Here is a 285,132-nt window from a genome sequence, read left to right on the forward strand (position 1 = left end):
TCATTCCCTCTAATGTTTGGGTATTTGACCAAGAACCCCTGCCAGTTACTTTGATAAGCAAGGGAAACAATAACGATGACCATGTGGGGTGGGGAGGGGGAGGGATGTGGGGGAGGGGTACCCCTCCTCCCCATTTGCCCTGCACCGAAAGCTGGGGATTTCTGATTTGCAGCTCTTTCTCTACTAGGGGATTTCTGGAGGATGCAAGGAGTTTGCCTTCATGGGTCTCCAGGTTTTGAGGCACAAGAGCCACTTTCTCTTGCCTCCTCACCGCACCCCTCTCCAGCCCTTCAGTTCTGGACTGGGCAGGCAAGGTGGGGCAGGCGGGCCAGACAGTGCCCGGAGCGGAGCTGCCCATGCATTATGGAAGACGCGGGCGCCCGGGCTGCTCCCTGGTCCTTAAATGACAGCAAATGAGGTAAAGCCGGGAGGGTGGGGACGGGAAGCGGGGCGGGGGGGGGGGCAGAAGGAAACCGTCTCCAGGGCCCCTGAGCCTTGGCGGAGGACCGGAGCCAGCCAGTGAGCGGAGCCTGGAAGAGGGAGGAGCACATCTTGATGCAGAGATGCTGCAGTGGCTCCGCCGCGCACGAGCACGAGCGCCCGCGCGCGCGCGTGCACACACACACACACACACACGCATACGCGCACACACACACACACATACACACACGCCCTCAGCCGCCACCGGGCCGCTGCACCAGGACAGCAGCGAGCGGCTGAGGCCAGCAAGAAGAGGAGGAGAGCGGCCCAGGGGGCTGGCGGCCGGGCTGGCTCCGGCTCCGCCCTCGAGCAGCATCCACTTGCCCCAGCCAACACCCTTCCTTCACCCCAGGTAGGTGCCAACGGCTTTTGTCTCCTCCAGCCCAGGGGCTTGCCGGGGCGCTGCTCCGAGCTCAGTTCCCTTGCAACTTGGGAGGGGGCCGGGGCAGGGCAGGAACCCAGCCTGCTGGCAGGGGCCAGTCAGGCTTCTCACCCCGGCCGCACTGGGGGCCATCAGGACCAGGGATCCCTCCGCCCTGCCTACGTGGGTGGCATCCTGCAGGGCCCTGGCAAGCTGAGCCTGGTCGGGAAGCTGGACCCCAGCGGCGTGTCCAGGAAATCAAGCCGGCCACAGGCTGGTAGCAACAACTGCCTCCAGGGAGGGCAGCAGCTCTGGGGGCGGCCCTGGACAATCCATGAGACCGGAACCCAGACCCTGACCTGCCCCTAGATGTCCCTGGGTGGAAATGAGCCTGACTGCCCAGATTTGAGGCTGCTCTGGGTCTGCCTCTGCAGGGTGACCTCTTTGCAAAGTCTTGCTTCTGTTGGACAGTCGGCGCTGTGGGAGAAGAGGGGAGACTGGAGCACCAGTTTGGGCAAAGGCGTGCCCAAGAACAGAGATTTAGGGCAGAGAAACCGAGGCAAGTCCCATCCCTTCCCCCCTCCCCAACCTTATCTTCTCCTCACATCCCTCCCCTCATCCTCACTGGTGGGAGGGGAGGATTTGCAGAAGTTTGGCTTTCCAGTGGGCAAAGGGGCTGGAACAGAAGGAGGAGGGGTGCGGTTTAGGGGGTCTAGAAAGAGAGGGCCATCCTTCTGTCCAGCACCACCGGGCTTACATAACAGCCAGAGGTGGGGGAAGCAGCCCCAGGCAGTGTCCAGAGCTGAATCCCATCATCTTCTTCTCCGGGAGGGGTTCCAGGGTCTGGGAAGCAAGGGAGGGGATGAGCTTCCACAGTGCAGGTGGAAGGAGAGTCCTGGCCCTACACGGGGACAAAGCCAGCGACCCTTTGCCACAGCCCACCGGGGGCCGAGCCTGGCTCTAGCTGTCAAAGTTGTTTGGAGGTTGAGGAATCTAGACAGATCAGGACAGGCTGGGCTGCAGAAGGGTGGGTTTTCCTGCCCTTAACTTTCCCGCCCTCCAAGTCCAGCCTGCAACTGGCCAGACTCTTACCACCCTTTCCTTTCAGCCTCACTCCCCAAGGCCCCAAACTCCCTTCCCAGCCCAGCTGGTATCCTTTTTCTTCTGCTCGGGGAGGCAAGAGGAGGAAGTGCCCCAATAACCCAGGAGGTGGGTGGTGATCTGATCTCATCTTGGCCAGCGATCTCAGGCTCCTCTCCCAACCTTCTGGCCAGAGAGCCCCTCAGTCAGTGTAAGCCTCTGAGTCTCTGCCTCCCAGTTGCACTCAGAGGGACCAGATGAGCCACCAGCCTCCAGAGAGCAAGGGCAGTGAAGGGTGGGCCACCTGTGGGAGAGGCTTGGGGCAGGGGGGAGCCTGAGAGATGGTGCCCTGACCCTGGCCTCGGGAGGAGGGAGTTCTGCCTTTAGAGACAGCAGCATCCAAGCCCTTCCCCAGGGGGCTCCCCCAGTTAACCCTTTCCAGCCAGGCTGCAGGACCACTCAAGCAAAGCTTTTGCTACAAGGTCAAAGTGCTTTCTAGTTTCCCATGAAACCTCTCAGGAGTCCCCAGCCAGCAAGAGGGAAGTGGGAGGTGAGATAGATGGGGCGGTGGCCTCCAACCTCAGCCCATGGCATCCAAGTCACCCAAGGTCCAGCTGTCCCTCTAGGGCTCACCACGAGCGGTGAAGAGAGCAGAGGCACACCGCCCTGGAAGCGGGGTGCCCTGCCGTGTCTCGTATTCCCTGCCGTCTTCTACACCCCCACCCGGCCGGGCTCTCCTCTCAGTCTCCCTTCCTGATCAAATGCTCTCCACCACCTACCCCACACCATTCCCCCTGCCAGGTTCGCTCCTTATGCAACCCCATCCCAGCACCTTCTGTGCCAGCAGTTGTTCAGACAGAGACACATGTGGGATGGACCTCTGAGGATGTGTGCTCAACGGCATGGTTGCATAGGTTGTCTCTGGCTGACCGGACTTACTCCTCAGGAGCCAATACAAGGAAGGAGATGCCCCTGAAGCCTGACTCCAAGGCCATCAGGGAAGCAGTGTATTGAGGGCAGTTTGAAGAACCTTGTGCCCCCACCCCCGACGTGAGCTCTCAGGCAAATGTTTGTGAGATTATCTCAAAGACGCCTTTGAGGAGTTCCCGTCGTGGCGCAGCGGGAACAAATCTGACTAGCATCCATGAGGATGCAGGTTCGATCCCTGGCCTTGCCCAGTGGGTTAAGGATCCGGTGTTGCCGCGAGCTGTGGTGTAGGTCACAGGTGTGGCTCAGATCTGGAGTGGCTGTGGCGTAGGCCAGTGGCTACAGCTCCGATTCACCCCTTAGCCTGTGAACCTCCATATGGCACGAGTGCGCCCCTAAAAAAGCAAAAAAAAAAAAAAAACCCACCTTTAAGCCTGAGGTCAGAATGACAGGGTTGAGGGTTGAGCAAGAGATGGCTGATACACAGGGAAGGAAGATCTGGAGCAAAGGATGTGCCAGTGAAGCAGGAGGGATTGAAGTTAGATTGCAAGAGGCACTTCCTGACCAGGAAGGCCAGCCATGAGGAAGTGGGGCAGTCTCCTTTCCAGTGTCTCTCTGAGGGTGTGGAGAACGAGGGTCTCGTCCAAGCGTAGAGACAGTCCTGCCTGCAGGTAGGGGTTGGGCTGGATGATCCTGGATGTTTCTTCCAGCCTCACGTTATCCTCGTAGGAATGGTACAGGGGGAGGTGACTCGGGAATCCCTAAGACAGCGGACATCCTTTTCTCTCTGTCCTGCATGCTGGTCACCTCTCACCCTTCCAGAACACCCTAATCTAGGTGCCAACACCTTGGGGGTTGGCTCACTGGGAATATTCATGGGAGTTTCTGTGGGTTCCATGGGTTCGGTGCCCTGATGGTGCCGTCTTGGAGTAAAGTCCTTCCATGGGTTTAATGAGGTCTTTTGCTATAAAATGAGCCCATATTTCCCTTTTTACCCAAAGAGGATGCAAACAAAAGCAAAAGTTTGTGACCCTCTCACCCCGAAATGAACATGGTCCCTTCTAGGACACTTAGCATCCTTATCTGATGAGTGCCACCCCACACTCAGACACCATCCCAATGAAACCTGCTGGTACCTCACTTCCAGCCCCAGCCCACATCCTTTCAAGGTCCACCAACCTCATAGATCAAAAGACCCCCCTACCCTGGCTCTGGCTAAAGGGTGGCCTACCTGCAGCACAGCCCAAGAGGTGCAGTTAATTTGGGCCCCAGAGTGGAAGGGAGAGGCAGGTTCAAACCCGCCTTGACCAGCCTGTCCAGGAGTTGGGGGGAGTCACGTCTCAGCAGAGATGAGGGGACAGGCAAAATTGTCTCAGTCATTTCTTCCTGATTTAAAACAATTCCTGAGTTGAAACAATGGCTCCTACTCCTGATGTCCCCCACAGGGGCCCAAAGCTGTCACTCATTCTGACCCCATGCCCCACACAGAGCAGGCAGGCAGGTAGGAAAACCTAGAGTCTGGGCGTTACTCGCCCCCACCCCCCGGTCGGCTCTCCCCTTCTGTCCACTCTCCACTTGGAGGGGTCTCTCCAAGTGGAGAAGGTGAGGACAAGAGGCCCAAAGACTCCAGACTGCAGGTCAGGAGGCCTGATGCCAAACGCTTAGGCAAATCCTCGAGCCTGGGAGTCCCAGCTCTCCCCAGAGGGCACGGCAGTGCCAGGGCTGGGGCCTCAGGGAACCAGCTGCAAATACAAAGAGCCCGCAGAGAAAACTGAGGGGCGGAAAGCGAGGCAGCCCGCAGAGGGGGCTGGGGAGAGACCCAGCTGCAAGGCTGCCCTGTCACCAACCAGTCCCTCTCCCCCACTGGGCACGAAGGTCCCTATCCCACTCAGACATGCCTGAAGGACCTCCTCCAGCTCAGGACGCCAGCCTCCCCCCTTGAAGGGGACCCCCAACTACAGTCCCCTTCCTGCCAGGTCCTGCCCCACCTGGCACGCGGCCCCACCAGGCCACCGCAGATCCAGTGATCCTGTCCCAGGTGGCAGATCCTCGCAGACAGAGTCCCCCTCTCATCTTAGACCCTGCAGGCAGGAGGCAGGGGTGGCTGAGGAGGAGGACCTGCGTGGATGGGTCCATATGTGTGTCCAAGCCAGATGCTCTCCTGAATGCACGGAGTCCAGGTGTGACTTTGTGTGTTCCTGTGCCCAGTCTGGAGTGGCGTGCCTGCCAGCGCGTGTCCAATCCCACCACACCTTGAGGGGGGTGAGGAGGAAGGCGCCTGCCCAGGGAGCTGCGAGAGTCTGTGGGTGTTCTGAACAGGTGTGTGTGACTGCGGGGAAGTGAACCCGACTCACAGCCAGGCACAATGTCTGGGGACACACACACGTGTGTGTGTATGTGTGTGTCTGTGTGTCTGTGTGTCTGTGTGCTGGGGCCTGTGCTCGAGGCCCATGAGGATTCCCAGTGGGGAGCTCTGATCTTTCCCAAGCACTTGCTCTGGGCCAGGAATGATGCCACTCTCACAAGAGTGTCCGGAGGTGGGCACTACCCTTTCTCATGCCCATTTTGCAGATGGGAGACTGAGGCTTAGGGACGTTAAGTCATGAACATAATAATTAGGGTTATACGGGTTAGTGATGCAAAGGTTACGCGAGCTCGTAAGTGCCAAGCCGGTTAACACAAGAGCCCAGCCCTTTAACCAGTGCGCTGTACTGCTGGGCAAATGATGCTGAGGACCTGAGGGGCCCCTGTGAAAGCTGGCAGCTTGTAAATCACTCAGTCTCCAATTTCGACTATGCTCAAAACTCCTTTTTCTACCTCTCCCCATCTGAAAGCTGCCACATCCCTTGATGCTCAAATTTCCGTTGTCCTGGGGAAGGATGGAGAGCTGCAGGGCCAGGAGCTGAGAAGCCCAAGCGGAAGCCCTCAGGCAAAGTGTGTCTTTCATGCTCTGACTGGCTCCGTGCAGGGGTCCTCAGCCCTATGGCTCACAGCCTTCCATGCCCCAGCTGTCCCCCAGGCCTGGCAACTCAGCCAGTTCCCCCAGGTGCCCCTGAACCCCACGTGGCCTATGAACCCGAGTTCTCCCAGGATGGGCCCCGAATGGTGACAGCCTGTGCCCGCCTGTGCCAGCCTCTGCCTGCACCCCTGTACCAGGGCAGCTGGCCAGGGCCAGGCCTGGAAGGCTTAGGGTTCACAGGGCCAGCTCTGGACCTGGCAGAGCTCCACTCTGGCCTGCTCCTGACAAAAAGGCCTCCTCCCTCCCGGGCAGTCTAGAATGTGTCTGAGGGCAGACGGATGGGGAGACGACGGGCCCGTGCCTCTTGTGATACCTCCTCTGGCTGCACTCAGCGGGGCAGGGAGCTCCGTGGTTACTGTCTCTGCAGGGCTTAGCACAATGCCTGGGACGTGGTGATAAGTGGAAATGGATTCAGGGCAAGACTGGATGCCAGTTGCCTCATTTCAGGGAGACAATAAGCACTGCCCTTCGACCCAGTCTTGTGCGCACGCACATGTGTGTGTGTGTGTACGCGTGTGTGTGTTCACACAAGGTCTTGGCCCCCATGGGACTCAAGTACATCGGATGGGGCTGATCCGTCTCTCATGCTCCAGGAGGACAACCCAAGGTCCTCCCCGTTCCAAGCCCCACCCCCACTCATGTCTCCTCTGAGGCTATAGGTCTCAGTCCCCAGGGGGTGCACAGGGTCCTTGGGCCCAGAGGCGACTGATAAAAGTTTGGATTAAATTGATGTATATGGAGTTCCCGTCGTGGTCAGTGGTTAATGAATCCAACTAGGAACCATGAGGTTGTGGGTTCGATCCCTGGCCTCGCTCAGTGGGGTAAGGATCCAGCGTTGCCGTGAGCTGTGGTGTAGGTCGCAGACACGGCTCGGATCCTGTGTTGCTATGGCTCTGGTGTAGGCTGGCAGCTACAGCTCCAATGAGACCCCTAGCCCTGGAACCTCCATATGCTGCAGGAGTGGCCCTAGCAAAAAGGCAAAAAGACAAAAAAAAAAAAAAATTGATGTTTAGGATGAGCAGAGGGGTGGATTATCCATGATGTGTGGTAGTTACTTCTGGTAAGAGATATAACAGATCCTTCTGACTCCTGTGGGGTAGAGGTGAATGATCCGGGGTGCAGGGCTTCTGGTGGGTCACAGCACAGCAAATGAGGCAGAGCAGGGTCCTCACAGCTGGTGCTGGCCAGGGACACAGATACACACACACAGGCAATATACACAAAGACCAGATATACCCATACGCAGACATGCAGACACATGCATATGCGCAGAGGTACAAGACCAGACCATGCATGTACACAGGGACCTATTCACAGAACACACAGATACATACAAACATCACACACATGGGTACACACCACACCCCACTCCCTCCAGCACAGCTGGTGGGCAGAGCAGACTCCTTGCCCCAGAGTGTCCAGCCCCGGCCACAGGTCCCCATCTGTCTCCCTGCTTGGCTCTGGCACACTCCGGGTAAGTGCCTGTCTCCTGATCCTGCACCTACCCCCTCGCTGAGCTCCCAGGACTGGCAGGCCAACCAGGGCAGGAAGCAAATGGTGACTGGGCATCTTCTCTGTGCCAGACTCCGGATGGGGCACACCTGCACCAAGGGGGCGTTTTCAAACTGCTCAGAGCTGCGGGACCGTTTGTGTGAAAGGAACCTCAGTGGGAGAAGGTCCAGCAGATAAAGCAGATACAAGCAGAGCCGCTCTGGCTGAAGTAGGGAGCGGGTGTGGGGCCCTATCCTCTCCCCACACCCTGGTCCCTACTGCTACCCCAAGGCAAGTAAACCGCCCAAGATGACTCTTCAAGGTCCGCATACCTCACTGGACACTCCGAACAGCTCTGCAAAGGAAGTGCTGTGGTCTCCTCTTTGCAGATGAGAAAACTGAGGTCCATCAGTTGCTGCTTCATGCGCTGCTAGGGCATGAAGCCACTGCCGCCAAAGCCTGTGGTGGTTCTCAGTGCCTCCCTGGCTCCCTGTCATGAGGGTGGCTCCCTGTGTTTGTGGGCCATCCAGGGCCTTGCTTCTAGATTCTCCCACGACTAAGCACCCGGCTGACCCTAGTGACTTGGTGTGTATGTAAGCGTGCATGTGTGTGTATGTTGGGGTGAAGTTGTATGTGGGACAGGGAATGTGTGAGAGTGTGTAAAAGTGTATGAGGAAGCATGTGAGAATAAGTGTCAGTGTGCCTGTGAGATGGCGTGTGTATGAGAGTGTGCATCTGTGAGAATGATTGCGTGTGGGAGAGCATGAGGGTGTATTTGTGTGTGTGTGTGTGTGTGTGTGCGCGCGTGCGCGCGTGCATGCATCTGCTCCCTGGGGAGCACTGAAGACTGGTCAGCCCACTGTGAGAGTATGAGAGTGAGCGTGAGTTTAAGTGTGTGACCTGGAGGCATGTAATCATAATTAGTGAACTGTAATCAGTTCAATGTGACACGCAAGTGACGCAGTTTCGCCTGCCCCCCCACCATGGGGGGCTCACCATCTTCTGATGGATACCCTGCCCAGCCAAGACCCTAGGGCTCTGTCAAGAGCAGAGCAATTCAGAGTTCCCGTCATGGCTCAGCAGTTAACGAACCCAACTGGCATCCATGAGGATGCAGGTTCGATCCCTGGACTCGCTCAGTGGGTTAAGGATCCGACATTGCCGTGAGCTGTGGTGCAGGTAGCAGACGCGGCTCAGATCTGGCGTTGCTGTGGCTGTGGCGTAGGTTGGCAGCTATAGCTCTGATTTGACCCCTAGCCTGGGAACCTCCATATGCTGATGGTGCGGCCCTAAAGAGACAGACAAAAAAAAAAAAAAAAATGAGCAGAGCAATTCCATGTTCACGTGCCAGCATCCAAGGACTTCCTGGCAGGGGTGAGACATGAAGGGGGCCTTGAGAATGAGTGTGCCTGGCTTAGGAAGCTCATTACCCTGGGGATGGAGTCCTGCGAGCAAAGGTACAGAGATGGGGGAGGCAGGGCAGTGTTGGAGGGGCCAGAAGTGCAGAATTTCTAGGTTTAAGTCTGGACTGAAAGTGGCAAGGACGGGGAGGGGTAGGTAGTGGCGGAGAGGGGGCACCTGGGCCCCCTCCTGAAACCGGGAGGTGGGTGAGCCTGGAGCTGGGGCGGGGGAGGGAGTGCCATCTGCTTAAATACCACTTCCCCCCAACTCCCACCGGAACACCAGCTTCTCAGCCCACACCCTCCCTGACAGGCCCTGGGGCCACCTGGCCCCCCATCCCTTCCACTGCCAGCTCCTTCAGGTGCCAGCTGTGGCTGCTGGGAGGCAGGAAAAGGGTGGAGGTGATCAACGCTGAGATTTGAAAGGGTTGGGAGCCTTTTTCTCCCAGGGACCAGAGCCTGCAGTGAGGCAGGGAGGCCCTGAGCACTGGTCTTCGGACCCTGCACTGGCCCCCTAGGGGCAGACTCTCAGGTCATCCACAGTCCACCCACTCCACCTCCCCACCCCCACCCAGGGGACAATATTCCTCCCTGGCCCTCGGCCACCCTCTGTGGGAGCATCACAGTGTGAAGACACACCCATGCTGCAGATGAGAACACTGAGTCACAGAGATAGCCTGGGTTTGGGAGCCAGTTAGTGGAAGAGCCCCAGCCAGGCTCCCTCCCTGAGCCTTAGACCCCCTCTTTCTGCTCTTAGGTTTCTGCAAAGCAGGCAGCAGGACAGAGAAGCAGAACCTGCAGCAGGGTTACCTGGTTCTCTGTGGCAGCTCTGACAGGGAGCTCAGTGACCCAGATTCACTCTAATAACCAAAAAGCAGGCCCCTGGGATTCCTTACTCCCCCTTCCCCTCCCAGAACTGGGCAAGTCTGCCAGGAGATGGGAAGTAGGTAGAAGGCTGACCCCATCCTCTCCCCACAGGATGAGAGCCCCTCCTCTCAGACTGATGGAGGGGGGCTCTGACTTGCTCTCCGTGCCCCCCAGGAAACAGGTTCTCCAGAGCTCCGGGATTTAACCAAGTCTCGGCTCCTCTCTGCAAGAGGGAGGCTTCTCCGGGAGATGCGTTAACTGTCTCAGCCCAGGCCTGTCTGGGCCCATTAGCTCATCTGGTTGGGGAGCGTTGCTGAGGGCGCCAAGGTTATGGCTCCATCAGGCGCAGTTCATCAGTGCCCTACCTGGGGCCCCGGGGGGAGAGGATATGTCTGCCCCCCCCCCCCCAGTGAAACTCCTCCTCCCCAATAGAAAAGCAAGGCTGGTCCCCAGAGGCTTGATGCAGTTCCCAGAGGGGCTGATCACCCCCTACCCAGGCATCTGGGGGGGGCGGGCAGGGCAGAGTGGGCCCCCATTGCTCAAAGATGGGACTAGTTCCCCAAATCCAGGCACGGGCCCTGCTCTCTTCTGACCCTATGCCAAGAGCTATTACAGGGTGAGCAGGCAGTGGCTTCTCGCTTCCCAATTAGTCACTGCTTTTACTTCCTGAGCAACACCCTGCTGGCTGCAGGGGAGGTAGGATGGGGGGTACAGGATAGAGCCAGACTCCCTGGGGGCCCGCAGGAGGCACTCAGCCCTGGGAAGAGCTCCTTGGTAATAGCCAAGCCCTTCCCCTGGGGCCCTGGGGAGGGTAGGAGCGATTCCGGCCTCTCCCCAGCCGGAGGTAAAAGCACCGCTGACCCAGATGTGCCTGGAGCTGGGAGGGGCGCACCTCAGCTCACAGTCCTCCCCCGTCTTTCTGCCTCCCCAGGTCCTTCGCAGCCTCCAGCCAGACTCTGCCTGGGCTGGGCTGAGGCTCTGCTCCTCTGCTCTCCCCTCTGCCTGGAACACCCACCATGGGGACTGCCCGCAGGAGGAAATCACACTTGCTACTGCTGGTCGCTGTGGTCCTCGTCTCCGCTCCGGGTAAGAGCCCAGTTCCCGAGCCCATCTGGGAGGAGTCTGGTGTTGTGTCATTGCTCTTAGGTTAGCGATGATTCCAGAAATAATTGACTCTGCGTTGCTGTAGCACTTCAGGTTGAGGCCATTTCCTTGTAAAATTTTCCTGTTTGGGGGTTTTACTTTCCCTTTTTTTTTTTTTTTTTTTTAAAAAAAGTATCTCAATGTTTTTGATTTTGAATTTCTGGGATTACTCATAAGGTTATACATACTCTCTTTTTTGGGATTTGTATTTCCTATTTATTTACTTATTTATTTATTTATTTATTGGCCTTGTGCCCAAAGGCACATGGAACTTCCCAGGCCAGGGACCGAACCCATGCCACAGCAGTGACAACACGGGATCCTTAACCTGCTAAGCCAGTGGGGAACTCCTTACTTTCCCTTTGAGATCAGGAGGAAGAGAGAATGAGTCTTTATCATATTGGAGATGAAAAGAAGCAGGATCCAGAGAGTGTGAGTGGCCTGCCCTGGGTCACACAGCAAGACGATGGCACAGCCAGGTCTCTACCATATCAGCCCAGAGTTGCAGCCTCTTGAGAGACCTTAAAGCTTCAAGATTAAATTAATTTTTCCCCTTTTTTTAATTTTAATTTTTTCATTCGTGTGGCATTTCTACCACAAACATTTGTCTATTTATTTTAATTACTCAATGAATTTTATTCCATTTATAGTTGTACAACAATCATCACAACCAAATTTTATAGCGTTTCCATCCCAAACCCTCAGTGCATCCCCCCGCCCCCCAACCTGTCTTATTTGGAAACCATAAGTTTTTCGAAGTCTGTGAGTCAGTATCTGTTCTGCAAAGAAATTCAATTGTGTCCTTTTTTTAGATGCCACATGTAAGTGATGCATGATGTTGATGTTGGTGTCTCACTGTCTGACTGACTTCACTTAGCATGATCATTTCTAGGTCCATCCATGTTGCTGCAAATGCCATTCTTTCTTTCCTTTTAATGGCTGAGTAATATTCCATGGTGTATATGTACCACATCTTCTTGATCCGCTCCTCTGTCAATGGATATTTAGGTTGTTTCCATGTCTTGGTTATTGCAAATAGTGCTGCAATGAACATTGGAGGACATGTGTCTTTTCGAGTCATGGTTTTCTCTGGATAGATGCCCAGGAGTGGGGTTACTGGATCAAATGGCATTTGCAAGATTAAATTTAAATTTCAAATTCGTTCCTTAGTTGAACTAGCCACATCTTGAGGCCTCGTAGCCTTGTTGGGCAGCACAGATTATATAGAATATTTCCATCACCACAGAAAGTTCTGTTGGGGAGCACAAAACTCTGGGAGGGCTCCTCAGGGCAATGCTGGAGCCTGACAGGGACCAAGTGTAGAGCAGGATCTGGGAAGAGATGAGGCAGAGCAGGGAGTAGGGAAAAAAGCAAGACGGACCCAAGCAAAGGTGCTCACGCCAGAGGTGCTCCAAGGTGGGAGGCGGGGAGGAGGGAGGCTGGCAGAAGGAGAAAGAGAGGCGTGCAGGCCAGGAGGCTCTTGGCTGGCTGGACTCTGGAGAATATCCTGGAGGCGAAAGCGGGGAGGTGCGGTACAGAAGCCCCAGCCTGTCTGGAGCTGGCGGGAAGTCTCCAGCAGTCTGCCGCTGTTCTGAGGGGTCTGCTGGGACCCCTGCTTGGCCTCTCTGCCCGACCCCCAGCCCAGATCAATCGATTTTGCCTTCCTCCTTAAAGATCTCCATGGGAGTAACCGCTGTGGCGCAACAGGCTTATTGGGAGCCCCGGGACGTGGGTTTGATCCCTGGCCCAGCACAGTGTGTTAAGGATCTGGTGTTGCTACAGCTGTGACTTAGGTCGAGACTGCGGCTTGGATCTGATCCCTGGCCTGGGAGCTCCATATGCCGAGGAACCCCCAAAAATGTATTTTCTTTTCTTTTTTTTTTTGTCTTTTTGCCTTTTCTAGGGCTGCTCCCGTGGCATGTGGAGGTTCCCAGGCTAGGGGTTGAATTGGAGCTGTTGCCGCCGGCCTACGCCAAAACCACAGCAACGCCAGACCCGAGCCACATCTGCGACCCACACCACAGCTCACAGCAATGCCAGATCCTTAACCCACTGAGCAAGGCCAGGGATCGAACCGCAACCTCATGGTTCCTAGTCGGATTCTTTAACCACTGCACCACGATGGGAACTCCAAAAATGTATTTAAAAAAAAGAGAAAAAAGATCTCCATGGGAGAAAGGGTACCCATCCTTCCCCGTCTTGCTGGAGTTCTAGCCACTCACACTCCACCTCCCCACCCCACAGCCCCTGCTCGGCTGCAGCCTGTACATTCACAGTCCTCTGTCTCACCAGGGAGGCTTCGCTGGCATACTTTCTGATGTTCTTATTATATCCTAACTGCCGCCCAAGTCAGTGGCACTGCTGAGAAGTAGGGCTGACCCAGAGGGTGGGGTGGAGCCTCCCAGGCTCCCACCTGCAGGCCTCACTCACTGTGCCGGGCAGGGCCCCCAGGTCTGCAGGAGGTGCTGGGGTAGGGAGCCCAGGCTGCACAGAGCAGGAGACACTCCCCCCGGGGAGGGAGCAGAGGAGCCAGCCTGGGCTCCTCCATACCCCCCACCCTCAGGGGACAGCTCAGTGGTGGGGCCCCATCACCTGCATCCTTAGACCCAGACGGGCAGGAAGGCTGAGGAAGAGGGGACCTGGTCTCCCACCTCCAAGAGCTGCAGGGGCGGGAGTGGAATATCCCATTGCCATTCCCACCCATTAGACAGCTCTTGGCTGTCTTTGCTCACTTATCCTGGGGATGCCTGTGCCCCAACTCAAGGCAAAGGGCCCCCCAAATGCAGGTTCCTCTCCACGCTCCCATCTCCCTAATCTCCTTCCTTGGCAAGGACTGACACCTGTGTCTGTGGGGGCAGCATTGCCAGGACTGGAAATCAGGAGAGAACCAGAGAGCATGCCAAACTGGGGCAGCACAGAGTGGGTGGCTTTGCCTGTGTGTGTGTGTGTGTGTGTGTGTGTGTGTGTGTGTGTGTGTGTGTGTGAAAGCACACGTGTGGGTGGATGTGTGTGCAGCTTGAGGGAGGTGTGGGGTGAGTGAAGGTGAGTCTGTGGATGTCTGAGGGGGTGAGATGTGAGTGACTGAGTGACTGCATGGAGAGCAGGCTGCGTGGGGGGCTGTCAAGCGTTTATACAAGTGTGTATAGAAGGCCTTGTGCCACCGTGCAGTGGCTCTCAACCCAGCTGCCCTTCAGAATGCCCGTGAGGCCCTTCTAAAATCTAGATTCCTGGGCTTCACTCCTAGAAATTCTAATTCACTACCTCGAGGTGGAACAGCCTCTCTGAGGTTCCGATGGGAAACTGAGGTCAAGGATCCTGAGCCCTGTGCTTGGAGTGCCCATCGTGGCTCTGTGGAAACGAATCTGACCGGCATCCATGAGGATGCAGGTTCGATCCCTGGCCTCGCTTGATGGGTTAAGACTCCGGTGTTGCTGTGAGTTTAGTGTAGGTCACAGACACAGCTCGGATCCCATGTTGCTGTGGCTATGGTGTAGGCTGGCAGCTACAGCTCTGATTCAGCCCCTAGCCTGGGAACTTCCATAAGCCAAGGGTGCGGCCCTAAAAAGAAAAAAAAAAAAAGTATCCTGAGTCCTGTGGTTAAGGATGCTGGCTCCAGGGTGGGGCTAGCCAGGGTCCAAATACCTAGACCTGCTCTTTTTTTGCTGTGGGATTTGGGGCAAGTTATTTATCCTTTCTCGGTCTCAGTGTTCACAGTAGCCAAATGAGAAAACAGAGGTACCTGTCTTAGAGGGAAGTTATGAGAAAGAAGTGTGGGGCTTGTATCTGATGAAGAACAATAGCTCTATAAAGAGCTTTTTTTTTTTTGCTTTTTTGGGGCCGCACCCACTGCATATGGAGGTTCCCAGGCTAGGGATCTAATCGGGAGCTGCAGCTCCCGGCCTACGCCAGAACCACAGCAACATGGGATCCGAGCCACGTCTGTGTTCTACACCACAGCTCGCAGTAACGCCGGATCCTTAACCCACTGAGCGAGGCCAGGGATCGAACCTGCAACCTCATGGTTCCTAGTCAGATTCGTTTCTGCTGCGCGATGACAGGAATTCCAATAAAGAGCATCTAGTTTTATTATGAATGCATGGATATAAATAAGTATACATGGACATTTGTAAGCCCCTACGTGCATGGGGTTACAGATGTGTGTATCATGTGTCTATCTGACGACTGGAGTAGCTTAAGAGGTATGTCTGTCTGGATGTGTGATGTCTGTGTGTGTAAGGAAGTCTGTGTATGTGAGAGGTGTGGAAGCTGTGCATGCGTGGATAGGGGGGTGAGGGTGTGTCTATGGCTGAGTGCAGGGAGACGGCTTTCTTAGGAAGAAAGCCCATCTTCAAGCATCAGGGTGCCCCAGGCCCACTCGGCCTCCCCCCCGCACCCCCCTCACCATCCAGACAGAGTTCCTGGAAGCTGCTATTATGCGAGGTTGTTCCCAGCAACCCCCCACTCCCCCCCCTTTCCCTCCGCTCACGGCAGTCCCAGCTGGGGCAGGGGCCCTACCCTCCACCACCATCATTAACTTGGGATTAAGCTGGGCTCTCCAGCCGAGATGATGCTGCTGCTGGCCACCGTCTTGGAGGCCTGGGGCGGCAGCGAGGGATAGTGATGGGGGGGGAGGGGGATGCCATTTCAGGGAGCCCTGCCTCCTTGCTCATTCTGAGAGCTGCTTAACAGCTGCCCTCACTCCCAGGGGTCCAGGGCCGGGCCTCAGCTGTGGCATGGCGCCCACCCCCAGCCCTGGACTCGGGGTGACAGCTGGATGTACCCGGAGAAGAGGCACTAATTGGTTAATGGGCATCCCACCACCCAAGACCCACCAAAGAAGATCTGAAATCAGCTGTAGTGAGGGGTGGGGGCCAAGGAGGGCCCCTGCCTGACACCCCAAAGGCAAAGTAGGCCCAGCCCCACCAGGCAGCAAGTAGAGCCCACTCCCCAGCCCTGTGGAAAGGCAGGTGTGAAATGCTGCCCCCGTGAGGCCGGACAAGGTGTGTGAAGAGCAGCGCATCCGGCCTGGGGAGGGGGCCAGGCATGAAAAGGCCACTTGCAGGCGGGGTACCCATTTGCTCAGCAAATCCAGGAGCCAGAGGACCTGCACGTGTCACAGTCTTGACCTGTGACTCCGGGCATGTCGTTCCCTTTTCTGGGCCTCTGGTTCTTGAATTGTCACTCTGGAATTTTATAAAAATGCCCCAAAGCAACCTGCACGCTGTCCACCCACCAATGAACCTTTCTTCTTCCCCTGATTCCCACCTCAGCCCTCACTTGGGTCCAGGAGACTGCAGCTGAGTACACACCCTGGACCAGGCTGACCCCTCCCTCTGGACCCTGGCGGGGGGATTGGTCTTCTTTCTATTTCACACGTGAAGATGCTGAGGCTCAAAAGGGTCCTATTATATCTAGTCAGAGGCCCTGAGCTGCAGCAGTTCTCTTGGGCCGGGCTGCCCCAAGGGCACCAGGCTCCAGTGCCACACCTCCTCTCGCCCCGTTTTAGCCAGTGGCTTCCACCCCCCGCAAATCAGCTCTTCTGTGGGTCCCCTGACTGCTTTCATTCCAAGGGATCCCTGCACTTGAACCTGAACTCCTATTATGGCTCTCACCTCCCTGGGCTATCAGTTTTCTGCCTCCCTCCCTGGACTGCAAGCCTTTGAGGAAGAGGCACTGTGTCCTACTCAATTTGCTACACAGTCTCCTGCTCAGTATTAAGTATACAGCAGGTACTCAGTACCTGAGTGTCGCAGGGGGATTGACAGAACCAACTTGAGTAGCTGGGATCTGCCCAACCTATTAAAATTCAAATTTCAACACAATCCCATCAAATAAAAAATCCAGTTCTTGGAATTGCTGTCGTGGCGCAGCAGAAACGAATCTGACTAGGAACCATGAGGTTGTGGGTTCGAGCCCTGGCCTCGCTCAGTGGGTTAAGGATCCAGCATTGCTGTGAGCTGTGGTGTGGGTTGCAGACGCGGCTTGGATCTGGCGTTGCTGTGGCTGTGGTGTAGGCCGGCAGCTGAAGCTCTAATTCAACCCCTAGCCTGGGAACCTCCATATGCTGCGGGTGTAGCCCTAAAAAGACAAAAGACCAAAAAGAAAAAGAAAAAGAAATCTGGTTCTTCAGCCGCACTAGGTGTATTTTAAGGGTGCAATAGCTCATGACTACTGTAATAGATGGTGCAGAAAATGGATCAGCACAGAGAGTTCTCTTGGACAGCACCGCCCCAGAGGCTGGGCTCCAGCTGCTCCCCAGGCCCTGAGACCTCTGATGCTGTCCCCATCTGCAGCTTGGAGCTCAGCCCGGGGTTCCCAAGCCACCTTTGGGCCTGTCTTTGAAGACCAGCCCCTCGGTCTGCTATTCCCAGAGGAGTCCACAGAGGAGAAGGTGACCCTGGCTTGCCGGGCCCGGGCCAGCCCTCCGGCCACCTATAGGTGAGACCCCCCCCACCAGTGGTGCCGGGTGGCCCTGTGCGGCCGGGCAGCTGTTCCTCCTGTCAGCCCCCCTCCTCCCCCGCCACAGGTGGAAGATGAATGGCACCGAGATGAAGCTGGAGCCAGGCTCCCGCCACCAGCTAGTCGGGGGCAACCTGGTCATCATGAACCCCACGAAGGCCCAGGACGCCGGCGTCTACCAGTGCCTGGCCTCCAACCCAGTGGGCACCGTCGTGAGCAGGGAGGCTGTCCTCCGCTTCGGCTGTGAGCCCCCCACTCCCGCCACCCCAGGAGACTTTGGGGGTGGGGAACAGAGGGCTGGACAAAAGTGTCCAGAGAGGGCGGTGACTCCTTCCCCAGGGAGGCTGAGCTGAAGGGGAGGGCGCAGGCTTGGAGGACAATGCCTGAGGGCCCGGTCTCCACCCCCAGTTCTGCAGGAATTCTCCAAGGAGGAGCGAGACCCCGTGAAAACCCACGAAGGTTGGGGGGTGATGTTGCCTTGTAACCCGCCGGCCCACTACCCAGGTGAGTCAGGCCCCGGGGCCGTGCTGGACGGAGGGCGCAGGAGGGGCTTGTGGCCACTCAGCAGAAGAGGGATGGATTAAGAGCTGGTGAGTGACCCTTGGAAGGGGATCCCTGGGTCCCCGGCTCTAAATGATTCTGTGCCCCACCCACCTCCTCAGGCTGGGAGGTTCCTGTTTCCCAGGGGCTGTTTCCCAGCAGACGACACACCCTGAGGGCAGGAAGAAAGTTGCATTTTCCCTCTAGGTCTCCCCTCAGCCCCAGGTTCAGAGCCTGGGGGCTCTCAGAACAAAAAACCAGATTCCCAGCAGCACGCTGGGGTCCCAGCCAGAGCTGCTGCCTCAGCCCAGCAGCCCGGTTTCCTCAAACCTCCCATTCCTAGGCTTGTCCTACCGCTGGCTCCTCAACGAATTCCCTAACTTCATCCCGACGGACGGGCGTCACTTCGTGTCCCAGACCACAGGGAACCTGTACATCGCCCGGACCAACGCCTCAGACCTGGGCAACTACTCCTGCCTGGCCACCAGCCACATGGACTTCTCCACTAAGAGTGTCTTCAGCAAGTTTGCTCAGCTCAACCTGGCTGCGGAAGGTCAGGCTGGGCCGGTGTGACGAGGAAGACGGAGCCAAAGGGGTTGGGGTGTTGGGAAAGGGGGGTGCCCCTTTGAGGCTGTGAAGAACAGGGCCCAAGGTCAAGGCCTGGACCTCCGACATCCTCCTGGTGCTCGGCCTCAGAGCCTAGTCCCAGGTCCCCAAGTGGAGAGGGACTCAAGAAAGGGTGGGCTCAGAGGTGGGCTGAGGCACAGGGACCCTGGAGCCGGATCATTTGCATCTGATATGCAAACTCCCTCTCTCCTCAGACACCAGGCTCTTTGCCCCCAGCATCAAGGCCAAGTTCCCCGCAGAGACCTATGCGCTGGTGGGGCAGCAGGTCACCTTGGAGTGCTTTGCCTTCGGGAAGTGAGTGGCGGAGGAGGGAGGGGGCAGGCCAGGGCCCAGCCTCTCAGAGACCCCTGGGGCCTGGGGCACCTCAGGGAGAGGGCAGGCAGGGCCAGCTGTCAGTCAGCTTGGTGCCCCTCAAAAGGTCTAGCTGAACGCTGGACTCCAGAGCATGTGGCGGCCACCATTCACTGGGCACTAACTCTCTGGGTGGGGTGTCACGTATGCCAGGGACCTGACACACGTTGGGTCACTTGATCCTCCCGGCAACAGCTTGTGCAACACCCCAGGCTGGAGGCAGGGAGCATGGTACATGGACCCCAACCTGGCCTGCCTGGTTCAAATACCCAGCTCTGTCACTGCAGGCTGGGAGACCTTGGGTAAATCACTTAACCTCTCTGTGCCCCAGTTTCCTTACTTGCACATGGTGATGGTAATAATAGTACTGACCTCATGGGATTATTAGGAGAATGAAATGAACCCATATATGTCCAGTGCTTAGAATAGCACCTGGCATTTGGTAACTATTCTATGGATGCTAACAGTTATTTTCTAACATAGAAAAGTGACGAGAAAAATCTTCCTCTCTCAGAAAAAGGCTTCACTGGAACAGGGCTAAGCAAATAGCAGGTGCTCAATACATGTTTGGAGAATGAATGAAAGTGATTTGTACCTTGATTCCCCTCCTCCTTCACATATCTCCGGGGTTTACCCAGGATCCCCCCTGCTTTGTGGAAAGTTATGGGGCTTCCAGAAAAATCCATATTTAAAGCACGTAAAGGGTAATATATGACCCTCTAAAGACGCACTGATCTCTCAGTCCATTTTAGTACACAGGTTGGTAGTAACTAAAACCTCTTGAAAAGTAGAAGCAAGGCTCTGAGGGGGAGAGGAGAAGGGGACCCAGGTCCCAGGCCACTGCTGAGGAGGGCTGGTCCAGAAGAGGCACAGTGACCAGTGCAGGGTGGGGGCGGGAGGGCTTCAGGGTACAGACCACACAGCGTCGCAGCCAGCCACAGCTGTTGCAGGGGAGAACCGGGTGGGGGACCCCCCTCTAGTCCTTTCCCTGCGGGCGAGAGGCCACTCCCTCTCTCCTTGTCTCTGTCTCTTCCCAGGTCCCACTCCCTGTCCCCACAAAGCCGGCATCTCAGGAGGGCCTGGGTTGGATGCAAGGAGTGGCAGGCACAGGGGAGTCTGCGGAGTTCAGCCTGCGCCCCTCTGACTTTGTCTCCCCTGCCAGCCCCGTCCCCAGAATCAAGTGGCGCAAAGTGGATGGCTCCTTGTCCCCGCAGTGGGCCACAGCCGAGCCCACCCTGCAGATCCCCAGCGTAGGCTTCGAGGACGAGGGCACCTACGAGTGTGAGGCGGAGAACTCCAAGGGCCGCGACACCGTCCAGGGCCGCATCATCGTGCAGGGTACAGAGCCGGGACACCCGTGCCCTCTGCCTTGCCCTGTCCTTGAGGAAGCAGACCCAAAAGTCAGGAAGGAGACTGGGCGGCCCCTTGCCTAAGCCTTCTGGCCCACGGATGGCACGGAGTATGGGACAGAAGAGGCTAGTGCTGGGGCTTAGAGCTTCAGCCAGGGTTGCAGAAAGCACAGGGAAAGCATTAGAATGATTTAAGTCGCTAAAAGAGGACTGGCACAGGCACAAAGCCTGCTTCTCCCCACACCCTGTCCCAGAATGCCGATGGCTCCCCCTGCTGTCTGGCGTGAGAACTGCAGTCCGGCAATTCTGATTCAGTTCACTAGCTGGAGGCTTCTCCCAGCTCATCCCGGGCTTTTCTCTCCCTTGCTGCCCACAGCTCAGCCGGAGTGGCTCAAGGTGATCTCAGACATGGAGGCTGACATCGGTTCCAACCTGCATTGGGGTTGCGCAGCCGCAGGCAAGCCCCGGCCCACAGTGCGCTGGCTGCGGAACGGGGAGCCTCTGGCCTCCCAGGTAGGAGACCTGAGGCTTCCTCCCACATGCCCAACACACCATCCTCTGCTCACTGGGTTCCCTCACCCTCTAGATCCCTCCCCTGCTCCCTCACCCCTGGCAACCCGTCTGGGCCAATTAGGGTGGTTCTAGAGGCTGCTCTCCACCCCAGAGTCACATAGCCTCAGGCTGGTCAGTTGAATAGAGTCCCAGCTGGAAGGTCCAGGTACCTGGGTCCAGGCACAGCTCAATCACAAAAACACTATGTGGTCCTGAGTGGGTCACTCGCCTCCTGGCTTCAGTGTGCTGATGTGCAGGGGGGCCCAGGGAATCTCTGAGTCCTGGGATTCCAGGCGGCCCTGAGCTAGGACTGGGCATGTGAGCCCCCTTCTGGAGGGAGCAGCAGCCCAGCCTCTACTGCACCCACCCCGTCAGCCCCAACCCTGGGCCTCCAGTGGTCCTGACCCCCGCTGCCTCGCCCTGGGTGGGGCTCTTCTTCACAGGCCCGGGTAGAAGTGATGGCTGGGGACCTGCGCTTCTCCAAGCTGAGCCTGGAGGACTCGGGCATGTACCAGTGTGTGGCAGAGAACAAGCACGGCACCATCTACGCCAGTGCTGAGCTGGCCGTGCAAGGTAAGGGGTCCTGGGGCGGGATGGGCAGAGGACGTCCCTGGGAACACACAGATGGGGGCGTTAGGAACTTTGAGTTGCAGCATTTCTTTTTTTTTTTTTTTTTTTTTTTGAATTTTTTTTTCTTTTGTTGTTGTTGTTGCTATTTCTTGGGCCGCTCCCGCGGCATATGGAGGTTCCCAGGCTAGGGGTTGAATCGGAGCTGTAGCCACCGGCCTACGCCAGAGCCACAGCAACGCAGGATCCGAGCCGCGTCTGCAACCTACACCACAGCTCACGGAAACGCCGGATCGTTAACCCACTGAGCAAGGGCAGGGACCGAACCCACAACCTCATGGTTCCTAGTCGGATTCGTTAACCACTGCGCCACGACGGGAACTCCAGCATTTCTTTTTAAAAAAAAAAAAAATTGTAAGGATAACCTGACCCCCTTGCTGTACAGTGGGAAAATAAAAAAGAAAAAAGAAAAAAAAATATTTTATTTCTTTGTTTTTTAGGGCCACCCCCACAGCATATGGAGGTTCCCAGGCGCGGGGTCCAGTCAGAGCAGTAGCTGCCAGCCTACACCACAGCTCATGGCAACGCCAGATCCTTAACCCACTGAGTGAGGCCAGGGATCGAACCTGTGTCCTCATGGATACTAGTCAGATTTGTTTGCCCTGAGCCACGACAGGAACTCCAGGTTGCAGCATTTCTGAACACACGCACCCACCGGGCAGTTTTCCAAGAGCAGAACTCAGGGATTTAGGACAGGAGATCGGACATTAGATGGAAAGCTTCTAAAGGACAAAGTCTCTGGCTTGTCCCACACCTGGCATGGACAGCGTAGATGTCTGCTGCCCAGACCAATTCAATTTGGGTTTAATGCAGCTCCTTTGGCTATGTGACCTTCGGCAAGCTACCTAATCTTTTTGCGTCTCAGTTTCTTGTTTTATCACATGTGGGCCAGTCATAGTCCTGCCCTCATACAGCTGCTGTGAGGATTGAAGGAGATGGTAGAGCTAAAGCATAAAGGACATGCCTGTCACCTAACAGGTGCCCAGTAAAAGCGACCTGATTCCAGTGTCCTTGGCTGTGTGACTGGAGCTTGGACATAGCAATACCTACCTCATCAAGTTGTAGTCACGCTGAACTGACTCATTCATTCATTCAGCCCATGTTTCTTCCCCACCTCCTAAGAAATGAACCCTTAAGTCTCTGCCTTCAAGTATCTTACAATGCAGTGGAGAGAGGAGGTCAGTGAAATACAAAATCAAATGATTAAATGAGGTAATTTCAGACAGCCATAAAAAACACAATATAAAGAAAATTCAGCCAAGTGCTGGGGGTGGGGGGGCAGTCAGATGCTCAGGAAAGATGACACATTTGGGATGTGAGCTGAGTGTTAAGAAGGAGCCAGTTATGTGAAGATCTGGGGGATCTCCAAGCAAAAGATACAGTAAGTGCAAAAGTCCTGGGGCAGGAGTACCCGTCGTGGTGCAGTGGTTAACGAATCCGACTAGGAACCATGAGGTTGCGGGTTTGATCCCTGGCCTTGCTCAGTGGGTTAATGATCTGGCATTGCCGTGAGCTGTGGTGTAGGTCGCAGACGCAGCTCGGATCCCGCGTTGCTATGGCCCTAGCATAGGCTGCTGGTTACAGCACCGATTGGACCCCTAGCCTGGGAATCTCCCATATGCTGCAGGAGCGGCCCAAGAAATGGAAAAAAGGCCAAAAAAAAAAAAAAAAAAAGTCCTGGGGAAGAAATAAACATGGCATTGTCTTAGGGCCAAAAACATTGGCCCAGGAGACGGGAGCACAACGAGTGAGAGAGAAGGTGGAGCAAGACATGATTAGAGAGGAGGGGACTTTTCGGTGAGCCCTTGGACTTCATTCTGATTGTCTGATTTATGTTTTTAAAGAGACATTCCTGGGAGTTCCTGTTGTGGCTCAGTAGGTTAAGAACTTGACATTGTCTCTGTAAGGGTGTGGGTTCAATCCCTGGCCTTGCTCAGTGGGTTAAATATCCAGCATTGCTGCAAGCTGTGGCATGGGTCACAGATGCAGCTTGGATCTGGTGTTGCCATGGCTGTGGTGCAGGCTGCAGCTGCAGCTCTGATTCGACCCCTAGCGCAGAAACTTCCAAATGCTGCAGGCGAAGGGTCAAAGCAGAGCTGTAACTGCCGGTCTGCGCCACAGCCACAGAAACTCTCAGATCCGAGCCACATCTGCAACCACCGCTCACAGCAACGCCAGATACTTAACCGACTGAGCAAAGCCAGGTATCGAACCCGCATCCTCATAGGTACTAGTTGGGTTCATTACCACTGAGCCATGAGGGGGACTCCTAGTCAGGTACTTTGATTCCCTCGGTGACTGTGGGCCGCTCCCCCTTCCTTCCAGCACTTGCCCCCGACTTTAGGCTGAATCCTGTCAGACGGCTGATCCCTGCAGCCCGAGGGGGAGAGATCATTATCCCCTGTCAGCCCCGGGCAGCTCCAAAGGCCGTGGTGCTCTGGAGCAAAGGCACTGAGATTTTGGTCAACAGCAGCAGGTACTCGCCCGGCCCTCACCCTACCAACTCCCGCTCCCCTGCATTCTCCTGGGAGGCGGGTCCCCTTCCCAAGACCCCAGTGTGTCCCTGGGTTGGCCAGACCTGCTCTGTTCTTGCTGCAGAGTGACTGTAACTCCAGATGGCACCTTGATCATAAGAAACATCAGTCGGTCAGATGAAGGCAAATATACCTGCTTTGCTGAGAATTTCATGGGCAAGGCCAACAGCACGGGCATCCTGTCTGTGCGAGGTAAGGGCTGCGGTTTGGCTGAGGTTGGGAGGCTCCGCCATCCCTCCTCGCCAGCAGGCTCTTGTGTTCCCACGTTTCTCCCAGTTTGGTCTTGAGGCCACCCCAGGATTCCGTTGCCTTTGCAACTACCCCCTGGCCTCCATCCAGAATCTCCCAGCCTCCCTCCCACACACCCGTGGGGCTGCTGGCAGATCAGGATACCGTGGGTTACCCTGCTTCTTCTCTTTCCTGGGGCTCAAGACAAACCTCTCTCCCCGCCCTGCTGCCCCCACCCGGGCCCGTTTCCTGTCCCTCTGTTCAGGGGCCCTGTCTGTCTCGGCAGATGCAACCAAGATCACTCTAGCCCCCTCCAGTGCCGACATCAACTTGGGAGACAACCTGACCCTGCAGTGCCACGCCTCCCACGACCCCACCATGGACCTCACCTTCATCTGGATGCTGGACGACTTTCCCATCGACTTCGACAAGCCTGGGGGTCACTACCGAAGGGCCAGTGTGGTAAGGCCTCAGGCCAGAGAACCCAGGGCTCCTCCCTCCTTCTGGGTAGACAGGGGACCCAAGAGTTCCTCAGCCATCACCACCCCCAAGGCCGTCCCCTGTCCCTCAGGACCGCAAACTCATCGGTGGGTTCGTAACCACCCTCCCTTAGACGGGCAAGTTCCCTGGCTTCTACCCAAAGCCTATGCCTTTAGGAGAAGGTTAGGGACACACCTGGAATTCCAGGTACCCAGCGAAGACTCACTCCTCTGCTGTTCCGTTATCCTGCCCCCAACCCAGATGATGTCATTAACTTGAATCACCGTTGACTGTCTTGTGTAAAAACCTGTTGTTTAGGAGTTCCCGTCGTGGCCCAGTGGCTAATGAATCTGACTAGGAACCATGAGGTTGCGGGTTCGATCCCTGGCCTTGCGCAGTGGGTTAAGGATCTGGCGTTGCCCTGACCTGTGGTGTAGGTCGCAGATGCAGCTCGGATCCTGCATTGCTGTGGCTGTGGTGTAGGCCAGCGGCTACAGCTCCGATTGGACCCCTAGCCTGGGAACCTCCATATGCCACAGGAGCCACCCTAGAAAAGGCAAAAAGACAAAAAACAAAAACGAAACCTGTTGTTTAATCCCCAGTGCTATCAAGTAGCCGATTCCTCCCATTGAACAAAGAGGAGGTGCGAGAGGCAGAGGGGTCCGCTCGTTACAGAGCAGGAGACTCTAACTCACTGCACTACCCACTGCTGCTTCCTCTGACCCGCCCCCTCCCTGTCCCCCGAGTGCAGAAGGAGACGGTCGGGGATCTGAGCATCCTGAACGCCCAGCTGCGCCACGGCGGGAAGTACACGTGCATGGCCCAGACGGTGGTGGACAGTGCGTCCAAGGAGGCCACAGTCCTGGTCCGAGGTGATGGGGTTTCCCACCCCACCCCCACCCGACTCCCTCAGAGGCCAGCGGAGCTGCTCTGCCCCTGCCCCGGGCCCCCTCCTCTCCCTGAAAGCTGTAGGAAGGGCTTCTAACAAGTCTCCTGAGCTGAATTCATCCTGTGGTTCTTCGCAGGTCCTAAATGAATAGAATGTTCTTCCAAAGCCAAAATTGTAAAAACCCTGGACACATCCCAAGACTGGAGAAATTTGCTGAGGCCAGAAGTTTCAAAGCCTAGTGCTAGGAAATCTATACACATCTCTATGTGAAGGCCTCTGTGACCCCTCCAGCCTTGGACACAGCCTCCTTCCTAGCAACCCCCCCTATCCTTCCCTCACTATCCCCCTGCATGCCTTGCCCTCCCACCCAAGTGTGTGTTAGCTGCGCCCTCTGCTGCTCCCTCTTGGTACTGCACCGGCCCGTGCCGGCCCGAAGGAGGTTGGTTCAAATTTGAAGCTGCCCAGTTCTGATTCACTGTGCTCTGACCTCTGGGTGCAGGTCCACCAGGTCCCCCAGGAGGTGTGGTGGTGAGAGAAATCGGTGACACCACTGTCCAGCTCAGCTGGAGCCGTGGCTTTGACAACCACAGTCCCATTGCCAAGTACACCCTGCAAGCTCGCACTCTACCGGGGAAGTGGAAGCAGGTTCGGACCAGTAAGTGTGAGCTCCCCCCACCCCAGGTCAGTCCTGAATTGGCCTGGCTGAATGCTGGAGGTGGGGGAGTGGGGGGGGAGGTCAGAGGCCGAGGCTCAGCTTGGAGCTTCAAAGATGGACAAGTGTAGGTCCCCTGCCTGCAGGGAGCTCCCAGGTCACTGGAGAAGATGGTCATACAGGCAGCAGAAGAGTGGGAAGGGAATTAGGGGGGAGGCACTCAGTCTGCACCCTTGAAGAATTGGCAGGATTATGCCTGGGGCAATGAAAGCATTTGTGGGTGTGAGGGGTGCACATAGTATTTGCAAAGGCTCCAGCGCAAGGAGGTCCACTAGTTTTCTAATCATTTCTGAAAAAGAAATTGAACACTTCATATATAGCAGACACCACCCTGAGGGCTGGGTATAAAATGATTCAGGCCCGGTCCCTGCCTTTTCCATCAGACGGTAAATGAATGCCAACGCTGGCTCCCTGGTGCCTTGCAGATCCTGCCAACATCGAGGGCAACGCCGAGACCGCCCAGGTGCTGGGCCTCACGCCCTGGATGGACTATGAGTTCCGAGTTGTAGCCAGCAACATCCTGGGCACTGGGGAGCCCAGTGGGCCCTCCAGCAAAATCCGGACCAAGGAAGCAGGTCAGAGCCCTGGGTGAGAAGTAACAACAGGACATAGCCCCCAGCCTTGCCTAAAGGGAGCCCCAAGCAAGCAGCCATTACACAGGGTTCCAACCCTGCTCAGCAGGCTTGACTCTAACAAAACAGCTGAGAAAGGAACACAAATGAGGGCCAGGCCACTGTGCTGAACAGTGCGCTCTGCCCCAGGCCACAGGCTGTCAGGGCTGGAAGAGCCATCCAGTCTAAACCTCTCACTTAAAAACCAGGCCAGGAGTTCCCTTTGTGGCTCAGCTGTAATGAACCAGACTAAAATATCCATGAGGACGTGAGTTCAATCCCTGGTCTAGCTCAGTGGGTTAAGGATCCAGCATTGCTCTGAGCTGTGGTGTAGGCCGGCAGCTATGGCTCCGATTTGACCCCCAGCCTGAGAACTTCCAAATGCCTCAGGTGTGGCCCTAAAAAAAAAAGACAAAAAAATATATATTAAAAAAAATAGCCAACCTTGGGACTTCCCAGTGGCCCTAAAAAAAAAAGACAAAAAATATATATATTAAAAAAAAAAAATAGGAGTTCCCGTCATGGCGCAGTGGTTAACGAATCCGACTAGGAACCATGAGGTTGCGGGTTCGGTCCCTGCCCTTGCTCAGTGGGTTAACGATCCGGCGTTGCCGTGAGCTGTGGTGTAGGTTGCAGACGCGGCGCGGATCCCGAGTTGCTGTGGCTCTGGCGTAGGCCGGTGGCTACAGCTCCGATTGGACCCCTAGCCTGGGAACCTCCATATGCCGCAGGAGCGGCCCAAGAAATAGCAGCAACAACAACAACAACAAAAAGAAAAAAAAAAAAATAGCCAACCTTGGGACTTAGCAATTAAGGATTCAGTGCTGTCACTTCTGTGGCTCGGGTATGATCCCTAGCCTGGGAATTTTCACATGCCACGGGAACAGCCAATAAAAAATAGGCTAATCTTACAACTGTATGTGCATCAATCATTATCTCAAAGTAAAAAGGTCAGTGTTTTTGGTTTTTTTTGGCCACGGCATGTGGAATCTTGATGTGGGATCTCAGTTCTCAGGCCAGGTATTGAACCCTGGCCACAGGCAGGAGTGAAAGCACTGAATCCCAACCACTAGATCACCAGGGAACTCCCCAAAAGTTTGAATTTTAAAAATTGGAAAAAACATGAGTTCCCTTTGTGGCTCAGTGGGTTAAGGACCCAGCGTAGTCTCTGAGGATTTGGATTGGATCCCTGGCCTCGCTCAGTGGGTTAAGAAGCCGGCATTTCCCTGAGCTGTGGTGTAGGTCACAGACACGGCTCAGATCCCTTATTGCTGTGGCTGTGGTAAAGGCCAACAGTTGTAGCTCTTACTCGACCCCTAGCCTGGAAACTTCCATATGCTGCAAGTGTGACCCTAAAAAAAAAAAAAAAATGGAAAAAATAAAGTTTGGATGAAGGAAGGGTCACACTGGCAGAGCCTGGACTTGAACCCAAGACCATGGGGTGATGGGCAGATAGCCTTCCGGGAAGTGCACAAGCTGTAGGAATCAGTTAATGAGGAAGGTGTGTGTGTTTGTGTGTGTGTACGTGTGCACAGGGCACTAGGTAAACAGCGACTGTCTCTAAGTGCTTCTTTGGATGGTTTCTTTGGGAGCAGGAGGAATGGACAGTCCGCCTACAATCCTCCCTGACAGGCAGGTGGGTGTCAGAACCCAAGTGGGAAGGAAGGGAAGAGGTGAAGGTCAAGGCTCTGGGATCCTGAGACCAGCACAGGCAATCAGGACCCTGCCTCTCCTGCCCCGCCCACCCTGGCTGCCCCACTGGAGGTGTAACAAGGATGCACCTTCTTGGATCTCTTAACACAGTTTCCTTTGTGCCCCAGGCTGACTCTCCAGACTCTTTCTGGAATCAGTCAACATTTTTAGGAGTTCGCATCGTGGCTCAGTGGTTAACGAACCCAACTAGTATGCATGAGGATGCAGGTTCGATCCCTGGCCTCGCTCAGTGAGTTAAGGATCTGGCCTTGCTGTGAACTGTGGTGTAGGTCGCAGACGCGCCTCAGATCCCTCGTTGCTGTGGCTGCGGTGTAGGCTGGCAACTACAGTTCCTATTTAACCCTAGCCTGGGAACTTCCATATGCCGCAGGTTCGGCCCCCAAAACCCAAAAGACAAAAAAACCCAAAAAAGAAATAAAAAAATTTTTGAAATGGTACTTACTTCTCCCGAGTAAAGAATTCCAGAAGGAGCACTTTCTTTGAACTTCTTGGAGAGTCAAAGGAAGGGTGAGGAGTGGGTCTCCTTCGCTCTAGAAGCCCAGAAGTTGAGCACGAAGACAGCTGTGATGCAGAAGAAAGATGGTGGGGTTTTAAATCAGAAAAGCTGAGTTCCACAAGAAAAAAAAAGAAAAAGAAAAGCTGAATTCCAATTCAAACAGTGATGTTTATTAGCTGTGTGACTTTAAGCAAGTCACTTACCTACTCTGGGCTACAATCTTTTTCCAAATTCATAATGTATTTAAATGCCTTTGCAAATTAGAAGGCCCTACACCATCATCAGAACCAAGTGATAGGAGTTCCCATCGTGGCTCAGTGGTTAGCGAACCCGACTAGTATCCATGAGGACATGGGTTCGATCCCTAGCCTCACTCAATGGGTTAAGGATCCAGGTTGCCGTGAACTGTGATGTAGGTCGAAGACGTGGCTTGGATCCCACGTTGCTTCGGCTGTGGTGTAGGCTGGCAGCTGTAGCTCCGACTCAACCCCTAGCCTGGGAACCTCCATATGCCACAGGTGCAGCCCTAAAAAAAGACAAAAGACAAAAAAAAGAGAACCAAGTGATAAGTCTCCAATTGCTGAATCATCTGCAGAGATATTTTGACCCTCAGCCAAGCTACCCCCTACCAAGCTTCACGATCTAATTAAATACATTCTTGTTTTAATATCGGCCTTCCTGAATACTAGAGGCAATTAGGAAATTAAATCTGCCATGGAAAGAAAAATAATAAAACACCCTGTAACCCCAAATAAATGTTTTTCGGATTAACTGCAGTTCTAGATTATTTATTTCCTTTCATTTAAGCAAACTCTAGCTGGTCTCTGTTATTTAGTTTAAACCAGCCAGAGGAATGAGAACAGTGGTCATTTAGGGAGTGTCTACTATATGCATATGCTATTCACTGTCTGATGAGTGTTATTCTTCTTACAGCCTTTGAGAGAAACATTATTATCCTCATCTTGCAGAGAGGGGAACCAAAGGCCCAGAGAGATTAAGTAATTTGCCCAGAGAAACACAGCTAGTAAGTGGCAGAGGTGGAATTTGACCTCAGGTCCTCACTCCAGAACCCACGTCCAGAGAGATGATTGAAGGACAAGACCAGGGCCCACTGGTATAGTTTCAGAAGGATAGGTGTTAACTTTTCTCCAAATGTTTGGTAGAATTCGCCTGTGAAGCCACCTGGTCCCGGACTTTTGTTTATGGGGAATTTTTAAACTTCAGATTCCATTTTCACGCTTGTGATTGGTCTGTTCATATTTTCCATCTCTTCCCGGTTCAGTCTTAGGAGATTATTCCTTTCTTTCTTTTTTTTTTTTTTTTTTTTGTCTTTTTGCCTTTTCTGGGGCCGCTCCCATGGCATATGGGGGTTCCTAGGCTAGGGGACAATCGGAGCTGTAGCTGCCGGCCTACACCAGAGCCACAGCAACGCAGGATCCGAGCTGCATCTTCAACCTACACCACAGCTCATGGCAATACCGGATCCTTAACCCACTGAGCAAGGCCAGGGATCAAACCCGCAACCTCATGGTTCCTAGTCGGATTCCTTAACCACTAAGCCAAGACGGGAACTCTGGGAGATTATTCCTTTCTAAGATTTGTCCCTTCCTTCTAGCTTGTCCATTTCATTGGCATATAGCCAGGCCCATTGGAAGCGTGACCTTGTCCTAGGTTCAACCTCAGAGCTCTCCTTCCCTCACTGCCCATTAACAAGCTCTGTCTGTGTCCCTTGGCCCTGACAGCCCCCTCGGTGGCACCCTCAGGTCTCAGCGGAGGTGGTGGAGCCCCCGGAGAGCTCATCGTCAACTGGACGGTAAGCTGCAAACACAGAGGCAACCATATGCCTCGGGTTCTCGGGGGGTTGGGGGTTGGGGGGACAAGTCCTCCCTCCCCACCCCCACTCGATGGGACTCCGTCTCCAGAGTTGAGCAGCGAGCGTGCAGAGTGGACCCAGACAGAGCCACCGCACGGTCCTGACTCCAGAGCAGACAGCGCCCCTTCCCCTCCCCCTGCACCCGCTGCAGGAGGGAAACGCCCCTCTCGGTGAAGGCTGGGTGGGGCCGAGGATGGGCAGGGAAACGCCGCCGCGGCCCCTCGCCCATGCCACGCTCTTGCCCCTCAGCCCATGTCCCGGGAGTACCAGAACGGAGACGGCTTCGGCTACCTGCTGTCCTTCCGCAGGCAGGGCAGCACTAGCTGGCAGACCGCGCGGGTGCCCGGCGCCGACGCCCAGTACTTCGTCTACAGCAACGAGAGCGTCCGGCCCTACACGCCCTTTGAGGTCAAGATCCGCAGCTACAACCGCCGCGGGGAGGGGCCCGAGAGCCTCACGGCCCTCGTGTACTCGGCGGAGGAAGGTGGGCCGCCCCGGGGGCCCTCCTGGAGACCCCACTCCAGTACCGCGTGGGCTATAGGGTGGGAGGCGTGCTCCTCACCCCCGGCTCGGTCCCGTAGGAGGGGTGGAGAGGACACGTGGCTTCATTTCTAGCCCTTGAAGGGAGGATCTCTGGGAAGAGAAGTGGGCCCGGGGTGGTGGTGGTGGTGGGGGGATGCTCTGGGAGCCCCCACGTGGCCTTCACTCTGGTCCTTGGGCTCCTTAAAATCCTAAGCAAAGGCAGTACCAGTTGGCGCCTGCTTTGTAGGACATAGGGATGCCCTGGGACTCCAAACCCATTCTGTGTCGGTTCCCAGAGCCCAGGGTGGCCCCAACCAAGGTCTGGGCCCAGGGGGTCGCATCCTCAGAGATGAACGTGACCTGGGAACCTGTACAGCAGGACATGAATGGGATCCTCCTGGGGTACGAGGTGAGCACTGGCCTGGGCTGGGAGAGGAAGGGGTGCTGGCTCAAGGCAAGGGGGCCCTCACGGCTCACTAGTCTCCCTCCCAGAATCACTCATGGACTAACCTGGCCAACAGCCTGCAGTCTACACAGCACTGTGGACACCTCCTTAGCTAAGCCCCTCTGGCCGATGCCCGGGGGGAGGACAAGCCTTCAAGTCACTGCTCGGCTAGAGCCGGCCTTGGATGCTGTGGGAGCCAGGGGAGGAGGAGTGGGTGCTGGGAGGGCCATGACCTACCCCGTTCCTGCCAGAGCCCAGTTGGCCTTGGCATCCTCCGGGCCACAGAGAGCAGCACAGCCCCGCTCATCTGTCCCTGTGGAACTCGGGGCCCAGATGTTTGTGTCCCAAGCCTTGGGCCCACAGATGACTCCACACTGGAGTGCGTGCGGGGTTGGTGGGGAGCGAGAGGGAGCAAGAGGAAGGGAAAGAGGACAGGCAAGAAATGTCACTGTCTAAGGGAAGACCATCAGGCGGGCGTACTTAGTGAGGTAAATTCCATCCCAGGAGAGTCAGCTCTGGGGTTTCAGCACAATGAGTTCGACAAGCCTCATTGAGGAAATAGCTCCAAACTGTGCCCTTGATTTAGAGGAATATTTAGAACATCTTGGGGAGTTCCCGTTGTGGTGCAGCAGAAATGAATCCGACAAGGAACCATGAGGTTACCGGTTCAATCCTTGGCCTTGCTCAGTGGGTTAAGGATCTGGGATTGCTGTGGCTGTTGTGCAGGCTGGCAGCTGTAGCTCCAATTTGACCCCTAGCCTGGGAACCTCCATATGCCACGGGTGTGGCCCTAAAAAGCAAAAAAGGTCTTGGTGTAATGAGGACTGTGGGTTTGCATTTATTGGGCAGCCATCACAAGCTGGAGTGGGGATTCGGGGACTACTTTGCAAATACAAACATGAATTTCATAGCCTTCAACAGAGTTCCCACAGGATTTCTTGAGTTAACTGAATGGAGTTGGGTTTCAGCAGGCCCAACCCTAGCTTGAGTCTGTGCCCATCCCTCACCCATCACCCAGCCCCCCCACCCACTCCCTCGTTCCACCCACGTATTAAGCTCTTTGGATGGGACACTCTGCTGGGTGCCAAGAGGGAGCAGCAACACACATCACCTTGTCTCCGCTTCCTTGGAGCTCTTTTTCTAGAGTCTGGGTTCTGAGACCTGAGACTGAGTTATGAGAACCAGAGAGGAACAGATGTAGGTGTCCCCAGCCAGGGTCAGGGTAGTCCTGAGGTCCTGGCTTACTGCTGACCCTAGGGTCCCCCTGCCTCCTTCAGATCCGCTACTGGAAAGCTGGGGACAAAGAAGCAGCCGCTGACCGAGTAAGGACAGCAGGGCTGGACACCACTGCCCTGGTCACTGGCCTGCACCCCAACACCAAGTACCACGTGACTGTGCGGGCCTACAACCGGGCCGGCACTGGGCCCGCCAGCCCTGCTGCCAATGCCACAACCATGAAGCCCCGTGAGTTTGTCAGCCTGGGCTTGGGGGCGGCGGCGGGGGTGGTGTTGCAAAGGAGATGGGGGCTTGCTTTTAGCATCACTCTTTCCCCAACCGAAGATGCGTGTTCCGGCTGATGGCCCATCAGCCCTGGCAGCCCTGGGCTGCACAGAAACAAGGCTGTGGCATGTATCATGATGATACGGGAGTGAAGTTCATGGCCTCTGAAGGACTTCTCTCTTTTCTCCAACCTCTGTTGGAGTTTGTTTCTCAGGCAATGGTTGACAGAATGTTCTGGGTGCAACTGCTGTGGGCAGACCTCTAGAAAAAGGCTGGCTAAAAGCAAGGGGGGCGTCTGGTGGGGAAACTAGGAAATCTCCCCAGCGCTCTCTCCCCCTCTGGCAGCTCCACGCCGACCCCCTGGCAACATCTCCTGGACTTTCTCAAGCTCCAGTCTTAGTATTAAGTGGGATCCTGTGGTCGCGCTCCGAAATGAGTCTGCCGTCACAGGCTATAAGGTGAGGAACAGATCGACCAGGCGTTAAATGGTGAGGAACAGCTCACCTCTGTTTCCAGCAAACATGAGGGAGCTGCAGTTTCTAGCAAGGATCTGAGTTAGACATAAGCAGGGTTTGGGATTGTGAGAGGCATGAAATACTTAGGGTTCTCCAGGGAGCAGGTCGTAGTGGAGCCTGGAAGAAAATCGTGTGACTGGATTTCCCCGCTGGCTCAGTGGGTTAAGGATCCAGTGTTGATACGGCTGCGGCTCGGGTCACAGCTGTGTGGAGAGTTCGATCCCTGGTCTGGGAACTTCTGCATGCCATGTGCACAACCGAAAAAAAAAAAAAAAATGGTACTACTGCTGAAAGTCAGGGTCAGGGTCCACATGGGGTGGTGACAGACTGGATGAAGGCCGGGGGTCCTTTTGGCCTAAGAAGTTTGAAAACTAGTTCAGCTGCTTGCAAGCTTTTCTCCAGTGAGGATCTTGTTCAAGAGCCTGGTCAACAGGAAACAGGAAGGGAGTTCCCGTCGTGGCTCAGTGGTTAACGAATCCGACTAGGAACCATGAGGTTACGGGTTCGATCCCTGGCCTTGCTCAGTGGGTTAAGGATCCGGTGTTGCTGTGAACTCTGGTGTAGGTCACAGACATGGCTCGGATCCCACGTTGCTGTGGCTCTGGTGTAGGCCGGTGGCTACAGCTCCGATTCCCCTAGCCTGGGAACCTTCATATGCTGCGGGAGCGGCCCTAGAAATGGCAAAGACAAAAACAAAAAACAAACAAACAAACAAAAAAACAGGAAACGGGAGGGGTGAGGAGGCAGGACCTCCAGGGCCCAGAACCACAGGGGCGCCACCCAGTGCCTGGAACCAGGGAAGAGAGAGGAATCAACCCTGGGGTGAGGGAACTCTGCCCGGCTAACTCCCTCCCCACAGATGCTGTACCAGAATGACTTACACCCGACCCCACGCTCCACCTCACCAACAAGAACTGGATAGAAATTGCAGTGCCCGAAGATATCGGCCACGCCCTGGTGCAGATCCGGACCACAGGGCCTGGAGGGGACGGGGTGCCGGCGGAAGTCCACATTGTGAAGAATGGAGGTGCCATCTCTCCCCTGATCCCCCGGGGGTATTAGGGTCCATCCAGATCCCAGTGCAGGAACCACCCCCACCCCAAGCCAGACCCCCGCCCAGCCAGTCGCCAAGGGGAAAGGAGAAGGCAGGCAAGAACCAAGGGCAAAGTAGCCCTGGACCTGCCCCTGCTGCCCCCTCCTTCCCAACCTCCCTGAGCCCCAGGAGGGAAGAGCGTTCTTTCCATGGGAATAAAAGCGGAGGTCCTACAGAATGCTGCACAAGAAGGGTTGAGAACACCTCCCAGTCCTAAAAGCTAGCCCTCTGTGCATCTCCTTAGGAAAGGTTGGGATTCTGTCCCAAGGGTCGGGCAGGGAAGGGCTGGCCCCCGGTCCCGCTGACTCAGTCCATTGCCACCTGCTGGTTTCAGGCACAAGCATGATGGTGGAGAACTCGGCAGTCTCTCCAGCCCCCCATCCTGGGACCGTCCTCTCTCACTCCGTGGTGACACTGATCCTCATAGGCTACCTGGAGCTCTGATCTTGGCACCCCTCCCTCTCTGCCGCAGCTGGACACCCTGCCGATGGACACAGCCAGCTGGCCCCAGTCCCTTCCCGATGCCAAGGTGGCCCAACATTGTGCCTGAAAACGGCTGGTTTTAAATGCCTACTTTAAACAGTGCCCTTTTCGTAGGAGGTAGGATATTTCATATTCTGCCACAGGATAGAACCCACGTGAGGATTTTTTTTTTTTCTTTAAATCAAGAGGAACCAGGCAGTCACTTCCATGATGATACTGAACCCTATGCCTGGGCCTTCTCGAGTGCCTCGATGGAAGAAAGGCCTTCAGAGAGAAGGGGGTTTTAAACATCCATCTGCACGTCAGCGGAGATGGCACTATGGGACCACGTGTGGACTCTGCCCCGGAGATCAGAGTCCTGGGCCCAGAGGGGACACTGGGCATGAACGGGCTGAAGTGAGACAAAGCATAAACAGCCACATCCCTCAGTCTGAGGGCCAAACCTTGGGACCAGGGATTCTCCTACTTCTTCCTCTTAAAGGGCAGCATGGCTGGACCCTTGGTCCTCGATGACTCCCTGAGGCCTCTGCCACCTGCCCAGATGGCTGAGAACCAGTGCCCTGGTGTCAGGCCAGGAGCCTGAGCCCCTGCAGTTCTAGGAGGTGACACTGCAGACTGTTGGGTTGCAAGAGCCAAGAAGGGTTGAGAGGCTGGGACACCTGGTGGGAAGGGACACCAGACTTGGCCCGAGGCACAGTCACAGTCCGAGTGACATTGCCCTCTAAGCCAACACTGCCAACCCGACCCTGTCACCCCAGAGTGACAGAGGCACTACAGCTGGCTGGGTGACTAAAAGGCTTGTCACCCCACACAGTCCCTCCAGGATTTGAGCAGGAGGCAGGAGACAGCGGTCATGCCCTCACTGTCTTCCGCCAGCAGAACGCAGCACTAATTCCGTGTGTCCTGGAGTCAGGAGTCCTCTGAGAAGGGCCAAGGATAGAGGCGGCCCTGCTGGCTCCCAGGAGTACCCTGGGCCACCTGGAGGCCCAAACCCCAGGCTGCCTCAGACTGCTCCCCAGCAGACGAAGGGGTAAATCCACGGGACGTCCTTCTGGGCGTATGCACACTAGGTACCGGTGACAGCATGTCAGAGCTGGAGGAGGCTTTGGGAACCCCCCCGCCCCCCGAGCCCAAGCCCCTCACTCCTGGTGGGGAAACAGAGGTTGGGTCAGGGCCTTGCTCAGGTCACACAGCTTGCTGGTGACAGGGCTGCAGTAGCACCCCTCTCCTACCTTCCTGTTCAGGCTCATTGTCTTTTGGGAGGAAGGGAGCCCTGCTGACTGGCTGCAACCTGGTTTAAAAGGTGGTTAAGGGCAGCAGGCTATGAAAATTCTGCCTCGGTGGGTGATGGTGGGGTGATTGGCACAGCTGGCTCCCAGCCCAAGGCATGTGCAGACTGCAGCAGACCCAGTCTTTCTTTGCCTTCGGAGCCCAGCTTCTGCTGGGACCTCAACATGCAGTGCTGGCTTGAAGCCCCCTGCTCCCCTTACGCTTGCTCCAAGCAAAGAGGCCAAAGCAAGGACAGGGATTTCCCCAAATCCAGGCAGCAGTGGCAGCAGAGCCAGGAAATCCTAAAGCCTAGCTAGTGACAGGTGGTCCTTCACACGCAGGAGCAGCGGGACAGGCATCTTGTAGGGGACAGGCCCCCTGAGCCTGGTTTCTGTAGTTTACAGTTAGAGCTCTATTTTGTTATGGTTTTTTAAATTTTTAAGTCCTGCTCTGTTTTCCTGGGCAGGTTTGTGTTGATGTTTACCCACTACAGTTTTTTAAAAATGTTAGCTCACACCCCTTCTCCCGGCCACCACTGTAATCCACCATCCCGCCCCTGGCTCAGGACTGCCTCCCTGGAGCTGTCAACCAAACCCTCCTCACCTGCTCCTGTCCTTCGCCCCCACGCAAGGCGCTGGGGGCTCAGCTAAGTGACCATTCTCCAATTGCAGGGACCCCAAACTTGGCCTAGCATCCGTCTGGTCCCCGTGGCTATGATATGGCCTGTACCCAGCTCTATCAGAAAGGGGATGCTGAAAGTAGGAAACCTACTTGCAATGTTTAGCTGATTCTTTCCTCACTGCCTTGGGCCATGCTGCGGCCAGGGAAGCAGGGGGACAGATTTCTAGATGCTGGGCCAAGAGGGATGAGCTGGTTTGGCACAGGACCTCCCCAATGCGGGCTGGAGGCTGCCATTCTGTGCTTGCTTGAGGCAAGAGAGACAATTAAGAGTCTTAGTTCTACTGAGGCAGATGGACCCTCTGGGAAACCCAGGAAGGGTTTTTTAACTAGGAAAACTCAGCCTTAGGAAAAATGGTGCAGGTAGAATTTGTTTGGGTGACACAGAACTGGATTAAACCAGATGTTCCTGCAGTCTGAGGCTTCAGGTAGAATATTGATTAAAACAACATGGGTGATCTGAGGACACGCAGGCATGGAAAATGGAAGAGCCTCTTGTTGAGCTGGCTGCACAGGAGCTGGTGTGGAGGCAGAAGATGAGATTAGGACGGCTTCTGAGTCCCTTCCTGCCCCAGAGGCCTCTGGTTTTCACCTCCTCTGCTCAGATGGGCTGAGGCTCACACCTGCTGTGGTCACGACTCGATCCTGGCTCTCTTGATCCTGGATCTCTCCTCTCTCATGCACCAAGCCCTAGATGACGCCACCAGAAGGAAACAGCCACAAACAAGTGCTTCACCCTACAGCATAGCGGCCAGTAAGTGCCTGAGGACTAGGGACAGAGATGGCCTGAAGGCTGCGGTTCAGGGTTCAGGAGAGTTTCTCTGTTCTGCCTGTGCTGGGGCTCAGCCTGTGGGCCCTCTCCCCTGGCCCCAGCTGCTCAGTCCTCGTTGCTCTGTCTCAGTGTATACCTCACCCCCAGGGGGAGGGCAGCTCTCAGATGGAGTCTCAGGGCCCAGCAAGGTCAGGTTACCTACTTTCATTCAGGGCATCCAATGATACAGGTGGTGCCAGGGAACAGGAGGGCCATGAGGCGGGGGCTCTTTTCCTTTGATACAATGACAGGAGAGACTGAGGTTAGGCCTCAGGAGAGGCATCTGCGAGGAAACCCTGGAGTGAGTAATCGAGAGGCTGCTGCCTTTTCTAGGGATCTTGGAGGAAGTTTGACAGCTGTTGGTTGTGCAGTCTAGGTTAGATCAAGACTGGAGTGGACGCTTTAAGTGTCCTTCAGGGCTGAGATTCTTGGAATCCACAGTTCAGCACAAGAAGTCTTGGTGCTTTTACCTGCTGTGGACCCTGCAGTGTTGGGGGGAAGTGGCTGCAGCCACAGTCATTTAAATGGAAAGGCTCACCCCAGGCGCTCTTTTCCCAGCCTACCCTGCTGCCTCTTGGTGGTCCCTGGAGCCACACTCGTCCTCTCTGGGCAAGAGCCTGAGCTGGCTCTGAGACTTTTACTCTCTCATTTCTTTCTGGGCTGAAGGATTCTCCTGGCTCTTTCTGGTCCCAGAATGGGATGGCCTCCTGGATTCCTCTGTGGCAGAGGGAAAGCTGTATTCTTGAACCCAGGTTTGAGGCGCAGGTGTGGTGCTGTTTCCCTGGCTCAGATCTAACTTGGTCTTTGTCCTGGGGGTGAGCAAGATTGCCAGGGAGGCTCCTGGACTGGCATGAGGGATCAGATGGATATTTTTAAGGGACTTTGAAGAGCTCCATGGAAAGAGATGCCTGGTAGCTGTATATATGGTCATAGGTTTGAAAGGCAGGAAAATAAAGGGAAACTGGAGAGGAAGAAAAAAAAAAGGGGTCAGATAGCTTTTCCCAGAGCCCTAGGAAGCCTCATCCCCTCAGATGGGGTGCACCCAGCTTTGGCCCCCAGATTCCACTGACCACCCTCTCCGGGGCCTGTATCGTTTAGACTAGCTCATGGCTGGGTGAGGGTTAGGGCTTCATTGGACCACTGACTTAACTCAGTTTTGTTAAAATGGACCCGCTCCCACTGGCCTGTTGTCTGTCTCTCTTACACTTCTTGTAATGGTAGTTATTTATTGACTCTGGTAGCGGGCAGTTCTTAAATAAAGATGGTTTCTCAACTGGCTGAGGTGGCTCGCACCGGCTGTATGTGCTTTTATGCTCAGACTAAAGCCTATCTCCATGTCCTAGTGTCTAACCCTAGGCTTTTATCCAGTACCTTCCCCTTCGCACAGTCAACTCTAAGGGCGTCACAACACACGTGGTCCATGTTACTTCATTCAGTCCTGGGAGCGGAGAAAAACTAGGCCAAGTAACTTTACGGCAGACTAGAGCAGGCCTTCAGCTAGCCTGACTGGCTTTACCTCATAGGATGGGCAGTAAACAGTGCGCATGTGGTGGTATTTCTCCGAGCATCCCTGATTTTTAAGACATTTGAGGTACAGGTTTCCTCCAGAGTACAGCATTCCTATGAAATCTTTCATAAGCCGAAACGGTGCAGAGCAAAGAAGCAATTGCCTTTTTCCATAAAAGCAAAAATCCCCTTCAGATGTCTTTTTTTTTTTTTTTTTTTTTCTTTTTAGGGCCACACCTGAGGCATATGGAAGTTCCCAGGCTAGGAGTCCAATCAGAGCTGCCAGCCTTCACCACAGCCACGGCAACGTGGGATCCAAGCCCTGTCTGTGACCTACAACACAGCTGACGGCAATGCCGGTTCCTTAACCCACTGAGTGAGGCCAGGGATCGAACCTGCACCCTCGTGGATGCTAGTTGGGCTCGTTACCACTGAGCCACCATGGGAATTTCCTCAGATCTCTTTTGGTTAGCAAACACAGGTACTGATGTAGGCTGCTCGTAAAAGCAAATTGCTGGAAAGTGAACTTTCAAAAAGAGGGGTATACCTGTATTGACTCAATGGCACCAAAGGGAAGTCTCCGCCCTGCAGAGACACAGAGACCCCACCGGGTGAGAAGGTGCCTCCAACCTCTGCTCATAGCCACCAAAAGTGTAAGAATTTCTGGTCATGTTTTCTAGCTGCAGCACTCTCATGCATTCAACATTGATCACAACTTCTATTACATCTGAGATGCATGCATGCTACACTTATGCAGCTGTGCAAGTGTTCAGTTCTTTCAGGACAAAGCAGGCAGGGCTCCAGGCTGACTGAGCCCGATGGCCTTTTCCAGGGGAGAGGGAGAGCAAGACAAGCAGCAGCTCCACTACTTGGTACTGAGCTGGGTGTCCAGGGCCTGTTAGCATGAGAAGCCCAGGCTGACAATGAGCCCCGATGGGGCCACACAGGCAATGGTAGTCACCACACAGCCTCATCCTTCCTACTTTGCACCCAAAGAGCTGCTGGGAGCATTGGCCACTCTGGAACCTCAATCTTAGTCCAGGCAGCATCTCCTTAAGCCTCCAGAGGCAGATCACATGCATGAAAGTCAAAGAACTAAATTGGGTTTTGGTCTTCACTGACAACGCTTGAGGGGTTTTTGTTCTCTTTACTGTTCGATCCCATTACAACCACAAAATCTAAGAAGCCAAGAAGTTCCCATCACGGCTCAGCAGTTAAGGAACCCAGCTAGCATCCATGAAGATGCGGGTTCAATCCTTGGCCTCATTCGATGGGTGAAGGATCCGGTGTTGCTGTGAGCTGGGGCATAGGTCACAGATGCGGCTCTGATCTGGCGTTGCTGTGGCTGTGGCATAGGCCAGCGGCTACAGCTCCAATTGGACCCCTAACCTGGGAACCTCCGTATGCTGTAGGTGCGACCCTAAAAAGACAAAGAAAAAAAAAAAAGATAAAGATTATGAAGGGTCACCTTGCTCCACCACACATGAAAGCAGACACAGGACCCAAACCCAAGTCTTCTGAGTCACACCCCATCTGAGATAGAATGGGCGAAAGGGTGTATGGAAAATTTAAGATTTTTTCAGAATAAGAGCAATAATTAAAGACTCCCTATGCATAAGTCTAGGCTAGTGGGTTCTCAACCTTCACTACACATCAGAATTATCTATAAAACGTCTATATAACAAAGATGCTTCTGAACTCATGATTTACATGCATCTAGGACAGCCAAAGGGGCTAGAAAGCGGTGACTCCCCAGTGACAATGAACACAGCTAGTACCCAGAGCTTGGTTTCTTTTTCTGCCATGCCCACAGCAGGCAGAAGTTCCCAGGCCAGGGATCAAACCCGAGCCACAGCAGTGACAAAGCCAGATCCTTAACCTGCTGAGCCACCAGGGAACTCCCAGATCTTTGTTTCCAAATACTACTTCATGCACTAAAAGGAACCACAGCTCCTTGGAGAAACGGAGTCCTTTGGAGACGCTCGCTCCCTTGGAGATTCGGGTGTGGAGGAACGAAAGTCCAATGTGCATGTGAGGTATCTTGCTGTAGCAAGGACATGCTCAAAGTCAAGTGGGGCCACACCAAAGGACAAAAGAACTGGCCCAAAGGGACTCTTGGCCAAGTCTGGCAACAATCGAAACGTCGAAAAATGACAACAGTAATGAATTATATATAACTCACCGAGTAAAGAAGAGAACCTACTGAAACCTCAAAAATAAAGAATGAAGAGTGCTTCTTTACAGGAAAATGCAGGGTAGTAAATACGAAAATGAATCTAAAGACTCCATCATTTTGCAATCCCCAACATGCAATTTAATTAGGCAAAAACCATGAATTGGATTCCAAAATGCTTCTGAAAGTTTGTTTTTTTTAATCTTTTTTTATTTTAGGGCCGCACCCACAGCTTATGGATGTTCCCAGGCTAGGGGTCGAACTGGTGTCTGTGACCTACACCACAGCTCATGGCAATACCTGATCCTTAACCCACTGAGAGAGGCCAGGGATCAAACCTGCATCCTCATGGATGCTAGTCAGTTTTGTTTCCACTGAGCCACGATGAAAGTTTTTTTTAGAAAACTAGCTAATCCCAAAGCATCACTCCACAGATTAAATATAAAAACAAAAACCATACACTGGTATGTCACTAGAGAGAAATGGCAGTCACCACCTTAACCAAATGCTCGAGCCTATTGATAAACAGTGGGTCGCTGACATGGTGCCTCCTGAGGTGAAGCAATAAATACACAACATCATTCCTATGGGGCTCTGGTCAACAATGTTCAGGATCCGTTCCTTGAGAATCTAATCATGCGGAAAAAACGGGGACACTGTCCCAGACAAATGGCCTGGCTAGACTCTTCAATAAAATCAACATCATAAACACACACACGAAAATGCAGAGGATCCGCTGTAAAATAAGATTTCAGATAAATAATCCAATGTACTATGTGAAACTTCATCTCATCCTGGATCAAAAATCAGGTGAAAGAGCTCTAAAATTTTAGAAATTGAGAGGAACAAAATATCAACAATATGTAAGATTAGGGAATAGTTATTTTTCTTAGTGTGGGGACGTCATTGTGGTTATACAAGGTGAATGTCCTTCATTTAGGAGACGCATACATAATTTAGGAATAAAAGTTCACAATGTCTGTGACTAGCTTTCAATTGATTTCACGTAAAATCAATATATATACGGGGGGAGATAATTAGCAAAACATTTGCAATTGGTAAATCTAGTCAAAGGGTCTATGGGTGTCATTAAACCTTTCAATTTTTCTATGGGCATGATTTTTTTTTTAAATTTAATGTAGAAGAAATGAGATCAACTGGCCATAATTCAAACCAAATTGGCATCCTCAGGTTGGTGCTCAGGAATCCTGTGTTTCAAAAGTTCAGCTTGATGATTCAGACCCATGGCCCCACAAGATAACCACTTATCTTGTTGGTCCAAGTCTGGTTTCTGCTACTTCCTCTGTAGCTAGTGATAAGTGAGGGGAAGAAACACTAATTCTCTCAATAGAATTAGCCCAGCTGGTGGCCCAAGAGCTGATTCCCCGATGGTTCCACAAGCCAAGCCAATTATCTCAGACACATTCTGAATGGCCTTTGAGGGTCTTTTCTTTGATTTTTAAGGGCCACATGTGTGGCATGTGGAAGTTCCCAGGTTAGGGGTCCAATCGGAACTGCTACTGCCGGCCTACAGCACAGCCACGGAAACACAGGGTCCAAGCCAAATCTGCAAACTACACCACAGCTCATGGCAATACCTGATCCTTAAGCCGCTGATCGAGGCCACGGAGCAAACATGCATCCTCATGGTGACTCGTCAGGTTTGTAACCGCTGAGCCACTACAGGAACTCTGGGTCTTTTTTTATGTTATTGTTGGCCACACTTACAGCATATGGAAATTCCTAGGCCAAGGATTGAACATGTGTCTCAGCAGCGACCTGAGCCACAGCAGTGAAAACACCAGATCCTTAATCTGCTGAGCCACCAAGGAACTCCACAAATGCAAGAAATTTTACACTAAAGATCAGAAAAATTTAGGTCTCCATACAGCTACTATGAATTATTTTTATTGAAGAGGAAAAAAAAAAAAGTTTTCACTAGGAAAGCTTATATCCTTCTACACGGTTATACTGCTCCGAAGGGAGATCAAGGTAGGGAGGCATACAGGTTGTCGGAAATGAATGCAAGCTTTCAAGATAGAACTCTTCTCAGGAGCAGGGAGATGCCTGCAGTCAGGTTTCCTGGGTACCCAGTGGGCAGGGCAGATCCGAAAGAGATCCACCTGGGACATGGTTAGAGACCACTGCCCATAGCTACCCCAGATGTTGCCCCACTCCACATCCCCCACCCACCCCTTTGGTAGTGGAAGCCCTCCCTCATTGTTAAGCCATGGTCAGGCACCCGGAACTCTCCTGAAAAGCTAGTTTGGCTTTCTGAGCAGCCAGCCCTTCGGCGGCAAGGCTTGTAAGGGCTGAAGGCTGGCACTGCTGTGGATCACCCTCAGCCCACGGCACAGGGCGATGCTCACCAACACACCGCCAGCCACGCCACCAGCAATCCCCATGCCCACGGCTCTAGCCACCTTCCCTTTCCATGGTGGGCGCTGGGGCCTGGAAGAGTTGTCCATTTTCACTTCCAGGCCCTCATCGGCTAACTTCTGTTCCTCAGTGAGGGACTGATGGAAATCCAGGTTCACCAAGTTAGGAGGAAGGACCCTCAGCCCAAAATAGAGCCTCTTGACAAGCCTCAAGTTTTTTAACAGCTGGACGTCACACCGGTAGGTCCCAGAATCATACTCCTGGGCGGAACGAAACTTTATAAAGTGGGAACTGGCTCGGAAGGGTTTGAAGACTTCATCGTCAGTTGAGATGATACCCCGGGCAAGTCTCCAGGTGAATCGGAAAGCTTCCTGCCCAATCTCCAGGATGTCGGAACTCAGGCAGCTCAGCTTGAATTCCTTCCCTATAAGAATGGTGAAATGGAGCATTCCACAGATCCAGTTGGTCAGACATTCCAATCGCTGAGACTCACACTTCCTTCTCACTCCATCGGGGCCCACCTCACAGATGGTCTCCTCCTTATAGCCAAGGCCGCAGGTGACAGTACAGGTTGTGGCATTAACGACGACTTTCCCCACAGCTTCTTGCAGTTTCTTAGGGATGGCCAGTGTTTTCGGTGAAGTCACCACCAAAGGTAGATGGAAGGCCAACACCAGGCTCCCAAGGATGAAACTAGTGGCCAAAGTCTTCATGTCTTAGTAGACAGACATTTCACTACTCTCAGCCAAAACCCAAGATATTCCAAATCCTCTACGACATAACTTAATTCCTTCGATGTGAGACAGCCTCCAAAGTCAAAAGATATGTGTGCGTTGCCAGTAAAACAATACAACTTAAAAAAGGCCCAGTCCTTATTAACAGGCAGGGCCACAAGGCAGGGAAAAAAGTCACAACATCGATGCTTTACTATCTCTGCTTGTTAATGACCACCTAAGCAGTCTCCATTCTTTTCACATCCCTTTAATGAATTTAAATCCATCTCTTGGGAAGACAAAGATGAAAAGACTTCAGAGGCGGAAGTAAATTTCCAAATCACTTCAAATGCATAGTGAAGGTATACCCTCCCTCACCCCTTTCCATCCCCTATCCAAACTGTGGGGATCTGAACCCACAGGTTTCAAAATCCCAGTTAAATCTGAGCAAATAAGAAATCAAATACAGAGTCTAAAAAAAAAAAAAAAAAAAAAAGGATTAACTTGCATGAAGCTATTATTTGCTTTAAATGCTTAGGAGGACTTTAAAAAAAAAAAAAGGACTAAGATGACTGGACTGAAAGGCAAATGACTTACCCTTCCTGAATTTCTAATCTCCTCCTTTATAATACAAATTAAGACCTCCTTGCTTATTTCAAGAAGGTCACTTTGAGCATCAAAGTTTAAACTGTACATAAAAACACTTAGTACTAAGTGTGAAACTCTGTTCCTGTGCAAGGAATTTTAAATAGAAACGAAAATTCATGAAAACAAGGGCCAAGAGGCCTCTTAGAACCCGAATGCTTAGCAGAGAGATAGGCAATGTTAAGTGTGGCTCCTCTCCCACTTCTATTTCTTTTTTCTTTCTTTCTTTTTTTTTTTTTTTTGGTCTTTTTAGGGCCACACCCCTGGCATATGGAGGTTCCCAGGCTAGGGGTTGAATTGGAGCTGCAGCCACTGGCCTATGCAACAGCCATAGCAGCACCAGATCCCAGCTGTGTCTTTAACCTACACCACAGCTCATGGCAACGCCCGATCTTTAACCCACTAAGCGAGGCCAGGGATCGAACCTGCGTTCTCATGGATGCTAGTCAGATTCATTTCCACTGAGCCACGACAAGAACTCCTCCTCTCCCACTTCTAGGCACTCTTCCTTCCCAAGGGTACCGAAGATACATTCTGGGTGAGAGCGTACACAATTCTCCCCATCTCTCGGCCTAGTTCCTTCATCTTCTATAACATAAGGAGGAGCTCATCATTCACTTGGGTCAAGGTTGCTATGAGACAGCTATGACGTCAAAAAGATTCTCAGTCACATAACAGGAAAGACTAGTAAGTAGACACTCCGATTTAGAGGTGATTAAAATCAAAGACTTAAAAGGGCTTTATGAAACATCTTACTCTTTAGGAGACGAGTATTCAATGGATTTCAAAGCTATGTAATCTCAGGAGGAAAAGGGCTAATAAGGAGGAATGTAACTGTACTTACACTTTAAGAAAGATCCTTGGAAGGAGGAACCTGCTCTCTAGTGCTTCTGTAAATTCCTTGCACTGTGGTCTCTACAGAGCAGTTATACACACCGACGCCAAGTTAGGGAATTTGAACAGAGGTCATTCCTAGATGCCTTTGTGATCTGACACTAACTTTTTACCTGAATTGTTTATTTACAATCTTGTCTAGAGGACCATCTGACCACCCCTTAGCCCTTCCAGCTCTGAACCTCCACACAAAGATCTCCCGTCAACAAAGCAAGCTGCACTTTCCACCGTACAAAGCAGTGACTGCCGAGTTTCAGAAGTGACCAGTCTACAAACAAACACCTACACCTGTTCTTTAATAAAGATCCAATTTTATTTACAAAGCATTAAAGCTTTAGCAAGAAGTACCCAAGGCTAAGTCTCTTCTCGTACAAAACTGCAGAACATTAAAAAAACCAAAATGTCAGGGGCTGGGGCGGGGTGGTGGCAAAAGGGATGAGAATATGCATATATTGTATAAATCGAGAAAACCAGATTTTGGACAGAAGGTTTTAGGAGCTGAAATGGACAGATGGTTTTAGGAGCTGAAAAAAAAAAAAAAAAATTCCAAAAGCATAAATAATTATTAGGAGCTGCTGCCAGAGCCATTCTGACAGGGCTGAAGTTGATTTTCTCAGTAGCCAGTTTAGGAGGTGGGCAGAGCTTGAACATCCAAATGCACAGGCAGGGGACAGCCAGCTACTCTGCACGTAGAAATAAGGCAGAAACGTCTTGTATCACATGGTTTGCATATGACTGCAGCGTACAGCAGAGAGAGACGAAATGGAAATAATGTCTGCAAAACAAAAACCTGTCTAGCGACCCACCTATCAATCCCAACCACTGCTCTGATAAGAAATACACAGTGAAAATTCACAAAATGCACATCTGAGGAAAAAGTAGTGGCATCTAAAAATATAGACATTTTGCCACTGACTCAGGGAGAACTCTCACTTCAACTACTGAACATTTTGGTACTAAACATGGAATGGAAGTGGCTCTTGCTGATGTGATATTACTTTGATCTCTATGCTAAAATCCTTATCGGCTTGTTTGGCCGCCTACCGGAGCATCCGTCAACTGGTAGAGGTTTGCCGATAAGCACAGTGTTTGACTCTCCTTTGAGAATACTGTGGAAATGATTATGCAGATTTAAGCACTTCCAGTCAGCTACTCAGAGAGGCTGGAGAACCCTCTCCACACCTGGTTTTTTCCTTGGGGGATTTTCAGAGAATTTCAAACACCTAATGCACACATCCAGCCAATCTGCTACTTTTTATATAAAGAACAGCAAAAGCAAAAAGTAAAAAATTTTTTAAAAAGCTAAGCAACCTTTCACAGAAAGGAAGTGACTGGAAACATGTAGGAAGGAAAAGGGGCGTCGGACACAGGAGGGTAAATGCAATGGCTGACGGGAAGCTCAGACGTCCATAAGCAATGATAATAAAAAAAAAAAAAAAAAAAAAAAAAGGTTCCTTGATTTTTAAATTTGAACTGTGTTGTTGCTGCTTTGATTCTGGACGGTTTTATTTCAGTCCTTGCATAGATTCCCCCACCCCAATAAAAAAGAAGCTTGCTAAGAGACACCTTGGTTTGTTTCTGTCTCTGGAAGCCTGTATGGGTAAAACAACATAAACTACTAATGATTCTTTGCTGGAGAGAATGAAACTAGCTATCTTCAAAAACCATGATTAATGAGAATGAACCAATACCAGAGGGAAACATGCAATGAAAAGAAAACAAAGAAAAACCCTGACCCTCTTAGAGCCCAGCTTCTTGAGCAAAATGTTACAGTGTGTTAAAAAGAGGGGGCCTTTCTCATCTTTCTTTCCTTTTGGGAAATCTGAAATCTTTCAAGCACTTTCTCTTCTGCCCATCCTAGGTAACACAATATGGAAATACAGGAGGTATCGGTGAGTGGCTAAGTTTAAAAATGGAAGAAAGAATGTGCAACAGAAGTTTTTCTAGGATGCAGCCAGCAGAATTTCAGATAAGGACAAGTCACTCAAGGACATGCACTGAGGAGGGAAGACAACTAGGAGATAGGAGATGACAGGCCGAAATGCTGCTGGGTACAGGAAAGATAGACGAGCAAAACAGGAATCTCTTCTCCAGCAACATAACAAGCATTAAAGTTTAAATGAGTCAAAACTCCTGTTTGATGTCTTCACAAATCCTCATTCCTGAGAGCCTATTTGGACTTATGCTTGAAAGGGAAGGGACGTATACTCTTCTTCCATAATTCGCTTCTTCATTTCAAACATAAAATTCACTCCTTCCACCTCCTGGGTGGAAGACAAGAGGCCTTTGTCTTAAAGTCAATCTCAAATCACTGACCACAGTGTCCAGAGGCCACACGACGGCAGAGCAGAGAAGAACGAAGAACTTCAAGGGTGTTCATAACAGTTCTGAGATTGCTCCCCCTGCTAAAGAGATTAGAAATAAAAAGACTTTGTTTAGCATCAACTTAGACCATTACTCTCCAGAACAGAAACACTGACGGAGGCTGGATGACGCGTGACAAGCACACATGGGCTAAGAATTCCCCCCCTTTCACTTAAAACCAACTCCAACTCCCAATTACTCTTTGCTGAAGCAACAAGGAGTCCAAATCCCAAGCCCCCACCCGAGTAATGCTCTCAGCACTGCCTCAAAAGGGGGAAAAAATGGCAAAATGATCAGTGTTCTACACATTTTCCCAGCTGTTAACCATTCTCCAAATAAAGCTCTCTATTCTAAAGAATGCAGTAAGCAGAAGAAAGGAGACCGTAGGGTAGTGCATCTTCCAATCTTTCGTATGTTAGACTCTTTCATCACTGAATGATTAACAGTGAGCATCGAACCCTTTTCAAAACACCCCCGGTTCCTCAAGTGACACACTCAGCACCTCAGAATCCCAAATATGGTGACATGCTAATGAAAACTGTCGGCATTTCTAGGCACCAACAACAGATCGATGAATAAAATCCTAAATAATAAAATCAAAGGAACACTTCCCTGATTACTCCATAGAAGCTGTTCAATCTCTGAGGGACATCCTTAAATGGGCTGCTGTGAAATATTAACTAGGAAGTGTAAAACGAGAACAAGGTGAAGAAAGTCCTCCCAGGCTCATCTGGAACGGGGAAGAACTTGCCACCTGAAGGTAAAATGGTTACAAATAACTGCCCAGGTCATGAAAGAAAAGAACCTGTTCATAAACTTTGCTTTTAACCTGATTTCTTTCGGTTCGAGCACAGATGAAAATGGGCAATAAAAATAAACTCCAATTTGCCTGAGACTAGACCGAAATTGTAAGACACAAAACTCTCCTGGATGCTACCTGTCAAAAATCAAATTGAAACTTTATGTACAGTTCAGTAAGATAAAAAAGTATACTTCAGCATCTGTTTTTCAGGTCTCAACATAAAACATAATTAACCTCTTGGGTGGGTTTTTTTTTTTTAAATCTTGAAATGAAACCATCTATTCACAGGACTCAACCATGCCTTTAACACTTTAAGGCTGGTTTCCCTGATGGTTTTTACCGGTACTCTGACCAATTTGGTTTTAAGACAGTTTAAAAATGAACACAACACTGACATTTTTCGCCGAAATCATGAGAGGAAAAAGTGGCTTGCATTAATAATGGGCACTCAGGATGACTAACGAGCTACATCATATGGATTATCTGAGGTCAGTTGAACAGACCAGAAACAAAGCTTGTTGATGCACCAGACAACAAACCAATGCCCAAGCAAGCAAGTCTTCGCACAAGATAAGATACACAGAAAACAGCAACAAAGCAGAAGACCTCCAGGTTACGTAAACATCTGCCCCAAGGACAGATGTTATTTGGCTGCAACATGGTGGGAATCTCTACTAATACAAAGTTAAGACAAAGTCAGTTCATGGTGACTAGCTGGTATTGCTACTTCCCAAAAGCAGCTAAGCCAGGGTGGCCTAAAAAAATTCTGGATATTAATTTTCAAATATTACCTTAATCAGCTAAGAAGACCACACCAAATGAGAAAGAATATCCACTAGCCATCTAAAAATCTGATTTTGGCAGGAGTTCATAAATTAGTCTTTGAGAGACTGACCATTTTTTAAGAAGGAAGGGGGAATTCCTGTCACGGCTCAGCGGGAACAAATCTGACTAGTATCCATGAGGACGCAGGTTCAGTTACTAGCCTCGCTCAGTGGGTTAAGGATCCAGAGTTGCTGTGAGCTGTGGTGTAGGCTGGCAGGTACAGCTCTGATTCGACCCCTAGCCTGGGAACCCTCATATGCCACAGATATGGCCCTAAAAAGACCAAAAATAAAAGATAAAAGGGAGGAAGATGGAAGCCTACCACCAACCATTTAAAACAATCACAGGTTCAGGCAGTGAACAGGATATGGTTCAGAGGCCCAGGGTGGTGCGGCCAGAAGCATGGAAAACTATGCGGGGTCTGTCGGTCCCCAGAAGTAGCACTTCTGCTCTCTTTGGCCTCTGCCACCTTTGACAGGTACAGACTGCCCCGTTCATGCCCACCATCCCACAAGGCCTTTAACCACGTATGTGACAGACCACAACTTGGTCACACCTGCTACTGACAGTGTTCACTGCCAATGAGCCCCAGTTCTTGGGCAATCCTTGAGCAGTCACAGGGCAACCAGGACACTGGTGGTTCTGCTCACATCTCAAGTTTCTACCCTGAGGACTGTCTCTAGAGAGTATCTGATAAGGTAACCAGGGGGGGATCTGATAGATGGTGCTTTGTCAGTCTAGACTTTCTGAAAGGTCCCCAGCTCAGAGCTACCCTCACCAGGCTTCACTGATGGGTCATCACTCATCACAGAATGTGAGTCTTCATAGATGTGGGTCCACTGGTACTGTCCAATACTGATGAGCTGTTTGATAGGGAAGACTTTTCTACAGCCCCAGATTCCAGATGGCTAGATTATTCCTGTGGTGGTCTATGGCTCTTCAACTGTCCCCTGAAATGCATAATCTCCTGTTGCAACATGCAGCAGACTACATCATCTTTGTCAGGGCTAATCAGGGCTTAGCGAACAGTTTCTTCAGTAACCATCAATTGCACATATTAACAACAGTTAGCATTTATCTAACTTGAGCAGTAAAACAGCCTACACCTAGAATCTTGTCTTCAATTTGGTTCTTATGCAAAAGTAGGGCATCCCTGAGGAGGAGAGGCGCACGAAGCACTGAATCTACAGCTATACCCATCAGACTGAACAGATCTCTGAAGACGGTTCAACCTCAGGCATTCAGGACTGGGATTCATGTCTTATTGTCTGGTAGAACATCCACGAGGACAGCATGTTGCTTTGTACTGAAAATCTCCAAGGTGTAGAAGAACATGAGATATAAAGAGTTTTTGAAGCCACATGAAAACCAACAGCATGTGTCAGCCTGCCTCTGTCTTCTCTGGGTCCTCTAAGCTGAACATGGTATTACATGAAGCCCCACCTTTGGCCAGAGAATCCCACACAAAAGATGACAGGTGGTCCCGAAAGTGAACAGGGGGTCCTGAAACTGAGATTTCTGATGGCATTATGGGATACTCAGTTTCACCACTCTCCCCCAGATTCACAGCCTTCACAAAGATCCAAACCACTCTGCAGCTGGTGGGAAAAACTAGGTGCAGCCCTTTTGACGAAGTCTTGGGACTAAAACAATCCTGCCTCCTGTGAGGCTTTTTAATGATCCTGCTCCTCAGTGCACACTGGGGTTTGTTCTGGCTGTTTCAGTTTTGGGGCCTCCTACTCAGGAAAAGGCCAAGGAACCAAGGCTGGAGAAGAAAGGAGAAAACGGGAAGAAGGAAGTACAGATTACACGGGCAAGTACGCGATGCGCACCCTCACGAGAGGCTGGGAAAATGTCTGCAGCAAGCTATGCAGTTGTTTTGTCTGTGTGTTCTCAGAAAGCACATCATCATTCTGGCCTTCTTATGGAAAAGGCTCCTCTAGTCCTTTTCAAGGGTGATGCCGTTAAAATAGGTGCCTCTATGAGTTGGCTGACCAAATCAAGTGCCTGATAAAGATGAGGTAGAAAGTAAAAATCCAGTCTGAAGCACCCTATTTCAAGACACAAGTTCTAGTCTTTAATGAGGTCGGTACCTCTTCCAATCTTCTCCACTAAGAAGGCCCCTGATTATGATACCCACTTCTAGAAGGAGCTTGAAATGCTGACTTGCATAAACACCAAAAATATTTATTTTAGATAAAGCTCAGTATTTCAATGTGACATTTTGATAACTTTAGGGAAAAAAAAGTCCATTCCTTTAGGGCTATGTAAACTTTTCAACTTTTTTTTTTTTTTTTTTCCGCTTTTTTGTCATTTCTAGGGCTGCTCCCGTGGCACATGGAGGTTCCTAGGCTAGGGGTCTAATCGGAGATGTAGCCACCAGCCTACACCAGAGCCACAGCAACGGGGGATCCGAGCCACGTCTGCAACCTACACCACAGCTCACGGCAATGCTGGATCCTCAACCCACTGAGCGAGGCCAGGGATCGAACCTGCAACCTCATGGTTCCTAGTCGGATTTGTTAAACACTGAGCCACAACGTGAATCCTTATTTATTTATTTATTTATTTATTTTTTCTTTTTAGGGCTGCATCTATGGCATATGGAAGCTCCCAGCCTAGGAGCTGAATTGGAGCTGTAGCTGCCAGTCTACGCCACACCCATAGCAACGCTAGATTCAAAATGCATCGTCAACCTATGCCACAGCTTGTGGCAATGCCAGATCCTTAACCCACTGAGTGAGGCCAGGGATCGAACCCCATATCCTCATGGATACTAGTCGCTGAGCCACAATGGAAACTTCAATTTTTTTTTTTTTTTTTAATGGCCATGGCCTATGGAAGTTTCCAGGCCAGGGACTGAATTTGAGCTGCAGCTGTGGCAACATGGGATCAAACTGAGGCCTCTGCAGCAACCCAAGCCAGTGCAACTGGATTTTTTAACCTACTGCACCATAGTGGGAACACCTTTATTTAAACTTTAAATTGTTTTTTCTGTCATGGCATCAGCTTATGTAAGTAGTATATTATATAAGGTAGGATTTTTATCTATATTAGTCGATTATTAACCTGCAATCTTTGTTGGCAATGCTCATATAATTCCAGGATATTGAAAGTGTATCTAAGGATCTGATACTGCAGTGAGCTACGGCCCCAGGCCAGCAGCTGCAGCTCCCATTCAACCCAACCTGGGAACTTCCACATGCTGTGGGTGTGGCCTAAAAAAAGCGAAAATAATAACAACAGTAAAAATAGATACTAGGTGGTAACATGCTCAGGGGAGGACTGTTGTTGGGAAAAAATGCTGGTGCTCAGTGGCATGGTGTTGGACTGTGAAAAACATAAAAGCCTAAATCTAGTGAACTTGAGGGGGAATACTCAAAATGATGAGGAACTGACTCTGTTTCAGACGCTCTGTAGAAGAGAATTCATATTCACAATGCTTAACTGACTTAAGGAAGTGTTTTGCATTCCAGTGCATGTCATTGCATTTGGAATAATGCATTTAAATTAAAATTTTAAAGGGGGAAAAAACCCCTAAATACGACCAATGGCATTTTGTCAGTCCTGCCTCTGAATCTACTGACCTAGCAACAGAGAAGTCACAGTACTGTAGTAACTAAAGCAGCACCTACAGATAAAACAAAGTTTCCAAAACCCAACCTCTGAGTAGAAATGGACTATGATTTGATGACTGTTTTCCAACCGAGATGCCATTTAGCCAAGATTTACAAGCATTTTACAGGAAATTCAAACTGTTCTCCATCTCCCCTGCCCCCCACCCAAATCCTCCAGTCAGGTAAAAGTGCGAAAACTCAGTACATTTCAAGAGACTTGGGTGTTAAGAAGTTACACAGTTTCTGTCTCTTTGGTAGTCTGCTCCTGTTTGGAAAAAAACAAAAAAAAAACAAAAAAAAAAACAAACACCTCATCTTCTTCCTTAACATGACAGTACAACTAACAACTCCACCACTGCTTCTAGACTATTGGGAGAGGAAAAAAAAAAAAAAAAAAAAAAACACCACCTCTCGGATTAGAACAATTTGAAGAGAGAGAGAAAAAAAAAAAGATGCTACAGTTAAACAGTCAGGGGCTATATGAAGAAGCTCATATTTCTGCTTATCTGTCTGAGACAAAACAAAAACATAGGAGCAAACAAAGATGCGAAAATGAATTAAAAACCAGGGGTTCTTTTGGGGTCATGGATTCCTACAGGAATCCAGTGACATGTACAGGCATCTTCCCTACAAAAATATTCACACATTATTCTGCATATAAGATCAAGGGAATGGAGAGCCTCTGAAACCTAGTTATGGACCCAAGGTTAAGAGCCACTGAATTAAGCCAAATCTAGTTTAGCCTGCCCTTATAAGCAGCTTTAACTCAGAGATTATCTGCCACTGGGAAAAAAGGAAGGAAGGGAGGAAAAAAAATGCTGCAGTGAAACGGAGTCAGGGGCTGTACAAAGCAAGGCCACGAAGCAAGCCAGACAGTGCTCCCAGTGTGTCCTTACCTGTCAAGGGCTGGCTGAGCTCCGCCTGCACTTTACCCTTCGCTGATCCTTCCAGAGGTAAACCTCTGTCCCCTTTGTAGAGTTTCGGTTTAAATGGAGAATCTTTCTCTTTACCTTTTGATCCTTTAGGCCGGCCTGCTTGCTTCTTCTTGGATTTGCCATCCCCCTTCACACCCAGTAGTGGATGGACTTCTGTAAAAGGACAAATAGGCATGGGAAGGAATCCACACATCACCCAACCGAGCACGCGCCAAGCCATCTATCCACGGGCAAAGAACTTTGCTCTTGTGTTCCCGGATCCACTAATTCAAAGAGAAAAGTTTTGCTTTGTTTATTAATTCCCAGATCCACTAATACAGGAGAAAAGTTTGCTTTGTTTATTAATTATGAAATGATAAAAGAGGGGCCAGGAGTTCCCACTGTGGCTCAGCAGGTTACAAACCCAACTAGTATCCATGAGGATGTGGGTTCGATCCCTGGCCTTGTTCTGTGGGTTAAGATTTAGTGTTGCCACTAGCTGCGACGTAGGTCAAAGATACAGCTAGGATCTTGCATTGCTGTGGCTGTGGCGCAGGCCAGCAGCTGAAGCTCTGATGTGACCCCTAGCCTGGGAACTTTCCATATGCCACAGGTATGGCCCTAAAAAGCAAAAAAATAAATAAATAAAAAAGAGTGACCATTACATGTGAAACAGCTGCTTGGCCAAAGAACACACAGGGCCTAGGTGGTTCATCCTATGCCTATGTGGTTCATACTATGCTATAGCCGCTCTAAATGGAAAAGGTAGCTGAGAGATACACTGTTACTTTATCACACAGGCCAGAACAGGAATGCACACATGAACACCAGGCATGTGAGAGCAGAAAGGGAATGGGCTTTGAAACTCCACAGACCAGGGTAAGGATCCAGACTCTTCCATGTGATTAAAGAGGCTTCCACAGCAATGAGGTCCCACTGTATGGCACAGAAAACTATATCCAATCTCTTGGAAAAGACCATGAAGGAAGAAAATATGAGAAAAATAATGTATATATGCATATGACTGGGTTACTTTGCTGTACAGCAGAAAATGGCACAACATTGTAAATCAACTACCCTTAAAAACAAAACAAGACTTCCAGAGTCAGACCGTAAAAGTAGGCAGGAAGAATGAAGACTGTCCAAGTCTGACTGGTACTTTACCACTGAATGAGAATCTTGGGGAAGAAGTAGGGGAAGAAGATTGGTACTGAAAAAACTCTGAGCCAGACATCAGAAGACTTAAAGCGTTCCCATATGAGGCAAAATACTGAAGGCAGAATCTCCCTACTTTAAGAGAGAAGTGGGCGTTCCCGTTGTGGCTTAGCAGTAACAAACCCAACTAGTATCCATGAGGACTTGGGTTCAATCCCTGGCCTTGCTCAGTGGGCTAAGGATCTGGTGGTGCCATGAGCTATGGTGTAGGTCACAGACACAGCTTGGATCCCTTGTTGCTGTGGCTATGGTGTAGGCCGGCAGCTGTAGCTCTGATTCAACACCTAGCCTGGGAACTTCCATAGCCACAGGTGCAGTCCTAAAAAGACAAAGAGAGAGAGAAGCAAAAGCTGATAACGTTATTACAAAGTTGTAAAGCACTATAAAAAAGACTGATGGGGGAGTTCCCGTTGTTGCTCAGTGGTTAACGAATCCAACTAGGAACTATGAGGACTTGGGTTCAATTCCTGGCCTCGCTCAGTAGGTTAAGGATCTGGTGTTGCTGTGAGATGTGGTGTAGGTTGCAGACACGGCTCGGATCCTGTGTTGCTGTGGCGTAGGCTGGCAGCTACAGCTCCGAGTAGACCCCTAGCTTGGGAACCTCCAAATGCCGCAGGAGCAGCCACAGAAAAGGCAAAAAGACAAAAAGACAAAAAAAAAAAAAAAAAAAAAAAAAGACTGATGGGAAAATTCCTTTAATGGAAAATCACCCAAACAGGGAATTACCAAATTATGCTGGAGAGTAGAGTGGTGTCTATCAGGTGAGAGAGAGATGATGAGGCTCTTACCATCATTTGGTACTCCTTGCAGTTCAATATTGGTTGTTTTGGGTTTCTTCTTAGGTGGCTGGGACCCATCTGCTGAAGACTGCCTCTTCTTCTCTGAACTAGCCCCTTCATCCATCAGGGAGGTTTGGACTGCATCCGGTGGGGGGCCATAAGGATTTTCTTCTGGGTCTTCTACCTCAGGGGCAATGGGTAAATATAATAGAGCCTTTGAATCTTCCAGCTCTTCATCACTATGTGGAACAGGATCAGAAAAGGGATAGGAAAAAAGAGGAGAAAGTTGCTTAAACCATGAACCCTTCCTCTAAGGCAGAATCACCTATATTAACCATAAGCAACAGGCATGGATCAAGAATGTCAAGAAAGGAGTTCCTGTTGTGGTGCAGTGGAAACGAAACCAACCAGTATCCATGAGGATACTGGTTCGATCCCTGGCCTCGCTCAGTGGATTAAGGATCCGGCACTGCTGTGAGCTATGAGCTGTGGTGTAGGTCGCAGACAGCACTGGGATCCCACATTGCTGTGCCTGTGGTATAGGCCAGCAACTACAGCTCCAATTCGACCCCTAGCCTGGGAACTCCAATATGCTGTGGGTGTGGCCCTAAAAAGGAAAAAAAAAAAAAAAAAAAAAGAAGAAGAAAGAAGAAAAAGAAAGAGAGCCAAGATGAGTAAAAGGACATCAGACTTGATTGATATCATCAGCAGGAGGAGTTCCTGTTGCGGCTCAGTGGTAACAAACCCGATGAGTATCCATGAGGATGTGGGTTCGATCTCTGGCCTCGCTCAGTGGGTTAAGGATCCAGCATTGCTGTGACCTGTGGTGTAGGTTGAAAAGGCAGCTCAGATCTGGCGTGGTTGTGGCTGTGGCTGGCAGCTGTAGCTGATTTGACCCCTAGCCTGGGAATCTCCATATGCCACAGCCACAACCCTAAAAAAACAAACCAAAAATCATCAGCAGAAAACATAAATGGAATAAACAAATTATTTCAATACTCTTATGAATTTCTGTCATGGGAGAAAGGAAGGGATGTCTTGTATACCAAAGGAGTTATCTCTTTGAGCTAACAGGTAGATGGGACTGAAGGAACAGCCAGGGGAGTGAGCAGCATACCACCCGAGACTGAGGAGCAGGGGAGCCTCAAGGCCCACAGCCTTTAGCAGTGGCTCACCTGCTACAGAAAGCAGCAATAGGATCCACACTGGTGACATCCACTTCCTCGTCCTCTGCAGCATCAGCCCCTGTAGGACACAAACAGCACAGGTGTGAAAAGAAGTGCAAAATGACTTTTTACATGCAGCTGATGGTTTTCATAAACTAAAATCCAGGAGGACCAAAAGAGGACACCAAATAGTTCACACGACTGAGTCACTTAGCAAACGTGTGCGAAATCTCCACCATATGCTAGGCACTGGGAATAGAGCAATGCCCAGGAGAGCTGGGAACAGTTCTTCAGTAAAAGCTTCCTAAGGCTGACTGGGGAGACAGATACAAACAGATAATTTAAGTTCAATATAGTAAGTGTTACCGTACAGGTAGGCCAGCGCAACGTGCCAAGGAGAAACAAGTTGCGTGGAAGTTTTTCAGGAAGGCTTCACGACACAGTCTGGTAATAGCAATACAATCCAGAACATCCTGCAGCCCTGATGGTCTTCCTAAGACGCCATGAGGCATGTTAAGTTATCCAGTATCACCACAGAAGGACTAGCACACTTTCAGGCTGGAGAGAACTAATAACCTCACTCCCAGCTCTCAGATTCCTGGCACCATCCAGTAGCCAGACAGCCAATGACTTGTGGCATTAATCACTCACTGACAGTGCTACCGGGCATGCTAAGCATCCATATACACAAACCTCGGCCAGAGGTAAAGCTCTGTGTTTAGACGCTATGGGGATATGAAGTCAAAACTTTATTCTCATGGAGCTTCCTATCTAGACATTCAGAAGCCAAGATATAAAAACAGTAAGCATCACAATGAGCATCATAATAGCAAATAACACGTAAATGCTCATTATGGCCTAGACACTACAGTGAGTGCTTTACATGAATTATCTTATTTATTCCCCCACAAACCCTAAAAGGTGGGTTCTATTACTACCCCCCCCTTTTTAATCCTTTTGCCATTTCTTGGGCCACTCTCGTGGCATATGGAGGTTCCCAGGCTAGGGGTCCAATCGGAGCTGTAGCCACCGGCCTATACCACAGCCACAGCAACGTGGGATCCGAGCCGCGTCTGCGACCTACACCACAGCTCACGGCAACACCGGATCCTTAACCCACTGAGCAAGGCCAGGGATCGAACCCGCAAGCTCATGGTTCCTAGTTGGATTCATTAACCACTGCGCCACGGCAGAAACTCCCCCCAATTTTTTTTTATATGTAAGGAAGTTCAGGCTTAAAGAATAAATATTCTGCCCGAGGCAGACGGGCTCCAGTGGCAATACCCGACACCAGCTGAACACCTGGCATGTGTGGGTGGCATGGCTAGGTGCTGCATGCAAATCCTCATGTAATCAACGGTAATTAGTCAGGAAATACAAAGCAAAATGTTAAGAGTTGCTTCAGTCCTAGTAATGCCCATGTTAAGCCCTTAGTTAATGCCTTACAAAGAAAGATTCCAAAAACACTGTCAAAACTTTAAGTTTAGGGGGGGAAAAATCATTTTAGACCAAGTGCTGAAGTAAATTTTCCACACAGATTATGATGACTACTAAGTAAAACAATCATTTTTCCTTTCGGAAGTACTGTTTGCAGTTGAGAAATATTACCTGTCTGTTCAGGTTCACTCTTATCTTCATCTTCAATATCAAACTCTGATTCCCTTTCTTCATATTCTACATTTTCATCCAATTCTTTGAAGTCTGGTGCAAATGCACTCCAATTTTCCTAGGCCACAAACAAAATATACTACTTAACCACCTGAGAAAGTATCAATCTACAATCTAGACATTAATGATATCAACAAAAAGATTGGAACATGAAAAGGACTCAAAATTCTGAGATCAAACTTGGCAAACAAAAATTAGGTATCTTATAGGTTTTACTATCTTAAGGTATTTCCTATCTTAAACATTCCAAGTTATTAACTATAGTTCTTTCATACAAATATTAAAGAAGGTGGTTAAGACATAATTTTGAGGTAAAACGTTAGGATTTCTTATGTGTACACTGATTACAAATGTAATTAAAGGTGTTCAAAATAAAAACAAGAAGTAAAAACAGAAGTTAGCTAAGCCAAAAGTAAGAAAATTATCTCAGGTAAGCAACAGAAAAATGACCAGAAGGTACACTAGACTTTCCCTCTGAAAACAAAGCCAGTAAACTGGCTTTGGACCAAGATCTTCCCATTTAAAATGAAGCAAAACCAGATGCAATGAACTATTTAATTAGGTTAGAAGAAGTGCACAGAAAACAGAGTAAATTAGGTAATTTGGGGCTATGTGTAAGAGTCTTTGACAAGGGTATCTTTGTAAAGGTATCTAGTTTCAAAGCAATTAATTAAACTAGAAACATACTTACTACTTGATTTTGTGCCCAGATAGATACCACTCCACTAGAAATGGAGGCTATGATGGGTCGAACAGGATGCCACTAAATTTTAATGAAGCAAAGAAAAATCAGTTCTAAGAATGAATCCAAGATTTTCTGTATTACGTAAATTACAAGAGCAAGCCATCCTTCTACTCACAGCCACATCCAAGAGGAGTTCGCCTCTCGTCCCGTGGAGAATCTTCACCAGGTTGCCAATGCTCTTCTCCCAGATGTACAGGGCATGCTGCCGGGCCGAACCTGCCACTATGTATTCCCCATCCCCAGAGAAACAACATTTCTTCCACGGGGTCCTAAAGGACAAAGAAAGTGCCCAAGGAGAACCGGAACCTGACCCCGGGCCACGAGTTAGCACATGTTCTTTCATGTTGGGATACACACCTGTTCACCAAGTCCTGCAATTTCTGCATGGGTTCAGGCTCGCCATCTCTGCCACAGGTTAAGATTTCTCTACCGTCATAAACTCTGATTATGCGATCTGCTGTGTTAATTAAAAAGCAACTACAGAAAGGATAAAAAATACCAATGCTAGAGGTCAGAAATCTGTTCCTGCTAGTATTTTCTATTACTACCAGTTACTTAGAACAGGACCATGAGACAACTAACAAATTAGAGACTGAGTGAAAATCTAAGCAACAGACTAGGCTACTTATGTACCTACTTGTCACCTTCCCCGCCAAAATATAATCTGAAGTGAGAAAATGCTTCATACTTCCTGTGCAATCCCTGAACTCTGTATGTACACGCTAGTCATCAGTATTTGACTAAAACTCAAAACCTCTAAATTGAAACCAGCTTCCCGAATTCACAACCTTACAGTTAAATACATACATATGTAAATACTTCATTTCTCTGGCCTGTTTTATACACAGTGTTCTTAATGAATTAATAAACGAAATACATCATTTTGGATTGCCCCAATTTTTTCCTGTAGTAACACCGAAATGTTGGAAATCTGTTTAAAATACAAGTTATTTTACCACCTTCTTACAAGACTTCACTAACTTTTTCCTAATTCAAAAGACTCTGACCATGGATGTCCTCTTGGTACAGTGTATAGTGTTCCTATATAAAGGAGGATGACCGTTACCTCTCTTACTGACAACCTATTCTTATTTCTGTTGATATGTACATCTACTTCTAGCTGGGCAACCAAATGTATCAGAAAAACATCTGAAATTAAAAGAATAAATAAATAGGTTTTACGTAAGTAAAGTGCACATTCAGTTACTATGTAAATTCTGTGATATCAATTCTGATCGCAATACAATAGCTAATCTCTACCCAGTGCTTACCGTGTGCCAGGCATTTTGGTTCCAAGCATACATCGCTCAGACATCTTTTCTGTAAAGGAGCTGCCTATTAACCTCCAGATAAGATCTAACTGCTGGCTCAGTGCAGTACATTTTATAAACTGAAGAACCAGACACTGACAGTCTCGAATAACTTTTTTTAAGTAAACTTTTTTAAGAATGTAAGTATAATATACACAAAACCTGTGACTCTCACTGTATTTTTGCATTCTACTCACTTTTAAAACTGTCCCTAAAAAAAGACAGGTCTCACTTACCTGCCCTTCCGGGCAAACTCTATTGACTTAATGGCTGTGGTATTGCTTGTTCCAGTTGTTACTCTGAAGGAAGCCACAAGGTCCTGAGAATCTGTCTTTAGGACCAAAATCTAAAGTTTAAAAGAGAAAAAAAAAAAGTATTCTGATAACACACAGTAATTAGATTTGGCTTCTGTTTCTAAAACTGGGCAGAGACTGGATAAAGCTATAAATATCTCTATTCTCATGTATTCGACTTGATTAAGTGCTACTGCCTTTTACCTCTCCAATTAAAGGACAGTGTCTTACCCTATTCTTGAAATATAATGTTAAATAAGCATTCTCCACAAGAGTCAAAAGATGGAGCAACCCAAGTATCCATCAACAGACAAGTGGATAAACAAAATGTGGTATATAGATACAATGGAATATTATTCAGGCTCAAAAAGGAAGGAAATTCTGACATAGAATACATCATGAATGAATCTTAAGGGGTATTATGCTAAGTGAAGTAAGACAGTCACAAAAAAAAAAAAAAAGAAAAAAATACTAGATGAGTTTACTTATATGAAATACTAGAGTAGCCAAATTTATAGAGAAAGAAAATAGAAGGATGGGTTCCAGGAGCTGAATGGGAGTGGAGGACACCAAGCTATTATTATTATTATTATTATTAATTTTTTTTTTTTTTGGTCTTTTTTGGTCTTCTTGGCTGCTCCCATGGCATATGGAGGTTCCCAGGCTAGGGGTCGAATCGGAGCTATAGATGTCGGCCTATGCCAGAGCCACAGCAACGCAGGATCCAAGCCTCGTCTGTGACCTACACTACAGCTCATGGCAACGCCAGATCCTTAACCCACTAAGCAAGGCCAGGGATCGAACCCGCAACCTCATGGTTCCTAGTCAGATTCGTTAACCACTGCGCCACGACAGGAACTCCACCAAGCTATTATTTATTTGTTTGTTTTTTGTTTGTTTGTTTTGTTTTGACATTTCTTGGGCTACTCCTGCGGCATATGGAGGTTCCCATGCTAGAGGTCGAATCAGAGCTGTAGCCGCCAGCCTACGCCAGAGCCACAGCAACGCGGGACCTGGGCCACATCTGCAACCTACACCACAGCTTACGGCAACGCTGGATCCTTAACCCACTGAGCAAGGCCAGGGATTGAACCCACAACCTCGTGGTTCATAGTCGGATTCGTTAACCACTGAGCCACAACGGGAACTCCACCAAGCTACTATTTAATGAATGTAAGATGAGTGCAAGATGAAAAGAGCTCTGGAAATAAATGATGGTGATGACTGCATAACAATGTGAATATACTTCACACCACTGAACTGTACACTTAAGAATGGTTAAGATGGTAAATTTTATATTAAGTATATTTTACCACAATTAAAGAAAAAAACCTGCCACTCTCCAAAGCAGCCATGAGACTGCACTAACCCATATGACCCAGTCAAAAAAAAACGAAGTGTAATGTAACTACAAAAAACTCTAGTAAGCTTAAAAAGGACCCTAAGGCTCACCTAACCCGATTTCTTAATGCACAAAACCATAGAATAAGCTAGCCTAAGTTACACAATATTTGAAGACCAAGATATCAGACTTTTGTAGTATTCCACTTGATAATATGACTTTTAAATTATCTAATTTAGTAACGACCCTTCACTACTAGCATTCAGTAAAGGCCCTCCATCCTTTTCAAGATCAAAAGACCTCTGATCACTCTAAATCCAAAGAACAGAAATCATGAAGGCTTGAGAAAAGAAGAGGCTGTATTTGCCATAGGCAGGAAGCATGCTTAGACCAGGGACAGAAGAAATTTCAAAGGAAGGAGAACAAGTAAACATGAAATGAGTCAATGAACAGGAAGACTGATGCTTATTTCACCAGCTTCTAAGCTTACCTTGCCTTTTGCATTTCCCGTGTAGATATATTCTCCTCGCCTATCAAAAGACGCAACCACGTTCAAATCAGAGTCATCGTCTACCGGCAGAACAACATGTTTGGAATCTGAAAGGGTCAACATGACAGGAGCAGATTTCATGGGACACACGAGAACCTTGTTCCTGTTTAAAAATATGAATAGTACATTGGCTGTTGCTTTGGTATCAGAAGGCTGATTCTCTGCCCTTTTCCCTAATTCCTCTCTACTACCGCAACAACTCTCCCAGCCCAAGAATACTCAAAATGTGAAAAAGCCTATTAAATTTCTAATAAAAGGGAAATGGAGTTCCTGCTGTGGCACAGTGAGTTAAGAATCCGACTGCAGCAGCTTGGCTCCCTGCAGAAGCGCAGGATCAATCCCCAGCCTGGCACAGTGGGGTAAAGGATCCGGCGTTGCTGCAGAGGCAACACAGGTCACAGCTACAGCTCGGATTCAATCTCTGGTCCAGGAACTTCCACATGTCATGGTGAAGCCATTAAAAAAAAAAAAAAAAGGAAAGAAAAGAAAAGAAAAAAGGAAACGACTAAGTTAAGTCATAGGATCCTACCTTGACAAAATAAAATGTGGTGATTAAAAATAAATATTAAGATGTAGCAAACCAGTAAAAAAAAAAAAAAAGTGTATGAAAAAAGTATGCATAAAAAAGTGAAAAAGCAAAATACTAAATAAAACTACGTAAAAATACATATTTATGTACATCTAATATAATAAATGCTTTGTGAGCCAATAAGTGCTTTGTGAGCGATGAAGCACCACACAATAAGCTTTATACTTAAAAGAGAACTTGACTAAAAGAGAACCTAGAGAAATGAAAATTGTTATATCTTGGTAGCAGAATGGTGGATAACTCTTTTTCTTAAATCCCCTACTAAAAAAATTCAAATAATCAGAGGAAAGCCTCAGGTCAAAGAACAGCTACTATGCTTTCTCTGGCTTTGCCCATTTCCAAAGTCCTAATTAATATAGGCCAACTTTTAATTATACAATGACAGTCTCTAAAATTGATTCAACAGAACCAACCTAGACAGAAAGATTTATGTAGAAGAGGTTTGAAGAGCTATGTACTTTTGCCCCCTAAAGCCTTAAACTGAAACTGTCATGAGCCTGGAGATAATCCACATAGCATTAGACCCACCCCAGAAGAGAAGAGCTCAGATTAAACATACTGATCTCGCGGATGATACTGGACTTTTAAGATGGGTGAAGGGAATCGAAACCTCTGGTCGCAGTCGCCGGAAAGAACATCCCACTGTGACACTATGTTATCAGTGGAAGCACTCACGAGCTTATGACCATCTCGACTCCAGCTGGAGAAGAAAAAAAGGATAACTTTTAGCATATATTCTAAGATATAAAGTATATCATATCACCCTTATAGATAAAAATACATGAGTAACACTAATTGCCCTAACTTCATGAGTCACCAATGTTTCTTCTTCTTTACCTTTTAAACATATACTCAAATCCACAACAAGCTTTCCTAACTAAGCAATGAATAAGAATGTTTTCACATCTTTGTATCTAGTAACAGAAGCTCTTAACAGTTGAAGGTAACACCACAAGTGGTTCAGTGAAAGAAAAAGAAACTAAAACATTTTAGCACAGTATAAAATCAGCTGGCATTTAAGGGCTTATGTGAAAAAAACAAACAGGTTTTCTATCCCTTGGGAAGGAGTCACTGAGCTTTCTGAAGTTGTCCTAGGAGTAGCATGATCATAATATAAACCAAAACAGTACAGATAAATATCTGTTTTAAAAGAAGTAAGAAAAGAATTAAGAAAGGAATTAATTCCTCCTACTAAGTAACAGTTAAACATCCTGGACATTACATAGAAAACAAACACAAAAAGCAAAATAGAAGACAGACCGGCTAGGGACTGCAGGATATGAGGAATGATACAACAGTGACTTCTCTGGATTTCCTTTTTGCCTCAACTCACATATCCCAGATCAGGTAATGGACAGGCCGACAACCTGGTGGTGTCAATCGGCACACACCAAAAAGCCTCCAAGAGAGCCTGCTTTCTCAAAATGGAAAGATATTACATGTTCATGGATTGGAAAAATCAATATTGTAAAAATGGCCACACTACCCAAAGCGATCTACAGAGTCAATGCAATCCCTATCAAATTACCCATGATATTTTTCACAGAACTAGAACAAACAATCCAAAAATTTATATGGAACCACAAAAGACCTGGAATTGCCAAAGCAATCCTGAGAAACAAAAACCAAGCAGGAGGCATAACTCTCCCAGACGTCAAGCAATATTACAAAGCCACAGTCATCAAAACAGTGTTATACTGGTATCAAAACAGACAGACAGACCAATGGAACAGAATAGAGAACCCAGAAATAAACCCTGATACCTATGGTCAATTAATCTTTGACAAAGGAGGCAAGAACATAAAATGGGAAAAAGAAAGTCTATTCAGCAAGTATTGCTGGGAAACCTGGACAGCTGCATGCAAAGCAATGAAACTAGAACACACCTTCACACCATGCACAAAAATAAATTCAAAATGGCTGAGAGACTTAAATATAAGACAAAACACTATCAAACTCCTGGAAGAGAACATAGGCAAAACATTCTCTGATATCAACCTCATGAATATTTTCTCAGGTCATTCTCCCAAGGCAATAGAAATAGAGCAAAAATAAACCAATGGGACCTAATCAAACTGACAAGCTTTTTGCACAGCAAAGGAAACAAAAAAGAAACCAAAAAGACAACTTACAGAATGGGAGAAAATAGTTTCAAATGCTGCAACGGACAAGGGCTTAATCTCTAGAATATACAAGCAACTTATACAATGCAACAGTAAAAAAGCCAACCATCCAATGGAAAAATGGGCAAAAGACCCAAATAGATATTTCTCCAAGGAAGATGTACAGATGGCCAACAAGCACATGAAAAAATGCTCAACATTCCTGATTATTAGAGAAATGAAAATCAAAACTACCATGAGATACCACCTCACTCCAGTTAGAATGGCCCTCATTAATAAGTCCACAAATAACAAGTGCTGGAGGGGTTGTGGAGAAAAGGGAACCCTCCTGCACTGTTGGTGGGAATGTAAGCTGGTACAGCCACCATGGAGAACAATATGGAGATATCTTAGAAATCTATACATAGAACTACCATAGCAATCCCACTCTTGGGCATATATCCAGACAAAACTTTCCTTAAAAAAGACACATGCACCCGCATGTTCACTGCAACACTATTCACAATAGCCAAGACATGGAAACAACCCAAATGTCCATTAACAAATGATTGGATTAGGAAGATGTGGTATATATACACAATGGAATACTACGCAGCCATTAAAAAGAACAACATAATGCCATTTGCAGCAACATGGATGGAACTAGAAACTCTCATACTGAGAGAAATAAGTCAGAAAGAGAAAGAGAAATACCATACGATAACACTTATAACTGGAATCTAATATACAGCACAAATGAACATCTCCACAGAAAAGAAAATCATGGACTTGGGGAATAGACTTGTGGTTGCCTGGGGGGGAGAGGGTGGGAGTGGGAGGGATGGGGAGCTTGGGGTTATTGGATGCAAACTATTGCTCTTGGAATGGATTTACAATGAGATCCTGCTGTGTAGCATTGAGAACTATGTCTAGATACTTACGTTGCAACAGAACAATGGGAGGAAAAGGATTGTATACATGTATGTGTAACTTGGTCCCCATGCTGTACAGCTGGAAAAAAAAAAAATTAAAAAAAAAAAAAAAAAAGAGCCTGCTTTCTCTAGCCAAAGGACCAGCAAAGGACAGCCCAGAAAAACACAAAACTTTTAGACAATAATCACTCTACTCCAGCAAACATCACAGAAAAACCTGCAACCCCCACCTCCAGCCCAGTCAACATGGTCTAAATGAGAATCTTCCACTCTTGCCTGTTATAGTAAAGCATCCTTCCCCTCTAACTGCAGTTGTGTATGAGAGAAGGACCAGTGGGCACACAGACTTTCATGCCCACCAGGCAGTAATTATGACCTCACGCAGTGTTAGTGGAGGCGACATGGGGAGTAGGGATAATGTGTTCCTATCCTTCCCAGCCACTAAGAGGCCTAGTGGAGAGCCTGAACTTCCAACCCTACCGAGCATCATGAAGCCAACTGAGAAGCTTGGACTTCTACCCCATGTAGCACTAACAAGACAGTGCCCTCCCTCCTGCCTTGCCCCACGCAGTATCAGTCAGAGTAGGCCTGCTAAAGAGAAGATTTAAATAAGCTCTACAGGCTCGTAACACAATACCCAATGAAACTAACATAACACTGTAAATCAACTATACTTCAATTAAAATATATATATATATATATATATATCTCCAAAATAGTTTCAACTGAAACCACTATCAACCCAAAACAAAGAAAATCTCTAATTGAATGAGAAATGATAATAGATACTAACACAGAGATTAAACAGATGTTAGAATTATCTGACAAGGTTTTTTTTTGTCTTTTTGCCTTTTTTTTTAGGGCCGCACTTGCGGCATATGGACGTTCCCAGGCTAGGGGTTGAACCGGTAACCTCATGGTTCCTAGTCAGATTCGTTTCCACTGTACCATGATGGGAACTCCCATCTGACAAGGATTTTAATACAGCCATCATTAAAATGCTTTCATAAGCAATTACAAACCTGCTTGAAACAAATGAAAAAAAAAGTCTCAGCAAAGAAACAGAAGATATAGAGAAAAGAACCAATTGAGAATTTTACATCTGAAAAATATAAAAACTGAAATTAAAAAACTTGAAAGATGGGTTTGGCAGCCAGAGGAAAAGAATCAGTAAACTGCATGACAGAATAATAAAAATCACCCAATCTGAACAATAGAAAGAAAACAGAATGAAAAAATATAAATAAACTGAGCCTCAAGGACCTGTGGGACTATAACAAAAGATCTAATCTCCATGGCATCGGGGTCCTAGAAGGAGAGAAAAGAATGAGGCTTACAAATATTTGAAGAAATAGTAGCTGAAAATTTCCCAATTTCAGCAAAAGATATAAAACAAAGATTCAAGAAGCTGAGCAAGGAGTTACCTCTGTGGCTCAGTGGGTTAAGAACCTGACTAGTATCCATGATGATATTGGTTCAATCCCTGGCTTCATTCAGTGGGTAAAGGATCCAGTATAGCCACAAGCTGCGTGTAGGCTGCAGATGTGGCTTGGATCTGGTGTTGCTGTGCCTATGGTATAGGCCAGCAGCTGCAGCGCTGATTCGACCCCTAGCCCGGGAACTTCCATATGACACAAGTGTGGCCATTAAAAAAAAAAAAAGTAGAAGCAGCAGCTGAGCAAAACTCAAAAAGAAATCCACTCTAATTCACAAAGACAAACTCCTGAAAACCAAAGACAAAAATCTTGAAAACTACAAGGGAACTATGGGGAACAGCAATTAATATGACAGGAGATTTCTCATCAGAAATCACGGAGACCAAAAAGGAAGCTACAGGTTTCTTAGGTGCTGAAATAAAGAACTATCAACCCAAACTCTACATCCAGAGAGAACAGCCTACAAGAGCAAAGGGGTAAGAGTTCCCGTAGTGGCTCAGCAGCAATCAATCCAACTAGTATCCATGAGGACGCAGGTTCGATCCTGGCCTCACTCGGTTAAGGATCTGGCATTGCTGTGAGCTGCGGTGTAGGTCGCAGATATGGCTCAGATCCTGCATTGCTGCGGCTGCAGCATAGGCCAGTGCCTACAGCTCCAATTCAACCCCTAGTCTGAGAGCCTCCATGTGCCACAGGTGAGGCCCTAAAAAGACAAGACACTCAAAAAAAATAAGCACGGAGTAAATCAAGACATTTGTAATCAGCAGACCTACCCTAATAAAAGAATGGCTCAAGGAAGTTACCTAAACAGAAGGGAAACAATAAAAGAAGGAATCTTAGAACATCAGGAAGAAAAAATAATGAGTTAAAAAAAAAATTAAGTACGTTTTCTCCTCTTAAGTTTTCATGTTTGAAAAATTTAACACTGCCTTACATAGGTATCCATATACATAGAGGAAATGTTTATAAGATAATTATATTATAAATAAGGAAGGGTAAAGGGATATAAAGAGAAGGTTTCTACACTTCACTTAATGCCAAGACCCCTTGTTTCTACCATTTCTCACATCTGCACCATTCAGCTCCATTCTAACCACACCAATCTATCCTCTTCATTTCTAGCCTAGCCACTGCGACCCTCTCGTTTTCATTCACTGTCCCCTTCAATCTCTCCTCCACATGTTCTTCTAGAGATCTTTCTAAAATAAAAGGCTCATCATGTCACAGTACCTAGAGGATAAAGTTAAAATTCATAGCGTGGCACGCAATGTCCTCCGAGGACCTCACTTAACCCCAGCTGCCGCCATCTCACATCTTTTACACCACAATCCAGCTAATCTGAACTACCTGCTATTCCCCATCTTACCACACCTGTTTCAAGCTGATATGCCTTTACCTATGCAGCATCTTCTGCTAGGAATACAACTGTCAAACATCTACTCATCTAACAAGTTTTTTTTTTGGTCTTTTGTCCTTTTAGGGCTGAACCTATGGCACATGGAGGGTCCCAGGCTAGGGGTCTAATCCGAGCTGTAGCTACTGGCCTACGCCACAGCCACAGCCACAGCCACTCGAGATCCGAGCCGCGTCTGCAACCTACACCACAGCTCACGGCAACACCAGATCCTTAACCCATTGAGCCAGGCCAGGGATCAAACCTGCAACCTCATGGTTCCTGGTCGGATTTGTTTCCGCTGCACCATGACAGGAACTCCTCATCTTACAAGTTTGAGGCTAGAAATGGTCTCATCTTTGAAGACTTTCCTGATCACTATTCTCCAATACAGTTGACCATTTCCTCTTTCACACCTTCATCTCCACTAACTCTCGAAACACAGTTCTTGCAGAGGACCTATAAAGCTTTAGTGCATGTACCTGTATGCACATGCACCTCCCCCAATCAAAAATTTCTCCTTGTTTTTGTGTCCCCAATGCCTAAAACAGTATCTAGTACATAATTCATGTTCCATGTTTGCTGAAGGAATGACTATATGACAGAAAACCTTTATGTTCAAAGATGCTGACTAAACATTACACAGCAAGGAAAAAAAAAATGGCTAAGTAAACTACAGTTTATCTATCCAATAGCTATTGAAAAAGTTTTTAAAGGTTATACAAGCAGGGAAATGTCTGGACATTATTAGAGAAGAAAAAAACAATATAAAATAAAACACAGCACAATTACAAAACTACGCTTTTTGAAAATAATATATAGTGACAAATCAAAATATTAATACTAATATCTGGGTGATAAGACTATGGGAGATAGTCTATCTTCTTTCTACTTTGCTATATTTTCCATAATTTTCTAAATGAGTGTTACTTTATAATAAAAATATATGTATATTTTTAGTGGTAGGAGTTCTAAATTTAGATTGAGATGATGGTTGGGCAATTCTGAATATATTAAAAACAGTGAAATGTACATTTTAACTGGGTGGATATTACAGTAAGTGACATATATTTATATCTTTAAAAAAGCTGATAAAAATGTATGTATCTACTTAAATTTACTGCAAGAACACAACAATAAAAAAGAAGTAAAATGCAAAGGAACTGCAAGGGACCTAAGAAATCATCGAGGCCAGTTTTCTCATTTTGCATATTAGAGAAATGTTTCGGCCAAAGTCACCAGTTCATTAGTGGCCAAACTTATTCTGGGATTCAGGCCTCTTCCCAATCCACTGCTGCTTCTATTTCGTAGACAAAAGGAAATATATTAGTTTAATAAATCTAGATTTCACTAAGTATTTTTTTTGGCCCTGAGTTCATTTAAAAGATGTGCTGTCCCCAAATAAAACTGTCTGAAACAGTCTCTGAGAATAAGAATGAAATCAGGGGAATTTATTTAACACCAGATTTCAGCTCGATACATTTGATAGAAAGCTTTAACAACTATAATTCAATGAAGAAACAGGCATATTTGTGATCACTAAAACTGCTGGAACTGAAGAAATCTGGACAGGGCTGGACTTGCTGACTTCCAAGCTACCCTCCTAACCAAGGATTTTTTAATTCTAAATGAAAAGGCACTATCACAAATATACTATAGTTACAATCTATAAATGTCTCATTTCAATACTGAAATAGTCTCAGAGCCTGATATAGATCCATATTACACTGAATGTCTCCCCACAAAGGTGTTCGTTCAAGGACAGCATGGGTTCAAGGTCTCTGTAAACTGTGAGAAATTATGTTATTAATGGTCAAATATTTAAAACTCTAAATATTAAAACAAATTTGAGATGAACAATTACACAGTCGCCATTCATCCAATTTAATTCATATTTAATATATTAATTTTAAAATTCCTTACCATAAAGAACAGACTGGATGGATGTGCGCACTGATTATTTTAGCGATGCCTCTTGTCAAGAAATCCCAGATGACAATTCGGCCATCATTACAGCCAACAGCAAGCAGAGTGCCCCACCTGTTAAAGGTGCAAGTCAGGGCCATGCTGATACAATCCAAAGTTCCATCAGCTTCCTAAAGATCAAAACGAACATAGGAATATAGCCAGGTAATTGAAATTATTTCTTAAAGGTTCTCTAACATCTATACTTCTCTTGAATTTAAGTCATGAAGTATACCAAAATATTCTCTATGTGTGTTTTTATAGCCAATGGAGAAACACTTATAAAAGCTAACAGAGGAGTTCCCATTGTGGCTCAGTGGTTGGCGAATTCAACTAGGAACCATGAGGTTGGGGGTTCGATCCCTGGCCTCACGCAGTGGGTTAAGGATCCAGCATTGCCGTGGTGTAGGTTGCAGACGCGGCTCAGATCTGATGTTGCTGTTGCTATGGCTGTGGTGTAGGCCGTCAGCTGTCACTCCGATTGGACCCCTAGCCTGGGAACCTCCATATGCTGCAGGTGTGGCCCTAGAAAAGACAAAAAAATTTTTTAAATAAACAAATAAAATAAAAGCCAACAGAGAATTTTTGGAAACAGATATGATCAATCCCTTCCATTAGTACTATAACTTTGTAAAACACTCTGGAGGGCAATCAGGCAAAATAAAACACCAAGCATTATCCTACTGACCAAGTAATCACAGTGGCTTGAAATTTATTCCAAGAAAAATCATCTAAAACAAAACCCCTGTGTAACATTAGGAAAGTCAAATAAATGATTTTATATTAATAGCAAGCCACTTACTTAATCATGACTATACTAAAACACACTCCAAGTATTACAAAATATTTTTACATTAAAAAAAGTAAAACCTACAGTACACATATTATTACTATGTAAAAACATGGATCAAAACTATAAAAGCACACACACACACAAATCTACAAACAGGTGATGGTGCTGTTGGTGAGAATGCTTCTACTTTTTCAATTTAAAAGGAAATGAAACATAAGATTTACATTATGGTGAGATTTCCAGCTAATATTGCCTATCTACTTCCCTCTCTGCTCAAAATTAAACATCTAGTCCCTTATTATAGCAAAAAATATCACACTTAATGCTTCTATTGTCAAGAAAGAAAAAAAGATGAAAACATTGTTTCCACTAAAATAGAAAAGCTAGTAAGTTACTGTTTCTAAAATCTCATGACTATACTCTTACCTCTGGATAATTCTGCCCAAAGGACTCTGCAACAAAGCAAAGAAAGTTAATGTAGCATACGCAACATACCAGGAATCCTACAGCTCAGAATGGTGTACAGCAGTGGTCTGCAAAGTGTGAATGGGGAACTAAAACCCTTTCAGGGACTCCGTGAGGTCACATCTATTTTCATTATCATGCCAAGACAGTATTTGTCTTTTCACTCTCATTATCTCTTTAGTTTACAGAGGAGTTCTCCTGAGGCTATACAACATGTGATACTGAAACAGCATGAACACAGAATCCAGCCAACTTCTATTTAGGCAAATATTTAATGTTTCTAAAAATGTAAAACAATACCACTCTTGTCACAAAATATGTGCTGTTTCAGAAAGTAGTTATTTTTCATAAAATATTATTAATGTATGAGGTTTTATGGGTTTTTTATATAACAAATTTTAAAAAATCAAATCAGAAATTCCAGTCGTGGTGCAGTGGTTAATGAATCTGACTAGGAACCATGAGGTTGCCCACTGGCCTTGCTCAGTGGGCTAAGGATCCAGCATTGCCATGAGCTGGGGTGTAGGTTGCAGACGTGGCTTGGATCCTGCGTTGCTGTGGCTGTGGCGTAGGCCGGTGGCTACAGCTCCAATTAGACCCCTAGCCTGGTAATTTCCATATGCCACAGGAGCAGCCCTACAAAAGGCAAAAAGACAAAAAATAAATAAATAAATAAATAAATTTAAAAAAATCAAATCAAATTATTTTAAATCCCAACTACTCTCTTAAAACCTTTGTTAACAGCAGCCAACCAACAGCCTTCATTCCCCTTCCTAATAATAGCATTTAGGCTATAACATAATCTGATAGTTGGTTAAACACACAATTCTCTATATTAATTTCTTAAGCAAATACCATTTTGGTACAGCCATCTCTGTTTGGTATTTATACATTAGTAATAAACATTTTGAGCTACAGTATGATGATACTGCCTGCCTGTCAAAAGTTTAATGGTTAGAAGTTTTTATGCAGTAGCAACATCTTTACCAGTATTTACTTATATTATTACCTATTTTATTACAGTGGTATTTAAACTATACTCTGAGAACTAAAGATCCAAGGAAGCTGTTTTACATTCAAGGCATCCAAATAAGATTTCACTTAAAGAAGCAGCCTACTATTTTTAAGTCTTTTACCATCTGATTCAGCAATTCTACTCCTGAATACCTACATATATACATACACACATGCATATGTATGTATGTTCATTAACCGCTGAGCCACACGGGAACTCCTGAATATATACTTAAAGAAAATAAAAACACTAACTCTAAAAGATACATGCACCCTAATGTTCACAGCAGCATTATTTACAATATCCAATATATGGAAGCAACCTCAATGTCCACCAACAGACAAAGAAATTACAGGGTGTGTGCATATGTGTGTGTGTTTATGTGCCCATATGTATGACTATTTATTTACATAATGAAATATTTCTCAGCCATAAAAAAGAATGAAATTTTGCCACTTGCAACAACATGGATGGACCTGGAGGGTATTATGATTAGTGAAATAAGTCAGACAGAAACAAATTCTGTACATTATATGTGGAATCTAAACAATAAAACAGGAGCCGTTGTGGCTCAGTGGAAACAAATCTGACTAGTATCCACGAGGACACAGGTTTGAGCCCTGGGCTCACTCAGTAGGTTAAGGATCCAGCGTGCCATGAGCTGTGGTGTAGGTCGCAGACATGGCTTGGATCTGGCGTTGCTGTGGCTGTGGAGAAGGCTGGCAGCTACAGCTCTCATTCAATCCCTAGCCTCGGAACTTCCATGTGCCACAGGGTTTGGCCCTAAAAATATTTATAAAATAAAATAAAAAATAAAACAAATGAAAGAATATTACAACACAGAAACAGGCTCACAGATGTAGAGGACAAACTAGTGGTTACCAGAGGAGAGAGTGAAGAAAGGAGCAAAATAGGGGCAGTGGATTAAGAAGTACAAACTACTATATATAAAAAAGCTATGAGGACATACCATACAGCATGGGGAATACAGCCAATAACTTATAATAACTTTAAATATAATCTATAAAAATACTGCACCACTATGCTGTACACCCAAAACATAATACTATATATCAACTATATGACAATTAAAAAAAAAAAAAAAGATATCTACTTGGGAGTTCCCAGTTGTGGCTTAGCGGGTTAAGAACCTGACAGTGTCCATGAGGATGTGAGTTCAATCCTTGGCCTCGCTCAGTGAGTTTAGGATCCCGCATTGCCTCAAGCTGCAGCACAGGTCCAGATGCGGCTCATATCCCTGCCGCTGTGGCTGTGGTGTAGGCAGGTGGCTGCAGCTCAAATTTGACCCCTAGCCTGGGAACTTCCATGTGCCCCAGGTGTGGCCCTAAAAAGCGGGGGTGGGGGGAGAAAAACTCAGCTCATCTCAGGTGCTTTAGTTGGAGCCTGAGCAAGAATACTGTCAAGTAGGGTTATGGGAGGGAGCACAAAGCCACTTCCTAAGAATGCTCAAGACCACTTTCATGTTCTTCATCCTCCCATCATCTAACATTGAACATTTTGTTACAATTTAGATTCTTGGGCTTGGTTTTAGGGACCATGAAAGGGGGGAAAAGATGCCCAAATACATAGATGCCAAAGAAATAAAACCAGGTCTGATTTAATGTCATAATACACTTGATAATTCAAAAAAACATGAATGACTTTCATACAAAAGATGCATTTCCAAAACTGATTCCTAAAGAAAAATTCTTGACTGATCAACGAGGCAGGAACACACTGAAAAGTTGGTTGTTAAAGAGTTCCCATTAAAATAATTTTTAATTTAAAAAAAAAAAGGGACAGCAGGCCCATATGGTGTTACGAACAATTTCTCCTAAATCTCAAGGCACAGATATTAGTGTTTGATAAAGCCAACACAGATGATACCAAAACCTGATACAGATGGTACAAAAAAGAAAAGTCTCTTTCACTTAAGAACATAAATGATACAGGATATTTCACCTTTAGATTCTGCAGAAATGAAAAATAATTTCTAGCATCGTATACTATGATAACCAAATTCTAAATACGAAAAATCTGGAGTTATTATTCTACCACTTAGGAAGGCATAATGATATGGGGTGAGGGAGAGGGCAGGGATGTTACAGGCCTAATCCAAACTCACTCCAGACAAACAAACAATAGCACAAGGCACTCTATATCCTTGGTCAAAAATGTTTAAGAGCCATACAATCCTGAGTAGATGCTAAAAAAAAAATAAATTTGCTAAAACTCAACAGCCCATTCTAATAATAGCCACTACTAGCAGAAGGCTATACTAAATGATAAAAACTATTGACCAAAAACAATTACCATTCCAAAAGATAAAATATTAAAACCACTTCCATTAGTACCAGCAACTAGAAAGGGATATATCACCATTATTAGTTAGTATCCTCTAAGAGGTTCCTGCCAATGGAATAAGAAAGTGAAATAACTAGTTTAAACATTGAATATAGGCGATAAAACTATTTCTCTTTTGCTGATATCACTGAATACCAAGAAAACACAAGAAATTCTAACTAAAAAGAACACCCAAATTAATAAAACAATAAGGCAAGGGGGTTTGATCCATGAAAAACATTCAAATGTTAATAGCTTTTCTCTGTATTAACAATTAATATCCCAAAATGGAAATGAAGGGAAAAAATTCCACTCACGATGGCTACAAACATAAATATGTAAGGTGAAAAAATGTAGTAAGAAACATACGGGCCATGTATGAAGAAGAAAAGTATAAAATGTTAGTCAAGACCACAAAATCTGAGTAAGTGAAAGACAATCTATATTCTGAGATTGGAAAGCTTAATGGCTGTCTCCAAAAATGATTAAATCTAATGCAATTCCAGATGGATTAAAGATGTATGTAAAAAAAGTTCTAAATGTACTATAAGGTCGCTGATATATGATAGAGATGACATTTTAATTTAGTGAGGATTTTATTCCAATTCCTCTCTTGTCACATACAAAAATAAATTTTAAGTAAATTAATGATTTTTAAAAACAAAAATCTTAGAAGAAAATCGAGGCAATCCCATGTATAATTCAGGATGGGGAAGACCTTCATCAAGTTAGGAAAACCAAAAGAAAAGAGAAAATATACTTGACTGCATAAAAACTGGGACATTTTGCATCTCAAAAGTTCCCATCAATAGCCAAAAGATTTAGAAAAAATCTGCAATGCAGATGATGGATAAGACTTGATACACATCGATAAAAACAATCAAAAAGAAAAGATAAAAACAATGAACAAATAAATCACAAGAGAACAAAATGAGATGGCCTCTAAACCAAGGAAAACATCAAACTCAGCTGGAGTCAGAGAAATGTAAATCAAAGCAAAAACGAGGCTCAGGGGTTAGCGAACCTCACTAGAATCCACGAGGACTCGGGTTTGATCCCTGGCCTTGCTCAATGGGTTAAGGATCCTGCGCTGCTGTGGTCATAGTGGTGACCAACAGCTGTAGCTCCGATTGGACCCCTAGCCCGGGAACCTCCATATGCTGCAGGTGCGGCCCTAAAAAGACAAAAAAAAAAGTAAAAATGAGATGACATTTTCATCAGAGAGGAAAATTTAGAGAGAGAACACTGCTGGGGGGGAATGCGGATAAAGAGATATTTTCATACACTGCCTATTTTTATAGGGAATTTTAAAAATTTACTTATTTATTTTTGTCTTTTTGCCATTTCTTGTGCTGCTCCTGTGGCATTTGGAGGTTCCCAGGTTAGGGGTCGAATCGGAGCTGTAGCTACCAGCCTACGCCAGGGCCACAGCAATGCGGGATCCGAGCCTCGTCTGCAACCCACACCACAGCTCACCGCAACGCCGGATCCTTAACCCATTGAGCAAGGCCAGGGATCGAACCCACAACCTCATGGTTCCTAGTCACTGCACCACGATGGAAAGTCCCCTATTTTTGCTTTTAAATAGATGCTGTCAGATTCCTTTTCCAAAAGGCTATAATAATTCCCATTAAAATTCCCTATAGGAGTTTTTTTGGCCATCCCTTAGCATGTGAAGTTCTCGGGCCAGAGTTCAGATCTGAGCAAATTATCATTAACCCACTGTGCCCACGTGCGGATCGAACCTTTGTCCCAGCACTCCAGAGACACCGCCAAGTCCACTGAGCCATAGTGGGAACTTTAGAGAAAATTTTATTGGTGTTATTTAAGTGAAAAAAACCAAGACACAAAGTGTATATAATATAATCTCACTTTTTGTTAATATATGTATATATACATCTAAGTATAGGCATAGAGAAAAAAACAGGAAAGGAGATACATGGGATTATCAACAAAGAATGGAGAAGGCAAGGGAAAAGGACCACTTTTTTAAAAAAGCATTTATAGTTAAGTTAAAATTATAGATATCATGAGTGGGTATCTACACAAATACATTAAAAATCATTAGTTCTATTATCCCCTAACGTGTAGGCATAGTATCTCACAGCATTAAGAAAGCACGTTGCCCAAAAAATGTGTATAAAAAGGGTCTATTTCTATAAAAACAAAAAACAAAGCCTTTACAAATTTATTTAATTATAGTCACATGAGCAAGAAAAGCGTATAAACTACAGACAGTTACCATTTGGAGAAGAGGAAAAAGGCAATTTTTTCTGCATGTATATTTGTACTGTTTCCACTGTTGTGATAAATATGTACTGCTTTTATTTGAAGCATGAAATTAAAGAATTTTAATGAGTTTCCTAGACACAAACTCATGCCGGCTTATCATCTTTTTTAAGTGCTTAAACCTGCACGTATCATTAACAGCTACCACTAAATGCTTGTGTGTCAGACTCCATACTAAGATCGTAAATGTTTTCTCATTCAGTCCTTTCAATTCACTATTATCACTACATTCCATTTCACAAAGTTAGGGTTAGAGGTAAGGTCATTCCCCAAACTGACATAGTTGAGACCTGACCAAGAAATCATACTTTTTTTTTTTTTTTTTTTTGGTCTTTTCTAGGGCCGCACCTGCGGCATATGGAGGTTCCCAGGCTAGGGGTCGAATCGGAGCTATAGCCGCTGGCCTACACCAGAGCCACAGCAACGCAGGATACCAGCCGTGTCTTTGACCTACACCACAGCTCACGGCAACTGCGGATCCTTAACCCACTGAGCGAGGCCAGTGATCGAACCTGCAACCACATGATTCCTACCTCATGGTTCCTAGGTGGATTTGTTAACCACTGAGCCTCGACAGGAACTTCAAGAAATCATACTCTTAACTACACAAAAATCTTGCCCAAATTTGACCTTAAGATTACCAGGCTATGATTTGCAAATGGCACCTGCTCTTTACTGAAAGTAGTCAAAATTCCCCCCATTCTCCTTTCTTTCAGCATGACTTCCTTTCTTTTCCCAAATCTCAAAGATCCCCAAAATTACTTCACAAGCAAGCTCCTTCAAGGCCAAGGAATATAATTCAACCAAGAGAAGTGAGCTAAGTGAGCTAACCACAATCTCTACCTATTGAGGGCTTTTCTTGACAATAACCCATGACCATTTTATTTGCCCCCCCCCCACAAATCATCCTTTCCCCAGAGAAGGCAAAAGAAAAATAAGAAAGTTAAGCATTCCACTTTCCCATTGCCTATAAACCTCAAATTAAAGGCACAAAAGATAGCTGCTGAGTGCTGAATGAATAATTTTGGTATTACACCATCTGGCCCAACCAAGCAGAAAATTTCTCTTCACACTCCACATAATATTAAAAACCCTTTCTAGGTGCCTCAGTTTTAGTCTTGGCCTTCAATCATGTTAGCTTTCCTGACACGATTCTGAAGAGCCTGTGCCACCGTCACATGCTCACTTCACCAATGTGTCCTTCTCTTGTACGTCTTCGGAATCTGAATTTAGACTGCTTTCAGTGCCATTGCACCAGTTCCTGTGTGAAACTGCCTGCCTATTTCAAGTGCCTGCCTCCACCTCTTTTTCCAGCTAGAATCCTTTCTCCATATTATTTTTTTAGCTTTCTAGCCCTGTCAAGCCTTCTTCCAGTCTCACGACATGGCCAATTATTTATTCTCTAAATTGCCAAACATCCACTTCCTAAAAGACTTAAGTTATCACAAGCTCTAAAATTTCATGGTCCTTTTCTCCAGTAGAAGTATTTTCTACTTGCCAACCAACTCCTCCCTATTATAATATTAAGTCCAGAGCAGTAGTTTCCATTCCACTTCCTCAATCTAACAGGTGATGACACAGTTGGTGGCATTTCTTTTTAAAGAAATGCAACTTGCAGGTGGCTAAATACCTGATCTCACCCCACCCCAATCTGATGCCATTGCTACCGTAAGTACTACATTTCCTTGCCTCCAGTCTTGCCTCCCTCATCAATCCTTAACAAAGCCGCTGCAGCCAACTTTCTAAGCCCCAAATCTCATGTCACTCACCTGCTGAAAAAATCTCCCTTGTGAAACTACATGCTAAACTCCTAAGTGTAATTTTAAAAAGCAATTTTAATCTGGCAGTATTTTCTGTTTTATATGGAAAATATATTTCCAAAATATATTTCTTACTGTGAGATGCAGTAAAAATAAGTTCAGGAGGAGTTTCAGTCATGATGCAGTAGTTGACTAGAAACCATGAGGTTGCAGGTTCGATCCCTGGCCTTGCTCAGTGGGTTGGGGATCCGGCGTTGCTGTGAGCTATGGTGTGGGTCGCAGACGTGGCTCGGGTCCCGAGTTGCTATGGCTCTGGGGTAGGCTGGCAGCTGTAGCTCTAATCAGACCCCTAGCCTGGGACCCTCCATATGCTGCAGGTGCGGCCTCAGAAAAGACAAAAAAAAAAAAAAAAAGTAAGTTTGAAAAACTCTTACTTAATTTTGTATCTCCAATGCATATTGCCTGATAACAGCAAGCGCTCAGAAAATAGCTGCAGAGGTACCTTGAGTGTCCACATTAAGAACACCGAGGTATAGGGAGGTTCCAAGGCCAGGGGTTGAATCGGAGCTATAGCTGCTGGCCTAAACCACAGCCACGGCAGCCAGGGATCAAACCTCATGGTTCCCAGCTGGATTCGTTTCCACTTCGCCACGACAGGAACTCTGTTCCTTTCTCTTTTTTATCTGCAATAACTTTCTTGCTGTATCAATCAGTCATTCCCATAGATTTGTATCTTCTGAATCCAGCCAACCTTCTTTTGAAATGTCTAACATTCCACTGCTAAATATTCCTTCCTGGAGTTCCTGTCGTGGTGCAGTGGAAACAAACCCGACTAGGCACCATGAGGTTGGCGGTCGATCCCTGGCCTCGCTCAGTAGGTTAAAGATCTGACGTTGCAGTGAGCTGTGGTGTAGGTCGAAGATTCGGCTTGGATCTGGTGTTGCTGTGGCTGTGGCAAAGGATGGCAGCTGTAGCTCTGATTAGACCCCTAGCCTGGGAACCTCCATATGCATGGGTGCCGCCCTAAAAAGCAAAAAATTCCTTCTTAAGTTTTACTTTCATGAATCTTTGGTATCATTCAAGAGAAATCTTTCCCATGACTCTTCTATCTCTTTCAAGGTATGGGCCTATTACCTTTCCTCCACCCTGAAGTTTTTAAAAATAAGGATCAACCCTTTGTCTCTATTTCATTTCCCACATCTTCCCGAAATCACTATAATCTGGCTTCCATTCAAGTTGCTGAGGAGCCTCAAGTTGCCTGAGAACTAAATAGGATAGCGCTTCCTTGGCTCTTAGCCTCAACTGCTCTCCGACTGTTTCTATGGAAGACACCACACCGACCTGTATTCTCTTCTACCTCTACACGAATAAATATATGAAAAGCACTCAAAAATAGGCCGAGCTCATAGTAAGTACTATATAACTGTTAATCGATATATTATCATTTATTATTCCTCTTATCCCCTAAATATAGATGACTGCCCAAGACTCTGTCCTCAGCAGTTCTCTTTTCTTCCTCTCCCACTTTCTCCCTGGGTCTTAACATCTACCAACAAGGTTTTGATTAGCCCACCTGTAGGAGGATTACAAATCTCTCTTGTAAATCCAAATCCATCTCCTGAACCCCAGGGTCCACACTCAACATGTCCAATGCTAGCTGTCTTTTCCAAATGTCCTTAAATGTTTGTGAATAGCACCACATTGGTTCCCATTATTTTTCACTTCGCTTTCTTACCACCACCACCACCATCGGCAATCAATTTTCAAACTGTGTTGACTCAACCCTCTCAAAGTCTTTTCTTTCCACTTTCTAGCTCAAACCTTTTTTTTTTTTTTTTTAAAGCTCAGATTTTCTTTATCTCTCAACTACTCCAGTCCTCCAAACTGGTTTCATCACCCAAAACTCAACTACGCACTGGTGTTGCACACATCTTTCTTTTTAAAAACTCAGCTCTGATAGAATTACTTAGCAAGTGAAAGCCCTTCAATGGATCTTTCCTACTTTCCTTAAAGAGAACAACTTTTCAGCTAGGAATTCAAAAGCCTACACAAAATGGGTGGCACCAACCCCATTTCTTGGTCTTTTCTATATTCACAGTACCCACAACCTAGCCAATATCCACTTAAACATCCACTCAAAACTTCAAGTTCTCCACAGGTTTTACTAGCTTGTTTTTCTCTATTTCCTTTCTTCCCCTGTCCCAAAGACATTCACTCCTTCTTCCATTTTTTTTTTTTTCTTTTTTGGTCTTTTTAGGGCTGCACCTTTGGCATATGGAGGTTCCCAGGCTAGGGGTCGAATCAGAGCTGTAGCTGCTGGCCTACACCACAGCAATTTGGGATCCAAGCTGAATCTGTGACCTAAACGCCACTACAACGCCAGATCCTTAACCCACTGAGTGAGACCAGGGATCGAACCTGCATCCTCTCATGGATGCTAGTCAGGTTCGTTTCTGCTGGGAACGTCTCCCTCTTCTAAACGCTCTTAGTACTTAGCAAAGACTCTTAAAGGGTGGCGCATGTTCTGCAACAAGTTATGGCTATTTCCAACTGCCTTACTCTCCATGCTTAACAAAAAAATTCTTGAAGGTAAAGACTATTCCTTAGATAGTTCTATAGTCCTTTGGACTGCCAGCAAATCTATGAAAAAAAAAATTTTTTTTTAAAGAGGAGCATAGCCATTGAAAATAGCAAGTCACTTAGAAGTTCTTGAAAACCTCAGACATCCCTAGGTTACAATGCTAAAGATTACCTAATGAAAACCCAGAAGGATCTAGAGTTTACAAACAACTTGGTTAAAGGGTAAGGAGTAAATGCATCAAAGAGAGTGACAAAACACAACTGCCCTGGAGTTCACCCCTCAGTGTTTTACATGTCCCTGAGAGTTAAAGACCTTGAATAAAAAGACAAGGCAACTGGATTCCAGTGCCAACTATACCATTTACTTGCTTTATGCCTTCAGTACCCTCTAAGCCCTTTTCCACTTATTCAACGAAGGACTTGTATACAAGTTCCTTCCTTTAGGCATCCCGTGTTTCTACAAAAAGAATGAACCTACCCAGGCACTCAAAACCCTGACAAGTGTTCAAAGCTTTACCTCAAGCCTCACTTCCTCAGATTCCTTCTCCAGGACTCTGGTCCTGCTTGCTTTGGATCCTTGTAATCGAAACTAAGTCACAAACTATCTGTCCCTATCGCTCCACAACTGAACTGCAAGGTGGCCTCAGGAAAAGCAATGCATTCTGTTCGGGTCGAAGCTAGGCTTCCTCCCCCTGCTGCTGCTCCATATCGAAGCGCCCAAAGATCCATCGCAGAACTGTGTCCTTAGTGTTGCAGCCTGAGTCCCCTCCGCCCGGTTCCCTCCTTTCCAGGACCAAGGGTTCTCTAAGACGCAGCCACAGTCCTCCTCACCCAGCAACTCGAGGTTCATCCCTGAGGACTCTGGCCGTCTGCTCTCAGCTCCAGCAACGACACCTTCTCCCCCGCCCTCTTCCAAAACCTGCGTCTAAATCGGGGGCGCCGCAAAGAGACTGGCGCAAGCTCCGTAGACTTTATGGTTTAGAAGACCCCGCGGCTTCCGCTTTCTTCCCTCGCCTGCCTTGTTCGTTTCAAGCGGGCTGTCCATATATTTGCCTAACCAAAAAGAAGAACAAACGCTCTCGAAATCGTTTGACTATGACATTTCTTAAGGAATAAAAATTCCATCGTCAGTCACTTATTTAAAAAGTTCAGGAATCTGAGACTGTTTCCTCTCGGATCACGTATGCGAGCTAAAAAGTTTAGGCATATAGTTAGACTACTAATCCTTCTGTGTTGTGTGTGCGGTCGCGTTGTCCCGGCGGGCTGCCTCAGATGCCGCAGGAAAGGTTCCGGCCAAGTCCCGCTGAAGTAACGCAGTGGGAAAGGCCGGCCTCAGAGCTCGCGCGTGGAGTGCAGCTGTCACGGTCAAGGAGGTACTTACCCTGTATGTAAGTTAGTTATCGTGTATCTGGCTCAGTCCCGTGAAAATTATTGCACATTTGTAAAGCTGTGCCTTCCATCCCACAGAAATGTACGATAGCGTTTATCTAAGGATTTACCTGGTGCCCAGCGTTGACCAGGACACTGAAGATGAGTTGGTGTGAGAAGTGGCTGAGTTCTCAGACAAAACTGTGATGAAATACCCAAAGCAACTAAAGAAGGCAGTTGATGAAACTAACGAATTTTGTATAAACAGGTTTTGCCTCTGAGTGCTGTGGGCTATGACAAAAAGCAAAGATGGGCATAGGCTGGATGCCAAAAAATAGAACTGGAGCTAGATCCCCTTACGTAGACTGTAATTCCAGCTCCACTGCTTACTGACTTCACCCCTTGGACAGTATCTTATCCTCTGTGCCTCGGTTTTCTTGTATGTATAGTGGGGGTAGTGCTTAAAGCTTTATTGTGAAGGTTAAATAAGTTAACACATATAAAACACTTGGAACAGCAAATATCCAGTAAAATGGTAGCTATTATGACTTTCTCCTAAATTATCTCACTTCCTTGAGACCATTAGGGTAGCTGTTGGCCTCATTTGACCAAGTGTAGTAATTGAGGCTCAGAGTTATTAGGCAGAAAAATCACAGGCCCAAAATGGTATCACTTGTACTAAAGCCCATGATACCTAATCTAGATCTTATTCCTGACCTAACTGCAATTTCAACCTTGACCAGAAATGTAATCTTTTTTTTTTTTTTTCCGCTTTTTAAGGCCACACCTGCAGCATATGGAAGGTCCCAGGCCAGGGGTCGAATCGGAGCTACAGCTGCCAGCCTACACCACAGCCACAGCAATGGGGAATCTGAGCCATGTCTGTGACCTATACCACAGCTCACGACAACGCCGGATCCTTGACCCACTGAGTGACATCAGGGATCAAGCCCATGTCCTCATGGATACCAGTCAGGTTCGTTTCCTCTGTGCCACAACAGGAACTCTGAGAAATATAATCTTCATTGGCTAGTCTGGAATCTTCTGGTCAGCACCAATGAGGTAATGTGTCACTTGGGCCCTTGCCACCTCTCCCCTCTCCAGCACGCCCCGTAGAAGGGGCAATATGCATGATAAAACCCTTGCCTTTAACCTGGGCCTAAAAATAAGCCTTTCTTTTCTTTTACTAGTAGCTCCCTTACCTTCTTCCTAGAAAAAGCTTCCATTTTGTACAGTCCTTCAGGGTGCCCTTCTCTTTACTAGATAGGATGCTGCTCGATTCATGACTTGTTTAATAATGCCAATTAGATCTTCAGGGTTGAGGTTTGTTTTTTAACAGGCAGTTTGCATTCCTTCACGTATCTAAAACACTGCCTAAATGTCATCCAAGGTATTGTTACCACCAGCAGTGGTATATAGGAGTATTTCTAAACACTCTTGTAATCATTTGTTATTATCAGTTCTCTCAAACTCTGCCCATTGGATAGGTGATAAAATGTCACTGTTACATTTATTTCATAATGAGGGTGAACAGCTTATCACATGTCTAAATGTGTACTTTTCTCCTCTGTGAGATGACCAGTTCATCTCCTTTGCCTATTTTGGGGGTGGAGTACTCATTTTGTTAGGGTTTTTCTTTTTGTCCATTTTTTTTTTTTTCTTTTTACAGCTGCACCTACGGCAAATGGAAATGCCCAGGCTGTGGGTCAAATCAGAGCTGCAGCTGCTGACCTGCACCACAGCCACAGCAATGCAGGCTTACAGCAACAGTGGATCCTTAACCCACTGAATGAGGCCAGGGATGGAACCTGAATCCTCAGGGACACTATGTCAGGTTCTTAACCCACTGAGCCACAGTGTGAACTCCCCATCTTGTAGGATTTTTAAGCAAGGAGTAATTATGATCAGATTGATATTTAAGAAAGAAAATAAGGATAGTGTGGAGTAGAAATTGATTAGAGGGATGGAAAACAATTAGAGTACGATGTTAATCTAGCAGAGATGAATGACAGGTAACTCAAAGCCATGGTGGAGGAAAAAGAGAGAAGATAGCGCACTGCAAAAAGATGTACCAGACAGAACTGACTGAATGGGAAATTCCACACACACCTTTTGTGTGTGGAAAGTAATAGAAGGCCAGGAGTCTAGTATGACTTCCATATTTCTACTTTGGGTAGCTCCATTTGCCAAAGTAGAGAAGGCAGGAAAACGAATAACTTTGTCAAGAGTAATGAAGAGTATGCCGCCGTGGGACACATCGGGTTTAAGGAGCCTGTGAAAAATTCAAGTGACCTCACAGATGTGGAGTTCAAAGATGTCTAAGCTAAACATCTACTATACTTCATCAATTCTAATATGGACACTTTTCTACATTTAAAAATCTCCGAAATGGAGTTCTCGTGGCGCAGCAGAAATGAATCTGACTAGTATCCATGAGGTTGTGGGTTCGATTCCTGGTCTCCCTCAGTGGGTTAAGGATCCGGTGTTGCTGCATGCTGTGGTGTAGGTTGCAGACGTGGCTCGGATCCTGCATTGCTGTGACTGGCGTAGGCCGGCAGCTGTAGCTTCCATTAGCCCCTTAGCCTGGGAACCTCCACATGCCACAGGTGTGGTCCTAAAAAGAAAAAAAAAAAGAAAAAGTCTCTCCACCTCCAAGTCTGTCTCTGAAAGCCTCCTGAGCTTCTGCCCAGGGATCACCTCTCTTAGGAGAGAAAAGAGAAAACAGCAGAGATCTTTTTCCCCAGCTTCTCATTCCACTTCCTAGGTCTTCATGATACCAAATGGTGAAACATGTCTAAAGTTGGTTCTGGCACCAGAAGCTGAAGGAGAAACAAGTGTAAATCTGGGGCTGAAGAACTCAGGCTCTGAGGTCTGCCAGCTCTGGCTCCAGCCTTGGGGTCAAGGACAGGGGCTGTGCCTTCTCCTGAGTGCTGTGGCAGAGACCATGGACTTCTTCCCTGCAGCCTCAAGGTAGGACAGTTTTGAAGTGTTCCCTCGGATCCATAGCTCTGCAGGTATGGTCTGGGGCCTCCTTTGCAGCTTCATTACACTTCAAATTCTTCTCTGCTTGTTCTTTGTTTTGTTTTGTTTTTTGCTTTTTTTTAGAGCTGTACCTGCAGCATATGGAAGTTCCCAGGCTAGAGGTTGAATCATAGCTGCAGTTGCCAGCCTACTAAACAGCCATAGCAATGCAGGATCCGAGCTGCGTCTGCAACCTACACCACAGCTCATGGCAATGCTGGATCCTTAACTCACTGAGCAGGACCAGGGATGGAACCCAAGTCCTCATGGATGCTAGTCGGGTTTGTAGTCCGCTGAACCACAACGGGAACTTCCCCCTGTGCTTGTTCTTGCTTCCTTCACATCTCTAAGGTGTTGATCCTAAGTAGTCTAGAGACCTCCCCAATAACTTCCTGCAGATAAATATCCGTCTCCGAGCCTGTTTCTCAGGGAACTAAACCTATAGGAACATGACTCATGGCCTACAAGGTCCTTCATGATCTGGCCCCTGCCGATCTTTCTAGTCTTATTCTCTCCAGTGCCCCCTTGCACCCTACTCCTCAGCTCATCAAACTCTCAATTCCCCAGACACCAAGTTCTGTCTTGCTCTGTGCAAATTTGTTTCACAGCATTCATTCAATAAATATTCATTATGCTACTGTACCTACCGTGAGGCTCTCAGGAAAGAGGGCATTCTCAAAAGGGGGAACTAAGGAAAATTTAGTGAGAGGGTTTTCTAAAAGATGTAAGCAGGGTTATGGGAAACCAGAAAGCATCCCAAGACTAAAAGCAGTAGGGAGCTCCTTGGGTTGAAGAGGTAAAGGGAAGAGTGGTTAGTGAGAGCTACACTGGAGGAGCTGTAGCTGCAGGCAAGAGCCAGCAGGCAGGAATGGTGACCTTCAGGAAGAAGCCAGCTGCTGCTGACCCAGCCCAGCTGGGAGTGAGGTAGGATGAAAAATTCCCCAATCCCTCTCTCTCTCCCTCTCTCCATCCTCCAAACTCCCACTGGGGCAGCTGAACCCACCTAGAAGCCCCAGAAGTAAAGATGTGGTCCACAGAGCTGGGCGGAGAGGTAAAAGGCTGGATTTGGAGGAGCAAAGAGAGAGCATTCTTTGTAATCCCTGAACAACACGGAATAGCAGTGCCCTCGTGTTGTTTACAATCTCAAAGGGGAAAATAGACTTCCATCAATGAATCATAGAAAAGTAATGAAAATACTAATTCTTTTCATGTTCACATAAAATTTACCATGAGCGAGTGAATCTGTAAAGCAAGTCCCCAGAAAATTTTAAAAACCGGCCTCATAGACCATGCTCTCTGCCCACAATATAATTGTTATAACTGATTAACGAAAACCTAGAGGGATTTATCCTCACACTTTGAAAGTGAAAAACATGCCTATGTACAACTCAGGCAAAGAAGAAATCATAATGGCAATAACAAAAATGTTACATGTTAAAATTTATGGGATGCCCCATAAATAGTTGTATTTCAAGGGAAATTATGAAATTAAATGTTTACATTAAAAAAGAAGAAAAGTTGAAAATGTATAAGCTAAGCATCCAACTTTAGAAGATGGGGGGAAATGGACAATGGAATAACCCTAAAAAGGAGAACAAGTAAGATAATAAAGACAAGAGAAATTAATGAAATAGAAAACAAAAATACAATGGGAGAAACAACCAAACCGAAAGTTCGTTCTCTGAGAAGAAAAGAATGGCTAAACTGCAAAACATTTGCATGTCAGAATAATGTACTGCAGTGACAGATTAAGCTTAAATAAAAGTCAGAGACATATGAGTGAAAATAAGTTATAGAAGGCTAAATACAGGTAATACCATTTTTGTAACGCTTAAGAACAAGCAAAACCTGGAGTTCCCATCATGGCACAGTGGTTAACAAATCCAACTAGGAACCATGAGTTTGCGGGTTCGATCCCTGGCCTCGCTCAGTGGGTTAAGGATCCGGCGTTGCCATGAGCTGTGGTGTAGGTCGCAGACGCAGCTCGGATCCCTCATTTCTGTGGCTCTGGTGCAGGCCAGCAGCTGTAGCTCCAATTCGACCCCTAGCCTGGGAACCTCCAAATGCCGCGGGAGCTGCCCTAGAAAAGGTGAAAAGACAAAAAAAAAAAAAAAGAACAAGCAAAACCAAATTATGTATTGTTTAAGGTACACGTACATTTGGAAAAACTTTTTTTTTTTTTAAGCAAGAGCATGATGAGCACAAGAGGAACCTTGGGGTGGGAGAGAGGCAGGGAACTGGTATCTAGGAGGAGATAGAGGGGCTTCAAAACCATGATAATGTTCTGGTCCACAAATTTACAAGGGTGTTTTTTTTTTGTTTTTTTTTGTTTTGTTTTTTGGTCTTTTTTTGTCTTCTTAGGGCCACACCTGCGGCATATGGAGGTCCCCAGGCTAGGGGTCCAATTGGAGCTGTAGCTGCCGGCCTACACCACAGCCACAACACCACCAGATCTGAACCATGTCTGCAACCTACACCACAGCTCACGGCAATGCCGGATCCTTAACCCACCGAGCAAGGCCAAGGATCGAACCTGCAACCTCATGGTTCCTAGTCGGATTTGTTAACCACTGAGCCATGGCAGGAGCTCCTACAAGGGTGTTAATGTGCTCTTTTGCAGGTAGCAAATAGTAAGTAATAATTTTTATAAGCTGTAAGCAAATCCTGCTCAGTAGAATGTCTCAGACTCACTCTGTATTGTTTCTTTATGTTGCTGGCCTGGAACTGGGAGCAGCCCCCTTAGTTTTTGGACCCTGAGACTTCACATTGAGCGCAGCATTTGCCTCATCCTTTTACCTTCTCATTTCCTGGGTTCCACACACCGAAAGCCTCTGAGTAGATACAAACTACTGTATATAAAGTAAATAAACAATAAGGCCCAACTGTATATTCAATACCTTGTAATAAACTATAATGGAAAAGAATCTGAAAAAGAATACACACACACACATACACATAATGAATCACTTTTCTGTTGACAAGAAACTAACACAACATTATAAGTCAATTATTCTTCAATTTTAAAAAGGCTCTGATTTAGCATATTGCTCGATGCTTGAGAATCTTTCTGATTAATCTCATTGGGAAGCCATGCCAAGAAAACAAGGAAGGGAGAAGAAAGGAAACAGAAGCCAAGTGGGTCTTCTTACAATGAAAAAAAGTCCAGAGATTTAAAAAAAGGTTTTTTTTCTTTTTCTTTTTTGGCTACTCCCATGTCATATGGAGGTTCCTGGACCAGGGATCGAATCCAAGCTGGAGCTGTGACCCAAGCTGCAGCTGCAGCCATTGCACCAGGCCAGGCAGGGATCATTAACACAGGGACCAGCCAGATCATAAACCCGCTGTGTCACTGCGGGAACTCCAGTCCAGAGATTTAAAAATGAACTTCCCAGGAGTTCCCATTGTGGCTCAGCTGGTTATGAACGTAACTAGTATCCATGAGGATGCGGGTTCAATCCCTGGCCTGTCTCAGTGGGTTAAGATCCAGCATTGCCTCGAGATGTGGTGTAGGTCGCAGACGTAGCTCGCATCTGGCATTGCTGTGGTTGTGGCATAGGTTGTCAGCCACAGCTCCAATTCAACCCTTAGCCTGGGAACTTCCATGTGCCGCAGGCTCGGCCCTAAAATTCCAAAAAACAAAAAAAAGAAAGAAAACGTTTCAGATTTGTGACCTTTTGTGCACAGGCTCCAATCTAGAAATCTTCTTTCACAACCTTGTATCCCAGTCATGCCAGAGTGGATGTAGATGTCAAACAGCCTAAGAGCAGACATCTGTCACCGCAGGCTGTCCTGAATCCAGGTCCCTCTTCTAACTGGTCTTGGATTACCTTTCAGGAATTACATCTCCTCCACTGAGTGCAGTTTTAGTGAGCAGGCAAACTTAGGTGCTTGCATCCTACCATCAAATCTGGAGAGGGGAGAGCCTTCCCGGTCTGAACTAATACAGCTAGGGCCTGGGGCCTGAGGCTTGTGCTGGGCCAGTTGAGAAAATTCTCCCTGGCTACAGACACTTAAGGAGTGAAGATAGTTCCCCCCACCTCCCCCGACCCCCACCCCTTTTTTTTTCTCATTTTTGGCCACCCCACAACATACGGAGTTCCTGGGCAGGGATCAGCTCTGAGCTGCAGTCGCCACCCAAGCTGCAGCTGCAGCAGCACTGGATCCTTAACCCACTGTCCCGAGCTAGTGCTCCCAAGTCACCGCCAATCCCATTGTGCCACAGTGGGAACTCCATTTTTCCCATTTTTAAAAATTGTGGTGAAATACATATAACATAAAATAGACCATCTTAGCCATTTTTCAGTGTACAGTTCAGTGGTATTAAAACCATTCACAGTGTTGGGCAGCTATCAGTAGCACCCATGTCCATAACCCCTTGCATCTTGTTAAACTGAAACTCTATACCCTATAAACATTACCTCCCCACCCCCCTTCCCCATCCCCTGGCAACTACCATTCTAATTTCAAACTGGTTTTATGACTTCGACTACTCTAAGTAAGGATGGTTCTTCACAGCCATCATGAAGAGCTGCTTGGGTTCCTACATACTGATTCTGTGAGCCTGAACTTAGAGTTTCCTGTTGATTTTATGAGCCCCTAATGTCTTTCCAATACATATTTCCTTTCTCCTAAATTAGTCATTTCATTCATTTTCTTCCCTTCCTTCCTTCCTCTTTCTTTTTTTCTTTTTCTTTCTTTTGTGTGTGTGTGTGTCTTTTTAGGGCTGCACCCAGGACATGCGGAAGTTCCCAGGCTAGGGGTTGAATTGGAGCTGCAGCTGCCGGCCTACACCACAGTCACAGCAACTCTCAGATCCAAGCTTATCTGCAACCTACACAACAGCTCCTGTCAATGCCAGATCCTTAACCCACGGAGCAAGGCTACTGAACTTCATAGATATAGGCAGGTTTTTTAACCGCTGAGCCATGACTGGAACTCCTCATTCATTTTTTTAAATTATAGGAAAAATAGATGTTCATAGCAGATGAACAATTTAGTAATAGAAATTCAGTACACTGAAGGTTGAGGTTCTTTCCCTAGGAAAACCACTGTTAACGGTTTGGTATGTATCCTTACAAATATTTTCTATGTACATATATAGAGAGATGGACTGATCCTCCAGATAATTTAGAATTTATGGGAGAATGGAAGGGATTTTTACCAAAAAGGGGATCATACTAAATATATTCTTATATATATTATTTTTTTCACTCGATATAGCATAAATGTCTTTCTTGTCAGTACATAGAAATCTGTCATTCCTGGAGTTCCCGTCGTGGCGCAGTGGTTAACGAATCTGACTAGGAACCATAACCCACTGAGCAAGGCCAGGGATCCTTAACCCACTGAGCAAGGCCAGGGATCAAACCCACAACCTCATCGTTCCTTCGGGGATTCGTTTCCGCTGCTCTGCGATGGGAACTCCTATCAGTTATGTATTGCAATTATTCTCTCCAAATTAGTGATTAGTCTAATTTTAGTTTTGGTGTCTTTGGTTGTTGTATATGTTCTTTATAATTTCTATCATTTTTATCTTTATGGCTCCTGATCACATTGAAGAAAGGTCTTCCTGCCCCCAAGCTATAAATGAACATAGTTCCATGCATTTCCTCCTAGGGCAGCAGCACGGTGCAGTGGTCCTCTGTAAGAAGTAGAGGTCCCGGAGCCAGATTTCTTAGCCTCAGATCCTAGCTCTGGTCCCTATCAGTTGCATGACCCTTAATCTCTCTGCCTTAGTTTTCTCACCAGTAAAATGGGTGGAGACTGTGGTGAGGATTAAGTGAGTGAACATATATGCACAGTATTTAGGATGGTGCTGAGCACACAGTAAATAATGTGTGTGCTGTTATCTAGTTCCTTTTCAGTTTTTTTAACATTTACATTTTTGATATACCTTTCTTTGCATGGTGATTTGAGTCTATTTTTTTCTCAGACAGATAGCTAGTTTTATAATACAGTCTGTTTCCCCACTGATTTGAAATGTTATCTTTAGGATAGATTAAGGTGCAGGCTATCTCTAGAAGTGCCCTAAGCGGTCCCAGCCTTAGCACTTTGTTGACTCCTCGGGAACCTGTTAGATAGAAATTCGAAGTTGAATTTAATAATGTTCAGACCCTTGATCTCTCTCCTATGAGCCCCACCCAAACATAGTTTGGAAGGCCACCCCAGTTGCTCTACCTAAGGACAAGCCTGCCAAGGGCTGTGTTCTTGAAAAAGCAGATCTAATCTAAAAATGTGTATACCACAAGGTATTTCCTCTGAGATAATAATGCTAAGAGAGGAAGAGAACTCAGTCGTTCTGAGGATGTAGGAGCATGTAGAGTCTATGCATGAAGATGGGATATGTTTAGCCATCAAGGGTGACTGGAGTTAGTGGAGGGCTTCACAAGGGTAAGAGGGTTATCTACATTATAGATTTTGGTGTACACTGGAAGGCCGAGAACCAGAGATTCAACTTCAGCTTCTCCTTTAAGACTTACTCACAAACACAACTGCTTAAGGTGTGCTGCCATCTCATGGCCAAACCTGTGTTACAATCAAATGACAAGCAGTTAGATCAAAAAGTGAAGCAGCTATAGGAACATGATTATTGAGGCAGAATAGTAACTTGGGTAGTCAGTGCAGGAGCATGGGCTTCGATGCATTCTTTGATAGGGCTATTGATTGACATTTGTGGCTTAAGGGCTCCAGGGAGTAACATCCCCACAGGCCCACAGGGAGTGTACCTACGCCCAGAGGGACATTTTAATCTCTAATCCCCTGTGACTCAGTTTACGGGAAGAGAAGGGCAAAGAAACCATGAGACTTATGGGACATTTCCACCCCTAAGTCCCCTGTTGGACAAGGACTGATAAGGTAACTGGGCAAGGCCAATGGGAGAAAACCACATCTTTCTGGACCCCATGTTGGTACCCCCCCATCTTTAAGGGATACAAACCCCTATAAGACAATAGGGGGGGCTCTTCTCCCCCTCCCAGCTGTCCTGGGAGCTGTTTGCTTTCCTAAAATAAAGACTTTGCTTGCTTGCTGCCTGTGTGTTTGTGAAGTTCATTCTTCCGCTGTGTGAATAAGAACCCGGATTCCAGCAACATCTTTCTGGCATCAATATGGCAATCTAAAACAAAACACACACACCCTCTGGGAGAAGCCATGCTCGAGCTGACGGTCTGTGGTGGCTACTAGCACCGCTCTGCTGGCAGAAGCCTGTGATGGTGTCTGTCAGGCACTGCCCAGTAAGCAAATCTGAATAGCGGGCTGAGCCTAAAAAGAAAGTTCAAATATTCCCAATGCAGATAGGCCTGTATATAGATTCCATGCCCACATTCTCTCTTAGGTAAAAAAGAGTAGCTAGGCTTGTGCATGAGTTCAGAATGTGGCAAGTTTGCGGGAGTTCCAGTCATGGTTTAGTGGTTAACGAACCCGACTAGCGTCCATGAGGTTGCGGGTTTGATCCCTGGCCTCACTCAGTGGGTTAAGGATCTGGCCTTGCTGTGAGCTGTGGTATAGGTCGCAGACGCGGATCAGATCCTGCGCTGCTGTGGCTGTGGTATAAGCAGACGGCTACAGCTCCAATTCAACCCCTAGCCTGGGAACTTCCATATGCTGTGAGTGCGGCCTTAAAAGAAAAAAAAAAAAAATGTGGCAAGTTTGTGCTGAAAAGAGGCTGGCAGAAAGGGTATGAGCCCAGGAGAGGCTCTGAAAAATAAATTGTTATCACTCTACTTGGCCTCCCTCTTCTGTGCTGTTCTACCTCCCCTTCCGCGGCCCCAGCCCCTGGTAGCAGTCATGTCCAGTACACGGAGAGCGAGAGTGATCATGGGAGAGGCGCATCAATCTCTGAGAGTGATCATGGGAGAGGAGCATCAATCTCTAAGGCAAATTTAAAGGCCTCTAAGGCAAAGGGGAAATGGAATGGAACAGGGAGTGTCCTGTGGACGCAGGGAGGTAAGGGAAAACAAGAAGCAAACAGATGCAGACCTAAAACGTTAATGTCATCTTTATTGTACAGCACATCTGGTATTTGTGCATCCCGACAAGTATACACAATATAAAATCAAACCTAGCCATTCAAAATTACACTAAATGAAGACTGAACCCATAGTTGCCTCTCTTAAAAAATACACACAATTAACACTGTCCTGCTGTAACAATATTATGGAAAGAGACAGGTAGCACAAGAAGGGAGAGAGTGGAAGAAGTGAAGTTTGTGCCAAAGTTATTTTCTCTTGTTATTGCACTTTTATTCTACACACTTAGTATATTACACTTTCACTTAACACTGGAATAATAAACATTAGTCCTTTAAAACAAACAAAAACATTACATAAACACAGAAGACAACAAGCTGTTCAGACCAATTAATCGCCTTTTCAAGGTGGTCCCCCAATGTCAGGTGTTCACACGTGGTCTCTTCAAATCAGCCCAGTTGGACTGGATGTTAGCAGAGCAGGTGAAGGTAAAAATAAAACCCTTTCAAGAACAGTAGTGCTACTTAAACTCCCCAAGGGAGTCTGCAATACAAGTTTCTCAAGGTCACGCCCTCCCAACTCATTGAAACATCACACTAGCCCCCACCCACCCCATCCCCTTATTTTTATTTAAAAGGATAAAGCTTTTTTTTTTTCTTTTAAAGAAAGAGTGGGTTATTTGATCCAGCAAATTCAAACATCAAGCTTTGAAAACTCAAAGAAAGCAATTATTCTTTTAGCAATGGACTCTTCAAGGGCCATTTATCTCACTCTGACACATAGGGACTTCGCAGTTTCCCTGATTAGTCAGATGGAATACCACACATGCCTTCTCTCCAGAGCAAGGTCAGAGGGAGTCTCTGTTCCCCAAAGTGCTATTGTAATCACCAATCCCCCATGGCTTCTCAGTGCTAAATAGCCCCCAAATAAAGTGTCATTCAGTGCAGTTATCACTTTGCAGCCCTGCCACCCCAAACCACTTCTCTGATCAGGAAAAAACACTTTGACCACAACTCTTTGGCAGCTCAAGCAAAAACGCAAAAAAAAAAAAAACCCAAAAAAAACAAAACGCATTGGATAGCAACAACAGGTACTGTTGAGAATTTCACCCGTCCCCTGTTTCTATCCATGGTCGTAATGTAGCTTTCCCTTCACTCTTTCCTTGAATTTTAGTGTTAAAATTTGGAGAAGGTGCTGCCTAGGCTCTGTCCTCTTGAAACTGATGGAGTCATAGGTGACTCTCTTTGGTCTGGGAAGAACCAGCACAGGTCTCCTTCCCAGAGAAGTGAAAGGCTTGCTCAGTCAGTGAGCCACTCTGCAGAGGATCAAGGGAACCAGGGCTAGCCTGGGGAAACCTCGCCCAAGCGAGAGCATTCCTCCACCCACCCAGAATGACCTTGCCGCTGGCTCCCCAGGCACAAGGGCAGCTGCTCTGGAGCCCCAGGCTCCACCACTTCTGATTGCTCCGCAGGAAGATCCCTCACTTGGTTCTGAAGCAACTTAAGTGACCTGACTTCAAGCACATTAAAAATGGCCAGGTGATCATTTTCAGGCTGGGGTAAACTGCTCTAATGAAGTTGGGAAGAAGGACGGAACACGGTAAGGGTAATTCTTTCGGCCCATCCTTCCTCGTCCCCCAGCCACCATCTCACCTCACGACTTGAGAGCACACACAACCAAAGCTAGGAGGTAAAAATTTCAGGACTTTGGTCTTGTTGAGCCCTCTCCAGTCCAAGTGCTGCCAGACTTTGAATATCTAGTGTCTTCCCAAGTAATATACAATACAGTACATTTTATGGCATCCCATCACTTAAATAATGGGTGCCAAGGAACACGAACCCCAAATTAGCAGACAATGTTATAAAACAAAAGCAAGGTATATGCATGTTATACATATGTATTCCTGTACTCAGCCTGCTGAGTGTTTAAATAACACTTCCAAATATCTACATGTGGACTCTGGCTGGCCTGGGGACTTTCGGGAATATTTTTGCATCTTTTCTCAGAATACTTTTTAAAAAAAATGAACGGTAACCCAGCTACTCGCCCCCTTAGCTAAGCATTAGCCTTTCCCTTGCTCCCTCCCTGTTCAGGCAAAAAATGTGGGGAATCTGCTAGAGAACTGTGTCTGAGAACAGGCTAAGCCACCGGGGAATAAACTGAAAAGGGACTCTGGGTGGGAAAAAACCTAACCCCCCCCATGTGTAAATGGGAGTATGGACTAAGCTGCCCAAAGAATGTTAGGAATGTGGGCTCCACAATGGGAGCACAGAGCCCTGATTAGAGCTGGAGTGAAAAGACCCGCTGGAAAGGGGGACAATGCAAGACCTTCCTTGACAGTTCATACAGAACAGATTTATAGTGCTTTTTAGGCTAAAGGAATAGCTTGGGGGCCCCAGTGAATTGCTGAATGTGCTCCAAGGGCCATCCAACTCTTCACCATCCAGGAGTCATCTCTGCCTGGGAGGGTCTCAGGTTGCCCAGCAAGCATCAATCCCCTCAGGGGCTCTCTTGAATGAGTCAATGTCCAATTCTTCTGCCAAAAGGTGAGGGGAAGGAAAGAAATCAGGAGTGAAAGAGCAAAGTCTTTGCTTTCAAGTAGAATCATCGAGTCCTCGGTTTGGCCTCTCAGAATGTGACTTGCAGAGCCGGTCCATGATGCCCTGGAGCATGGGCTGGACAATGCCCAAGAGAGGCCTCTGAGAGGGGTCACTATCCCAGCAGGCTTCCATCAACTGCCAGCACTCCTCATCAAATACTGGAAGGCGTTCTGGACGGGCCCCTGGAGAGAGGAGCATGGAAATAAGACCAGAGGCAGTGGGAAGGGGAGCAACACGATGAAGCGGCTCGATCAGCTCATAGGCTGATTACCCAGTTGGGTAATGCTGACAAATGCAGTAAGCTTTGGCTGCAAACACTAGGTTAGAACCTAATAGTAACAGTGATGAAAAACTGGAACGCGCTAGCATAGGATGCTGAAGAATTAGAAATTTTAAAGAAAAAAGCATTTTTTTTTTTTTTTTTTTAAAAAAAAACAGCCACACCTGCAGCATATGGAAGTTCCTGGGCTGGGGGTCAAATCAGAGCTACAGCTGCCAGTCTACGCCACACCCACAGCCACACCAGATCCTGAGCTGCATCTGCAGCCTATGCTGCACCTTGTGGCAACACCAGATCCTTAACCCACTGAGCAAGGCCAGGAGTTGAACCTGAATCCTCACAAAGACCATATTAAATCCTCACCCACTGAGCCACAATGGACACTGCTAAAGAAAAAAAGCTGTTCTGAGAGTTCAGAACCACGCTGCCTGGAAGCAAGGGTTTGACCTAAATGTCTTTTCTGGATTCCCTCATGTGGAAATGTGTATGCCATGGAGTGGCCCTCAGAGAGGGTTATGGGACGCCCCAGTGGCAGTGCCTGGTCTCAGTCTGCTCTTGCCAGAGGATAGAGGGCAAAGCGGGGCTCATGGCTCTTACCTCTCCGCACGTTGTTCCAGAGATGGTCTTTGCTGGTACACCTCTCAAATGCCTCGGGGAGCTTGACAGAGCCTGAGCAGATATACCAGAAAAGAATGCCAAAAGCGTAGACATCCACAGAATTGTCATACTTCCCTAGAGCAGGAAAGGGTGACAAGTAGTGAGCCAGGGAGGGAATCAACAGCATCACCACTAACTTGTGTCTGCAGAGGTCTTTACACATTTTTTTCTAAAGCCTTTAACATCCATTATCTTTCTCTTTTTTTTTTAGGGCCACACCCATGGCATATGGAGGTTCCCAGGCTAGGGGTCAAATCGGAGCTGCAGCTGCCAGCCTACACCACAGCCACAGCAATGCCAGATCGGAGCTACTTCTGCAACCTACACCACAGCTCACGGCAATGCTGGATCCTTAATCCACTGAGTGAGGCCAGGGATCAAACCTGCATCTTCATGGATACTAGTCAGAGTCATTTCTGCTGAGCCACAGCGGGAACTCCAACATCCATTATCTTTTATAACAAACCTGTTAGACAGGATACCTTTATAATGCCCATAATAACAAATACTATGGCGCTGGGAGGGCAAAGCTAGAGATTAAGAGAGTCAAGACTGGAACCTGACAAAGGAGAAGGAAAGTAGGACCCTTATTTTAATCGGACAGTCAAAAAGATTAATTCTGAAAGGTCATGTTAGGGAAATAAAGTTGGGAAACACAGATGGGTAGATAGGTTGGAACCAGAATATAAAGATTTTTAGGGAGTTCCTGTCATGGCACAGCAGAAACGAATCAGACTAGGAACCATGAGGTTGTGGGTTCGATCCCTGGCCTTGCTCAGTGGGTTAAGGATCTGGTGTTGCTGTGAACTGTGGTGTAGGTCGTGTTGCTGTGGCTCTGGCGTAGGCTGGTGGCCACAGCTCTGATTTGACCCCTAGCCTGGGAACCTCCATATGCCAGGGGTGTAGCCATAAAAAGGACAAAAAGACAAAAAAAAAAAAAAGATTTTTAAAATCAGATAGATGAGTCTGGATTCAGTGGGCAGTAGGAGTCATTTATGCTTTAGAGCAGAGGGTAACATGAAGAATTTTTTTTTTTTTTTTTTTTGTCTTTTTGCCATTTCTTGGGCCTCTCCTGGGGCATATGGAGGTTCCCAGGCTAGGGGTCGAATCAGATCCGTAGCTGCCAGCCTACACCAGAGCCACAGCAACGCGGGATCCGAGCCGCATCTGCAACCTACACCATAGCTCATGGCAACGCCGGGTCTTTAACCCACTGAGCAAGGCCAGGGATCGAACCACAACCTCATGGTTCATAGTAGGATTTGTTAACCACTGAGCCACGATGGGAACTCCTCCCCAAATGGATTTCTTTCTTGTCTTGCTTACTTCTATTTGGCAATTTTCCTCATATTTCCCCTTCCTCAGTCTCCAGAATTTTCTTTACTCCATAACATGGTTGGACTCTAGAGACAGAAAGACCCAGGCTCCAATGCCAGCCTCATTACTTCTAGCTCAGTGTTTTGAGGTGGGTTTCCTCATGAATCTGGCTTCAACTTAACTTTATCCAGGATATGGACATAAAAATGCATCAATAGCATCACAGAATTGTCATGAGGATCAAATGGAACAAAACATATGATATAATATACCCACACTGCCTAACTTAAAGAATATACTTAATAAAGATACTGAGTTTCCTCCCCACTTACTCTGTTTTCCAGATCTGACTCAATTTCTATCCAAAAAATCTTATCTCTACCACAAAAGCATCAAATGTTTCTCTTCTGAACACCAAGATTATTATATTATGTAGCACTTGATTACATGCTGTCTTATACTGCTTCCTAAATTATTTTATCTCTCAATATATCTCTGTTTACTGTAAGTTCTTTAATGATAAAGGATGATTCTTGATTCTTGGAGTTCCCATCGTGGTGCAGCGGAAACGAATCCCACTAGGAACCACGAGATTGCAGGTTCAATCCCTGGCTTCACTCAGTGGGTTAAGGATCCGGCGTTGCCATGAGCTGTGGTGTAGGTTGCAGGCATGGCTCAGATTTGACATTGCTGTGGCTATGGTGTAGGCTAGAAGCTGCAGCTCTGATTGGACCCCTAGCCTAGGAATCCCCATATGCTGCAGGTGTGGCCCTAAAAGACAAAAAAAAAAAAAAAGGGAGTTCCCGTCGTGGCGCAGTGGTTAACGAATCCGACTAGGAACCATGAGGATGCGGGTTCGGTCCCTGCCCTTGCTCAGTGGGTTAACGATCCGGCGTTGCCGTGAGCTGTGGTGTAGGTTGCAGACACGGCTCGGATCCCGCGTTGCTGTGGCTCTGGTGTAGGCCGGTGGCTACAGCTCCGATTCAACCCCTAGCCTGGGAACCTCCATATGCCGCGGGAGCGGCCCAAGAAATAGCAACAACAACAACAACAGCAACAAAAAAAAAAAAAAAAAAAAAAAAAAAAAAAAAGACGATTCTTATATAGGAGTTACTCAATTAATACTTTATGATTAAATAATTGGTCGACTCTGGCAATTATGGAACTAACAGCCTAGAGAGACATCCAAAAGAGTAGCTGGTGACTGCTAGTTACACTTTTCTTTCTTGCCCCTTGACCTCTGTACTTTTCCACCTACTTGTCTTAGGTTCCCCTCTTCTGGTTTCTCCCTTGCCTGTGCCTGACCTGCCATTGGTACTTATAGATCCTACTTGGCCCAAGAGGTAGAGTCGGTTAAAATACACAGCCCTCCCCACGCCACCCCCTGCCCTACAGCTTACCTGTGAAAAGTTCAGGGGCCATATGGATTGGTGTCCCCACAATGCTGCCTGACATCATGGCCTCTGGCTTGCAGAATCCTAAGTCAGTGATCTTGGCCCGGTCCTGCTTGTCCAACTGCCAACAAAGCAGGGCTTAGAGTCACTCTGTGCCTGGCCCCACATATAGTGCTCAGCTGCAGACCCAAGCTCAAAAGTAGGCATTGACCTCAAAGTGGTACCTAATCAATTCTGCCTCCAGTCTCCCTGTCTCCAGATTCACTCCCATTACTCTCTTCTCCCCAGACTGTAAGCAACCATATGGCAAGGGCTGTCTTTTTCATCTTTGCATCCCTAGCACTTAGCATAGTGCGTGGCACATATCTTGGAAGAAAGAAGACATTGAGGAAAATACATCAGTTCCTGATTCTCTTCCGACCTCCAGACCCCAGGGCAGAAGGCTGCTAAGTAAGAAGGTTGAAGTCCTCTGGTCACTGAGGAGAGTTCCTGAATTCCCTCTAGCTTCTTGTCCTAAGGTTCAGGACAATAAACCTACGTCTCAGGTGAATGGATAAAGAAGATGTGGTACATATGCACAATGGAATACTACTCAGCCACAAAAAATAATGACATAATGCCATTTGTAGCAACATGGATAGACCCAGAGGTAATCACACTAAGTCAAAGATAAATATTATATCACTTATATGCAGAATCTAAAATATGATACAAATGAACTTATTTATAAAACAGACTTACAGACATAGAAAACAAACTGATGGTTATGAAAGAGGAAAACGGGTGGGATAGGAACGAATTAGGAGTTTGGGATTAGCAGATACAAACTACTATGTATAAAATAAACAACAAAGTCCTACTGTAGAGCACAGAAAACTATATTTAATGGAAAAGAATGTGAAGAGGAATATATATGCATAAGGGAATCATTTGTGCATACCAGAAACTAACACAACATTGTAAATCAACTATACTTCAACAAAATTTTTTTTTTAAATTATGTCTTATTTGGTTGTTCACAAGCCTCTTAGGTTTTGGCCTATAATTTTAAGAAGATACTTCCCTTCCCTCCAAATTGCCATCATCTTTATAAATCATTTAAGTGTTGCCAGAGACACTTTAATGAGAATCTAATATATTTGCAAGAGGAGTATGTCAAAAGATTCTTTATAATTTAGATAACAGGACTGGTAGGTTCATGACTCTCTTACCTTTTAAGGTGTTTTTACCCATCTCAGTCCTCATTCCGCATCTCTGTCAAACCCTAATCAATAACAAGACTTGGAATCCTCAAAAATATCAATGTCACAAAAGCAAAAAAAGGCAGGACTATTCTGGGTTAGAAGAGGCTAAGGAAATACGACAAAATGCACTGTATGATCTTTGGACTGGATTTTGGACCAAACAAACAGACAGCTGGACATGTCTGGACCAAGTGGGAAATGTTAACATAGGCTGTATATTAACTATCATTATTGTATCAATTTAAATTTCTTGGGTGTGATAATGGCATTTTAATTATGTTGAAGAATGTCCTTTTCTTTAGAAGATACCAGCGGAAGAATTTAGGAGTGGTTTCACCTGCAACTTACTTTCACATAACTCAGTTAAAAAAAAAAGGTGTGTGTAGAGAGAGAGGGAAAGAGAAACAAAGGGAAACTATGGTAGGAGAGAGAATATGACTCTGGGTGAAGAGTATATGGGTCTTCATTGTACCACTCTTTCAGCTTTTCCGTAAATTAAAATCTTTTTTACCAGTGTTGGGAGGAAAAAACCTTAAGCAATACAAGCTAAGCCTACGATGCAACGCCTCCCTAAGCATCAAGTCCAAAACACCATCTATCCCCTCTGCTGTGAACCGCACTCCTTTCCCTCCAGTCTTTTCCCGAGACCAACTTAAAGGTACGTGTACGCTCCCTGCAAAGGTCACTTACACACGGAGGCAGGGAGTTATCCTGGGGAAACAGCTCTCACTTACCAGTACATTTTTCAGTTTGATATCACGGTGGACAAGTCCTTGGCTGTGCAGGAAGCGGATTCCTTCCACCACATCTAGTGCTATCTGCAAACGTGTCTCCAGGGTCAGCCCAGCCTTAGGGAGACAAAAGGGCTTACTTGTCGCTAACAAGACAACTCCTCAATCCCACCTGCTTACACCAACTAGAGAGCGCCTTCTGCAGGGTACTGGAAGACTAACCACACTAAGGTGCACCAGGGCAGAAAAGTGGATGAGAAAAAGAGAAGAAGAAGGCAGTCAGGAGAGGAAACAGGCACAGCAAGGAAGGGCACGCTCTAAAGGCCAAATCAGATCCCTTGGGGGCAGCACTCAGGTCAGTGGGATGATCCCCAAAAGTGACTAAGGAGAGCTGCAACCAAACGCCTAAAGGTGCACTCATCCTGAACACTGAACAAACTCCACAACTGCCTGGGAGGCTCAAAGTGAGTATTTCTGGGACTCTCAAGCAGGTTTACTTCCATTGCTCTGTAGGCCTTATTAGCCCAGGTTTGGTTTCATGGATTCAAATACCAAAGTCACTCATCTTACTTCTACCAAGCCTCTAATTTGGGCTCTCTTGAATTCTACAGAACATTACATCACTCATCCAAAAGCCCCAAGTTGGTTCTCTAAGCTGCTTATGGAAAAGCATCACACAGTGCGGGGCCTAACTCCCCTGAAATGAAGACAGAAAGCCACTTGGAGAGTCATTTCCTTCATCATATTGTTTTCTCATGGCTCCTATAAGCTGTTTTTCTTTTCTTTTGGTCACATTTGAGACATGTGAAAGTTCCCAGGCTAGGGATCAAATGTGCGCCATGGCAGTGACAACACCGGATCCTTAACCCGCTGAGCTACCAGGGAACACCGTGCAAGTATGTCTAAGGATTCTTGTCTTACTTTGTCAGTTCATAAGGACACTGGTACAAGAGGCACCTATGAGAAGGGAACCTCTCTAATATCCCCAGGGTTAGTTTTTCCAGCTCCAAGACAGGGAACAAAAGCAACCTCTCTACTTCCTGCTTGCTGGCTGTTTTAGATGAGGGGAACTCAACATCCAACCAAGAGTAGTTTACTTTCATTCAGAATCTTTCAATAGCTTCTCATTGTTTATGACCGAATTTGAATTCCATGGAAATTCTTAACATTTTTGTCTTCTGTAATTTGTTCCCAACATTTCTTCGCACATATCTCCCCTCTATTCCCAAAATGAACCAGCTGCTCCCACCTAGCTAGTGTCCTTCAAATGTTCTGGGCATTCTACTACTCCTTCCCTCTGGTATGGCCTCTTCTTTCCAACTGCTCAAAGTTTACCCATCAGGGTGTACTTATCAAACTTGAAAGCCACCTGTTCATGAAATAGTCACTGACTACATTTCTTTTAAAAGCCCCTGAGAAATACTTTTGGTTATCCCCTTATGGTGCTTAATACAGGGCTTTGTACAAAGCCGTCACTGCTAAGTATTTGTTGACAACAAAAACTGGCTTTATTCATTGAGAGCAAAAAAAGAGAAGGAATGGCAGAGTTACAGGAAGCTTTTCTGTTCTTCTGTGCAGTCCTGATTTTTACCACAACCATGAGAGATACAAAGTGGGGAACTGCAGTGGTATGGATATAAACTGGGCCAAAAAACAGGTGGAGAAATTTTTTTTTTAGGTTTTTTGGAAATAAAGGTAATATAGCTTGATTATTCCAACAATGCTGTGAGTAAAGAAGAAGGAGGAAAAACCAGAGAAGACCCATGGAGACCCATGCTAGTTGGCTCTCACACCCTCCTTGCCCGCCTCACCTTCAGCCCGGTGTACAGGTCTCGGTGCAGCCGCTCCATAATGAGCAGCACAGCGATGCTGGAGCCGCCACCATAGTTGTAGTCGATGACAGAACCGTGCAGATCCACCAGTCGCTCGTGCTTCGGCAGAGACCTGGTGAGGAGCAGAAGGGTCTGGGCTACAGCGTTGTGCTGCTGTCTTGCACAGCAGGCCACACGAAGGAAAAATAATCATGAGACAGCGCTTAGTCCAGGCACAGAGATAATAGACCTCAGGACAGAGAAGGTGAAGAGAGTGGTCTCTCTAACAAGGACAGAGAACCATGGAATCTCAAAACTGATAGGCCTTGGAGTTCCCTGCTGTCTTAAGTGGGTTAAGAATCTGGCAGGGTCACAGCTGTGAGTCTGGTTACTGCTGTAACTCCAGTTCAATCCCTGGCCCAGAACTTCTGCATGCTGTGAGTGCAGCCAAAGGAAAAAAAACAAAAACAAAAACAAAAAACAGATAGGCCTTAAGGACTAAGGAGAAAAGTCAAATGGAAGGATGGGTCTGAGAAATCAAGACGGTGGGGAAAAGGCAGGCAAAGGTAGCAAAGGCCTTGAAGAGAGCACATTTTTGGGCAAGGCACTGAAACACTGATCTACAGCACTTTGAGACATAGGAATGGAGAGACAAGGCATACTATAACTCTTAGTATGGATTTTTTTTTTTTTTTTGGTCTTTTCATCTTTTTAGGGCCACACCCACGGCATATGGAGGTTCCGAGACTAGGGGTCTAATCAGAGCTGTAGCCGCCAGCCTACGCCACAGTCACAGCAATGCCAGATCTATGCCAAGTCTGCGACCTACACTACAGCTCACAGCAACGCCGGATCCTTAACCCACTGAATGAGGCCAGGGATCAAACCCATGTCCTCATGGATATAGTCGGGTTCGCTAACCACTGAGCCACAAGGGGAACTCCTCAGTACAGAATTTATACAAGGCTTCTAACTTCTTCTCTAGATCATTTCCCAAAGACGAATGAGACGAGAACCTACCTCATGTAGTGAAACTCCAAAGCCAGGTCATTCCAGTGCTTCTCATCTGGAGGGACAACTGACTTGAGGGCACAAGGGAAGTGTCCCCCCCAGTTGTCACACAGGTACACCACACCATACTGGCCCCGGCCCAGTTCCTGTCCTAGTTTAGGTTTACCTATAAGGTACAGAGACAAAGATGAGGCAGGAGGGATGGGAACGTGCGGGGCAACCTCCCTAAGATTCTTAGATGCAGACCTGCCTAGAAGTAGAAGTCTTAATCCCGCCAGAGAAGGAAATGTGGATGGTTTCAAAACCAGGGCTAACCTAACTGCTTTAATTAAAATAAACTTAGTCGTGTTAGATATACACAGCAAGACCAAACAGACTTCAGGAATTCAAAACTACATCAATGGGTGCTTGGGCAGCTTCACAAGCAAGCAGCTTTAGACACTGGGATTTTCCGAGTTTAGATGTGAGGATGTCAGGCATTGAGAACCTTCCTCCAATTCACTAGGGGAAAAAAGGACTCACGATGCAGCAAGACATCCTGCAAAGAACGGCTTTCCAGAGAAAGGCGGGCCAGGCGGGGAGCATGATCTTTCCGAACCTTCAGCCATAGATCTTCAGTTTTCTCCAACCGGCCTGAGTGGCCGGCTTCCAGCTAGCAAGGAAAAAGAGGAAAGAAGGTGACTTTTCTTGTTTTTTTTTTTGTCTTTTGAGGGCAGTGCTCGCGGCATGTAGAGGTTCCTAGGCTAGGGGTCGAATCGGAGCTGCAGCTGCCGGCCTACGCCGGAGCCACAGCAACTCGGGATCTGAGCCACATCTGCCACCTACACCCCAGCTCATGGCAATGCCAGATCCTTAACCCACTGAGCAAGGCCAGGGACTGAACCCATGTCCTCGTGGATACTAGTTGGGTTCGTTAACCACTGAGCCACAATGGGAACTCCAGAAGTTGACTTCTTTGACTTCTCTATGCCTTCAGGGCTCCAGTTTTGGCTTCCTCACCTATTTTACAGGGATTATGCTATCGACCTCATGAGGAGACCTGTGAGAATTAAATAAGATGTGTGTGACATAGCTCAGAGATTGGAAGGTAGTAAGCTCTCAATAAATAATAATTTCTCCTCCTGGACGCATAATCACATCGACCCACCCTCCCCTCTGCACACTTGTACACTTAGGCACACACTCCCCCTAAAGGGACAAGCAGATGTCACATAACTTCAAACTACTATGGAAGCTGCAAAGTCACCCCTTTCTGTTGTTTATTTCTAAACCACTATATAAACTCATACAACATTCCCAGCCCTCGATTTTCATTCCTTACTCAGTGAAAAGGGGAGAAATTAATTGAGTTCCTCCATTCTTTCTAGAGTAATAAAAATATCTACATGAAAAATTGATTGATGAAGCACCCTGTAACTTAGTATTATCCTTTAATAGAATAGAAAGAAAATATACCAATGACTTTTAAAAATTATATAGGAATTCCCCTTGTGACTCAGCAGTATGAATGAACCTGACTGGTATCCATGAGGACGTGGGTTCTATCCCTGGTCTTGCTCAGTGGGTTAAGGATCCTGTGTTGCCATGAGCTATAGTGTAGGCCACAGATGTAGCTTGGATCTCGCATTGCTGTGGCCGTGGCATAGGCTGGCAGCTGCAGCTCCAATTCCACCTCTAGCCTGGGAACTTCCATATGCAGTGGGTGTGGCCCTAAAAAGAAAAAGAAAAAAAATTATATAGTAAGCAGAAGACAAAACATTCCCCGGTGGACGAGGGCCTTTTCTGCTGCATCCAGTTATATGTCCTTTCCTAAGTACCCACCTGCCGCAAGGAGGCTGCAAAAGCCTCATGAGAGCTGTTGAGCCGAGTCCGGAATTGGCTGCAAATGCTCTTGGCCAACTTGGAGGCACTGAGGCTCTCAATTGCTTCCTGGGCCACCTTCCTCTTCCACTCCAGTGTGATGGCAGGTGGGCTCACCCATGTGATGCGCTGGATGATCTGTCAGGATGAGGACAGTGAGAACCGTCAGGAATGGGAGATGGGAGCCACTAGAAAGAACCAACACCCTTCCCTCTCTGGGTTACCCACTCACTAGGTGCAGGGTCTTAAGATGGGAGCCGTGTGAAGTCCAACACTCCTTTCCCATTGCATCTACCTCAGAATTGGGGCTCAGCCCAATGGAAAACTTCAGAGAACACCAGGCCGAGTCTGCACGTTCACAAACCCTCAATACATTACTTTCAGTGCTGGGGTGCCTGGTAAATCCCCTTCTAAAGTCAGCAAATAACTCAATGTAAGAGCCAGGTCAAACTCCAGAAAAGAGGAGTTCCCGTCGTGGCGCAGTGGTTAACAAATCCGACTCGGAACCATGAGGTTGCGGGTTCGATCCCTGGCCTTGCTCAGTGGGTTAATGATCCAGCGTTGCCGTGAGCTGTGGTGTAGGTCGCAGACACAGCTCTGATCCCGAGTTGCTGTGGCTGTGGTGTAGGCCAGTGGCTACAGCTTCAATTAGACCCCTAGCCTAGGAACCTCCATATGCTGTGGGAGCGGCCCCAGAATAGGCAAAAAGACAAAAAAAAAAAAACAAAAAAAAAAAAACAAAAAAAAAAACTTCAGAAAAGAAACCATACTCCTGGCCTTTGGCAACAAAGCGGTTCTGAGAAAACACATAGGTTGGGAAAAAGAAATACGAAAAAGCTAGTGAAGGTGAGTCTTATGGCTCCATAAAATATCATTTAGACACATCACTTTTAAGAGTTAAAAGGGAAACTATTAATAATTATTTTGGAACAGGCAGAAGCCAGAATTCTCCCAGGCAGGCAAAGCGGGACAAATGGCCACCGTACATGGACAGAAGACCCTAGATACCAGGTTCTCTTGGAGTGACTAAGATTCATGTGAGCCAACTAGGGGCTGCAGAATGTTTTCCTCAACAACCTCTACCTGTTTGATTTGCTCCCATAGCATCCTTGTAACTGAGGACCCTGAGTGAAACGTGACTTCAACATGGTATGCAGCATTTAAGATCTGAAAGAGAATACACAAAAGAAAGTCAATATGCCCTGTGTAGACTGGCTAATTAAAAAATGCAATAAATAATCTTTATTTTAAAAACACGGTCGAGGGAGTTCCCATTGTGGCACAGTGGAAACAAATCTAACTAGGAACCATGAGGTTGCGGGTTCGATCCCTGGCCTCACTCAGTGGGTTAAGGATCTGGCATTGCTGTGAGTTGGCGTAGGTCGCAGATGCAGCTTGGATCTGGCGTTGCTGTGGCTGTGGCGTAGGCCGGCAGCTACAGCTCTGAGACCAAAAAAAAAAAAAAAAAAAAAAAGCCAACTCAATAACATAAAATAAAAACATGGTCCAGGGAGTTCCCATCATGGAGCAGCAGAAATGAATCCAACTAGGAACCATGAGTTTCAGGTTCAATCCCTGGCCTTGTTCAGTGGGTTAAGGATCCAGGGTTGCCATGAGCTGTGTTGTAGGTCGCAGACGTGGCTCAGATCTGATGTTGCTGGTGCTGTGGCTGTGGCTGTGGCTGTGGGTGTGGTGTAGGCCGGCAGCTGTAGCTCCGATTGGACCCCTAGCCTGGGAACCTTCATATGCCGCAGATGCGGCCCTAAAAAGCAAAAAAAAAAAAAAAAAAGTCCAATTTCCAGGTTACCAAATCTATCCCTTAATAAATACGCAGTCACTGCAGGTTGATCGTCTATTTCGTGCCTATTTGGGCCCCTACTTCATCTTCAATTTCTTGTGCATCGACTTCACGCCAGCTTTACAGTTCATAAGCACTTCCCACAGGCAGTGGTCATGAGGTAGGATAACAAAATGAAATTCAAACTGGACTGGCAAAAACTTGAAAGGGAACTTCTTAGCTAATCTGAAGTTGGGCTCATGGATGGATTCTGTTTCATGTATCATCTGTGACAGGCTCTTAACCCCCTTTTGAGTACCTGTTTGAGATAATTACTGGTGATGTGAACCGAGACGTCCTGAGACTTCTCGAGGCTCTGCAGACACCGTTCCAGGGTTCCGACAAAGCTCTCTCGTAGGTAATCCACAGAGCTGATCAGCTTGTTAGCCACTGCCTGATTAAGCCTGGAGATGATGAGCTCCTGGATCTGTCGGATGCAGCATTTGATCTCTCTGGTGCCCACTGGTTCTCCATTCTCAGGGACAATGACATCTATGGAGGCAGAGCAAAAAGCTAGCTGGCTGGAGTTCCCGTCGTGGCTCAGTGGTTAGTGAATCTGACTAGCAACCATGAGGTTGCAGGTTCGATCTCTGGCCTTGCTCAGTGGGTTAAGGATCTAGTGTTGCCGTGAGCTGTGGTGTAGGCCGCAGATGCAGCTCAGATCCCACATTGCTGTGGCTGTGGCTGTGGCTGGTGGCTGGTGGCTGGTGGCTACAGCTCCGATTCGATCCCTATCCTGGGAACCTCCATATGCCGTGGGTGTGGCTCTAGAAAAGACAAAAAAAAAGCTAGGTGGCTGTGAGGGGAAGGGGAAGGCACACTGAAGAAAGGCATCTCCCTAATCAGAGCCAAGGAGCTACCACAATGACGGCTGCAGAACACATTCAGTTGACAAACTGACTCCCAGCACGACCAGGGGTCACGCAATGCTTAACGACTTCAGGCACCTAAAAATCCTGAGAAGGAGCAATTGTGTCTAGAATGAGCCTATTGATTTTGTCAGCTTTTATATCACATTTATAGAAGGGGAGGAACAACATTTATTGAGTGCAGACTATGTGAAAGACGCTATAGTATTTCGTATATGTAATCTAATTTAACCCTAACAATAACTTTGTCAGGTGGGTATTATTGGTTACATTTAATATGTCAAGAAAGCACCTCAAAGAGAGATAAAGTGGGCACTGGGAGGAGATAGTATATTTAGGTGGTAAATATACTACCTAAATAAAATAAATAAAATAAAACAGTAAATATACTACCCAAAGCTCATGGATCCAAAGTCTCTGTTCTTTCCCACTTCTAAGCATAGCAATGAGAAAAATCCAAGAGTCAAGAATTCAATTCTAATCCATTACCAGATAAACAAAAAATAACACTGGAATGTTGTCCCTATTATGCTACTACCTCACAGGATTAGAAAAATCTATTTTGGAGTTCCTGCCATGACACAGTGGGTTAAGAATCTGACTGCAGGGAGTTCCTGGTGTGGCCCAGTGGATTAATGAGCTGGCTTGTCTCTGTGGCGATGCTGGTTCCATCCCTGGCCTGGCAGAGTGGGTTAAGGATTCAGTGTTGCCACAGCTGTGGCATTGGTCACAGCTGCAGCTCGGATTCAATTCCTGGACCAAGAACGTCCAATTGTCACAGGTATGGTCAAAAAAAAAAAAAAAAAAAAATCCAACTGCAATGGCTCAGGTCGCTGAGGAAGTTTGGGTTCAATCCCCAGCCCAGGTGCAGTGGGTTAAAGGATCCAGCATTGCTGCAGCTGCTGTGGGGGTTGCTGCTGTTGCTTGGATTCAATTCCTGGCCTGGAAACTTCCATATGCCACAGTGGCCATAAAAGAAAAGAGAGGAAGGAAAATCTGCTTTGCAAACCAGAAGACAGAAGAACATAAGACAAATCACCTGCAAAAACTCCACTCCTAACAAGGCAGGTCTACTGGTAGAAATTTAAATCAGTGCCACCTTTTCAGAGAAAATCTGGCACTGTCTATCAAAAATTTAAACTAACCAACCAACCAACAAAAAATCTACACACCTTTGACCTACTGTTTCTGCTTCTAGGAATTATTTTTCTAGGAATATACCATTACAAGTCTCATATATGTACATACAATGATGATCAACACAGTACAGGCTGTAATAGCAAAAAAAAAAAGGATAGAAACAGCCTACTGTCCAGCAGTAGGGGAGTAGTTAAATGAATTAAGGTATATCCATTAGAAGAAGACAAATTTCTTCGACCATTTATGGAAAGATCGCTAAGATACGGGTTAAGTGAAAAACTGAGGGCAAAGAATATATGGAAGAAACTAGATGACTTGGAGACATCTGTATCTTTATATCGTTGAATAAAGTACCATGTATTTTCAAAAAATAAAAATAAATAAATAAATACTTTATAAACTGCATGTAGAATTACCTTCATTTTAAAGCAAATAAGTATCAGTAATAAAAATCTGGCTCCACAGGACACGTGGCAGCTCTCTTCTAAATCTACTTATCATTGCCTCAAGGATACCAAGAAAGAACTAGAACAAGATAAGAAGAAGCATGTCAGTCCTGTCTAAGATCTAGCCAACTAGGTAAGTAGATACGCAAGTCCGCAATGTGGTTAGTTATTAACAAAGCCAGACACCTAACCTTGTTCCCAGTTCCTCCACATCTGCACTAACCACTGCGTCCCAGGCACCAAACGTGGTACACCTGGCACACGACAGACAATCAAATATGTCACTGTTCTACCTACCTGCCCTGACAACCTTTTATCATGCCCCCTCTGCTGCTGGCATTGATTCTCCCATGTCTTTTATTCAGGCATTGAATTAAATTAAATATTCAGAAGACTTCCGAGGATTTCCACTGCAAGAGAGCAGTTCTCAGCAACTCCTCCCTACTAGGGGAATTGGCCAAAGCGGTATCTTTGTTCATCTTTACAAAGACCTATATGAAATCAAGCATCCTATGCTTGCTAAAGTATATTTCCTTTGCATCTCTAAGTGAGACATAAACATACAGCATCATTCACACACTCACTCATTCTCCAAAGATGTACTGTACAGAGACTCTGTTATTTGCTGCAGGGGATTATGGTGTTGTTTAAAGATCCAGATCATGTTCTCCTTCATTTCTAAGATTTTAGAAAAGAGGGGAACATAAATAACTGTAATAACAAAATAAAAAGTGAAATACACCAGAAATTTCAGTTACAGATGAGATGCTATAGGGAGTTCAGATGAATGTGATCATTATTAGCTGAGAAAATTAAAGGAGTTCCCGTTGTGGCTAAGCAGGTTAAGGACTCAACATTGTCTCTGTGAGGATGCTGGTTCAATCCCTGGCCTTGCTCAGTGGGTTAAGGATCTGGCATTGCTGTGAGGTGTAGCATAGGCCACAGATGCAGCTCAGATCCAGTGTTGCCACGGCTGTGGCATAGGCCTCAGCTACAGCTCCGATTCAACCCCTGGCCCAGGAACTTCCATGTGCTACACAGGTGCCACCATAAAAAGAAAAAAAAAAAATTAAAAAGGCAACTTCATGAAAAATGTTATTTGGAAGAGGCCTTGAAGAATAGGCTGGATTTGAAAATTTGACAAATAAAAGCATTTCAGGTTTAGGACAAGGCATGAGCCAAAAAAAAAAAAAAAAAAAAAAAAAAAGGTAAAATAAGCATACAGAGGACAGCATACAGTTAAGACCAACTAAAGATGAAATGACAGGAAGGTGCATAGTTGGAAAAAAGACTGAGAAAGTTGGAAACGGCTAGGCTTTGGAAGATCTCAAATACTAGGATAAGGAGCCTTAACTCAGTCTGTAGGAATAGGGAGCCAATAAAGATGAACTGGAGACAGGAGAGAAAGATGTCAGTGAGATCAGTCAGGTAATAAGAGTTCAGCTGGACTGATGAGGAGGACACACAGAAGCAAAGGTACTGTGAGATAAAAGGACTCAGCAGCACTTGGCAACTGACTAGATGTGGGGACGAGAGAAAGACCGACCCTGATGAGGTTTTGGAGCTGGTTACCAGGAAGACGGTAGCATCAGTAACTAGGAACAGATTAAGAGCCAGCAGAGCATGGAAATTAAGAATATAGGCTCAGGAATCAGACTATCTAGGTTCAAATTCTGCCTCTACTATTTAGTAGCTATGCGACCTTGAGCAAATTATTTAACCTGCCTAAGCCTGAAAAATGGCAATACGTAGGAGTCACCTAGGGAGGTTGTTTTAGGAGAAAAAACAAAAAACGAAAAACTGATGCTAGGTCCCATGTCAGAAATGCTACTTAATAGGTCTGGAGTGGTCTTTAGTGTCGCAAACATCTACATTTTCAAAAAGCCTCCCAGGTGATTCGGATGCTCAGCTATGACTGAGAACCTAAAGGGGACTCTGCAAACCACGTCACTTTAATTAATGGGGGGTAGAGCTAATGTTCATGCAGGGGTCAGTATACAAAGTCAGTAGCATCTAAACCTCGGACACCAAAGCATTTGACCCAATTTTGTTATCAACCATTCCTGAAGAATGGGAACACCAGAAAAGCTAAAACAGCTACTTTGGGAAATCCTCAAAACCAAAGGAGTTTGGTTTTAGGAGCAGTCTGAAAAGAAAATGAGACCACGACACACAAAAAAGAACCAGTAAAGAAGGATGGGCCATGCCCAAGGAGCCAAGGTTAAAGAATGATGTAGTGACATTCTTCAAGCAGCTCTTCTCCAGCTCCATCAAGGTCAAGGGATACAAACTGGAGACTAAAGAGCACTATCGGGATGAATTTACCAAAAGTTGGACTAAGAGTCCCGCGGCAAGTCTGGTGGAATCTTCCAAGCACGTCTCTCAGAACAAGAAAGACCACTTTGGCTAAAAGACTTAAGGCCTTACCAATGACAGTAGGGGCGGCTGAGATTATCCCAAGGTGCCTTCAGCCCTCAGGATTAACCTATTCAGCTTCCAGCTGGAAAAGGGTCCCAGGCCTCTGTGGTCCCTGACCTTACCGAGCTTTCTAGGACCTACCTTTAAACTCCATGTTGGCAGCATCATCCAGAAGTTCCTCCTTCATGGTGTTTAGCGTCTCGACAATCATGTCCTTCATCTCCTCCTGCTTTCGGTTGGCAATATTCATCAGTGATTCATACAACTCATTCTCCTTTTTCCGTGTATATTCCAGGCGTTTGGGAGTAATCTGCAGGTCCCGCTGCATGTCAAAGGCCTGGTTGATAAAGATGTCGAGGCAGCGGCAGTGCACCAGGTTCAGGGCCTTGGCTGCGTCCACCAGGCGAGTCTGGAGCACCTGGTGCGAAAACGTGTTCAAGTGTCTCAGCTTCTCACTTTGCTCCACCAACATGCTCTGAGCTTTGGTGTCCTGGCCGGGGGCCCCACAGTTACAGTGACTGCTGCTCAGATAGCCCAGGTCAGTTAGCTGACGATGAAGAGGGGATCTTTCATTCTCCATTCTCCTGGGGGAGGAGTCGATTATCTCCGAGCCCAGCTTCGGCACTTTGAAAAAGAATATGGGAAAGGAGAAATACTTTCGGATTTCCTGCAGCTCTTGTTCATCCCTCTCAGAGAGTTCCTCTTTGTGGAGTGCATAGGTTATCACAGGCAAGAAATCATTCGCCAAGTCACCCAGAACATCCACTGTGGGCCGGAGGCCTTGGCACGGCGCCACCACAATGTCCACTTCCTGGAAGGGGAAGGGGGGTCATATCAGCGCTTCAGGGTTAGAACCAATCCTTGCCTCCCACAGTCCCACACTGAGACCAGATCTATGATGGCTATGTCCCAATCATTTGTCCACCTCCCTCCTCTGTTACCAACACTCCCTGGTGCAGCCTATGCAGGCAGGCACTCATCTAGAGAGAGTGACAAAACAGCTAAGTAGCAAGGATGGCAGTCCCTTTGGTCATTTCAGATAAACAAGACTATTTAGCCGCTGCCTTCCTTTGTTGCTTGGAAACTCCCATTGATTCCCTCTGATGAAGAAATAAGACAAAGAGTGGAAGAAGAACTCTTAACAGACTGGGAGTGCATCTGCCTGAAACATCCCTCCCCCTCTTGTTCTCCTCTCACACCCCTATCCTCACGTTTCTTTTTTTTTTTTTTTGTCTTTTTGCTATTTCTTTGGGCCGCTCCCGCGGCATATGGAGGTTCCCAGGCTAGGGGTCAAATCAGAGCTGTATGCACCGGCCTACGCCAGAGCCACAGCAACGCAGGATCCGAGCCGTGTCTGCAAACCTACACCACAGCTCACGGCAACGCCCGATCGTTAACCCACTGAGCAAGGGCAGGGATCGAACCCGCAACCTCATGGTTCCTAGTCGGATTCGTTAGCCACTGCGCCATGACGAGAACTCCCCAAGCATCCTTTAAATCTCAATGCAGATGTCATGTCACATCTCAGGAGTCTTACCTATCACACAGTCCCAAGCACTCTCTAATTCTTTCCTTCATGTTCAACATATTTAGAATTTATTTGGCATTCCCATCGAGGCTCAGTGGTTAACGAATCCGACTAGGAACCATGAGGTTGCGAGTTCGACCCTTGGCCTTGGTCAGTGGGTTAAGGATTCCCTGGCCTTGGTCAGTAGGTTAAGGATTCGGCATTGCTGTGAGCCTTGGTGTAGGTTGCAGATGCAGCTCGGATCCTGAGTTTCTGTGGCTGTGGTGTAGGATGGCAGGTACAGCTCCGATTAGACCCCTAGCCTGAGAACCTCCATATGCCTCGGGTGCAGCCCTAGAAAAGACAAAAAAAAAAAGAATTTATTTATTTAAAACCTAGTTTTTTCCCAATAGTTTATAAACTCCTTGAGGACAGGAAGCATGTCTATCTTGTTCACTACTGTAACTCCAGTGCCCAGCGCAGAGTAAGCCCTTAACATTGTTGAATCAATCAGTCAACAGCAAACTAAAGGCTAGATCTGCCAAACACTGTGGTCCTCTTCTTTTTTTTTTTTTTTTTTTTTTTTGCTTTTTGCTTTTTCTAGGGCCGCTCCCGCAGCACATGGAGGTTCCCAGGCTAAGGGTCTAATCGGAGCTGTAGCTGCTGGCCTACACCAGAGCCACAGAAACGCGGGATCCGAGCCGCGTCTGCAACCTACACCACAGCTCACGGCAATGCCAGATCCTCAACCTACTGAGCAAGGCCAGGGATCGAACCCGCAACCTCATGGCTCCTAGTCGGATTCCTTAACCACTGTGCCACGATGGGAACTCCTACTATCTTCTTCTAAGAGTTATCAGGTATCCTGAAGTCTTAGCCACCTAAGTCTTAGTAATACCATTATGCTCACCATCACTTGGTATGGCAGAGACCAAGGTTTGTCTATCCAGTATTTAACCTCTGCATTATGGGGAAGGCAATGTCTTTTACAGACAGGGGAGGCCAATGATAGGTGGGGTTACCAGGAAAGCTCTTTAAAGAAGGTTTGATGCCACTAGGAAATATGCCCTTTGGCCTTGCCCTTCTCGCCTGGAGCACAGATGTGACAGAGCAGCAGTGGTCATCCTGCAGGCCTAGGGCAACCCTCAAGGAAGAAGCCAGCCCTAAGGATGAGGAAGCAAAAAGAAACAGGGAGCTTGGATCCCTGATGATAGCAGAGCTGCCACACCAGCCCTTAACTGCCTAGCTTCAGACTGCTTTTCGGTAAGGAAAAAAAAAAAAAAAAAAATCAGCCTCTGTTTTGCTTAAACAAACCTCTATTTTTCTGATTGTTGTATATGACTGAATGCAATCATAACTGATATACCCAAGTTCCTAAAATGAGTTTTAAGAATGATCTTTGGTTTAGGAACAAGCTTCTGCAGGTACTTCTTCTAACCAGTATTTTCCTTTTTTTTTTTTTTTTTTTTTTTGTCTTTTGTCTTTTGTTGTTGTTGTTGTTGTTGCTATTTCTTGGGCCGCTCCCGCAGCATATGGAGGTTCCCAGGCTAGGGGTTGAATCGGAGCTGTAGCCACCGGCCTACGCCAGAGCCACAGCAACGCGGGATCCGAGCCGCGTCTGCAACCTTCACCACAGCTCACGGCAACGCCGGATCGTTAACCCACTGAGCAAGGGCAGGGACCGAACCCGCAACCTCATGGTTCCTAGTCAGATTCGTTAACTACTGCGCCACGACGGGAACTCCTAACCAGTATTTTCTTATTGTTCTACTTCTTTCCTAAGGATCCTGAAGCACTTTAAAAGCATATATTTCCAGAGTTCCCACTGTGGCACAAGATCAAAGGCACCCTGCAGTGCCAGGATGTAGGTTCAATCCTTGGCCCGGTACCACAGATCTGGCATTTATATAAGTCACTATTGCAGTTCGGATCTGATCCCTGGCTCAGCAACTCCATATGCCACGGGGAGGCCAAGGAGAAATAAAAAGAGCCTATATTTTCATCCATGCATGGGTTGCTCCTCCAAACTACTTTACCTGACATTCTAGACTTAAGGGTTGACCTGGAGACTCATGCCTATATAGCCATCACAGGCATACCCAATCTGAATCTTCGCAGTCTGCAGACTCAAAATCAATCCTTGTAGAATGAACTCAACACAAATCTACTCTGTCCTAAGAGTTATCAGATGTTGCAAGTTTATTTTCAGACTAATACTCTGTTTTCGTTCTTTTTTTTTTGAGCCACAGATATTACTGATGAAAGATTTTTAAAAATCAAAACCTGGGATCTATTCCTTTTTGGTCTCCTTCTTCAGATAAGAAAGGGCTGGGTTGGAGTTCCTGTCGTGGCGCAGTGGTTAACGAATCCGACTAGGAACCATGAGGTTGCAGGTTCAATCCTTGCCCTTGCTCAGTGGGTTAACGATCGGGCGTTGCCGTGAGCTGTGGTGTAGGTTTGCAGATCCGGCTCGGATCCTGCGTTGCTGTGGCTCTGGCATAGGCCGGTGGCTACAGCTCCGATTGGACCCCTAGCCTGGGAACCTCCATATGTCACGGGAGCAGCCCAAGAAATGCCAAAAAGACAAAAAAAAAAAAAAAAAAAAAGAGAAAAAGGGCTGGGAAATGCCAGCCTCTTGTTTCTTGTAGTGTGTGTGAGTGTGTGTGTGTGCGTGTGTGTGTGTGTGTGTGTGTGTGTTAAAGGAGAAAGAGACAGATTTCCTATTTCCAGCAAAGCACAAAGTTCTCACCTTCTTCCTCAAAAAAGAATTCCTAAGTTTTATTCTCAGATAGGTCATGTAACTCATTTGGCTGGACACTCTGACATCCCTAAAGCTAAAAGTGCTTTTAGCATCTCACCATTTGTAATTTGAGCAAACACTATATAAATCCACCTACTTTTTTGCTTTTTTTAGGGCTAAACGTGCAGCATATGGAGGGAGGTTCCCAGGCTAGGGGTCCAATCAGAGCTGCAGCTGCTGGCCTACGCCACAGCCACAGCAACGCAGGATCTGAGCTTCGTCTGTGACCTACACCACAGCTCAAGGCAAGCCCAGATCCTTAATCCATTGAGTAAGGCCAGGAGTCAAACCCATATCCTCATAGATAATAATCGGGTTTGATACCGCTGAGCCACAACGGGAACTCCCAAATCCACCTACTTTCTATCCAAGCCAAGGCCAAGAAGAAATTTGCTGTTTCATTTATGCCTTGAATTGCATGGAATGTTTTCTGGTTGGAAGACTCGTCTGATAGTCACCCTGCTATTCAAAACAAGCCCCCTTTCACTACCCTGAGTCACAATACTGGAACACGAATTACTTCATGAGGCACATTCAAAAAGTGGGTAAGAACTTTTAAGGTTTAGAGGAGAGCATGCAATTGCCTAAAGGCAACATTCTAATTACATATAATAATTAAACAGACTAGAGGAAAATCTCAAGAAAAGTTATAACAAGAGAGGAGTTCCCTGGTGGCACCGTGGGTTAAGAATCCAGTGTTGTCACTGCCGTGGCTTGGGTTGCTGCTGTGACTCGGGTTTAATCCCTGGCTCCAGAACGTCCACGTGCCATGGGCATGGCAAAAAAAGAAGAAGAAGGAGAAGGAGGAGAGGAGGAGGAACAGGAGGAGAAGGAGAAGAAGGTGAAGAAGAAAAGAAGATCATAGGTGTTTTAAAAATATTTTTAAAAATTTCTTCTCCCTTAAATACATATCTTTTAAAAGATTTGAATCAATCAAGCTTATTATAGACATATTAGGGGAAGAAAGCCTAAATATTTACACCAAAGTAAGTGCTGTTTAGAAAGTCTACAGGAAGAATTTTGTTTGCTTGTTTATTTGATGAATTTTCTTAAAAAATTCTAAAATAAATTCCCAGGTTTTCCTCAAAGGACCATTCTGTGTGCAACAGAACCATTATCCTAAGCTGCTAGGTCCATCTGTAGAATCAGTATCCTTTGTAAGGGCCAGTTGACTTTATTTGCTCATAGGTGTACATTCATTTAAAAATAAATGGATTCAGTGGATAAAGAAGATATGGAGTAGTAAAATGGACTACTTCTCAGCCATAAAAAAGAATGAAATTTGGCCATTTGCAGCAACATGGATAGAGTTGGAGGGCGTATGCTAAGTGAAATAAGTCAGAGAGAGAAAAAATACTGTATGGTATCACTTATATGTGGAATCTAAAAAATAAAATAGGCTGTCATGGAGGGGTGGCTGAAGAAGACCACTGGCCTTGTGGTACTGGCTATATGTGAAACTCCACATGAGAGGCTAAAAATATCGTATACAAAGATTCTTGATGTTTTTTGGACAAATCCCTAAAAATGCAGCATATAGAAAGTATACAGAACAGATTACAAATGAGAAGCTGGGTATGGTTAAAGCATAATCAGATGTTTAAAAATGAGAAGAGCAACTTCAGGGTGACCAAATAGAAGAGGTGATTCTTCAGGCTGAAAATGAACTAAGTCTGGCAAGAAAAGTGGTGCAGGAGAAGCCACGGGAGCCTTTAGTGGAAGAGCCTACTGCCAACCAATGGAAATGGCCAATATAAATATCACTAGATCACTTGTATGTTGGTGGGAAACTGATGCAACTAAATATTCTGGAATATTAAAAATGTTTCCATATTATTGACATAATCAAGAAAACTGATAGAGAACACATTTTGGGGACTTGATAAAATTGATGAATATGGTAATAGGGAGTTTGAGTGAGTTTTTGATTTGTTGAGCATTCATTCAAATTGTTTCAAAAAAATTTTTTTTAATCAGAAGTTGTAGGAAAATTTGAAAATTAATTGGAAAAAATCCCTATAGATTTTTGATGCAGAAGCTGCATTCGAAAGGTGAAGTATCTTTTAGTACTATCTTCAACACATCATTTAATTTTTTTATTCTGAAAAAAACAGAAAAGTACTTTATTATTATTGTTTAAACAAACTTATAGGTCACCTAAGTGAAGTAGTAGGAGTAAAAACTTCAAATTAGAATTCACTGTACAGTTGAGAAAACTGATTTTTGAATTTGAAAGAAAGATTTTTTTAATTTATAGTGGTAGTTAGAAAAACTTTTCCTTTTCCTTTTGTCTAATTTAAGGAAGTTAGCCTTCTGGTCCTTTGCCTCTAGTTTTATCAACTAAAGTACATCAGGATATACACAATTTCTGTAAAAGACACATTAAGCATTCCTTAAGTTTATCTGGCATACAGATAGGCTTATAATCAAAATATCTTAGTTGTATGGCTATAATATTAAAGTGGAGTCACTAAGAAGTAGTTTTCATTAGTTTCCAATATGAGTGCAGCCAGATATCAAACAGAAGATAAATGCTATTCAAAGAAAGAAGCAGTTTGACAAGTTTAAGGCTAAACAAAATAAAAAATGAGAAGAGCAACTTCAAATGTTCTTAAAATACAATAAAATAAAAATAAAAACTAAAATAAACTAGTGACTACAACAAAAAAGAAACAGACTCACAGACATAGAGAACAGACTGGTGGTTACCAGTAGGGAGAGGGAAGGAGGGAGGGGCAAGATAAGGGTTGGGGATTATGAGGTACTATGCATTGAATGATTAAGCTACAAGGTTATATTGTGCAATACAGGGAATAGAGCCCATATTTTATACTAACTATAAATGAAGTATAACCTTTAAAAATTGTGAATCGCTATGTTGTACACCTGTAACTTATATAATATTGTATACTAACTACACTTCAATTAAAAAAAAATTCCCCTCAAACGGATTCTAATGGCAGGTACTACCTGATACACTGGCACCTAAAGAAGTTGTCTTCTAAATATATCCGTACTAAACAAAAATGGATAGACAACAGGTACCATGCTCTTTCTTCTCCATTACGCAGTTAATTCCCTTGGGCACTTGGTCTCACTGTTCTATCACGACTGGTGGAAGACAGGCAAAAAGAGCTGCTGGCTGAGAGCCTAGCGGCAGTACAAATTAGACTGAAGTGTGATATGTAATTCTGCAATACTTACAGCGGAGGGATGACTCATGCCTGACGGTTATAAACAAAAAAGGAAGCCAGCACTGTCTCCTAGAGACGGGGAGTGAAGAAAAAATTAACAGGGAAGATGAGCCCGGTTATGGACCCTACTATGGCCACCCGAGAGGGAAGACTGATCTTGGACTATTTCTTGGATGGCCGTATTCCTTCCTGGCCCCCGAACAGTGTCTGGCACTTAGTGAGCATCCGGTAAATAAAAATGTGCAATTACTGCATGAATAAATGATGCCTTTACTACTTGCTCAAAACCATTTTATTTTATTTTATTGTCTTTTGAGGGCCAAACCCGTGGCATATGGAGGTTCCCAGGCTAGGGGTCGAATTGGAGCTACAGCTGCTGGCCTACACCACAGCTCACAGCAACACTGGATCTTTAACCCAATGAGCAAGGCCAGGGATTGAACCCGCAACCTCATGGTTCCTAGTTGGATTCATTTCCGCTGAACCACGACGGGAACTCCTCAAAACCATTTTAAATCATCATATGTAAAATTTTCTATTTTTTACCCCATATCCCACACATTTATCTGGAACTGCAGTTTGCATCTACTCCAAGAATGAAGCAGTGAGTGAGCATTTTGCTTCTAACTCAATCAAGGCAAAAGAATCCTAGGGAATCATGAGCGTATTCCTCCTATTTTGAATCACAGCAAATTCCTAGAGATTTCTCTTTTAGAATATATTCTGCACAAATCTATGGAGTCTACAGAGTTTGGTATGTTACCATCAATTTTCTCAGCAAGATGTAAGAGAATGCATTAGAAAGGAGTTTGCTACTCTGCAAACACCAGAAATTTACCTCTTTGGCTTTGTTTTTTATGTAAAATGACACTATCTTAAATGCCAAGAAGAAATGGCTCAGTCACTGATGCCTGACCATTTCCTAAGAATACTGCCTCTTACTGAGGACTTCTAACTTTCAGGCTCACGGCACATTACCAAAACTAGGTGATGTGCTAAGGATGATTTTATCTTATAACTGAAGGTTCAAACAGAAGACAGTTATGTACTCAGGTCATAAATATCTTTATTTTCACTATGGTTCCAAAGCCTCGTTATATCACACAGAAAAGAAGTCCATAAATATAGAAGAGTCCTCAGCAACTGCCATAGCCTGAACTCCAATGCCTGTCTCCGTATTCTACCTGCTGTCACTCTCACTTCTCTTCCCATGCCCTCTCTCCTAAGGCCATGTTTTTGTTGTGGTGGTGGTTGTTTGGCTGCACCTGCGGCATGTGGAAGTTCCCAGGCCAGGGATCAAATACCCATACCACAGCAGACAGCAGCAACCCAAGCCACTGCAGTGACAACGACAGATCCTTCACCTGCTGTGCCACAAGGGAACGCCAGGGCCATGTTTTCACACAAGGTTGATTCTTTCTCATTTTTATATAGTTCCCTAAACTCACTATCACTCTTAAATGTCAATTACACATTAAGGAAATACCTTTCTACTCTTGTTACATTGTAGGAAATACCTTTAACTCTTGGTACAAACACTCCAGTGGGGAGGTGCGACTGAGCTGGTTTCCAAGCTCTAACAGGCCTCAAGCAGCTGTGCCAACCCAGAGCTTAATCCCAGCAGTCAGCATAGAATGGGTACAAGCTCATCTCCCTACCTGGTAAAAGTAAGAAGTGGTAACTCAGAGGCCAAGACTGGGGAAAAATCAGATTCTCAACCGAAGCCCTTCATCTAGCCAGAGAAAGCATGAGACTATCACGCTAAAACTGAAAATATGTTTACAACCTCAAATACCGCAAAGCAAGGCTCTGCGTCTCAACTAATAAGCATGAAGCCCTGAAGGATCAGAACTATCTAATTTCAAACTGTGATGAATCAGATAACAGAGAAGTTGACAAGAATGAATAGCCTCTATGCATTCTGCCTTGTGGATATTTGAACACCCAGGCACCCACAGATACAAACAGAATTAGGAATGTGAAGCCTTTTTCTCTTACCACTTACTAGACCATCAAGAGAGAACAGTAGAATGGAGAAGAAGGAAGAAAGAGAAGCTTAACCTTTTAACTTGATGACTTTAACTTTTATAGTTTTTACCTTTTTAGAACACCTTTCTCTTTTTTCTTCTTTTGTCTTTTCAGGACTGCACCCGCGGCATATGGAGGTTCCCAGGCTAGGTTCCAATCAGAGCTGTAGCCGCCAGCCTACGCCACAGCCACAGCAACATGGGATCCGAGCTGTGTCTGCGACCTACACCACAGCTCACGGCAACGCCGGATCCTTAACCCACTGAGCGAGGCCAAGGATTGAACCCGCAACCTCATGGCTCCTAGTCAGATTCGTTAACCACTGAGCCACGACGGGAACTCCTCTTTTTTCATTTTATTAGAAAAGTACTTCATAATAACTATGAAGAACTTTAGCTCTAACTAGAGAAGAATTAGTAACTATAAGTAAGCTGGAACCAGAAGGACTTGAGTTTGACAGGAAGGAGTTCCACTGTGGATGGCTGTCAGGGAAGGGATGGGTGACTGAGAGAGGAGGAAATCCTCTTCTCAAGGACACTGAGGAATTCATTCAAATGGAGGCTTACTAAGTGCCAAGCACTGTGCTAGGTGCTTTACACACCGTCTCTCATTTAAGTCTCACACAGATTATCACTCCCATTTTACAAGTGAGGGGACAGAGCACCAGTCACACAGTCAGTTAAGTGACCAAGCCAAGAAGTAAATCTGCTTGACAATAAAGACTATGTTTAAAAATAACTGATGGGAGTTCCTGTCGTGGCTCAGTGGTTAACTAGGAACCATGAGGTTGTGGGTTCGACCCCTGGCCTTGCTCAGTGGGTTAAGTACCTAGCGTTGCTGTGAGCTGTGGTGTAGGCCGGCAGCTACAGCTCCCATTAGACTCCTAACCTGAGGACCTCCACATGCCTCCGGTGCAGCCCTAGAAACGGCCAAAAGACAAATAAATAAATAAATAAATAAATAAAAACAAAAATAACTGATGGTTCCCTGTGTCAGCAACGGTCTGGGCTGATGTTAGGGAAGTTCTGAAAGAAGAACAAAGGAGGAACAACATGCTTTCTAGGATCCTAACAATCCTGCTGTTCTACGTTAAAAAGGATATGCTGGCTACATGTAAAAGCCCTACTCTGCTGGGAGTTTCCATTGTGGCTCGGTGGTAATGAACCTGACTAGTAACCATGAGGCCACAGATTCGATCCCTGGCCTCGCTCAGTGGGTTAAGGATCCATCCAGTGTTGCCATGAGTTGCAGGTTGCAGACGTGGCTCCTCTCTGGTGTTGCTGTGGCTGTGGTGTAGGCCAGCAGCTATAGCTCCAACTCGGCCCCTAGCCTGGGAATTTCCACAGGCTGTGGGTGCAGCCCTAAAAAGACAAAGACACACACACACACACACACACACACACACACACACACACCCTATTCTGCTGTGAAACAATCCTGCAAAAAAAAAAAAATCAAAAATAATTTTTTTTTTTAGGGCCACACTCATGGCATATGGAGGTTCCCAGGCTAGGGGTAGAATCGGAGCTGTAACCATCGGCCTACGCCAGAGCCACAGCAACGCCAGATCCGAGCCACATCTGCGACCTACACCACAGCTCACTGCAACGCTGGATCCTTAACCCATTGAGCAAGGCCAGGCATCGAACCCACAACCTCATGGTTCCTAGTCGGATTTGTTTCCACTGAGCCACAACGGGAACTCCAGGTTGTGAAAGCATTAACCACTGAGAAATTTAAAATATCAATGTCTGTGTGGATCAACAGAACAGAATAGAGAGCCCAGAATTAACCCACACATCTACAGTCACTTCATCTTCGACAAAGGAGGTGAGAATACACAATGGAGAAAAGACAGTCTCTTCAGCAAGTGGCTTTGGGAAAGCTAGACAGCCACATGTAAACTGAGGGAGTTAGAAAACACCACATACAAAAATAAACTCAAAATGGCTTAAAGGCTTAAATATAAGACATGACACCATAACACTCTTAGAAGAGAACATAGGCAAAACATTCTCTAACATGAACTGTAACAGTATTTTCTTAGGTTAGTCTCTCAAGGCAATACACATAAAAGCAAAAAGAAACATATAGGCCTTCCCGCTGATCGAGTGTTGTTTGTGGTGTGGGTTCGATTCCCGGCCTGGCACAGTGGGTTAAGGATCTGGCATTGCTGCAGCTGTGACATAAGTCACAGCTACAGCTAGATTTGATCCCTGGCCCAGGAACTTCCAAGTGCTACAGGTGCACTCAAAAAAAATGTTTTTAATTAAAAAATAAAATAAAATAAATGGGACCTAAGCAAACCTATAAGCTTTTGCACAGCAAAGGAAACCATAAACAAAACAAAAAGACGACCTATATTTGCAAATGATGTGACAAGGGCTTAATTTCCAAAATATACAAACAGTTCATACAACTCAATAACAGCAAAAAAACTCAACCCAATCAAAAAATAGGAGAAGACCTAAATAGATATTTCCCCAAAGAAGACATACAGATGGCCAATAGGCACATGAAAAAGATGCTCACCACTGCTAACTATTAGAGAATTGCAAACCAAAACTACAATGAGGTACCGCCTCGCACCAGTCAGAATGGCCATCAATTAATAAGTCTACAAGTAACAAATGCTAGAAAGGGTGTGGAGAAAAGGAAACCCTCCTACACTGTTGGTAGAAATGTAAATTGGTACAAGCACTATGGAAAAACAATATGAAAGTTCCTTAAAACTAAAGATAGGAGTTCCCTGGTGGCTCAGTGGGTTGAGGGTCCGGCATTGTTGCTGCTGTGACTCAGGTCACTGCTGTAGTGAAGGTTTGATCCCTGGCCCAGGAACTTCTTTATGTTGTGGGTGCAGCCAAAACCAAACAAACAAATCTAAAAACAAGAATTGCCATGTGATCCAGCAATCCTCCCGAACATGTATCTGGAGAAAACTATAATTTGAAAAGATACATGCACCTCAGTGTTCACAGCAGCACTATTTATAACAGCCAAGACAGAGGAATGAAGAAGATGTGATATATATATATATATATATATATATACACACACACACACACACACACAATGGAATACTACTCAGCCACAAAAAAGAATAAAATAATACCATTTGCAACAACATGGATGGACCTAGAGATTATCATACTAAGTGAAATAAGTCAGAAAGACAAAGACAAATACCATATGATACCATTTACATGTGGACTCTAAAATGTGACACAAATTAACTTATTTATGAAACAGAAACAGACTCATAGATATAGAAAACAAATTTATGGTTTCCAAAGGGGAAAGGGATTGAGGGAAGAATAAATTAGGAGTTTGGGATTAGCACATACAAACTACTATAAATAAAACAGAAAAACCATAAAGTCCTACTGTATAGCACAGGGAACTATATTCAACACCCTATAATAAACCATCATGAAAAAGAATATGAAAACACGCACACATACATACATTCTCTCTCTCTCTCTCTCTCTCTATACATATATATATATACACATATGAATCACTCTGCTATACATTGGAAACTAACATATAAATCAACTATACTTCAACAAAAATTGTTTAATTAAAAAAATGAAAAAATAAAAAAGATCAATGTCAATGTCTGTACGAAATTAAAAATAGATTATTTCCATTGATGGCTACTGACTGAAGATTCTTAAGAGAAAATTTTATTACTCCAACTGGTTAGATTCAAAACAGTAAAAATATAAGTTTATTTGCAAGTCATAAGATCTTTCCTGAAAAACATCAGTTTATCTTAGTTCGCTGAAATACACCTTAACAGACCTCACCACAAGCCAGTAACCATGACAACATGTGTGGCAATCTGGCTGCCAGGTGACATGCGCATTTGTCCAAAGGGCTGGAAAACACCTGGTGGGGAAAACAGGTGATAAGAAGAAAAAACTGAGAGCTATGTAACTGCCATAGAAAATGAAACGCCAGGAGTTCCCATCATGGCTCAGTGGTTAACCAATATGACCAGGAACCATGAGGTTGCGGGTTCAATCCCTGGCCTCGCTCAGTGGGTTAAGGATCCGGTAGTTGCCGTGAGCTGTGGTGTAGGTTGCAGACGCGGCTTGGATCCCGTGTGGCTGGGGCTCTGGTGTAGGCCGGCAGCTACAGCTCCAATTCGACCCCTAGCCTGGGAACCTCCACATGCCTCAGGTGCAGCCCTAGAAAAGACAAAAAAAAAAAAAAAAAAAAAAGAAAATGAAGTGCCACTGCTAGGATGCAGGAATCCCACTCCAGGCTGAGGAAGTTTAATCATCTCTGCTTCTTTTCATTCCTTTTCTCATGGGTATTCATAGGAAAAAACACATACACACTCACACATGTACCAGACACATTAGATTGAGGCAACTCTAAAGCAGACAACTGTGTTCCCCTGGACTTAGAAAAGGAAAAAAAGGAGGTGAGGTCCGTACCAGAAAGGGGGTGAAGGTTAGGAAGCGGAAGTATGTACATGAGAATCTCAGGGAAACCAGAGCTAAAAGGCTGGGAATACCAAGCACTGTGGGCCCATTGGAGTTGGGCTATTCTGGAATAATCTGAAAATGGCTAATTTATGAGGACTTTAAAGCAACATATTAGAAGAATGACCATTGTACCAGAGGGTAAGGGGAAATTCTGCTTAAATAATTTGACAGTTAAAAATGAACATCTCATTTCCCCTAATTCAATCTTGGTTTCCTTTAGCTAAATGTTTCCTTTCTAAACCACCCCCTTCTCAAACCAAAGAGAAGGGCTGTTTAGAGCTAACTCTCTGGTCCTAAATAGAATTGGAGCTATAAAAAAAAAAAAAAAAAAAAAAAAAAAAGATCTTCCTCACTGGCACAAAAAATCTTCAAGGTAGCTAGGAAATGCTCCCAGCAGTAAGCTGAGCATCCCTGATGTATCTAGTGGAGACGGGAGCCTGATTACAGTGACAGAGCAGGGCCTGAGCTCCACAAAGGTTGCTAAAGGCCCCTCTGAGGCTCCGCATCAAGAGATTCTAAAGTTAGAAACGCTGGGGTCCGTTGCTGTTTCCACATCAAAACCACTGGAGTATAAAGAAGATCAGAAAAACACTGGCTAAGGAAACCTCACAAACCACATGAAACAGAACACGAGAGGCCAAAGGATTAATTCATGAAAAGGGAAGAATATTTCTCAAGAAAGAGAATATATATTTCAACTGTGCACAGATAAAGCTGATGAGGTATCTCAACTTCCTAGCCAAGTAGGCTCCTTATTACCTCAGTCAGAGAGCTTACTACCTGTATCAGGAGCAGCACAGGGAACTCTCACCAGTAAGACATGTGCTCAGGTGTGCACTTGGGGGTTGGCTCTCATTTTCTTTTCTGTGATTTGATCACTTCAATTCATAGGACAAAAAAGTAAATGAGCGCTAAAATTCAAACCAGTAAAACGAAGAGACATAGAGAAATCAATCAAATAATATCTGTCCTACGGGTGGCATTGTTCACATGCCAAGATTGCTTTTAAAAGGCAAGAACAGGAAAAATCACCCCCCAAGAGCAGTCATTTCAGCTATTTAACAGTGTTTTTTAAGCTGCAGGTCACAATGTATTAGGTCAGATAGTAAATTTAGTGGGTTGTTAACCATTGCTTCGTTTTTTTTCTAATGAAGTCAAATGGCATAGGGAAGAAAATATCAGTGTGTTTTGCAAGTATTGTTTCATGAAACTTTATTCCAAATGTATCTACTGGGTTCTGACGAAAATGTTATTTCTTAGAGTAAATTAAAATCTTCAAAAGCTTGAAAACCCCTGAGCTATTGGAAACGGAAGGAAGTAGACCAGAGCAGAATATTACAGAGAGATTGTGTGTGGATCAAATACTTATGAATCATGAAGACGTTTGCAGGTCAACTTGAGCAGCCTCAGTCAAAAATCAAGGATCACTGTCAGAGCTACTGTCAGTTACCCAAGACCTCTGACATGGTTCTGGAGCTAAGAAGTGCGAGCTCTTAGTCTGCAAACAGAGGAAAGCCACCACTGAAACTGAGCTGAGAGAAAATGCTGGCCCCTCTAATGTTTATTGAGATCAAAGAAATCTGGGCTCTGGAAGGAAATGAGATGACAGTTTCTACTTCTACAGTATCATAGACCATGGCCACACAAAAGGACTCATTCACTGACTAAGAGATCAAGCCTTCTGGAACAGGGGTAAATGAAAAGATGAAGAGGAGGCGGTTTTCCTAGTCCTGCCAAACTAGCCCTTTCTTCCTGGCACAGCTGACCAAGGTGGTGGACTCTGTTTCGAGCATGTCTGCATTCTTTTATTCCTGCCGGCTCCTGACCCCCAACGTAGTCATATCCTCAGCTGATCCGCATTCGGCCTAATCGTATAGCCCAGCCTAAGCTATTCAATAGCAAAGAAGCCTCACACAGAAGATAAGTGGAGGGAGCTCCCTCTATGGTACAGTGGGTTAAGGATCCCATGTTGCTGCAGCTATGGCTGCTTGGGTTGCAGCTGTGACTCAGATTCAATCCCTGGCCCAGGGAACTTCCATATACCATGGGTGCAGCCGGAAAAAAAAAAAAAAAGAGAGAGAGAGAGAAATGGAAATTTGAATACCAGATAGAGAACTTGATCTTTTAGGAAATGCCACAAGACCTATATTCTCTCTGGGCGCTTACTTCAAGAGAGAAGCAAAGCTACTCTCCAGATGATAGAATCTCCATGTCTCCTTATGTTGAGCCAGACTTGTCTTCACATTCCAAAGTCCCTTAGGAACCAAGAGACATGATCTGTCCACTTAGTAAATAATGGCAGGTCTAAGAAAAAATTCACAAGTTCTCGTCTTGTTCTCAACTCTAATAAGAATGTTAATCGGAGTTTCCATCATAGGGAAACAGCGGAAATGAATCTGACTAGCATCCATGAAGATGTGGGTTTGATCCCTGGCCTCACTCAGTGGGTTAAGAATCCGGCATTGCCGTGAGCTGTGGTGTAGGTCATAGACTTGGCTCGGATCTGGCGTTGCTGTGGCTGTGGCTATGGCTGTGGCCAGCGGCTACAGCTCCAATTCAACCCCTAGCCTGGGAACCTCCATAAGCCGCAGGTACAGCCCTAAAAAGACAAAAAAAAAAAAAAGAATGTTAATCATTTTATTGTTCTTTTTATATTCGTTTATTTATTTTTTTGGCTGCATCTATGGAAGTTCTGGGGCCAGGGATTGAAACCACACCACAGCAGTGACCTGAGCCACAGCAGTGACAATGCCGGATCCTATTGTTGTTCCTTGTAGAAAGGGAAGGCCAAAGACAATTCTAGCAACACCTTCCTGCTAAGAATTTAGAAAGCGATTTCTAACCCTGATCATAATTACTCTGTAAAAGTATGTTGAGAGGCAAGTATCACATTCCTTCAGTTTCAGAAAGGAGGATAAGCAAATTGTCCAGGGCCTGGCAGCGTGGGAGCAGAGGCAGGGGAGGCCACTGCTATGGCCTTGTCTGGTTTTCAGCTTCTTAGTTCCTCTTCCTTTGACTCCATCGGCTGATGCTCAGAGCCCAAGGTATACAATGCCAAATTACCTTCTAAGAAAGCACAAATACAAGGAAAGCTGGTATGCTTGTGTGCAACTGCGTTAAGTATGAGATTGGTACCTGTAAGAGAGCATGGTGCATCGTCACCTCCAGTTCGGCTAAAACATGAGCAGCATCCTCACTGTCCTCTTGGACCTCCAGGTCCTCCTCAGGGATGGTCTCCCAGTCGCCCTGGTGAGCAACCAGTGTGTGCACTAGTTCATACTGGCCAGGGAGCGCCAGGCTGACCCGCGTCTGAGTCCCATAGGTGAAGCGGAGACGCCGGAGCTTACAGTTCTCCTCACTGCCCAGCTTGGTGGTGGGAAGCACCTGCACCCCCAAGAGCAGGTTCAACAGCTGGCACTTGACATTACAATCCTGGCCGAGGATCAAGATGCAGGGGAGGCAGTCCACCATCTGCTGGAGGTACTTCTCTTCCTTAGGTGGGAAGGAAATGCAGCTCAGCGGGCCTGGGTGGGGAAGGGGAGGGTGGAGGAGGAGAAAGGAGTACAGAGAGAAGAGTGAGGAAGGGTAGAGAGAGACTCACGCGGAGATCCCCTTAGGATGTCAGGCTCCTAGAAAAGAAATTTCTAGGAGGCTCTGGGTTGAAGGAGATATCAGGAAACACCCCAGTCAGAAAAGGCTCCTCAGATATCAAACAGGAGTCCCCTCTCTGGCTCATCCCAACAGCTGTCTGTCCAGAAAGGTGGCGGTGACCTGATCTACCCTCCCCGCCCCCCCCCTTTCAACCAGTGGAGGGAAAGCCTAAGGAGTTTGCAAGGACTCAATCACAAGATCACTAAGTTGACAAAGCCAGAAAAGACCGTACCAACTGGCACATGAGTCCAAGGATGAAACTTGTCAAAGTGAAAACCTTCCCAGAGTTCCATGGTGGCTCAGTGCGTTAAGGATCTGGCATTGTCACTGCTGTGACATGGGTTCAGTCCCTGGCCCAGGAACTTCTGCGTGCTGTGGGCGCGGCCAAAAAAAGCAAAAAAAGAAAAGAAAAAAAAAAAAAGAAAACCTTCCCTGGGACACAAGACTTAATACTTGAACATATGAAGTTGCTTTTGAATGTCTCTACCACATGCAGCTTTAGCTTATTTTCCTCATTTACTATATATTTTATAACTACATGTGTGAACTAATTTTAAATGCACATATATCAAAATAAAGTGTTACTCAAGTGTGCAAAAGCTCGAGAATCTTTTCCAGTTCATCTCACTGAAAGCTGGTGATGGCACTGCAGCTGCCAAATCATCTGTTTCCTTACAACACTGGATGCTCGATTAAGATCAATACCTCCTAAACAAACTGTATTCTTTCACAGTTTATGGGAGACAGACCCTGAGTAAGACGAAAGGAAAGAGCTACCTGTGAGGATAAAGTCCAGGAAAATCTAAGAAGAGATAGGGTCCATCTCAGAAATATCTTTGCAGGACACCACATGCATCTGAACTGCAAGCTTCCACAAACAGGTCAAATGATACTCAACAGAAAACAAAAGGCTTCCTAAAGCATAAGAAAGAACCTCTGCTTGGGAAAAAGAAGCAAAAATTAGCTGAGTGGAACGCTCAGATTCTGAACAAGCTCATTCCCCAACTTGTTCGGTGCCAGTGCCTGCCCATGTCTGAGATCAGAAAAGCACAGGCGCACAGTTCTTACGCTGTTAGAAGACCCATCTCTGAGCCAAATGCATACATCTTAATTGAAATTTAGGGTGGCACCAACTGAAACAGTATTTGCTTTAGTCACTTAACCACAAGCTGCATTAAACCGTTCATAAGCTGTTTGTCTTGTTCATGCAATTGAAGCAAGAGAGGCCTGATTCATTTAAGAGGTTGTTCTACTTTAGACTCTACCTATCCTGCCACAATCTTACTATTTCAAATCCTCAAACCTCCTCGTCTTCCACAAATGGCAGCACCAAAAGGTTTAAAGAAGCTGGCTTTCACCCAGATTTCTTTATGCACTACATTAAGCTCTTCCTTTCATGTCTGCCTGTAAGTACATCACCTGGCTTGCATACGTATGTCAGCAACACCAGACACTGAAACAAGGAAATCTACTCTCTGAGGAAAAAAATGAGAAAGCAAAATGTTAACTGAGTATCCAGTGCATGCAATGTATTTATTAAGCACAAGAGTAAAACACCAGGAGTTCCCCGTCGTGGCGCAGTGGTTAACGAATCTGACTAGAAACCATGAGGTTGCAGGGTCGATCCCTGGCCTTGCTCAGTGGGTTAAGGATCCGGCCTTGCCGTGAGCTGTAGTGTAGGTTGCAGATGCAGCTCGGATCTGACGTTGCTGTGGCTGTGGTGCAGGCCGGTGGCTACAGCTCCGATTAGATCCCAGCCTGGGAACCTCCATAAGCCGCAGGTGCGGCCCTAAAAATACAAAAGGAAAAAAAAAAAAAAAGAGTAAAACACCAGCTGACCAGTCTAATTTTTGACCTATAATCTAAAAGCAAGGGACTGTAAACCAAGTGTAACGGAAAAAATAAAAATCATTTCAAAAAATTTAAAAAAGCAAAGCAAAGGGACACAGTCAACTGCATGAGTGAGCACTTGGCAAGTAGCAGTGGGCAAGGTGAGTCCCCTCATATCTTGTTCACAACCAAATGAAACTTATCACAGTTGCTGGGGAGGAAAAACAATTTTCCCCTACCCTTTTAGTTTCTTCTGGCTGGGTCTACAAATTAAATGGATATGAGACAGATTGCTAAGAGAAAATGAAATTTAATTATGTACACATGGGGAATTCAAACATGAATGATTCCAAACACGGGTAAAATGAGGTACACATGTCATCCTGGACTAAGGAGAAGGGGATGGGGGGCAGGTCTTCAAAGGGAAGCAAGGCAATTCCTAGGAAGAATGAAGAGAATAAATATTTGGTAAACAGGGAGTTCCCGTCATGGCGCAGTGGTTAACAAATACAACTAGGAACCATGAGGTTGCGGGTTCGATCCCTGACCTTGCTCAGTGGGTTGAGGATCTGGCATTGCCATGAGCTGTGGGGTAGGTCACAGACATGGCTTGGATCTGGCATTGCTGTGGCTATGGTGTAGGCTGGCAGCTACAGCTCGGATTCGACCCCTAGCCTGGGAACCTCCATATGCCACAGGTGCGGCCCTGAAAAGCAAAAAATAAAAATAAATAAAACAACCAGCTTCAAGTATTCCTCATACCAAAGAGACACATTTTGGGGTGGCAAACTTTGCTCCCTTATACAGTCTATTTATAATTATCAAAAGCAGGAAGAACCATCATATTTCTCTCTGGATCCTCAACACCCAACACAATGACGAATAAATAGTGAGTGCTTTATGTTCTACCCTCGTTTGCTCTGAGTAAGAATCTATTTATGTAGTGGGAAACTGTCTACAGAAAGACATAAGTGGTTCTACTAAATACTCAGGAAAGTCCAGTACCATGATGAACAGTCCAGTAACCACTATGGACATTTTAGGAGCAACTGTCATTCCTAAAAACCTCCTTCAACTCAACATGGAGAGTAGAGATAGACAACAGAATAGGACCTCCCCATTCACCTCGCAGAACTTACCAGCCACAGACTCAGCCTGAGCAGTCAGAAGTCCAGCTAGATTCACTCTTATCTACGCTTCCTATCTTTCCTCCTTTCTCAGGCCTCCTCAGATCTCAGATGGGTGTCTAAGTGTAAGTTCATACTGACAACCTTCATAACTCCTATAACAAAAGTTGGTACATTAAAACAATACAAAACAAAACAAAACAGCCTAAGTGAGCTTTGTTACTGCTGCTGCTAGGAGGACGGATATCAGAGAATGAAAACCAACTAACCATTTTTCAGGACCCGAGGGAGACACCTCTGAGACACTGTCAACTAACTACAGGAGAGCCAGTAAACTATGCTGCATCGGCCAGATCCACAGTGGACACACCCCATTATGCATCTGACCCAAATGATTACACTCCCATCTCTGCAGTGACAGAAACAGTGACTACAAATAGACCCACTAGAGTCAACCATAAGCCAGTGCAATGGGAGGGGGGCTGACCCCCCCCCCCGGTTCTAGTCTTCCTTCCCACGCACTCTGCGAGGGTTCCGAGTGCCACCCACTGGACTGAGAAAAGGTCTTCGATTTTACCATCTGTTTTTCAATAGTCATTATCCAAGCCCTTGCTTCTCCCCCTCATCTTTAGCTTTTTCATTGTTCTTCAACGTGTCTGTGAGATTGGAACAAGAGCATGGAGAGAAATGAAGCCGAAACCACATCGTTTTACTCCTGGCTTCTCTTGGCAAATGGCTCGGTGAGGGAGGAGCAAGGAAGTGAGCTGAGCGCCAGAGGCAGAGGCAGAAGTCTGATCCCGGGCTGCTCCAGTGACTGGCCCAGTGACTCTGGCAATTCACTCTCAGCCTTGGATTTCTCATCTGTGAACTAAGGGAGTTGGATTAGATCATCTTTAACATCTCTTTCCAATTCTAAAGTTCCAGGACTCCATCAGGTTTTAACTGTTGAAAGAAAACACAACTGAGGTAGATGGGTGGTTGGTCTGGTTGTTCTTATTTTAAATTATTCGTGAATTCAATTATGCAAGCTCTCCCTGGACTCCCATAATCAGAGATCAAAAAGTTGACTGAACTAGCCAGGGGCTCTCAAGGAGCTACCAGGCAGTTTTAGCAGTTTTCTAAAGAAGAGATTAAAAACTGGAGACCATAGGAGGGAGGAAGAAAACCTGTTTCAGAGCTAGAGCAGCTGCCTCACTGACAGTTAAAGGACTTCCAGTTAATCAGGTTTTCTTTTGTGATTAATATAACAGCATCTGCATATGGGGCTGCCAGAACGCAACAGCACGGCCTCTCAGCTGGAGCACGTTAACCCTGCCAACTTGGGTTGCATGAAAATTCAAATCAAATTGTCTTAAATGCAAGCCAAGACTCTTTATTTTTTTTCCTTGATGTACTTAAATACAGATTATCTGGATTTGGGTTACTTCCAAACAAAGTTTCAAGCTACAAAGAGAAGAGACGCTAGAGCGGCAACCCATTTTGTTTGTTTTCCATACTGAGGGGGAACAAAAGATACCATCCCAAAATGTGTTTGACATTCTGATTATTTTGAGCAGGTTATTTTTCAGAAACAGAAGACACAGGTGAAGCTCTGAAAACTGAGAAGCTACCCTTTTGTAAGAGACATGTATATTTAAAAGGGAGATCTCCATTTGCAAGGGTGTACCTCCAGTACCAGGAAGAGAAGGACGCTGAATCTCTAGGAACTCATCACTGCAGAAGGCAACCACTTAAAACGGCACACCTTGTTTACTGTGCTTTTCCTGGCAACCTCCCATAACTGACTCCTCCAACCCGAGCCCGACAGGTACATTTCAGCAGGAGATGGTATTTAAGGTGTGGAAAGTAACATAATGTCTTTCTTATCAAAGGACATCTTGGTTACTCCATTTTGCTCTGGTTTCTGGCTGAACCACCTTCCTGCCGAACCGCCTTCCTGCCACCCCCCTCCTCTTTCCCTTTTCTCCCAGTAACAACTTGTTTCAAATTAGCCAACCAAGAAGAAAGTGTGACCTGACCAATGGGAAGGGGACAGGTACATCACCTGCGTTAGGGATAAATACGGAGGGTCTCTTCCTATGTGCGCTTTTTTGAGCACCCGCGCCCTTCTGCAGAAGTAAAGCGCCTTGTCGAGATCTCCCCGTGTTCATGTGTCTCATTTTCCGACACTGACGATCCGAGCCATGTCCCCAACAAAGGTACCGACATGGGCCATTTTGGAGTTACTCAGTTTTTCCTGGGTATCTCCCATGCTACAGGAGGCGTACTTGATATTAAACTTCTGCTTGCTTTTCTCCCATTAATCTGTCTTTTTATAACAGGGGTGTCTCACTCAGCCAAGAACCCAGAAAGGTGGAGGGGAAATTAGTGTTCTGCCCCCACGATAATATTTACTGAGCACGTCTCAGTACATCACTTAATCTGCCTCGTCTCATTTAATGCTCACAATGCTACCAGACATGAACTATTATTATCCTCATTTACAGATGAGGCAGTGGTAGCTCAAAAAGCAAAAGAGAACAAAAAAGAGCCCATGTTTCTCCATTTATCTAAGCAGATAAAAGGTGGAACACAGGGTAGTGCATGAGCTGTTCTTAGGTCTCAGGGGGCCAGGTGAATATTGAATAGTAGACAATGTCCCCAAAAGGTGGCAGAATATGCCACCCCCCAAAATGCCACTTTGACATAAGGATTATTTTGAGCTAAAGGCACTTGACACAGGCAGGTGGTATAAGGGCACTCTGACCTCCCCCCTTCTTCTTCGTGAAAGCAGAGATAAAATTATGTCCCTTTGGGAAGATGCCTTCCCTGCAACAGAAGGAAAGCAACATTCTTATCACCAGAGTCAAGGCCAAGAAAAACTAATACAAATAAGCTTTGTTAAACTATCCAGTATCTTCCTAGCTCCTTTCCCATCATTAACTGCCTTAGCCCAAGCTCCTTTGTCTTGTCACGTTTCCATAATTTACTTCTTTGTCCAATTCAGTATAAAAATGTTCACCTCTGTTTCTTTGGGTCTTCATTCTTTTGTGAGGACACCCAAGTACATGCAAAGTTCAGCAAAACGCTTATGCTTTTCTTGTTAATCTGTCTTACATCAGTTTAATTCTTGGACCCAACCAGAGACCCAAAGACAGAGGAGAAATTTTTTCTCCCCTACGCTCCCTACCACACTTTCTCCCAATCTGGAGCCAAACACAACTTGGTAATTATAGGACCCCAACATAAAGCTGACTGGCAGAGTCTTTATGAAAACTGCCCCAAAACAATGAAGAATAAAGCTTTGGGGGAAAACACAGTATGACCACTAGCTGGTGATTTGAAAATGTTATTTCTAAAGGTTAAAATGCCACTTTAAAATGTTACTGTTACTCTACCTAAGAGTATCTTTTCTAAAAGAATGTTATTGTTATTCTACATAGAGTCTCTTTCCTTAAAGAAGCAGTAGCTGCTTTTCAGAGAAATGTTTACTGTTTCTCTCATCATCGAGGCTGTATCACCTTTCAGGTGTGAGGTTAAGACTATTCTAGGAGCTCCTGGCAGTGACTCAGTGGTAACGAACCCAAGTATCCATGAGGATGCAGGTTCGATCCCTGGCCTCGCTTAGTGGGTCAAGGATCCAGCATTGCCATGAGCTGTGGTGTGTGTCACAGCTGTGTTGCTGTGGCTGTGGCATAGGCCGGCAGCTGCAGCTCATAGTCGACCCCTAGCCTGGGAGCTTTCATATGCCATGGGTGCTGCCCCAAAAAGCAGGAAAAAAAAAAAAAAAGACTTTTCTACAAAGGGACAACTGGCAGGAAGAGGCTAAAGGCCTCTTTAAATTGTTTTTGGAGTAATGGATTTTTTTTTTTTTTTTTTTTTGTCTTTTTGCCATTTCTTGAGCCGCTCCTGCAGCATATGGAGGTTCCCAGGCCAGGGGTCAAATCAGAGCTACAGCCGCCTGCCTACACCACAGCCACAGCAGCACAGGATCCGAGCCGCATCTGCAACCTACACTACAGCTCACGGCAACACCGGATCCTTAATCCACTGAGCAAGGCCAGGGATCCAACCCTCAACCTCATGGTTCCTAGTCAGATTCATTAACCACTGAGCCACGACAGGAACTCCTGGAGTAATGGATTTATATCAACACACTCTCCTTCTCACCTGTCTTCCATCCCAACCAATAATATGAGTGAAGGCCAGGGTAAGGTACAGTCCACGCCAAGATGGGGAGGGCACTTCATGGGGTACGTGAAATGGAACTCTATCTTTGCCTTATCATATTACTGCAATGCATAAGGTTGACGGGGCTTCAGAGTCAATTCAGGCCTCAGCAGAATTACAACTGAAATACTTGTTCCTAATACCCAAGGATTTTTCTCCTTCAGTAAAATTTTTTACCTCACCTTTAACATTGAACTTGAAGTCCTCTCTGAAAGTAACTGAAACACAAATGTTTTATAAGTTACTGAAGTGGAGTTCCAGTCATGGCTCAGCAGTTAATGAGTCTGACTAGCATCCATGAGGACACAGGTTCGATCCTTGGCCTTTCTCAGTGGGTTAAGGATCTGGCATTGCTGTTACCTATGGTGTAGGTCGAAGATCCCGAGTTGCTGTGGCTGTGGTGTAGGCTGGTAGCTACAGCTCCGATTCGACCCCTAGCCTGGGAACCTCCATACGCCACGGGTGTGGCCTAAAAAACAAAGCAAAAAAAAAAAAAAAAAAAAAAAAAAAGTTACTGAAGTGATCAGTGACACAAACATGCATTTCCCACAAATAAGTAGCAATGTTTTATTTCCAATTTACTATATATGCCAAGAGTAAAGGACAAATCCTAAGGTGAGAAATAAATGTTATACAGTCTTTCTACTACAATCACTTCTACTTCAAGCTTCAAAGTTTTTTTTTGTTTTGTTTTGTTTTTTTGCTTTTCTAGGGCTGCACTCACATATGGAAGTTACCAGGCTAGGGGTCTAATCGGAGCTGTGGCTGCTGGCCTACACCACAGCCACAGCAACTCGGGATCCGAGCTGCGTCTTTGACCTACACCACAGCTCACAGCACCGCTGGATCCTTAACCCACTGAGAAAGGCCAGGGACTAAACTTGTATCTTCATGGATGCTAGTCAGATTCATTAACCACGGAGCCATGACAGGAACTCCAAGCTTCAAAGTATTGAGCTACAAAAACCCCAGGAGCTGAGAGAGAAATAATTCTGCCAAGAAACATTTATTCATCATTCCCAAACCAGCTCTCCGACCTTCAGCTAAAGTTAAAGGATTCTGAATTGGAGAGGAGGCATCCCCATTTAAGGAAAACATATGCTTAGGTAGTGTGGGTTTCAAAACGGTCAGCACCAAATAATACAAGATATTTTGGTTGAAGGGGGTGGTTTTTGGAGTTTAGAGACTGAAATGTACTCAATGCAGGGAAAGCTCTTGTTGGGCGCTGCAAGTCAAGCCAGCAGAAATGTCATTAAAGTTATCCTACCTGGCGGTCATGTTAAGATCCTGAACAGTTTCAGAAGCAGAATGTACTGGCGCCTGGGATGAGAGACAGAACCACCCCCTTCCTCTGAAGGGGCAAACCCCCTGTGAAATGAAGAGGCCACATTGAACCGCCTGCTGACAACCTCCTTTCTGGGAGAAACTGCTCAGAGGCTGGTCATGTTGCAGAGGGAACAGAAAGGCAGGGGCAGCTGAGCTGTCATTTACAGGATGCAGAGATGGAAGCAGTTCTTAGAGGGAAGCCAACACCAGGCTTCACTGAGGGCTTAGTTTCCATCACTTGGGAGGCAGCATCTTTCAGGGAGTAACCATTAATAATGATCAACAGTGGGAATGTGTTAAAAGGACACAGGAGGAGTTCCCTGGTGGCCTGGTGCTTGAGTCAGCATTGTCACTGATGTGGCTTGGGTTTGACCCCTGGCCTGGGAACTTTCACATGCCGTGGGCACAGCCCAAAATAAATACATAAAAATGTTTTTTAAAAAAAGGACACAAGGAAGTTCTCGCTGTGGCGCAATGGGATCAGCAGGTTCAATCCCCAGCCTGGCACAGTGGGTTTAGGATTAGGCGTTGCCTGCAGCTGCAGCTTAGGTCTCGATTGTGGCCCAAATCTGATCTCTGGTCCGGGAAATCCATTTGCCATGGGGTGACTGAAAAAGGAAAGAAAAAAAACGGACACAGGAACCAACTTAAAGCGCAGCTTACTGACCAGACTGAGAATAATTATAGCATAAAAATGCTTTAAATGGGAGTCCCCTTTGGGGGACAGTGGAAATGAATCTGACTAGGAACCATGAGGTTGCAGGTTTGAGCACTGGCCTTGCTCAGTGGGTTAAAGATCAGGCGTTGCGAAGACCTGTGGTGTAGGTCACAGATGTGGCTCAGATCTGATGTTGCTGTGGCTGTGACATAGGCCGGCAGCTGTAGCTCTGACTGGACCCCTAGCTTGGGAATCTCCATATGCTGGGGGTGCAGCCCTAAAAATGCTTTACATGATAAGAAATTATAATCCATTGAAAAAAATTCAGAAGTCCACAATGATAAAAACAGATAATAAACAAACAATGGAAAAGAAAAATTCTTCCTCCCCAAATACCAACTAAGAAACACAGAAGGAGAGCGGACAGAAAAACTACCACTGCAGCAGGTGGGCACTGTGGATGGATGCTGGGTCTAGTGAAGGCGGTGGGTGGTGGGGTGGGGGGGAGGTATCTTCATGAACAAGGTTACAAAAGACTAAGCAACTGCAAAAGGAGAAATGGGGACTTTAAGGTGGAGAAATGTAGAGGACACCGACGTAACCAGAGATCAAGGGTAACTTCACATCTCCATGGCTGGGTGGGCGGACAGCGTGTACCTCTGATATGACCCACATACCATGTGTGCCTAGTCCCGCTAAGAATTCACGACCAGACTCCAGTCATGAGTGAACAGCCAGAGCCAGGCTGAGGGTCATCCCATAGAATGTAAAGCCTGCTCTTTAAAGCTGTCAAAGACATTAATGCCAGGGAAAGGCAGAGGGATTGTCCTCATTAAGGGAGTCTGAAGAGACATGACAATTAAATGCAACATGTGTTCCTGGATAGGATCCTGGATCAAAAGGAAAAAGACATTATTGGGACAACTGGCAAAACTTCAACGGGGTCTGTAGACTGGATGGTACTTCTGACTCAATGTTGAGTCCCTGATTTGGGGAGCTGCACACTGATATGGAGACGCGTGTCCTTGCTTGGGAGACATGCACACTAGAGTGTGCAAAGGAGATAAGACAACCTACCTAGAGCTCGCTTTCACAAGGTTTGGGAAAAATGGGTAAACGACATGTATTAGAGAAAGAGAGAGACCGGGTGATAGGACAAATGCAATAAAATCTTAACTGGGGAACACACGTGAAGTGGGTATGACAGCTCTTGATACTGTCTGGGCAACATTTACCACAAATTTGCAATTATTTCAAAATAAAATTTTTAAAAAAGCCAAAAGGATAACTAGCAAAATGTATCTAGGTCTGAATCTCAGAGAAAAGAGATGGAGAGAATTTTACTTGTCAAAAAAACAAAACAAAAAAAAAAAACAAAAACGAGTTCCCCTTGCGGCTCAGCGGTAACAAACCCGACTAGCATCCATGAGGATGTGGGTTCGATCTCTGGCCTCACTTAGTGGGTTAAGAATCCAGTGTTGCCATAAGCTATGGCATAGGTTACAGATGTGGCTCGGATCCTGCACTGTTGTGGCTGTAGCTGGCAGCTGTAGTTCCGATTCGACCCCTAGCCTGGAACTTCCATATGCCGCAGGTTCAGCATAAAAAGCAAAAAATAAACAAAAAACCAGCAGGTAAAAAATACATCATACACAGTAATAATAGAATTTAAACAATAAGTTTCTTTCTTTCTTTTGGCAGCCCTGTGGCATACAGAGCTCCCAGGCCAGGGATCAGATCCAAGCCACAACTTTAGCAATGCCAGATCCTTTAACCCACCGCGCCAGCCTGGGGATGGAACCTGCATCCTGGTGTTTCAGAGACGCCCCTGATCCCTTTGCACCACAGCAGGGAACACCAAATTTAAACAATAAGTTTCTTCACTTGTTCCCATTTCTGCCCTGCACATTACCTTCTGCCTCCTCAATCTTCCTGTGATGGTTCAGAGTCTGGGGAGTCCGAGGCACTCATCTGAGTAGTTCAAGATCAGATTCAGAACCCAAATCCTCAAGACTAAGTAGTACAGACAAACACCTGCTCCAGGACAGAACACTTTGAAGAAAGTTACCTATAACCATCCAGTTCATTGAACAAGAAGAAACTTGACCTTGGCAGTGCCCTTCTGATTACTCAGCAGTAGGGAAAACATCTCCACCTCTTCTGCAGCACAGGCCTCGCCTTTATCATACGCCAACAAACTACTGTTATCCTAGATGAACAAACCATGTCTCCAAGATGCAGCAGTAGCACTTCTCCTTTTTTCTCCACGGAACAAGAACCAGCAGAGTAGGCCAAATGTTCAATCAGAAAAAACTGAGATAGCTTTCCTGGGGTTCTTATACCCCCAAAAAATAAGAATGACTTTTCTCCTACTAGCTGTTTTTCTTCACATTCTTCATACCTCCCTCATATTAAAAGGCTAGAGTATATTGTACAGAATATTCCTAAAAAGTAAACTTCCTATTGGGTCAGCCACTGTCCCTTTTAATTTGAGTGAGTTTTTATTCAAGTTAATCTTGTTATCTAGCTGCTTTTATGACAGGTCCTTAGTCTTTGGTCTAGAAAGTTTGGCTTGACCAAAAGAACCCCCTAGGAAATGTAATTCTCTCTTGTTGTATAAACTAGTTCCCTTGGGGGTGCAGCAGGTTATAGATCCAGCAATGCTACAGGTGTGGTGCAGGACCCAATTGCAGTACGGGTTTGATCCCTGGCCCAGGAACTGCCACAAGGGCAGCCAGGAAAAAAAAAAAAAAAAAACAAACAGAAAGGGTAAAATCTATCTGACATAAATAACACACTGAAGTCTTAATCTGATGAAGCTAAAGTTAGACTTCTTTTTACATGAGCATAATACAAGTGATAAAAGCATTTCTAAAAAAGAAGAGTGAGAATTGTTTTAAATCATCAAAGGCTTTTATGAATACATAAGATATCATTATTCTTTAGGAATAGTTTTGATGCATTACGAGTTAGACAAGTGAAAAGCAAAACAATCCCAAGTTCTGCTTCCCATCTTCCTGCCCAGAGAACACCACCCCAGGGAACGGAAGCACACTATAAAGCTTAACTCCAAAGACTTGTGGTCAAAAGGTTCCTGCAGCCACATGGCACCAGGCTGGGGACACGTCCAAACCACTCGCACTGCCTGCTAAATTCGGCAGAAGGAGACACAGCACATGACGGGCACTTTGGCCAAGGGACCACGGGGGATACTAAGGAGACCCCATGCACTCGCTGACCAACTTCCCTGCAGAGTTTTGGTTTGGACTTTGGAGGAATATTATATATAAGGAGACTTTCTTAGGCTGATTTATAGCTGTAAGCGATGGGGCACACATGTCAACCACTGCTACATCTGCTCTCCTCTGTAACAGGGTCAAGTTCCAGGATCCCCAAGATTACCAGACTCCCCATTGGGCAAAGAATGGAATCAATTTTCTTTTCCTTCTTTGTGTGTGTGTGTGTGTGTGTGTGTGTGTGTTTTGTCTTCTCATGGCCACTCCCGCAGCACATGGAGGTTCCCAGACTAGGGGTCGAATCAGAGCTGCAGCTGCCAGCCTACACCAGAGCCACAGCAACACAGGATCCAAGCCATGTCTGCGACCTACACTACAGCTCACGGCAATGCCGGATCCTTAACCCACTGAGTGAGGCCAGGGATCGCACCCACAACCTCATGGTTCCTAGTTGGATTCCTTAACCACTGAGCCACGACAGCAACTCCATGGAATCAATTTTCAAGCATGAGATGGCCTATTCCTAGACTGAAAATCCTACAGGGGACCCCAGTCAGACCTCTGAGAGTCAAGAAAGAAAAGCTGCATCTTTCACAGGGACTCTACGCTCTCGTACAAATGACTACCATTTGGATTCCCTGGACCATATAGGAAGCAAAACTCACCACCCCTAGAGATGAACTATTTTCCTACAAGAAGTAAATAGCAAATTCAACTTGGGCCTTAAAACTGTTAGGGAAAAAGCCCACACCCATCCTTCATACTGGCTTTCCTGTGAGTAACCTCTGAGAAAGACATGAAGATGAAAGACCTGCTAACAACGATCTTCAGGAATGTGCTTTTGAACCACACAAACAAGACAACTTAGTTATTCCATCAAAGATAGGCTGGGGCTAATCTTCCTGTACTTGCAGAAAGTTAGTAAGGCATCGCAACTCCTGTTTTTGTCAATACCATAAATGGTATTAGAACTTCTCCTGTGTCTTATCCTCATGCTCTCTAAGACTGATGGCTAAGCGGGTAGCCAATATGTAAGGAAATCCTCTAGAGGGAACATGATGAACCATCAATCCTTTTTTTCCCCATAATATCAACTTAGAATTAATAATACAAATTAGTCGCACAATGTCTCACCATTGTGTGTCTTGTACCCAGCACAGAATCAGGCATTAATAAAGACTTGCTGAGAAAATGAATATGGAGGATTTACTTCCCAGACCATGATGAAGCTCTGGTATTGCATACATCTCATTCTCTGGAACATGAAAATCATTCTTTGGGATATTGACAACTCCGGCCTAATCAGTCATCTATCAAATGCTTATCATGGCCCTTTTTTTGAGGGACCCAGACAAGAAAAATGTGGGCAAACCTACAAAATCCCATATCTTTCATGGGGGAAAAAAATGTCCTTCCGAAGGGGAAAAAAAACATCATTCCAATATCTACCAGCCATGGAAATGGTTTAACAGAGACTTATTTGCCTATTTGCACAAAGCACTATGGTAGGCTTGCCAGGAAGATAAAGATGAGTAGAAGACAGTCTTTACCCTTAGGAGTTCATGATCTAGTAAGCGAGATAAGACAAATCTATTCATAGCTATCATACAAATAAATAAAAGCATGATTTACAGATGTCCAAAGCCTATAGGAATTCAGCAACAGGTTTAAGGTGAAATTTATATTCCCTTTTACTTTAGTAACATATTTTTGAGGTACTGTTTTCAAAAGATTGTTTTTGAGAAGTGTTGGGGTTTTTTGTTTTTTGTTCTTTTGCTTTTTAGGGCTGAACCTGTGGCATATGTAGGTTCCCAGGCTAGGGGTCGAATCCCTATGCCACAGTCACAGCAACTCAGGGTCCAAGCTGCATCTGTGACCTACACCACAGCTCACGGCAACACCAGATCCTTAACCCACTGAGCGAGGCCAGGGATTGAAGCCACATCCTCACAGATACTGGTCAGGTTTATAGCCTGCTGAGCCACAACGGGAACTCCTGAGAAGTGCATTTATTGCAGGAAAAATCTTTGTTCCCTTAACCTACTGAGACAGAGAAGCACAGAGAAATAAATGGAGCTGCTGGAAAAGTACACAGAGCAAAACAAAATTTAAAGACCAGATCAGACTTTTATTTAAACCCACACTTTCTTCAAATACTACTTCCAAGGCTGAAGAACTAGCCGTATTAAAGTTAGTAATGACTTTCAAGACTACTATATTATAAATGATAATAATCTTACAAATGGTAATAATCTTAAAGGTAATAATGTCTTTTTTTAAAAAAAAGCAGGCAGTAATTATCCAAGCCTTTTTAATAGCGGCTGCCCTGTGCCATGGGAAACTGATTATCCTAGGAAAGGAAGATCAGGAAGGTAAACTGGTGCAAAAGGCCACTGCATTTGGAGAGACCATCCTTCCCACAGTTCCTCCCAGGGAGCCTGGGGTTGCAAGAGCAGCAAAGAAGGGCCCAATGCCCTGAATGTCAGGGCCTGGAAACTGGAATAAGAGCCTTGAGTAGGTAGTGTCACATTATACGCACTCAGTCCGATAAAAGTCTCCCACTCAAGTAAATTATGGTTCTGTGGCAAGCCTCAGAGCCTGAGTTATGACTCACTTATAACAAAAATCTCTCCATTGTCAGGGTGCATTTTATATTCCCACGGGCAGGTCAGGAGAGAACAGGGGAGGAGTCACAGAGGTAGAACTGGATTGGGAGCTTAGAGCCCTGGGCCTAACTCTGACTTCAACTCACAATTGTTTTAAACCTCATTCCATCTTTCTGTTCCTCTTATTCTTCCCCCAGCCCCCGCATTCCAACTTCCTAATCTAATGTTCAGGTACACACACACACACACACACACACACACACGCACACGCGCACAAAACACATTTAAATGTCATATATGGTTAGTACTAACTGCATGCCTGTGCTAAGTGCTTTAATGTATACCACCTCTAAATGTCACAACAACTTTGTGAGGTAGGCATTATCACTCCCATTTTATTTATTTAGATATAATTCGTATATCACCAAACTCACCCTTTTAAGATGTACAATTTAGTGGTTTCTAGTATATTCACAAAGTTGTACGACTATGACCACTACCTAATTCCAGAGCGTTTTTATTCCTCAGGAAGAAATCCCATATCCATTAGCAATTATTCCTCATTTTCTTCTCTACCCATCCCCTGGCAATCACTACTCTACTTTCTGACTTTATGAATTTGCCTGTTCTAGGCATTTCAAATAGATGGACTCAAATAATATGTGGTATTTTTTTTTTCGTCTTTCTTTTTAGGTCTGTACCTGCAGCATATAGAGGTTCCCAGGCTAGGGGTCTAATTGGAGTTACAGCTGCTGGCCTACACCACAGCCACGCAATGCCAGATCCGAGCTCACAGCAACGTCGGATCCTTAACCCACTGATCAAGGCCAAGGATCGAACCCACAACCTTATGGTTCCTAGTCAGATTCGTTTCCGCTGTGTCATGATGGGAACTCCAGTATGTGGTATTTTATATCACTCTCATTTTACACATGAAGAAACCAAGACTCCAACAGGTTAAATAACTTGCCCCAAGTCTCACAGTTAATAAAAAGCTGACCAAGAAGAGGAACCTGATTCAAATGCTTATGCTTGCTGTTCACTACTATATGCTGCTTCCACACTGGAAAAAAATTGAAAGAAAGTGAAAGCTTTAGCTATACTTGGGGAAATGAGGTTTTGTTCATCTAAGGCAATAAAAGTAATAAATCAGAACCACAACTACAGCACCATCGCTCCTAAGCTGATGCTGAGGCAGTTCTTCTAAATAGATCATGGCAAACTACTAGAAAGCATACCCAACCCAGCCTCTGGCTACTGTGCCCCACAACCAACCTCCCTCCACCTCTCAGCCCCATGAAGACGGCAGCTACAAGAAACCAGGTTGTAAAGAATCTCCTCCCTCCCAACCTTCCATCCGTGCCCAGATGTCACTCTGCCATTTAAACTGTATTTCCCGTACCAATTTCTGTATGACAGTCCAAGAAAAATGTGCTTTTTTTTCTCCCTTATAATTCTGGCAACCAGTTTATACTAGCTGTGACCAAAAGAGGGTGAAGAATGTTGGAGAAGCTAAGCTGTTAGTGAACCAAAGGCAAAGAGCTATAAAAACCCAAGAATTGGGAATCCCCATCATGGCGCAGTGGAAACAAATCCAACTAGGAACCATGAGGTTGTAGGTGCGATCCCTGGCCTCACTCAGTGGGTTAAGGATCCAGCATTGCCATGAGCTATGGTGTAGGTCGCAGATGTGGCTTGGATCTGACGTTGCTGTGGATGTGGCGTAGGCCAGCAGCTGTAGCTCTGATTAGACCCCTAGCCTGGGAACCTCCATATGCCACGGGTGCGGCCCTATAAAGACAAAAAAACAAACAAACCAAAAAGAACCCAAGAACTGGAGTTCCCGTTGTGGCGCAGGGGTTAATAAATCGGACTAGGAACCACGAAGTTGCGGGTTCGGTCCCTGCCCTTGCTCAGTGGGTTAACGATCCAGCGTTGCCGTGAGCTGTGGTGTAGGTTGCAGACGCGGCTCGGATCCCGCGTTGCTGTGGCTCTGGCGTAGGCCGGTGGCTACAGCTCCGATTCAACCCCTAGCCTGGGAACCTCCATATGCCGCGGGAGCGGCCCAAGAAATAGCAACAACAACAACAACAACAACAACAACAAAAAAAGACAAAAGACAAACAAACAAACAAACAAAAAACCCCAAGAACTGTAACTCACATAAAATGCCTATAATCTAACCTTAGGTTTTTGCAACTTTTCTGCTTCATATGTTGCATTTATGTGTGTATGTGTGTGTGTGTGTGTGTGTGTGTGTGTATGGTTGAGATTAGATTGCACCTTTTTAAAAGGCTACGTTCAGATCTCCCTAGTCCCTTTCATCTCTTCCAACATAAACAAATAGGTGTACTGTAATGATAAGTATAATTCTTTTCCTTTCTTAGAAGAAAAGTATAGAAGGGGAAGACTGATCTCCACTAACTCCACTAATTGGCCAAGACCAATTTTTTCTCTGGCCATGCGCATGGCATGCAGAAGTTCCCAGGCCAGGGATCGAACCTGTGCTATAGCAGTAACCTGAACCACCGCAGTGACAGCACTGGATCCTTAACTGCTAGGCCACCAGGGAACTCCCCAAGACCAATGTTTTTATCTGACTCTTTATCCCCCCATACCAGGTACTCGGACGTTTACTGAGTAATAATATCTAATACTTACCCAGCGCTTTACCAGGCACTGTTCACGTATGTTAACTTGCAACAACCCTAGAGGTAAGTACTGTTACCATAATCCCCACTTCCAGATGAGGAAACCATGGCACAGCACAGCTGTGACTTGCCCAAGGTCACTTAGTTAGTAAGGTGTGGAACCAGGCATGAAGGAACGCAGCACAGACCAGAGCATCCCAACTACACACATGTGAGTCATTCCAATTTCTTAAAAAATGAGAGGTTTAGGACATTTAGGACAGACTTCAACAGCTTGGAACTCTACCAGCTCATAACATAAGAAAAGTACTTTTTCCTCTGCTACTTTGTAATACTCTTTTTTTTTTTTTTTTTTTGTCTTTTTGCCTTTTCTAGGGCCGATTCTGTGGCACATGGAGGTTCCCAGGCTAGGGGTCGAATTGGAGCTGTAGCCACCAGCCTATGCCAGAGCCACAGCAACGTGGGATCTGAGCCGCGTCTTTGAACTACACCCAGCTCATGGCAACGCCGGATCCTTAACCCACTGAGCAAGGCCAGGGATCGAACCTGCAACCTCATGGTTCCTAGTTGGATTCCTTAACCACTGCACCATGACAGGAACTCCCTGTAATACTCCATTCTGCCTGACTTCAGAAGGGCTCAAATTCTTTTTTTTTTTTTTTTTTTTGTCTTTTGTCTTTTTTGTTGTTGTTGTTGTTGTTGCTATTTCTTGGGCCGCTCCCTCGGCATATGGAGGTTCCCAGGCTAGGGGTTGAATCGGAGCTGTAGCCACCGGCCTACGCCAGAGCCACAGCAACTCGGGATCCGAGCCGCGTCTGCAACCTACACCACAGCTCATGGCAACGCCGGATCGTTAACCCACTGAGCAAGGGCAGGGATCGAACCCGCAACCTCTTGGTTCCTAGTCGGATTCATTAACCACTGCGCCACGACGGGAACTCCCAGGGCTCAAATTCTTTATCTCATTAGTCCTGACAGAGGAAAATCAACAGATGGAGGGGCTCTCATCCCCTATAGCTAAGTGAAAAGAAGGCCAATGATTTGAGAAGAAAAGGAGGAACTGAATCAAGGAAATTTCACTTATAATTCAGTTTTCCCCGTTCAGGCCAAGCTACTCTCATTTTAGAGTTCCAATCCACCTGTTTTTTAACTTCTAAAACATTGTGTATATTATATATCCTCTTTGAATTCACTGGGGGGCACGTGAAGATGGAAGATGTCAAGATGAAGAAGGAAGCATTATTTGGGTGGGTTCTTCCCATCTCTTTTGTGGTTAAAAGTGAAATAATAAAAATTTTGCAGTTGATCCATGATCTTCAACTGCTCTAATAGTCTCCTATATCCAATCTAGAAGACAATTTCATTCTGAAATGATGACTAAAACCTTCTAGAGGTTTGTGAAGTTAAGAATGGAGTGTTCCTTCACTTAACATTTTGAGTTCCTATTATCGGAAAGCAACATTCACAGAAGTTGAAAGAGTCTCTGAATGAACGTGACCTTGCAAAGATAGTCTGTAATGGGAGAGAACAAGAGTTAGTTGTCTTTTAAGGAGTGGTTTCTACTTTCTAACACAATCCCCTAAACAACTGGGCAAATGGCTTCACCAAAATAGACATGGTAAGTGCCATCTCACTCATTTTTCCTGATGCTCCTTTTCACCTACACAGGTAAAGCTCTCCACACTGAAAGAATGGAAGGATTTTATGGGACAAAATCAAATGGCTCCCACACTTGTCATCTGTACCCTCTGCAGTTTCTATTTCAGATGGACAGACTCCAGAGGGTAGAGAGGGTTAAATACGCAAAGATTAGTTCATGATGCAGTCAACTAGAAAAGCCAATGAGGCAAAATACAAAGGTGCATTTGTATTTAAGTCGGCTTTTAGCGAATAAAAACAAGAGCCAATCACTGTGCCTTGAAAACCGCCACCTTTCTGCGGTGAACGTCCTCACTGATATTTTTTCGGCAGTAATTCAAAATAAATAGTTGTTATAAAATTACAGCAGTAGAGGGCTTTTTCAGATAAGCTATAAGAAAAACGTGAGCAGAGAGAGCTGCTGGGAAAGCACTGCTGAAGGAGAAGGTGAAAGTACACATTCTGGGGCTCATCTCTGAAAACAGAAGCCCTTCTCACCAGTTGTTTTTTGATAGCTTCACAGAAATCAGTCCCCTCTCTGGGTCCATTTTAGGAACAGCAAATCTCTGGGCAGAAGACGGCAAAAACCACAACTGCAGAAAAGCTAGTCACACCCCAGCCCCCTCCTTTTTATCCCATGAAGTAAAATAAAAGCTTTTTTATTTACATCCAAGCCAACTACATGCAACGACATCAATCAGAACCTTACTTATCTTTATCAGTATTTCTGAAGTCTCAGACAAATTTAGGCTATTAAACATGCAACTTTAGGAATACAGGGTCCTACACACAAACTCTGAAGAGTTTAACGAATTCACAGCATCCTGAGTCCCAAGTTCAAATCTGCTGTTGGTATCTAAATTAGTGTTTCTGAAAATGTGCTTGTGGCCCATTTGCATCGCCATCCCTATAGATGGCTTGCATTTAGATTCTTAGGACCTACCCACTAGACCTACACAATCTGTGGGATAAAGACTGAGATATTTTTTCATTTTAATTTAATTTTGATACTTTAGTCTGGGAGAATCACTCAATGAAACCCACTGACTTCTTTACTATACTGTCTCAGGGTATCTGTCTACATGATGCCAGCCCCTTCCCCATCCAACCTAAATTATTTCCTAATGAGACCAAGTAGTTAACAAACCCTCCAGTTCCCCACCAACAGCAGTTTAAGAGGAAGCAAGAAATTAGGAAAGGGCAAAGACCATGCACGATTTTAAATGCTTTAGGGCTTCTATCACATCCCAGAGAGAATCACGTCAAGTCTCAGGACCAAAAAACGATCCTTGCCCGAACTTCTTCAACGTAAGCACCAGCCACATCTCTGGCAATTCCTTGACACCCATGAGATATCCTTTCCTTTAGCGACCCCAGCCCTACTTAGGAGGACATTCCTTACTTCTTCATAGAGCTGCCTCATAACTGATGTAAATGCATTTCACATCATCAAGCAAACACATACACACACACCCACCCACTACAGTTCCCTGGCCTCCTGGGGCTCGCTGCCTACCGCCCCTCCTTCATCCCTCCATTCTGCCATCCCTAAAGTGGGACTCTGACCACGAATGCTCATCCCCCAACTCACAGCAACTTTCCCCAGTTCTAGGCTTAACCTCTGCCCTCTCCAAACTGGGGTCCTCCGCGCTCCTGCCCGCGCACAGCCTGGTCCCCCAGATCCTGCTCCTGGAACTCCTGCCTTCGGGCGCGCCTCGCCTCTGGCTGAGTCCCTGGCGCCCCTCCCCTCCCCCACCCCGAAGGATGCCCTCCCACGGCATCTCGGATCCCTCCCGCCCAGGCCCGGGGGCCCGGCCACGCGGACCTTCTTCCACTTTCCGCCTCTTCTTCCACTTTCCGCCTCTTCCCGAGTTGTTTTGCAGGGGCAGGGGGCGGCCCACCCTCCACTTTGCCTCTCCATTCCCGTCTCCCTCACGGCTACTCTCCTTACCCGCCTGCAGCCCGATCTCGGCGACATCGCCGGTAGGGCCGCGCTCGGCCCCGCCGCCTTCCGTGGGGGAGGAGGGACAGCTATGGTTATGGGAGCCCTTGATGTCGCGGAAGAACTTCTGGGTTTCGCGCAGGTTCTGCCGCAGGCGTCCCAGGTAGCGGCGGTAGCGGCCGAAGCCCCGGCACAGCTCGCGGATCATTCCGCCGCCTCCGGGACCAGGACCCGAGACCGGCTCGCTCCCCCACGGCATCTCGTCGCCCTCCATCGCCTCAGCCTGCTCTGTCTTCCCGGCTCGGTCCCCGGCCCTCTGGCCCCGTTCCTGTCCTCCCGCCCCCCCAGTTCTTTAGGCAGGAGGAATCCGCCTCCTGACGCCCCCGCCTGCAGTCGGCCGGGCTCCCAACCTCCGTCACCGCCGTTGAAAACAAACCAACCCGCAGTGCACCGTGAACGGAACCTTTATCTCCACCACCCAGAAGAGTGAGGGAAGGATCACACGAGCACCCCGTCACTGCAGGGTCTCCTGGGACTTGTAGTCTGGGCTGAGGCTGAGCGCCAAAACCTGGGGACTTGTGGATGCGACTAACTCCCTTTTGTTTATAGTTCTCACCCGTTCTCGCCCAGAGCTCATACACTGATTTAACAACACGTTCCTACTCGCTACAGAAGTGTCGGTAAGAAGAGAGAGCAGCTGCGGAATCCGGACGCGAGCAGAAGTGACTGCGGTGACTTAACTGAAATCAGAGCAAAAAAAATTTTAATAGCAAAGAAAAGGAAGGAAACAAGATCGAGGCCAGTACTGTCTCCATGGCTACCCTAAATGGCTCTTGCTTTCCGATGTAGTAGATACTGGGGAGCTGGCTAAAAATACCATCGAAACAGGGAACCCTTCATGTTTGCATTGCATCTTCCTTTTCCGACTTTCCTTCTCCAGGTGTGGAAAAGGGGGTGTGTGGAAGGGTTGTTATAAAGCTATAAACTGAATTTCATTCTTTTCTTGAAGTAGAGAGAGCGATCTGTGTAAGGGGAAGTTGAGGTTAGCAGCCTTCCAAACGAGATTATCTTAACTTGGCTTCTGCTGATATGGAAAGACTTCTAGTAACAAGACTGCCATGGAGCCCTGGAACTAATTACAAAGGAAACAAAACTTGATAATCACCTCTTTTTCCACCTGCCGCTTTCCTTCTCTTCTTCCCCAGGTACAGAGCCCTCCTGTCTTTCTGTAGAAAGACCCTCGCCCCCGTCTTACACCCAGGCCAGGCCTCTTTTCTGACAAGGTGGATAGTGTAGTTCCTTAGCTGAATACAAGAGGAGACTTGAGTTTGACTCTGGAGTCTCCCAATGCCTTGAGTTGAGACTTAAGAAGTAAGGGTTTTAGGAGACCCCATTGTGGTTCAGTGGTTAATGAACCTGACTAGTATCCATTGGGACGTGGGTTCAATCCCTGACCTTGTTCAGTGGGTTAAGGATCCAGTGTTGCCATGAGCTGTGGTGTAGGTCACAGACGCGGCTCCGATCCCAAGTTGCTATGGCCGTGGTGTAAGCCAAGCAACTACATTTTCGATTTGACGCCTAGTCTGGGACTCTCCACATGCTGCAGGTGCAGCCCCAAAAGCCAAAAAAAAAAAGGAAGGGTTTGGGCCAGTTGACCTTTATGCCCTTTTAGCTCTAAAATTTTCAGTTTTGTTTCACAGTGTTCACTCTGTCTCCCAACCTCTCATTCCTTGAGTGCAAGTGCTCTTAGCTAAGTGTGTTGTGATAAGTGGGTTAATTCAGTATAAAACGTAAAGGCTTTACCTGTCCAGTGGCTTTTAGGACTTTATAAAAAGAGGTCACTTGCTCACATGAATGTCCTCTTGGTAAACGCCTGTGAAGGCTGCCCCTAAAGGGAACTTCAAATTCCTTTTCATGTTCTCCTTCCCTTTTGTTTGCTCACATATTCTCTACTGGCTACTCCCCATCTTTGTAAGACCCCTATGCAACCCCTAGAAGGCTCAGTGAAACAGAAATGAAAACGCAAAATTAAATGTTTAATACGATACAAGGAGTTGCCATCATGGCGCAGAGGAAACGAAACCCTGGCCTCACTCAGTGGGTTAAGGATCCCGCGTTGCTGTGAGCTGTGGTGTAGGCCGGCGGATACAACTCCAGTTAGACCCCTAGCCTGGAAACCTCCATGTGCCATGATGCAACCCTAAAAAGACAAAAGACAAAAAAAGAAAAGAAAATACTATACAAGATGACTGATACTACTTTTTAAAAGAAGATTCGGTGCTTGCTTCTGCAGCACATATACTAAAATTGGAACAATACGGAGAAAATTATCATGGCCCCTGTGCAAGATGACACGCAAATTTGTGATGTGTTCTGTATTTTTTCACTTAGCTATACAGTAGAAATTGACAGAACGCCATAAACCAACTATAATGGAAAAAAATAAAATCGTTTTCTTTCTTTCTTTCTTTTTTCTTTTTTCTTTTTTTTTTTTTTTTTTGCTTTTTAGGGCCTCACTCACCACATATGGAGGTTCCCAGGCTAGGGGTCTAATTGGAGCTACAGCTGCCAGCCTACACCACAGCCACAGCAACACAGGATCCGAGCTGTGTCTGCAACCTACACCACAGCTCATGGCAACACCGAATCCTTAACCCACTGAGCGAGGCCAGGGATCGAACCTTCAACCTCATGGTTCCTAGTCAGATTTGTTTCTGCTGCGCCATGACAGGAACTCCAAAAAAATAAAAGTCATTTTTTAAAAAGAAAACAAAAGATATGCTGTAACAATACAATATGTGATGGGAGTTCCTGTTGTGGATCAGCAGGTTAAGAACCTGGCTAGTATTCATGTGGATTCAGGTTCAATCCCTGGCCTCGCTCAGTGGGTTAAGGATCCAGTGTTGCTTTGAGCTGCAGTATAGGCCAGCCCTAGCCTGGGAACTTCCATAGGCTGCAGGTGCAGCCCTAAATAGACAAAAAAACAAAAACAAAAACCACAAAACACCTAAGTGTGATGATTTGCCACACACAGTAATTTCTAGCGAAGGAGATCAGATGAGAAAGTACTTGGGCTAGAGTTATCCAGAAAAGGAATTGGAAATTAATATATTGAAAAAGGAGTGAAACCTGGATGGGTGGAAGTAATCAGGAATGGCATTCTGTCAGGTAAGGGCATGGAGCTCATCCTTTTAAAAACTATTCATTCATTCTTTTCTTTTTCTCTTTCTTTTTTTGGTCTTTTTTAGGGCTGCACCCAGGGCATTTGGAAGGTCCCAGGCTAGGGGTCGAATTGGAGCCACAGCTACCGGCCTACACCACAGCCTTAGCAATGTGGGATCCAACCCCATCTTCGACCTACACCACAGCTCACAGCAATGCCATATCCTCAACCCACTGAGCGAGGCCAGGGATCAAACTGGCTTCCTCATGGTTACTAGTCTGGTTCTTTACCTCCGAGCCACAATGGGAACTCCTAGGTCTCTATATTTCTGAAATAAGTAATATAGGACAGTATTATAAAATTCAAATAGTGCAAAAGTATGCAAGGATGTCAGTTGGTGTAGTCATTATGGAAAATAGTATGGAAGTTCCTCAAAAAACTAAAAATAGAATTGTTGCCATAGGATCCAGCAATCCCACTCCTGGGCATATGTCCTGACAAAACTGAATTCAAAAGAATAGATGCACCTCTGTGTTCATAGCAGTGCTATTCACAATAGCCAAGACACGGAAGCAACCTAAATGTTCATTGACAGATCAGTGGATAAAGAAGATATGATATATATGCACACACACACACACGCATGCACACATACAATGGATTATTACTCAGCCATAAAAAGAATGAAATGATTCCATTTGCAGCAACATGAATGGACCTAGAGATTATCATACTAAGTGAAAAAAGTCAGAAAGAGAAAGATAAATACCATACGATATCACTCACATATGGAATCTAAAACATGATACACATATCACTTTTATTTGGAATCTAGTATATGGAACAAATGAACCTTTCCACAGAAAAGAAACTCATAGGCTTGGAGAACAGACTTGTGGTGGCCAAGGGAGAAGGGGGAGGGAGTGGGATGGACTGGGAATCTGGGGTAAATAGATGCAAACTATTGCCTTTGGAATGGATAAGCAATGACATCCTGCTGCTGCTATATAGCACTGGGAACTATATCTAGTCATTTATGATGGAGCATGATGGAGGATAATGTGAGAAAAAGAATGTATACATGTATGTATGACTGGGTCACTTTGCTGTACAGTAGAAAATTAATAGAACACTGTAAACCAGCTATAATGGAAAAAATAAAAATCATTTAAAATTTTAAAAAAATATGCGGAGTTTCCGTCGTGGCACAGTGGTTAACGAATCTGATTAGGAACCATGAGGTTGCAGGTTCGATCCCTGGCCTCACTCAGTGGGTTAAGGATCCAGTGTTGCCGTGAGCTGTGGTGTAGGTTGCAGATGCCATTCGGATCCCGCATTGCTGTGGCTCTGGCCTAGGCTGGCGGCTATAGCTCCTATTAGACCCCCAGCCTGGGAACCTCCATATGCTGCAGGTGGGGCCCTAGAAAAGACAGAAAGACAAAAAAAAAAAAAAAGGAAGCAGTTAGATTCTCAAGTCATTTTCCCCTTCTTCAACTGTCCCCCCTACCCACCCCCAAAATAAGAATGAAGAATGTGTTTTCTAGAGAGGGCTGAATCAGAGGTCTTTGCCGAAAAAGGGAGATGAACTAATGGATAATGAATACGAAGATTCCCAGCCCTCCTCCTCCTCCATTCAGTTCTTAGATCTCTGGCCACCAGACTTGACTCTCCAGAGAGGAAACCTGCAATGTCTTCTTTAAGGAATCAGACCAGCCAAGAGGCAAGGCCTAAAAATACTGACATCAGAACGAAGATTTTGGTTTTTAAGGTACACTTGGCATACAACATTATATTAATTTCAAGTGATACAACTTAATGATCCAGTATTTGTATATATTGCAACATTTCCATGGTAAGACTAGTTAACGTACATAAATAATTTTTTTCTTGTAGCGAAATATTTTAAGATTTATTCTCAGAGTTCCCTTGTGGTACAGTAGGTTAAGGGTCAGGCTTATTCAGTGGCTCTGGTCACTGTTGTGGTGTGGATTCCAACCTTGGCCTAGAAACTTCCACATGCTGCAGGTGTGGCAAAAAAAAAAAAAAAGAAAAAATTTACTCTCTTAGCAACTTTCAAATAGGTGATACAGTGTTGTTAATTCTAGCCACCATGCTGTACATTGGATCCCATAACTTTATTTTATAACTGGAAGTTTGCACCTTTTGACGCCCTTCATCCATTTTGCCTCTACCCCCAATGTCACCCTGGCCCTAGCCTCGGGCAACCACCAATCCAGAAGAGAGATTTTTTTGCCTGGCTTGTGTTCATTGCTGTGTCTCCAACACCTAAAACAGTGCCTATCACTTAGTGACACTTAGTAAGTGTTCATTAGATATTTGTTTGATGAATGAATGGTCACTGTGGACATTTTTGAATATTCAGAAAAACACAAAACAGAACATAAAAACCACCCATATTTCTATCCAGAAAGAATCAGTTGATTACATTGGTATCTATTAATGTTGATCCTCTTTGGAGGAAGAGGAATAGGTGAGAAATGGCTTACTCTTTAAAATAAAATTATCGGGAATTCCCCTCGTGGCTCAGCAGTTAATGAACCTGGCTGGAATCCATGAGGATGCGAGTTCGATCCCTGGCCTTGCTCAGTGGGTTAGGATCTGGTATTGCCATGAGCTATGGTGTAGGTTGCAAACACTGCTCGGATCCCACATTGCTGTAGTGTGGCATAGGCTGGCAGCTGTAGCTGTGATTCAACCCCTAGCCTGGGAACTTCCATATACCCTAAAAAGCAAAATAAAATAAAATAAGCAAAAATAAAATAAAATAAAATAAAAATTCAAAAAATTATCGGAGTATAGCTGACTTACAATGATTTATTAGTTGCAAGTGTACAGCAGTGAATCAGGTATACATATTCTTTTTTCCCCAGATACGTTATCACAAACTATTGAGTAGATTTCCCTGAGTATGTTACTCTTTCTAACCTTACTTCTCTATGGCAAGGTGCTCTTGGTTAGATGACTTCTAGAAAGACTCTGAAGCCTTGATCCTCATGTTCATATGGGTGAGAATTCAGGTGCTTTTTGTTGAAAAGACTTTAACATTTAATTCTGGAACAAGTTACAAAGAGAAAGTATGACTATTTTTCATTATGCAACATAAAATCGCAAACACAAATCCAAGAATTTAAAAGCCCACAAGTTAAAGAAGAAAATACAACAAACAAGTAAACAACATTTCTGAGTTTTCCATAGGTAGTTCTTTACTACCGTTCAATTGTTGTCCCTTCCAAAGTTATAAACAGGTATTGAGAACTATGTCTAGATACTCATGTTGCAACAGAACAAAGGGTGGGGAAAAAAATTGTAATTGTAATGTACACATGTAAGGATAACTTGATCCCCTTGCTGTAGAGTGGGAAAATTAAATAAATAAATAAATAAAAAACAAAGTTACAAACAAGCAAGTGATATTTAACCTCAAAGACAAGAGGAAAAAATTATGGAAGATGAGGAAATATAATCCATTAACTTAATTTTATCTATGAATTGGGAAAAGACTATCTTTATCAAGTTGAGCAGCAGAACATAGCTTTTTCCAGCTCAAAACTGATTTCCCGCGAGTTCCCGTTGTGGCGCAGTGGTTAACGAATCTGACTAGGAACCATGAGGTTGCGGGTTCGGTCCCTGCCCTTGCTCAGTGGGTTAACGACCCAGCGTTGCCGTGAGCTGTGGTGTAGGTCGCAGACGCGGCTCGGATCCCGCGTTGCTGTGGCTGTGGTGTAGGCCGGCGGCTACAGCTCCGATTCGACCCCTAGCCTGGGAACCTCCATATGTCTCGAGAGTGGCCCTAGAAAAGGCAAAAAGACAAAAAGACGAAAAAAAAAAACAAACTGATTTCCCAAGGAACTTGCTTGAGAATTGCTGTGCCTAGACAATCTTGCTCCCTTCTCTGCTTATTCTGTATGTTGCTGGTATTGTTGCAGAGCAGTGCTTCTCAAACTTTAATATGCACAAGAATCATGTGGGTATCTTGTTAAAATACACTTCTGATTCAGTAGGTCTGGGGTGGGGCTTAGGATCCCACACTTATGGCAGACTCCCGGGTGATGCCAGTGCTGCTGATCTGAGGACCACACTTTGGGTAGAAAAGAAAAGCCTCAGCGTTAAGGAAATAGGATTAGAGCCAAAGAGACCTGTGTTCAAATCCTAGCTCTACCCCTTCTCATTTGTATGTCCTTGGAGACACTACTTATTTTCTCTAAGTCTTAGTTCCTCATCTGTAAAATGGGAATAATCATACCTTCTTCATAGGATTCTTGTGAGCATTAAAAAGAGCAATGCAGAGTTTCCATTGTGGCACAGCGGGTTAAGAACCCAACTGGTATCCATGAGGATGCAGGGTGGATCCTCACTCAGTGGGTTAAGGATTTGGCATTGGCAAACTGCAGTGTAGGTCACAGACATGGCTTGGATCTGGTGTGGCTGTGGCTGTGTCTGTGGCTGTGGTGTAGGCTGGCAGCTGCAGCTCCAATTTGAACCCTAGCCTGGGAACTGTGGTACACCATAGGCGCCACCCTAAAAAGAAAGGAAAGAAAAAAAAAGTGCAATGTCAATTATAAATCTCAAAGTATGTAAATGTAAAAAATCTTAAAATAAAAACAAACCAGTATCTGACACTTGATCAGTGTTCAGTAAATGCTTTTATCAATTGTGTTAGCATTATAAGAAACCCGAGTTCTAGTCTTAACTTGCTACTGTATAATCTTGGGCAAGTCATTAGCCCCTCTGAGTCTTGGTTTTCTCATCCATCAAGTGGGATAATAATTATGACCACCTCATAAGGTTATTATAAGGATGGAAATGGAGAAAAAAGTATTAAGAAATGCTTAGCACAGAGCCTTGCACAAAGAAAGCATTCAATAAAGGATAACTGACAGGATGATGACTGTTGCAAGCCTAGGTTCTAATCCTGGCTCGGTGACATTTAAAAAAGGAAACTCCTACGAAGCTCCCATTGTACTCAGGAGGTTGAGAACCCAGCAGTATCCATGAGGATGCAGGTTCGATCCCTGGCCGTCCTCAGTGGTTAAGGATCTGGCGCTGCCGCAAGGTTAAAGATGTGGCTCAGATCTGGTGTCGCTGTGGCTACGGCTGTGGCTGGCAGTTGTGCCTCCAATTTGACCCCGAGGCTGGGAACTTCCATATCTGCAGGTGCAGCCCTAGAAAGAAGAAAAAGGGCAGAGGAGAATCCTATGATTGTGCGTAACACCTTGTGTTGCTGAGCAGATGGAATGAGCCAAAGGAAGAGAACGTGCTCTGGAAATGCAAACCTGTAAAAATTTAGGGAAAACCTTGGGAGTTGGAATCTGACCTGAGTTCTGGTCCCAGCCACGATGTTAACTCCCTTTGTGATCTAAACAAATCCCTTAACTTCTTGAAGCCTCGGTTACTTCATCTGTATAGTGGAGCTAATACCTCTTCACAAGGTCGGGAAGATGAAACGACATCATGTGTAAAGCAGTTAGTAATACCTTGCCTGGCACATAAGAGTCTTAATACATGTTTTCTTTCCTACCTACAGTAATGACATTCAGGATTATGTAATTTTCCAAGGAAAATTATGTATTTCCAAGGATATTTTGGTTTTGTTCATGAGATTCTCTACATAAAGGTTTATTAACTTGCAGATTAAAGGTCTATAAAACTGAATTGCTAAAGGCATTCTATTTAATTATACATCAAGTATCATTCCAATGCTGAATATTTTATTAGTGGCATTTCTGACTGTTAGGATGCAAAGCATGGGGCGGGGGAAAGCAGTCAATTAAAAAAATGTAGTATAACCCCAAATAGAGATCATCTTTATTTTATTGCCAAGTAGAAGAACGTTTCCAGACATTTTTTAGAGTAACTTACCCAAAGCATTTCCAAAGAAGCCCTAAACATTATTTTGCCACAATTTATTTCTCATCAGTAAGATTAGAGGATTGGCAAGGCTTTTCCAAGTCTAAATGTTTTTTGATCCTTTTTTCTGTGTTGCCTGACATTTTGGTGGAACTTATTCTTGGTTAAGACCTTGGAATACAATGGGCCGTTTGGGGTTTTTGGATGCAAACTGCTATATTTGGAATGGATGGGCAATGGGGCCCTACTATAGAGCACAGAGAACTGTGTGTGCTTGGGTTGCTTTGCTGTACAGCAGAAATTGAAGAAACATTGTAAATCAACTATACTTGAATGAAATGAGAAAAGAAAAAAAAGAGACTGAACACTTTTTTTTTTTTTATCTTTCTCGGCTGATCCTGGATGGAGAAAGATGGAGAGCTGGAAACCTACCAATACCCTTTTCTGTGTCTATATTATCTTGGTAGAAGCTTTCTGGAAGATTCTGAAGACTAAGTTACCAAACATATTCCAACTGGTTTAGTATGTATTTATCCATATGTGCCAAACATAATGCCTGACGTAAAGAATATGCTTAATCTAGGTTTGTCATATCATCCTTCTGCCTAACCTGTTTCTCAGGAATCAAGCTCTGCAGAGAGGTGGTTTAAGTGAGGTGAAGGTTAGGATTCTGAAACAGAGGTGGATGGAAGGCATCCTGGTCATGAAAACATTCCCCATCCCCAAACTGTAGAGGAGAGAGGGACCACTACCCAACAAGCTTCACGCAGACCTCTAAGTGCCTGGAAAGCAGCCCCTCCCTGGGTGTCAGTGTTTAGGGTGTCTGTCATTGTCCTAGAATTGATTTCAGAAGCACTGACCTAGAGACTTTCTCAAAATAGGAGTTCCCTGGTGGCTCGGTAGTTTAAGGATCTGACATTGTCACTGCTGCGGCTAGAGTCACTTCAGGTTCAACCCCTGGTCCAGGAACTTCTCTGCAGGCTTAGAGTGGCCAAAAAAAAAAAAAAGGCTTAGTGATCCACAAGTAAGTTTCCAATGACATGCACAGATACCCCCTACATAGGGAGTGTGACATTTTTTTAAGGGTGTGGAGGAATAAAGGGGAAAAATAGTATTAAATTTAAAATATCATACAAATAATTCAATTCAAGTAAAATTTTCAATAGTCCTTATCTTGACATAAAACTTATGATTATTTCTTAGCATTCCCCTCCATCTTTATGCAGGGTTAATCCAAATGTTATCCATTTTAGTTTATATCATCTTTAATTCTTACAACAACCTTGAAAAGATGGATAGTTCTATGTCTATTTTATAGATGAGGAAACTGAGACTCAGGTTAATTGACTTGTATTCGTTCATACAGCTAATAACACAGGTTCATCTGACTCCAAAGCCTTTATCCTAGCTCAACAAAATTTTGCCTTCTGATACCTTCTTTTCTTTTCCTTTTTTTTTTTGTCTCTTGTCTTTTTTTTTAGGTCCACACCTAAATGGAAGTTCCCAGGCTAGGGGTCTAATCAGAGCTGTAGCTGCCGGCCTACGCCAGAGCCACAGCAAGGCCATATCTGAGCCTCATCTGCGACCTACACCACAGCTCACTGCAGCGCTGGATCCTTAACCCACTGAGCGAGGCCTGGGATTGACCCGCAACCTCATGGTTCCTAGTCGGATTTGTTTCCGCTGTGCCATGACGGGAACTCCCTGTTTTTATTTTATATTAAAGAAGACCTTGGGGGGAATCCCCTGGTGGTCTAGTGGTTAGGATTTGGCACTTTCATGGCTGCAGCCCAGGTTCAATCCCTGGTCTGGGAACTGAGATCTTGCATTAGGTCGCTGCAGGCCACGGCCAAAAAAAAAAAAAAAAAAAAAAAGATAAAGACGGCTTTTGTAGTTATATACTAGCCATATTTACTTCTTTTAACAGTAGCATTTTACTGCTATGCCCCTGTTACTCATCCATTCCCTCTTCTTGCGTATTTGGATTGTTTCAGGTTTTTCACTGTGACAGATACTTTTTGTTGTGTTGTTGCCTGTTTTCCTCTTTTGCATTATTTCCCAGGAAGATTCCCAGGAGGGTTTTACTGGGTGAAAGGGTATGGACGTTTATACAGTTCTAGCTATATATTACTGAATTGTGCTTTGTCGTTGCATCTTGAAAGAGAGTATTGTCTTCTTTCACCCTATGAGAGGTTTAAGGCAAGCCAGGGAGATTCACCAATGAAAACAGCCCTCTGTTCCTTTATCGGCTTGGATATGCCCCAGGGCATATGAGACTCCCTGAACATGATGTATAACATAAGCGTGCCTACTCCAGAATAAGATCTCCTGTGGAATCACGCAATTCCCCTTTCCCAGGAGGGGTTTCCCTGCTTAAGTTGTCTTTTTCTCTTTGCCGTCACAAGATCGGCAGAAGGTTTTTCAAGCAACTGACATTTCCCTCTGGATTCAGACTAGATCTCCATTCCTGTGTCAGGAAGAGGTGTGGCAATCGTTAGAAAGGAAGCCTAGACTTCGATATACGGTCTGCTATTCCAAACTAGATGCAAAGAGTTGGGATACATAACACCAAGGAAAGGAAGCCCCCAGGGTCAGAACTGAAAAAGTTTTTAGGAACTGTCAGGAGGAAGTAAAATTGAGTCATACCAGAATAAGAAGCTCGGTTCCAACTGACAGAAGGCAATTTTGAGATATATATTTAATATCTCTGAATCTTAGCTATCTTAGCTATCCATGGCAAGGGTACCACTGGACGATATTGAAAGGTTTGGACTGAAATTTTATGGCATATGCTAGGCACTCAATCCCAAGGCAATTGTGGGAAAAGGATAGACACTGAAGGCAAGCCCAGAACTGGTTTGGCTAGCTCTTTCTACCCACGTTACCTGGGGCAAATTTTTAATCCTCTTTGAGCCTCAGTTTCCTTTTCTGTAAAATGGAGATTGTGATATTTATCTACAAAGTTTTGTTTTGTTTTGTTTTGTTTTCTTTTTTTTTTTTGGCCACCCCGTGGCACAGGGGGTTCCCCGGTCAGGGATCAGATGCAAGCCACAGTTGCAACCTAAGCCAAAGCTGGGCAACACCAGATCCTTTAACCCACTGTGCCAGGCCAGGGATTGAACCTGCATCCTGGAGCTGAAAGGATGCCACAACTACAAAGGATACTGCAATTCCTACAAAATTTGTTTTACAGACTAAGTGGGAGTGTGTGCCAAACATATAGTAAGTGCTTGATTAAAAAAGGATCTATTACTGGGAGTTCCTGTCGTGGCTCAGTGGTTAACGAACTCAATTAGTAGCCATGAGGACTAGTAGCCCTGACCTCGCTTTGTGGGTTAAGGATCTGGGGTTGCTGTGGCTGTGGTATAGGCCAGAAGCTACAGCTCCAATTAGACCCCTAACCTGGGAACCTCCATATGCTGTAGGCATGGCCCTAAAAAGCAAAAATAAATTTTAAAAAAATTTAAAAAGGAGCTACTACTAATTTACAAATCTATCAATAAATATGATTAACCAAGTCTCCCCCTGTGTCAGTGGTTCTCAAACATAATGAGCATAAGAATCACCTAAGGATACTTATTTAAAGTGCAGATTTTCAGGCTCAACCCCTGGAAATTCTATTTCCATTAGTTTGGGATGGGGCTTAGGAATCTGCATGTGTAACCAAGTTCCGAGGGAATTTCTGTTGCCGATAGTCAATAAACCATACTTTGAGAAACACTGTTCTATTATCTCAGGGAATAAAAAGGGAAAAAAGGTCTTTCCCATCACTGATATGCCATAAGAACTCTATATAACTTGCAGATGTAAAATTAAAGAGACCCAGGAGTTCCCTGATGGCCTAGAGGTTAAGGATTTGGCATTGTCATAGCTGTGGCTCAGGTTTGATCCCTGGCCTGGGAACTTCCACATGATTTGGGCATGGCCAAAAAAAAAGAGAGACCCAGAAATTTTTTTTTTATTTAATTTTTAAAGTACAGTTGATTTACCATGTTTTGCCAATTTCTACAGCAAAATGCCTGTCATATGTGTGTGTGTGTGTGTGTGTGTATAGATATAGATACACACACACACAGATTCTTTTGAGAGATCCAAATATTGAATGATTCTGTATTCAAGATGTTTTATATAGTTCTTACCTACTTAAAGGCTTTAGAAATGTCCTAAAGTGAAGTTTTACCCTTTTGGCACTCATGATATGGGTGCATGTGTATAACACTTTTCTTTCTTTTTTGTCTTTTTAGGGCCGAACCAGGCTAGGGGTCTCATCGGAGCTACAGCTGCCGGCCTATGCCACAGCCACAGCCACAGCAACGCGGGATCCGAGCTGCCTCTGCGACCTACGCCACAGCTCATGGCAATGCCGGATCCTTAACCCACGGAGCGAGGCCAGGGATCGAACCCGCAACCTCATGGTTCCTAGTCGGATTCATTTCCACGGCTCCACGATGGGAACTCCAACAACACTTTTCCTTGGAGTCATCTTAATGCCTCATGGAGACCTCTCTTTCTCTCCCTCTCTCTCGTTTCCTCTCTCCCTCTTTCTCTCTGGACTGTGGTACTTAATTATCTCCCCCTTGGAGTGTTGACAGACATGACCATTTCAATCTAATGTTCTTGCTTTACATCTCATGTTTCATTTCCCCAGCTGGACTTTAAGTCCAAAAGCAGGGACCCATGTCTTTTTTTGTTGTTGTTGTTTTCTGTCTTCCGCAAGACTCTTATAAAGCCTTTGAAAATGATATTTATTGCATAACTATATTTGGATGGATGTAGCCTAATACTCATTGATAAATTCTGTACCACAAGAGTGGCTCAAAATAAGTCATGAAAGGGTGAGCTATTAGGCTTTAAGTTTTGGAGTCGGAGCAGATTTAGCTCCAAGGCCTCGGCAAGTGCTGTCATCTCTCTGGGCCTATTTTCCCATTTGAAGGGTGAATAATGCCTACCTTGCAGATGTGCTGTGGGGATTAAGAGAGAGTTCACAAGGTTTCTAGCAAAATGCCTAACACCTACGGTTCTCTTTAAATGGTATATACTTGCTCCTATTATTATATTTAAAAGTACCACAGAGAGAACTGCCATAGATATTTATCTTCAGGTGTAAAATAATAAACAACTGATTCTGAGTTATTATCTGAGCTGATGTTTTCTCTTTATTTCTTTTCTCTTCTTATTTTTTAAGGTCTAGCATTTTCAGCTTTAAGTTACAGACTGTCCAGAGGTTTGTATGCATTCCCTATAGAGGCGGGAGAGGACACAAAGCAGCCATTTTACCAGTCCCAGGCTCACACAGAACAGTACAATCAGGGTTTAAGTTTATGCTTCACAAACCTTCTCTGTCCACGGCCATAATTATTGTCACTTTTCTCCCGTTATTGAGAAGCAACAAGCACCCAGAATGAAGAATATGCATCCCACCTGAAATGAGAAGAAGGAACTTTCAGCTTTTTGTATTATGGAGATAGGAGATTCACTAGTTCCAGGAATGAGACAGACTCTTTTGGCTCTCCAGAGCAAGTTTTAGGAAAGCTGCAAGAGAAATGTTACAAAAATGGCAATCTGGGTTTGTTTACTACTTTAAAACACTGCCAGTTATGTACCAAGAGATTTTATGCTATGGAGGAAATAATATATACAATTTTTCAAGAAAAATAATAATTAGTTTTATTTCTGAAGGCAAAAAATTGTAATGAATATCTAGGAATAAGGTGGATAGTGGTTAAATAAACTGTGACATAGTCACTTGGTAGAACAGCAAACAATCATTTAAAACGTTTACCTAGACATATGGAAATATGTCTAAGTAATAGCTCATGGAATAACATGGAAAAGTGTAATAACATATAAAAAATGCTTCTGAGTACATTTTAAGCAAAAAAAACAGGAAAAAATTTAGACTCCACAGCTTTCTCCAACTCAAGAGTGAGCAGAGCCTTCTCAGTCCTGCCTGCCTCTTGCAATAGCCAATAAAAAGTCTGTACTCAGGTGGTGGGATTGTGACGTCACAACAACCCAGCCAATCTCCCTGATGATTATTTGCATAGTTCACGCCTCCTATTCCAACAGAACCCAATTTCTTTTAAGGAGAGCACTGAGTGAAAGAGGTATCTCCAAAAGAAAAGGAAGAAAATTATGTTAGCAAAGGACTACTTGTAATGATGTTGGTATCAAAACACAGTGATCAAAAATTATATCTAGTCTCTTTGGACAGTTCTTTTACCTTCTAAGAAAAGCACTCTAGTTAGTATGTTAAATCTTAAAACAGCTCTTTGATAACCCATTTGATGTTTAAAATGTTTTTTTCAAGAATTCCTTTGGCATAGGAAACAATTTCCTTGGATGATCTACAAGCCTCTTGCTACTAGAAAGAGATGTCTTTTATTTCTTAGACTTAACTGCTTTTACAAAAAGAAAAATTTTATGCTTACCTGTTGATCTTGGCACCTGATCCTCTATAATTAAAGCTTCAACAGTTTTTCAAGCTAAATGAACTGGCTACTGACAAGGATAACAGGATTCCATAACCCTGATCTTTACTCTCCTTGTTTATATATTTACTAGTTTAGGAAATTTGATACTATCAGGAGTGCCCTCTCTCGACAGCCTAACTGGCATTTCCATTCAAAAAGCATTAAGCTCAGTGGGATAATCCTGCCTTTCCATGTGGCAGACAGTGGGCTTGGACAAGTTAACTGCTCTCATTTCATTCGGGTTTACTGAGCACATACTATGTGTCAAGAGTTTTCACATGCATTATCTAGTTTAATTCTTATAATTAAACCATGTGATGATATTATGAGCCCTTGTTTACAGATGAGAAAACAAGAGTGAAAGAGGTTAAGTGATGTGGTCACCCAAGAACATCCAGAGAGTAACAGAACCAGAAATTTTACGTGAATTTTCTAACATCAAGACCAGGGGTTTCCCACTAGACCATGTTATTTATCTGTAATTAACTAGTGGTTGCCAAAGCAAAACGGTAATATTTTTACTACTCCCACATTCAGAATATTATTCTTGTATTGTAAATCTGTAAATTTTTGTCTTATATCAAAATATAGTTGTGTGCCTATATTTCCCCAAGAAACCTAGAAGAATAGAATGATCTAGTCCTTTCAACAAAATTCCAATCAAAGTTTTTCACCTTCCCTTTATTTTAAGTACTCAAGCATCTACTACGGCTCATGAAAATTTGTCATCAGCTTCAGACTGGTGGTTGCAGGTCACACGGCTCTCTATACAACTTCTCACCCAAACTGCCTAGGCAGTAGTATATTTGTTCTATAGTATGACACTCAGTGAAAATTAGAAATGGGTGAGACACACTTGAATTCCCAAGGACAGAATCACTGGAGTGGAACGTTCAACTTTTTGAAGCTAGATGACATCTCTATTTACAGCTATGGCCCTCACTCTATGACTGGCAGTTTCTAAGTGCTTTCCACATATTGCCCAATACTCTATAAGGTTGGTTGGTATCCCCATTTCTAAATGAGGAAACCGGGGCTTAAAGAGGTTAGACCACTTGCCTCCAATCACATGGTCAGTGGACAGCAAGAGCCAGGATTTGCCCCCAAGCAGTCTAGCCACAAAGAGTCTAAGCTCTTAACCTCTATACTACACTGCCTCTCCAAAATGGAGTGTAAAGTGTTGGCTGGTTTCCTGAAACACACAATTTTTTGTTGACCTGAATTACACCTTGCTACATATGGCCACTAACAGGAAATCTGGCCATCATGCTATAAGTACATGGACATGCAAAGGTCAAACTTAAGGTCAACTCCAACCTAGTATGGAAATGAGGCATAATTCAAAATGATACTGCTCTCTACTGCCTTAAAGCTTCACACCAACTCCCTTTACTCTTCTTCAGCCTAGAGTCAGGTCATGAACATGTGTCCACGTGTGCTCACCACGTGCTGGCCACTGCTTCCCAAGACCCCGCCCAGGGTCTGAGGGTCCCTGCACTTCTCTGGGGCCAGTTGGGCTGTTACAGCAGACTCTGACATCTGGCACCGAGTGCACCTGCCCCTGTTGGGTCTGTCTAGTCCTGCCATGGTCTTCACTGGCATCCTTCCTTTCCATCACTCTTCAAAATGCTAAAGGCTTGTGGCCTGGTGATGTGGAGGTGGGGGTGGTTCTACATTTCCAGCCCATCCTAAATTCCTGTTTTCTAAAAACAGTGCTGCCTCGTTTAGAAAGTAGCTGCCTCACTGAAGTAAATTCTTAACAACGTAGGCTCTTCTAGGACACACATTCAAATGAGTGGTTGGAATGGGAAGACAGGACAGAGTCCGGAAACTCACAGACTAGTAGGACTGAAGTGAGGCTAGAATGGCACCATGCGTGTGAAAGAGACTGGTACACTGTGAAATGCTTTAGAGATCACTGTGACTCACAGACTGAGTGGCCCCTTCATTACAGTCTAGACCCCTGGTTCTCAAATGTTAACTTGCATCAGACTTACCTGGAGAGCTTGTTAAAACAGATTTGGGGGCCTATTATTTCTGATTCAAGTAGGTCTGGTTGTTGCCCAGCAATGTGCATTTGTATCAAGTTTCCAGATGCTGCTGATGCTGCTGGTCTCCAGAACCAGACTTTTGAGAGGTCCAGGCTGCTGGGTAGGCACAAACCACCGCATCCACAGCGAGCACACAGTAGGCACTCAGATGGGGTTGTTATTACTACCAGGGTCCTTATCTTCATAACCCCAGTGTTTGCTCTCTTCTGCCTGCAGATTACTCAGAGCAGTTTGGCTGAGATTTATGGGGGAAAGAGACTGCATTCCTTTTCTCTCTTCCATGTCTCAACCTCCTGCTATTAATACCCTTTCTTATTTGAAAGCTACTTCACAATTTGCAAGAACTCTCGCATACATTTTTCTGTTCAAAAATGAAATACTTTCTCGTTTCTGAGCACAAAGCTGAGACTGGTGAGGCAGTTTACTAAAAGTGAGGGAAGTGGCCATGGGGCCGAAGAACAGCAGCTTCCTTCCCATTGCATTTGCAGCTCCGAATGCAAGCATCCGTACGTGTTTCAGATCAGGTGCCTTAGCGGCGGTTGGCGTCTTCCTCGTTGAAGAGATGTTACAATGTGCAAAGTTAGACCAAAGAAAGGAGCAACCGATAAGCATCCCTATTGCGCCTTTTCTCCGCCAAATAAACTGAGTGGGTGGGGGAAATCTCGACAGAGCCTCTCCTGGGAGGGTCCCTCACGCGTCTGCTAATACCCCATTCCGTCGGCCCGCCGCCTGCCTCTTTACTCCGCAGCTCGCTCTCTGCAATGCTAAAACGCAGCAGCTTAGCCCTCCAGATCTGTCTTGGGGGACCGCACGGTGCAACCAACCCTAAAAACGTGGCCGCGCGACACCCCCCTCAGCCCTCCGGGCTTCCCATTGGCCGGTTGGCGTTGTCATTCCCTTCTGGCCTCGCCTTCCCCTCCCCGGGCCGAGGCAACGGGCGGGGTAGGTTGCGCGCTCGCCGCTGGCAAGGGCCGCGGCAGCGGCTTTGCAGCAGGCGGCGCGGCGCGGCGCGGCGGGCGGGGAGCGGGGCGCGCGGGCGGGGGAGGGGCGGGGCGGGCGGCGTTCTCCACCGCCCGCCGGTGCCCGGCAGGGGCCCGCGGCAGGGCGGGGGGCCGCAGTCGGCGCCGAGGGTGGCCGACGAGGACCTGCCTGGCCGGCTGCCCCATGCCTGCCTCGCCCAGCAGCCCGGCCCGCCGGGAGGGATGCGCTGTGCCGCCCAGCTCCCCTCCGCCCTGCCCATGCCCAGAAGCAGAAAGTTTAGGGGCCGGGGGCTGCCTTCCTCCTCCCGCTCCAATGACTGCCCAAGGACTCCTGCTGCCCAGCTTCGATTGTGACCTGCCTCCGCTCCCCAGGTCGTAATGAACTGTTCCAAGCTGTAACCAAGGCTTCCCCCCCACCCCGCCCCTCCCTCATCCATCCCTTAGAAAGATTTATTTTTTTAATTCAAGAAATTGTGATCTGCCGACTCCCCTCCTCGTTAATAATTTAGACCCCGAGCCTCCTTTCTGAGTGTAAGAGGGGGTGCGGTCTCCCCCAAGACGGCGCGCTGGAAGGACAGATTCCCCTTGCCGACCCACATACACCATGAAGAGGTGCAAATCGGACGAGCTGCAGCAACAGCAGGGCGAGGAGGATGGAGCTGGGCTGGAAGATGCTGCTTGCCACCTGCCGGGCACAGATCTCCGGCCTGGGGAGGCCACGGGTGCTAACTCTGCCGGCGGGCCAACTTCGGATGCGGGCGCTGCCGCGGCACCCAACCCGGGTCCCCGAAGCAAGCCTCCTGATTTAAAGGTGAGCGCAGACCCTCCCCTGGCGAGCCCAGCCGGCGACCTAGCTTTCCTCGCCTCACGCAGAAGTACTTTAACAGGATAAAAGTGATGGGGAAGCCAGACAAAGGTCAGAGAGGAGGAGCAAATGTTCGGCCAGATCCTGGGCTGGACATCAGGTACCATTTGTGCCTCAGTCTTTCAGCTCATTGCAGGCCTCTGTGTTTGTGCCTCTTTATTCAGCAGACGCTCTAGTGACTCACCCATCTGAGATTGTTCGAATAATGTGTGTGAAGTGCTATTCGCAGACAAAGGGGCTGGAGAAATCCAAGATGCTAACTAAAAAGTTGTCATCACTTTTCCTCCTGTAAGATGACAGGGGAAGAAAATTACAGCGTGGGAGGCCAAGCTGAGGACCATTAGCTGCCTATGCTGAATTAGTTTCCTCCTTTTGGGACCTTCCTGGATTGAAGCTCAGTTTGTCCATCTGTGAAAGGGGAGTGTGGATTTCTTGCCGTTAGGTGGAGCCAGAGGTTAAGCTAGTGCTTGGAGATCCCAGCCCGCTTGCTAAACCAACCCCCAGGGTGGAGAACTGACAGGTGGCTGCTAGCTCAGTGCTTGGGCTGGTTTGGGGCCTCGGTTCAACTTGCACACATGCTGAGCCGGCAGTTAGAACCAGAATCGGAAAGAAGCGATCACATGCTGCTGGGAGTCCTTTATTTTCCGGCCTGAGATTGCTGAGATAATTATCAAGCTGTATTAAATATGTCTCTGTATTAATTAAATCAGCAGCTGTGATAAATAATGCACCTTTGCTGGAGCTGCCACAGGGACTGCAGACTCAGGCTTCTCAAGCGCGTTCACCACGGTGCTGAGAGAGATGTCAGCCCAAGGAAGGAACTTAGATGCCTTGGAGATTGATGCCTCGGGGAGATTTTCTCCTGAGGGGGTGCAAGGCCTTGGCTAGGGGAGCAGAAGGACTCCGTTATGTTAAATAAAGCCTGTATCCTATGGCAGCGGCCGCTAAGGAGCTTGCCAGAATAAACCAATGACATTCCTCGTCTGGCCTGAGCGGCACAGAGTCAGGAAGTCAGAGCGCAGGTGAGTGTGCTCTTACCTGTGTGTGTCACCTGTCTGTATTCCTCGGGGAGGGGTGAGAAGGGGACCAACGACCCCCATGTGTGCCCTTTTGAAAATGTGTGGTAGTTATTCGAATGGGACCTCTGGTTTCGCTGTTGTCCTTTTCAGAGGTGTAGGGTCAGCCTCTTGTCTAAAGATGAGCTCCGTTGGGTAGGCTGTGCACAAGAAGTCCTTGGTGCCTGGCCCAGCTGCCACCTCTGAACCCACCCTGTGTGATCCAGAGGTGTGGATCCTGTTTACAATGAGCTGGTGCCTTTAATGCTGATACAGGGAGGGGGCCAGCCTCCCCCTGCAGACTTCAGCTTCATTCTGGGCCGATCCAGATGAGTGCGGCCAACAAACCTTGACTCCTTGAGCAGATAGGACCCTTACCCTGAGTCCACGAGAAGCAGCCTTGGCGTCTCCAGCTCAGGCCGTTGGAAACTGCCAGTTCCATTCATTTCCTCCAGCTGCCTTCAGGAGGGAAGGTGGACTGGTTGTGGTGTGGGGGCCGCAGTGTCTTTGTCTTTGTAGATAAAGCTGCTGGAAGAAGCTCATTCATCTCCACCCTCTATTTTCTCCTCTCTCTCTGTCTTTTTTTTCGTGACACTTGTTCTGGTTGAGGCAGATATAGCAACAACTCTACACTCGCTATTAAACGCTGACCTTCCCTGAACCCAAATTGAGATCAGATGTGAGAAAAGCCCTTGTCCTTCCAAGTCGTCCTCCACCAGCACCGGAAAACATAGCACTGAGGTGATTGCAGCCATGTGGACCCAGGCTGGCAGCACAGAGAGAAACTAGCTGCTGCCGGCTCAGTGGGCACATGGGGGAGAAAGCAGGGTCTTATCTCTGTCTGCCGTATCCTGTGTTTACAGGGTAGGGACTTCAGAACCAGACAGGAACTTGGGGGCTATCGCCGTTTGATGTGCTGTGTGATCTCAGGCAAATCATCAACTTTTCTGAATCTTTTTCTCGGGAGAGGGACTAGGAATATTGAAGGGTGTCCAAGCTTATTCTCCTGTGCTGGCGCAGTTTTCCAGTGATGGAAAAATTCCATCATTGGCTCTGGCACTGGGTAGAAGCTAGCTTGTTTTAGATTTGATGGTAGTACCAGAAAGGGGTCAGTTTGATTTTTAACACCCTCTGCCCCACACTTGTGTTTGGCCTGGAGCGACCAGCTGTTCTGGTTTGCTTTTGTTTTCATTTTAAACTTTGGAGAAAGGAACTTTTGGTCCCTTAATCCCACTTCTGTTTTCTTGTGACAGCTCCAGGCGGTGTGACAGATAGTGCAATGGAGAAAGTCATCTTGAGAAAGGGGGGAAAAAAAGAAGAGGCTTTGTCTGAAGCACCTCTGTGAAAGTTGGGTGTGGGGAGAAGAGAGAATTTTTTTTTTTTTTTTTTTTGCTTTTTTAGGGCAGCCCCTGTGGCATATCCTTAACACACTGAATGAGGCCAGGGATTGAACCTGCATCCTCATGGATGCTGGTCAGATTTGTTTCTGCTGAGCCATGACGGGAACTCCAGAGGAGAGAATTTTGGTCTGGATGTGCCCTAACAAGTGGCAGCCAGGGGTTTCAGGGGCTGCTGTGGTCTCTCTCTGTGGTCCTGCAGTGTTATGAGCACTGCCGTATAAATTTCCTCTGTGGTGCCTGAGATCTGTGATTATGGGGTGAGGCGTGAAAGGAAGGAAAAATAGTTAAGCAGCAATCTTAAAGGAGCCATCATTAAACTGTAACTGAGGAGTTTCCTGGTAGCTCAGTGGGGTAAAGATCTGGCAGTGTCACTGCTGTGGCTCGAGTTTGATCCCTGGTCTGGGAACTTCTACCTGCCCCAGACACAGTCCCCCAAAAAAAGTGTAATTGAAAAATAGCCTGAAAATGGGAGTTCCTGTTGTGGCTCAGCGTTTAACGTACTTGACTAGTATCTGTGAGAATGAGAGTTTGATACCTGGTCTTGCTCCATGGGTTGAGGATCTGGCGTTGCCTTGAGCTGTGGTATAGGTTGCAGATGCAGCTCGGATCCTGAGTTGCTATGGCTGTGGTGTAGGCTGGCGGTTACAACTCCAACTGGACTCCTAACCTGGGAATCTCCGTATGCTGAGGGAGCGGCCCTAAAAAAAACCAAAAAAAAAAAAAAAAAAAAAAAAGGAGTTCCCGTCATGGCTCAGTGGTTAACAAATCTGACTAGGAACCATGAGGTTGCGGTTCTATCCCTGGTCTAGCTCAGTGGGTTAACAATCCAGCATTGCCATGAGCTGTGGTGTAGGTTGCAGACGTGGCTTGGATCTGGCGTTGCTGTGACTCTGGCATAGGCCGGTGGCTACAGCTCCGATTGAACCCCTAGCCTGGGAACCTCCATATGCCGAGGGAGCGGCCCAAGAAAAGGCAAAAAGACAAAAAAAAAAAAAAAAGAAGAAGAAGAAGAAAAATAGCCTGAAAATGGACATTGTCCTACAGGCAGCTTATGCAGGTGCTTGGGGGCTTTCTCAGCTTCTCCACATACTTGATGTGACCTTCAGGGGAGATCTCAACAGACACTCCTGCAACAGGAGCCCAGCAGTTCAGGTCACATCCCCTGCCCCTTGTGGCTTGGATTCCTGTTGAACCACTGGAGTTCATGTCCTGATTCACTTGTGGTCATTATCCAGTTCTTTTTTTTTTTTTTTTTTTTTTGGTCTTTTTGCCTTTTCTAGGGCCGCTCCTGCGGCATATGGAGGGTCCCAGGCTAGGGGTCTAATCGGAGCTGTAGCCACTGGCCTACGCCAGAGCCATAGCAACGCAGGATCCGAGCCGCATCTGCGACCTACACCTCAGCTCACGGCATCGCCGGATCCTTAACCCACTGAGCAAGGCCAGGGATCGAACCCGCAACTTCATGGTTCCTAGTCAGATTCGTTAACCACTGCGCCACGACGGGAACTCCCATTATCCAGTTCTTTACAGCTGCCAGGTTCTTGCTCGCTGGGAGGAGATGCTGGACTGCTGGTCACAGAGAGTGCTGGCTCATCAGAAGTGCACGGGAGTTTCCAGCAAGTAGACCCAGTGCCAGAGGGAGTGGGAGTGGGAGGCGCTCAGGGGAAAACTGCAGAAAGGGACGCGGAGCCCCCGTTCCTGTTAAAAATACAGCAGGTGGTAGATAATGCTGAGGCCTGGGATGAGTGGCTGAGCACGAGTCAGCTGGCTCTTTCTTGAGGCCTTTTATGTATTTATTTATTTTTAAATTTTGCATAAGTATAGCTGTCTTTATTTTTTTATTTTGTTTTTAATTTGTATACTTATTTTTATTTTTTTCCATTGTAGCTGGTTTACAGTGTTCTGTCAATTTTCCGCTGTACAGCAAGGTGACCCAGTTACACACACCTGTATACATGCTTTTTTCTCACATTCTCTGGCTCCATCCTAAGTGACTAGACATAGCTCCCAGTGCTACATAGCAGGATCTCATTGCTAATCCCTGAGGCCTTTTAGAAGCTCGGGGGCAGGGGAGGAAATGGCAGACCTCGCCCCCTCTCCCAGCCCCTGACAGCCCGAGGGTCTGAGCCTTTCCAGAAAGGAAGGCTGTGGGTGTGCTGGCCAGAGGCCTTCCCCTGGACTTTCCCCCGGAGGTTCTCTTTCAAAAGCCTCTGTGAATACTTTGCCTGGGGATTTCTGAACAGTATTAATAGTTTTTCCTAGAAGAAAAAGGGAGGGCTCTGAGTTTCATGATGCCCGTCCTGGTTCGAAGTCCTTTTGACTCAGACCTCCAGCTCGTGGTCCTCCATCCACCCCAGACACGGGTCTCCCTGCCTGCTCAGAGCGGAGGGCCCTTGGAAGCCAAAGAGGAGAGGGCGAGCCACACCTGCATCCTGTGTGATGCTCCTTGCGGGCACACAGTCTGTGCCGGTCACAGGTACGACACCCACCCCGCCCCGATGCCCTGGCTTCCTTCAGCTCTTCTGTAGAGAGCCCGCTGGAAAGAGCTTCATGGGTCAACAGATACTAACGCCTTCAGCGGGAGAGACACTGTTTGCAGTTGTGAAACATGCCATGCATATAAAAGTGTCTGAAAACATAGGTACAGTTTAAATTACAGCAGCAAAACAGACACCGCAGCTACCCACCACCTGAGTCAAGAGAGAACACTAACGTACCCAAGAAAGCTCTGCTTGTTTTTCTGCTGGTTTTATTTGTTGTTGTTTTTTTTTTTAAGGCCCCTTGTTTTGATAAAATTTATGGGTCTCAGTTTTTCCACCTTTTCAGTGGATAAGCCTGGCGAATTCATGGGAATGCGGGTGAGATGGAGGGGTGTGTGTGCTTGGGGACCCTGGGGCTCTGTGTGGCTTTACTGCCTCCTGAGACCTCCTGCTCTCCTTCAAAAGTGATGTGTTGAGGCTTGAAGAGTCCCGCAGTCTCAGGTGGGAGCAGGACCCCTGGGAGCCATCTCACCAGGGGAGGGAGAACTGAGGTAGACCTAAGAACAAGGAAATGGGAAATTGATTCTTTGTTGGCAGGCATTGCCTTTGCCTCCAGGCAACAGGGTGAAACACTTGCGAGGAAATCATCCGTCAAAGCATAGACAAGTTTAGGGGTGCTTTGAGCATCATCAATGGAATCAGAAACCTATAGGGTTAAGCAAAAGTGGTAAGCTTAGGAGTTCCCATCGTGGCGCAGCAGAAACGAATCCGACTAGGAACCATGAGGTTGTGAGTTCAATCCCTGGCCTCGCTCAGTGGGTTAAGGATCCGGTGTTGCCGTGAGCTGTGGTGTAGGTGACAGATGCAGCTAGGATCTGGCGTTGCTGTGACCGTGGTGTAGGCCGGCAGCTACAGCTCTGATTAGACCCCTAGCCCAGGAACCTCCATATGCTGCGGGTGCGGCCCTCAAAAGACCAAAGACAAAACAAACAAACAAAACAAAAAAACTGGTGCACTAACAGCAAGATATTAAAGGGTGTAAAGTTAATTACCAACAAGAGGAAAACAGTTGTGAAGTGTGGGAAATGAAATGGCAAATGCCAGGTCCCTTGTATGGCCAGTGTCCTTTTTGACCTGATGGCACTTCCCCAGTCCTGTAAACAGGGACAGTGGAGGGTGGTTAAGAATGCTGAGGGTGGAGTTCCCATTGTGGCACAGTGGGTTAAGAACACAACTAGTATCCACAAGGATGCGGATTCAATCCCTGACCTTGCTCAGTGGGTTAAGGATCTGGTGTTGCTGTGAGCTGCGGTGTAGGTCGTGGATGTGGCTCAGATCCGGTGTTGCTGTGGCTGTGGTGTAGGCCGGCAGCTGCAGCTCTAAGTCAACCCCTAGCCTGAAAACTTCCATATGCTGCAGGTGTGGCTATAAAAAGAAAAATAAGGAGTCCCTGTCGTGGCTTAGCAGAAACGAATCTGACTAGGATCCATAAGGATGCAGGTTCTATCCCTGGCCTCACCCAGTGGGTTAAGGATCCAGCATTGCCATGATCTGTGGTGTAGGTTGTGGTTGAGGCTCAGATCTGGCATTGCTGTGGCTGTGGTGTAGGCCGGCAGCTATAGCTCCGATTCGACCCCTAGTCTGGGAACCTCCATATGCCACGAGTGCGGCCCTAAAGAGACCAAAAAAAAAAGGAAAAACTAAAGGAAGGAAGAAAGCAAGACGAGATGCCTGTTTTTGTCCTGCTTGGACCTGATATGGGAGGACCAAGGGTCCTGAGGCCTGGGGTTGCCCCCTTCCATCCTCTCCGCCTTCAGGGCTTTTCAGAGCAGCCCTGGATGTGGGCTCGGGAGGAATTGGTGGCTGATGGGAAAGCATGTGGTGAATGAGGCTGTCTGTTCTCCTGCCACATATTGGGTTTTAAATGAATTCCCAGCTGCCCTTGTTGTTCCAGTGGGAACTGTCTTGCAGGCTTCAATCTTTACAGAACGTGCTGCTTTTGGTGTATTTAATTGTCTTAACTGCCAATCCCATTCGCAAGAATCTCTCCCTCGCCAGGGAATTGAAACCTCTAATAGGATCTGCATTTGGGGTTGAAATTTTAAAAAAGTGTGGGTGGCAGGAGCTGGGGGAAAAAACTGAGATGGCTCCTCAGTGGTGTTTTTGGAGGCCAACTCGAAACCCAGCTCTATTTTCATCTCTCCTCTAAGAAATGGCGTCTCCCTCAGAAAACGTCATAGACCCATAGGTGAGGAGGGTGCATTCTAGATCGAGGCCGTCCTGGACTGGGTCCACTTTTATCAGCTAAACACTGAAGCCTCTCTCCATGGTAAGAAGTTAAAAACAAAGCCTGTTGAGGGATGGTAGGTGTGTTTCGTGATTGCGTGAGAAAGACAATATTTGGAGTTCCTTTCGTGGCTCAGAATCTGGAGCCACGTGGAAATGAATCTGACTAGCATCCATGATTATGCAGGTTCGATCCCTGGCCTCACTCAGTGGGTTAAGGATTCAGCATTGCCGTGAGCTGTGGTGTAGGTTGCAGATGCGCTCAGATCCGGCGTTGCTGTGGCCGTGGTGTAGGCCGGTGGCTACAGTTCCAATTGGACCCCTAGCCTGGCAACCTCCATATGCCACAGGTGCAGTTCTAAAAAAAAAAAAAAAAAAAAGACAATATGTGACTTCTGAAACCAAATGGCTAAAGGCTTCTTTATTCCAGTTAGCTGAGTGATGTCCACTCTGGAAAACAAAGTTGGCTATGAGAACTCGAGCCAGGACCTTAGGAATTTGTGAGGACAGTACACACGTTCAGGCTTCCCCTGGATCTGTGTTCATCTCTTTCCAAAAAACTCGATCTTGGCAGTTACTAAGATGACAGACTGAGACAAGGTTTAAACTACAGCAGGAGGGATCTGGGTTAGACACAAAAAGCTGAGCGTTTTAAATCTTTGGAAACGGTGGTTGTCGAAGGATTAAATCGCCTTGTTACGTTGGCCTTGTAGATGAGGGGATAGTTGACGCTCAGAACCTAAGTAGCGGAGTTCCTGTCTTGGCGCAGCGGAAACGAATCAGACTAGGACCCATGAGGTTGCGGGTTCAATCCCTGGTCTCTCCCAGTGGGTTAAGGATCCAGGGTTGCTGTGAGCTGTGGTGTAGGTTGCAGACACGGCTCGGATCTAGTGTTGCTGTGGCTTTGGTGTAGGCTGGCATCTGTAGCTCCGATTAGACCCCTAGCCTGGGACCCCCATATGCCGTGGGTGCAGCCCTAAAAAGCACCCCCCCCCAAAAAAAAGAACCTAAGTAGCAGTCGCCACGTTTGTGTTAAGGTCTCTGCCCAGGAATATTGGAGACACAAAAATGATAGATGATACAGCTCCTGTCCTCCTGCTCACCGAGGAGTCCATCCATAAGCAGGTGAAAAGTTGGATAACAGTTTGAGAGAGCCATGTCACAAGGCAGAAAGAACATGATTAATTGCAAGATGAGTGCTGTAGATAAGGAGCTCTCTGGAGTTCCAGCAGGGTGGTGAGATTACTGCAGACTGGTGTGGTCAGAGAGGGCTGTGTGGAGGGGGAGGCGGTGAAGGGTGAGGGAGGTGAGAAGAGGCAGAGAGGGGGCACACCATGCAGGTAACTTTAATCAAAAGCTTTTATGGGAGTTCCCATTGTGGCTCAGTGGTAATGAACCTGATTAGTATCCATGAGGACATGGGTTCCATCCCTGGCCTTGCTAAGTGGGTTAAGGATCCAGCATTGCTATGAGCTGTGGTGTAGGTGGCAGACATGGCTTGGATCCTGCATTGCTGTGGCTGTGGTGTAGGTTGCAGATGCGGCTCAGATCCTGTGTTGCTCTGGCTGTGCCGTAGGCTGGCAGCTGTAGCTCCAATTCGACCCCCGGCCTGGGAACTTCCATATGCCACAGGTGCGGGCCTAAAAAGACAAAAAAATACCCCCAAACCCAAACTTTTATGCCATTGTTTGTTAAGCTGATTCTGTGTGAAGACCCATTGCATGAGGTCACTTTGCCTGGCTTGCACTGGTTCTAGGCAGCACTCTCTAAGCCTGGAACGAGGAATTAAAGTAAAAATTGAGTGTGGGGAAATCATTTGCCCCTGAGCTGAGATCTGTTTTTTAATGTCAGCTGTGATGCTGGAAAGAGAAGAAGGATTCTGAAAATCTTTTATCACCTTGTTTCTAAGAGGAACAGTGGCAGCTGCTCACTCTTTTCTATCCTTGTGTCCGTCAAACCTGGGGTGACAATTCCTCTCCAGCTCCAACCCAGGCTCTCGGCCCAAGGCTTCTCAAGGGCAATTGGAAACTTCTGCCATATACTCTGTATCTCGAGAGTAGGACTCTGTGGGTTTTTACAGCAATTAGCTCCCTAATGCTGGCCCTGTTTCCATAGAGACCCTATAAATAGAGGAACGTTGGCGACCTAGGCTTGCTAAGGCTCATGGTGACCCAGTCACCCCACTGAACCCTCCCAGCCGAACCCGTGCTGGGGCAGAGGGAGTTTCAAACCCAGGTGGGAGGAGGGCATGTGCAGGTGGCTGCCAGGTGGGATGATTAGCTATAGGGTAGTGTCACTTTTGAAGACCCTTTCTGCTTTCATGGGGGTTGTGAAGAACATGGGGCCTTGGAGGAATTGGAAGCTGCTTTTGGCTATTTTTAACCAGATGGTGCCAAAGTCACTGTGCCCCGAAGCATTTTCCTTTTGACCTCATGCAGCTGTGTTGGCAGTTTTTGGGGCAGACTTCCCCTTTGGGGGACCCACACCCAGGGAGGAAAACGGATGAAGCCTAACTGTTCAGAGACCACAGCCTTCTCAGGAAGGATCTTTCGGAAACATCTAGTCCACCCTTTCTCTCTGAGCGGATGACACCCCAAGGGGCTGGGGCCCTTCCTGCCCTTAACGATAGTGGTTGCAGAGACAGCGGTTCCTCTCCCCAGGTGTGGGCTCCTGGGCCCGGGATGCGCTCCATTGTGGCCTCCGGGCCATTGTGGGACAGTCCTTGCTCTTCCTCGTGGCTCAGGAGAGCTGTTTGTGTCCCACCTCTAAGTCCAGCTCTCTTGCCCTAATACGGGGCTTCGCTTGGCCACCAAAATGGTTTCTGGCAGCTGGGGAAAAGCAATAGTCAGGGTGGAGAAGCAAGTGACATTTCGTAGCTGGAACCTGTTAGTCAGAGCAGGTGGCGCTTTCTGTTGCGTTGGTGGCTAAGTTCCCTCAAGCTAGTCACCATGGTTTTCCTCATTTCCAAAACTTGTGGCTGGTTCTGTGTATGCGCTGGTTTTTTTTTTTTTTTTTTTTTTTACACTTAACCATGTTATGTCAAAACTCCTTAACTCTCTCCTCTCCGACAGACAGAGGTGGCCTCACCTGTGTGTCGTCCTGCTTTCTTGCTGTGCCCCTTGTAAGAGAGGAAAACCCTCTTTATTTAAAGCAACCTCCTTCCATTATTCTTTTTTTTTTTTTTTTTTGTCTTTTTGCCTTTTCTAGGGCCGCTCCTGCAGCATATGGAGGTTCCCAGGCTAGGGGTCCAGTCGGAGCTGTAGCCACCGGCCTACACCAGAGCCACAGCAATGCGGGATCCAAGCTGCATCTTCAACCTACACCACAGCTCATGGCAACACCGCATCTTTAACCCACCGAGCAAGGCCAGGGACCGAACCTGCAACCTCATGGTTCCTAGTCGGATACGTTAACCACTGCCACGATGGGAACTCCACCTCCTTCCATTATTCTTTGACTATGTGTTTGTTCTTTTCCCTCATCCCTGCCATTGACTTTATTAGCAGATTCCTCAGTGCTGCTGGGGCAAAGGGCCTGGGGTCACCCTGGCTTTCCTTCACCTGCAGAATGTATGGGAAAGTAGGAAAGGGAGACCCACACTGCCTGCAGGTTTTGCCCAAGTCCTAGAACATGGCAGGGGAAGACCCACCACTGCAGTTCAGGGGATGGAACTCCCCCGAGACCCAGGCATTTTTGTTTGGTTTTGATCCTGCCTGTGATATGGTTCTGGGACACGTGTAAATACTGTTATCTGCTTTAGTCTCGGAATCGGTGTGGGAGCCAGTGAAGGGAAATTAGACTAGAAGTTGGAGGTTCATCTTGTGACTCGGACGAGCCCTTCACTGTGCTGGGCTTCAGGGTCTCTTCCTCTGCAAAACAGAGACACTGACGCTCTGCCACATCTCACCTCCTAAGGTCAGGCTAGGATGACAGCGTATATTGGAAAGCACTTTAAGAAGTGCTGCTGTGCGATATGAAAAATAAATTGACCAGGGATTTTAGGATTCAAAGCACTATGGCAGATAGTGGTGGCTGCTGTCCCCAGTGCCTGCCCCCTCCTCCTGGGGCTCAGGGAGAGGAAATAAATGCCTCAGGACTCCGGTGACATCTTTTGCAGGGAACTCTGTATCTGAGTGAATGGGGAAGCAGGGCCTCAGTGTTGGGGTGCTGGGGGAGGGGTGGTGGAGAGAGGAGAAAGAGACCTGGAATAAAATGCTAGAAGGAGAACTTGTAATATGTTATGTGACTATTTGGCAGAAGTTGCTGTGCAAATGCCAGAGTCTGCTGGCCCTGTCCATGAAGCCTGGAGGAAGGTGTCCTGGCCTGTCCCTGGTGCAGGGGCCCCGGGTTCTGGCCATTTCCAAGTCTGGTGGAGTGTACTCAGCTCTGTCTGGCCTGCCTTGGATGTGGTGGTTTTATCCTGAGCAGATTCAGGTGGGGCTCCAGGCCCTGCCTCAGGCTGGCGCTGTGGAACCTAACATCTCCAGGGCTGCCCCTGGATTACATTCTTTTCTTTCTTTCTTTCTTTCTTTTTTTTTTTTTTTGCTTTTTAGGGCCGCTCTTGCGGCACATGGAGGTTCCCAGGCCAGCGGCTGAATCAAAGCTGCAGCCGCCAGCCCCACACCACAGCCACAGCAATGCAGGATCCGAGCCATGTCCATGACCCACACCACAGCCCATGGCATTACCAGATCCCCAACTCCCTGAGCGAGGCCAAAGACTGAACCCACATCCCCACGGACCCTAATCGGTTTGCCAACCGCTGAGCCACAAAGGGAACTGCCCGGATTACATTCTTGAGAAGGAGTGGCGGTCACCTTAAGGTCCTCACCTAAAGATGGAAATGTTGCCGCAGTTGCTTTTATTGGTTTCCGAGAAAATCAAGTGAGATGATGCAGGAAAAGAAGCACTAAACGGTTAGTGCACAGTGAGCTGTGATGATATAACTTATCTAGTCTGTAAAATGGGTGATATAAGGGCCCCACTTACTTTGAAGATTGTGCGGCGACTCAAATGAGGTGAAAAATGACACTCCTCCAGTTTGACACAAATCCACCGTAGTGTGCTTGGTTATTGACATCCAAGTAAGGGCAGCTGTCTGCCCAAGCCATGCTGAGGTGTAAAGTGACAATGAGTGTGGGGTTAGCGAATTCGGAAGATCTGAAGATGGTTTTTGGTTTGGTGTCTGTGTAGTTCAAGTTTTCTGCTCCGTAAGTTTGTATCAAGAACAAAAGAAAGGAGTTCCCAGTGTGGCGCAACAGGTAACAAACCCAACTAACGTCCATGAGGATGTGGGTTTGATCCCTGGCCTTGCTTAATAGGTTGAGGATCCGGCATTGCCGCAAGCTGTGGCTTGGATCTGGCACTGCTGTGGCTGTGGCACAGGAGGCAGCTGCAGCTTCATTCCACCTAGCCTGGAAATTTCCATATGCTGCAGGTGTGGCCCTAAAAAAGAAAGGTGAAAATGAATAGCTGGTTCTCATATGTATGCTAAAGTGGTCTCAGTACTGACTGCACTACGAGGGATGGCCATAGAAGTAGTTTATTTACTTTTTTACATTCACCAGTTTACTATTCAGGATACAGATGAAGAGGTGTGTGTGGTGAGGTTCAGAAGGGTCTTGAGTGCAAGGATTTCTGTGACTCAGGAACACTCGGATGTGCACCCTCTTGACATATGGAAGTATTCACCAACCCAGTAGCTTCAGTCCAACTTATTTTATTGCTATATCAGGAATGAGATTGGCTATATAAATAAGAAGAAATTATCCTGGAGTTGTATGGATCAAGACAGACTTGTTTTTTTCATGAACCAGGAATCCCAGGGTAGGTAGGCATTCATAGCTGGTTTGGTGACTCCATGGGACCATCAGTGCCCAGGCCTGTCCCTGTGTGCAGGAGCTCATCATCATGCCACTTACCCTGCAGTTGCAAGATGGTTGCTGCATCTCCAGCCATTACCTCCACATTCCAGGTGGGAAGAAGTAAGAAGGGCCATTACCTTTATTAGGAAAGCACATGTGTTCCCAGAAACACCCACTTTGCTTTTCATTGGCCAAAACTGTATTCTGTGGCTACTCCCAGACACAAGGGAGTCTAATGAGGCAAGAATTTTTAGCATGGTGCCCTAAGGCCTTGCAATTTGGTAGGAAAGAAAGGAAAATAGATATTGGGCAGATAATTAATAATATATGCAGCAACAGTATAAGCTGATCGTGTGACCCTGCTTTTCCCAGGGAGTGTTGCCATGAGGCATCTTTGGAATTGGATGTCTCAGGGTCCAAAAGAGCATCTTGAAGAAGGACCTAAGTTAGAAGGAAGCAGGGACTAGGGGGTAGAGGGAGAATCAGGCCAGAGGGATAAACCTTATGAGCCAAGTGCTGCCTCTATGTGCCCCTGAGCCCCAGACTGTAGCCATGAGGCTGTCATGACCAGTAATCTTGGACCCGTGTGTGTGGGTTGGGAATGTCCTGTGGGAAGCCATACAGGTACATTTCTTTATGAATGAGAGGAACGGGTCTGGGTTGCCACTTTTTTGCAAAGTGACCTTTTGCGGATGACAGGACATTCATAGGGGACTTCCGGAGTCAGAGGGCTGTAGGAGCTATATACTGGTATCCCAAGAACAGACCCCCTCACCTCTGCCTCCAACTAACGAGGCATTTGAGAACTTTCCATTCACCGTTCTTCATCTTTCCCCCTTAAGAAAATCCAGCAGCTCTCAGAGGGCTCCATGTTTGGCCACGGCTTGAAGCACCTGTTCCACAGCCGCCGCCGGTCTCGGGAGAGGGAGCATCAGACGTCTCAGGATTCCCAGCAGCAGCATCAGCAGGGCATGTCCGACCATGACTCCCCGGACGAGAAGGAGCGCTCCCCGGAGATGCACCGCGTCTCCTACGCTGTGTCCCTGCACGACCTGCCCGCCAGGCCCACCGCCTTCAACCGCGTGCTGCAACAGATCCGCTCCCGGCCCTCCATCAAGCGGGGCGCAAGCCTGCATAGCAGCAGTGGGGGCGGCGGCAGCGGGGGCAGCAGCCGGCGCACCAAGAGCAGCTCCCTGGAGCCCCAGCGCGGCAGCCCCCACCTCCTGCGCAAGGCCCCCCAGGACAGCAGCCTGGCCGCCATCCTGCACCAGCACCAGTGCCGCCCCCGCTCCTCTTCCACCACCGACACGGCCCTGCTGCTGGCTGACGGTGGCAACCTCTTGGCCGAGGAGGCGGAGGGTCTCGGTGACAAGGTGAGGCGGGACCGGAAGAGGCCTTCTGGGTGGGGGCTACTCAGAGGCAGGAGCCCCTTGCTAAGGGGCCTCCAGCCTGGGGGTGCGGTCACCCTGCTGCCTGCAGAGCTGTCTGTCTGATTGAAGGTGCCAGCGATAGAACTAAGCCAAAAGCAGGAGATGATCCCCAGATGGCTGATATTTGTTTGTTTAGGGATTTGTTTTTCAAAATTATCTTTCGTTGAGGCTGATAACTAATTTTGGTTTGTTTTCCTCAAATAAGCTCTCAAGAGGCAGTAAAGACAGTGGTTGTGAGCACAGACTAGTGTCAGTCCTGGTCCTGCCACTTATTGCCTGAGTCTCTGAAATTTTTTTGTCCTTCACTTTCCCCAATTGAAAATGGACGTGATCATAGGAGAGTTACTGTAGGATTCAATGGGTTCATACATATCAGATATTTGGAATGGAACATGGCATAGTATCATTTTTCGTCTTTTTTTTTTTTTTTTTTTTAGGGCCGCACCCGTGGCATGTGGATGTTCCCAGGCTAGGGGTCTCATCGGAGCTGTTGCTGCCTGCCTATGCCACAGCCACAGCAACGCCAGATCCGAGCTGCGTCTGCGATCTACACCACAGCTCACGGCAGCGCTGGATCCTTAACCCACTGAGCAAGGCCAGGGATCAAACCCTCATCCTCATGGTTCCTAGTCAGATTCGTTTCTGCTGCGCCACGGCGGGAACTCCCCATAGTATCATTTTTATTATTACCAACCAAAGAAGATAGAGGAGGAATCCACAGAGGGTTGTTTGGTGAGGAGAAAATCTAGTTCAGTACTTTCTGAATTTCTATATTCATTCTTTTATTCATGTAATAATCATATCTTGCATACTTGTTATCTGCTGTAAGAACAAACAGGCCAGAGGTGACATCCTCACAGAGCTCAGTGAACAGAAGGGAGGCAGATGGATGAACGAACAGGATGGGGCGATAAGGCTGTGTTAGAGGCCATGGGAGCTTGTTGGCAAAGACCTTCTGGAGGAAGCCATTGAGCTGAATCTTGAAGAAGGAATATAATTTAACCAGGGAAGAACTGGCAGGAGTGGTGGGGGAGGAAGCGTGTAGTGTGTACAAAAGCCAGCTAGCTCATGCCGGGGACTACCAGGGGTTCGTGGTGGTTGGAGCATCCAGCACTTTTCCGGACTGATAGTTAAGCAGAGGTTAGATCACAAAAGGCCTTACCATGTTGATTCTGGAGTAGGGTGAAGTTATCAATGGGCGTTAGGCAGGAAAATGGCAGGAGGAGGTCCCTTTGGGTCTCAGTGTAGTCAGTAGATTAGGAAGGGGGACGGGAGTGAGTCAAAGAAACCATTATCGGAGCTGTTGGTAGGGTGTCCAAGCTGCAGCAGTAAGGATGGAAAGGTAGAGACAAATTCAGAAGACCTTTGGCAGTTCGCACCCATCGTACAGGGAGAGAAAGTGGACGTGGAAATGAAGGAAGAAGAGCAGAAGAGGATTCTAGGGTTTCTGGGCTTAGCCAGTTTAGGAACGGGACATCTCTAGTTGAGGAAACACAGGAGAAGGAGCATGTTTGGGGAGGAAAGTGGTGAGTTCACTTTTGCACATGTTGAGGTGCAGGTGCCTCTGGGAACTCCCCATCTAAAGAACACCCATTGGGAGTTCTTGCTGTGGCGTAACAGGATCGTTGGGTGTGCTAGGACACAGGTTCCATCCCCAGCCCGGCATAGTGGGTTATGGCTCCAGCACTGCTGCAACAGCCGCTTCGGTGGCAACTGGGACTCAGAGCTGATCCCTGGCCCAGGAACTCCATGTGCCTGCAGGGCAGCCAAAAAAGAGAGAGAGAGGGAAAAAAAAAGGAACACCAACTGGCGGTTGGGTTCACGGAAGAGAAGTCTGAGGTTGGGGCTCATGCTCTGGGAGCCAGCACAGAACTTGATATCCTGGGGGTGTGTGAGACCCTTGAAGGGCAGGTGCTGAGTGGGAAGGAGGCCAAGACAGGGTTGTTGTGTGAGGGACAAGAGTCGCCAGTTCTGTAGGAGTGAACTCGGAGAGAGACGATGCTGGAGCATAAGGAGAAAGGCGTTTGATGAAGGAGGAAGTACACAACCGAGTGAAATGGGGCAGCAGTGACAGGTCAGATCTAGGTTGGGGAATGTACCTAGACAGTTGTTGGTAACCGTGGCAAGAAAGCAGTTTCCGTAGATTGAGGAGGTGGTGGAAGTGGAGGGCCAGCTCCTCTGGGGAGAAGGAGGCCACTATTGGTCAATGAAGCCTGGTTTTCTTTTTTTTGGGCGGGGGGCACACCTGCAGCATATGGAGGTTCCCAGGCTGAGGTCGAATCGGAGCTGTAGCTGCCGGCCTATGCCATAGCCACAGCAATGACAGATCCGAACTGTGTCTGCGACCTACACCACAGCTCACGGCAACGCCGGATCTTTAACCCACGGAGTGAGGCCAGGGATTGAACCTGAGTCCTAATGGCTGTCAGTCAGATTCGTTTCCACAGAGCCATGATGGGAACTTCTTCATTAGTTGTTAAAAGAAGGACAGGAAGGGCTGCCCATCCCTGGTAGGCCAGGAACAGGGCTTTTGACTTTATTGCAGTGAGCTGAGAAGTCATTAGGTTTTGTACAGATGAGCAGCACCCTGTAAGAAGACCACCCTGGCTGCTGTGTGCAAGGGACCGGGGCGTGAGCAGGGAGTCCGGCTTGGTAGCTGTTGAAAGCCTCCAAGGGTAAGGGGACAGGGGCTTGCTGCAGGATAGGAATGGAGGAAGTGACTGGATTTGCTTCAGAGATCAAACCGCAAAGGTTCCTGATGGCCGCGGGGCATGACCGAAAGGGCAGAGATGGCTCACATGTTTCCGACCTGGCAGCCGGAGAGAAGAAATGGACATGAACTGAGTCAGGGAAGACAGCAAATGGACCAGCTCTCTGCGGAGCTGTGGGGGCAGGAATCAGAGCTAATCTTTGGACGTGTTACATTTGAGATGGCTGTTAAACATCCGTGTGGAAATGCCAAAGAGGCAGTCGGATGTTGGAGTCTGGAGAGAGACTCGGGCTGGAGGCAGACACTTGGGGGTTGTCAGCATATTTCAAATGATGGTACTGGACCGTCTGCAAACATGGATTCAACAGCAGGGACGTTTGTGCCAAGAGTGAGATCTAGATGTGTCGGCTAAAAGGGAAGCTGTTGCTGTGGCTGTGATGTAGGCCAGCAGCTGTAGCTCCGATTCGACCTCAGCCTGGGAACCTCCATATGCTGCAGGTGTGGCCCCCAAAAGCAAAAAAAAAAAAAAAGAGTGAAAACCAGGCTTCACTGACCAATAGTGGCCTCCTTCTCCCCAGAGGAGCTGGCCCTCCACTTCCACCACCTCCTCAATCTACGGAAACTGCTTTCTTGCCACGGTTACCAACAACTGTCTAGGTACATTCCCCAACCTAGATCTGACCTGTCACTGCTGCCCCATTTCACTCCTTGCTTCCTGTTTAGCCAACACATCCAGATCTTACTCTTGGCACAAACGTCCCTGTGGTGGGGGGAAGGGAGACCCGCAGGGGCCAGCAGGATGCACCAAGTGGTTCAGCCCTTAGTGAGCAAGTATTTTGCCTGCAGCAGCTGCCAGGCCTGCCTCTCACTGCTGAGTCAATGGGTACTTTTTAAAAATCAAATTAGAGCAGTCCTGTCAAGTCAGGGTCTCGGGTCCTACAGCCGTTTTATGAGGAGGGAACTTTGGTCCAAGCATTTGGAGCAGGGCACTGTTGGAGGCTGCGGAGGGGTTGCTGATGTTTGCGGACTGGAAATGCAGGGAGCTGGGGAGCAGGGGTGGCGGCAGGGCTGGAGGGGAGCATCAGCTGGGGAGCTTCTCCATGAATTTTGTGTTTGGTCTTCACACGGCCCCCAAGATATCTGGGAAGCAGGCAACATTCTGTCCTTGTCGCTGGTGGAAGACCAGGGCCGGAGACTCTTGGGTGAGCTGACAGGGTAGGGGTGGGGGGATTCCCTGGGGTCGAGGTGGGAATGGGGGAGATGGTTATTTCTGTGACTGCGTTATATCCTTATTTAGAACTTTCATCTTTCCAACACTTTGTCATATGTGTTGCTTGGTTAGTCCTGATATCCCTGTGAAGTTGTCAGAGCGGATAATATTGACTCCATTTTACAGATGAGCAGACTGAGGCCTAGAGGAGTCAGGAGGCCACTAGCCTGAGGGCACACACCTAGTTCATGGCAGAGAGAAGACTAGCCCCGCTGTTTCTAGCAGGTGCACAAGACTAAACTGAGATCCCCGAAACCACCAGGGACCATTTCATGCAATACCCGTGATGAGCTGGTTGCTTTAGCCTGAGGATGGTGACTTTATCTCTTTACCATTTTCTCTTCCACTGTACAACCTTCCTGACCTGGTGCTGTCCCTCTAGGGGTGGGCGTGGTCCTGGGGGAATGTGTCCATGTCCCAAGGAAAGGGGTCTTCCAGTCATCCGTAAACCCTGCTCAGTCAGCTGATTCCCGCAGACCCAGAGGCAGTTGGCTGGTGTGAGAAGCTGGTGATGGTTCCACCCTGGGCTCTGGGCATGAATAGAAGGGATTCTTTTCTCTCTAGTAAACACAGCCCCACATGGTCTCTGCAAGCTCCCTGGTGATTACTAGCGTCTATTTTTAATTCATAAGCCTCCCCCACTCCCCACACCCCTTGCCATTGTTCCAACTCAGCAGCTGGCTTTCGGGCCAGAGCTGGCCCTGTCAGGGGTTGAGTTACCCAAACACCCTGGAGGCAGCTGAGGTTCCTCAGCTGTCCTTTGAGGCTCCCCTCAGCCCCTCCCTAAAAAAGGAGGGGACCTGGAGCCACACGCACCGGGAGCCGGGGTGCAGCAGAGGGGCAGAGTGGAGTTCCCGGTCCCAGGAAGCAGGTCAGCCTTGCTGATGTCGTCTGCAGGTCATCAGAGCCACTTAGCGTCTTAAATGATTCCCCTTTCAAAACGAAAACAGATTGTCCTCTCAGACTCGCCATTTCTGCTTTCTGCTGTTTGTGTGACTCCGAGCAAGCCAGTCACTAAAATGGAAAAATAAAGGCATCATTATTGGAGCCCTGGGGCATGGGGAGGTGAAGAGAGAATGAAGGGGAGGTCTGAGGTCCCCATTTGTGTGTGGCCTTAACCTCTGGAACCCCAGGTCCTGGAGGCTGCAGCAGGAACCGCTGGTTGTATGTGCAGTAGCAGTGGAGTTGGGCTGCCTGGTTCCTTGGCAGATAAGTCCATCCACCTCCCCCAGCTACCCCCACCCCATTTCTCTCTTTCGCTGAGCAGCAGTTCCTAGAAAACATAGCGAACTCTCAGGAAAATGGAATAACTCTTCTATCCTGCCTTGAGGACCTGCTCCCAGCCTCTCAGGGAGTGGATCAGCTGCAGGGGTCGAGGCTCCTATTCTCTTGCTCCCACCTTTGGCTTGGTCAAGGCTTCCCTCTCGGCCTTGGTTGCAACCTCTCCCCAGGGTCGCCGCATTTAGAAGGCTGGAGGGTCTTGGGAGAGGGAGAGCACAGGAGTGCTGGCTTCAGAGCCAGCTCTGCCAGCCTGGCCCCCTGACCTCTGCCAGCTGGTCCCCCTGAGGAAGAGGTGCAGCATGGGTGGGGGATGGGAGCCCAGCTCACAGAGGGTGACCGGAGCCCTGGGAGACCTTAGCCACAGGCCAGCTAAGGTTTGCTGCCCCCTGGCTTTGCACCTGGCAGGCAGGGTGGGAGAGAGGACCCGGTGCTGTGGGCGGGCGAGCAGAGAGGTTAGAGGTGACGTCATGCTGGATGCTGCCTCGTGGCCTCGCAGAGGTGTTATCTGTTGGCCCCAGATGCCAAGACCTGGGGCGATAGCTCATCACCTAAACCAGAGCAGACTCTGGACGGCCTGTCCTGTCCAATCCTCCACCAGATTTATTCAACAACAAGATTTCTTCTCTGCCCTGGCATAAATAAGCACCCCTGTTTACTCCAAGGGATGGCACGTGAGGGCCACCCTTAGCTCCAGGCTCTTGCCAAGAAGACAAATCTTTTTTTTTTTTTTTTGTCTTTTGTCTTTTTGTCTTTTGTTGTTGTTGCTATTTCTTGGGCCGCTCCCGCGGCATATGGAGGTTCCCAGGCTAGGGGTTGAATCGGAGCTGTAGCCACCGGCCTACGCCAGAGCCACAGCAACGCGGGATCCGAGCCGCGTCTGCAACCTACACCACAGCTCACGGCAACGCCGGATCATTAACCCACTGAGCAAGGGCAGGGACCGAACCCTCAACCTCATGGTTCCTAGTCGGATTCGTTAACCACTGCGCCACAACGGGAACTCCCAAGAAGATGAATCTTGGCAGAGGTCATTGAGGGGCCTGGTTTATTTATGTCTGGGAGGTGGGTGGAGCCCTCTATGCCGAGAGGTTTGCCAACAGGTCCCCTTGGCACCTGCAGGAGGCTGGCCCGTTTATCTGTGAGGCCTCCTGTTGTGTCTGAGCTTTTATAGGCCAGGTTCTATGAGAGGCTGACAGAGCCTTGTCCAGCTGGGCCCGCTGGCCTGTCCACACAGATGCATCCAGCTTCAGAGTTGCATTATACTCTGCTCGAGGGTGCTCGGGTCTGTGCCAGCCTGAATTCACATCCCGTCGCTGGGAAGGACAACTGCTGTCTCTGTTCACCTCCTCCACCCTGTCGTCCTCTCTTCCCTTCCGTCTTCCTCTCTGTGTGCAAAGCCCTCTTGGGCAGAGGGGTAGTCAGGAGGGCCTCCCAAGGCGGTGCCCACACTGTCAGCTGCTCGCCAGGCCAAGGCAGGGCAGCTCTGTACTTTGCTGGAAACCTCTGCCCCCCATCTCAGTGATTAAAAGTCCCTGTTTCCCAGGACCTCCCCACAACAGTATATCTGTGGTACTGGTGAGTGAAGAAATTCTTCCTTGGTGTTCCCATCGTGGTGCAGGGGAAAGGAATCCCACTAGGAAACATGAGGTTGCAGGTTCGATCCCTGGCCTCGCTCAGTAGGTTAAGGATCTGGTGTTGCCCTGAGCTTTGTGAAGCTTGCACACATGGCTTGGATCCTGCATTGCTGTGGCTGTGACGTAGGCTGACAGCTGTAGCTCCGATTCGACCCTTAGCCTGGGAACCTCCATAGGCCACTGGCGCGGCCTTGAAAAGCAAAAAAAAAAAAAAAAGGAAAAGAAAGAAATTCTTCCTTTAGTCTGATTGGAGTTCCTCATGTGCAGATGGAGCCGCCTTGCCTCTTAGGGGTTCTGTCTAGTTAGATGAGGGGCCAAAAAATGAGGACTCCCCCTTACCTAAAGCTCTGACACCAGGGATCATAAGTAGCAGCAGCCTCTTGACTTTAGAACAGGATTTTGGACTCAGTTGCTCCAGCAGGCAGTAAGGCCTGTGGAATTAGCCCTTTTTCACCTCTCCCCTGCCCCCAACATCCATGACCTTATTATTATTATTTTGTCTGTGCCTGTACCATGTGGAAGTTCCCAGGCCAGGGATTGAACCTGTGCCAGTGCCAACACCAGATCCTTAACCTGCTGAGCCACCAGGGAACTCCCATGACTTTCTCTTTAGATAGAGCATGCCCAGTGCTCTCCAGATTAGCTCCGGCTTCTGAGAGTACAAAATCCCCTTGGGTACAGGGCGTGAAGTTAGATAATGTCCAGATTACCTAGCAAGACCTGATGTCATGCCTACTCAACCCACCTGGCTCTAGGCACGGGCCCAAACTAGCAGGAGACCCTGGGGCCCTCTGCAGCCTGGGGGTAAGATGCTGCCAGCCCAGACGTGGTGGGAGATGCCAGGCAGGCCCCTAGCCTTCCCCCCCAGGAGCCTCGGTCCCAGCCCCTCAGACACGCCCCAGCAGAAGGTATGCTCCAGCTTTGGGTGCCAGCCCCCCAAACCAGGGCTGATAAGAGGAGCTCTCTGTCATCAGTTGAGGGGCTGGCACTGGCGATGCAAGTGTGGGTCCTGGGAGCTGGCATTGGTCTCCCCAGCCACCAGGCACATTCCTTTCTGGATCTACCACATAAGATGCGAAATGTGACCCTGGTCCCCTCTGGTGCCAGATGAGGCAATGGAAATACAGTATCAGTTACCCGATTCCTGCTCTGCCTCTTCTTTCTTTTCATAGGTGCAGTTTGGGCTTTTTTTCTTTCTGCGCCACGGGGCAGAGGACGCTGAAATCGGAGCCGCAATGAGCGTGCACACCCGCTGCTTTCTTTCTAGGCTCCTAGGGACCCCAGAGCTCCCCTGAGCTGCAGTGGGAGCTGGAGGCAGTGAGTGGAGTTCCGGGGGACAGTACCCTTCTCTGACCTCCCCGCTGTCTCCAGTGACAGGCGCTGGGGTGTGGCAAACAGCTTGTCTGGCTGTTCTTTGCCTCCTGACTCCTTCCGCCGCCCGGCCCCTGCACCCCCAGCCTGCAAAGGCTGCCTCTGCTGACCTTGCTTCTTTTGTCTCCTTGACCTTCCTCCAAGTCTGGATTTGGGGGGTGTGCTCACTGCATCCTTTTCTACCTCTTTGGATACCCCATTACCGGGACCCCAGAGCTGGGCCAGTATCTGTAGCTCATGAATAATTCAGCCTGCTTATTAGACGCTAAATCAGATCCTAAGTGATACTGTGACCAGGAGGCCTCCTTTGGGTGGCCCGAAAGGCGAACCCTGCCCTGGAAAGAAGAGTGCTCTCTGTGATGTTAACTTCGTTGTATAAGGTTTCTTCACTGCCTGAGCAGACAGCTTCAGACCCAAATATTATCTGGGCGCCATGCCTGTCTCCTGGCTCCTCAAGGGTTTGGGGTATGATGGGCACCACCCCCCGACTATGCTGGCCATGGCTGGGGCCTTTGACATGTCCCTTTGAGCCTTCCTGACTCCGACACCCAGTTGAACAGCATGCTGCACTTTGCAGACAGCTTTCACGTACATTTCTTCTTGAATCACATCAGCTCACAGCAAGCTCTGAGCCCTTGAGTCAGCAGGATGCCCCAAGAGTTCTATGTTTCAGCTTTTAGAAAGGACTCATCCTAACTTATTCTTGGCAGATCGGGTGGGGTGGAGAGTGCTCTGCTTCCTAAAAACTGCCCCTGAAGGAGATGCTGCTTCCTCTCTGGGTCACTTTCTCCTGGACCTATCCCCGGTGTCCCTTCCCCCAGGGAAATAGAAGGCATGGTTTGTTCCTTTTTTTCTACCTGCCTGGCACCAATTTTGATTTTCCTAGAAGTGACCTAGGTGAGTGGTCCTCTCTACGGCTCGGCATCTGGCTCATGTCTGTGCCCGAGAAGGACTCTGTAACAGGAGTGCCCGTGGCAGTAGATGGGCAAAGGACCTGGGGACGTAAGGGGTGACCTCCCCTTTCCCTGGAAGCCGCTGAAAGGTGGCGCGGTGTGTGCACGCCCCCCGGCTCTCTCCATGCTGGCTTCACCTGTCTGATTTCCTTCCTTCCTTCCTTCCTTCCTTCCTTCCTTCCTTCCTTCCTCCCTCCCTCCCTCCCTCCCTCCCTTCCTTCCTTCCTCCCTCCCTCCCTCCCTCCCTCCCTTCCTTCCTCCTCTTTTTGCTCTTTATGGCCACACCTGCGCCACATGGAGGCTCCCAGGCTAGGGGTCCAATCAGAGCTACAGCTGCCAGCCTATCCCACAGCCACAGCCACACGGGTTCGAGCCGCATCTTCAACCTACACCACAGCTCACGGCAACGCCGGATCCTCAACCCACTGAGTGAGGCCAGGGATCGAACCCGCATCCTCATGGATACTGGTTGGGTTCATTACTGCTGAGCCACAATGGGCACACTCCCTCTGTCTGCTTTTCCAACCTCTGCACATGCTCCCAGGAAACGTGCCCACCTGGGTTGCTCTAGTTCATCCTGAAGAAGGTGAACGTTCCTCTTGCATGTCCCAGATGGGCTCTTTGGTGACAGACGTTTCTAAGAAAGGGCACCTGTTGGCTGCTCAAAGAGTGGGTGCCAGGGGAAGGATCTCTGAGTGCTGACCACTTCCCAAACCCCTGTTTCCGAGAGGTGAGCTTAGAGCAGCTGCCAGCCTTTTATGGGGGACTTGTAACTGCGAGATTTTCACTGCACATTTGGAACCTGAGGTTTTTTCTTTTCTTTTTCTTTTTTTTTTTTTTTTTTTTTTTTTTTTGGTAAGGCCTCACCTTGTATTGGAAGCTACTAAATTTAGCTGCTTTTCAGCGTTAGTCTTTGCTCCTAAAGCCTATGACTTCTCAGCTTTCCCACCCTTCAGAATGTGTGCGTGGCTTGTGCTTTTTTTTCCCAAGAGAAAGAAAAATAAGTCGGAAGAGTTTTTGAGTGTGGTGGGGCAGGGAGGGGGGAACCCAAGGAATAATAACAAGAGCAAAGGGAGGGACAAAAAATTTCATATTTAAGCGTATTACAAATTGTTACCTTTAGAATGGGTAAGCGCTGAGGTCCTGCTGTACAACACAGGGAACTCTCTCCAGTCTCTGGGGATAAACCATGATGGAAGATAATATACAGAAGGGAATGTATTTATGTGTGTGACTGGGTCATGTTGCTGTACAGCAGAACTTGGGGAGTTCCCGTTGTGGCGCAGTGGTTAACGAATCCGACTAGGAACCATGAGGGTGCGGGTTCGGTCCCTGCTCTTGCTCAGTGGGTTAACGATCCGGCGTTGCCATGAGCTGTGGTGTAGGTTGTAGACACGGCTCGGATCCTGCGTTGCTGTGGCTCTGGCATAGGCTGGCAGCTACAGCTCTGATTAGACCCCTAGCCTGGGAACCTCCATGTGCCGTGGAAGCGGCCCAAGAAATGGCAAAAAGACAAAAAAAAAAAAAAGAACTTGGCACAACATTGTAAATCCACTATACTTCAGTAAAAGTTAAAAAAAAAAAGTGAGAAAAAAGAGTATCAAAGAAAGAAGGGACATTGCATGAAAGCAAGGGAAAGAGGAAGAAAAAACTTAACTAAGGGGAAGCCAGGGGAAGAGGGCTGAGACCCGCTGGCTGTGCCTAGGGTCTTGCATACACGACCTGGGCTTCCCTCCAGGGTCCTCTTCCAGGACAGCTAGAGCCCATCTGTCACCCTGGCCTCAGGCTGACTTGAAACAGCAGAAAGAGTGAGGCCCAAGACGCCTGCCCCGGCTCAGATGGGGCCTGTCCCTGCCAGGCTAGCAAGGAGGTGGCAAGGCGGCCAAGATTTAACTGAAAGTCCACTGGGTGGCGATGACCCAGCAGCACCCTCTCTCTGCACAAGGACAGTTGCTGGGTGGCTCATGTCTTTTCAGAGCCTGTTGCTTTCGTGCCGTGTCCTCCTGCCACTCAGCGTTGCTCCATGTGTAGCCATTTGGAGCTCTGTCTATCCGAGAGAAAATGGTGTGCGTGTGTGTGTGTGTGTGCGCGCGCGCACGTGCACAGGCTGTACGTACACATGTGAAGGAGCCTCAGGACTAGTCATTGATTTCAGTAAAACCTATGCTACGTCAGGCATTTTTACTCATTTGATCCTCACTGCAGCCCTGGGGAATAATGATCATAGGTATGATTTTGCAGCTAAGGGAGCCGAGACTGGGCTGCAGAGCATCTCTAGGACTCGGCTCATCTACCTTCTCCTCTGTCTCCCGAGGCTGTGGGTCTCATTCCTAAGGCTGCCCCCTCCAGGCTGCTGCTCTGTGGGTGCCTCCACTTCCTCTAGAGGTTGTGAAGACACACGCACCAGGCCTGTCACCAGGCCCGTCGAGGCTGCATTGCTAGCGAGTGGCAGGGTGAGGATTTATAGCAGGCCTTCTGACCCAGGCCTTCTGCCGCACCACTGAAAGCATAGCCAGTGCCCGGGAGCGAGGTGACTTCCTGTGACACATTCTCCTCCCCCCAGGGCTTTCCGGGTGACACCCCCCCCCTCCAGTACCTCCCCATGCCCTTGTGGAAAATGAGCCTTGCTGTCTTGACCAAGGTCACCCAGCAAGGGTGGAGCTGAGACCCAGATCCGGTCACTGTGGCTCCTGGGGCCCCCACCCCCAGAACGTGAAGCTCTGCATCCTTGGCAGATTTGGGAACTTGTCAGACTTGGAAAGACAAGAACAGACTCCGGGGAGGGGGGGAACCTCTGTCCTGCTGGCGTGCGTGGCAGACGCCCTCCTGGTTCCTGTGGGTCCCTTTTCTCCTGCAGGACTGGTTCACCCTGAGCTCTATCTGCCTTTTTCCTGCTCTTCAGTTATTGTCCTGATGGGAGGGGAGCTGCATCTTCTCTTTCGGGAGATGCCAGGCACCGTGTTGGCAGTGATCCTCCTCAGGGTCTAATGGTGGTGCAGTGAGGCCTTGAAGGAACCTCTTGTTGGTGCTTCTGAGCCTTTACGGTCCCAGGAAGAGAGAGGGAAAGCTTGTGAGATGTCTCGAGGGTCCCAGGGCTCAGCTCACTCAGCCCCCTCCTCGCCCCTGCGTCCCTGTTGCCACCGTCTTCTCTCTCCCCCTGCCCCTGTTTTGCTTGTAGGGAAAGCTTGCCCATCTGAGCTTGGTGGAGCCTAGAAAGGAGGGGGCGGAGGAGGGATGTCTTGAGTGTGCAAAGACCAGGGTGCCTCCATGGCTGCCTAGGACAGACCACAGCAGATGGACTGCCTTCTGTCGCAGCTCAATGAGATAGAGCAGGCAGTCACTCCACAGCCGTGCCTACTAGAGAGGGCCAGTCTTATGCACAGTGAAGGGTCTGGATGAGTTAAGATCTGATCCCTGCCTTCCTAGAGGCAGTAAGACCTGAGACTTGTTTATGCAAGAGGAACAGTGCACAGGGCCCGAACCACAGAAGGGAGGTCATCTATAGACACGGGGTGCTGCCACTCCTGACCCCATGTGCCCCTGATTGCACGTGCTTGAAATTGCCAGAAATTGGGACCTGTGTCATGTGATCTTCCTGGGCTCCTGTCCTCACACACCCCAAGTCATCAGCCACCATAAATGTTTGTAAAGTTTCCACGAGCCTGGGGTGTGGGGACTCCTGATCTTGGTGTTTTGGCTGAGGTGCCCTGGCATTGGGCCCTAGAGATAGCACTGGACCCTTATCTCTCTGCACCTTCTTGAACTTGGGGCCGCCCCGTCAGCATGATCCACACCAACACTTAGTATTTAAGCCCTGAGCCCCTTGCCAGGCTCAAGTGGGTGCAGATCTGCGACGTCTTTGACTGTGGGAAGCTGCCATTAGAGAGACCCCGTGGGGAGCCCTGAACTCTGCCGGCCACCCTGGCGTCCTCCTCATAGCTTGTCTTTCTCGACTGTGGCCCTCTGGCCCCCTCTGCTGGCCACTCACAGGATTTCTTGCCAGGATGTTCAAGATGAAGTCCAAGGAGGAAGAGACTGCTGTGAGTTTGCCATCCACGTTTTATCTTGTGTGTTTTGGCCCGGGCAGTCCCAGGAGGGCAGGCAGTGGGAAGCAAAAGCTAGAGGGGAAGTAGCTACAGTGGTGTCCAGAGCAGAGAGTACATTTCTAGGATCTTAGAGGAGAGGAAGTCCCCCGCTTAGGCTGGCTGCTGTCTGGTTCCTCCTGGAGGTTATCAGAGTAGGAAGGATGCCTTGGGAGCGATGGTGCCTTCAGCCAGTGGGCAGGGCAGCAGGGGACTCCAGGCTGAGCTGCTTGTATGAAGGACTGCCATGGAGCAGTCGGGGCTCCAGCCCTTTAGGTTTTGAAGAGCTCCCCTCCATCCTGGAAGCCTGGCTAGGAGGCCCCCTTCCATCCTGAGGCTTAAAGAGTCCATGGGATTGTTCCTGTTTGTGAGAGGGGCTTCTGATGGTTAGAGGTGTTTGCGCGTGTGCATGAGGGGAGGGGAGGGGCATAGCATCTGTCCGGGTGGGTGAAAGTTGCAGGTGCACGTGCTGCCATGTGCTCCCTGCGTTGCCATGTGCACCCCGCCCCCCCACCCCAGGCAGGAGTTGTCGCCTGTCACACCCTGGTGGCCTCATGCCCATTTGGACTCACAGTGGCAACAGCTCGACTTGGGGATGGGCAGAGTGGAGGTGGGGGCCACCTCGTCAGGGCTTGGTCCGCCCGCTCGGTGGTGATCCTCCCTTTCTCCTCCCAGATGGGAATGAGCAGCCGTGAGCCCCGGGGGAGGGGGAATCTCCCTGAGCAATCCGCCCCTAATCCCCACGCTGGGCCTCAGACTGGAGATGGCGGCTGCAGAGCCCGGGGGCTCGGGCACACCTGCTCGCAGACCCCGGCTTTCCTTGGCAAGCCCAGTGCTGCCCAGGGACTGTGACCCTGGGAGTCTGGCACAGCCGGCAGAAAGTTGGGGCCTCAGAGCCCCTGGCACCCCATCGCCAGCATGGCTTCGGGAATCGGTACCCACGCAGGTGAGGCCCTCGTGAGGGTGGGGTCGTGGGGTGGAAGGAGGCCATTTCTGCAGTTTATCAGCGGGCCGTGCTCCTCTCCTGCTCTGTCGGAGGGAGGCCCCCTCTCCTGTCCTCTCTCCATTGCAGAGCTGGGAGAGGGAGGAGGGGCGAGTACCAGGCCTCCAGGCTTTTTCGGCTGAGGGCTGCTGGGACGATCCCTGGGGTTGGGAGGGGGGACCTCCAGAAACCAGTGACCAGGCGTCACTCCACTTGCAGCCAGAGTTGAAGTTAAGTGGAAAGGGTGTTCCTGGTTGTGGTCGCCTCTGCCGAGGCAGAACCAGTGACAGGGATGAGAGAATCAGTGAGCACGACCCCCAGTGGACAGTGGGAGGGTCCGGAAGGAGCAAAGTGTTGGGCGCAGCGCTTGGAGCTTTCAGAGCATTTGGAGGATGGAGAATGGAGGAGGCCCCGAGGTGGAGGGCGGGGGGGTTCCAGCCAGGAGTGTGGGTGTGGGGAGGCAAAGGGGACTGCAGGACATTTGTGTGGACAAAAGGGCATTGTTCTCTGCAGGGCAGGGAATGAGGCAGCTGAACGGAGGGTGTGGTTTTAACCAGAATCAAGGGGTGGACCGAACGGAAAGGACTGGAATCTGAGGGCTGGATGAGAGGAGGGTCGTCCTGCCAGGAAGGGTCACCCTTAGGATCAGGATGGGAGGAAGCACCTGCCAGTTGTGGGGGGGCTGATTGAAGCCTCCACCCAGGGTCAGGCTGCCTGGAGATCGCAGGTGCTGCATGAATGGATGCATGAGTGAGGTTCCTTGTCTGTATGGACTCTGCACCCTGCAGTCCCTTATAGCAGCGTGAAATTCCTTGGAAAGCCGCTGAGGGCACCCTTAGGAAAGGGGTGCGGCACCAAGAGCCAGATGCCTCACGCGTCTGCCCTTGGATCCCTTGTGTGGTGGCTGGGGCAGGAGTTTTTCACCCCCGTCTTCCCCACTGAACAGACCTGGGGGCATGTATTCCTCCATGTGTATCCTTTAAGCATCTGCCTCCCTGCCCTCTGGAGAAAAGCCACTTAGGCTCCCAGGCACTGGTGGAACCCCTGGGTGGGCAGGTGCCTTCCCCTCCCCCTCCTGGCTCGGATTGGCCATGACGATGTCCCCACTGCTGATGCCGTGTGGCTTCATAGTGCCTGCATGTCCCCTCCAGGAAGGGAAAGAGCCAGGTGCAGCCCAGCAGGCTGTGCCTCTGATTTGCTGTAAGGACGAAGGGTTGGAATAGTCTTCCCAGCCTGCTTTGGCCAGAATGTCAGGTTGGTGCCGGAGATGTCAGGTTGCCAGCGTCATCATAGGGTCACACCGCCTCTTGGGCAGAGGGAGTTTAGCTGGCCGTGGCTGTTCCTCTCTGTCCTGTCCCGGCTTACCTCCCGTGCCCTCGGGGAGCCAGCAGAAGAGAGGAACCTGTATGTTCCACATCCTGAGATGGGTGCTCCAATCAGAGTCACGGGGCCAGAATCAGCAGATGGAAGCACCTCTGCTGAGTCACCCAGGCCTGACAGCCCTGTCACGCTCTCCTGCAGGGCTCTTAGCCACTGCTGCCCAGGCCCTGCTTGGGGCAGCACCCTGCGTGGACCTTGGCCCGCCTGGCCAGACTCACAGACAAGGCTAGGTTGACACCTGACTCCATTGCCTTCAGGCCACTTGTCCCAGGATGACAGGGCTGCCCTGCTCTCCTAAGGGAAAATATAAGAACCCCAAAGCTCTCTTCTTTCCTATTTTTTTTTTTTTTTGGTCTTTTTGCCTTTTCTAGGGCCGCTCCCATGGCATATGGAGGTTTCCAGGCTAGGGGTCCAGTCGGAGCTGTAGCCACCGGCCTACACCAGAGCCACAGCAATGCTGGATCCTTAACCCACTGACTAAGGCCAGGGATCGAACCCACAACCTCATGGTTCCTAGTCGGATTCGTTAACCACTGAACCACGACGGGAACTCTGTCTTTTTTTTTTTTTTTTCCTAAGAGTGACTTTAGTGTTGGCTCTCCAACTCCTGAGCGGGTAGCTAGGACGGGAAGGCCCCATCTTCTGTGTCTGCCTGCTCTGGAGACCTGGACAGGAACATTGTGTCAATGTAGGAGGGGGCTGCTTGTCCCTGGGGAAGGGGAGTCACAGGCTGAGCGCCCTGTGTGGTCTCTTGGGGGCCTGGGAGCACAGGTATGGAGCGCACAGTGCTTGCAAGTGTGATCGTTGAGAGGGTCCACCTTGCAGAATGTTTAATATATTGGCACTGTGGCTAGAGGAACAGAACCGCATACGCTTCACAGTTTGCATGGCTAGTGCCCCTCCCCTCCCCGCAGAGGAGTTCCCTGTCAGCCTGGACGCCTCTGTCCTGATAGTCTTCTCAGGGACCCAGGCTGCTGGGCTAGGGTGAGAGGAAGAGCCGTGTCCCGTGTCCGGGCGGGGTTGACATGAGGATATGAGGTCAGGCCCTGGAGGAGTTGGGAGCCAGGCCGGGAGCCCTGTTACTGGCAGAGAGCCTAATCCGGCTTCGCTCGGAGCTGCTGGAAGCGGGGAAGGAGGAGAGTCTGAGGGACTGCGGGGCCTCTTGCAGGGGGTGCTCCCAGGGGTGTGTGGACTGTGGGTGGGGCTAACTGAAGCAGAGGCACCAATAGGGAAGTTGGGCCCCAGACACTTCAGATAGCATCCCAGCTCTGGCTCTTCCAGAATGTTCATCAGTACATCTTGGACCCCGGTCTCTGTGTGGAACAGTGTCTGTGACCTCAGCCCTGGTTGATAGGCACCCAGAGCAGAGTCATGGCCTCCCTTGGGTGTGTAGGGATTGCAGAAGAAGCACAGCCCATGCTCCGTGGTTCTCCTCTTAGAACTTGCCCACCTGTGCTCAGGTGTTCATCCTGGGCTCGGGTACCTGTGAGGTGAGGAGGCCATGGTGCTGGTAGCTGGGTATAGATGGAGTTCCCATTGTGGTGCAGTGGAAATGAATCCAACTAGGAACCATGAGGTTGCAGGCTCAATCCCTGGCCTCACTTAGTGGGTTAAGGATCCGGCGTTGCTGTGAGCTGTGGTGTAAGTCAAAGATGTGGCTCGGATCTGGCATTGCTGTGGCTGTAGGCCAGCGGCTGCAGCTCTGATTCAACCCTCAGCCCGGGAACCTCCATATGTCACAGGTGCGGCCCTAAAAAGACAAAAAAAAAAAAAAAAAAAGACAGCTGGTGGCCTGGGCCATGTGAGGCTCTGTGACAGTGCTGAAAGAGGAGCGGTGATGCCTGTGTAGCCCACCCACTGCCATGCTCCAGGCTGGGGGGCCCTGGGAGTTTTCACCTGCTGGTGACCGGTAGTTCAGTGACCTGTATTGCTCCTCTTTTTAGTCGCCTAGCACAGGGGTTGGGAGTGAGTCAGAGCTTCTGCTGTATCAAAAACAGGACCAAACAGGAAGGACCCAGATGCCCTCCTGTAGATCAACTCTGTAGTGGGACGTTAGTTGGCCCTGCAGCCCCAACAGGCAGGTTGGGGACCCTGGCCTGCCACACCCAGGTTGTGCACCTGTCACCTCTGTCTAGTTCCAGAGCATTTTCCTCAGCCCCAAAGGAAACCTGTATCCATAAGCAGTCACTCCCATCTCTCCCTTCCCCAGCCCCTGGCAACCGCTGATCTGCTTTCAATCTCTAGGAATTTAACTATTCTGGACATTTCATATAAATGCAGTCATCGCGTATGTGACTTTTAGTATCTGTGTTCTTTTACCTAGTGTTATGTTCTTGAGGTTCATCCGTGTTTGTAGCATTTATCAGTGCTTCACTCCTTTTCTGGCCAAATAACATTCCATTGTGTGAATATATCCATTTTGCTTACCCACGCATGGATCAGTGGACATTTGAGTTGTGCCCGCTTTTCGGCTCTTGTAAATGGTGCTGCCATGAACGTATATGTTCAAGTGCTTGTTTAAACACCCCTTTTCAGTTCTCTGGGGATACACCTAGGAGTGGCGTTCCTGGATCACATGGTAAATCTATGTTTAAATTTTGAGGAACCACCAAACTGTTTTCTGCAGTGGATGCACCATTTTATATACCTACCAGCAACGTATGAGGATTCTAATTTCCCCACATCCTTGCCAACACTTGTTATTTTCCTCTTTCCTTTGTATTTCTTTTTTTTGGGGTGGGGCTGCCCCTTGGCATATGGAGTTCTTGGGCCAGGGGTCAGATTCGAGCTGCAGCTGCAATCTATGCTGCAGTTGCAGCAACACCAGATCCTCCATCGACTGTGCCCTGCTGGGGATTGAACCTGTGTCCCAGCGCTGCAGAGACGCTACTGATCCCATTGCACCACAGTGGGAACTATTTTCTTTTTTAAATGATAGCCATCCTAGCAGGTGTGAAGTGTTAATTACTTTGATTTGGTTTTGAGCACCTGCTGATACCCTGTACTATGATCATTGCCTTCGTTGTCTCATTTCATCCCCTGACCAGTCCAACCCACTCAGGTGGGTAGAATCACCCTCTTTTCCTAGATGAGAAAATTGAGTCCCAGAAAAGTTAATGGCACATCCAGGGGAACTTGTCTGGTAATTGACAAAGTGGCAGAGCCAGGTTTTTTTTGTTTTTTTGTTTTTTGCTTTTTTAGGGCCACACTTGCAGCATATGGAGGTTCCCAGGCTAGGGGTTCAATTGGCGCTACAACTCCCAGCCTACACCACAGCCACAGCAACATCACATTCGAGCTGTGACTGTGATCTACACCACAGTTCAGGGCAATGCCAGATCCTCAGCCCACTGAGTGAGGCCAGCGATCGAACCCACAACCTCATGGTTCCTAGTCGGATTCGTTTCTGCCGCGCCACGACGGGAACTCCAGAGCCAGGGTTCTGAATCGGTGTCTGCCTCCACACTTAGTGCCCTTCCTGTTGCCCCGAGTGGGCCCTGTATCCTGTCTCATTGCTCTTCTTCTTCTTTGATTTTTTTGTGGGCAAATCCCTTCCTCCTCATGCTCTGCTTGTTTCATCCCCCATAACAGCTTTCTCATCTTTTTCTTCTCATGCTCTAATTTTCCTTCCTTTGTTGAAGCATAATCCCTCTTTGTACCTCTGCCTGTCTGTCCAGAGCCTCCTTGGCTGTCTTTCCCTGGTCACCCTGTCTCCCTTTAGTTCTAACAGGGTATAACATCCTTGCGGGGTTGGGGGGCTGTGTCTGGGGAGGAGAGGGGTGGATCCCCTCTTCCTCCCTGAGGGAGGAGAACCAAATGGGATGTTCTGGGACCAGAGGTGACCAGATACTCTAAGCACTGTAGACCTCAGTGGAGGGGCAGGAAGGAGCTGGGTCCTGTCGCAGGACGCCCGGGCTCCAGTCTGGGCTCCAGGGCCAAGAAGAGGGGTGGGAGGTGAGGAAGGGGCTGGGACCCCAGCCCACCACCAGGCCCAGCTGGTTTTCCCAAAGTGTCTGTTTTCTCATCCGTGGGGATTTCACAGCCAGCTTCAACTCTGCTTTTCCATTTGTAAGCTAGACAGCTGCCAAATCAAGGGGCGAAAGGCTCCAAGCTGCCAGTTTGGAGCCAGGATGGGAAGGGAGTTTTCTGTTTTACACTTTCTCATAGTCCAAAGCACTTGTGATTCCCAGCCATTTCCTGTTCGTTTCAATAGCCCCTCCCACACCCTCCAAGCCCCTCCCACACCCTCCAAGCCCCTCCCACACCCTCCAAGCCCCTCCCACTCCTCCAAGTGGGCAGGACTCGCCCTCCTCCTTATAAAGATGAACCTTCCTCCTAGGGAAACATCAGGCAGTGGAGGCAGCCAGATCCCAACTCATTTTCTGGATATTCTTTCCCCCGTGAAGAGAGCAGAAAGGAGGGAAAGTGTTGAATCTCTCTGGAAAGCACAGAGAACTGACCCTTATAAGAGGGTCAGTTCTTTAATGTTAAAAGCCATGTGTTGCCAATAGAATTTGATTTTGTCTAGTTCAGTATCTGTATCACAGCATCAACATTGAGTCAACTTGCTGGTATACTCTTTTAAATAAACTTCATTTCCTCCATCGTGTGGGAAAAAAAAAAAGTGCTGCCAGAAGCAGACAGCATCTGTGGGTGCCTCTGTGCGCCCTGGGCTGGGCCAAGTGCTCACAAGACGTCATCTTGTGTAACCCTCACCAAAGGCCCGAGAGTAGATATGATAATCCCCATTTTATAGGGGGGACCACCGAGGTTCAGGACAGTTGAGAGATGGGCTCTTTGCCGTCACCGCAGGGAACAGTGCAGGAGGAAGGTGTTTAACGGCAGGATGCAGTTTGAAGTCCTGCTGGTGCGACAGCTAGACCTTGGGACAGGTTGTTAAGGGAGACCGTGGCATTGGCTCCTCTGGTATACAAGGTCCCAAAGGTATGCACACCCAGTGGGAGGGCTCGGGGACACGAGCGGAGACCCAATGCTCGTGTCAGAGGAAAGTCCCAACTTCGGGGGGGATGGAAAAGGGTGGTGTCTCCAGCATCCCCAGTGGAACCGTGACCTGAAAAGACTGAAGAGGAAGCCCACAGAGGAGCCCCCCTCCCCTGGATCCTGTGTTTGGCAGGGCTGTTGTTTTTAATAGTGTTTTCCACTAACTTTGTACCTTGGCAGAAATGGAGCCCGGTGACTTCTGCCTGTAATTGGCACGGGCCGTTTCCGGTGCGTGAACCAGGGCCACTTTCTTTGTATTTTAGCTCCCTGCCCCCACTTCCCCCCCCGCATCCACATAAAGAGCAAATGATCAGACCTGGCCGTACTGGGATGTGCTGTGTGTAAAAATACGTGGGGTTCAGCCATTTCCTGCTGCTTCTGTTGTTGCATAGTGATAAGACACCAGGGACTTGGTTGTGGACAGAGCGATCCTGCAAGAGGCCGAGGGGGTCTGGCCCTGAAAGAGTGGGGCTCCAGGCCCGCCTGCTTTCAGCCCATCTTTCCTATCTTCTCTGACCTTTCCTTCCTCTCCCTCCCTGCCCCCCATCCTCTCTGGGTCCCTGCTCCTTTCTTTGTGCCTCCCTGATGCACTCGGGAAGCTGGTCTGCCAGCCTGCCCACGCGGAAAAGGCGCCCTCCTCTCCTTTCTGCACATTCACTCGCTTCCACGCTGGGCAGCTGGTACCCCCAGGTCCCCAGCCTGGGCCTGCTTCCCTTGGCCTATGGGTTACTTCTGGGGCTAGAACCCTGGGGGGTGGTGTTCCTCTCCTGGTTCAGGGGGACTGGGCAGGGCTGGGCGCTCCCACCGTCATGAAGAGGTTGCTGACGATTCCAGAGAGCTGGAAGGTAATGGCAGGGCCGGGAGAGGTGTCAGCAGGGGTGGGGCGGTCCGCTGGGCTGCACTGGGGCAGCCTGGGGTGGGGGATAGTTTCTGCGCCCACGTGGGGCCCAAGGGTAGGCTCTGGGCAGCTCTGAGGGAGAGGCCTGCTCCAGGCAGGAGCTTTATGGAAGGCTGTGTCCAGAGGGACAGCGTGTCTTCGTCCCTGAGAAATAACCCCGTGTCTGGTGAAGCCTCAGACCTGTTCGGTCCATGTGATGGGGCAACATGAGGTTCTGGGCTGTAGAAGCTGTTTGTCCCTGAGAAGCTTGCTTGAACTCTCTGGGCCAAAGGAGGAGCAGGTGTGCCTAGACTGCATTTTAGGGATGTTGCTCTGGTCGATAGCAGATGTGCAAGGCCTTCCTAAATGGCAGCTGGACGGGAATACAGTTGTCTGTGCTGTTATTCCATTGGACGCTTTCCCTAAAGTTTTCTGTGCATCCTGCATCCATTTTTTCAAAAAGTGAAACCAGGTCCAGAGATGTCCAGGGGCACGTGAGAGACTCCTGTGGGCCACCTCCTTTGGTTTCGTGATTTACCTAGGCTTCTTCTGCTTGCCTTCTTCCCCAGGTCGACAAAGGGGACCTTGTAGCCCTGAGCCTCCCTGGTGGCCCCGGCCATGGTGACACCGACGGCCCCATCAGCCTGGACGTGCCGGACGGGGCCCCGGACCCCCAGCGGACCAAGGCCGCCATCGACCACCTGCACCAGAAGATCCTGAAGATCACTGAGCAGATCAAGATCGAGCAGGAGGCGCGGGACGACAACGTGGCAGAGTACCTGAAGCTGGCCAACAACGCCGACAAGCAGCAGGTGTCCCGCATCAAGCAGGTGTTCGAGAAGAAGAACCAGAAGTCGGCCCAGACCATCGCCCAGCTGCACAAGAAGCTGGAGCACTACCGCCGGCGCCTGAAGGAGATCGAGCAGAACGGGCCGTCGCGGCAGCCCAAGGACGTGCTGCGGGACATGCAGCAGGGCCTAAAGGACGTGGGCGCCAACATGCGAGCCGGCATCAGCGGCTTTGGGGGCGGCGTGGTGGAGGGTGTCAAGGGCAGCCTCTCGGGCCTCTCGCAGGCCACCCACACCGCTGTGGTGTCCAAGCCCCGGGAGTTCGCCAGCCTCATCCGCAACAAGTTTGGCAGTGCCGATAACATCGCCCACCTGAAGGACCCTCTGGACGACGGGCCCCCCGAGGAAGCGGCCCGGGCGCTGAGCGGCAGCGCCACGCTAGTGTCCAGCCCCAAGTATGGCAGCGATGACGAGTGCTCCAGTGCCAGTGCCAGCTCGGCCGGGGCGGGCAGCAACTCGGGGGCAGGGCCCGCCGCGGCGCTGGGGAGCCCCAAGTCCAACATGCTGTATGGAGCCCCTGGGAACCTGGACGCCCTGCTGGAGGAGCTGCGGGAGATCAAGGAGGGCCAGTCCCACCTGGAGGACTCGATGGAGGACCTGAAGGCTCAGCTCCAGAGGGACTACACCTACATGACCCAGTGCCTGCAGGAGGAGCGCTACAGGTGGGTGCTGCCCGGCCCACCCAGGGGAGAGGTGCTGAGCACCAGCTCTCAGACTCGATGGTGGAGGCAGATGGAGGAGCATCTAGAAGGGTCCTGGGCTGCTGGAAGAAGCCAGGAAGAGGCCCTGAGAAGTCCTCCGCCAGCTTCCAGGGAAGCTGGAAGATAGGATTATTTTCTTTCTTTTTTGTCCGCCCCACGGCATGTAGAGCTCCCAGGCCAGGGATCAGATCCGAGCCATAGTTGCGACCTAGGCTGCAGCTGCAGCAATGTTGGATCCTTAACACTGTGCCGGGCCGGGGATCGAACCCACGTCCCAGTGCTCCCAAGATGTTACTAATCCCATTGCACCCGCACCCCAGAGGGAACTCCTGAGCATCTCCACTTGATGGTTTTGTGGGTTTTGAACAAAAGGGGAAATCGAAGCAGGGGCCTCTTATCTGGAGAGACTGGCTAAGAGCACTGACTCTGGAGCCAGGATACCTGGGCTCAAATCCCAGCTCTACTATTTACTTTTTACCTTGAACAAAGTACTTAATGCTCTCTGCATCCTGTGTCCTTGTCTGTGAAGTGAGAACAACATGAATCCCTAGTCATAGGTTTTGCGGGGATTGAGTCCAAACCTGCAAATCACTGTATGCAGGTATCTGTTGTGGTTCGTTTGAACATCCAGCCTGGAATTGAGCTGGAGTCCCCTCTTACCCCTCTGCCCGTTCTGCTCTTTTGCCCTGTGCCTCTAGTGTGGCGTTAGGCACTTGCTCCTTGGGATTTTTAGGGATTTTTTTCCTTATTTAGCACTTTTTCTTCTTCATATACATGAAGGTTTAGAAGGAGAAAACCTGCCTGAACTCTGAGCTACCCACATACTAGTCATCTTCTGAGATCTTGTATCTTTTTTTTTTTTTTAATCTTTTTGCTTTTTTCTAAGGCCACTCCCATGGCATATGGAGGTTCCCAGGCTAGGAGTCTAATCAGAGCTGTAGCCGCCGACCTATGCCACAGCAACGCAGGATCCAAGCGTGTCTGGGACCTACACCACAGCTCACGGCAACACCAGATCCTCAACTTGCTGAGCGAGGTCAGGGATCAAACCCGCAACCTCATGATTCCCAGTCGATTTGTTAACCACTGAACCACGACGGGAACTCCAGATCTTCTATCTTGATGGCAGGGATTGTGTTTTCTATCCCTGTGTCCCTGGTACTCAGGAGAGCATCTTAGCCCAGGGCTTAAGAGCCCGGGTTGTTGAAGTCAGTCAATCCCCGACTCCTCCATTCATAAGCTGTGTGATCTCAAGCAAGTTCCTTGACCTCTCTGTGCCTCCGTCTTCTTGTCTGTAAGATGAGGATGACAGTAGTATTTATCTTGACTTTTGTGTGGGGAGGATCCTTTGAGATAATGTGACCAAAGTGCCTAGCACAGAGCCTCCACCTAAGTCCTGTATATGTAGGAGCTTTCCTTGTTGTTGCTATTAAAAATCAGACAGGGGGAGTTCCCGTCGTGGCACAGTGGTTAACAAATCCGACTAGGAACCATGAGGTTGTGGGTTCAGTCCCTGCGCTTGCTCAGTGGGTTAAGGATCTGGCGTTGCCGTGAGCTGTGGTGTAGGTTGCAGACGCGGCTCGGATCCCGCGTTGCTGTGGCTCTGGTGTAGGCCGGTGGCTACAGCTCCAATTAGACCCCTAGCCTGGGAACCTCCATATGCCTCGGGAGCGGCCCAAGAAATAGCAAAAAGACAAACAAACAAACAAAGAAACAAAAAACAGACCGGGGTGGACACATAGGGTGGGTTAAGTCGTTGTTGAGAATGAGTGAAATTGATCCTGGGTGGGAGACGGGAGGCTTGTGGAGCCAGGACCGGTGTCACCCCTTTTTCCTCTGCCAGGTACGAGCGGCTGGAGGAGCAGCTCAACGACCTGACCGAGCTTCACCAGAATGAGATGACCAACCTGAAGCAGGAGCTGGCCAGCATGGAGGAGAAGGTGGCCTACCAGTCCTATGAGAGGGCCCGGGACATCCAGGTATGATGGCCTCCAGAGGAGGCTGGGAGTGGGCCAGCTCCACCCCTTCCTCTTAATCAAGACTTCCCCGGAGTTCCCACTGTGGCTCAGTAGAAACGAATCTGACTAGTATCCATGAGGATGCAGGTTCATTCCCTGGCCTTGCTTGTGGGTCGGGGATCCTGCGTTGCTGTGAGCTGTGGCGTAGGCTGGCAGCTGTAGCTCCAATCAGACCCCTAGCCTGGGAACCTCCGTATGCCACAGGTGCGGCCCTAAAAAAGAAAAAAAGTAAAATAAATTAATAAATAAGACTTCCCAGAGTTCCCGTTGTGGCTCAGCGGGTTAAGAACCTGACATCGTGTCCGTGAGGAGGCGGGTTCCATCCCTGGCCTCGCTCAGTGGGTGGAGGATCTGGCATTGCTGTGGCTGTGGCACAGCGATGCGACCTCTAGCCTGGAAACCTCCATGCTGTGGGTGTGGCCCGAAAAAGAAAAAGAAAAAGTAAAAAGCTTCCCACCAGCCTCCCCAGATAGTCATCCTTAAAGGACACAGCCCCCAGCTACCGCCGATCACCCTCTACCCTGCCGGGCCTTGGGAGGAGGCGCCCCATGCACGGGGCAGGTAGGGTTCAGGCTGGGGGTCTGCCTGCCCTGAGCTCCCACACGCCCACCCTGTGTCCCCTGCAGGAGGCCGTGGAGTCCTGCCTGACCCGGGTCACCAAGCTGGAGCTGCAGCAGCAACAGCAGCAGGTGGTGCAGCTGGAGGGCGTGGAGAACGCCAACGCGCGGGCGCTGCTGGGCAAGTTCATCAACGTGATCCTGGCGCTCATGGCCGTGCTGCTGGTGTTCGTGTCCACCATCGCCAACTTCATCACGCCCCTCATGAAGACCCGCCTGCGCATCACCAGCACCGCCCTCCTGGTCCTCGTCCTCTTCCTCCTCTGGAAGCACTGGGACTCCCTCACCTACCTCCTGGAGCACGTGCTGCTGCCCAGCTGAGCGGCGGCCTGTCCCGACCCTGTGCGGTCCCCGGCGCCCAGCTGGCCATGCTTCCCCGCGGGGGGGACCCTGGGGCTCCGGAGTCCCTGGGACTTCTTCCTGTGTCCAGTTTGGCCTCCTGCCCAAACTGTCCATTCCAGCTCCGTCTGCCCCCTTCTCTGTTCTTGCTTTCTTCGGTCCGATGCCTTCTGTCCCTGTTGGCCTGAAGGGAGCCTCCAGGGTCACCCCGGCTGGAGGCGGCAGGGACGTCCGTGACCAAATAGAGCAGGGGACACCCTGATGGACTGTTTTGATTAAATTTATAGTCACACGATGATTTCTCCCAGCTGACACAGATGACATGGTTCAGGAAGGCCAATGAGCATGGGGACAGGGGAGGGCCATGCCTCAGCTTCCCTGGGGGAGAGGCTGGCAGCTCCTGTTCCCTCCTCCAGAGCTGTTTGAGGCTGGATAGTGGGTTGGGCCCTTCTGGGATCTGAAGGAGGCAGGCAGGCTCTCGGGAGGCTGGGTGGGCATGGCTTTGGATTCGTGTTTTCTCTGGAGTTCTTTCTGCCTGTCCCTGGATCTGCTCTTTTCAGGGAAAGAGGCCCGAGGGGCCCCCAGCCTCAGCCCAAGCCCTTAAGGTTCTATTTATTTTATTTATTTATTTATTCGTTCCTTTGGACCGGATCCCCCTGAGCTCCAGGGAGAGGGCCCCGCCCTCACCCCGTCCTCTCTCTGAAGCCAGGGCTGCTTCTTGGCTTGTCAGGCACTTCCATCCCACTTAGCTCTGGATCATCCTGGCTGCGAGAAGTGGGGGCAGGGCCAGCCGGCTCCACCTTCCCAGGCAGCCCCTCGGCCTCTTTTATACGTCTATTTATTTGGTATGTGTGTGTTTGTGTGGGGGAGGTTGTTTGTTGCTTTATTTTTTTAAGGCTCTGGAGTGTTGTGTATGGTTTCTCTTCCCTTCCCAGCCTCCCCGAGGGCGCTTCCAAGAAGAGGGGGGGCTTCTCGGAAAAGGAGAAAGAAATCCCCTTGGAGCAGGGGAGGGCAGGGCCTGCCAGCTATTGTGGACCTTCCCGAGAAATAAATACCCTCTAAATTTTCAAACCATCCTGTGTTGTGCTGATTGATTAGGCTGTTTCCGTGGAAACCACTCAGTCTCTTCCAACACTCAAGCCTTCTGGGTAACACAGCTGGGACCACACCCGTTGGCCTGAGACTTTATCCTCCAGGATCTGACGTTGAACAAGGTGTCATTCACCCTTCCATTTGCTTTCTGCAGCCAAAGCTCTGGCTTCGATGGTAGGGAGGTGAGATGATGCTTGTCCCATCCAGCACCTGCAGAGTGCTTTCTAGGAGGAAGGGAATTGGGAGAGCAGTTCCTTAAATGGGAGAAGATAAGCAGCTGGAGGCCTGGACGGCAAGTCATGCTCAGGTGTGGCCACGAGAGGGCAGCAGAGTCCTTATTCAACCCTTTCCTAGGGTTCGGTCCCAAAGACAAACAAGCCTCTGTTTTGTTTTAATTACTCAATGAATTTATTACATTTATACTTGTACAGTGATCATCACAATCCAGTTTTATAGGCTTTCCAAGTCACAACCCCAGCGCATACCCCCAACCCCCAAACTGCCTCCTTTGGAGACCATAAGTTTTTTAAAGTCTGTGAGTCAGTATCTTTTCTGCAAAGAAGTTCATTCTGTCCTTTTTTCAGATTCCACATGTCAGTGAAAGCATTTGATGTTGGTGTCTCATTGTCTGGCTGACTTCACTTAGCATGATCATTTATAGGTCCATCCATGTTGCTAAGAATGCCGGAATTTCGTATTTCGTTCCTTTTAATGGCTGAGTAATAGTCCATTGTGTATATGTACCACATCTTCTTGAGCCACTCCTCTGTTGATGGACATTTAGGCTGCTTCCATGTCTTGGCTATTGAAAGTAGTCCTGCAATGAACATTGGAGTACATGTGTCCCAAAGACAAGCCTCGTTGGTGTTCGCATAGTCTTACCAATGCTGTCCAGCCAGAGCAAAGATCACCTGGTCACCAGGAGCTGGAGTGTGGCCTCGAGCTTAGAGACCAGGCCCTCAGGGTGTGCCCTCTGGCTATATCTCCCACCCCTGACAGTTATGGGGACCCACAGAAGCCGCTGGATTCCCAGCAGGAACCCTGTGGGAGCTTGATGGGTCCAACTGAGTCTTCTACTAGAAGGAGATACCAAGGCCCAGCTTCATGGAAGCAGGAGGGGTGTACAGAAAGCACCTACCACACAGAGCCCTGGTGCATAGTTAGTGCACCTGTCCAACTCCCATCTCTCTGGGCCTCAGTTTCCACATCTGTAATATGGATGATGCAGCAGCTGCTTATTTCAACCATTCTCTGGTTCTGTAGATCTGAGAAGTCAAGTTACAGCTGTCTCCATGAGCTCGGGTTTGAGGGGAATTTAGGAGTCAGCGACCATGCCCTTAGCTGGATCTGAGAGGGTGCTGTTCTGGCACCGCCAGGAGGGCAGTGTTGCTAGTTCATCTTCACCCTCTGTAACGTGTAGGAGTTCCACCAGGTGACCTTATGGGGCTTTCCAACAATGTCACTCCTGGACCCCCCCCCCCCCCGCTCTTCCAGAGGCAAAACACCGCCCCGGGGGACCGTGAGCTCTTGGGCCTGAAGCCCACATTCCTGGGGCCCAGGTGGGGGGTGGCTGCTCCAAGCTGCAGACATTTCCCACATTCCTCCCCAAGGTCAGGTGCCTTCCCTGCACTAGTTCTTAGATGTCACTGCCGGCCACAGTCCACACCGAAAGGGAGGGCGGGCGGGGGACATTCTCAGCTGATCCTGAGGCTGCAAACACCCCAAGGAGAGGGGAAGATCAAAAGATGCAAAAAGGGAACAAGCAGGCCATGTATTTGCCTCTCTGGGATCAGGGGCTTCTGGCAAAGCCCGCCCCGCCCAGAGGTTGGGTTTCATTCCTCTGTCGGTCACTGCCCCTCCCTGTTTATGTCTGTGCCTCTGTCCACTCTAAAAAGGGGAATTGCCCCGTGCTGGACAGGCCCACCTCTCCCACCAGGGTCACAGGGTGAGACTCTGAATCAGGGTGGCCTCTGCAGGGGAGCACCCTCCTTTAGATGCCAGGACCAACAGGCAGGCTTTTGCCCAGGGCGTCTGTCCTGCAAGTTCTGGCCCCACAACTGGGGTTCAGAGGGCTCAGCCTGGCCTGCACACTCCTGTGGCCTCAGTTGGCCCAGAGTCGGGGCAGCTGAGCCCTCATCTCTGTCTGGAGCTGGTGCTTTAGGGCCCTGGGCTGGCAGGTGGCTGGCCCGGAGTGAGCATGTTTGCTGGTCCCAGGCAGAACTGATGCTCCCTGCCAGCCTTGTGGAAACGGTGGAGACTCAGCTCAGCCCTACAAAAGCAGGTGCAGCCTGGACAAACACCCAGGCCTTCAGACAGCGCACCAACCCTCACAACTCCAGGTTACTCGAGGGTGATTGATCCATGGGGAGAGGAGACCTGGGGCCCCAGTGTTGGGAGCAGGGAGCTTTAGCCGGGGCACCTGGCTGGATCCACGTGGCAGTCTTAATTGCCCCATCAGTGGCAGGGCCCTTGAGTGAGGTGCAGGTTCCGCCTTAAGAGGATGAGTTTTGGAACCTGCAGACCTGGGCTCAAATCCCAGGCAGGGTTCCAACTATCTCACATTGGTCTCTTCTTCTGCCCATAGGAAAGCAAACAGGAGATCCCATCGTGGCTCAGCGGAAACGAATCTGACTAATATCCATGAGCATATGGGTTCTCTCCGTGGCCTCGCTCAGTGGGTTAAGGAGCCAGTGTTGCTGTGAGCTGGGGTGTAGGTCACAGAGGCTGTTTGGATCTGGTGTGGCTGTGGCGGTGGCGTAGGCCGGCAGCTATAGCTCTGATTCGACCCCTAGTCTGAGAGCTTCCAAATGTGCAGGTGCGGACCGACAAAAGCAAAACATAAAAAGAAAAAGAAAAAAAAAAAAAGAAAAGGAAAGGACTTCTGGCTCCTAGGTTTGCGGTGCAGGAGAGAGGACATTCTGCAGGTCAAGACCCACCTTAGCCTGGTGCCTCAAACATAGTAAAGGACAAACCCAAAGCAGTTATGACCCTCCCTCCTTCCTGAAGTCGGGGGCATGTTCAAGGGCAGAACTGCTCAGAGAAGTCTAGGATGGAGTTCCCATCGTGGCTCAGTGGTTAACGAATCCGACTAGGAACCATGAGGTTGAGGGTTCGATCCCTGGCCTTGCTCAGTGGGTTAAGGATCCGGCGTTGCCATGAGCTGTGGTGTAGGTCGCAGACACGGCTCGGATCCCACGTTGCTATGGCTGTGGTGTAGGCCGGCGGCTACAGCTCCAATAAGACCCTAGCCAGGGAACCTCCATATGCCGCGGATGCGGACTTAGAAAAGGTGAAAAGACAAAAAAAAAAAAAAAAAGTCTAGGATGGAAACGTGCAAGGCTGAGGATGAATGAGGAGGTCTTGGCCTCCTTGCTTGAAGGCCCAGAAGAGGCCCTCCCAGCTCCCCTTCCCTGGGAGCTGAGAGCCTGCCTATTCCAGCCGCCTTCCCCCCAAGACTTACAGACAGAGCCGGCCCCGCCCCAAGGATTCGGGCCCCAGCTTGAGACAGGACTGGATGAGGACTGCCTGGCCCAGGCTGACTGCCCACGCTGGTCCTGTGAGTGCATCAGTGTGGGTGCCTCTTTCTTCTAGACCCTGGGCCCAGGTGTGCGCTCGGAATCTGCATACGGAGCCCTGGGTTTGTGCCGAGGCTCAGGCATGAGGTGCTGGCTGTGAGATCACAGGCTTCCATCTCCTCGTTTGAAATATGGACGCCTGGAGTTTCTGTTGTGGCTCAGTGGAAACGAATCCGGCTAGGAACCATGAGGTTGCGGGTTCAATCCCTGGTCTCGCTCCATGGGTAAAGGATCTGGTGCTGCTATGGCTGTGGAATAGGCTGATGACTGTAGACCCTTAGCCTGGGAACCTCCATATGTCTCCCTAAAAAGACAAAAAAAAAAAGAAAGAAAGAAAGAAAGAAATATGGGTGCCTGGGCAGGCTCAGGGGCAGGGCATTTATGAGGCTCAGAGGAGATGTCCAGTGTGGGTGCCTGCCCCCCAGATCGCTCCCTCGGGAGACACCTGTGAGGATGCTACTGGGCCCTCTGTGGCCCCTAGGGAGGGCTCTGTCCTCTTGGGGGAGCAGGCCCGGGGCAGTGAAGGGTTGTAGCCAATCTCCTGATGGAGCTGGAAGGAGGAGGCGCAGCCTCCACCAAGCGTGCTGGGACAGAGGTGGGGAGGGAGGGAAAGCCGGGACTTGCTCCAGCACATCCAGACCTGCCAGCAGGACCTGAGTCACCCAGCCAGCCAGAAGGATAGTCCAGGCTGGTGACGGCAGCCCGGCCTCCCACACTCAGCTCCTCCCTGAAGAGTCCCCCCTCCCCAGCAGTCGGTCCCTGCCTTTGGTTCCTTGCCCTCCCAAGTCGGACTGTCAAGATGCGGTGTCCTGGGCCCAGGGGTGCCAGACAGGCCACCTCAGCCATGCCTCTGCCTCCAGGCAGCCACCCGCCAAGTTGGCTCTGCTTCCCAAAGCACCCAGGGGAGATCCCACAAGCTCCAGGTGCCTGGGCTCTGCTGCCCACCAAGCTCCCTGCCTCACTCAGGTTGTTCTTGTAGCAAGCTCAGCTCGCTGCAGATCAGACGAAAGTAAAAAGATCTGGGTCTCTGGCTGGTTTGGGGCTCGTCCACTCTGCTCCCATGGGAAGGCTGTGTTCTCTTGGGTCCCTTGTTCTTTTTCTGGTTGAGCTCCGCTCCAAGCACCCAGAGTTGAGGTGGAGAGGATTTCCCATGAGACAGGGCATTAAATAAACTCATGCAAGAGACAAGTCACCAGTGCAGATCTGAGAGGTCTCTCTGACTGGTCCCCTCCTCCTCACCTCCTCAGCCAGGCAGGGTCATGCCAGGCTGAGGATGTGAGAACTGGAGATGGCAGTCTGGATGCTGAGGAGGAAGGGGCTGATCAGGTCCTGTCCCTGCCTTTCTATTTCTTCCTCGGCTGGTTTTGGAGGTCTTGTAGTCTGGCAGCCTGGAGTCCAGGTGTGTGACCGCTCCCCCCAGCTACCCAGGCTTAGGTTCAATTAACTTTAAGAATCTCGGTCTTTGGGAGTGCGCCTTTGTGGCTCAGCAGTTAACAAACCCAACTAGGATCTATGAGGACGCGGGTACGATACCTGGCCTTGCTCAGTGGGTTAAGGATCTGGCGTTGCCGTGAGTTGGAGTGTAGGTCACAGATGCTGTTTGGATCTGGCGTGGCTATGGCTGTGGCTGTGGTGTAGGGCTGCAGCTGCAGCTCCAATTCGACCCCTAGCCTGGGAACTTCCATATGACTTGGGTGTGGCCCTAAAAAGCAAAAAAAAAAAAAAAAAAAAAAATCTTGGTTTTGAACATCTGCTCTGTGCCAGGCACTGGGGACATAAAGAAAGCAAGACATGGTCCATGCCCTTATGGAGTGGAAAGCCTAGGGACATGCACACATGCACACACACACACGCACACACATATACTCGCACCTCTGACACAGAGGCAGGAAGAGATACGCACTGCAGCAGGGGCTGGGGCGGGAGCTCCAGGGAGGGAGCGCTCCATGCTGATGGGGACCTTTGGGGGGAGGTTTCTCCGAGCACTGGATCACAGCTAAGAGGCAAGCAAGGTGAGTGTCCCATAGCTGATGGTTGTGGTCAGGTCCTGGGTTTGCAAGTGAGACGGAGGCATCGTTCCATGGCTCAAGGGGACAGTCAGTCATTTCAGGCATAGTCTACACTCCAGGGGGCAGGATACCTGGGGAAGGGACCTCTAAGCCCCCTCCAATTGGAACGAGTGGGAAATGAGGAAAGGAACCTCCACTCCAGAACTTCTGGGGTCTGGGGGCTTCAGACAGTTTGCTTGTGCTTGGAAGTGAAAGGGAAGGTGAGGCAAGTTTGGGGAAAGAAAGGCAAGGGCGAGCGTTGTTCTCAGGAAGGGAAGTCTAGGGACTTGGGGGCCAACGCTCAACTATGCTGTGTGATACTGAGCAGGTCGTGCAACCTCTCTGGGCCTCAGGGTCTCCATTCCTGGACAAAGGGAGAATTTAGAATGGAGAGACTGATGAGGCAAGTGAGTGTCTGGGAAATCCAGAAGGAGTCTTTGAAGCTGACTCAAGGGCAGGCTAGTGACCTGGAGGAGGCTTGGCTTGGGTGAGGTCTGTAAGTGGGATGCCCAGCCCAGCCGACAGAAGAGATAGGGACCCATGTTCTTTTCATTTTTTTTTTCTTTTTGGGGCCGCACCTGCGGCATAAGGAGGTTCCCAGGCTAGGGGTCCAAAGCTGCCGACCTACTCCACAGCCACAGCAACACCAGATCCGAGCTGCATCTGTGACCTGCACCACAGCTCATGCAACACCAGATCCTTAACCCATGGAGTGAGGACAGGGATCGACTCTGCAACCTCATACTTCCTAGTGGGATTCGTTCCGCTGCTCAACGACGGGGAACTCCAGGACCCATGTTCTGACTCCTGGAGGTCCTCACTGCTGGATGCCCAGGTTGGAGGCTCCATTTGGAGTCAAAAGAGAGAATTTGGCTCCAAGGGCTCTCCCGCCTTCCCTCTTCCCGCCCCCCCTGGGGTGGGGCTAAAGATGAGAGAGCTGCCCGGGTTCTGTCTCTGCTTGGCAGCTGGAAGATTAAAAAGGCGGTGGCTTCCACGCACAGCTATTGTCTGCTCAGATATGATTTTTGAAGGCGTGGGGCGGCCCCACCCTGGGGCCCAAAGTCAGGGCAATATCAATCCCTTTTCCTATCCAGGACCTCACAGCTAATAATGCTTTTTGTGTGCATGGATTTGTTCTCTCTCCACCATCACCCTAGCGGGTGGCTAGAGAGGTGTCATTAGACTCCATTTTACAGACAGAAAACCGAGTCTCAGAAAGATGAGGGGAACAGAGTCACAGACACACCTGGTGAAGGGCAGCCTCTGGGACAAACCCAGGCTTGCTGACAGTGCGCTGCTCAAAACTGAAGCCTAACATCCATAGTTGGGTTAAGTGTTGCTTCTTTCCTGTACAAATGCAGATGCCCCTAGAAATGGTAAATTTCAGCCATTCTCATCTTAGTATGAATTAGTTTATCCCATTGAACATTTTCTTTCCTCCACAAATGAAAGAGAAGGTTAGGATTGGGGAAGCTGAGGGGAAAAAACTTTCAAAGAGGCAGAAATGGGAGTTCCCACTGTGGCTCAGTGGGTTAAGATCCCAACTAGTATCTGTGAGGATGTGGGTTGGATCCCTGGCCTTGATCAATGGGTTAAGGATCTGGCGTTGCTGCAAGCTTCGACATAGTTTGCAGATGTGGCTCAGATCTGGAGTTGCTGCAGCTCCAATTTGGTCCCTAGCCTGGGAACTTCCATACGATACAGGTGCAGCCCTAAAAAGCACCTGTCCCCCCCCCCCAAAAAAAAAAACGGCAGAAAGAGCAAATAAAATTTCTACAAATTCCACTGACTTTCTATATTTTTCCCCAAGGCTGAGTCCTTTGAGCCACAGAGCAGAATCCAAAGGAACAATTTATTCATCTGTTCATCAAAACTATACAAACATCTGCTTTATGTAAGAGACGGAGGATGCTGAGGTGAGCTAGACACTCTTTCTCTTTGAACATCTCGAAATCTGCCAGAAAGACGGAGATAATGAGAATGAGAATATAGCTCGGTAACTGCTGAAACAAGGTGATGAGCTAAGAAAGGGCAGCTAACTGCCGGAGGGGAGCTGGATTAGCGAAGTTCTCACTCCTCAATGACACATCTTTCATCACACATTTTTTCACCCATCCCATTGCCTCATAAGCCTTCCAGCCAGATGGTCCTTTTCATCACCTAAGTCCCTCTTGCTCAGCAGTGCCCAGTACACCTGGCCATGCCCAGCGATCCCAGCCTGTGACCTCAGCAGCAAGGTGAAGGGCCATGAGGCCTTTATGGAATCTCTGGCCAATACTCCCATTATACAGATGAGGAAACTGAGGCCCAGAAGGGGGGCAGTGACTTGCCTGAGACGGTCACAGTGAGGTGTTGCTGAGCCTGGGTTCTCACCTGTAGGTGTCCACCTCAGGACACGCACACCCGGAGGGGTTTGCCTGAGGAACCCCTGCACTCTCTATGGGGTCAGAGAAGGAACGTAAGGTGTTTGCAGGAGGTGGAGGGCGCCCCGACTCTACCCTGACTGGACGACATGCTGAAGCCAGGGAGGAGAGGGAAGGCAGGGCAGAAGGCACTGCTCAGGAGGGGCTCAGACGGCGACAGGGCAGAAACAGCATCAAGCACAGCCTGTGCTATTGAACTCTCGAAAGCAGCCCTATTTAAAATTAATGTAAAGTAGTCCGGAGTTCCCGTCGTGGCGCAGTGGAAACACATCCGACGAGGAACCATGAGGTTGCAGGCTCGATCCCTGGCCTCGCTCAGTGGGTTAAGGATCCTGCAGTTGCTGTGAGCTGTGGTGGAGGTCGCAGACATGGGTCGGATCCCACGTTGCTGTGGCTGTGATATAGGCTGGCAGCTGTACCTCTGATTCGACCCCTAGTCGGGAACCTCCATAGGCCGTGGGTGAGGCCCTAAAATAAATAAATAAATAAATAAATAAATAAATAATAAAATGAATGTAAAGTAATCCAAATTCAATAAAAGTAAAGAGTTTTTTCCTCAGCTGCAGTTTAGCTCAAGAGCTTAGGAGCCACATGTGCCTGGGATCTGTGTACTAAACAGCACAGATCTGGCACATTTCAATCATGGCACAAGTGCTGCTCTAGACACTTTATGTGTATTATCTCATTTAAATAATTTTTTTGGTATCATTAATACATTTTTTAAAAAATGGCTGCACCCACACGTATGAAAGTCTGGGCCAGGGATTTAATCCCAGCTCCAGCTTCGACCTATGCCACAACTGTGGCAATGCCAGATCCTTTAACCCTCTTCCCCAGGGCAGGGGTTGAACCCGAGCCTCTGTGGCAACCCAAGCCCCTGCAGTTGGATTCTTAACCCACTGCCTCACAGCAGGAACTCCTAATACATGTTTGTTGTAGAAAATCTGACAAGGGAGGGTGCCTCAACCAACTATTAGCCCTTTTTTTCTTTAATTTTTTAATTATAGTTGATTTACAATGTTCTATCAATTTTCTGCTGTATAGCCACTATTAGCATTTGACATACGTCCTTCCAGGCTTTTTTCTTCCCTTAAAAGAAAACTCAAGGGAGTTCCCTGGTGGCCTAGCAGGTTAAGGATCTGGCATTGTCACTGCTGTTGCTCCAGTGACTCTTGTGGGTTCAATCCCTGGCCCAGAAGCTTCCTTATGCTATAGGTGCGGCAAAAAAAAAAAAAAAAAAAAAAAAAAAAAAAAAAAGAGAGAGAGAAAAGAAAATTCAAATAATGCACAGTTGGAGTTCCCATCATGGCTCAGCAGAAATGAATCTGACTGGTTCCATGAGGATGCAGGTTCAATCTGGCCTTAATCAGTGGGTTAAAGATCTAGCATTGCCATGAGCTGTGGTCTAGTTCACAGATGTGGCTTGGATCTGGCATTACTGTGGCTGTGGCTGTGGCTGGCAGGTGCAGCTCCGCTTCCACCCTTAGCCCAGGGAACTCCATATGTGGCGGGTCCTGCCCTAAAACGACAGAAAAAAAAAAAAAAAAAAAAAGCACAGTTGTGTAAAAAATGCAAAGAATATGAGGGGCATGGAGAGCAAAAAATGTCCCCCAAGATCCTTCCCCAGAGGATAGGACTATTAGCAACCTGCTGTATATTCCTCCTGAATCCGTTTCCCTCAGTCCCACAGTCTCAGGGCACTGAGGGGCTGTTTTAACCACAGAATCTGCATTTCTGTGGCTCTGACCACCTTCAAGATTTCCAGTCCCTCCCCATCCACTAGCCAGAAGCCACAGGCCCAGCTGAGAGTCCCTGGGTGGATCCCTGGACCTAGCTGCCCTCTCCGCACCCTCTGCTTCAGAGGGGAGAAGCCGCTCTCTCCTCTTCCCTCCCCAGCCCCATCCCCAAATCTGTACGATATGTCATCAGAGCCGAGGAGGGGGTGCTATGTCCTGTTAGCTCACTCAGCAGGGCTCCTCGGAGGCAGCTTCAGAACAGTAGAGTGATCCGGAGCAAGGGACCTGTGATGGGACAGTCACGGGTTATGTCCCAGCTCCTCCGCTTTTCAGGATTCCTGGGATCCTGCAGGACGGATGCAAGCTCTCTGGGCCTCAGTTTTCTCATGTGCAGATTGGTTGATAATATCTACCTCAAAGAGTGGCCGCTGAGAGTTAAGAGAATTAAAATAGTTAAAATATAGCACTGAGAGCTCTGTCTAGTTGCTTATGATGGTGCATGATAATGTGAGAAAATAGAATGTGTACATGTATGTGTAACTGGGTCACCATGCTGTACGGTAGAAAAAAAAATTGCATTGGGGAAATAACAATTAAAAAAAAAAAAAAATCAGGAGTTCCCGTCATGGCGCAGAGGAAACGAATACTAGGAACCATGAGCTTGCGGGTTCGATCCCTGGCCTTGCTCAGTGGGTTAAGGGCGTTGCTGTGAGCTGTGGTGTAGGTCGCAGATGCAGCTCGGATCTGGCATTGCTGTGGCTGCGGTGTAACCTGGCAGCTGTAGCTCTGATTAGACCCCTAGCCTGGGAACCTCCATAAGCCACATGCGTGCAGCCCTAAAAAGACGAGAGAAAAAAAAAATCAAACCAAAGGGGAAAAAGAAATAAATAAAATAGTTAAACTAGATGTAACACATTTCACATTTTAAGACTAATTATCGCCATTTGGCACATGAGAAAACCGAGGCTCAGTGAGATCTAGGCACCTTTCAAGGTCCTGCTGGCAGCAGGTGGCAGGAATCGGGGTTCTAACCTACGTCTGCCTGGCTCCAAAGCCCACACTGCTGTCTGCAGAAGGCAATCTGTTTCTTTCATAGGGGTCCAAAGAGGAGCAAAGCAGTGGGGCGGATAGCAGGAAAACCGTAAGGTGGCCCTAAATCTCAGCCTTTTCCTCAGCCAGAGGCTTGCCGGGGGTCCCAAAGGCAGCAGTCCCCTGGCATGGGGTTTCCGTCCCCCGGTTTCCCCCTGCAGGCTGGGCATCCTGCTGCTTCTGTCTGCTCTCTGAGGGTTTCAGTTTCACCATATCTATGACACCCCGGACAGTCTGTCATTCAGGACGCAGACTTGACTGGAGGCAGGAGGCCAGCCTTGCCCTTCAGACCAGACCAGGCCCTGGTGAGGGGCCGGCCCGCAGTTCCCCTGGGTTCCCCTGGGGCCCCGAGGTGGGGCGCGGTGCTCGACAGGCCTGCTGGGTGAGAGCGGGTTTGGAAGGAGGTTTAGGTGTGGCGGGGAGGGTGCGTCTGGCAGGCGCAGGTGTGGTCACTGGAGAGGGGGCACGCCTGCCAGCTTCCTCGGCTGTGCCAGACAGGGCCGGGCAGCTTCTCCCACAGTTCTGGCCTCTGGGCCCCGCTGTGTGACCCCCTCACCCCTGGCCCTTAGTGAAGAATGTGCGGAGTTGACATACTCCTCTCAGCATCCATCCAAGGCGGCTCCCCAGCCCTGCCCTGCTGGGTGGTGGGCGAGGAGGGCTCGCAGAAACGGATTGCCCTCTGCGGAAACCTGTCCTCACAGGCCCCTCTGGCCAGCGCCCTTGTCTCCCCCAGCCACCCTCCCCAGAGGGAGCGGGAGCAGACAATGGCTATGGGTGACTCACCAATGAGCCATCTTCCCATCCCTACCGCTCTGGCCCAGCCCAGGACAGCCCAGCCTGTCCTCCAAGGGGGCTGGGGACCAGCCTTTCTCGCCTCCAGCTTCCTGTCTGTTCAGCCAGCCCTGCTCCCCGTTCTGTGCAACACATGAGGGTCTCTGGAGGGAGGGCATTGACCACAGCAGATTCAGGCAGTCAGAGAAGACGCCTCTGTGAAAGCAGACAGAGGCCACAGGGCCCAGATCTGGGCTGCCCTTCCATGCCCTGCTCCTCCTCCCCTCTGTAGGTCATGCCTGAGTCCCAGGGGAGGACTGGTTATTGTCTCTCTCTCTTTTTTGTTTGCCACACCCATGGCATGTAGAAGTTCCCAGGCCAGGGATCGAACCCCTACCACAGGAGCAACCCCAGCCGCTGCAGTGACAACAACAGGTCCTTAACCTGCTTCAGTACAGGAGAACTCCACTGTCTCATCTTCATCTTCTTCTGGGATGGAGCCTGGACCCTGCAATTTATTCCCTTCCAAAAGACCAAAAAGGAGTTCTGGTCATGGCGCAGTGGAAACGAATCCAACTAGGAACCATTAGGTTGCAGGTTCAATCCCTGGCTTCGCTCAGTGGATTGAGGATCTGGTGTTGCCATGAACTGTGGTGTAGGTCGCAGACTCGGCTTGGATCCTGCGTTGGTGTGGCTGTGGTGTAGGCCAATGGCTACAGCTCTGATTAGACCTCTAGCCTGGGAACTTCTATGTGCTGTGGGTGCAGACCTGAAAAGCCAAAAAAAGCCAAAAAAAAAAATAAAATAAAATAAAACAAAATAAAGACTAAATATGTGGGGGCAGTGAGGAGTTGGAGTCTCTCCACTCTATGAAGGACAGAGTTCACTGTTAGAAAATATTTCCTTTTGATGAGTTACTCATCTGCTTCCCTATATACTCCCCTGGGTAGCACTTTAAGAATTTAATGTAGGGAGTCCCTGTCATGGCTCAGTGGAAACGAACCTGACTAGTATCATGAGGACATGGGTTTGACCCCTGGCCTCGATCAGTGGGTTAAGGATCCGGCGTTGCTGTGAGCTGTGGTGTAGGTCGCAGATGCGGCTCAGATCCCGTGTTGCTGTGGCTGTGGTGTAGGCTGGCAGCTGTAGCTCCCATTTGATCTCTAGACTGGGAACTTCCTTATACTGTGGGTGCGGTCCTAAAAAGACCAAAAAAAAAAAAAAAGAAAAAACGGCCACTCCCAGTTTCCATCTGCTCTATGGTTTGCTTTAAGTCCAATACCCTCAGTTCTTTCAGTCATTCTGCTAAGACTGTTTTCAAGACAATTTGACAGCTTGGCCTATATCCATGGAAATATTTCCATTTATCTGCATTCTTCTTGGAACATGGTATCTAAAACGGGGCTCAGCATTCTAGCCAAAATCAGGCCAGCAAAGAAAATAGCAGTGAACCCTCACCTCCTAGGCTTTGGCATGATGTACATCCTATGAGCTCTGTCGTCCTGCTGGCCTTCCCTGAACTTGAGCTCAGTAAACACCTCCTAGGCATTTGGGGGCTCATGTGGCTGTTTAGCCATGTACTTGGTGGGTAGGCATAAGTCACCCCAGCCTGTGCAGATGTTGCCTCCAATGATTTGGAGGTCCCTCTGCTTGCCTGGGGTGGAGTCCCCAGCAGATGACGCCCAGGGATGGAGCCCAAGGCTCAGGCAGTGGCTCTCAACAGGTTTTTCACTAGTAGACACCACTGGGGTTCTGGTGACAAACTCTGCACCCTCTTTCCCAAAAATAAATCTCCACAAACCTGCAGATAACACCAGGACTCCCTGCAGAATATCCATACCCCAGCTTCAGGAGCCCCATCTGGAAGATAATGCCTGAAAAATAAACTCTGAGACAGCCCCCCTGTTCTTTTTTCTTCTTCTTTTTAGGGCTGCACCCGCAGCAGATGGAGGCTCCCAGGTTAGGGGTCTGATCGGAGCTACAGCTGCCGACCAACACCACAGCCACAGCAACGCCAGATCGGAGCTGTGTCTGTGACCTAAACCACAGCTCACAGCAATGCTAGATCCTTAACCCACTGAGTGAGGCCACGGATCGAACCCATAACCTCATGGTTCCTAGTCGGATTCGTTTCTGCTGAGCCATGATGGGAACTCCGGCTCCCCTGTTCTAACTGTGGGGAGGCACAGGGCTCTCACAAAGAAATAGCCTCTCACACCAGCGCTGCGCTTTACAGCACAGAAAGCATGTTCTCACGTATTGCCTTGGACAGACTCTAGAGTACAGACTATAATTGAACAAATAGGAGGTCAAGGTCTAGTGACCTGACCAAGGTCTCACGGCCAATCTGGGCAGTGTCGACATTCTCCTACCTACATGGGGACTCAGAGGAGCCAACACAGTCCCCCCCGCCAACTCCCACCCCACCAGTGGGGAAGACACGACAGAGAAACGGCTGCACTTGGCTGCAGGGGATACTAGTCCTGACCGGTTCTGACCTTGCCCAGTGGGCTCCTGCTGCTGCCGAACAGAGGGAGGCACACCCAGCCTGGCTCCACGCTGAGCTGTGCTTCTGGCAGCCTCCCTCCTGGCAAAGCAGACAGGGGCCAAGCTGCCCGGCTGTGGCTTGTGGGAGAAGAAGGTCAAGGGCAGAACCCAGGCCTGGAGCCCGATTCTCCCTAGAGGGCAGACACCTCACTTGGCAGGAGCCTGTCAGGATGAATTAAAAAAGGGGCTGGGGAGGGAGTGGGTGTCAGAATACAGAGTATACCTAAGTGAGTGAGGTTTACACACAGGCACCAGACTTGACAGTTTGGGGTCAGTGTTTAAGTTTTCAAGGAATTCTTGCTCCCTAAAAACCCTCTCCTCCATCCAGGAAACTCCTCGGATTACAATGCCTAGCTCATGTCCCCATGAAGCTTTTCTGCAGTGCCCTGTGCAAGAGGGCTTGCTTGGCGCTGTGGTCACACCCAACTCAGACACTGTCTGCTCTCTATCTGACCCCTCTAGCGACTGCATCCCCAGCAGGCTGGAGCTCTGGCTTCAACATCTCACCCTGGCCCCTGGCAATGAGGGCTCAGACCATGTTGGTTCAGTAAGCTCTAGACACTAGAAATGACAGACGGTCTTTTGCCTCTAATTATTCTGTGGCTTCAAGCTGGGGCCCAAACCTCCATAGGCAAAGAAGGCCTGCCTCGCTCACACATACCCCTTTAATTGGAAGCCATCAATGGCCTTTGGAGACCCTCTCAAGAAGCATCCAAAAGTTTCTCCCAGGCTGTGAGGGGTGAGGGAGAAGGTTCAGGAAAGAAAACGCTCATTTTTATATCTTTCCCCAAACTGGATTATTTCCCTTTGCACTCGGCCAAGATATGTGGGCAGAGATGGGGCCTAGAACTTGCATGGTTACTTGGCAGGAAGGCATCTGGGTGGTTCTCTATCCTCAGCTGGTGTGCAGCCTGGGCTAGGGCTGGGGGTTGCGGAGGGAGGGGGAGGGGCCCAGGTTTGTGGTGGGTGAGTTGCTGCTCAGACCTTTGACCACTACCTCTTCATCACAGTGAATTCATAAATTCATGTTGATTTTAGGCATCGGTCTCCTCCCCTGGATTTCTAGGCTCTGGAGGGCATGAGGTGCATTTTATCCAATTCAGGATCTTCAGGGCTGGGTCCAATGCCAAGTACACAGTAGATGCTCAATGCATGTTAAAAGTGGGGAGCAGGAGTTCTCGTCATGGCGAAGTGATTAACAAATCCGACTAGGAACCATGAGGTTGCGGGTTCCATCCCCGGCCTTGCTCAGTGGGTTAAGGATCCGGCGTTGGCGTGAGCTGTGGTGTAGGTCGCAGACGCGGCTCGGATCCCGTGTTGCTGTGGCTCTGGCATAGGCTGGTGACTACAGCTCCGGTTGGACCCCTAGCCTGGGAACGTCCATATGCCGCGGGAGTGGCCCAAGAAATGGCAAAAAGACAAAAAAAAAAAAGTGGGGAGCACTGTAACTTCCCTGCTACTTTCCATGCTGAAGGCACCCATGCCTCTCTTCATGGAAAGAGCTTAGAGCTCCCCCATGCTGATGGCAGGGGAGACCTGTCATTGGCCTCCATTCCCCTAGCTGGAGGAGTGGGCTCTTCTTCCCTTGGCTACTCCTAAAACAAATTCTTTGTCTCATTTTTTTGTTTTGTTTTGTTTTAGCCCCAAGTATGCATCTTAGGTTTTCCTGTCACCTGGCCCGAAGCCCCAGCTGTACCTCTGCACAGCCCCACCCAGACGTCAAGATTCATCCCCTGGCTTCCTGACAGCTCTCACCCCTGTGGCAACCAGGACTATTTTTAGCAGAGCTCAGGGGAACCGAATGACCTCATTGCCTCATGTTTTCACATCCTCCGGAGACCTCAGTCCTCCCCTGCCCCCACCCAGCCTTCACCCAGCCCGTGTCACTTCCTCCTAAAAACAACACCAACTCGAGTTTCACTTTCCACTGCTTTTGCTCATCCTCCAGCTGCCTGGGTTTCTTGGAGGCTGAGTGAGTCTTCCCAGCTCAGGCGGAGGTCTTTGTGTTCACCGGGGGCTGTAAGCTCTAGCCCTAAGCATTTAGGACCCATTCACTTTTCTCAGGGCTGTCGGAAATTCACCATCCTTTCTGGGGTCAGAATCCCAACATCTGACTCAAGTTCTCAGTCTAACCTAAATCCTGCTGTTAGGCTTGTTAGATTCAGCAAATAGAAATACAGAACACCCATGTAAATTTGATTTTCAGATAAATGACAATTTTTCAGTCCAGCCTATCTCAGGCAATAGTACACTGAAAAATTATTTGTGGTTTATCTGAAATTCAAATTAACTGGGCATCATGTAGGGGTTTTTTTGTTTTGTCTTGTTTTGTGTTTTTTGGTCTTTTTAGGGCCTCCCCCGTGGTCCATGAAGGTTCCTGGGCTAGGGGCTGAATTGGAGCTGCAGCTGCCGGCCTACACCACAGCCACAGCAACGCGGGATCTGAGCCGCGTCCTTGACCTACACCACAGGGTCACGACGGCAACGCCGGATCCTTAACCCACTGATCCAGGCTGGGGACTGAACCCTCATCCTCATGGTTACTAGTCGGGTTTGTTAACCGCTGAGCCTCAACGGGAACTCCCATGGGCATCCTGTGCTTTATCTGGCAACACTACCTGCTGTCTTCCTTCTCAGTAGAGCAGTAGTTTTAAAATGTTTGGTCTCAGGATGCTTTTACACCCTAAAAAATTATTAAGGACACTCAAAAAGCTTTTATGTGGGTGACTTGATGTTTCCCATATTAGAAATTAAAACAGAAATTTTAAAATATTTAATTTATTTTAAAATAACTGTTAAAAAAAGCAACGGTAATAACTCATACATGTTTATACATTCAAAACATTTTTATTAAATGGGGAAAGTGGCTTTGTTCTATATTGGTTGCAATTAAAAAAATTATTGGAGTATAGTTGACTTACAATGATGTGTTATTCTTTTTTTTTTTTTTTTTTTTTTTTTTGTCTTTTTTGTCCTTTTTAGGGCTGCACCCGCAGTATATGGAGGTTCCCAGGCTAGGGGTTGAACTGCAGCTGCAGCTGCCAGCCTACACCACAGCCACAGCAGTGCAGGATCCAAGCTACATCTGTGATCTACACCAAAGCTCACAGCAATGCCAGATCCTTAACCCACTGAGCAAGGCCAGGGATCAAACCCGCATCCTCATGGTTCCTAGTTGGATTGTTTCCGCTGCGCCGTGATGGGAACTCTGGTTGTGTTATTCTTTGCAAATGCTTCTAATGTTTGGCTTGATGAAAAAAAGATAGATTCCTTTCTTAAAAATTAAAAAATTTAACTGTGGTTAAAATAAATACAAAGCACAGAAGTTCCGTCGTGGCTCAGTGGTTAACGAACCCAACTAGTATCTGTGAAGACGCAGGTTCAATCCCTGACCTTGCTCAGTGGGTTAAAGATCTGGCATTGCCGTGAGCTGTGGTGTAGGCCGTCGGCTACAACTCCGATTTGACCCCTAGCCTGGGAACTTCCATATGCTGCGGGTGCGGTCCTAAAAAGACACACATACACACCCACACATACACACCCACACAAGTAAACCAGGCAAGGAGAAAAGAACGGATGAGTGGATGGGCTCCTTGGAACAAGGTCAACGAACCAAGCTCACTGCCCAACCTGCTCCCTGGCAAGGATGGAGCTGACTAGATCTATCCCCCAGTCCCTGCCTGGTGTGCATCTGCTCATTCTGACCCTTGCTGTCATCTCCTGCCATCTCCTGCTGGCCCTCACATTTCAACTGAGTGGACTCAGATGAGATGTTGCCTCAGGGCCTAAACGCTTGGAGCTCTTAGGTGGGGGGCTTGTTCCTTTGCTCAGCAATCTAGTGACCAAAGAGAGGGCACCCAAAACAGCCAGTGGTCTATCCCTCATCCCCACAAATGGTCCCAGGGCAGCCAAGTCCAATGGGGTGTGAGCATCCTCCGCATTGTCTGTACCAGACAGACACCCTCAGCACACTCAACGCTGCGCCCTTCATGATCAACCTGTAGGTGTTATTTTATAGCTTTGACATTATTATATATAAATTACTGAGGGAGGGAACCACGCCTTTATTGTTTCTGTGTTTTCGACGGCACCTAGAACAAAGGAAAGTCTTCATACATGTTGATGGTTTTATTAGGGGATGGGTTTTCACTGATTTAACTATCAGATTCCCCTTTCTAAGGGGCCAGGGCCAGGAGAGCAGGTGGAGGCCTTTCATGAAACATTTATGGAGTACCGTCTCCCGCTCCTGCATTTTCTTTGGGGAAGGGTCGCTTACAGAGCACATCCCCTTGTCATCTCATTGAATCCATGCGGCATCACAATGGGTGTGTGTGCGCTGTGAAAGTGACTTTCCCAGTGACTGCACTCTGCTCAGCCTACAGAAAGAATGTGCTAAGCCAGGGAGCTTGTCTCTGGGACACCCAATATGGTGTGGGATGCTCTCCAAGCTGTACTGGGGAAGGCTGTCCTGAACACGGCCACCTGGTGCGTCTTGGCCAAGAGGCTGGCACCCCCGAAGACCGTTCATGGCCCTAGCGTTCCCTGCCCGGCTTCCATGCTCTCTGAGTAACCTTCCCATTGAATCTCGGCTTCTTGTGTGAAATGGCCAACAGCGAGTGAGCTTACCAGCAATTTCATGTCTTTTTTTCCGACAGCAGTTATTTCTTTTTCTTTTTCTCCTCCCCTCCCCTCCCTCCCTCTCCTCTCCTTTCCTTTCCTTTCCTTTCCTTCCTTTATTTTCTTTTCTCTTCACAGCCATTCCTGCAGCACATAGAAGTTCCTGGGCGAGGGGTTGAATCGGAGCTACAGCTGCAGGCCTATGCCACAGCAACAGCAATGCCTGATCCGAGCTGCATCTGTGACCTACACCACAGCTCACAGCAATGCCAGATCCTTAACCTACTGAGCGAAGCCAGGGATTGAACCCGAAACCTCATGGTTCCTAGTCAGATTTGTTTCTGCTGTGCCACGATGGGAACTCGGCAACTCCGGATCTTTAACCCACTGATCAAGATCAAGGATTGGCCTGCATCCTCATGGAGACAACATCGGGTCCTTAACTCCATGTTTTTCATTGTAAACCATCAAATTGGCATGCTGGCTGTGTCCATTCATGTCCTGGAGTTTTGTGTGTCTGTCCTTAAGTTTTATGGGCCTGCTGCAAGCAACGTTTCTGAGCAGCCACGTGAGGCTCAGACGTTGAATTGTGAAAGGGTCCCAAGGGAAACGTGGCCTCTGTGTGAGGCTCTGTGGAGGAACCAGCCAGCTCTCCCAGGTGCCACCTGACCAATGGCTTCTCCATTCACAGAGAACTGGGCACTGGGCTGGGAGGCAGGGCAAACCAGGGGTCCCTTAGCAGAGGGGGGGCTCTGTGCAAGTGGCTGGCCTGCTTCCAGGAGGAAACTGCTACCAATCAGAGGTCCACTTGATGGGCACAGCCAAGGATCAGGAAGACTGAGAGACACTGCAGGCTGGGCTGGAGGGTGATTCAGAATCCAGTGGGGATGGAATTCCCATCATGGCGCAGCAGAAACGAATCTGACTAGGAACCATGAGGTTGCAGGTTCAATCCCTGACCTCCCTCAGTGGTTGCCGTGAGCTGTGGTGTAGGTTGCAGATGTGGCTCGGGTCTGACATTGCTATGGCTCTGGTGTAGGCCGGTGGCAACAGCTCCAACTAGACTCCTAGCCTGGGAACCTCCATATGCTGCAGGTGTGGCCCTTAAAAGAGACAAAAAGACCAAAAAAAAAAAAAAAGAAAGAAAGAAAAAAGAAAAAAAGAATCCAGTGGGGAGCTTTGAAAAGTCACTGCACCTTTCCCAGGATTCTGGGTGAGGCGTGTGGTCAGCCCTGCTGGGATAGCTGAGCGCCTCCACTGTCCAGAGCCCGGGGCAGCGCCCTCTGCAGCCAGCATCTCCTGGGAGGGGAGAGCAGTGAAGAGGAGGGGGTGGGTGAGTGGTGCGACTGAGCCATTGCTTCCACCCGGAAATGGGAATTTTGGCCTCATGTGCTGGGAAAATCCTGACTGGCACTGTCTGTTTATCAGGGAAGCTGAGTCAGTCTCCTATCTCCCAAAAAACTGCTGTTTGTAGCATTTCATTGGTCAAAGCCAGCACTCCCCTCTCCCAAAGCCTTCCTTTTCTCTGGGGAATTCCTTTGGAGGAGGCGAACAGACAGGAGAAACTGGCCCTTTCTTGGAGACTGAAACCTGAAATCACAGTCGGTGCCTATTTATGGAGTTGAAGCCCCCTCCCAAGCCTAGGATGACTCATTCCTCCAACTTGACCCCGACGCCCCCAGAGGGGAAAGGGTGACCCTGAGAAGGTGGGATTAGCTGGTTTGGAGGTTGCAGTGAGAAGGGAAAAGCCTGAAAAACATGGGGCGTTCCTTTGAGAAGCAATCAGCAAGGGGAGGAGGATTTTAGGGCCCAAAGGACACAGAATGTGTCAGAGAGTTTGTATCCCAGTGAGAAGCTGGTTGCCCAGTGGCATAATTCCTCAGAAGGCCCCAGCTGTGTCAGGGTAGGTGAAAGGCCCTCCCTGATGTAAGTTCTCAAACCTAGGTGCAATCAGAGATGCTGTCCAGGCTTGTTAAAATGCAGATTCCTAGGGCCCCCATGGGCTGTGCTCAAGCGCCCCCCACTGTGATCCAAAGCAGGAAGTTCTGAAACACAGGAAGAGGACTGGGAATCCAGGAGCTGGCCTGCTCTCTGGGAGCCTGGGCTGTACAAGGCACTCCCATCTCCTCTGCCACCATCAGAGGCTGAGCCCCAGCCCAAGGATGACATTTCCCACGTTCTCAGAAAATCCGTAAGAGGAGTTCCCACCATGGCTCAGTGGTTAACGAATCTGACTAGGAACCATGAGGTTGCAGGTTCAATCCCTGACCTTGCTCAGGGTTAAGGATCTGGCATTGTCCTGAGCTGTGGTGTAGGTCGCAGACGTGGCTCGGATCCAGCGTTGCTGTGGCTGTGGCGTAGGCCGGTGGCTACAGCTCCGATTGGACCCCTAGCCTGGGAACCTCCATATGCCGCAGGTGCGGCCCTAGAAAAGACAGAAAGACCAAAAAAAAAAAAAAAAAGAAAGAAAAGAAAATCTGTAAGAGCCAGAGATCCCGCTATGGCCTAAAGGGATCAGCAGCATCTCAGCAGCGCCAGGATGCAGGTTCGATCCCCAGCCTTGGTACTGTGGGTTAAAGGATCCAGCATTGCCACTGCTGTGGCGCAGGTCACCACTGTGCCTGGGATCTGATCCCTGGGCAGGAACTCCAAAAAAGAAAAGAAAATAACAACAACAACAGCAAAAAAAAACCCAAATCGGTAAAAGCCTTAGAAGATGTACAGTTGTGAAATTTCAGAACTGGAGGGTCTTGAGAAGTCTTTCCGTGCAGCCCTCTCACACAGGAAGCCTCAATTCTGCGAAGGACCAATTTCCCCCCAAGCTTCCCCTCCCATCCTTGAGGAGAAGCTCCATGATCTTCCTCGGGAGGAGAAAGCCACTTCCAAACAGGCAAAGGAGCCTCCCTACCTCCCTTAACTGTCAAGTTTTCATAAACAACTCGACAGCCACAGAAGTAACTGCTTTCCTAGTCCATAAAATCCTAGAATCTTTAGAACTCAGAGACTTCAGAGATCAGCCAATCTGATTTTCCACCCGAAGCAGAAATTCCTCCTAGCAACAACTCTGCATCTCTATCTCCAGCACACATCTCTTCCCCAAATTCCAGCCTCATACCTCTTACCGGGTCTAAGTGCTCCCTAGCCCCCCCTCCCACCGCCCCGGCAACCTTTCCCCTCAAGCAGTGACCGCATCAACAGGTCCTCAGCACCACAAGTCCTCAGGCTACCCCACCTCCTGGCTATTCTCAGCAAGCAGCTAGAGGAATTAAAAAAAAAAAAAAAAATCTTTAGCCAGATTACACCATTCTTTTCGCTTTAAACCTCCCACTGCCTCCCCATTTGGCTCAGAATAAAAACCATAGCCTGTACAATGGCCCATAAGGCCCTAAGTGATCTATCCCTGACCTCTGCTACCTCTCTTGACCCTCTCTCTGCTGCTCTCTGCTTCACTCCAGCCTCTCCAGCCTCCCTGGCTGTTCTAGAACTTACCAGACCTGCTCCCAACTTAAGGTCCTTCTATTGTCTATTCCCTCCACCTAGAACACTGTTCCCGCAATATGCACATGGTTAGGGGTCTCCCTCCTTCAGGGCTTTGCACAAATGCTGCCTGCTCGGATCACCCCAATTTAAAATGTTATTTGATTTGATTTGATTTTTGCTTTTTAGGGCCACACCTGTGGCAAATGGAGATTCCCAGGCCAGGGCTCAAGTCAGAGCTATAGCTGCCGGCCCACACCACAGCCACAGCAATGCAGGATCCTTAACCCACCGAGCAAGGCCAGGAATTGAACCTGAGGCCTCATGGATGCTAGTCAGATTCGTTAACCACTGAGCCACGACAGGAACTCCTAAAGCGTTATTTTAAATTTAAAATCGGGAGTTCCCTTTGTGGCACAGCAGAAATGAATCCGACTAGGAACCATGAGGTTGTGGGTTCAATCCCTGGCCTCACTCATTGGGTTAAGGATCTGGTGTTGCCCTGAGCTGTTGTGTAGGACGCAGACAGTTGTGGCTTGGATCTGGTGTGGCTGCGGCTGTGGTGTAGGCCGGCAGCTGTAGCTCCTATTAGACCCATAGCCTGGGAACCTCCATATGCCGTGGGTATGACCCTCAAAAAGCAATAAATAAACACATAAATAAATTTAAAATCACCCCAATTTAAAATGTTATTTCCCTGACTCTTCCCCATTCTCTTCACACTTATGACCTATTAATACACTATGTAATTTTCTTATTTCTTATACCTACTGCTTTGCTTATCTTCCTCCATTTGCATGGGAACCCCATAAGGGTAGAGATTTTTTTTTTTCTTTTTTTTCTTTTTTTTTTTTTTTTTTTTTTTTTTGTCTTTTTGTCTTTTTGGTTGTTGTTGTTGCTATTTCTTGGGCCGCTCCTGTGGCATATGGAGGTTCCCAGGCTAGGGGTTGAATCGGAGCTGTAGCCACCGGCCTACGCCAGAGCCATAGCAACGCAGGATCCGAGCCACGTCTGCAACCTACACCATAGCTCACGGCAACGCCGGATCGTTAACCCACTGAGCAAGGGCAGGGACCGAACCCGCAACCTCATGGTTCCTAGTCGGATTCGTTAACCACTGCGCCACGACGGGAACTCCAGGGTAGAGATTTTTGTCATTTTTGTTCACAAATGTATCCCCACCCCAGTCTCTTCCTTTTTTTTTTTTTTTTTGTCTTTTTGCCATTTCTTGGGCCGCTCCTGCGGCATATGGAGGTTCCCAGGCTAGGGGTTGAATCGCAGCTATAGCCACTGGCCTACGCCAGAGCCACAGCAGCGCAGGATCCGAGCCGCGTCTGCGACCTACACCACAGCTCACGGCAACGCCGGATCGTTAACCCACTGAGCAAGGCCAGGGATCGAACCTGCAACCTCATGGTTCCCAGTCAGATTCGTTAACCACTGCGCCACCATGGGAACTCCCCAGTCTCTTCTGCTGCTTAAAAATGCCCTGGCTCTTCGGCTAACCCTTTGCCCTGGGTCCGTCCCAGTCCAGACACGCTCTGGTTGTCAGTCCCGTCCCCAGATTCGGACTCCCAGGGAGGAAGAGAAACACTAGCGGGGTGTGGCCGCTGTGCCATGTGGGAACCGCTGCCCACTCACATCTGAATTGCCCTTTCCCCCCTTCCTACAAGCCCACCAGAAGGGTCCAAGGCAGCCCAGTTGGAGGGATCCACAGGAGAAGGGCAGCGCCCCTCCTGACATGCCATGGGGGCCTCGTTGATCCCAGCAGAGGAGACTCAGAACTCCCTGCTGAGGGGCTTTGCCCTCAGGGACAGCCTGGATGGACTTGCCCCGGGAAAGGGCTGAAGCAGGCAGACAGTTCAGACCAAGGCTTTCTTGTCTTGATATCAGAAGATGCTTTCCTGTCTCACGAAGTTGCCCCTGGTTGTTGTCTGGGTTATTCACATTCCGGAAGCACTGATGTGGCACTAAATATTCCTAGGCTCCAACATCCCCCCTGGGGCCCAGAGTCATCTCTCTGAACCTGCTGTCTGGAATGTTTTTGGTATGAAGCATCCTGGCAGGTAAGGGGAAGGGCCCTGCAAAATGGTATCCACAGCCCTGAGCCTGAGTGCCTTTAGGGGCTGGAGTAAACAGACCTTCTCTTCCCACCCAGAGTCTCATTTCCCAGTGGGTTTCCCCCACATCCACTCTCTCTCCTGCCCACCCCTTCCTGCCCCTGGCTTGGAAGAGGTTAAGCAAACAGACCACAAAGAGCACAAAGATCTCTGGGGACCAGGTACCTTTTGGTCCCCTCCTGTTCCCAGAAATTCCACCCCTCCTCAGTTGTGCTGGTAGGATGGGCTGCAGGGGCTCTGGCCTCCTTTCCCCCTCCCCTCCTGTCTCTCCCCTCCAGCTTCTCCCTATTCCCACTCACCCCCTTTTTCCCAGCTCCCTTTTGGGCCTTTGGAGATAAGGGTAAGGCATTTCAGAACAGAAGGAATTGCCATATTCCTTGTGCCTAGAAAAGAGTGTGGCATATACTAGCATCTCTCTAAGTGCTCGTGGGGAGTTCCCTTGTGGTACAGTGGGCTAAGGATCTGGTGTTGCTACAGCTGTGGTGCAGGTCACAATTGCAGCTCCGGTTCGATCCCTGGCCCAGGAGCTTCCACAAGCTGAGTGTGCAGCCAAAAACAAACAAACAAACAAACAAACAAACAAACAAACAAAGTACTTGAGGTTCCATTTACAGATAGACTTGTAGTTCCAGTCTCCCGTTTCTCCCAAACCAATCTAGTTTAAATGAGCCCACCTCCCGCCTCCATCCCTATTAAGATCTGGCATCTCCCAGACCTGAATTTGAGCTATGGTTTTCCCACATGCTACTTAGGCAAGTCACTTTACGTTTTCTTTTTTTCTTTCTTTTCTTTGTTGTGGCCATGCCTTTGTCACGAGGAAGTTCCCTTTCAAATCCGTGCCATAGCAACCACCCGAGCCACAACAGTAAAAACACCAGATCCTTAACTGCTAGGCCACCGGGGAACTCCCTACTTTATGAGCCTCAGTTTCTTCTTCTGGAACATGAGAATGATAAAAATTGCCCCGAACTAAGAACACTATCCTGAGCATTAAACAACACACCAAATGTTTGATACTTAAGTTTGACTGCTTAAGTGGTGGTCCCTATCATTATCTCCTAAGCTGCAATTCTTCTCTGTCATCCCAACTCCCCTTCAGCATTATCTAAACTGAAAAAAACATTTTTTTTCTTTTTTTAGGAACCTGCTCACCTACACCACAGCCACAGCAAAGCCAGGTCCCAGCCCTTCTGTGACCTACGCCACAGCTTGCAGCCACGCTGGATCCTTAACCCACTGATCGAGGCCAGGGATCAAACCCACCTCCTTGTGGATACTAGTTGGGCTCTTAACCCTCTGAGCCACAACAGGAACTCCTGAAAACAATTTTTCTGTTGATTTTTTTGTGCATGCTAGCTTGCGTCCATTCAGCAACCTCCTTAAGGCTAAAATCTTCTGTACTGCACCGGGGACATAGCAATGACCCCTGTGTTCCCCAGAGCTTAGCACACAATAGGGCTTGATTCCTAAATGGAGGGAATAAAGGAGCATGGTTAACCCCACATCCAAACTCTATGCTTCTTGAGTAAAGGCCCTCCCCCTTGTGCTTTCCTCATAGAGCCCAGAGCTTTAGCGCTCAGTAGGGCCTCAAAGATAACAGACTGAAATACTCCAGTTGTAGCCCAAGGAGTTTCTTGTTTAGTCTCCCATCTTTTTTTTTTTTTTTTTTTGTCTTTTTAGGGCTGCATCCTCAGCATATGGAGGTTCCCAGGCTAGGGGTCTCATCAGAGCTACAGCTGTCAGCCTACACCACAGCCACAGCAACATCAGATCCCAGCCGTGTCTTCGACCTACACCGCAGCTCAGGCAACACCGGGTCCTTAACCCACTGAGTGAGGCCAGGGATTGAACCGCAACCTCATGGTTCCTACTCAGATTCGTTTCCGCTGCGCAACGATGGGAACTCCCCAGTCTCCGATCTTGATCCCATGGTTGCCTGGCCTCCCTGCTTCTTCTTCCCCAGACTCAGGGGCTTTGCCAGCTCTGCAGATGCAGAGAGGAAGTGCAGAGGTTTCACACCGGCAGGCGCCCATGGCAGGTGGGGGAGACAGGTGTGCCATGGAGCGGGCAGCTGGAGCTGGCCAGGACTGGGGATGTTTGGGGGCCCTCCAACACCACTGGGTGGCTAAGGCATGGGGGAGGGAGCCCGCTTGAAGCCGGAGCCAGCCGGCCGCTGGCCTGCACTTTGTCCTCACCCTCCCTTTCATCCCAGCCCTCTGAGCCCGGGAGTTTCTCAATGGAGCTGGCGTCCAGGGAATGCTCTGCAGGGGGTGGAGAGGGCGGGCAGACGAGGGGGCATTCCTAGCATTCTTTACTTCCTCTAGGAGCCTGGCGGTGGGGGTGGAGGGGGAGCAGCTGCCCTGTGCTGGAGGGAAAGGGATTTCTTATAAAGGCGGTGGGGGTGCCTCTGAGCAGCAGGGGACAGAGCTGGATGGGGGAGGGTGGGAGAAAAGACTGGGAGGCGGGGCTGCACATTTGGCCAAACCCAGTTCTTCCTTTTTTTTCCCGTCTTTTTAGGGCCAAACCTGCGGCATATGGAGGTTCCCAGGCTAGGGGTGGAATTGGAGCTGTAGCCACCGGCTTACTCCGCAGCCACAGCAATGCCAGGTCTGAGCCAGGTCTGCAATCTACACCACAGCTCACGACAACACCTGATCCTTTACCCCTGAGCGAGGCCAGGGATCGAACCTGAGTCCTCAGGAATGCTAGCGAGATTCATTTCCACTGAGCCCCAACAGGAACTCCCAAACCCAGTTCTTTAGCGCTGAAGGCAAGAGAAAATTGAGACCCTCAACCCAGGCTCTCTCCCACCTGTGTGCTCACAAGGGCAGAACTGCTGATGGAGGGATACTGGGGAGCCTTTTGGAGCTAAGAGCTGGGGTTTTGTTGTCTGTTTTTTCCTTAAGGAGCTTCCCTATCTTCTACCTGTGACAGCCAAGGGGAGTATGTGTTACAGGAAAATTCGAAGACCTGCGCCCTACTTCCCCCGAACAAAACCACACAGGCTATTTTCCAATCACCGTTCTGGTTTTTAATGGGGTGGTTCTTTCTAGCCACAGAAGGGAAGAGGGACCATGGAATCAGGGCATGGAGTGAGGAAGCCAGAGACCCCCCAGACAGTGTGATGGGACATGTAGATTTATAAAAGCTCCCCCCTTCCCCTTGATCAGTGGGGAATCACTGCAAATGTATGTGCCTGGACCCAAAACTTACATGGCACAGATTTCCCCAGAACATAGTATTCACCTTAAGGAAAATAATAGGACTCACTTTTTTAAAAACATAAAAATAAATAAGAATATTCTAGGGCCCTGACAGCCCAGAGAAACAGAAACATCCATTCTCAGAAGCAGGAGCAGCTTGGAGGCCAGAGAAGTTCAGAGTCTTTGAGGTCCAAGGTGGGGTCCAGGGGAGTCTGGGCCCCTTGAGATGAAGTCCAATAGCAGCCTGAGGCTTTTCAAGTCTTTTAGATTCATAGCAGCGACTTCAGGAGGCTTGGGCCAGGTTTGGAGGATGGGAAAGGGGAGAGAACCTTTGAGGAAACAGAGGTTGTGTTCTCTTACTGCTCAGAGAAATAAGGAAGGGCACACTTTGAGAGACCATCCCAGGACACCCCTGGGCACATTAGGGGGTGCCGTGTTCCAGTTGCAGTGATTGGTGGGGGCGGGATCATCTATGGAAGGAATTTCCATCCCCACATTGGCAGGAAGACACCATAGACAAAATGTAACTTGTTGCAAGAAGGGAGCTGGGCCCTAAAAGAGGGTTCTTTCCAGATCTCTGTGGCCCTACTGTGTGTACAAGAAACATGCAGCCTGGACTTGGCCACAGGCCTTCCCCTCTTCTACTCTACTTTTTTGGCCCTACTATCTGCTTGGTTCCACGGGGCTGAAGACATTGAACCCTCAATGCACTTCATCTGCCCGCTTCCCACATCAGCTCTCCCCAGGGCTCAAGCGCAGACCATCTCAGCCTTCGGGGCTGAGACGCTGGTCCTGGGAGGCAGGAGGGAAGAAGGTGTTTCCCCTCAGGGTGCAGCCAGCTGCATCTTAAAGCCTGCCCCGATGGGGCGAGGCCCCCCACCCTCAGCTGAACCTGGTGCAGACCCCCAGCGCCTGTTGGTGGGCCTCTGTCACCTCCTGGCAGTCCATCAGGGAAAAGCAGCTCTCCCCCCGGGGGTCCTGTCGCCAGCGCCTCAAGCCCCTGCTTCCCGGGCCCTCGAGGAGGGCTCCTCAAGCCCCATGAGGTTGTCCACAGACACACAGCCCCGCAGTGGGGGCTCGGGGAGCCGTTCGGGCAAGTCCAGCTGGTCAAAGGACTCAGAGGACAGGATGCTGTCCTCACTCACCGCCCCCGAGGGGCGGCTGGCCCGGGCTGGCGGGCCAGGTGAGGCCAGTTGATCCAAAGAGCCGAAGGCGGGGGCTGTGAGTTCCAGGGCTGCGCGGGAGAACTTGCCGTTGTGTTTGAGGATGCCCTTGCGATGGAGCAGCAGCCCTGAGGCTTCGGGGGGCTTGTGTTCCACGGCGTCCCCGCTCACAAACACGTCCCCTGCATCCAGGAGCTCCCCAGACTCACTGGGTTCAGGAGAGGAGTAGTAGCCAGATTCCCGCTGGCGAGACTTCTTGAGGATGCCCTTCTTGGGGAGCAGGGGGGCAGCCTGTCCCGGGCCTGCAGGGACTGGGCTGAGCTCAGGGCCCTCCCTCGCCCCCTCCGAGGAGGTCGATGCCTTCTTCTTGAGAATGCCTTTAGGCAGCTTGAGGTTGCCCCTGCCAGGGCGAGGGGACGCATCAGCAGCTGGGTCCCCCTGGAGAGTCTGGGCCATGTCATTCTCTTTGCGGGACTTCTTGAGCGAATGCTGGCGCTCCAGGCCAGGGGTGAGGCTCCCTGCTCCCGGTGCGTGCTGCTTGAAGAAGCTGCAGACCTTGGCCCCGTTCTCCAGGAGGGGACGGGAGGACCGCCGGAGCCAGTCAGCCATGGAGGCCCGGCCAGAGTCGCTGCTTGGGTGACCTCCCTCGTGCAGAGCCTCCTGCTCCCCGACACGGGTGGCGTAGCCCCAGTTGACCCACCAGTGACTGGCCACATCCTCCAGGGTGGCCCGGCGGGTAGGGTTCACCATTAACAGCCACCGGATCAGGCCACAGGCGTCTAGAAGAAGAAAGATGTAGGCTTATGTATGGGCACCCGCAGCCCTCATCACTGGTTTACCCCCATCTGTGCTCACTCCTGGGTCAGATACACCACTCCCACCTAAGGGTCCATACAAGCCACAGCCCTGGCTAGCTCCCCACGGCCTCTAGCTTTCCTGGATTGACTCTGCCAATTTCCTCTTCCATCCCAGGACCCTCAGGACCATGGTCCCCTTATTATCCATGTTTTTCTAACTTTTTAATTTTTCTTTTGTCTGTTTAGGGCACTCGCAGCATATGGAGGTTCCCAGGCTAGGGGTCAAATTGGAGCTGCAGCTGCAGCCTACCCCACAGCCATAGCAATACCAGATCCGAGCCTCATCTGTGACCTACACCACAGCTCACGGCAATGCCGGATCCTTAGCCCACTGAACAAGGCCTGGGATAGAGCCTGCGTCCTCATGGATACTAATCAGTTCATTTCCTCCAAGCTACCATGATGGGAACTCCCCATTACCCATGTTTTTATGTTACTGTGTATCCTCCTTTGCGCCAATGAAATGCAACCCTCTGAGGGTAGGGACTGCCCAAGAGTAAACCAAGGTTCTTACACCCTCCTTTTTGCCTTCTATGTCATATTTGAAAAGACAAAAAGATTTCTAAGAGCAAGGACAAAAGCAGTAGGAAACGAGACAGTTGCAGCAAAGAGGATCTAAGTTAGACCTTAGGTAGTACTTCCAAATATAATAAAGCATGCCCATAAAGGAAGGAAGAGGTCTCTTCCCTTCCTTGGAGGTCACAGACACAAGAGGCAGAGATGACGGTAGGAGATGGGGTGGAAATTACCCTCATCTACAGCGGGTTGCCCGCCTCACTTTACCGTCACTGCTTAATCTCTGCCTCGGGAATTAAAAGGACACCCAGGGCCTAGATGAGAACACCCATGCTTCTCACTTACCAGAGGGTTTAGGTGGCTGCCTGTAGGCCCCATTGCTGATCTGTTTCACTAGCGTCTTATGGTCCTGCCCATCAAAGGGCATGGAGCCATGCACCAGGATGTACAGGAGAACACCCAGGGACCAGCTATCCACCTGAGGGGGAGAGAGAGGGAGGGAAAATCAGCCAGGGTGTCCTCATGTCACAGGCTGGAGGGTTTCCAGCCTCGCCTTCAAAACCATGGAGAAAGGGGGGGCCCACGTGAAGTCAGAGCCCATGGATCTGAGGACCATCTCCTGCTTTTCTTTTTCGGGCCTCAGCTCCCACATATGGAGGTTCCCAGGCTAGGGGTTGAATGGGAGCTACAGCTGCCGGCCTACACCACAGCCACAGCAATGAGGGATCAGAGCCACATCTGTGACCTACACCACAGATCACGGCAATGCCGGATCCTTAACCTGCTAGGATAACCAGGGATCGAACCTGCAACCTCATGGTTCCTAGTTTGATTTGTTTCTGCTGTGCCACAACGGAATCTGCCCCCACCTCCTTCTATACCCAGGGGCAGGGAGGGTGACACTGCAGAAGGTTCATGGGGAGTGCTGTTGTCAATTGCCTCCCCTGGGAAAGGGAGCCACAAACACAAGGTCAATGACAAGGTCATCCCTTCTGGGTCAGAGTGGGTGGCTGGCACAGATACCACCCGTCCAGGATGGCTGGCTGGGGGCTGGGAAAGGTAAGGGGAATGTGATGGGTGATGGGCACAGAACCAGAATGGGGTTCAGGAGACAAGCTCTCCTTCCAGTTTTGCCGTATTGGCTAGAGAGGGGCCAAGCGCTACTTTAGCAGAGAGGCAAGTTTTGTGCTCCGAGGAAAGGAATAACCAGAAAACTAGCCAGGATTGGAGCCAGGAAAGGGCTGAGGCAGGGCACACACTCACCTCTGGGCCCATGTAGGGCTTCCCATTGACAATCTCTGGCGAGGCATAGAGGGGGCTTCCACAGAACGTCTGCAGGAACTTGCCTTGGTGATAGAGGTTGGAGAGGCCAAAATCTGCGATCTGCAGGATAGGGTTAAACATGGGCAGGGGTCACACCAAGGCCTGGGTTGTCCTGTAGCTCCCGGCCCATCCCTTCTCCAGACCCCAAGGAAACCCAGGCTCCAGCAGAAAGGGTACCCATGCCCCCTACCCCATACTGGGCACCACCAACACAGCCCAGGCCCTGGAAGAAAGAGCTTGTGAAGGCTGTGTCAGCGAGGAGCGCCTAGGCAGAGGTATGGGGGCTCCTGGGTCCTTTCTGCTCCTCAGGTCCCTTTGCTCAGGGTGTCCTGCACACCAGGGAGGCACTCTCCTGCCTAAGCACCAGCCAGCCCACCTCCCCAGCAAGCCTTCCATTGCCCCGAGATCTCCTCCCACGAAGCCCTACAACCTCCAATGGCTCATGGTGGCCCCTGCTTGTCAGTTCTGTCTCCTCATGTTGCCACAACAATAGGCACCCTGTGTTGACCTCCTGTCCCGACCCATCCTGAAGCTCCCAGCACAGGTATGGCTGATGGATGAGACTAATGGCCACTTCTTGACCAAAGGAAGGGTCTACCAGTGGGAGGGGGAGAGCCAACGTCTCATGCCAATGCCATGGACCTCAGAAGCAAGCTACCCCATGACGTGGGCTTGGGCTGCCTTTCCCAGCAAAGGACTCATCTCTCTGCCCACAGCCGGGCAGGAACATGATGGCAGGACTGGGGTCGAAAAGCAATGGGGAAGGCAGAACAAAGGCTATGGCCATGGTTACAGCTCAGGAGAAGGAACCTTCCTACAGCACTTCCTGAGCCCTCTGATAGCCAGGGATAGAGGGCCTTAAGCCCATCTTCTTGCTCCTTGGAGAGCCCCTTCCCCCAGCTCTCCTGAGACTGAGGTCAATGCCCTTCTGCTCTGGACGTCATCACTCTCAGCAGAGAGCTATGTGTGCCCTGGGTGGGGAGGGGCTGTTTATGAACTCTGGCTCCTTCATTTATGGTTTTATTGGCCTCTTATCAAGCAGTTGCCAGTTGAAGCCCATAACGAGGCAGATGATTTGTGCCCATGAGAACGTTCGTGCCTGCCTGGGTGGTGTGGGTTTACTGGCTCTGGTTCCCTCCCCCAGGTCAGCATCAAAGCGAGCCCCACCTAGTCCAGGAATGGCTAAGGAGAAAGAACTCAGTGCCATGGTACCTCAGGGCACAGGTCAGGGGCCACTGAGGAAGGGACGATGACCTGGGTTCGGGAAGATTCTGAGAAAGGTCCAAGTGCAGAGTCAAAGCCCTCCCAGGTCCGGCGGCGGCTGGCCCTTACCAACTCCCCCTTCCAGCCCTGGGATCTGAGTTTATCACATCAACGTGAACGTCTCAGGGCAAAGTTAAACGACGTAGGCATGGGAATTTGGCAGCTGCAGGGAGCTGGCGCTGGAGTGGAAGGTTCTGAAGGGCTGCCTGATGGCAGCAGATTCAAGTGCGCACGCATGTGTGTATGTACATGCGGGCAGGTGGGGAGAACTCAAGCCGTGGCCTCTCCTGGCCAGCCCCAAGGTTGCAAGCAGATGCCAACCCTAGATCTAGATTCCCGTCAGCCTTGTGACATCAAGAACACTGGTCAGGGAGTCCGAAGACTTTGGTTATAACTCAGGCGCAGCCACTCATTAGCCACGGGACCTTGCGCAGGTCATCCCTTATCTTCAGCCCTCAGTTTTCAATCCAAGGAATGAGGTGCTGGAATGGATGATGGCCAAGGTCCCTTCCAGTACCAATATAAATGTCTGAGCTTTTCTCAGCTCCTTCTCGAAAAGTGCTAGAGGCTTAGAGATGCTTGGCTAGGGACAGTGCAGACAGGCTGGGGAGGGGTGTGGGCAGCTTTAAACAAGAAGTAGGGCTCACCTTGATATTTCCATTGGCATCTAGGAGGATGTTCTCCAGCTTGAGATCCCGATGGACAACTCCATTCTGAAAGAGGGAACGAGGAGGGTCAGGGGAAGGTCGCCAAGGAGAGAAGGACATGAGGACCTATCTGGACAGTGACGTGAACACAAAGGGGGCTGCATGGGGGTGAGTGCAGGTGGCCCGGGATGCCCATCTTTACTGGCACCTCATATAACAAACTGTGAGTCCTTCCACCCCCGGTCAAGAGACGCAAAGCTAGAGACACCAACATGCCCTGGGCTGAGTCCAGAACGGAGTCTTGCCTCTGCTCTGTCTCCCTGTGTGATCCTGGATGAATCGTGGAATCTCTCTGGTGCAAACCAGCCCCTAAGCCCAGGGGCCACCCCCTCAGCCCAGGGCCGGGCAGGTGGCTGCTCACCTGGTGGCAGTAGTGCACAGCGGAGACGATCTGCCGGAAGAAATGGCGGGCCTCGCGCTCGCTGAGCCGCTGCCGCTCGATGATGTAGTCGTACAGGTCCCCCCGGCTGGCGTACTCCATGACAATCACGATCTTGCTGCTGTTTTCAAATACTGGGGCACAGCAGGACAGGAATGTCAGGCCCCTCCAGAGTGCACTGCCCCCCACTGGGGACCACATACGCCTCCCTGGCCCCAAACCAGATAGGACCTCCCTGCAGAGAAATCCATTCAGGGGCAAGACGGCGGCCTGTGACGTCCCACACCTTCCAGTGGCAACGAGTTAAAGCCAAGGGGACTGGCTTATCCTCCCTCTCCTTGAAAGTTCAGGCTTTAGAGGATTTTTGTGTTGTGTGTAGCTTAGGCACCACTATTTCTATTTATTTATCTTTTATTTCTTTTCTTTTTTTTTTTTTTTTTTTTTTTTTGGTCTTTGTGTCCTTTTTAGGGCTGCACCAGCAGCATATGGAGGGTCCCAGGCTAGGAGTCAAATTGGAGCTGTAGCCACCGACCTACACCACAGCCACAGCAATGTGAGATCCGAGCTGTGTCTGCAACCTACACCACAGCTCGTGGCAACGCTGGATCCTTAACCCACTGAGCAAGGCCAGGGATTGAACCCGCAACCCCACGGTTCCTAGTCGGATTCGTTAACCACTGCGCCATGACGGAAACACCCCTATTTATCTTTTAATTTGCTTATTAAAATTATAGTTCGATTTACAATGTGGTGCCAATTTCTGCTGTACGGCAAAGTGACTCAGTTATACAAGGATTCTTTTTTTTTTTTTTTCTCCTTTTAGGGCCTCACCCTTGGCATACAGAAGTTCCCAGGCTAGGGGCTGAACTGGAGCTGCAGCTGCCAGCCCTCACCACAGCCATAGCAACACCAGATCCAAGCCTCAACCATAATGCAACACAGGATCCTTAATGCATTGAGCAAGGCCAGTGATAGAACCTGCATCCTCATGGGTATTAGTTGGATTCTTAACCTGCTGGACCACAATAAGAACTCCTCAGTTACACAGGGATTCTTAAAACTACCCTGCACTTGGAGTTCTGTGGTGCAGTGGGTTAAGGATCTCGCATTGTCACTACAGTGGCTTGGATCGCTGCTGTGGCGTGGGTTTGATCTCTGGCCTGGGAACTTTCACTTGGTGAAGGTACAGCCAAAAAACAAGCAAACAAACAAACCCAAAACCTACCCAGCACTTAGAGATTATCATACTAAGTGAAGAAAGTTAAAGATAAATATAGTATGATAATATGGAATCTAAAAAAATGACACAAATGAATTTATTTACAAAACAGTAATAGACAGAGTTCCTGTTGTGGCTCAGTGGTTAACAAACCTGACTAGGATTCATGAGGTCTCGGGTTCGATCCCTGGCCTTGCTCAGTGGGTTAAGGATCTGGCGTTGCCGTGAGCTATGGTGTAGGTCACAGATGTGGCTTGGATCCTGAGTTGCTGTGGTTGTGGTGAAGGCTGGCAGCTGCAGCTCCAATTCGACCCCTAGTCTGGGAACCTCCATATGTCCTGGGTGAGACCCTAAAAAGACAAAAGACAAAAAACTCAAGAAAACAAAACAGAAATAGACCCACCCACAGACATAGAAAACAAACACAGTTACCAAATGGGGAAGGGGTGGGGTAAGGATAAATTAGAAGTTTGGGATTAAAATATACATACTACTACATATAAAATAGATAACCAGCAAGGACCCACTGTATAGCACAGGGAACTACACTCAATACCTTATAATAACCTATAATGGAAAAGAACTTGAATATACATATGTATATATATACATAATATGCATATGTATGTATTCACTTTGCTATACACCTGAAACTCCACCACATTGTAAATGAATTACATCAATAAAATTTTAAAAAAACCTACCCTATAAATTCCGAGACATCGCTGGATGCCTAGGAAATGTCAGGCTGTCTTGTTTGGAATCCAGTACTTTTTCACCTTGTGACTTTGGGCAAATCTCTTCTAGCTACATGAGTAAGAACATAGGTCTGGGATTTGAATCCTGGCCCCATCACTTACTAGGTACGTGCCTGTGGGCAGTTATTCAACCACTGGGCCTCATTTTCCTCATTTGATGAGGGATAATCACAGCAACCTCACAGGACTGGGGTGGGAAATAGAGAAAGGTGAGTGACAGCTCTCAGGCTGGCTGAGCAAGCTAGTGTAAGGTCTGATACACACGCACGCGCTCAGCAGAGGGTACCTACTGATATATTTATTCTCAGCATCCTTATGCGTAAAGCTGAAAAATAATGCCTACAATAATGCCTTGTCTTAAGGATCAGAAGAGGGATAAAAGTATATAAAAGTAGTCTGTAAACTGTAAAGTACTGTGGAGTGCTGAGCTAGTCATCACCCTTAATATCTCTTTCTAGAGGATCCTGGCTGGGGCCTTGTATGCAGAAACAATCAATAAATATTTCATGATTAATTGGCTGGACTCCTGGCAGTCAGCCTACTCTAGCTGGCTCATCTCCATGTGTGGGTGGGGCCCTTCTGCCACCTCAGGTCGTGTCTTGCCTCCTGGAAAAGTAGGGAATGGCTGGTTTACCAAACTGGCCCTTCAGCTGGGTGTGTGTCCAAACATGCATGTCTATGACATTGCATCTTTGTGTCAAACGGGTCCTATGAGTTTGGCTTGCTCAGCCAGCTCCAGAGCAACTGTCTAGCCTGTAAGCAGGGGCTGAGAGAGGAGCCTTCTCCCAAGAGGAGTCCTAGCTCCCAGGCAACTGGATCCATGGCCAAGAGGACTGTGCTTTTCCCCAGGGGAGCATGGGGGCCCAGGGGTGCCTAGCTGAGGCTCCACCCCTCTGGTTCTCTAAATCGCTGTAGGGTGTGTGCAAACTTTGTGCCATGACACTGGGGGTCAGGAGCCAGCCAGGGCACATTCTGGAGGGCAGCTAGGTTAAAGATCAGTTTCGGGGACTGGAGCCCCCAGTCCCTATCTCTTGAAGGCTGTGGACGGGATGGATCTGGGGGAGCCCTGCCAGATACACAGTAACTGTGATGCCCCAGCATCTGCTGAATCTGAAGGTGCAGTAGGTAGAAGTTACATCCTAAGCAGCAAAGCTCAATTCTCAGCCTTAGCCCGAGATATGCGTGTGGGGAAGAATGCACGCATACACGCGCACACACAGCCCAATCACCAAGTTTGGCTTAACCCATACTCTGCCATCTGCCTATTCTTCAGGGAGCGAGTGAGGGGGATACTTGGAGATACACAATTAGTTTTCTCAGCCACTTGCCTGGGCTTCTTGTGGGACAGGCTCAGACCATGGGGTCACTTCAGTGGCTCTGCCCTTAGGCTTCCTCTAAACAGAACACAAGAGAGGAGACCTCTCTTTCTTCCCACCAGGAATATTCAGACTGAAGGCGAAGCCATAGGCTCCCTCCTCTCCCTCCTGCTGCTCCTCTGCCCTTCCCTGCTTCCTGTCTAACTGATATTATGTAAAAGCTGGAATCAGACAGGTGTGTGGGAGGCTGCCTCTCCTTTTTCCTCCTCACCCTCTCTTGCTCACTTTTCTGTCGGGGTCACAGGGAACAGGGCAGCTGGAGTAGAAAGGCAGCACTGATGTCAGAGAGAGAGGAGGCTGAAAGATGCGGAGAGGTAGGAGCCAGCCCCGTGGGAATGATTCAGAGGACAGGAGGCCTGGCTCTTGGGATGTACGAAGAAACATAGGGAGTTCCCATCATGGCTCAGTGGTTAACGAATCCGACTAGGAACCATGAGGTTGCAAATTCGATCCCTGGCCTTGCTCAGTGGATCCTGCGTTGCAGTGGTTGTGGCGTAGGCCGGCAGCTGTAGCTCCGATTTGACCCCTTGCCTGGGAACCTCCATATGCAGAGGATGCGGCCCTAGAAAAAGACCAAAAAGAAAAAAGAAAAAAAGAAAAAGAAAAATAGCACCCACGCACGCACCTGAGGCAGGTGTAAGCCTCTATATGTTTCAGCCTCCCCCAGCCTCCTAGGATCTCCTTGGTTTAGGGAGGCAGCATTCAAGTATAGAAGAACTAACAGGAAGTTCCCACATGAGTTAAGGATCTGACTTGACCGTGACACAGGCTGCAACTTTGATGTAGGTTCAATCCCGGGCCCAGGAACTTCCACATGCTGCAGTTGCAGCCAAAAAAAAAAAGAAAAGAAAAGAAAAAAGAAGACCTAACAACAAAAATGCCTACAATCTGTGGAATTCCCCCCATGAGCTGAGCACTGGGTGATATTTAAGTTCCAACAACCTTGTGATACAGGAGGGATTATCCCATTGTACAAATGAGGAACTGAGGCCCAGAGACTACGTTAAATTAGTTGCCCGAAGTCATAATGCTGGGTTTCAAACCCAGCTTTTGCCAAACCCTAAAACCTGTGTCTTTTTTATTTCTTTGGATCATCTGTTCTGACTGCACGTGCGCACGCACGCACACACACGCATACTCAGCTTCGAGTTCAACTTCTAATGCTCTGCCTCTGTACCTTCATGGATGGCAATGATGTGGGGGTGGTTGAGTGACGACATGATCTCAATCTCTCGCCGAATGTGCATCAGATCTTGCTCATCTTTGATTCTGTCTTTCCGGATTGACTTGATGGCCACCTGAGAACAGAGAATGCAGGAGAGTGAGGTCTGGCAGGTAAAGGTGTCGCTGAGGACGCTCTGGGAGCCCTGACCCTGGTGATCTGCCTTGCAGATGCTACAAAGGCCACAGGACGCACACAGAGAAGCCTCTCCATCCTTCACTGGGGTGGGTGGCAGAGAAGCTGGAGAGCACCCTCCGTAGAGAAAGGCCTCCCCTGAGTCAGGTGCAGTTTATGGAGCAGGAAGGAGGAGGGAGCAATGACCTTATTCAGAGTGAAGAAGGTAGATAACAAGCTGAATTTTTAAAGCTTTATGATTCAAAGCAAATTTGCATACTCCACTGCCAGGAAAGGATAGGGCTATTATTTTTATTTCTTTCTTTTTTTGTCTTTTTAGGCCCCTGGAAGTTCCCAGGATAGGGGTCGAATCAGAGCTACAGCTGCCGGCCTATACCACCCGAGCAGTGTCTGCCACCTACACCACAGCTCACAGCAACGCTGGATCCTCAAGCCACTGAGCAAGGCCAGGGATTGAACCCCAGTCCTCATGGATGCTAGTTGGGTTCATTAAACCACTGAGCCACGACAGGAAATCCACCGGATGCTGAGCACAGCACCTGGCACACAGTAGGCGCTGACCAAATAATCATTGGTTGCAGCGGACAATGAACTGGCCCTTGCAACCACTCTGGGGAGGTAGACATGGAAGGCCTCGTCACCCCCACTTCCAGGTGAGGAAGCTGGTTCCTAGAGAGGCTAAACGACCTGTTCAAAGTCACACAGTCACTCACTGGCACAGGCTGGGTTGCACAACTGACCACCCGATCCTGTGTCTGGTATTTTTTCTGCCACAGCATTCTCATTTGCTACAAACCCTCTCTGGCTAAAAGGTGGAAAATAACCCAAATATCCATGAACAGATGACTGCTCAGACAAGATATGGTTTATTCATACAATGGAATATTAATCAGCCATAAAAGGGAATGAAGTATTGATATAAGCCCCATGTGGATGAACCTTGAAAACTTTGCGCTCAGTGAAAAAAGCCAGACACACAAGGACAAGTATTGTACAATGCTACTTATAGGAAGTAACTAGAATAGGCAAATGCGTTGGACAGAAAGAAGAGTGGCTACGAGGGCTGGGGGTGGGGAGGTAGGGGGTTATTGTTTAATGCATACAGAGCCTCCCTCTGAGATGATGAAAAGGGTTATGATGAAAAGGGTTTGAAGATGCATAGTGGTGATGCCGTACCACACTCTGAATGTACTGAATTGTCCCCTTACAATGATTGAAATGGTAAATTTTAGCTTATATATGTTTTACTGAGTGCACACACACAATATCACCCAAAAAGGTCATTTGAAAAGTGCCAGTTTCTTCAGTCAAGGTCTGTGATGTCTCTTCTCCAACCAACAGACCAACAAGACAATTAAACAGAGTTCTCTGGGCTTTGTTATTTTGTCTGCAAAGGTGAAAAAGCCATATAAGGAGTCAACTCTCTGGCTGGTATCTGTGGTGGGTTCAGGAAGGGTGGGGTGAGGCAAAAGGAAGTGGAGAAAGAACTGCCAAGAAGCAGTTTGAAGCGGCGCTCTTAGAGACGAGGCGGCTCGCCCCTTTGTCTGTTCCGCGGCTTTCTGCAGCCGTGGGAGCCGAAGACCAGCAGTGTACATTGTGTGTGTGGGAGACACTGCGTGGGGAGTCAGAGGCCCTGGGCCCTCCAGGCTCTGTGGCTGTTCTCGAGGGCAGGGCCTCAGTTTTCTTTTCCGTGACATAAACAGGCTGGACTACGCCTTCCGAGGTCCTTTCCCGGCTCTGATTCTGTGAAATGACCATATACACGCCACGGGGCTGCAATGCCGGCATCAGGTGCTGGGCGGGGATGGGGCGGCGTCCCAGGGCTGGTCAGTTCCTGACAGGTCCCGACCGAGAAAACGAAGGGTAAATACAAGACTTCGCCTTTAGGAGAGCCGGGCAGGGTATGAGAACTTGGAAGGCGCGGGCGGAGGAAAACAGCTCCTCATTGATTTCCCAGGAGGGTTTGCCTCCCCTCGAGGTTCAAAAGGAGACACACAAAAGCAACCCAGGGCCCAAGGGGCGGGGCGTCTAATCCCCCTTTCAGAGGGCTCTGGAGGCAGACAAAGGCTTCCGGCTCTGGGACTGCGGGCCTGCGGGCCTGTGGGCCTGTGTCCCCCTCGGACAAGAATGCGGAACAGCCGGAACAGCCGTAATCCCGTAAGAGGCGCAGCTCACAATGCCCCGGGCCCGGTCACCCCGGCAACGGGCCAGGGATGGCGTGGCCTCCGCCCCGCTCCTGCCCTGGAGCTGCATCCTTGAAAGAGGGGAGGCCCGGCTCTCTCCCGCCCCCTGCGCGGGGCCGACAGGACAATGGCAGCAAGGAGGGACGGTCACCATACCTCCTGGGCAAGCCCCCCGAGAGGCCCACGCTTGCAGCTGCAGGGGCCAGACTGGACCCCAGGCGCTCTCTTCACGCCCCGCACCCCTTCTGTTCCAAACCACCCCAAGAGCTAAACAGAAAAATCCCTGGCTTAGAATCGGACAGGGGGTGGCGATGGGGCGGAGGGGCTTAAATGCTCCCCCACCTCTGAGGAATTGACCTGGAGCTTGGTTCCCCAACAACTTTCCATACATTTTTCTCTCCCTGAAGGGCAGATTTTACGGACTAGTTCTTTCTAAATTCTTTCTTTTAAAAATTCTTTGTTTTAAAAACCAGACAATAGATAAAATACCATGAGCTCTTCAGATAAAGGGCCATAAAAATTGAATTAATAGACAGTAAAAAAAAAAAACAAAACACCATATAAAACACATACCTAGATAATGAAACAAATATTTAAGAGCCTAAAATACACAAGTATGCAAACACAAGGCATATCTTGGATGTACAGTTGTGTACACATAAACATATACAATGAGATAAATCATCATAGGCTAGGGGGCATAGCTCTAAAGGAGACAAGGACGAAAAGAAATGAGGTTTCAAAACAAATAAAGGGCTCTGTGAAATGCTACGAGTCCCTGCGTGGGTAGAGAGTATACAGGTTGAACCCTGAGATCCCTTTCTTTCAACTCTGGAAGCTTATGATTTTATTTTATTTTATTTTTATTATTTTGGTTGGTTTTTTTTTGTTTGTTTTGTTTTCATCTTTTTAGGGCCGTATTCTTGGCATAAGGAAGTTCCAGGCTAGGAGTCTAATCAGAGCTGCAGCTGCCAGCCTATGCCACAGTCACAGCAACACAGGATCCAAGCCAAAGCCTGTGACTACAGCTCATGGCAATGCCAGATCCTTAACCCATTGAATGGGGCCAGGGATTGAACCTGCATCCTCATGGATACCAGTCTGGTTCATTTACCACTGAGTCACAACGGGAACTCTGTGGAAGCCAATGATTTTAAATCACAATTGTTCATCCTCAATGGACAGTTCCATCCTCCTGCAAGCTCAGGCTCAGGCCTCAGAGGACAAGGTCAAGGACCACTGCCCCACCCCACCCCCTTTGTGTTAGGTCTTAGGAGACCACAGCTTGGCTGGCACTTGCCAGGAAAGAAACAAGTTAAGGTCATCATGCCGCCACCAAGTCACCAAGCAGGTGGCAGACAAGAAGAGTAGGTGCCACTGCCTTGGTGGGGCTGGGCCACTGTCCCAGTCTTACTGGAAAGGCTTGAACTATCTGCTGATGAGCCTGTCAAAGTGCATGAGATACAGCAACAGCTTAGGCTTAGAAGGAGCTCAGTGCACTGAGAGCATTCAACAACTGTTGACTGGTGAACACAAATAAATATTTATTGGTTAAGCCATTGGGCTGATCCCTGACTGATGGGACCGGTGCCCAGATGAGATTTTCTGCCTTTCTTCTGAGGAATGGGTGGAGAGTCAACCTTGTTTATGAGAACTCATTTTGAGGGAACTTTGTTCTCCTCTTCAAGATAGTTGAGCAACCATATTCTCTAGAATAAAAATACGGTGACTAGAGGAAAGGAGGCGAAAAGCAGTGACTGAATGGATCACCCAGAGTTAGGAAAGGCCACGGGCCTGGGAACCGTCCTGGTTCTTCCCATACAATTTTTTTTATGGACACACTATGAGGCATATGGAATTCCTGGCTAGGGATTAAATCTGAGCTGCAGCTGTGACCTATGCCTCAGCTGCAGTAACATCAGATCCTTTAACCCACTGTGCTGGGCTGGGGATTGAACTCACACTGCCGCAGAAACCTGAGCTGTGGCAGTTGGATTCTTTTTTTTTTTTTTTTTTTTTTTGTCTTTTTGCTTTTTCTAGGGCCGCTCCTGCGGCACATGGAGGTTCCCAGGCTAGGGGTTGAATCAGAGCTGTAGCCACCGGCCTATACCACAGCCACAGCAACGCAGGATCCGAGTCGCACCTGCGACCTACACCACAGCTCACAGCAACACTGGATCCCCAACCCACTGAGCGAGGCCAGGAATCGAACCCGCAACCTTATGGTTCCTAGTTGGATTTGTTAACCACTGAGCCACGACAGGAACTTCTGCAGTTGGATTCTTAACCCACTGCACCATAGTGGGAACTCCCCCATATAATTATTAATGGTGCCCCATTCACTCTCCAGTGTTTTCAAGTTGAGACATATGACTGCCCTATTCAGAAAGAACAGGAAACCTAGGCACAACAGTGACAAGATAAATGTGACCACCAGGTCCGTAGAGGGGTGTCAAGAGCCCAGGTAACGAATCTTTATTTGCCCCTTTGGAGCTATGCAACTCAAGACAAGTCACTTAAGTGATCTGGTTAACCGGTCTGGTTTGTTTTAACGTCTTCATCTGAAAAATAAAAAGGCGTTTATTCTCTAAACATTTGCTGAACGCCTACTGTGTGTCTGGTGCTATGGTGGGTGCTAGGGATTAGGACAAAAATTGGACAGTCCCTGAGCCCAACCCTCGCTCCGGTCTAGTGTAATGAACATGCCAGTGGAGGTCCATCGCCTGCCCAGGGGCTCCAGGAGCCCTGGAGAGCTCCCTTTGCCTGGAGGAGCAGGGTGAACCACCGCTGGGGGAAAACTTCGTTTTAGATTTTGAAGGAAGAGTGGGGTTGGTCAAGCCAATTCCCATTACCTCTAGGGCAGGCCTTCGGTGAGGGGAAGTGTGCAACCAGGGCATTCCAGGCAGAGAGAAATGTTTGCGCACAGGCCAAAGGAAAGGAACCCTTCATGAATTTGCAAGTTAGGATCTCTTAAGCTCTCTTCCAAACTCTAGACTTCTCTGCTGAGCTTCTTCAGAAATGGGTGCTATGCCAGGAAAGTGCTAGCCAAGGATTATTATAATGGGCTTGTTTGGAGGCCCCATACTATGCCTGTGTTAACCTGCCAGAGCAAAATTCCTATTGATGCTAGCCTAGGGATTTTCTTGCTCCTGTGGCCAGAGTGCTGGAAAGCAGGGCTACTTTCCTATTCCGCCTTGCAAATGGCAAACACTGAAGGCCAGAAAGGTGACGCTTCCCAGGCCCCCCAACACATCAAGGCAGTCAGGATCCAAGACGGAGGAGTGTCTGTCATCTCAGAAGACAAAAGTGCCTTACAAAGATGCTCTGCCCTGCCTCCAGCTCCCTGCCTCCTACCTCTGAAGAAGGGAATGCCTCCACTGTCTGCTGTGGGCCAGGCTGGGCAGTACCACTAGCCACCCTCATCCCACTTACAGATATGGAGACACGGCGGAGAGATGGGTGCTGGGGCTCAACTAGTTAGACACTGCCTCCTCAACCCCCAGGCCCTGCAGGAACTCAGATCAAGAATAATCTGGGAGATCCCGTCTTGGTGCAGCAGAAATGAATCTGACTAGGAACCATGAGGTTTCGGGTTCGATCTCTGGCCTCGCTCAGTGGGTTAAGGATCCAGTGTTGCCGTGCGTGAGCTGTGATGTAGGTCACAGACATGGCTGGGACCTGGTGTTGCTATGGCTCTGGCGTAGGCTGGCAGCAACAGCTCCAATTCGACCCGAAGTCTGGGAATCTCCATATGCCACAGGTGCAGCCCTAAAAAGACAAAAAAAAAAAAAAAAAAAAAAAAAAAAAAGAATAATCTGGATTCAACAGAGGATGGCAGAGAGGTCTTAGAAAAAGATCTATAGACACTCATTTCAGGTGCTGGGAGAGAGAGTACCAGCTGGGCATCCCTGGTCATGGCTATCGCCCTGAGTTGGAGCCAAGACCCTTGACTCTTTTTTTGGCCTTTCAAAGAGAAGCTGCCTCTGGGAGGCAGGGCAAGGAGCTGGAGGATGACCCATTTAGATAACGGAGAGTTTGGGCTGGGCTGGCCTGGGCTTGGCAAAGTGGGGATGGCCCTGATGGGGTGGGAGTGGTTCACCATCTCACCAAGCCTGCCAGAAAACCAGGGAGGGAGCAGGAATGAGCTCAAAGGGGGTCTGAGCCACCTCCCCTAAACCCCATGCAGTGTCCACCCCCTCTTTGCCAGCCTCCTTCCCACTCAGCCAGGTCGCTGGGCAAGGCGCTTCCCCGTCCAGCCCTCTTGTGTGGTTTAGCAAGAGCCCAAGGACAAGAGTCGCCTGCAGCTGGAGACTCCCTCCCTGCCACTGAGCAGGCAGGTGCAGGAGAAGCCGCAAGGGCAGCGTCATGCAGAAGAGGCTGTTGGCTGCTGGCCAGGCAGGAGCTCTTCTCTGGATCAGGAGCTGAAGGAGAGCCTGGAACTCTGAACAAAGCAGAGACCAAAGTGGTTTGGCTTGGGGAATTCCAGCATGGCCCATTCAACCGTCCAGAGCAGGACAGACTCTGGAGGGACTCTCCCACTACCTCACCCCACCCAAAGAGGGAGGGTAGCACCTCGACAAAGCCAGCCTTGCCGGGGTCATAAACCTGTGTGTCAGTTACTATGCTGAGTACTTGCATATGTTATCTTATTTAATCCTATGAGAACCCCACGAGGTAGGAATTATTATAATCCCCACTTTACAGATGAGGAAACTGAGATATGGACAGGTCACAAGGCTACGGAGCAGGAGAGCCAGGATTTGGACGGCTTGCACGCTGATGCTGAGCTGAGCAGTCTTCCTGACAAAGTCTGAGCCTCTAATGTACTGTATAGTTCACCCACTCAGGATCCCTCAAGAGAGTCAGTGTGCATGTGGGGGTGGGGGCTGTTCCCTGTGGCTCCTCCCACCCTCAGCGTGCCTGGAGCTCTGGGAAAGGCAGTCTGTTGGAATGACAAAGCACACTGGCAAGCCTGGGCTCAGCTCAAAGCCAACTCCCAGACTCGGTGTTGGTCATCTAGTGCCTGCGGTGCTCAAGTCAGCAGCTTAGGTTGCAGGCTTGCCATTCACCAGCCATAGGACAAGTCACCTGCCTTCCCTGGCCTCAGTTTTCCCATCTGTCAATGAGGGAAGCAGACTCTCAGTCATTCTCAAACATTCTAAAATCCCATGTAGCCATCCAATGTATAAATGAGACAGTAGCACCCCTGCCCATTTGGCTTCCCCTTATGCTCCTTGTGGAGGTAAGAATAACAGGCAGGAGTTCCCGTTGTGGCTCAGTGGTTAACGAATCTGACTAGGAACCATGAGGTTTTGGGTTCGATTCCTGGTGTTGCTCAGTGGGTTCAGGATCTGGCGTTGCCATGAGCTGTGGTGTAGGTTGCAGATGCAGCTCGGATCCCATGTTGCTGTGGCTGTGGTGTAGGCCAGTGGCTACAGCTCCGATTTGACCCCTAGCCTGGGAACCTCCACATGCCGCGGGAGTGGTGCAAGAAATGGCAGAAAGACCAAAAAAAAAAAAAAAAAAGAATTCCAGGCAGACCATCCTAAAGGCCTTTGTAGACTCCACCACTGCAGGGACCCCAGCAGGTGTTTTTCGTTTGAGGGGGGAGGCGTGGTCAGGAGAGCTACAAGAATCACAAGAGGAAATGTCATCTGGATACCAGGAACGTCCTCCGAGCTAGCAGATCCAGAGCAAATATTTGTTTTTCCTTTAATGCCCTCCTGGAGCAGCCATTAGTCCTGCCCGCCCGCCCCTCCCTCTAGACAATCCCATCTGCCCCTGATAATCTCATCTGGGCAAGGCTGGGGATAGGAAATGTAGCGGAGAGAAAATGGGATGGAAGACACCCCACCCCGCAGGCTTTCCTCTGAACCTAGTCCCCCCTCAACAACCTCCGTTCACTTTGAGGGAGGTGGTGGGCTGCTCCCACACCCCGTCCCCCACTGAAGATCCCAAGGCACCAGGTGGGTCCCTCTTCAGGGAGAAGAGTGAAGAGGCAGGAATGGGGGTGGGGTGGAGAAGAGGACTCCTCCCCAGACTGAGAAAACATGAGGGTTGGGAGCTGCTCTCCAAGGAGGAGGGAGACCCTGAGCAGATTCCCAGCAGAAGTATGGCAAGGTTGCGGGGGGTGGGGTGGGGGCACGTCTATGGATCAGGGAGCTTTAGGGCAGGTTCCCACTCCTACTGGTCTTGGCTCCCTGTGTACAAGTGGCCAGAGAGCACCTTCTGAATTCTCTCTGTTCTGATGTAATAAGAGCTGGAATCCCTGCCTACAGCCAATGAGGTTTGAAAACTGAAAGCTGGTTTCTCTCACTCCAGAATCAATGAGATCTCTCTTTTTCTCTCTCCCTCACTCTCTCTCTCTCTCTCACTCACACACACACACACACACACACATGCAGCGACCTAGGTCAAGAACTCAGTGGGATTTCTGAACTTCAGTCTCAGTTTCCAGGCCATCCCAGTTCCCCCAATCCAGTCTGTCCCCCAAAAGAGGCACAAGCCACAAGCAGTTATCCTCCAGCTGAGCCCCTGACAAAGCCTGAGCCCAGCAGTCTCAAGCCTGGAGCCTGACGAGGCCCTCACACTTTATAGAAAGGGAATGAAAAGGAAAGCCAGGAAGTACATGATTGCCCAATAGCTGTAACCTGGCAGCGGGCAACTGGGGACTGTGCCAGGCGTTAGCAGGAAAAACATACTCGGTCCTATTGATGGGGCCATAATCCAGTCTCCTTTCCCCAGAGTCCACTCTCCTTCGCCAATGAAATGACTTCTCGAATTTCAAACCAGCTACTGGCTGCAAAAGCAAACAATCTGGGGAGGTGACTGCTGCCATAGCTGATAAGGCAAACCATGGCCACACACACGGGCACACACACATCCAGGCACATCTCACACCCAGCATGCAACTGGATTTGGCAAAACAATCCCTAAACCACCTGCCCTAAAAGCCTTGTTATAATATAGATGATTTGGCCCCTTCCAGACCTTCTGAGTAAAATCCTCTGAGCGTGGAAGCAGGGAATTATTAAACAAGCACCCATGTGATTCCTGTGTACATAAACTCAAGTTTGGGAACCACTGTTAACTTGGTGAAACTTGCCATCCTTTCAGGGCTGGCCTTCTTTTCCAGATATAAATATCAGTTCTCAATCTCAGGAACAATTTAAATTCATATTTGTATCTCATTCGGTCCTCATAAGCATCCATGACTGAGACTATTTTATTTCATTTTTGCAGAAGGGGAAACAAGCGCATAGAGATAAAGTGAATTGCTCACAGAATATATACACCCCCTCCAAATTAATAAGACATATACCTGAAAAGGCCCCAGTCCCAAAGGTATCCTGAGGCGCACAGTGGACTTTGCACCAGAGCTTGGTTTCATATTCTCAGAATTAAAAACCCATCATAATGAAAGTTGGACTCAGTCTTAAAGCTGGAAAGGGCCTAAAGGTCAAATTCACTAGCACCCCCTGATGGGGTGGTGGTGTGTGGGGGGTAATCTCCATAGTGTGCTGGGCTGCGGAACTATCCACACTTAATTGAGGAATTAGTTACCTCATTCATGTACTCAACGACACACTTTTACTAACCTCCTTCTAAGATCAGGTGTTTTCTACTTCCTTTCCCATCCCAGTCTATTGGATAGATAGTCTGTTACCAGCAAAAATTCCACTTAAAACCCATTTTCGTTCTTTAGGAGCTTTCTCATCCCAAGACAGAACACTATTCCTCGTCCTCTATGCGCCCCGCCTCACTCATTTGGCAATCATCATATGCTGAGCTGTTGGGGTTCTCAGGTCCATGACCATTAGCACTGCAATATCAGAGAGAAGAACTACAGCGGACACCACCAGCAACCCATACACATACGCAACCTTGGTGCAGTAAAGACAATGCGGGCCCCTCCACGGAGCAAGGCACTAGCCTTCGTCCCACCCTCCATCACCCTCCGCTGGCGGCCAAGCCCCGAGACCCCAAGAGCCCCGGAGCCCGGCACGGCGCGCCGGGACAGGGAAGTGCACTTACCAGGCGCCCCGAGCTCTCCCGAGCCTTCTTCACTTTCCCGTAGGTACCCTTGCCCAGGGTCTCCAGGAACTCGTAGCGGTGTCTCAGGTTGTGCTTGTGGTGGTGCCGCTTCACCGCCTGCTTCTTCATCAGGGGTTTGGGCGATTTGAGGAGCCCGTCGGCCAAAGGCCGAACAAGCTCCGCTGCCAGGGCAGCGGTGGCCGAGGGACCCGGGCCGAGGCGCCGGGGGAAAGCCAAGGACTCCATGGCGAGCAGGTGAGCGAGGGCAGAGGGGGAATTGGCTGCACGGGGAGAGGTAGAGCTGGGGAACCCGTCTTACACCCCGGCCGGGAACCCACGGCCACACCAGCGCGCACGACCAGGCGCCGCATTCCAAGTTGTTATAAACGCCCCAAGCCGGAGGCTCTGGCCACGCCCCCCAGTGTCCATCCATTGGCCAGTTCCCTTCTGCGTGTAACCAGGGCCGCCCACACTGGCTTCCCTGGCTCCGGCCACGCCTCCTCCCCTCCGCGCCGCAGGGAAAGGTGTCAATGGAGCCCCGCCCACCTGGGCCCCTGAGGGGCAGGCAAAGGAACAGTGGACAACAGTGGCGGCTACTCGGAGGGGGGGAGGGGAGAGGCTACTGCTGTTGACGCTACTGGGGTCCGGAACCTTTGAGGGCCCCTGAAACTGCTCTTGCTTCTGAGAACCTCTTGGTCCTGGTTAGAGCCACCTGTTCCCCTTCTATTTGCTGTTCTCAGTTAGCAAGGGGCAATATGACAGTACTAGAAGTCTCCAACGTGTTTCTCCGTTCTGAGAGCTTTGCTTCTTTCTAGCAGAAATCTATACAGTCACTTAACCACTTGGATAAGGCCATAAGGAGGAAGGAGGGACGGAATGGGATGGAGACAGACTGCAGTCAAGAGGAAGGGCTGATGGAGAGCTGTTCCAGGGTTCTTGAGTTCACCTCTCCTCAGTTGGATCAACCTTAATTGTATCCCCAAAATGTGGTTCCAAAAAGTACTTCACCAAAGAAGGCTTCTAGGGCTGAGTAGAAGTACCAAATTCTCAAAATGTGGTAGAATTTATGAAATGTTGGAAGGAGGTAGAGAGAGCCAAAAGGAGATATTTATTCATTGCTATGTTTGTTTTTTTTTTTGTCTTTTCAGGGCCACGCACACAGCATATGGAATTTCCCAGGCTAGGGGTTGAATCTGAGCCACAGAGGCTGGCCTATACCACAGCCCTGTGGGATCTGAGCCTTGTCTTTGAGCTACACCACAGCTCACAGCAACACCGGATCCTCAACCCACTGAGCAAAGCCAGGGTTTGAACCTGCATCCTCATGGATACTAGTCAGGCTTGTTACTGCTGAGCCACGATGGGAACTCCGGGAAACATTTAAAAAATACAATACACTCCTCCTATACAACTTGTGTTGTTAAACCAGTAAATAGCTGCCCACCTAAGTTTTTCTTTCTGTGGTTTTGGAGCCAGGTAGATCATGAGGTGTGGCTTGGTTTTTAAGACCTGGGGCAGAATCCCCAGGTCCAGAATCCCCATTCTGAGTGTCATTTAGAGTGAAATGAGAATATCCGTAGGCTCCCCTTCTTCCTTTAAATGTGGAGAGTGTGGGGAGAAAGGAACATTTCTCCTTGAGGCTTCATGGTAGCCCACTCCTATGAAGGAGGTATTATTCTGTCAAGACCACACAACTGGTGAGAAACTGGCAGAGATGGGATTCACAAGCACCAGAAGGATGGTGCCTCCAGCTGTGTATTCAGGATGCCCTGAGGATCAAGAAGGACCAGATCCTCAGGGATTGAATTTTGTATTTAGCATCTGCCTACTTTCCTACTTCTACTGATCCTTTGATCCTTTCTATTGTGAGTTAGGGATGGAGAATGGGGCCCTTTGCCTCCTTTGTGGCAGAAGAGGACACTCTTATGCAGGAAACCAATCTCTTTCCCCAAATCTTGAAGGTCATAGGAGGTGGTAGCCGGTTTGGCACTCTTCTCTCCCCAGCCTCCCCTCTGGCTCTGGGTTACCCGTGAAAAGAGAATGAGGCCCAGGGGACAGTTCCCCTGATCACCTGTCTCCTTTCCCCAATTAGATCTACATCATTCCTAGGGTCCAGGTAGCTGGGGCCATCCAGATAGATTAGGGCTGTCAAGAGGAAGCATGGGTAATAAAGAGCAAGCACAGGGCTGAGTGTTGAGACACGAATTTTAGTCCTGATGGACACCAACCCCTTTGATGGCCTTTTACCAATCACTTAGTCATTCTACAAATACTGGTGCCCACTAGGTGCTGGCCTATGGATATGATGGGGATAGGATGGACGAGGTCTCTGCCCTCAGAGAGTGCTCAATCCAGTGAGAAATAAACAAGCAAATCCTAATAGAGGAAGATGTGTCCATAATGGGGGGAGAACAGAATGCTGTTGGGGGATATAAAGAAGGGAGCCTCCGGGCCAGACAGGAAGAGGTTGATCTGGGGCAGCTTCCTGCAGACAGGGCCTTTTATTTTTTATTTTATTTTATTTTTGTGCTTTTTAGGGCCACGCCCACAACCTATGGAATTTCCCAGGCTAGGGGTCGAATTGGATCTGTAGCTGCCGGCGACATCAGAGCCACAGCAATGTGGGATCCAGGCTGCGTCTGCGACCTACACCACAGCTCACAGCCACGCCGGATCCTTAACCCACTGAGCGAGGCCAGGGATCGAACCTGCATCCTCATGGACACTAGATGGATTCCTTTCCACTGAGCCACAATGGAAACTCCCAGACAGGGCCTTTTAGACTGATACCAGCAAAATGGGAGACAGTCGGCCTGATGAATCAACATTTTCTCATAAGATGAAAGGCTCGTACAGATGAGCATAAAATTCTGTGTCATGCTTAATGTAGACCCTTATGAAGTCTAGATTAATTAGGACTTAATCCAGCTTCTGGTTATCCCCAACACCTAGCCCACTGCTAGGCACACAAAAAAAGGCACTCAATAGATGCTTATGAACCAAAGGAATGCACGGGCAGTGGAATTCAAAGACTGAAGTGATTTCCTTCCATTCCCAGCTAAACAGATGATTGCAGGGAGGAGGGTGGTGGCTGGGGATGGGGAGGGGGCTAGGGAAAGATCTCCTGCACCTCTCAGACCTTCCCCACCCCTTCTTCAGCTTCCTTTGACCAGAATGTAAATCCCCGTTTAGGGGACAAGCCATGATAACCAAAGTCTTCAGAGAAAACAGATCTGCTCAGTTTCAGTCATGACGCAGCCTGGGGGCCCCCTGAGAAACTGCGAGACAGGGCTTTAGTGATAAATGGACCTGGCTGTTGTCTGTCCACAGCAGACAGGCAAGGGATGCAGACAAACAGACACAGAGCCGCCGGAAGAGCTTGCGACTCGGAAATGATCTTAACTGCTGAAGCTCAAATTCCTTAAAGGGAGACCTGGTCTACTGTGGAGTGAATGCCTCACAGGGAATCTGATTACGTCAGGGGATTTGGCTGCCGGCAGATATTGGGGAATTCCTGGGTCATGTGCTCGGATGTGCCCAGGAATCTGAGCTGAGCTGAGCCATCTCAATCCTGCCCACCTCACCATCCAGTGTTAGGGGGAAGCAGAGGTGGCTGGGGGTGCGGCGGCTGGGGTGGGGGTGGGTGTGGCTGCTGGTGGTGATCGCTGTGTGAAGGGCTCTGGGATTGACCATTTATTGATTAACCATTTGTTGAGCCTACTAGGTGCCTCACTGGGAAAACAATTAGGAACCCGCATCTGTTCCAGTCCTTACACACTTCACAACCTGTGTGTGTGTGTGTGTGTGTGTCTTTGTGGGTCCAGACCAGCAGAAGAGAAAGTTAATGTGACTCAGAGTAAGGACTGCTGCGATGTGCCAAGTACAGGTTACTCGTGGGAGGCCAAGTAGGGGGTACCACGGCCATGCTTGGGGCGGGGGGAGTTGAGGAGTGGGGCAGTTCTCCTGGAAAAAAGTATATCTAAGATGACTCTTGATGAATGACTAAGAATTACCTCCTGGCTCTCAGGAAGTTCACAGTGTAGTAAGGGAAACAAGATAAATATACAACCTACCATCTAATCCGAAGCAGAAATTGGGAAGGCTCTCAAGACAGGTCGAAAATGCCGTGGGGGGCTGAAAGGATGGGTCTTATGCTGGCTCATGGATTTGAGGGAGGGGCTCACGGAAGGTCAGCTGGAACCTAAAGAGAGGGGAGGGTGTGTAGACTGTGAGGAAAGGCTTTCAGGGGTGGGATGGGGGTGGGATGAGAGAGAGGCGAGATGCTGAGATAGTGGGGGCCGGCTGAGTGCTCTGCTCTCTGGGTCTGATGAGCTACAGGGGGGCTCCAGGTCTTAGGGCATCTCCTGCCTTGGGATTTATCTCCATTTGGGTGCCTGGGCTCCTCTTTCCTTTTCTCTGGGAAAGGGCTGCTGCAGGGCTCAGCTTACCATCACTTAGCCTGAGACCTCAACCATTATATTGCCCTTCCTCAGAATTGCGAATTACAGCCCTCAGTCACTGTCACTCTCTGGTGGCAGTCAATGTGGCCTTAAAAGGTGCCAGGAGTTCCCGTCGTGGCGCAGTGGTTAATGAATCCAACTAGGAACCATGAGGTTGCGGGTTCGGTCCCTGCCCTTGCTCAGTGGGTTAACGATCCGGCGTTGCCTTGACCTGTGGTGTAGGTTGCAGACGCGGCTTGGATCCCGCGTTGCTGTGGCTCTGGCGTAGGCCGGTGGCTGTGGCTCCGATTCGACCCCTAGCCTGGGAACCTCCATATGCTGCGGGATCGGCCCAAGAAATAGCAAAAAGACCAAAAAAAAAAAAAAAAAAAAAAAAGGTGCCAACCTTCCTTTCTCAGGGGCTGGTGGAACTGCCTGGATAGGATAGGAACCTACACATCAGAGGTGGTCCTCCAGGATTGGGAGGTGGGAATGCAAAGAGAGGGTTGTGACATCCAGGTCGTCAGCAAATTGTGATGCTTGACTCAATGCTGCTCTCTGCTGACCAAACGAAGCCTAGCGAGTTTTATAGGATGCCCAAAGCTGTGACCATAAGTGGGAGTCTACTTAGGCAATTTGTTCTGTTAATCAGCAAGTTATTCATTCATTCAAAAAAGATGTACTGAGCAACTACAGTAATAGGTATATTATTTAACATTTATTGAGCCAGCCCTGGTTCTAAGCATCTTAGATACAGTGCTATGTCTGAGATCACCCAGTCCTAGCTGGGAGTAACAGAGTTGGGAAGCAAACCCTGTGAGTCTGATGTCACAGCTCAGGTCCCAAAGGATCGCATTGTTTGGTGGTGCCCAAAGGGTCTCTGGAAATACCCGATGGAACTGGCGAGCTGCTTACAATCTAAATTCTAGTCAGTCTTACAAGGAGTTGGGGGAGTTTTATGCTGCAAACACTGAAAACAGACCCCAAGCTCTTGATGACAATGGAAAGTTGAATGTTATTCCTGGGCCAGGCCTGGGAGGAATGTGACCTAAGGAGAAACTAGCTCTTCTCCTCAAGCCAGAGGGCTTGTTCTGTCTCCCGCCTGGAGCACAGATGGACAAGAGTCAGGAGTCCTGCGTTCCAGAGCATTTATTTACCTGTTTACCAACAATCCACCCTGTGGTCATGGCCAAGGACTTTCTCTCTTAGGGGCAGTTTCCTCATTGATAGAAAGAGATTTGGTTACATCAACTCAGAGTTTCGTTTCAACTCTGCTCTAACTTCTCTTTCTCTCTCTCTCTCTCTCTCTCTTTTTTTTTTTTTTTTTTTTTTTGTCTTTTGAGGGCTGCACTCGTGGCATATGGAGGTTCCCAGGCTAGGGGTCTAATTGGAGCTGCAGCTGCTGGCCTATGCCACAGCCACAGCAACGTGGGATCTGAGCCGCATCTGCGACCGACACCACAGCTCATGGCAACACCGGATCCCCAACCCACTGAGCGAGGCCAGGGATCGAACCTGAAACCTCATGGTTCTTAGTCGGATTCATTTCAGCTGTGCCATGATGGGAACTCCTCAACTCTGCTGTAACTTCTCTGTGATATTTAAGCAGGTACAAATTAGAAACCTGTCACACCTGTTCTTTTGCCCACCTGACAACTGATTCCCTCACTACAGGACACTCAGGAGCCCCATTCACTCTGCCACCCCAGGCTGGCATGATGTTTTGGTTCAGGAGTCTCGCACCCTGGGTTCTAGGCTCTGCTCTCCCACTAACTGACTATGACTCTCCCTCATCTCTTGGCAACTTTATGGTTAAGAATCATTCTCTTTTCTGTAGCTAACACACTTATTATAACAGCTAGTCGCTGGATGGATGAAGTCAATCCTCACCGCAACTCTTAAAGCAGAGCCGATTATTCCCATTACACAGATAAGGAAACTGAGACACAGAGAAATTACGTAAGTGTCCATGCAGGGTTACAGAGCTGGCAAGGGATGGAGACAGATTGGAGTCCAGGCGACCTGGCTTGAGAAACAGCACTCTCAGCTAGCACTATTTGGCTTCAAGAGGATTTTTTTTTTTTTTTTTTTTTTTTTTATGGCCACTCCTGTAGCATATGGAAGTTCCCGGGCTAGGGGTCAAATGGGAGCTGTACGGATCCAAGCCACATATGTGATCTATGCTGCAGTTTGTGACGATGCCGGATCCTTAACCCCCTGAGCAAGGCCAGGGATCGAACCCGCATCCCCACAGACACTGTGTCAGGATCTTAACCCGCTGAGCCACAATGGGAACTCCTTGGAGAGGATTCTTGTTTTGCCCAAGTCTTAAATAGACAAAGCTCTCTAAATCATAGTTCACTCAACCTGAAATGTGCCTCGGGGGCTGGCTGTGGGATGATACAAGATGTGAAACTGTCAGACTGATGGTTTCCTCTTCGTTGGCTTTGGGTTTTGCTGGGCTCTGGTCCTCCCAAGTCCCCTCCCTTGGATTCTGGCAGACACCCAAGCGTGTGTCTGTGTGGTGACGGTGGGAGCTATGACGGCAAGGGGTTTTTCAGACTCCCTGAGCTACAGATGATCTGATCTGGAACTAAGGACAGTTAAGATAAGCTCAGAGCTAGGAAGCGATCATTGAAAATGCCTCAGGCTGTAGCTCTGTGGTTGGGGGAGAAGGAAGGGCCTTTGAATCACTCTCGCTGTTGGCTTTTTAATGCCAGACGAGGTTTCTTTTTGAGAGTCGAGAGGTGGGGTGGGTGGATATCTGTGTAGATTAAAATCGAGGGCTTCTAGTCAGTATTTTGGGAAAGGGTCTCCTTATCCTATCCTTAACAGCAAAATGAACAGACTCTTATTCTGCCCCTCATTTCTATGTTCTTTTCTCTGAGGTTGTGTAACTCTCATTGCTGGTGAGTAGAGAAGTGGAGGGTGTCACCTGTGCTTACAACTGGGGCCAACACTTTCATGGGGTTCATCCACTGGGTACCCAAGCCCCGAGTGCCTTCCACTAATTCTGGTGTGTTGTTGCTATAAGTTGTCTGAGATCCTTGATGGGCTGAGACGGAGAATAAGAAAATAAAAATAAACCCCTATTGTTACAGGGTCAAGAATTTCACACCCACTTTTTTTGGGGGGGAGGGAGGCTTTTGAGGGCCACACCCATGGCGTATGGAAGTTCCCAGGCTAGGGCTTGAATCAGAGCTACAGCTGTCGGCCTACGCCACAGCCACAGCAACAGGGGATCCAAGCTTTGTCTGCGACCTACCCCACAGCTCACGGCAACACCAGATCCTTGGCCCACTGAGTGAGGCCAGGGATCGAACCTGCGTCTTCATGGATACTACTCAGATTCATTTCCATTGAGCCACAATGGGACCTCCCTTCATACCCACTCTATTGACTCTGTGAAATTAGACCCTTGTGTTAAATTCTGGAGCACAGAGGCTATTGATATCGACAAAGTGGAGGCGGGAGTGGGGCGGTGGGGGTGGTAGGTACATAAGCCTCAGAATGGCAGTCAGAGAATGAGTTTCCATACCTAACTCTGGCCCCTGGAGGCCTCAGCTCCTATTGGTCAAAGGAGACCCTGGACAGAGAGACATTTTGTAAACCAAAAAAGGCTCCCTGGCAGCCAGGGGTTTCTGGCTGTGGCTACTGTAACTCAAAGCTCAGTACTTTACACCCGTCTTAAATGCTGCTCCTTGAAAGGGCTGAGTGTCCACTTCCTCCTGGCCTGCCTCCACAGCTGCCTCAGGGAGGTCCAGGCAGGACCAGGGCGGCCAGGGCACGGGAGGTGTGCCCAGGAGGGGGAGGGGGAGGGTCTGTCTGGTTCCGCCTCCCTGCCTGTGCCTGGCTCCCACTGGCAACCCGAGCCCTTTGCCTCCCAAGCTGGTCCTGGAATGTGCACCCCAAGCCAAGCACATTCTTTAGCCAGGTCACCAGTTCCTGGCTCTCGGTAAGGGAGGGCAGGAGCTAGCATTTCTCTTGGCCCTGAATGACTCTAGTGCGTTCTGGTGCCAGGGCGGTTACTACCAGCCTGGATTAATAGGCTGGCTGTCGCCCACCATTTATGAAAAGCCCTATCCTTTATTTCTTTATTTTTGTCTGCACCCATGGCGTATAGATGTTCCTGGGACAGGGACTGACCCCATACCACAGCAGCAACAACACCGGGATCTTTAATCCACTGAGCTACCAGGGAACTCATGAAAAGCCCAATCCTGACCTATCACTCCTGTTAGAGTCCCCCGGCAGAGGGGAAAGGGAACCACTCCCTAGGCAGGGGGATTTGAAGTATTGCTGATTTCCTGGATCTGGTTCCTGGGGCCGCCGATGCCCTCAGAGGGTCAAGTTTACTCTCAAAGCTGGGACTCTCAGGGCTCTTGGACTTCTGACTTGCATTCAGTGTGTGCTCCACATTTATTCCATTCTGTTCCTTGTTACACATTCAGGCGCCTCATGCCCAGGACTGGGATGCTCTGGACCCACAAGGGTTAATGATATGTCGTGGTCCTGGAGAGAACCTGTGTGGATGGCCGTGAGGTGGGGACACAGGGGCTTGTATTTATCAGGTACACAAGGGATGGGGCATTCTGCAGTCTGGAGGGAGGGACAGGCTGGGCCAGGACAGGGAGGCGAGCAGCAGGGACAGTTCAGGGAATGGCTTGCTCTCAGTGGTCCCCTGCAGGCCACAGAGGACAGATGTGAGGAGGGGAGGCTGGAAGGACAGAACTTTTGTGAATAATGGTGTTAGAGGTCAAGATGGAACCTGGGGGGAGTTCCCTCTGTGGCTCAGCGGTTAACGAACCTTACTAGGATCCATGAGGATGGGTTCCATCCCTGGCCTTGCTCAGTGGGTTAAGATCCAGCATTGCTATGAGCTGTGGTGTAAGTGGCACACATGGCTTGGATCCTGCATTGCTCTGGCTGGGGTGTAGGCTGCAGATGCGGCTCAGATCCCTAGTTGCTGTGGCTGTGGTGTAGGCTGGCAGCTATTGCTCTGATTTGACCCCTAGTGTGGGAACTTCCATATGCTGCAGGTGTGGCCCTAAAAAGCAGATAAATAAATAAATAAAACGACAGAATGCTATTAAAAAAAAAAAAAAGCTGGGATTCACCTGAAAGACCAGGGGAAGCTGAGGGAAGGTGTTTAGGGTCTGTAACAGTGTAGGCAGACTTGTAGAAGAGAATGCTTCTGGAAGGGCAGGGGAATCGATCAGTGACCTGGAGGGTGGGTTGGAGAGCAATAAGGTGGTCTTTTCCCACCCAGGTTTGGGCCGGCTTCCCCCAGGTGGTCTGAGGTAGAGTAAAACCACGCTGGAAGGGCAGTTCCAATCCAGTCCCCTTCTTCTACAGATGGGGACCCTGGATCTGGAGTGGGGAGCCTGGGAAAAAGATTTGTGAATTACTATTCCCTTCTAAATGTTAGTTTTTAAGAATGTGAATTATTGGAGCTCCTTTGTGGCTCAGTGGGTTATCCATGAGGATGTGGGTTCGATCCCTGACCTCTCTCAGTTGCTTGAGGATCCAGTGTTGCTGTGAGCTGTGGTGTAGGTCGCAGACGCAGCTCGGATCCCACGTTGCTGTAGCTGTGGTGTAGGCTGGCAACTGCAGCTCGATTAGACCCCTAGCAGGGTGCAGACATAAAAAGAAAAAAGGAAAAAAAAAAAAAAAAGAATGTGTATTGCTAAACCGAGATTAGGACCATGGCCAATTTTCTGTTGAATGGGAGGCCCAGTACCCTAAAATCCTCCTCCTGGTCCTCCAGATAAGGGGGAGCAGGGCAGGCCACCCTCAGGAGACAGTAAATGTGGCTTTAGGGATCCCTGGCCCATGGCTGACCAAGACTGGAGTCTAGACAGCACCACTGGAGTCCAAGCAGGTTAGAAGGCCACCAACTGTCCCTGTCACCCTCACTGGCCCCCTGTCTCCATGGTGCAGCAACGTTGGGTGCGGGAGGGGAAAGGTGACCCCAGAGCCTGAGGGAGACAGAGTCCTCCCTGAGCCACCTAGAAAACCCATCGCTTCTAAAGTGTCGCCTCAGGCATCAAGTCTTTAGACAATTGCCTGGCTTCTGGTCCCTCACCCAATTGACCTTCTGAGTCACCTGCCAGATATCTCCTCTTTGGAGGGGGTAGGTGGCTGGGAATTTTTGCAGAAAACAGTCTCAGGAGTCAGGAGAATCCAGTCTGGCTAAATTAGGAACTGGGACTGGGGCGCCAGCATCTTCCCCCCCCCATTCTTTCCCTAAAGGAAGCATCCACTCACTCCCGCAGCCCTTGTTTATCAAGTGCTGGCTGTGTGCCAGGCTGGACCAGAGGCTGAGCCCAGGAAGGTAAACGGAAAAGATCCAGTTCCCCATTTTCGGAGCTCGGGGCAGCTTGGGGAAGTCACAGGACTCCTTTGGATCTTGGGTCCTTCATCTGTAAAACAATTGGATTCTAGTCTTTCCCAAGCTCCTGGGGAAACGAGGGTGCAAAGGTCCCTCTAACTTTTACACCAACCTGCCAATCCTGGCATTGGGTTCTGGAGGGGCCAGCAGTGTGGACATCAAAGCAGCAGAGGCTCCTGCACTGGGGAGACTGCAACTCATCACCCACCTTAAAGAGATTCTGAGCCTGGGCACCTGTTCCCCGTGTGAGCACCAGAGTGTAAATAGTGTAAGGTACGTGTAAGAGCATAAATATGTGCGTGAACAGGTATGTGCCCAGGTATGAGGTGTGTATCCAAATGTGTGCATGTGTGAGGTGTATTTGAAGTGTGTAAGGTTTTTTTGGTCTTTTCTAGGGCCTCACCCGTGGCGTAGGGAGGTTCCCGAGCTGGGGGTCCAATAGCAGCTATAGCTTCGGGCCTACACCACAGCTACAGCAATGCCAGATCCAAGCCGCATCTGCAACCTACACCACAGCTCCCGGCAATGTCGGATCCTTAACCCACTGAGCAAGGCCAGGGATCGAACCCACAACCTCATGGTTCCTAGTTGGATTCATTTCCACTGCGCTATGATGGGAACTCCTGAGGTGTGTAAGATCTTAAGGTACATCTGTGAGCTCTATTGTGAGGGTATGAGGGGCATGTGAAGCAGGAGAGAGGGGCGTGTGAAGCAGGAGAGTGCGGCGTGAGTCATGTGTGTGAACATGAGTGATTACATGACTGTAAATACATGATTACATGTGTGTAAGTTGTGTCTGTGTAAGAGCGAGGGGTATGTGGAAGTGTGAGGTGAGTGTGGGGTTGTGTGTGTGTGTGAGTGTGTACATGTGCAGGGGCTCAGGCTGACCCAGAGCATGCTGAGTAGAGTTGCAGGAAGCTCATCTGGTGTGAAACACCAACTTACACATAGTCTGAAAGGGGCTCCCTCGCTCTTGGAAAGAGGGACACTCTGGCCACTGGGCTGCGGACAGTGGTTTCTCGGTGCTCTGCTTCAGGAGCACTGGCTCTGGGGGTTCTTTGAACCAGGCACACAAATGAACTGGAATATTTGGGAAAAGAGCCTGTAGTTTAAATCACGAAAGCATCACATCCCAAGGGAGAATGCCGGCTCTACAAGGACGCAACACAGGGCATTCTAGAGACATGGTGCCCTTGCAGCCAGCGGGCCTGTCACCCTTTCCCAGAGAGGGTTTCTCGCTATGCTGGGAACCTCCCTATGCTGCGGGTATGGCCCCCTCCTCCCCCCAAAAAACAACAAAAAAAATCTATTTCTTTTTTTTCAAACAATTTTTTTCAGTTTTTAAAAATTAAAGTGTAGCTGATTTGCAAAGTAGTTCCAATTTCTGCTGTACAGCAAAATGACCCAGTTATACATTTATATACATTCCCTTTCGTATATTGTTTTCCATCATGGTCTATCCCAAGAGACTGGATATAGCTCCCTGTGCTGTACATAGGACCTCGTTAAAGTCCTAATCCCTGGGATCCGTGTGGCTTTTTTGGGAAATAGGGCCTTTACAAATGTTATCAAATTAAGATGTGGCCATACAGGGTCAGGATGGCCCTAATCCAATGACTGGTGTCCTTACAGGAGGAGAGACATCTGGACACACACGGCACAGAAGACAGAGACAGAGGCTGGAGTTACACTGTCACAAGCCTGGGAACACCAAGGATTGCCGGCACCCACCAGGAGCTAAGAAGAGGCAAGCAGGGTTCTCCCTGCGCTGGATTTCAGACTTCCAGACTCGTGAGACGATAGACTTTCCAAGATCATGAGGCAATTTCTGCTGTTTGAAGCAACCGGTGTGCCGTGTTTTGTTACGGCAGCCCTGGGAAACTGAGGAAATGGAAATACAGTGGCCCAGCCCACCTGGGTCCTTTTATGGGTCCTTTGATGTGCCCGCCTCTTCAGCTCTTGCCCAGGCCCTGCCTCCTGCCTTCACTTCTGCGGTTGCCTCTTTCTGACCCTGAATGAGGTCTGTCTCATTCAGGGTCAGAATGCACCTGCCCCCTCAGCTCTTTGATCTCACCTGGTGGCCTCGACTCCAGTTCTCTGGAGGCTTTGATCCTGTTCTGCAGTCATCTGGGGGCAGCGATGCCGTCTCTTAGGGCAGAGCTTAGAACGGCAGGGGCAGGGGGTGTTTGGCACTCCCCCCAACCCACCCTCGCCCCTGCCCAACTGGGTTAGAATTTCCTTTCCTTCCTTCCCATCACTTCTTAGCTGAGCCACCAAAGGCTAGTCACAGTGATAGGGATGGAGTAGACACAGGTAGTTTCAGAAGTCCCAATAAAGGAGCACAGATAACGAGGGAAACTTAGGGGACATTGGGAGAACGCTGTAAGTAAATAGATTGCTCAGAAAAGCCACCAGAACAAGGCAGTTTTGCTTCATTAGTGGAGACTTGAGAATTGCCTCAGGCTGGGGGATGGGGTGAGGGCTGCATTCAGATTCAGACCAAGGGCAAGAGTTTGAGGACCAGCCTTCTGTGGATTTGAATATGCATCTTACCGGATACCAGGGAGCAGCTGGTACTCCCAGAAAGGAAGAGGCAGGCTTTTCCAACCCTCACTCCAGTTGGATGATAAAACTATAGCCCACTGGATCCTCGGGGCAGAGCTTCTGTGCCTGCCTGCTTGCATCTCTCACAAGCACCCTATCTTAATAAATCTCTTTCTTTCTTTCTTTTTTTTTTTTTTTTTGCTATTTCTTGGGCTGCTCCCGCGGCATATGGAGGTTCCCAGGCTAGGGGTCCAATCAGAGCTGTAGCCACCGGCCTACACCAGCGCCACAGCAACGCGGGATCCAAGCCGAGTCTGCAACCTACATCACAGCTCACGGCAATGCGGGATCGTTAACCCACTGAGCAAGGGCAGGGACCGAACCGGCAACCTCATGGTTCCTAGTCGGATTCGTTAACCACTGCGCCACGCCGGGAACTCCCAATAAATCTCTTTCTTGCTATCACTTTATCTCTTGCTGAATCGTTCTGTGCAGAGAGACATGAAGAACCTGAACCTCAGTGAGTCCAGACACAGGGTGAGTGATTCTAATTTAAAACCTTGGGTTCAAGTCCCAATCTGGGCTTAGGCTGGGTTCAGGCCCTTAATACTGTCACAGTTTCAACAGGGTTCCCAGTTCCGGTTTCTTCTTCTGCAAGACGAAGACTGGAAAAGGCCAAGGGTATCCCACCTCCTGTGCAGGGTCTCTGTGGGCCAGAAAGATCAATGTAAATGCAAGAAATCATTAGAGAGAAATTCTGGAGGAAAGGAAGCGATGGAAGGGAGGGATCTATCCTCCTAGCACTTTGTGTGGGCCTTCTCCAAAGAGGCCTGAAAGGGCTGCATGTTTTTCAGAGGATTCCAATCCCAGTTGGAGTTCCTTCTGTTGTTGTTGTTTCCTTTCTTCGGCCACGTGCGTGGCACATGTTAGTTCCCTGGGCCAGGGATCGAACTGGAGCCGCATCTTCGACCCATGGTGGCAATGCCAGATCCCTAACCCACTGCACTGTAGCGGAATCTCGAGTTCTTTCTGATCTTCGATGATGCCTTGGTGATTGGACTTTACTTCATTTTCCTCTGAGGAGAAACTCAGACTATCCCATGTTCCAATGGCACAAATCCGATCATGGGGCTTCTCCACTTAAAACCCTTAATTTGCTCGCAGTTTCCATATGGAGAGAGTCCAGAGTCCTCAGCAAGACACGTGAGTTCTTTCTTGATCTGCCTGCCTACACTTCCAGCCCATTTCCCTAGGTTCTCTGCTACGTGCTGTTCTCTAAGTGGGCTTGAGAACACCTGTCTCTCCCTCAACAATAAAAATCATAATGCAGCTACTCACCTTATATATGCATCTCATGTTATGTAAATTAGGTAGCTCTTCATCTCACAGTGAGGCCTTATTTTGTTCACTTTACAAATAAGGAAACCGAGGAGTTCCCATCGTGGCGCAGTGGTTAATGAATCCGACTAGGAACCATGAGGTTGCGGGTTCGATCCCTGGCCTGGCTCAGTGGGTTAAGGATCCGGCGTTGCCGTGAGCTGTGGTGTAGGTTGCAGACGTGGCTCAGATCCCGAGTTGCTGTGGCTGTGGTGTAGGCCGGTGGCTACAGCTCAGATTAGACCCCTAGCCTGGGAATCTCCATATGCCGCAGAAGCGGCCCTAGAAATAGCAAAAAGACAAAACAAAACAAAACAAACAAATAAGGAACCTGAGACTGAGGAGTTAACAGTGTACGGAGATCATTAGCACATGACAATCATGATTCGAAGCTCTAGCTTCAAAGCCTGGGGTCATCCTCCTCTGCCTGCCTGGTCTCCCTCTTCCTTCAAAGTGATGTTTGAGAACTGTTGCCTAGAAACCTGCCTGACACCTTCATCAAATCATAACAGCAGATTCAGTCCGGTCTCCCTCCCAAGATCGCAGCTGCTGGAGGGCAGGAATTCCACGTCCGGCACCATGTCATACACATAATCAGTGTTCAATGCTCAACAGTGCCTTGGAATAGCTGATGGCGTGAAAGAGCCAGAAGGGAACTTTCTCGGGATGTACATTTAGAATGCTGCCTGCGCATTTCATGTCAGCAGCCTTTCTCAGTCTTTCCTTGCTAATCCTCATCCTCATTCGTTGGGAAACACAGTCTCCATCTTTCCAAGCTTGGCATTTTGACCCCCTGACATTGCGCGGGGCAGCTGATGTGCTCTATCTGGGGCAATGCACTGCTGTGGTCACGGGTTTGGGGATCAGACATGGTTCAGTCACTTACTAGCTTGTGGCCTTGGACAAGTTATATAATCTCTTTGAGCCTTAGTTTTCTCATGTGTGAAATACCACAATACTACCTACCCCAGGAGTATGGAAGGTGCCTGGTGGGATGGCATCGTCACTGCTCTTGTTTTCCAGACTGGGAAATGAAGACAAGAGGAGGGAACTTCCCAGAGAGGGATTCAGAGGAGGTGGCCTATGGCGAGCAGGGAGGGGAGTGGGGCCCGGAGCCAGGCCACCGGATCCAGATCTTGAGCAGCCTCCTTAGCACCACAAGGTACAGCCACGAGGTTTGCCGCTGACTCCCCATTTCCCTCACTCCTCAAGGAGACAACCCCAAAGTCTTCCCAGAATGGATCTGAGAGGTGAGTCTCCAACAGATACCAGCTTGAGCCCTGCATGGTGCTCACAGGTTCCAGCGGTCAGTCCCTCATTCTCATAACGAGAAGAACGTTTTAGGGCTGGCTGTACCCCTAAGGGACCCAGACTACTTAAAAACACCCCAGTCCCATGCACGGATCTGGTGCCATCTTGTGTGCTTGGAAAGCCCTGTATACACAAGTCTAGGCTTCCTCTTAGAAGGAGCCCTGTTTGTAAAGGCCTTTCTGGGGGAGGGGTGGGGGTGAGTGGGAGGAGGCAGTGCAGAGACAGAAGTGGACGGGGAAGCCCGGATGTGCCATCTACCCCCCCCCCCACACACACACATAGTATCTGATCCTCCAGCCCCTTGTCTAACTCTAGGGGTCTAAGCCAGAAGGGGGTGGATCTGGAAGCCGTAGGGAGGGTCTCTCTGCAGTCTGCCCACCAGGGGGCACCCGTGGCCACAGGATACCAGTGTTGGAAGGAAAGGCAGGGCCAGCAGGTGGCAGTGTCCTCCAGTGCCTCAGTAAAGCAAGACCAGGAACCCAGAGAAAGAGGGAAACCCCCCTGTACCCCTTGTCCCAGAAGATTCAGGGGAGATGTCACCTCCTCCAGGAGCCTCCCTCTAACCCCTCCGAGCAGGACAGGTGTTCTGCCAGCGTCCCTGCCTCATGAGAAATAATGATACCTCTGCCTTCTGAGTGTTATCTGACCCCCACACCCCTCCAGGGCAGGTTTTGGTTTTTGTTTTTCCTCTTTGTATCCCCGGGGTTAGTACAGCTTTTGAAAAATAACTGGGAATCAGAAAGAGGTGCTGTGCCAGCTAAGAGAAGGCCCGTCCCTCGCGGTTTTCCATGAGTGAGCAATTCCCTTTCTACTTTGGGCAAAGCAGAAATGAGCTGGAGCTGAATGAACGGAGGCTAGAAACCAAGGCGATGAAGAAGTCGGTTAATGGTGCTCCCTTTCTCAACACACTCGTGGAGCAGCCACGTTTGGGAGAGATGGAAAAAGAGTGAGTGAGGAAATGAGAGGACTGGTCAGGAAGGGACCTCCTCAGAGGGAACAGCGTAGAACAAGTGGTCCCTTGGGGCCCCGTTTAGCCCGAGGACGGCAGAGGGATGGTTTCATGGGGTCCGCGCCACACATCCAGACACCATCCACTCCCACCCCTGCACCAGGGTGCAGAGAAGATAGGAATAGAGGTTTTAATCATTGTGCTGCTGCTGTTAACCAGAGTGCAATGAATCCATCCTTCATGGATTTTGATGCCACAGTGTAAATGAGAAGGTTTCACAAAGAAATACTCTGGGACCGTCGGTGACAAAGGGCCAGGCTTCTGGTGGAGAGGGGTGACCAAAGGAGAAATGGAATGAGGAGCAGGGTGGGGAGCAGACCCTGGGCTGGGGGTCTGCGCCTTCCTCATCGTCTCACTCCCATCAGGGCCCCGAGAGGCACAGGTCCTTCCTGGCCCAGGCTGCTGACCAGGACCAGTCCTCAGGAATCTGGCTTCCCTTCCAAGTCAGCCACCTCTAGCTCCAGGCCATGCTTGCTGAGTAGTTGAGGTCCAGAGCAGGCCCACAGATGGCCACCTAAGGGAGAAGGGATGGAGACCAAGGGAAAGAAGAGGGGTCTGGGACCCCTGCAGCCCTTCTCCATTTTCCATCCAGGAGACCCTCAGACGAGTGCAGAGCTGGCGGGGGTGGGAGGGAGACAGCTACAAGCAGCTGTCCTCTAGGTCAGACAGCCCTGCCTCCCCTATCCTGGAGATGGGGAGAGGTGAACCCACAGGAGGGGAGGTAGCAGATCCTCCGGTACCTTTCTCTGCCTGAGCAGTAAGTGAGGATTCTCCCCAGAGGTCACCTGAGCTCCAACGGGGGACGGTGGGGTGGGGGTGGCCTTGGCAGAGTCATCCAGACCTCTTACAATTTTCTGGGATCGCTAGGCTTTGGAGCGGGGAGAGATCACTTAGAGCCCCAACGACTGACCCCACAGGCTGCTGTCGGGAGCTGGCATCCTGAGAAGCAGCCCCAAACTGCTTTGATGAGACCATTGCTCTCGCCAAGAGTGGGTGATCTGGTCCAGGCCACAGGCTCTGGGTCCAGGGCCAGCTAGGAGTCAGAGACACACAGGGCTTCCACGGCGTCGCTCAGACCCTGGTTGACGCCCCCCACGGCCAGGAGGCAGTTCTTGATGACGATGCTGGAGCAGGCACAGCGGGGCGTGGGCATGGCAGGGAGGACCTCCCACTTGTTCTTCCCTGGGTGGAACGCCTCTGCTGTCTCCAGGACAGTGGGTTGGTTCCCTGAAAGAGCCACGGGAACCGGACCTTACAAAGGAGTCCAGCCACCAATCCGAATCGGCAGTCTCTCTCCCTCCCTCCCTCCCTTTGGGACCACAAGCAGAAGCCAAGCAACCCTGACTTCCCTTGGCTGCAGACCTGCTCCTTCCCCACCTTCGGTCAAACAGTCCCTGTGCCCTTCCTGCCTTCTCTATCTTTTCATTCTTCCAGAGTAAGCTTTCTTTCCCCACCACCTGCTTTTACCAGGAGTTTCAAGACACTACTGTCTCTCGTCTGCCTTTTACTACAAGGACAGCTCACATGGTGTAGTTCTCATCAAGCTCCTTTCTTGTGTGGGTAAAGTGGGGAGGGTGACATCTGGGGTTCCCACTGTGACTCAGGGGAAGTGAACCCGAATAGTATCCATGCAGAGGAGGGTTCGATCCCTGGCCTCGCTCAGCGGGCTAAGGATCTGGCATCGCTGCGGCTGTGGCTGTGGGGTAGGTCAGCAGGTGCAGTTCCAATTTGACCCCTAGCCTGGGAACCTCCATGTGCCCCGGTGATGCCATAAAAAAAAAGTGTGTGTGGAGATGTCTATCCACACTGAGTAAACACTGGGTGCCTGGAACCCAGCTGCCCATCTGTCTCTCCTCTGTCGATATTCCTGCCTTCACAATACCTTAACCTTTGGGAGGGTTTATACAGCAAATCTTGAATTCATTAGAATCACTGATTTGGTCAGATTGCTCTCCTACTCCACGACAGAGCTGGCTATCCAGGGAGAAGAGATGAGTCAGCAAAAGAAGAGCAGGGCCCATCCCTGCTACACTTGTCCCTCCAGTCATTCCTGGATAGGGCCCCAGGGATCTGTGCTCAGCCAGCCTGTGTCACCTGGTTGTCGGTATGTCCCTTCTGCTTTCTGGGCCTCAGTTTCCCTTGTATGAAAGGACCGCCAGACCCCATGTGAGCCTATACACAGAGACATGACATCCAGCTGGGAGGAACAGGGTGCTTTGAAGACTATGGAATAAAGCAGTAGGCAGTGGCAGGAAGGAGCCAGCATCTTCTCCTGCTCCTGCAGCATGCCAAGAACCCACCGAGCCCCAGGACCACAGTGCTAGCCCGGAAGCTCTACCCTTACCAAGGCCTCCAGCCACGATGACCCGTCCACTCACAGAGCCGGCCACAAAGTCTGCCCGTCGCTTCTTGAGGAAGAACGAGCGCTCCATCTTCAGCCAACCCCCTAGAGGCCATGGATGATGGCAGGAGATTCACAGAGAGAATGAGATTGTGACCACCCACCCCCCACCAAAGACACAGGACACCCACACAGCTCTCGGCCTGGGCAGCATCTCCGCTCCATGTGCCCTTTGTGCTTAGGGCATATCCCATGGCTCCTGCCATTAGAAATGACAGCCTACCCTCTCGCATGCTGCCTGCTGCCCAAGGAATCATAATCTCGTAACAAATCACCTTGTTCTGCCTCTGTTCGCACAGGCTCTCAGCCGGAGAGGAGGGTGACTAGAGGCAGAGACTGTGGGAGTCAGGGACCCTCCCCTTTCTCCATAAATAGAAAGAAAGAAAAAGCCCTCTCTCGCCCGGCCCTGCCTGGATCTCAGAAGACAAGACAACAGGTGGAAAAGGCTCTGATAAAAACAAGCAGCCAACCAAAGTGTTGTACAGATGAGAGAATTTGATCCCAAGGGCAGCTCTGAATGGAGGGGGGTTTGCAGACTTCTGAAAGGTTCACCCCTCTGGGTAAGCGGGCCTGATGGATGGGGTGCAGGTAAGGTGGCAGATTCAGCCAGAAGGGAGGGGGGCAGCCACGGGCTGGTACCCAGCTTACCCTGTTCCATGTCAAACACGTCCATGGTCCGGAGGAACTTGGGCTGTCGGTAGAGCCGACCCTGCCGCAGGCCACCCAGGCTGTACAAGCGGTCGTCCAGGGTCACGAAGCTGGAGAAGGCCCGCTTACAGGGAATATTGGGGAATTTGGTCCAGGAGCGAGTCTCGATGTCAAAGACCTCGAAGGCATTGACTGCGTACTTGGACTGTCGTCCGCCTGGAGGCCAGAGCAGGGTGAGTAAGTCTCGGGGGACAGGGCTGGGTGTTCCCCGTCTTACTGTCATCGGACCAGACAAAAAGCTCCCTGAGGGATGGGGCAGTGCGATTAACCCCCGGGGCCCAGGAGATGCGCAGCACACAGGCCCTGCTTCCCAGAGGAAGTGACCCAGAAGAGGGGAGGAGGGACAGACATAGGACACAGAACCTGCCTTACCCAGCACATAGATCTTGGAACCTCGGAGGAAGGAGGTGGCAGCATATCTTGGGGTGGGCATGGGGGCCAGAGACACCCACATGTCCTTGAGCATGTCATAGTGTTGGAGGTGGTTGTGTGGACGGAGGTCTAGGCCCATCCCGCCTGCCGCATACACGCGATAATCTAAGGAGAAAGGCCACACAACAGACACCATGAGAGAGGCCCATCG

General features: G+C 48.5%; 7 protein-coding genes and 1 pseudogene across 15 annotated transcripts in view; 3 read left to right on the plus strand and 5 right to left on the minus strand.

The window, feature by feature from the left end:
- Positions 493-39,417, plus strand: CNTN2 (contactin 2). The gene is given in 24 exon segments (XM_021063272.1): positions 493-832; positions 10,557-10,711; positions 17,062-17,206; positions 17,295-17,470; positions 17,636-17,731; positions 18,111-18,320; positions 18,589-18,688; positions 19,908-20,083; positions 20,471-20,607; positions 21,090-21,219; positions 23,599-23,749; positions 23,872-23,999; positions 24,322-24,497; positions 25,267-25,387; positions 25,904-26,059; positions 26,542-26,691; positions 30,679-30,749; positions 31,059-31,293; positions 31,628-31,740; positions 33,054-33,240; positions 33,622-33,734; positions 34,651-34,672; positions 34,675-34,818; positions 35,219-39,417. Coding segments are annotated over 23 exon segments (3,117 nt in total). The 5' UTR covers positions 493-832; positions 10,557-10,641; the 3' UTR covers positions 35,329-39,417.
- On the minus strand, positions 43,525-45,836 carry TMEM81 (transmembrane protein 81). Its single transcript, XM_003357403.5, has one exon. It carries the CDS (start codon positions 44,894-44,896, stop codon positions 44,066-44,068), a length of 831 nt encoding a protein of 276 aa, XP_003357451.3. The 5' UTR covers positions 44,897-45,836; the 3' UTR covers positions 43,525-44,065.
- Positions 46,730-84,686, minus strand: RBBP5 (RB binding protein 5, histone lysine methyltransferase complex subunit). Of its 3 annotated transcripts, none has more exons than XM_003482656.4 (14): positions 84,519-84,686; positions 73,662-73,687; positions 72,401-72,573; positions 65,174-65,314; positions 63,966-64,128; positions 62,077-62,186; positions 60,888-61,007; positions 60,646-60,799; positions 60,477-60,548; positions 59,726-59,843; positions 58,127-58,196; positions 56,961-57,190; positions 55,054-55,131; positions 46,730-48,840 (listed from the first exon to the last, which is right to left on the minus strand). In XM_003482656.4, the coding sequence occupies exons 1-14, from the start codon at positions 84,535-84,537 to the stop codon at positions 48,812-48,814; spliced, it is 1,503 nt and encodes a 500-aa protein (XP_003482704.1). In that variant the 5' UTR covers positions 84,538-84,686; the 3' UTR covers positions 46,730-48,811. The 3 variants fall into 3 exon arrangements, with proteins under 3 accessions (XP_003482704.1, XP_003482703.1, XP_013835063.1); XM_003482655.4 differs by having other exon boundaries at positions 54,940-55,131; XM_013979609.2 differs by having other exon boundaries at positions 54,940-55,131; positions 72,401-72,517; positions 84,519-84,683.
- On the minus strand, positions 96,055-155,029 carry DSTYK (dual serine/threonine and tyrosine protein kinase). Of its 3 annotated transcripts, XM_021063275.1 has the most exons (14): positions 154,567-154,667; positions 136,304-136,446; positions 132,819-133,207; positions 115,800-116,469; positions 111,045-111,277; positions 110,032-110,115; positions 108,910-109,086; positions 107,611-107,740; positions 107,098-107,254; positions 106,078-106,210; positions 104,270-104,383; positions 102,298-102,412; positions 99,521-99,655; positions 96,057-98,825 (listed from the first exon to the last, which is right to left on the minus strand). In XM_021063275.1, exons 3-14 carry the CDS (start codon positions 133,152-133,154, stop codon positions 98,638-98,640), a joined length of 2,472 nt encoding a protein of 823 aa, XP_020918934.1. In that variant the 5' UTR covers positions 133,155-133,207; positions 136,304-136,446; positions 154,567-154,667; the 3' UTR covers positions 96,057-98,637. The 3 variants fall into 3 exon arrangements, with proteins under 3 accessions (XP_003130150.2, XP_020918934.1, XP_020918933.1); XM_003130102.5 differs by lacking the exon at positions 136,304-136,446 and having other exon boundaries at positions 96,055-98,825; positions 154,567-155,029; XM_021063274.1 differs by lacking the exons at positions 136,304-136,446; positions 154,567-154,667 and adding an exon at positions 154,207-154,411.
- LOC106504938 lies at positions 120,772-122,939 on the plus strand (annotated as a pseudogene).
- Positions 173,180-215,611, plus strand: TMCC2 (transmembrane and coiled-coil domain family 2). 5 transcript variants are annotated; one of them, XM_021063276.1, is made up of 5 exons: positions 173,180-173,903; positions 187,885-188,415; positions 210,583-211,523; positions 213,406-213,541; positions 214,207-215,611. In XM_021063276.1, the coding sequence occupies exons 1-5, from the start codon at positions 173,697-173,699 to the stop codon at positions 214,516-214,518; spliced, it is 2,127 nt and encodes a 708-aa protein (XP_020918935.1). In that variant the 5' UTR covers positions 173,180-173,696; the 3' UTR covers positions 214,519-215,611. The 5 variants fall into 5 exon arrangements, with proteins under 5 accessions (XP_020918935.1, XP_020918936.1, XP_013835066.1 ...); XM_021063277.1 differs by having other exon boundaries at positions 173,181-174,979; XM_013979612.2 differs by lacking the exons at positions 173,180-173,903; positions 187,885-188,415 and adding an exon at positions 199,232-201,731.
- NUAK2 (NUAK family kinase 2) lies at positions 243,040-264,670 on the minus strand. Its single transcript, XM_003357391.4, is given in 8 exon segments — positions 243,040-244,253; positions 244,256-245,176; positions 246,116-246,248; positions 247,034-247,153; positions 249,004-249,069; positions 249,425-249,576; positions 253,973-254,093; positions 264,370-264,670. Coding segments are annotated over 8 exon segments (1,896 nt in total). The 5' UTR covers positions 264,616-264,670; the 3' UTR covers positions 243,040-244,116.
- The window catches only part of KLHDC8A (kelch domain containing 8A), an 8,116-nt gene continuing 4,505 nt past the window's right edge, over positions 281,522-285,132 (minus strand). The window contains exons 3-6 of the mRNA XM_003357392.4: positions 284,922-285,086; positions 284,490-284,705; positions 283,785-283,886; positions 281,522-282,667 (exon numbers count right to left, since the gene is read on the minus strand). Of these exons, the coding sequence (XP_003357440.1) occupies positions 282,474-282,667; positions 283,785-283,886; positions 284,490-284,705; positions 284,922-285,086 (677 nt within the window). The 3' untranslated portion in view covers positions 281,522-282,473. The remainder of the gene's footprint in view (positions 282,668-283,784; positions 283,887-284,489; positions 284,706-284,921; positions 285,087-285,132) is intronic.

Source organism: Sus scrofa, chromosome 9, assembly GCF_000003025.6.
Source record: "Sus scrofa isolate TJ Tabasco breed Duroc chromosome 9, Sscrofa11.1, whole genome shotgun sequence".
Taxonomy (NCBI): Eukaryota; Metazoa; Chordata; class Mammalia; order Artiodactyla; family Suidae; genus Sus; species Sus scrofa.

Bases quoted from the DNA above. Each gene is read 5' to 3' on its own strand.
- TMEM81 (XM_003357403.5), bottom strand. From the start codon at position 44,896: ATGAAGACTTTGGCCACTAGTTTCATCCTTGGGAGCCTGGTGTTGGCC.
- RBBP5 (XM_003482655.4), bottom strand. The intron at 65,315-72,400 runs GTAAGGAATTTT...TTTCTTCTCCAG, and splicing joins CATCCAGTCTGTTCTTTATG to CTGGAGTCGAGATGGTCATA. The intron at 58,197-59,725 runs GTAATATTTCTC...TGTGTCCTACAG, and splicing joins GAGTGAACCTGAACAGACAG to GGGCTGATGCTGCAGAGGAC.
- DSTYK (XM_003130102.5), bottom strand. From the start codon at position 154,831: ATGGAGGGCGACGAGATGCCGTGGGGGAGCGAGCCGGTCTCGGGTCCT. The intron at 107,741-108,909 runs GTGGGTACTTAG...TTTCCTTGCTAG, and splicing joins TTGCAGCCTCCTTGCGGCAG to CTGGAAGCCGGCCACTCAGG. The intron at 102,413-104,269 runs GTAAGTGAGAGC...CTTTGTTGGCAG, and splicing joins TCAAACTGAAAAATGTACTG to TTGGACAAGCAGGACCGGGC.
- TMCC2 (XM_021063276.1), top strand. From the start codon at position 173,697: ATGAAGAGGTGCAAATCGGACGAGCTGCAGCAACAGCAGGGCGAGGAG. The intron at 173,904-187,884 runs GTGAGCGCAGAC...TTCCCCCTTAAG, and splicing joins GCAAGCCTCCTGATTTAAAG to AAAATCCAGCAGCTCTCAGA. The intron at 213,542-214,206 runs GTATGATGGCCT...TGTCCCCTGCAG, and splicing joins AGAGGGCCCGGGACATCCAG to GAGGCCGTGGAGTCCTGCCT.